Source organism: Pongo pygmaeus, chromosome 13 (genome assembly GCF_028885625.2).
Source record: "Pongo pygmaeus isolate AG05252 chromosome 13, NHGRI_mPonPyg2-v2.0_pri, whole genome shotgun sequence".
NCBI classification, from domain to species: domain Eukaryota; kingdom Metazoa; phylum Chordata; class Mammalia; order Primates; family Hominidae; genus Pongo; species Pongo pygmaeus.
The window spans coordinates 122,234,876-122,520,719 of record NC_072386.2 but is presented as its reverse complement, the minus strand read 5'-3'; the positions used below and the strand labels follow the sequence as shown (position 1 = coordinate 122,520,719).

The window sequence follows — 285,844 nt, the reverse complement described above, 5'->3', positions numbered from 1 at the left end:
TTCTCAGAACCCCGGGAGGTGGTTCACAAGCCCAGCAAAAACAGCAGAACCACCTAGAGTTTGCAAAGGACAGCATCTGGGCCTCCCCAGGAATTCAGATTCAGAGGTCCTGGTGGACCAGGAATCCACGCAGTTCTCCTGATGTGACCGAGGTGGCCGCTGCCTGGCCAGAAACAGGTACCTGGGAAGAGGCCCAGGCCCAATTCTATGATGTTTTCCAACTGGAGTGTGGCTGGAGGTGTTTCTGCAAAACAATTAGGTTGTCTTTTTTTTCCCAATGTTTCTGGTTGATGACATTGATTTTTTTCTCATAGTATTTATTGTTAATAGATTTTTTTCAAATTGCAAATTTAATACGTACATAAATGTTTTGTTATTCTCCGTGCTTTTCTGTATTTAAATTTTTTCAGGCCAGGCGCAGTGGCTCATGCCTGTAATCCCAGCACTTTGGGAGGCCGAGGTGGGTGGATCACTTGAGGTCAGGAGTTCAAGACCAGCCTGGCCAACATGGCGAAACCCCGTCTCTACTAAAAATACAAAAAATTAGCCGGTCATGGTGGCGTGTGTCTGTAATCCCAGCTACTCGGGAGGCTGAGGCAGGAGAATTGCTTCAACCCAGGAGGCCGAGGTTGCAGTGAGCCGAGATTGTGCCACCATAGTCCAGCCTGAGCAACAGAGCTAGACTCCATCTCAAAAAAAAAAATTTTTTTCAACATTAAAACATAATATATATTGCATGCCAAAAAAAAACATGGAAAATAGAAAAGCAGAAAGAAAACTATCTCCCAGGCGGGGCACGGTGGTTCACACCTGTAATCCCAGCACTTTGAGAGGTTGAGGCAGGAGGATCATTTGAGGCCGGAAGTTCAAGACCAGCCTGGCCAACACAGCAAGACCCCCATCTCTAAAACCAAATAAATAAACAAAAAGAAAACTCTCCCCCACAATCCCTCCATCCACAGATGACGACCATGAGCACCTTGGTCTGTGTCTTCCCAGGACCATAACGATATGAACAGAGAGACATCCTATTTTATCTTACTATGTTTTAATTGTGGTAAAATATATATAACATGAAAGTTACCATTTTAACCATTTTTAGATGTATATTATTTGCAGCCATCACCACCATTCATCTCCAGAACGCTTTCATCTTCCAAACTGAAACTCCGTCCTATCAAGCACTCACTCCTCATTCTCCCTCCCCATCCCCTAGTAACCTCCATTCTGCCTCTATAGATTTGACAACTGTAGGGACCACATAGAAGTGGAATTCTGCAGCATTTGTCCTTTTGTGACTGCCTTATTTCACTCAGCATCATGTCCTCAAGCTTCATCCAGGTTGTAGCATGCGTCAGAATTTCCTTCTTTCTAAGGCTGAGATATAGAGATCCTATCTACGAAATAAAATCATGTTATGGGTACAGAGTCTCTGTACCAACTGCTTTTTCACACAACATAGATTGAAAACCTTCTCCCATCTGAAACCAAGACGTGATTTCCTTCCTTCCACCACTTCTTCCACCAGGTACATTCTCCTGAAAGCAGCTCTGGCCTGGGAAGCCCAGGCCCTCTTTCCAGCTTGGGCACCTGGGAGGGGGCAAGTCCCACCTTAGGCCTCACTTACCGCTGTCCAGTGAGGGGCTTGAGCTCACTCTGAAGCCCCAAAGTGCCTGCTCATAGGCCATGTCTGGCCTATAGATACGATTCATGTGAGCTTCAGAAGTTTTCATTTTGAATCAACATAAAACATCTGGAGCCTTCACACTGTGTCAAGGGTCCATAACACCACCCCTGCCTCCTGTTCAGTGATTCACTAGGACTCACGGGACTTAGCACAATCTTTGTATCACAACTATGACTTATTACAGCAAAAGGACACAAAATAAAATCAGCAAAGGGAAAGGTGCATTGGACAAAGTCCCAGGCAAGAAGGTGCCAGTTTCCAAGGGTTCCTTCCCAGGGCAGTCTCATGGGAGCGATTCCTCCTGCAACGTATTGTAGTGGCACATTCGAAGTGTCATCTACCAGGAAAGCTCATTAGAGACTCAGTGCCCAGGGTTTTTGTGGAGATCTGGTCACATAGCATTCTCTATCTAGCATGTAACAAAATTCCAGACCTCCAGAGGGCAAGCAGGTGTTCTGCATAAACCCCATTTTGTGTGCAAACAGTTCAGGCACAGCAAAGCACTATTATTAGTTAGAGAATGGTGACAACTCTCTCAAGATCCAAGTTCCCAGATGCCAGTTAGAGGCTACTCTTGCAAGCAGGCCTTTTAAAGGAGAGCAGTCTCAAGCATGCTATCTTAGTTCTCTTCTGCACACACATCAAAATCCAGGATTTTAAAAGTCCAAGGCTTAAGACAAAAATACAAACCATTTTGCCACCTCTCTGTGGGAGAATATCGTATCTTTAAGGCAGGTGAGTAGGTCTAGGAGTCTTCATTGTTCCATTCTTGCAAATTAGCTGTAGGTTTGAGAGTAGAAAGAAGTCTAATGAAGACGTGCAACCTACACTAAAAACTACAAGATGCCATTGAGATAAATTAACAAAGACCTAAACAAATAGAGGTATATACCATGTTCATGGATTGGAAAGCTACAATACTGTAAACATATCGCTTTCCCCTAATTAATATCTAAATTCAATGCAATTTGAATCAAAATCCCAGGAGGTTTTTTTCTCATGGAAATTGATGAGCTGAGCCTAAAATTCATATAGAAAAGTATTGGGCCAAGAATAGCCAAGAAGATCTTGAGAACAAAGAAAAAGGCTGAAAGACTCACACTACAAGACGTCAGAAAAAAAAAAAAAGAGCCACAGTAATTAGGACAGTGTGGGATTGGCACAAGAATAGACAAACTGACCGATAGAACAGAGGGAATCCAGAAAGAGACCTGCCCTCCCCACAGTGTGCTCAACAGGGCAACCCAGCCATAAATGGAGAAAAGAGGGTCATCTCAAAAACATACCTCACAAGGCCAAGCATAGTGGCTCACACCTGTAATCCCAGCACTTTGGGAGGCTGAGGCAGGAGGATTGCTTGGAGCCAGGGGGTTGAGGCCAGCCTGGGTAACACAGTGAGATACCATCTCTAAAAAATTTAAAAATTATCCAGGCATGGTGGTGGGTGCTTGTAGTCTCAGCTACTCTGGAGGCTGAGGCAGGAGGATTGCTTGAGCGCAGGAGGTCAAGGCTGCAGTGAGCTGTGATCATGCCACTGCACTCTAGCCTGAGCAACAGAGCAAGATCCTGTCTTTATGACAAAACAAAACAAAAATATCTCACAAATAACAAAATTTCCATTCCAGGTGGATTGTAGATCTAAATGTGAAATGCAAACAATAAAGCATTTACAAGAAACACTTTTGTGATCTTGGACTTGGCAAAGATGTCTTAAATAGGACACAAAACTAACCATAAAAAAAATAAATTGGACTATAGTAAGAATGTTTATTCATCAGAAGAACCTACTAAGAGAGTGAAAAGGTCATCCATACAGTGTAATTAATGCAATATAAGGATTCATACTTATAACATGCCTACAAACCAGTAAGAAAAGGACAAACATCCCAGGAGATAAATGGGTCTGGATAGGCAGAGAGGCCAACAGGGTTCCCAAATGAACCGAAAAGTACCCCATATAACAAGAGGCTCAGCTTCATTAGCCAACAGGGAAATGCAAATACAAGCCACAGTGCAATGTCAATACACACCCACCAGAAAAGCTAAAACAAAAAAGATAGAAAATAATAATACTAGTTGGTGAGGATGTGGAGCAATACACCTCTCTTATACTGCTGGTGGGAGGAAAATGAGAACAACATTTTGGAAAAGAAAAGCCATGCGCCAGAATGTTCATAGCAGCACTATTTATAATTACCCAGAAGCCCAACAATAGAATGGGCAGAGTATAGTATTCTCACGCATTGGAATACTGTACGGCAAGGAAAATTAATCATCTACCTCAACACACAGCAACGTGGATGAGTCTCCCGAATGTATGCTGAGAAATAGAAGCCAGACACCAAAGGGTACACGCTGTGTCATCCCACTTATATGAAGCACAGACATAGACACGAGGGGCCTTCAGAGGTGCTGGTTCCACGGGACCAGTTTGTGAAAATCCATCCATTCATGGGCACTCACTCATTCATATACTCTGGACACTTACAGGCAATTTACTACGTGTGTTATTAAAGGGAAATAGTTGTCTTTCTAAATCCTCATGTTTCAGACATCACATGTGGTTTGATGTCTGGTGTGGTCGCCCCACACCAACCAGTTCTTTAGTTCTTGGCAGACATCGACCGGGTGTCCTACAATTTAACTGGATTCTGACACTAGCTGCCCAGAGTTAGCGCAGACCCCACAATCCTACAGACTGCATCACACATCAGAGGCCGAGTTGGGGCCTCCTGTGCTTTTGAACCACTGACTATAAATTGGGGGTTCCCACAACCCCCTTTTATGTTCAATAATTTGCTAGAATGGTTCATAAAACTCAGGGCAACATTCATTTACATTTACCAGTTTTTATAAAGGACACGGCTCAGGATCAGCCAGTTGGAAGAGCTGCATCTGGCAAGACATGGGCGAGGAGCACACAGCTTCCACGCCCGCTCTGGGCACGGCACCCTCCCAGCATTTCCGTGTGTTCACCGACCCAGGTCTCCAAACCCTGGCGTGGAGTGTTTTTATAAAGGTTCCATTCCATTGGTGTGAATGAGGATTGGAGATTAACTCAATCTCCAGCCCCTCTCCCTTCCTCAGAGATGAGGGGGCTGAATGTTCCAGCCCTCCAATATCACGGTTGGTTCCTGTGGCCACCAGCCCCCACCCTGAAGCTACCTAGGGGTCACCAGCCACCAGTCATCTCATTAGCATATAAAAAGACACTCATCACTCCAGAGATGCCAAGGGTCTTAGAAGCTCTTGGGTCAGGAACCAGGGACAAGACCAAATATTATTAAATATTATTAACAACAGATGCCTCCATCACCTCATCACTCATGAAATTACAAGCGTTTTAGAAGCTCTGTGCCAGGAGCCAAGAGCCAGGGCGGAGAACAAATACATATTTCCTATTATGTCAGTTATACTTAAATAAAAGTAAACACAAACATTTGGGGACAAAAAGATGGGGCGTGGCTCTGGCTTACCATATGCCACTCAGTTGACATTGTGACCTCTGACTTGGGTTATCTCCAAGACCCCTTCTCCTGGCCCCAAGAGGCCTCCAGTAGGACATCTTTGTTCCCAGGTGTGATTTGGAATCATGCCAACAAGCCAGTCGCCACTGTGCCACCAGCAGATCCAGGTGCCATTGTTGTTTGCCACATTATAAAGATTCTGGGCCGGGCGCAGTGGCTCACGCTTGTAATCCTAGCACTTTGGGAGGTGGAGGTGGGTGGATCACCAAGGTCAGGAGTTCAAGACCAGACTGGCCAAGATGGTGAAATCTAGTAAAAATACAAAAATTAGCCGGGCGTGGCGGTTCATGCCTGTAATCCCAGCTACTCGGGAGGCTGAGGCAGGAGAATCACTGGAACCCGGGTGGTAGAGGTTGCAGTGAGCCGAGATGGAGCCCCTGCACTCCACTCTAGCCTGGGTGACAGAGCGAGACTCCATCGCAAAAAATAAATAAATGAATAAGGGTTCTGATAATTCAGAAATCCAAAACCTCCTGGGGAAAGCTGGCTCTCACCCTGGCTCAGGGTCCAGTTCCAAGACCAGCAGACGGAAACCACTGAGAAGCCCTGCCCAGCCCACGCCCCTCCAGGGAGAGAGGGCCTCTCCAGGCTCTCTGCTGACACAGGCTGGCACTGCAGGCTCTGCACAGCAAAGTCGGGCAGCCCAACCCATTGCTGATGTGACTTTAGAAGCCAGCTGCACAAATCTCAGCTCTGCCTCTTACTGGCTGTGTGACCCTGGCAAGTTAGATAACCTCTCTGGACCTCCACTCCCTTATCTGCAGCATAGGCCTAAGCCCCCATTGACGGAGTTGTCGTGGACATTAACTGGAATATTCACAAAGCATCGCTTAGCACCGAGCCTCGCACAGCCCTCGGCACACGGCACCTAGCACTCTGACTGTCATTACCATCGCTCTCCTTTCTCACTCTTTAGTTCATTTCTGCATCTAGATTTCACCACTCTGAATGAGGTCTGTGAACTCACCATTCCTCAAACCTGTACGATAATATCCAATATCTAACAGAAGTAGCAAACTGACTTCTGAGATGAAGTCTTTATAACCCACATGGTCAACACAACTAACTAGTACCCAGGTGCAATGTTGTATTCACCATCTGTTCCCTTCTTTCTGCAACTCACATGCAGTATGCGCTTACTATTGCAACAACCTGGGCTGCAACCATGGTGAGCAGATGAGAAGCGCCTCTGCAGGTTTCACAGGGGAAAATTTATTACTGCAGCTTCAAGCTACAGAATGAGCCCGAGCTTGCAGTTTGGGAGCCAGCGGCAGCTGGAGCTTGTGTTTCACTTGGCTCTTAGGAAAATGATGCAGTAGATTCCAAATGTCCCCCAACCCCGCCTCTGGATTCAGACCCCAGGGGAATTCTTCCAGGTTAATACAGACCAGCTCCAAAAGACATTCTCCAGAAAGGTTTACTAAAAACCCCAGTTTCCTCCCTCCAGTGGCTCAGTCTAAGACCTAGAGTGCAGAGAGGCTTGAGCACTTTGGGGCATCACCACTAATGCCCAGTGGACAATGTCAACTCAGGTTTCCAGAGGCTGTCACAGTCACCAGGTCTCTCTTTGAATCCACCAGACTCACAGCTCTGGGGTAAATGGGTCTGTGAGGCCCCTGGAGGGAAGTAAATGGACTTCTTAACTGCTGGGGCAGGAAAGCGTCAATCAGCTCAGGGCCAGCAGGGCATCAGGCAGGATGGCAATGTGTAGCAGGCAGTCTGCCACTCCCCTGCCCACACCCTTGGCAGGCATTACCAATCCATCCCCGTGCTCATTCCCACCGATCCCCAGCATGTCTTCTGAATCCTTCTTAGCCCACGGCAGCAAGAGTGACTGATGGGAGTGGGTCAGGGAAATATTTAGGGTAGAAGGAGGACCAGATTTAGAATCAGGAACCCGGGCTGTAGCTCCAGATCAGCCCCTGGTTCCTCCTGATATCTCCAGTTGATTGTTGAACTCACGACCCTCATTTTCTGATCTGTAGAATGGGGATGAATGTAGGAGAGAGACTGGTTATTAAATTGGGCTCAAGTGCTCTCCCCTCTCAGGGGCACAGGTAGCCTTTGACAAGCACCAGTTCCTGCTACAGCCGCGAGACCCCGGGCCATTTCCGAGCCTCTCAGCCTCTCATTCCAAGACCAAACAGTGGGAACAGTAAGTGATCTCAAAGACGCGGTCAGAACGCAGGGAGGGCGTGCACAGAATGCACTCAGCCTTGTCCCTGGCCTGCAAGAAGTGCTCGAAAAATGCTGGGCAACGTTGCTGTTTTCTTTTCTTTTTTTTTTTTTTTTTTTTTTTTGAGATGGAGTCTTGCTCTGTTGCTCAGGCTGGAGTGCAGTGGTGCGATTTCGGCTCACTGCAACCTCTGCCTCCCGGGTTCAAGCGATGCTCCTGCCTCAGCCTTCTGAGTAACTGGGACTACATGCACGTGCCACCACGCCCAGCTAATTTTTGTATTTTCAGTAGAGATAGGGTTTCACCATGTTGGCCAGGCTGGTCTCAAACTCTTGACCTCAAGTGATTACCCGCCTCGGCCTCCCAAAGTTCTGGGATTACAGGCGTGAGCCACCATGGCTAACCCACATTGCTGTTTTCTAACTGTAGCCTACTGAAGAGCCATCTCATGTCATTGATGCTGCTGAATCAGCCAAAGAGAAAGATTCAAAGCCTCTTCCCACCCTCTGCCCGCCCTTCCCTGCCCTCAGTACAGCTGACTCATTCAGAGGAAGGGCTAGTCCTTTGGTGGATGTTGACTGGGAGCTTGGGAAGTTACCCGGATGCTGCTAGGAACTTAGAACTGAACGATTCTGAGTTCACGGTGCTGAGCGGGTCACCGTGAAGGGCTTGCTGTTCCATGGATGTGAACTGACCCCTTCCCCTGTGTCTCCACATGGTCCCATGGCAACCGCCTGAGGGGCGACTGGGCCCCAGAGGGATAAAGGGTGCTCAGTAGGGGTGAGGGTAATCCAGGAAGGCTTCCTGGAGGAAGAGGGGTGAGCTCCACCTGGGATGGGATCACCTAATTATTTTTGGGTACTTGGTCACCTAATTACTTTTCCCACCAGGATGGCAGCAAACCCCATGGGAAAATGGTCTCCAGGGAGGGGAGAGGAAGCCCAGAGCTTTCACGGGGAGAGCTTGTTCCCTGGCTACGATGGAGTGTGATGGGGACACAGCCACCCCCCTCCCTCACTCATGCCTTGGCCAGGGCAGGCGTCTCCTCTACCTTCTTGTCTGCCCCTTCCACATCACTGGGGTGTTCTTGCCTTTCTGCTTCCTGTGGACAGGAGAGCTGGGGACAGAGATGCTTTCTTGCCCAGTTCTGTCCTCAGAGTCCCACTCCAGCCTGGAGCTCTCAGCTGCCTTGGCCGAGCCCTGCTCCCCTTATTGGGGTCTGGTAGCACGGGGGTCCCTCCTCCCAGGTATCAACCCAGGTAGCCCCACTGCCCCCAGTTCAGGAACCTGGGGAACCACGTGACCCATTCAGTCTGTGTTTGGGGGGCCTGGACCGGCTTCCCAGCACCCTCCACCTAACAGCACTAAGAAGTTACCTCTGGAGAAGTGCCAGGAGTGCCCACACTGAGCGGCAGGGTGGCCAGGGTCACTTCCCCGGCAGGCAGGTCCAGGAAACTCCACCTTCCCATGGCCTTGAGGTGCTGCGTGTCCAAAGGCCTCCCACTCGCAGCCCTCTCCACTTCCAGCCCCGTCCCCGATGCTGTGGCCTGGGGTCCCCTGTTCTTACTGGCCAGGCCCTCGAGAGTGCTGGGCAGCCCTGAGAGACAGCAGCTTCACTTATGAACAAACAGAGGTTCTGGGTCACAGTGGCCTTGTTGGGGTCCCTCAGCCTCACAGGGCCTCCCTCCCCATGCTGGAAGCCCACCCAGCCACCAACACGGCTAGCCAGTCCAAGGCCAAACATGAGGCATGCTGTCAAAGAAATCAGGTTGTTAGCATTCTGGAAATGTCTGAGCCTGCCCAAGCCTCGAGCTGCGTTCCCTCAGCTATGCTGCTGGCGAGGAGGGTTTGGGGCTGATGAATTGGCCAAACACACTGCCAACTGTCAGTGATGAAAAGAAAAACAACAGCAGGGCTGGGTGTGGTGGCTCACACCTGTAATCACAGCACTTTGGGAGGCCAAGGCGGGCAGATCACCTGAGGTCAGGAGTTCAAGACCAGCCTGGCTAACATGGTGAAACCTCGTCTCTACTGAAAATACAAAAACTAGCTGAGTGTGATGACACACATCTGTAATCCCAACTATTTGGGAGGCTGAGGTAGGACAATGGCTCAAACCTGGGAGGCGGAGGTTGCAGTGAGCTGAGGTCGTGCCACTGCACTCCAGCCTGGGTGACAGAGTGAGACTCCGTCTCAAAAAAAAAAAACAGTGGCAGGACCTGTGACGCCCTGAACTCTTGCCACGGCTCAGCCCTGTGCTGCAGGAGGAGCCCACGTAATCCCCAGCACGCCCCTGGGAGGTGGGAATTACCACCTATTATTACTCACGTGTTACAGACGAGGAAGCTCAGAGAGGTCAGGAGACCCAGCCAAGGTCACACCGCTAGGCAGTGGAGAAGCTGGGACTGGACACCTCATCACATGGTCTGGCTACCTCCTCCTGCCACCTCATTCTTTGTCAGAGGCCAGTGACTCATGGGCAGAGCGGTCCCAGCCTCAAAATCTCAATGCCTGGAATATCACCATCATTGCCCGATTTCTTTGACCGAAGGCTACTCTTTTATGAATACCGCCTTCCACTGGGGAGAACCCACTGTGTGCCTCAACTCTTCTGTGGGAAGGAGTTTGAAATCCTTTCCCAAAACTAGGGAGAGACTTCTGCTTCTACAATGGAGGGGACAGAGCACTTCAGGGGAAAAGCAGCTGGTGAGGGGAACAGAAAAGGGAACTGGCATTATTAAGGACTTATTTTGTGCCAGGCAATTTTATAAACATCTTCTCATTGTGTCCAGCAGGAATTCTTATCTCCACTTTACAGATGAGGGTGGGGAAACTGAGTCTCCAGTGTTGTGAGCCACTGGACACAGTGCGGCTGGTTAACGTGCAGCTGGGTGTCTTATCAGGGTCTGACGAGGGGAAAAGGGCAGTTTTGGGGAAGCTCAGGGCAGGTGCCCGCAGCCCGGGCACAGGGAGGGCTTGACGTCCTGTGGGGACTCCAGTCCTCCTTGTTCTTCCTGAAGGCTGTACTGGCTGTGGACAGAGAGTGGCCAGAGGGGAGCAGAGGCAGCTCCTCACAGAGGTCACCAGGCTGGAGCGGAGCCGCTGCTGCCAACTGTGCCTGCAGCCCGTGGCCTGAACACCTTCCAGGTCTCCGCAGGGCCTCACCCACCCTGCCAGCTCCGGGCAGCTGCTGCTTTGGACGACTCTGGGGAAGCCAGGGAAAATTCCTCACCCGACCCCTAGCCAGAGATGAGAGGTGTCCAGGCCTCAGAACCGCTGCCCTGCCTCCCCCACCACCGGCCACTAAACACCCCCTGTGCCAGGGTCTGTGCCAAGGGCTCTGTGTGCTATGTCATCCCAGCGACTCCTCCCCCTGCCCTGTCCAAGGAACAGGTGACAACACCTGCTCGGAGAGCTAACTCAACTTTCTCAAGGTCACTGCTAAGCCAGTGGCGCCAGAGTGAAAATGTGAATTCAGGCTGGGTCTGGAAACCCTCTCTGAACTGCTGAATTCCATGTCAGGGACTCTGGCCTCGTGAGAAGCAGTGTCCCTTTCCATGCCATTGTCCTGAACTTTTCAGGGTCACTCTCAGGTAAGAACAGTTTCTTGGGAGCCTCTATGAGCCAAGCCTTGTGCTGGGCTCAGGGTAAAACAGTGACAAAAGGAGACAACATCCCTGCTCCAGTGGGTCCTACAGTCAGGTGGGGCAGACGAGGCATGGATCAAGCAGCCCCAGAGAGACTGGGTGGCATTCAAGGCTCAAAGCCCGCTCTGAGGGAAAGGGGTGAGCATTGGTGACAACCCAGGATGAAGCAGCGTGGACCGGCCCCGGGGTCAGGGAGGGCTGGGGTTGACATCAGATCCCCAGGGTGTCCATAGAAAGAGGCCAGAAGCTGAGGTAAGGGAGGAGAGACCACCGGGCAGAAAGGACTGTGTGTGCAAAGGCCCTCGGGGATGGGGGCAGGGCACGGAGGGCTCGGGGAACCAGGTCAGAGTGGCTGCAGACAGGGAGGCATGAGATGGGGCTATGATGGAACATGGTGAGGACGGCCAGCCTGATCCTAAAAACAGTGGAATTTATTGGCAATTGGCCAGGTGCCGTGACTCATGCCTGTAATCAAGGCACTTTGGAGGCCAAGGCGGGAGGATCACTTGAGGTCAGGAGTTCGAGACCATCCTGGTCAACATGGCGAAACCCTACCTCTACTAAAAAATACAAAAACATTAGCCGGGCATGGTGGCAGGAGACTGTAATCCTCTCTACTTGGGAGTCTGAGGCAGGAGAATCGCTTGAACCTGAGAGCCAGAGGTTGCAGTGAGCTGAGATTGTGCCACTGCACTCCAGCCTGGGCAACAGAGCAGGACTCCATCTCAAAAAAAAAAAAAAAGAAAAAAGAAAAACAGAATTTATGGGCTATTGCATGTGGAGAGGCGTTGACATAATAAGCACATTCATTAATAGCTACATGTTCTGCCTGGTGCTTCCCCCGCACTAAATGGCCCCCAAATGCACGGTCCCATACCCACCTCCTTTTTTGTTTTGTTCTGTTTTGTTTTGTTTTAGAGATGAATATTCACTATGTTGCCCGCCTCAGCCTCCCAAAGTGCTGGGATTACCAGTGTAAGCCACTACATCCAGTCCTCATTTATTTTGTTGACAGCTGTTGTCTCTTTGCTACCAAGGGTCCACCTCTAGCAGGAGCAGGTGCCTGCTCAAGAGCTCGTCTGCTCTGCTGCGGGCTGGCTGCAGACACCTTCGTTTCTCCTCATAGCTGTAATAGTCCTGTCTGAGCAAAGTGCATAGGTTTTGCAGCAACTCTTCCCACCCCACCCCCAAGGGATTTTGCTTACTCTTTGCTGAATCTGGCCTCTGGGTGGCACTTACCCTCCTGAGCCTCACGCTGTCACTCCTCTCCGAGGAGAAGCAGGTGATGGCCCAGGAAGCCTAATCCCAGCGACACACAGGCCACCCACCCTCCGTCCTACCCACACCTCCGGCAGCTCCAGCTCGTTCAGCCTCAGGGAATCCCGGGGCCTTGTCCCATCCAACCGGCCAGCTGTGGTGTGAACGAGGGATTGAAAGCCCGTATGTGACCAGCTCTGGTGATGAGATCCCCCTGCCCCCGCCTGGCACGTGTTCATTCATTCCAGGTACGGCCAGCACTGAGTCCTCGAGGGCCAGGAGTCCTCGAGGGCCAGGTCAAGCTGAGCTCCCCCAATGCCTGGCCAAGCACTGAGACCCAGAGTGTGGTGGGCTCCAGCGATGAACAGCCTGGGGAACAACGTCTTTCCTCTGTGTTGCTGGGCTCCATCTCCTTGCAGCTTCCCACCTCCTGGTCCTAATTCAAGCCATCCCGGCTCCTTGGCTGCAGGATTCCAGACTCCTTCTCAGGCACGACCCAGAAGGGCAGCCAAGAGGCCTCTGTTCCACCGAGGGAAAACAGAGCTCTCACCAAACCAGTCAAGCAGATTCCCACTAAGCTAGTTTGGGTTTTTTAATTGGCTAGAGGCCTAGAATCCAACTGGCAGGGATGGAGCAGACAGATGGGATCCTATATGAAGCTCCTGACTCATTCAACTTAGAAAGGGAAGAAAACCTTATTAGTCAGTTTCAAAGGGCTGCGACTTCGCAGGAAGCCTTCTCTGGCCCAGCCAGCTGGGACTGCCTCGCCCCCCGGCTCGCACCGCCTGGCTCTGCCTGGCCCTGCCAGAGGCTGCTATATCCTGGGCATTGCAGCAGGGTACCCTCCAACCCCATTCCTATACCCGAGAACTGCTGCTTCCTGGGTCCTGAGGTTTCCTGTGTGCCCACCAGCAGGGTGGACCAGATCAAAGGGTCTCCCACGGCCATCCTCACGGTGCCATCCTTGGCCTGAGCTCAAAGTGACCTTGCCCAGGAGGCTACTGGTGTCATTGAGCTCCACCTCCCCAGGATTTCAGCATGTGGCTGGGGACATGGACATCTGCTCAGCCCAGTGGGTACAGTTTGTCTCTTGTTGACCAAAGGATGCTCACCAGACCTCATATCCTTCCCAACCCCTCTGTGGGTCCCCCACTGCCATCCACGGACCCATGGCTCCCCTCACTGTAGCCAGGTGGAGAATCTCCATTCAGAGTTGCTGGAGGGTTTGCCTAGGCTTGACTTCATCCATCACTGTCATCCTCTAAAAGCCCTGGCCAAGGGATCTCAGCCCACAGGGCTGAGCCAGGCACCCTGTCAAGGGGCGCTGCGCAGGGCTCCAGAGCACCTTGAGTCCAAAATCCATCAACTCACCCAACATCTCTTGCACACCTGCCATGTCCCTGACACTGTGTAGGCACCAGCAGTGGTGCTAGGATGAATGAGGCATCTTCCCTGTGATGATAGAGCTTATAATATCCTTTATATTTGTTTTCAAATAACATGCTTTCGGGAGGCCAATAAGCAAACCATAATATGGCAGCGTGAAAACATCAAACGTTAGTCTTCTTTTTCCCTTTTCTTTGTGCCTACTATGTGCTGTGCACATAGATTATCTCAATTAAAGCTTTTAGCAATCCTTCTAGGATAGTTATTGTCATCCTATTTCAGAGAGGAGGAAAATCAGGCTCAAAGAGGTGGTGAGCTTGCAGAAGGTGACAAAGCTGCTGAGTGACTGAGCCGGATTCAAACGTGACCCTAAAGCTTGTGTTCAAGGTGTGCCCCCGCTCCAGGCCCCGGCCACAGGCTCTGCACAGGGTGGGGTTCTGAGGACAGAGAATGAATGAGCCCCACCCAGGAGATCCCACCTGCAGCGACCTCACCGTCCCAGCAGGTGTGGCTGGGAGATTCAGCTGGACGCGGCGCTCTGGGGTCATCCACCCGAACCCTCCCAGAGCAGTGGCATTGCTGGGTTTTGCTTTAGGAAGAAAATAGACCTTTTACAGCCACCAAGCAAATAGAACTGTGGCTCCCTTTCAGTGTTTAGAGCTAGTTTTATGTACTCTTGACAGTTTCAAAATAGTTTTCCCCTGGAAATGGGGAGGGAGGGGGAGATATGCACTCTAACCTCTGGTGTTTGTGCTGGGCCACAGATACAGATACAGCAGGTTCCCTGCCCTCAGTAACTCAAATGGGGAGACAATCATTCAACAAAAAAATCCCAAATCCTGCAGCAAGTGGCCTAGGGAGAAGCTATGAGAGCCCAAGGGAGGACCTGGACCTCCTGACACACCCAGCAGCTGGCTGCTTCTCCCTGTGGGAAACCAGAGTGAATGTGCTTTGAAAGCAAGAGTCTCCCAGAGAAGCTGGGTGCGGTGGCTCACGCCTGTAATCCCAGCACTTTGGGAGGCTGAGGCGGGAGGATCACTTGAGCCCAGGAGTTTGGGACCAGCCTGGGAAACTTGGCAAGAGCCAGTCTCTACAAAAAACTTAAAAATTAGATGGTGTGGCGGCACACGCCTGCAGTCCCAGCTATGCGGGAGGCTGAGGCAGGAGGATCACCTGAGCCCAGAAGACTGAGGCTGCAGAGAGCCGTGTTCACTCCACTTCACTCCAGCCTGGACAATAGAGCAAGACCCTGTCTCTTTAAAAAAAAAAAAAAAAAAAAAAAAAGTCTCCGAGAAGGAAAGGAAAGCTCGGCTTAAAGGGGCTTCCAGTCCAAGGTGTGTGGAGGAGCTGGGAGGGTCGGGAGAAGATGGTGCAGGGTTGGGGAGATAAGGCTGCACAACTCTCTTCTCACTTAGGAAGCGTTGCATTCAACCTCCCTGTTCAGAAGAAAGGAAAATAGTCCACTGATCCCCATGGAAAGTCCAGGGCCCAGCCAGGCTAGAGGGCCCTAGGGGTCCCCTATTGGCCCAGGGCTGACAGCCAGACCAGGCCAGGCCAGCCCCTCCTCTCTCCGAGTTCCCATTTCCTGTTGAGCTGTTGGAGCCATTCAGGTCCGTGCAGGCTGGAGGCCAAGCAGAGGGGTCACCGTTAACTATAAGCTAATGACAGCAAGGACCAATCAATCTTCCCTTAATCAGGCAATCAATGTGCACTGCAGGTGTGTCAGATCCTGGCCTGCAACTGAGGGAGGGGCAGTAGAGGGGGAGCCAGGGGCGAGGAGGGGAAGAAGGGAGGAGAGGAGCAGAGAAAGGGAAGAGAGGGCGCCCAGGTCCCCACCCCCGCCCCCACCCCCAGCTAGACGCGCTCCCAGCCCCACCCTCCCCTCCATCCCAGAGGGAGCCGGCTGCAAATTGAAATCACTGCTCCGGGAAAGAACCAAGGGGAAAAGAGAAGGAAAAAAAAAAAAACAGCATCTTTTTAATCAACGCTCAGAGCTACAGCCGCTAATGAATTCAAGGTACTCGGGAACCCCAGGGCAAGGCTGGGTGGAAGGAAGCCAGAAGCCTCCTCCTCCACCGGCGCTCTCCTCCAGGCTCCCTCTTAGAGCAGGGAGGTGGGGGAGGCGGGGAGGGGACCTATGGAAACCTTCAGACTGGAGGAACCTCCAGGTGTGCTAGCTCGACCCCTCCCTTTAGAGGTGAGCTCCAGGGCCCTGCAGGGGAAGGGTCACCCAAGGTCACAGCCAGGAGAGGGGCTTTTACTCTGGGCACCTCTCCCCCTCAGGCTCCTCTGCTCTCTCTCAGCTTAGGGGCTGCGCTTAAAAAGGTATAAGCTTGTGGAATGAATGGCTTGCATAAAGAAAAAAGACCAAAAAATTTTATTTAAAACAGGTATAAGCACATCCCATCATCCCAGTCTCCTCTCTGAACAGCCGTCTTCTCTGCACCAGCTGGAGTTATTTTTTGCGCACCTACTGTGTGCCAGGCTTCAGATACAATAGCACACCGAATTGTCCCAGCTGCCCTCACAGGACCCAGCTGCTGTCATCATCCTCATTTTGCAGATGAGAAAGCCGAGGCTCCAGCAGGGTAACAGAATATGCCAACAGTTTAGCCAAGTTGGGGCGGGGGTAGGGGCACACGGACTCTGGACCTCCAAATCCTCTTCCCAAGAGCCCCACGGTGGTCCTGGCCAGAGGCTAGTCTCCCCACAGTGCTGGGAGGTGCCCTGGCTCCTCAGCCCCTCCTCACCACCCCACTGCCTTTCCCCCTTCAGGCATTCGCTTTGGCTTCAGATCTTATTTAACCGAGGAGTTCCTTCGCTCTCCAAGTGAGAAGCTACCGGGTTATGGCAGTTGTGACTTAGTCCGTGTTTGTTCCCTGGAAGCAAGTTCCTGGTGTCTCTGGGCTCAGCAGGAGATGTGTGGCATGACACCCATGACACCAGCCCCTCGCTTCCTCGCAGGCCTGTCCTAGGCCTCACTTAACCCTCTCAACAGATGGGGCCACGGAGACCCAGAGGGGTTCATTGACCTGCCCAAGGTCACCTAGCAAACCAGTGGCACCACGAGCGCTTGAGCTCGCGTGACTCTGCTCCAGTCTGTGGTGGCATAGCCCCTGCGTGCCGCCGCGTCCTGCAAATCTGAGAATCCCTTCCTCTTCCACCTGTTCTTTTTGACACCTCTGGAGCTGCCAGATCGGGAGGCAAAATGAAAAGTGGGTCTGAGAAGGAACAGGATAAATAATGCTGCTTCGGGAATGCATGGCCTGGGAAACACATTCCCAGAACAGCTCATTTCAAACATTCTGCTGTTGAGAGCTTCGTGCAGTGGAAACTGCAGGCAAACGTTGAGGTTCAAGGCCACACCCACCAAAGGGAAAGCGTGTGTCTGGCTTGCATCTCCATCATGCCTGTCTGGCTCCCTCTGTCATGATCTGCCCATTCTCTCCCACCGCAGGTACACACATGTGCACATGCATGCATACGCACACACACAACACTGCAGCCTTGCCAAGCCCCAGGAACCCAGGCTGGGGTTGACCTTAGCCCTAAACCTCCAGGTTTCAGAAGCAACCCCACTGAGGGTGGCTCAAGTCAAAGGAGGTGGGCCTTGTAAAGGTGAAACAGCTCCTGGCATAAGGGCAGGAAAGACTCCAAGTGTATCTAGGGCCTTGAGGGGATGACTAGGAAGCACTCACTGTATGTTGAGATGACAGCCACTAGCCACTTTGAATTGGAACTAAGTCCAGCCAGGCGCAGTGGCTCACGCCTGTAATCCCAGCACTCTGGGAGGCTGAGGCGGGTGGATCACTTGAGGTCAGGAGTTCAAGGCCAGCCTGACCAACATGACAAAACTCTGTCTCTACTAAAAATACAAAAATTTGTCAGGCAGGTGCCTGTAATCCCAGCTAGTGGGGAGCCTGAGGCAGAAGAATCGATTGAACCTGGGAGGCAGAGGTTGCAGTGAGCTGAAATCATGCCACTGCACTCCAGCCTAGGCAACAAAGGGAGACTCCATCTCAAAAAACAAAACTAAGTCCAATTTAAATTTATTTCAAGTAAATAAAGTTTACTGTCCAGTTCCTCTGTGGTACTAGTCACATTTCAAGTACTCAGTAGCCACGTGTCATAAACCAAGACCAAGCCTAAGAGAGCTCACCCCCACCTGGCCACCAGTGCAAATGTAGAACGTTCCACTGGGCAGCGAAAGTTCCGCTGGGCAGCCAGTATCCTGGAGACCAGGATGTTCCTCTCCATGGGGCGAGGAACATCCCTCATCTAACAGCTGGATTTTTCTCTTTGCTCCTCTGGCATGTGGCCCAGCATGGCCCCCGGCTCCAGGGCTGCCTTGCACCCTCTGAGCTCACCCACCCCCTCAATTCTTCTTGGTCGAAATCTCAAGAGAGAAACCAGTGCAGGTGAGCACCAGGTGCAGGTGGCTGTGCCAGGTGTCAGGGCCATGCCTGGGAAGCCAGGGCTGCAGGCAGGGGGGTTTCCTGGGGAGGGACACGGCTCCAGGGCCCAGAACATGGAGAATAAGAGTAAGAGAGAAATGGCACTGTGCGTGTAAATGGCACTCTAGGGTGCGGGCGTCCCTCGCTGCTGAAGATCTTGCTATTACCAGCAACTCTAGGATATAGGCACTCTTGATCACATTTCACAGACAAGAAAACTGAAGCTTGGGGAGGGAGAGTTAAGTAACTTATCTAGGATTGCACAGCCATTAATCAACAAACTCTCAAGCTCAAGTTTCCTAAGATGGTTGGTCTGAGAGCAAGGCTGCCTCTCTAGGACCACCAGGCTGGCACCAGCCTGGGCTTCCCAGGAGCCTCCTGTTCCTGGCTCTGGTCTTCTTATTGCTTTATCCTCCTATGAGGAGAGAAGGACTCCTACCACTCTGTCAAAGCGACCTCACCCAGATGGCAGTCACCCTGGTGGCAGATGGGCCACCAGGTCCGAGCAACTATGGGATGTCCGACTGGTTCCCGCATGAGCCCTGACCTGGAGACAAGTTGGCTTCCTAGGTGTGCAGGGCACAGAGAGGATGAAGATGAATAGGAAGCCATGTTTCTGCTCATCCCAGAGTCAGAGCTCCTTGGGCAGTGTGTATCCAGGGTAGACTGACTGCTAAAACAATCAGCTCCCAAATCTCAGTGGCTCAGCACAGTAAAAGCTTCCTTCTTGCTGTGTCACTGTCCAGCGCAGGCTCTTGGGAAGGAGGAGCCGGTACTCCACACAGTCATCCAGGGCCCCAGGTTCCTTGCCATCCTGGGTGGTGGCTCCACCATCCCCCAGGGCAGGAGTCAACAAGCTTTCTCCCTAAAGGACCAGATGGGAAATATCTTAGGCTTCGCAGGCCACTCAGTGACAACTAATGATTTCTATCATTGTGGTGCAAAAGCAGCCATAAACAACCTAGAAATGAATGGGCATGGCTGTGTTCCAATAAAGCTTTATTTACAAATACAGGCAGAGAGTTGGATTTGGCCTGTGAGCCTCAGTTTTCTGACCCCTGTCCTAGAGCCTTGGAGTTCCTCTCTGGACCCTCTGCGTCTGATGAGAAGACCAGGAAAGAGAGAGCTATGGGAGATTGTGCAGGAGGTTTGGGGGGGCACAGGTCTGGAAGTGGCATACATCCCTTCCACCCACATCCCACTGGCCAGAACTCAGTGACGTGGCCTCATCTCCCTGCCAAGGAAGATGGGAAATGTAGTCTTCTCTGTGTGCACGAGGATCCGAGTGGTCACCTGCTCCCTCCTCCTACCTCTGGTCCATACAACAATCACTCCCAGATAGGAAGCCTCCCTCCTCATTCCAGATAGGAACCTCCCTCCTCACTGTTTTGACAGTGAGAATGCTCTCCCAGTACACTCCTGGAGCTATTCCTCTCACCCAAATATTGAGTTCTGGGAAGGCTGAGAAGCCCCATAGTGCACAAAGAATGGCTCCATCCAAGGCCTTCTAGGGGAAACCATTAGCCTCCAGCAGGTAGGATGGAACAATTGCTGGAATCAGCCGCCTTGATCTCAAAAACAACTCAGTTTGTGGTCAGCTCATTCATTCAGCAGTTATTATACTGGGGATATAACAGTGAAAAAGACCTACCTGGACCTTGCCCTCATTCACCCAAAGACCTCTGTTCTTTTTAAGTTAGCTCCCGATGTCGCCCTTGCTATGAACTAGGAGCTGAGCCAAGGACTTTATGCCATTCTCCTTTATCCCCCAACAGTCCCAGGAGGAAAGTCCATGGTAGACTGTAAAAATGGAACTAATGCTTCATCCCTCCTTGTATTCACATCTTTGCCATGTGAATCTGTCGTTTCCTTGCACTGTCACCCTGGAATCCTCCAAGAGACTTCCATTGTCCAGTGGGATGTTAGAAACTAACACAAGCAAAGGCTCAAAAATCATGTATGTAATGGGGCTGGCTCTCATTCTTGCACCTCTGTCATCACCAGAATACACCCAGGCTAACCTGATGGAAGATGAAAGAGATTTGGAGCAGACCCAAGTCACCTGAGTCATGCCAGCCAACAGCTGGCTGACTCTCAAACGTGGGAGTGAGCCCAGCCAATGCCTACAAAGCTGTGAGACTCATGATCCTTCTCCCCTAGCTGACTGCAGATGCATGAGAAGCAAATGCTTACTGTTGCAGGCCACTAGAATTTGGGGTTGTTTGTTATGCAGCATTATTGTAGCAATAGATAACTAATATGCTCTTGTTCTCTCCCTTTTGAAGATGGAAAAGCTGAGCCTGAGAGATGTTAATTAATTTGCTCAAGGTCTTACAGTTGGCAAATGGTAGAGCCTGAATGTGCCCCTGTATCTCTCTAGCCACTGTACTCTCCACTAGAGCACAAGTTTCATGAGGGCTACTGTCCCCCAGGGTTAGTGTGTTGGAAATTTAATCCCCAATGCAACAGTGTTGAGAGGTGGACCTTTAAGAGGTGATTAGGTCATAGGGGCTCTTCCACTCTCTGTCTTGCATGTGCCCTCCTGCCCTTCCACCTATGGGATGACATGACACAGCAAGAAGGCCTTCACCAGATACAGCCCCTTGACCTTGGGTTGCCCAATCTCCAGACTGTAAAAAATAAACCTCTGCTTTTTATGAACTACCCAGTCTCCAGTATGCTGGTATATCAGCAAAAAATGGGATAAGACAAGGGCCAAAGTTTTTGTCTAAAGACTTGACAACTGCTTAACTCCACTCAACTATGATGGTGTCTGGCATTCAGTAGGTGTCAATATTTGTTGAGTGGGTGAAAGGATCTTGCTTTTGAGTTGCAGTGACTGAGAGGCCCTTCTTACTCCCAGGAAGCACATGGGGACGTTGACTCTCCCCTCACAGCAGGGAGAAGAGGAAGCCACTACACCAGAGATCAAAATTCTCTCCAGCAACAGGAGCCTGGAATCAAGGCAGACACTGGGGATGCATTACCACTCAATCATGCCCTTTGTTCTCTAGCAGACCCAGAGGAAACTGGGGCAGAATCAAAGCACAAGGAGAGAAAGTTTCTTTTAAAATCACTGGGCTTTTTGACACGATGACAGCCCCTCAGGGAAAGACGTAGGGAAGAGAATGCAGGGTGGAGCTCAGGGGGGTGGCGGGGGGGTCTCAGAGAAGAGGGGCTGCTGCTTGGTACAGGCCAAGATGAGACCAGTTGAAACCAAGAAGCTGCCCAGAGGGACCTCTCTGGGGACTGGAGGGGGAAAGAACTTGACCAGGCCTTTCATAAAGCTTTCTTCCCACCCCTCTTCATCCCAATCTTGCAATTCCAAGAGCTCCCCAGAAAGCCCCTGCTCTGCCCAGCGTTAGCGTTGAGTGCTGTTCAGAGGAGTGAACATTGTCTCACTGGCTGGAGTTTTATACACACACACACACACACACACACACATGCACGCACACACACAGATCCAGGGGAAAATTGATTTTCACTTATTTTCCCCACCATGCACCCATGCTCCACCAACCTTGTGATTATATCGTGCTCCTACCCCTGCTCCTTGTCAGCATTGATATATTTCCAATTAAGAAGGAATGTAGAAATGTATAGGCGTGCATGTGCACCCCTCACCCCCCTACACACGTACACATGTACACATATACACATACACAGAAACCCATCCTGATGGGTCAGCTTGGCTTCCTGGGCAATCTGATGTTATCCAACCACCTGACAAAGCAAAGCAGCCAACAGGTAAGAGGTGTGTAAGATTCACTGTCTCCTGAAAATTCCAGAGCCCCAGCCCCACATGTTCCTCATGTCTCTCCAGGAGTCTGAGCGGTATTCAGGACACTCCAGGGTCTTTCTAAAAGCATAGAAGCTGGTGCCATCTATTGGCTGGGCCCCCAGGATGGGGCTGAGCCACAGAGCCCTTTTCTAATTCTCTCTAAAAGCTTCTATCACGGACTGACTGTGCCAGCGTGTGTTTTATTTATGACTGTCTAATCCAGTACTCATCATAACGCAGGGTGCACAGCAGGCAGTGGGTGTCAATAAGTGTTTGTAGAAATTAATGTAATTTGTAAGTAATGAGAATGTTCTTAGAGGCAGAAAAATAATGCAGTGCTCTCTGCTCTGTACTGATTTAAAAAAAAAAAAAAAAAAAACCTTCCTATCCCCAGTTCTTCTAGCACTGATTCTTTAGGGGCACAGCCTCAACATAAGTAAACAGCAGAGGGGGACTGGTTTCAGAATGTGTGTTGCCATTATGGGTCACTGCTATGAATCAGATGGACTGCTGGTTAAGAACTAGACCCTGAGGTCAGGCAGACCTTTGCTTGAACCCTAGCTCTCATGCATGTATGGCTTTGGGCAAGTTACCTCATCCCTCTGAGCCTCCTATTATAATGGTGGTAATCATAGGATCTGCTTTCACAGAGTTACCATGGGTTTTCACTGAGATAAAGCACAGGAAGTGCAGCACAGCCCCAACACAGCCTTAGTGCTCATTCATGGTGGCTGATGCCACTGCTGCTGTTGTTGATATTCCTGCAGAATTCAGACTTGGCTCTGCTGGAAGGAGGTAAGAGAAGCAAGAACTGGGTCCCCTGAGAGCTCACAACTGAGTGGGGAGAAAGAGAGCACTTATGGAGAATATCTTGAAAAGCAGAGCTTGCTAAACTTGGCTCCAAGTTCAGTAGAAGGTCAGAGGATCAAGAAGGCAGAGTGGGCTGAAGTGGTCAAGGGAGGCTTCCTGGAAGAGGAGAATCTGGAGACAGGCTCTAAAGGATGTGTCAGATGAGATGATGGAAAGTAGGAAGGGCAAAAGGCCTGGAGCTGGAAGGAGCAGTGGGCAGTGGCCTGCAGAGAGGTTCCAGACAAGAGGAAGGAGGGTGGGTGCACATCACAAATTTGGAGACACAAGATTGATTTGACTTTTGCCATAATGATGGCATTGGGGCCAGGTGCAGTGGCTCATACCTGTAATCTCAGCATCTTGAGAGTCCAAGGCAGGAGGACTGCTTGAGCCCAGGGGTTCAAGACTAGCCAGGAAAACATAAGGAGACCCCATCTCTACAAAAAAAAAATTAGCTTGGCATCGTGGCATATGCCTGTGCCCCAGCTACACAGGAGGCTGACGCAGAGGGATCACATGAGACTAGGAAGTTGAGGCTACAGTGAGCCGTGATTGTGCCACTGCAATCCAGCCTTAGTGAGAGCAAAAGTCTGTCAAAAAAAAAAAAAAGAATCAATTAACAAATTGTGGTAGTTACACATAGTTCATGTAATGGAATACTACACAGCAATGAAAAAAGGATGGCATTCAGAGCGTATTGGTGGGAGAGATGCCGATGTTTCCCTCAGGAGGGAATTAGTGTTTGGTGACTGCAATAATGTGAAAACAAAAGTGCTTTCTCCAGTCTGGCAGTGATTGTCTGACCAATAACCTTTTGTGCAGGCCTCACCTCTCACTCTCTGCCCCCCTTTCCACTGCTTCTTTCCTTTCTGGACTCAGAATTCCTGAAGGAGGTGGACAGGATCCGCTGAGCACAGGCACAGAAAGGACAGCTGCCCTCACCAGTGATTGTGCTTCAGCACCACGGACAGCACCCCAGACCCTCACCACACCCTTAGGCTCAAAGTGCCAGTGACTTCCAGGGCCCCATAAAAGTACCTGCTAACCCACCCCCAGGAGCTGGCTGCTGCTCTCCTACCATGCTCACTCTCCAACCTCCTGTGACTTTTTTTGTATCTTTTACTTCTCAAAGCTGAATTCTGTGTTCTAAGACATCAGCTGATACACTTGTCTCATTCATTCCAGTTTGTTGAGCATCCCGTCTGTGCCAGGCACCATGCTTATCCACTCAAGGAAGTGGGCTATAGAGGACCTCTCTTGTTGCCACTAAAATCCATTGTGTCCAAGGTCTCCTGGCCCCCCTGGGTGCCTTTGCCAGAGAAGTGACTCCGAAGAAGTGAAGGTAGGCACCTGGGGAGCCAGTCAGTGGGCAGCTGCACTCTCCCAGTGCCCCCGACTCACTCATTATTGCTAAAATAGCTGCTGTTGAGGGCACAGGGATGTTGCAGCAACCACGGAAGCAGGCTGTGATGTAATGATTGCACTGAAACTACACATCCCCCTGCAAGGCGGTGCTGTGACTATCAACACTTGACAAGTCGGCCCAGAGGGATGAGGCCACATTCCTCAAGCCACACAGCTGAGAAGACGCAGAGCAGGACTGCCTGTGTTTCTGACTCCAGACCCCTCACTCCTTTTTCCCCTCTCTCTGTCTAGGCTCAACCGCAGAGGGCCCTATTAAATTGAATTGCCATTTTCATGGGTCAGCAAATGGCTGAATATCAGAAGTGTCATGCACCTCCACCTAGTATTTTCTCCTCTGAGAGCATCTCTTCCCCTGCCAGGAATCTGCTTCTTCCCACGGCTTTCAGGCCACTGGGTCTGGGCAGGGGTAACCTTCTCCACCCTGGGCAGGCTGGGAAGAGCTTCTCCTCTAGGGGAACTGCCCGCCCAGAGGTGGCCCCACTGAAGCAGCCCAGACTGTGACCCTTGCAGCAGCTAATGAACATAGGTCACAAAGAGAAAAGCAGCTTTGTGAAATAATCCTTGCTCTGGGAGGCTGCCTGGCGAGAGCTGGCGGCTTCATCAGAATGTTTATGAAGGGGAATTAATCAGGAAACTCGGTGGAGTCGCCCGTGGTGGGGAGGACTGAGGAAGGTGGCGGAGCTTTGGAGGGAGGGTGTTCCATCTCAGTAATCAATGCTGGAAATTATTCTGTGAATATCAATGGTCTAAACATGGCCTCGAGGCTGGAGGGCACCAGGAAACAAGAAAGGGCAGACTGATTGAGTCCTGCATGGCCCAATAACTGCCCAGCCTCTGCAGCTGCAAAGAAGGAAGGCTGTTGCCCTTCATTCACTCACCCACTCATTGATTCTTCCTTTCAATCAGGAGCCAGGGAGGCCCTCCAATAGGCAGGAACCTTGCTGGTTGCTGGGACCAGTGCAGTAGTCACAAGACAGACATGACCCTGCCTTCCTGGACTAGATTGCAAAGACATTTAGAATCAAACTCAGCGATTTTGAGACTTTTTATAACTTTCCGAGTTCCTCTACCCTCTCTGACCTCTGTGCATAATCATTATTGTTTATTGAGCCTTACTGAGAGCAAGGCATGGTGGCATTCTCTCAGTAAATCCTGATAATCCATGTTTGGAGTAGACATCATTATTTTGAAGTTACAAATGTGGAATAAGGCTCAGAGAGGTCAAGGAACTTGCCCAAGTTCCCTGAGTTAGCCAGTGGCCATATGGATCTCAAACCCAGGTCAGTCTGAGTGCAGAGCCCACTCTCTTAGCCACTCTGACATACTGTTTCTCAAAGGGAGTGCAACTTGTATATGCTTTGACCCGACTCTCCAATTGCCCTGGCTTCCCCATCCTCCCCACTTCCAGCTCACAGCCCTAATACCTGTTCCTCTTGATTCTCCTTAATCCCTCACGCCTCTTATTCGCTTTGTGGCTGGAGGATAATTAGGCAAAATGAAACTACTTAAGGAAAACTGGAGTTCTTTGAAGACACTGAGAGGAAACCTCTGAAGGCTAAGCATGTGGGAGTGACTCCAGCTGACGGCACCTTGTCCTTGGCATCTCAGGGCTCCTACCCATGCCTTCCCTATCCTGTCCTGAGAACTGGCCCTAAGTTTCAGATCCATGCTGCAGGCAGGGAACACAGTGCAAAGGGACAGGAAGAGTGCTGATGATGTGATGTGGTCACACCGTGTCCTTCAGAGAGGCCCTTGATCTCCTCTGAGTCTTTTTCTTTTTTTGAGAGAGAGTCTCACCCTTTCACCCAGGCTGTAGTACAGTGGTGCGATCTTGGCTCACTGAAACCTCCACCTCCTGGATTCAAGCAATTCTCCTGCCTGAGCCTCCTGAGTAGCTGGGACTACAAATGCACACCACCACACCTGGTTAATTTTTGTATTTTTAGTAGAGACGGGGTTTCGTCATGTTGACCAGGCTGATCTCAAACTCCTGACCTCAGGTAATCCGCTCATCTCAACTTCCCAAAGTGCTGAGATTACAGGTGTGAACCATCCACCTTGCCTGGCCTCCTCTGAGTCTTGTTCTCCCCAGTTGTTAACACAGGCACTAAGCTGGCTGACCTGTAAGCCCCTTCCAGTTCTGGCTGTCTGGGGGGGCCTCCTGGCTGCTCTTCACTGTGGGACCAAAAGCTACGGCCTCAGGTGGGGTGGCCCTGGGTGTGTCCTTTCCCCATTGCTCCTACCAGGCTTCCCAAGGGCCCAACAGTCCCATCAGTCACTCGGCAGTAGTTGCAAGGAGCCTGCCCTGGCTGGACATCATGGATGCAGCAGGGCCGTGACCCAATCCAGTTGGGTCAGGCCTGTTGGCGGTGGGGTCTGGGAGAGGCGACTGGATCATGAGAGCAGTTTCTAATGGTTTAGCACTATCCCCTGGGTACTGTTCTCATGATATGGAGTTCTCAAGACATCTGGGGTTTTTTTATAAAAAAAAAAAAAGGTTTAATTGGCTTACAGTTCTATAGGCTATACAGGAAGCATAGCAGCATGTGCTTCTAGGGAGGCCTCAGGAAGCTTCCAATCGTAGAGGAAGGTGAAGGGGGAGCAGGCATCTCACATGGCAGAGTGGGAGCGAGAGAGAAAGGGAGGGTGCCACATTTTTAAGCAAGAGATCTGGTTGTTTAAAAGTGTGTTGTGCCAGCCACAGTGGCTCACATCTGTAATCCCAGCACTTTGGGAGGCCAAGGCGGGCAGATCACTTGAGGTCGGGAGTTCGAGACCAGCCTGGCCAACATGGTGAAACAAAAATTAGCCAGGCACGGTAGCATGTGCCTGTAATCCCAGCTACTGGGGAAGCTGAGGCAGAAAAATCACTTGAACCCAGGAGGCGGAGGTTGCAGTGAGCCAGGATCACACCACTGCACTCCAGCCTGGGCAACAGAGTGAGACTCCATCTAAAAAAAGAAAAAAGTATGTTGCACCTCCCCCTTCTCTCTCTTCCTCCTGCTCAGGCCATCTAAAATATGCCTACTTCCCCTTCACCTTCTGCCTTGATTGTAAGTTTCCTGAGGTCTCCCAAGCCATGCTTCCTGTACAGCCTGTGGAACTGTGAGCCAATTAAACCTCTTTTCTTTAGAAATTACAGTCTCAAATATTTCTTAATAGCGGTGCAAGAATAGCCTAGGACAGTGACTTTATTTGGAATAAGGGTCTTTGCAGATGTCATTAAGGTAAGGCTCTGAAGATGAGGTCATCCTGAATTGGAGTGGACCCTAAACCCAATGATAGTGTCCTTTTAAGAGACTAAAAAGAAAACACAGATGCATGGAGAAAAGGGTTGTGTGAAGACAGGTAGAGATTGGAGCCATGCAGCTAAAAGCCAAGCAAGACTAGGGATTGCCTGAAGCCAGGAGAGGCACGAAATAGATTCTCTCTGAGCCTCCAGAGGGACCCAACCCTGCTAACCCCTTGATTTTGAACTCCAGGCCTCCAGAACTGTGAGAGGATAAATTTCCATTGTTTTAAGCAACCACTTTGTGGTCATTTGTTACAGCAGCCGCGGGAAACTAACACAATGTCCAAGGCTCTGTCCTGGTCTGGGGCATCAGGGGACAGCTCCCTAGAGGAAGTGGCATTTGATCAGAGGCCTGAAAGCTAAAGGAGGTATATGAGTTAGCAGCAGAGAGCATTCCAGGCTGAGGAAATAGCAGGTGCAAGGGCCTCGAGGCAGGAAAAAGGATCTGAAGGAAGGAAAGACCCAGAGGACTGGCACATTGGGGAGGGAGGAGGTAACGCCAGATGCTTCTTGAGAGGTGGGCAGAGGAAGACCACCTGCCCCAGAGGAGTCTGTACTTTCTGCTGAAAGAATAGGATGCTGCTTCCAGCCTGGAATCTGAGAGAGGTCAGCCCCGAGGGATCTGAGTCTGGCTGGTCTCTGCCCTTCCAATGCCTGCAGCTCTGGATTAATACTAGCTAATGGACGGATGGGCTTCGTTGTGCTGTGTTCGAGGAGTGCAGTTCATCCTGAGTGTATCTGTGGTGTGCTCACTGCCTCCCAGGACCATGTCTCACCCCTCCCTGTCTCTGCGTCCATCCTGAGTCCTTTGTCCCATGTCAGACAACCCCTTGCAGAGTTCCTGTCCCCTCAACCCCCAATTCCTGTATCCCAAGTTCGTCGTGTTAACAGGAGACTTCCCTTCCTTTTGTCATCCTCAGACTGAATTAAAATAGCATTGCCACGGAGCTGTGTCCGAGGTACCCGAGGAATTCCAAGTCTCCGGTGACTTCATTAGCTCCAGCGCCTTGAGTCATTCGAGCCATGGTGCTTTCTTGTCCCGTCCCCTCCTCCCTGCAGAGGGGGTCTTATTAGCTGGGAAATATGAACCACTTAGTAGTTCCATTAACTCAGTGCTTCCAACACGTTTCATCTCTGCCTTTCTTCCTGCCCTGCCGTCTCCCATGTCTCTGCCTCTCTACTCATTAGCTGGAGGTGTCCCTGCTCTGGCTTTCTCCCTGGCACTCCACCGCTCTACCCCTTCCCTTCCTCGTCTCTCCCATCTGTTTCAGAATCAAAGGATGTGAACACCTTCAACCAGGACCTCCTCCTTTAGGGAATGCTTAATGCCCACAGGCTCGGCCTCCCCCACATGGCATCAGGACCCTGCCCACCTCACCTACACCAGGTGCCCAGAGGTGTCCAGGAGCTCCTGAAGTGGGCATCATGCGTGCCCCTACAGCGGTTTCAACCGCAGCCACCGCATGGCCCCTCACCCTGCTCCCCTTTGCTGTCCTGGCCTCTGCCCACAGTCCGGACCTGGGGTACTTCCCTCCGACCCTGGAAGAATGGCAGTGTCCCCACCAATGGGGCTGCTGCCAGGAGCTGCCAGACCCCCACCCCCCACATTCCCTGGGTATGCCTCCATGGTCATCTGGGCCCCACAGGAGCATGGCTGGAGTGTGGCCTACTCCAGAGGCCACCAGCTGACCTCTAGCCACTCCACCTCTCCCTGCCCTTCCTCTGGGGGTCACAGCCACCCATGGCCACCTCGCACACCCTCATGTGTTCTGGTGTCTCCTGCTCCTACCTCATAAAAACCTCTCTTTCTGCTGCGCCCAATGGCTCACACCTATAATCCCAGCATTTTGGGAGGCCGAGGCAGGCAGATCACTTGAGACTGGGAGTTCAAGACCAGCCTGGGCAACATGTGAGACCTCAAATAAAAAATATTTTAAAATAGGCCGACTGTGATGGCTCACGCCTGTAATCCCAGCACTTTATGAGTCCAAAGTGGGCAGATCACCAGAGGTCGGGAACTCGTGATCAGCCTGGCCAACATGTACTAAAATACAAAATTTAGCTGGGCATGGTGGTGCATGCCTGTAATCCCAGCTACTTGAGAGGCCAAGGCAGGAAAATCGATTGAACCCGGTAGGCAGAGGTTGCAGTGAGCCAAGATCACGCCACTGCACTCCAGCCTTGGTGACAGAGTGAGACTCCATCTCAAAAAAAAAAAATTTTAATAAAAAATAAAAGAAATTACCCAGGTGTGGTGGTGCATGCCTGTAATCCCAGCTACTTGGGAGGCTGAGGCAGGAGGATCACTTGAGCCTGGGAGGCAGAAGCTGCAGTGAGCCATGATCACACCACTGCACTCCAGCCTGCGTGATGGAACAAGACCCTTTCTCAAAAAACAAAAGCCAAAACAAAAAAACTCTCTCTCTCCTCCCAGTTCTCCTGAGAAGGCTGCAGTGGGCATGGCTAGGGTGTCACAGACCCTGCTGTGTGGGGAAGGGGCTACTGTCACAGCAACCAGCGTGGCCTGGAAGGATGTCAGTGCTCATGCAGAGAGAAGGAAAACAGACCAAGACCCAGGTGGGATCCCGGAGGGTGAACGGGGCGTCAGGCCGCTGTTGGTCTCAGGGGAGCCTTCCCTGTCACTCCCACTTCTGGGCTAGTGCCTCCAACTGGGTTGAATGGAACCAACTTTCACTGGGCATTCCTTGTGCCAGGCCCTGTGCTAGGCTCTGGGCATTTGGGGGCGAAACATCGAGAGACAGATCATAAGTAAACAGTACAAGGGAGGTAGGGGCCGGAGCCCTGTCCTGCAGCCGGACAGCCTCTGTTCTCCAAACACCAAGTGGGCCTCTGTGCTTGGAGCCTGGGGAGAGCACTGGAGCACCTTCTCCTTTCCCACAAGGGGCTCGAGGGTGGCACAGCAGGCACAGACTCCAGGCATCTGCCACGGTGGCGCTCAGCGTGCTGGAAGGTGGGGCTGGGTTGGAGGGTCCTGGGTCGGCTTCTTGCCTCTGCGGTTTACAAGCTGCATGACCTTGGGCAGACTGTTTCACTCTCAGGACCTCAGTTTTGGCATCTCTAAAATGGGATGATAGCATGCACCCCACCGTGTTGCAGTGAGGATAGAATGCAGCCACTCGCCCAGGGCCATGGCTCAGTGCCCAGCACGCAGTAAGCACGCAGCAAGCTCTTGGTGACAGTTACCATCACGGTGGCATTCGTGGGAAGTGGGGGTAGGGGCTCGTATGCAGGCAGGAAGGAGGGGAAACTGGCTCTGACTGGAGTACCGTGAAGGAGCTGGCATTTGGACTGGTCTCAGGAGGACCTGGAAGCTTGCATTAAGGAAAAAGCATTTGTGTCCCAGGCCTCTGGACCTGCTGGTCAGTGCTGTGAACCTGAGCACGGTGGCCTGTGCCCTCCACCACCATGCATACTCATTGAGTTCCTGGTGGGTGCTGGGAGCCAGGGCTGCCAAGATGCACAAGTCCAAGGGGTACCATTCACACAGAAGCTGAGGTGGAAGGAGCCCCCAGGGCTGTGTGACACAGCAGCCCTGCCTTGGCCTGCGCTGGCTGCGCACTGAGGACACGGCAACCAGCAGACCAGCCCCTGCACTCATGGAGAGCCAGGGGCCGTGTGTCGACAGGATGGGAGACCCGTGGCCAGCGAGCCCTACAGCCACAATGCAGAACCTCCCAGGCCTGGGTCCTTTCCAGGTGTCGAGTGCTCCGGGGCCCCGCAGTCTCCTGCCTCTCCCTGCAGAAATCGCTTCTAGTCCTGCATTGTGGTTGGAAGGTCCCAGCTGGTCAGGGAAGTAATGAGCAAGCTTGCCCTCCCCACCGCTTAGCCCACAGCTCTGCCAGGCCAATTAAGCTGCCTGCTAATCACCTGCGCAGGGGAGAGCCCATCCAGGGCTGGCTGAAGTAAAATGATCTCCATGCTCCATTGTGGAGAGGGGAGCTGTCACCCCAAATCCAGCTCACATACTTGTGCCTTCCGGGTCAGGTTTGCTTTGCAGAAACATGGTTCTGCAGCAGAACCTCATGAGGAGTTGCAAACTGCTGCAGAGTGCAAGTATCCATTCATTCATTCTTTCATTCATTCATTCATCCTTTCACTCATTCATTCATCCAGCAAATGCTGGTTGAGAGGCTCAGAGTGTCAGGTTCTGCACATGGACAAGGGGGACACAGGACTTGTGTGGGTCTCACTTCAGTTCGAGAGCTCTGTGAAGGAGCTGGTGTGGGGGCTGGGATTTGGAGAGGTCAGGGAGTAAATTGGAGAAGATGCTGGAAGGTGATTCTCCAGGGACAGAAGAATGCCAGTGGATGGATCCAGAGGGAAGCATGAGGCAGAGGGCACAGCGGCCCTCCTGGCTTCGTATATTCAGGTGCTAGGCCCACTGTAACACGTTATCTCAAACTGGGTGGCTTAACTCCACCTCCGTTTCTTCACTGTTCAGAAGGCCAAAAGTCCTAGGCCAAGGCAGGTGGATCACTTGAGGCCAGGAGTTCAAGACCAGCCTTGCCAACATGGTGAAAACCTGTCTCTACCAAAAATACAAAAATCAGACAGGCATGGTGGCACATGCCTGTAATCCCGGCTACTTGGGAGGCTAATGCGAGAGGATTGCTTGAGCCCCAGAGGTTGCAGTGAGCCAAGACCGTGTCAGTGCACTCCAGCCTGGGTGACAGAGTGAGATTCTATCTCAAAAAAAAAAAAAAAAAAAAAAAAAAGGCCGCAAGTCTAGAATCAAGGCGCTGGCAAGCAGGTTCCTCCTGGAGGCACTGAGGGAGGATCCGTTCCAGCCTCTGCTCTCCGGTGGCTGGGGTGTATCTCAACTCATGATTGCATCTCTGGCTCTGTCTCCCCACTGCTCTCTTCCCTCAGTGTCTCTGTTTCTTCTCCTTTTTTGTCATCAGGACACCAGCCGTTGGATTCAGGGACCACTCTAATCCAGTAGGGCTTCATTTTAATTTAACCAATGACACCTGCAAAAACTGTACTTCCAAATAAGGTCATATCCACAAGGGTGAGGACTTCACTTGGGGTTAGGACTTGAACTTTTCTTTGGGGGGCCACTGCTCAAGCCACAGCACTTTGGTTTTCTTGAGTGTGGTCTCATCCTGAGTCTGGCTGAGATTTCCTAACTCTCCTGCCTCCTTGGGGAGCCCAGGACAGTGCAGCGCTGTGGTGTCTCAGAGCAGGAAGGTGGCATCATGCAGCAGGAGACCCCAGAGAAACTGTTGGGCAGTTTCTTACACAGTTCAGCCACAGAGCTCCACATCAGTCCCTCCTGTCTAAATGGGGTCACCAGTCATGGGCCTCCCTGACTCTCCCAGTAGGAATCCAAGGGAAATACTGACTGCCAAAGGAGCCCAAACCCCAGGCCATGTTGGGGTCTGTCACAGAGCCTGGCCCCAGAGAAGGTATGTGGGGTGCTCCGGAGAAAACCCCCACAGGCCAGAGTCCCTGACCTGGCTGGGCACAACTGACCCCACCTCCAGACTGCCCAGCACTCCCACCTCCCCCAAAGGCTCTTTATTTTTTTCCCCCACCTGCCTGTGGTTTTCTCTCCCCCATGCCTGGAGTGCCCTCTCTATGGCCCCTCTCTGTTTCATGGATAACCCCAAGTCATGCTCCAGGACTCCATTCAGCACCAGTGGAATAGCTACGATCCCGAAGACCGACATCACAAAATGTTGGCAAGGATGTGGAGCAACTGGAACTTGCATGCATTCTGCAGGAGCATAAGATTACATGCCTTCAGTGGAGAACTGTTGGGCAGTTTCTTACACGGTTAAGCATCCACCTGCCCTACAGCCCAGCACCTCCACTCCTAGGTATTTAGTCAAGGGAAATGCACACACATGTTCACAAAAAGACTTGCTTAGGAATGATCATAGCAGTTTTGTTTATATTGACCAGAAACTAGGAATAACTCCAAATGTCCATCTACAGACGAATGGTTAAGCCAATTGTGGTGTATCCTTATTATGGGATATAGCTCAGCTATAGAAAGGGACAAGCTCCTGGTTCACACCACAACATGGATGACTCTTGAGATGCGCTCGGTGAGTATGTGTGGTTCATTCAAATGAAATTCCAGGCCGGGCACAGTGGCTCCCACCTGTAACCCCAGCACTTTCTGAGGCCAATTGAGGATCACTTGAGGCCAGGAGTTCAAGACCAGCCTGAGCAACATAGTGAGACCCCATCTCCACCCCAAAAAACTTTTTTAAAATAGCTGAGTGTGGTAGTGTGTGCCTGTACTCCCAGCTACTCAAGAGGCTGAAGTGAGAGGATAGCTTGAGCTTGGGAGTTCGAGGTTTCAGTGAGCCAAGCCTCCACCACTGCACTCCAGCCTGGGTGGCAGAGCAAGACCCTGTCAAAAAAAAAGAAGGAAGGAAAGGAAACGAAAGGAAAGGAAGGAAGGAAGGAAGGAAGGAAGGAAGGAAGGAAGGAAGGAAGGAAGAAAGAAGGAAAGAAAGAAAGAAAGAGAAAGAAAGAAAGAAAGAAAGAAGGAAGGAAAAAGAAAGAAAAAGAGGGGAGGGAAGGAAGGAAGGGGAGAGAGGAAAAGGAGGAAAGAAAAGAGAAAGAAAGAAAGAGAGAGACAAAGAAAGAGAAAGAAAGAAAGAGGGAAAGAAAGAAAGGGAAAGAAGGAAAGAAAGAAAGAAAGAAAGAAGGGAGGGAAGAAAGAAAGAAGGGAGGGAAGGAAGGAAGGGGAGAGAGAGAGAAAAAGGAGGAAAGAAAAGAGAAAGAAAGAAAGAGAGAAAGAAAGAAAGAGGGAAAGAAAGAAAAGGAAAGAAAGAAAGAAGAAAGAAAGAAAGAAAGAAAGAAAGAAAGAGAGAAAGAAAGAAAGAAAGAAAAAGAAATTCCTAGGACAGACAAAAGTGATCTATGGTATTAAAAATCAGAACAGCAGAGGAGGGTACTGACTAGACAGTGACGGAAATGGTCTATGTCTTGTTCTGGGAGGCAGTTACAGGGGTATATACAATTTGCTGAAAAAAACACCTGTGACCTGGGCATTTTACTGCGCCTTAATCATACCTCCATTGTACATTTGTGTTATCTGTATATATGCACGTGTGTGTATGGTATGTAAAGACCCCCCGAACCCTGGCCTCACTCCTCCCGAGAGTCCTTCCCACACCCACCCCCAGCTGAGTCGGGGGCTCCTCCTTCACGCTCCCCCAGTGAGCATCTCTTCCTGCACCTGCTGGCTCCAACTCACCTGTCCAGCTGCTCGGCATCCCCAGCAGGGCACCCTTTGTGGCTGCAGGTGGCTGCTGTGCCTTTTCATCTGCATGTCCCTGAGCCCAGCCTCCCTCCTAAGGCTGAGATGTTTACTGAATGGACAAATGAGGAAATGATTGCCATGTCTTTATATTTACAGCTGTAGCTGCAGCCCAGATACCTGTTTGTAGCTATAAACTGCATTTCGACCTCCTATTTATGCCTATCTCTATTAAATCTACAGAGATTCATAAACGCAATGTCTAACATGCTCATCACTCGCTGTCAGCTGTGCCGAGCTCCCAGAGGTGCTCATGGAAGGTGTAAGCACTGGTCAGCCCACAGGTCCTTGGGGCCCCCGTGAAGTGACAGGTCAGCAGCCACCACCAGGCTTCTCGCCAGGCTTGCCCCCTCCTCTTTCTCATGTTTCTTCTCCCCTCCCAGTGTGTGTCCCCCTCCGACTCAGGCGTTACGTAGAGTTCAGGCTCAGAAATGAGACAGTTGGGTTCGATTTCTGACTCTGCTTTGTGACCTTGAGCAAGTCACTTACCCTCTCCAGACCTCAGTGTCTTTATCTGTGAAATGGGTCATACTCATGCCTGCTTTGTTAAGGAGTCAGTGGGGCCAGGGGAGGTTTTCTGTGTAAAGCACTGAGCCTGGTGCTTCAGAGGAATGGACCCATCAGACAGACCCTGCGTGGCCCCAGAGGTTTCACAAGTTAAGTGGGTCCCCCAGCACAGAGTTAGTTCATCCATCCCCACCCCACCCCCTGCGCCCGGGCAGCCTCCAGGGTACTTCTCAGCTGCAAAGAGTATTTTCAGCTCAGACCATACAGCCCTAGGCTAATTTGAAAATGAGGCTCCTAGCGGGATCCCAAATACCAGGGATGAGCTGCAGGGAGGGGCAGACATTAGCTTCGGAAAGCAGATTAGAGAAGAAAGCCCCCCTGACAGCAGGAAAGAGCAGAAATCAGGGCTTTGAAAAGAAAATGGCCAAATGCAGAGTGTGAAACCATTCTGGGCCGAGGGGGAGAATGCACCCTGAATGTGGTGAGGGTCGCCTCTGTTTCCCAACGAGGACTACAACACCAAGGCCATTACTTTAGCAGGGCCCTCAGTCCACGGCCTGGCCCCAGGGACACAGATCGTGTCACCTGGCACTGAGGAGGGGCAGAGAGGTGGTATCGTCAGCCCACAAACCCAGGACCCACAGTTGTCTCCCAGGCTCCACCCTTTCCTGGCTGTGTGACCTCGAGTAAGGCACTAAACATCTCTGAAGTTCATTTCCTCTTCAGGAAGTGGTAAGTACAAGGCCTGCCTCATACCCAACACCGCGAGGATGCTGTCTCCGTGTCTGCCTGATCCCAGGTCCCTCCCCAAGGTCTGGCACAAGCAGGACGCTTGCTACAGACTTGGTAAAGAGTGAAAGACAGTCCCAGCCAGACCATCCTCTTCACTGACCAGGAGGGTGGGGAAACTGGGGCACAGAAGAGTTGCCTAGGGTGACTTTGGTCGTAAGAGGAGCACAGAGATGTAATGTCAGATTTTAGCCAGATGTTTGGGGCAAGGTCCCCATGGGGGCCTTGTTTTCACTCCCTTTTGACCCTCCAGAGCCCCCATATGTGCAGATCTCCTTACCTAAGAATGACACCGGAAATGCTGGCATCAGAAATGAGAAACTGTAGGAAAATACAAAGAAGGAAGAAAAATCACCTGAATCCCACCATTCCAAGGCACCTGCTGGTGATATTCCAGAGCACACCTTCCCGCTGTCCTTCCAGGCACCTGTTCATGAGTGGTTTGTGGGTACAGTTTTACCTACACGAGATCATGCTCCGCATTGGGTTTTGGCCCAGTGTTGTTCACATGACAATGTGACTATGTGTTTTGGATGTTTTGTTTTTTGTTTTTCATCAATAAAAATGCACCTGCAGCCGGCCACAGTGGCTCACACCTGTAATCCCAGCACTTTGGGAGGCCGAGGTGGGTGGACTTGAGCCCAGGAGTTTGAGACCAGCCTGAGCAACATGACGAAACCCCATCTCCACAAAAAATTAGCTAGGCATGGTGATGTGTGCCTGTAGTCCCAGCTATTCAGGAGGCTGAGGTGGGAGGAACACCTGGGCCAGGAGGTTGAGGCTGCAGTGAGCCAAGATTGTGCCATTGCACTCCAGCCTGGGTGACAGAGTGAGACCTTGTCTCTAAATAAATACATTTTTAAAAATGTACCTCCAACATCATTTTTACTGGCTATGTAAGAATCCATTGTATGGATGGATTCTGACAGAATCAGTCAATCTCCAGTTGGGGTAGAGAGCTAACGATTGGTATTTTTTTCACTGGAAACAAGTGACCAGACAGGCAGACATCCAACTTCTCTGAACCATCCCTGGTGACAGGGGCTTGCTATTCACAAGAGAGTCACATTCCAACTGCAGGCAGCTCCGGGGTTAGGAAATCCTTCCTGAGGTCGAGGCTGAATCTGCCTCCCAAGCCCTTCCTCACACTGATGTCAATTCAATTTTGCACTTGGGGGTGACACACACTGTCTGTCTGTCCCTCAGCCTCGGTCTCCTGGTCTCCACCCCAAAACCAAACCTCACACCCATCTTTTTTTTTTTTTTTTTTTTGAGACAGAGTCTCACTCTGTCACGCAGACTGGAGTGCAGTGACACAATCACAGCTCATTTCAGCCTCGGCTTCCTGGGCTCAGGCAATTCTCCCACCTTAGTCTCCCAAGTAGCTGGGACTACAGGTGCACATGCCACCACACCTGGCTAATTTTTTGTATTTTTGTTGTTGTTGTTGTAAAGAGACAGGGTTTCACCATGTTGCCCAGGCTGGTCTTGAACTCCTGGGCTCAAGTGATCCTCCCACTTTGGCCTCCCAAAGTGCTAGTATTCCAGGCATGAGCCACTGCACCCAGCCCGCACACCCATCTTTTTCATCTCTTGGTTGGAGAGAAAGGTGCCTTCCCCACTGGCATGGACAAGCCTCCCAGGGCCACAGCGGCGTATGAGATTTGCAGATTTAGAAAGAAAGAGCTTTGGCTTTAGAGCCAGACATTCCTAGGTTCAAAGTCCAGCTTCACCATTTCCTGGCTATGCGACCTGGGGAAGGCACTTGACCTCTCTGAGCCTCAGTTTCCTCATCTGTAGAATAGGTTTAATCACCAGCCTTATGTCACACAAATGTCAGGGGGGCTTCTTTGTAAACCACTTAGTTTAGGACAAGCTGATGATAAAGACTTGAATGGTAGAAAATGATACTCCAGACAGCAGGGAGATGCTCTCCATGAGGATCCAGGGGACAGGCCCAGTGGGGATCTGGGAGCCTCATGGAGACGAGACGTCCCAGCCCTGCCCCCTCTGCCCCTGTCAAAGGCCTGTGACAAGCTCATCCCTCATGGAGGGGAGGGCTCCAGGACCAGGAGGGGCGGCTCGACGAGGAGGAAGGGCCGAAGACTTAGAGAGCGATCAATACATTATTTAACAGCAAGAATGCAAATGAGGAAAAATTAATGAGGGCTCTGTCTCAGCCCCTGCCTCCCCATCCCCCACTGTTCTTGACTTCGGATTGCTGACAAATTCTCTAGAAAATATCAAAACAGCCTCCGGCTGGAACCTGCCACAGTGATGCACCATTATCTATTATTGATGTAAACCTTGACAAGTTCTCTTTTTAAGGAAGGCAAGCACGAGAGAGCGCTGTTAATCTGTTTAAAGGGATAGACTGTCATTTCCCCTCCCCAGGGCTGCCGGGCCACTGGAGTGCCCGCAAACTGCAGCCCCTCTGCCTGCCCTGTCATTGTCGGTAGCTGGAGGGACCCAGTCCTAACCAGAACAGGGAGGGAGACCTGGAAACAGCAATGGGAGGTCGGGGCCAGGGGAGGCGGGTGGTATTTTGTGCCTCTCACCAGCTTTCCCTTGGATGTGCCTCAGTTTCCCTCTTTGTGCTCTTTCCAAGGCCAGCTATTTTATGGCATAACCTGGGGGCAAGGTAGGAGTCACGTCCTGAAACCAGAGAGCTCTGACCTCTGCCTCAGTCATCTGAAGGGTTTTTAGGCCAGTGAAACTCTGTGTGATGCTACAGTGGTGGATCTTTGTCATTAGACATTTGTCCAGATGCACAGGGTGCCCAATATCAGGAGAGAACTCTGTGTAAACTACAGACACTGGGTGGCAATGATGTGTCAACAGAGGTTCCTCCATTGTAACTGATGTCCCACTCTGATGGGGGGATGTTGATAGAGGGGAGGCTGTGCAGGTGCAGAGGTATATGAGAAATCTCTGTACCTTTCACTCAATTTTGCTGTGAACCTAAAACTGCTCTAAAAATAAAGTCTGTTTTTCTAAAAATCCTTGAGGCCAGGCACAGCGGCTCATGCCTGTAATCCTAGCACTTTGGGAAACCAAGGCAGGAGCATAACTTGAGCCCAGGAGTCCAAGACCAGCCTGGGCAACACAGGGAGACCCTCCATCTCTACAAAAAAAATCCGAAAATTAGCCAGCCTTGGTGGCACACAGCTGTGCTTCCAGATACTCTGGAGGCTGAGGTAGGAGGAGCATTTGAACCCAGGAGATCAAAGCTTCAGTGAGCTATGATTGCATCACTGCACCCCAACCTGGGCAACAGAGTGAGATCCTGTCTCAAACAAAACAAAACAAAACAAAACAAAACAAAACAAAACAAAAAAAAACGGCCCAAAAGTTCCTTCAGCTGATACACAACTTCAGCACAGTTTCAGGATACAAAGTCAATGTACAAAAATCACTAGCATTCCTATATACCAGCGATAGCCAAGTCAATTGCCACAAAAAGAGTAAAATACTTAGGAATACAGCTAACCTGGGAGGTAAAAGATCTCTACAATGAGAATTACAAAACACTGCTCCAAGAAATCAGAGAAGACACAAACAAATGGGAAAACATCCTATGCTCCTGGATAGGAAATAAATATCATTAAAATGGCCATACTGCCCAAAGCAATTTACAGATTCAATGCTATTCCTATCAAACTACCAATGACAGTATTCACAGAACTAGAAAAAAAACTACTTTAAAATTCATATGGAAGCAAAAAAGAGCCTGAACAGCCAAGGAAATCCTAAGCAAAAAGAGCTTAGGAGACATCACATTACCCAACTTCAAAGTATACTACAGGGCTACACTAACCAAAACAGCATGATACCAGTACAAAATCAGGCACATAGACCAATGGAGCAGAATAGAGAGCCCAGAAATAAGGCTGTACACTTAGGACCATCTGATCTTTGACAAAGCTGACAAAAACAAGTAATGGGGAAAAGACTCCCTATTCAATAAATGGTGCTTGGATAACTGGGTAGCCATATGCAGAAGATTGAAACTGGGCCCCTTCCTTACACCATATACAAAAATCAAATAACAATGGAATAACCACTTAAATGTAAAACCCAAAACTATACAAACCCTGGAAGACAATCCAGGCAATACCATCCTGGATGTAGGAATGGGCAAATATTTCATGGCAAAGACACCAAAAGCAATCAATCACCACAAAAGCAAAAATTGGCAAGTAGGATCTAATTAAGCTTAAGAGCTTCTGCACAACAAAAGAAACTATCAACAGAGTAAACAGGCAACCCACAGAATGGGAAAAACTATTTGCAAACTATATATCTGACAAAGGTCTGATATCCAACATCTATAAGGAACTTAAACAAATTTATGAGAGAAAAGCAACCCCATTAAAAAGTGGGCAAAGTAACGTCTTTGGGGAACAGGGATGCTTATTTCCTCTGCCTTCCTTGGCTGCCTACATGGATACCTAAGTCTCTTCCCTTTGGGATACATCTCACGCACATGCTGAAGAGTTGTCTTTCTTGACATAGGCCAGAGGCATTGATGTGCAGCAGGTTTCTTTAGTCAACTATGACCTTCCCACCAACAGGGAAAACTATATCCACAGAATCTGTCGAGGTGGATGGTTTGGCCGTAAGGGTGTAGCTATTAACATGGTGACAGAAGAAGACAAGGGGACTTTTCAAAACATGGAGACCTTCTACAACACCTCCATTGAGGAAATTCCCCTCAATGTTCCCGACCTCATCTGAGGGGCTCTGCTGCTCCCTAGCCCCAGCGAGGGTTCAATCTTGGAGGGCTGAGGAGCAGCAGGAGAGGGAAAGGAAAGGAGCCAAGGGATGGAAGTCTTGTCATTTTTTTTCTTTGAATAAATATCATCTTTTGATGCAAAAGAAAAAAAAAGTAGGCAAAGGACATGAACAGACACTTTCCAAAAGAAGACATACATGCAGCCAACAAGCATATGAAAAAAGACTCAGTATCACTGATCATTAGAAAAATGCAAGTCAAAACCACTGTGAGATAGCATCTCACACCAATCAGAATGGCTGTGATTAAAAAGTCAAAAAATAACAGATGCTGGTGAGGTTGTGGAGAAAAGGGAATCTTCATACACTGTTGGTGTTAATTAGTTCAACCCTTGTGGAAAACAGTGTGGCAATTCCTCAAAGAGCTAAAAACAGAACTACCATTCAACCCAGCAATCCTACTACTGGATATATACCCAAAGGAATATAAGTCATTCTACCATAAAGGCACATGCATGCAAACGTTCATTTCAGCATTCTTCACAATAGCAAAGACATGGAACCAACTTGAATGCTTATCAATAACAAATTGAATCAAGAAAATGTGGTACGTGGTCGGGCATGGTGGCTCACACCTGTAATCCCAGCACTTTAGGAGGCTGAGGTGGGCGGATCACTTGAGGCCAGGAGTTAGAGACCAACCTGGCCAACATGGTGAAACCCCATCTCTACTAAAAAAAAAAAAAATACAAAAATGTAGCCAGGCATGGTTAGCGGACGCCTGTAATCCCAGCTCCTTGGGAGGCTGAGGCAGGAGAATTGTTTGAACCTGGGAGACGGAGGCTGCAGTGAGCCGAGATTGTGCCATTGGAACACTCCCTATTACCTCACTCTCTTGTTTCTCTACTTTACATGACCTGTCTACCCCCATAAAGGCATTCATGCTTGTGACCCCTGGGTTATATGCTCTCAAGAATTTCAGTTATGTGCACTGTGATCATCAGCTATAAACCAGCAATGAATCTGTGGTCTCTCATTTCTCAATGATGCCACTTCTCTGAAGCACTGTTCATAAAGGCTTTAAATTTAAGCAAGTTAGATTTGCTTAATGTCTAACTCCTTTGTCAAAAGAGAAGTCCCATGAGGGTGTGTGCCCCACACTAGATGGCCCAAGCTGGTTCTGCTGCTGCAGTTCTCACAGCCACTTCTTATACACCCTCTATCCTGCTTCTGGTCTCGCTGGCTCTGGTCAAGCTGTGCTGTTTACAAAGTCTCCTCTCCACAAAGTCCCTCTTCACTGCTTCCAGCCTTCCAGGGGAGAAAAAAAGAAAACCCATGCTTCTTAGAAATGAGTCTCAAATGAGACTCAGTGACTCATAGGGAGCTCTCCCGTGGATCAAGTTCATGAACTTTCATGCAAGAGTTTTGAAACCTTGAAAGGCCTCCTTCCAAGAGTTGGTTTTTTTTTTTTTTCTATTGATTTGCCTGATGTGTTTTAGTTAGTTGCATTTCTTCTTTTTTTTTTTAACTTTGATTTTAGGTTTGGGGGTACATGTGAAGGTTTGTTACTTAGGTAAACTCATGTCACAGGGGTTTGTTGTACAAATTACTAAATCAACCAGGTATGAAGCCCAGCACCCAACAGTTATCTTTTCTGCTCCTCTCCCTCTGCCCACCCTCTACCCTCAAGTAGACCTCAGTGTCTGTTGTTCCCTTCTTTGTGTTCATGAGTTCTCATCATTTAACTCACACTTATAAGTGAAAACATGTGGTATTTGGTTATCCTTTGCTAAGGATAATAGCCTCCAGCTCCATCCATGTTCCTGCAAAAGACATGTTCTTTTTTAATAGCTGAATCATATTCCGTGGTGTATATATGCCATATTTTCTTTTTATTTTCTTTTCTTTTTTGGGGGGGGCGGAGGTGCGGCAGAGTTTTGCTCTTGTCGCCCAGGCTGGAGTGGCACTATCACGGCTCAGTGCAGCCTTGACCTCCCAGGCACTAAAGTGATCCTCTCACCTCAGCCTCCCAAGTAGCTGGGACTACAGGTGTGCACCACCATGCTCAGCTAATTTTTGCATTTCTCATAGAGACAGGGCTTCACCATGTTGCCCAGGCTGCCCAGGTGCTGGGATCACAGCCATGAGCCACCACGCTCAGCTGGTATTTCCCAATTTTCAAACACTGTTAACTAATGCTTACTTTCTAAAACCATGGCACAGGCCAAACAATACCTGTCTGCAGGCTGACTGCAACCTGAGAACCACAGTATGCAACCTCTCATCTTTGCTGATGAGGAAACTGAGGCCTGGAGAAGTTTGCCGATGTCTGTGATCAGCTGCCCAGCTCTGCGGCCTTTAAATAGTTTAGTACTTTTTCCAGATCAAGCAACACGAGTTTGGGTCTGGGACACATCATAAGAACATCAACCTGGGCTGGGCGCAGTGGCACATACCTGTAATCTCAGCACTTTGGGAGGCCAAGAGGGGTCTGATCACTTGAGGTCAGGAGTTCGAGGCCAGCCTGGCCAACATGTCAAAACCCGTCTCCACCAAAAATACAAAAATTAGCCGGGCATGGTGGCAAACGCCTGTAATCCCAGCTACTCGGGAGGCTGAGGCAGGAGAATCACTTGAACCTGGGATGGGGAGGTTGCAGTGAGCCGAGATCATGCCATTGCACTCCAGCCTGGGCGACAGAGTGAGACTCCATCTCGGGAAAAAAAAAAAAAAAGAACACCAACCAGATATGGGTCCTCACAACACATCTGTTTTATTCTCAGCCCTCTGCACACTCTGTCTCATGAGACTTTCACAAGAGTGCAACGCGGTGAGGACTGCTCTTCCCCTTTTATCAGTGAGGAAATGGAGACTCAGAGGGGTCAAGCAGTTTCTCAGGGTCACACATCTGCAAAAGCAGCAGAGCCAGACTGAGGGCACCTGTGAAGCCACGGGGTCCCATACCAGGATCCTACAGTGTATCGCCTCACTATAAAATGGAAACAAAGGCCAGGCACAATGGCTCATGCCTGTAATACTAACACTGTGAGAGGCCAAGATGAGAGGATCACTTGAACCTAGGAGTTCGGGACTAGCCTGGACAATGTAGCAAGACCTCATCTCTACAGAAAATTTAAAAATTAGCTAGGCATGGTGGTGCATGCCTGTGGTCCCAGCTCCTCAGGAGGTTCAGGTGGGAGGATTGCTTGAGCCCAGGACAGTGTGGCTGCAGTAAGCCATGATCGTGCCACTGCACTCCTGCCTGGGCAACAGAGTGAGACCCTGTCTCAAAAAAAGAAAAAGAAAATAAAGAGTGAAAGGCAAATTCAAAGTTGCATAGTTGTTCTATTTGTTTCCCATTGCTGCCCTAACAAATTCCCACAAACTCAGTAGCTTAAAATAACACGAATGTGTTACAGTTCTGGAGGTCAAAAGTCCTAAAATCAAGGTGTTGGCAAGGCTGCATTCCTTCTGGAGCCTCTGGAGAAGAATCTGTTCCTTGCCTTCTACCACGTCTACAGGCCGCCTGCATTTCTTGGCTCCTGGCCCCTTCTTCCATCTCTGAAGCCATATGCTGCATAGCCTCTTCCTGTCTCTCTTTCTGACCTCTGCTTCCGTTGTCACACCTCCTTCTCTGGCTCTGACCTTTGTGATTCCATCGGGCTCACTCAGATAATCCAGGACCATCTCCCCACCTCAAGACCCTTGATTTAATCACATCTGCAAAGTCTCTTGCCATGTCAGGGAACACATTCGAAGATTCCAGGGATTAGGACAGGAACATCTTGGTGGGGAGCATTGTTTTGTCTCCCATAACTGTCTTCCCTGCAAAGACTACGCTTGTCACCAGTGAGTGGAGAGGGGTGGGGAAAAGACCAATGACAGAAGATTCCATAAGAAAGCTCAGACTTCACTGAGAGGCTATGAGAAGCCCACAAAGGAAGCAAATCCCCCTTTCACTCCCTAGAAGCAGCTCAGGGAAAGCTGGGGCAGAGGCACTGACACCCAATCAGGCTGACCTCATGCCAGTGTCAGGGTGAGGCCTTTTTTTTTTTTTTTTTTTTGTCTGAGACGGAGTCTAGCTTTGTCACCCAGGCTGGAGTGCAGTGGTGTAATCTGAGCTCACTGCAACCTCTGCCTCCCAGGTTCAAGTGATCCTCCTGCCTCAGCCTCCCAAGTAGCTGGGATTACAGGCATGCACTACCACGCCAAGCTAATTTTTGTATTTTTAGCAGAGATGGGGTTTCTCTATGTTAGCTAGGCTGGTCTTGACCTCCTGACCTCAAGTGAGCTACCTGCCTCAGCCTACCAAAGTGCTGGGATTATAGGCATGTACCACCTTGCCTGGCCCCTTTGTCAACTTTTATCCCCTACCAGCCTAATAAGGTCACTCCCTGGGAAGGAGTGCTAGGATCTAGAACCCAGCATTCCCTGTTCGAACAGACATCCCTGCATGAGGTCTAGGGAGCTGACACACCGCATCTATGTCTAGCTTCATGGCCCTGGAGAGCTGCAAGAACTCCAGGGGTAGTGGGCACCCAGCTGCCCCTCAAGCTGCTGAGCCTATCAGAAGGGCACTGCACTGTTTCCTCCATTCACTCCTTCACCCAAGACACGTTGATCAGGCAACTACACTGGGGCAGGCCCTGTGCCAGGCACTCAGATGCAGCTGGAATAGAGGCAGATGGGGCCCATGCCCTTGTAGGACTGGCGGTTTGGCAAGAGTTAGGTGTTAAGCACATAATCATTTAATTGCAGATATGAAAAGTGTTTGAAGGACATGGCATCTTTGAGAAAACAGAGGCCTCATATGGTGCATTTTCTTTCCTTTTCTTGAGACACGGTCTTGTTTTTTACCCAAGCTGGAGTGCAGTGGCACGAACACAACTCACAGCAGCCTCAACCTCCGGGGTGCAAGCAATCCTCTGGCTTCAGCCCCCACAAGTAGCTGGCACCATCACACTCCACTAATTTTTGTATTTTTTGTAGTGACAAGGTTTCACCATGTTGCCCAGGCTGGTCTCAAACTTCTGAGCTCAAGCAATTCTCCTGCCTTGGCCTCCCAAAATGCTGGGACTACAGGCGTGAGCCACTGTGCCCTGCCATATGGTGCATTTTCTAGATAACTGAAGGTACCTCCTTGAAGGAATGAAATATAAGTGGTTGGAAGAGGAAGAAGAGAGTGAAAAGTCAAGTCTCTCTGAAATGCACTGCTTATGTTCTCAGTTATCAGTTTCATGGTGCAGCTTTTGACCTGATGAATTCCTGTTTTGGGCTGTGAGGTGCTTCTACTGTTTTGGGCTCTCTCTGTGCTGTTGTTGTTTTCTTTTTTCTTCTTTTTTTTTTTTTTTTTTTTTTTTTGAGATGTAGTCTCTCTGTCTCCCAGGCTGGAGTGCAGTGGCACAATCTCAGCTCACTGCAACCACCGCCTCCCAGGTTCAAGCGATTTCCCTGCCTCAGCCTCCCAAGTAGCTGGGATTACAGGTGCACATCACCATGCCTGGCTAATTTTTGTATTTTTAGTAGAGACCGGGTTTCACCATGTTGGACAGGCCGGTCTCGAACTCCTGACCTCAGTTGACTCACCCGCCTCGGCCTCCCAAAGTACTGTGATTATAGGCATGAGCCACTGCACCTGACCTCTCTGTTTTTTGGTGTCACATCTCTTTCCTCACAGTCTGATCATTGGTACCACTTCTCCTGGGGGAAGGGACTTGGCTCTCGGAGTGTCACCTCTGCTGTTCTGCTACTGCACATCCTATGACTGGTCACCAGAAGGCCAGGCGGGAAACTTGTGTACAATCCCGCCCCGCTGGTGTGGATCAGGCCCAAGCTTCACCATGAACCCCGTGCCTGGAGTCCACGAGAGCCTGGGAGCTGTCCAGGGTCCTGCACTGATTGAGGCCTGAGGTTCACATCCCGGCCTGCCCAATGGTGGATTGTGTGGCCCTGGGCAAGTCCTACCCTATTTCCGAGCCCCAGGCTCCCCATCTGAGAGATGGGCAGGACAGATCAGATGGTCTCCAGGGCTCCTGCCGGCTGCCTTCCTCTAGATCCTTTATATCCCAAAAGGATTGTCATGGGTCTTGGGCTCTTTTCTGGACTGGACGGCCCACCCTTGAAGGACAGGGGGTCAGCACCAAGTACAGATCTGGGCAGAGCGGATGTCCCACAAAAATATTGGCATAAAGAGCCAGCAAGCCTACTGCAGGGAGTGAGGGCCTCGCTGACATTCTCAAATGATGCCCGTGGTAGGGCTGGCACAGACCCAGTGGCTGAGGCCCAAGGCTGCAGGCACCCCACAGGGATGTGCCATCCTGCCACTCCATGGGGAACTGCAGGCATTCTGTCCTTGTTCAGGGCGGGGAGGGAGCTAGGGCTGGCTGGGGGCGCCAGGAATGGCTCCTTTGCTGAATTCTTATGAGGCCCCCATAGCTGGGTGTTCTCATCTCTCAGGAGGTGGGCTGGGTGGGGCAGCCTTCAGGCTTGCACTTGGGAATCTACCATCCCTGGGTTCAAGTTCCACTCTCTCTCTTGCTAACCAGAGGTTATGTCTCGGGAAAATGGTATAGCCTTCTGTAGCCTCCACTTTTTCAACTGCACAAAAGGGCACCCACTTCATGGGCTCATTGTGGTGCTAACAGGTAATAGGACGCAGTGAAGTGCATACCATGCAGTAAGCATCTAACAAGTAAGTGGTGGGTGTTAAAATTATTCAACAGATCAGTTAGTCTACTGGTTTCAAGGCTGGTCTTGGGGAAATCCCTTCTGAGAAGCAGGGAAGGGGCAGTGGTCCTAATGGTCTCTCAAGTCCCTTTCAAGCTCACACTCTGTGACCTACATGAACTGTTGCCCTCCTGTCACTCCTCCTTCTAGCCCTGGGCTGTGGCCCTCCAGAAGGCCCGGGTCACTCTGCCTCTGGTTGCCCAGCAAACAGAAAGTCCTCTGTCAGAACGGACCATCCAAGTGGGCAGAGTTCCTCACCGGGGCAGGGCTGCATTGGGGGCAGGTGTGCAATCTGGGGCAGGTGGGAAGGTGGCAAGGACAGGTGATGCCACCCACACAGAAGGAGGAAGTGGCAGGGAGGCCCCCACAGCCCCCAAAGTATAGGTCATTCTTCCCCCCAGGTCAGAGGTCATCCCTCCCTCAAGGTCAGGGATAGGGCCCAACTTTCAGATGAGCCAGGAAAGCTCGCTGCATGGAACAGCTCATGGAGAGTTTAAATTAAAGAGCCTGGTGTTGCTTCTGAAAAAAAAAAAAAAAAAAAAAAAACCCGCTCTCTGCATTGATTCCCTTTGAAAGGTATCTGGTTCAACACAGAGGAGAAGGTTGGAGGAAACAGAAGCTGGGAAGGGGGATTCACAGACAGTCTGTGACATGACACGCATGGGCAAGAGGCCTGGCTCCCTAAGTCTGCAGTGCCAGTGACCTAGCCCTGCCTCAGGTGGGGTTTGCCTCCTAAAAGGTAGCCGCATTCAAACAGAGCTAAGACCTCCCAGCCCACCCAGGGTCTGGCCGGCCAGCCTGCCTTCTCCTGGCTGCCGTTCCGTCTGTCCTCTCTCCCCAGGAGAAGCCAGGGTGGTGGCAGTGACACAGCAGACAGCCTGGGCCCCAGGCAAAGAGCTTGGGGGCAGCCAGCTCTCTGCCAGTGGGAGTCTCCTGAGACTCACAAACTGCCCGAGCTTCCCTCAGGCTCGGCCGGAGTGCTGGCTCAGCAAGGCTGGTGAGCCCTGAGCTGTTGGACAGGGTGCAGCTGCCAGCTCCCAGCCACTGCCCAACTCCTTTTCCAATGCCCCTTCCACAACTGCCACCCCAGCTGCCCTGGGGCCCCCAAACGCTGGGGGAGGCAGCTTAACCTCTCTGTGTCTCAGGCCATCTGTAAAATGAGGGCTTTCATGAAGCTGCAGGGGAGGGAGTGGGGCCCTGAGGTGCCGCAGAGGAGGCTGTGCAGGCAAAGAGCCAGAGCCCTTGAGCAGGCGGGCTTTGTAAGTTACCAGAGTGTCATCCATTACCCAGGAGCAAGAGGCAGCCAGGCCTCTGGACAGAGCAGAATCTGAGGCCTACAGATCAAACCCCTAGGCTCCTGGCTTCTTCTTTTGCTGAACCCCCCTTGGAGGGGTTGCCGCATTCCCCTCTGTATTCTCCAAACCACGGGGAGAAGAATGGCCACTCACCAACCCCAGTTGGACCTACAGACCCTCCCTGGTCCCACCTGCAAGTACCTGGGAGAGTGAATGGATTGGTCCTTCTTGGTTATGTGCTCACTTCGTCCAATCAGCTATGGGCACAGTCTGAACTCTTAGCTGAGAACCCCCACCCTCCGAGTGAGGGGAGGGACATTCCCAACACCCTTAGTCCTGAGCAGGAAGTCACTCCCACAGGTGTCCCAATAAGGGCCTATGGCCATGGTCTGGGAGTCAGGAAGAACTGAGTGGGAGAGGGTGGGAGGACTAGCCCAGTTCAGCACCTTGGACAGGTCACTCCGGTTTCTGATACAGCAAAGGGACTCATAGCCCCTGCCCGGCTGCCCTGCCTCAGAGTGAGGCTGGCGAGGGGGCATCAAACAGCCAAGCGTGGGACTCAAATCCTCAGACACCTAGACTTCATCCAGGGCTCCCTCCACTACATCAACGCCCCAGGAGTAGGCTCTTCTCCCAGGCTATCCAAGGAGGGACTGATGCAGGCATTCATATATGAAGGCGTTCTAAAATGTAGGTTTTATTTTTATTCAGGTATGGTGAGGCTAACACATCAAGGGACTGCCATTAGAAAGAAGGTTTGTTAGCGGGTGCGGTGGCTCAAGCCTGTAATCCCAGCACTTTGGGGGGCCAAGGCAGGCCGATCATGAGGTCAGGAGATAGAGACCATCCTGGCTGACACGGTGAAACCTCGTCTCTACTAAAAATACAAAAAAAAAAAAAAAAAATAGCCAGGCTTGGTGGCGGGCACCTGTAGTCCCAGCTACTTGGGAGGCTGAGGCAGGAGAATGGTGTGAACCTGGGAGGCGGAGCTTGCAGTGAGCCGAGATCTCGCCACTGCACTCCAGCCTGGGCAACAAAGCAAGACTCCGTTTAAAAAAAGAAAAAAAAAAAAGAAGGTTTGTTATACCCACAGATCCCAAGAGGAGGGGGCTCACCACATCACAAAGGGCCACACAGGGAAACACCGAGGTCAGTCAGGAGGCAGAGGGAGCCGGGGGAAAGGGTGGCCAAGAGCCTTTATTGTGGTTCCCATGGGAATGAGCAGGGTTGGGGTTGGCTCACTTGAATAATTTCAGGTTCTCTGGGGCATAGGGGCTGTCCCTAGTTGTCTGGTACCTGGCCCTGGGGTGATTGGGGCAGGTAGGCAGTGGCCCAGAGTGTCAGAGTGAGGAAGAGGAGACTATTGGGGTGTGATCACCAGACTGCATGGTTTTCATATGAAAGGGTGCTCCTAAGTGAGCCCTTTACTACCCCTGGGACTTGGCCCTGGGTTGGGGCAGTCCCTCCAGAGTCAGCAAGGCCCCAAGATGTCAAAGCAATGGAAATGCAGAACATAAAAGGCAGGATTCATACAGAGGGTGGATGTCTCGGCCAAACTCCTGGGCAGCGACTGACCCCTCAGAGGCTTCCACTTGCCCAGCTGAGGAAGGGCAGTCCCCCAAGGAAGGGTGCTGGCATGGTGGTGAGTCAGCCCCAGGACCCACCCTGTCCCCCTGACCAGGCTCTCCTCCAACTCTCCACCTGCAGAGAGCCTCCAGCCATGCCTTGTCTTCCTCATCAGAGAGACCTGGTCCAGCCAGTGCTGGGCAGGGCTCTGAGCACAGCCTGAATGTCGGGGGTGGCTCCTGACATGGCTCCATCTAGCCTGACCGTGGACTGCTGGCGTGGGCCCAGGAGTCACACTTGAGTTTGAGAACAGTCTCTGCTTCACAGTTGGGGGACCTCAGGGGAAATACCTAATCTCTTCAGACCCCAGAAAGAGCATTTTATTCAACCTCTTCATTTTTCTCCTCTTTTGAAGCCCAGAGAGATGGAGACGTGCCCAAGGCTGTAGAGTTAATTTGTACTCAGGGTACAGAGAACGGGTTTCTGATTCCAGGGCCCCATGTCAGCTCCACCAGCCAACCATTTTACCATCCGCCTTTGCCACTCCTCTCCCTAGCGCCACTGGGCCCTGGCAACAGAGCAGGAGTGAGCAGAACCTTCCACAACCCCTCACTCTGGCTTCCCAGCCGCTGCTGGCTTCGAAGCTGGTTTTTGTGACTTTGGAATATTGATTGTATTCCCTGCTGGCATGGCTGTTTGTTGGTCAGGCTTTTGTTTGGAAGAGTCCTCTTGCAGGCAGCCTGGGGTCACCTTCACATCCCGTCGGCCCTACCAGAGGATCTCCTGGCCACGGAGAAAGGCAGGGAAGAAAGGCAGGACCCTGGGGAGACCCCAATCGATGGGGGTTATTCTTCCAGTGCAGCGGCAGCCCTGCTTCCAGGCAGAGGTCGGGGAGGGCCTCCAAGTGCCTTTGTGCAGCTGTGATTCTGCTGGCCAGAAAAGAAGAGCTGGACCCCACAGAGGGCCAGAAGCCATTGCAGAGTTGAGCTGCAGCTTGGGCGGAGCTCAGGGATACCACAGGAGCTTCAGCACAAGCCGAGTGGGAGGAACAGAACAGGCGTGGGCCAGGAGTCTGCAGGCTGGGCATGCCAGCCTCATGGCTGCACATCTGCTGTACAGTGCCTCAGGATGAAGCCAGGGCCTGCCACAGGGCCAAGTGGAGACTGCAAGCTCTGGAGCCAAGCGGACCTGGGTTAAATCCTCAGGCAGGCTACTCCACCTCATGGTCTCAGTTATCATATCCATAAAGTGGGGATAATAAAAGTGCTCCCTCATAGGCAGACAGGAAGAAGAAATGAGATGATGAGTGTACCTGACTCACTGGCAGGGCCCACTGATCTGTCATCAGTGAGTCCTTTTTCTTTTTTTTTGAGATAGGGTCTCACTCTGTCTTCCAAGCTGGAGTGCAGTTGGTGCAATCTCAGCTCACTACAACCTCCGTCTCCCAAGTTCAAGCGATTCTCCTATCTCAGCCTCCCGAGTAACTGGGACTACAGACATGCACCACCACATCCGGCTGATTTTTGTATTTTTTGGTAGAGACGGGGTTTCACCATGTTGTCCAGGCTGGTCTCAAACTCCTAACCTCAAGTGATCCACCCGCCTTGGCCTCCCAAAGTGCTGGGATTACAGGCGTGAGCCATGCCCGGCAAGCGATTACTCTTAAAGTAACACCTCCAGCCTTGTTTCCTGTTACCCTCTCACTTGTACTCTACATTCTAGCCTCCCTGAACTTCCCTCTGCTTCTGGAAGCTTCCATGCTCTCTCACTCCTCCAGGCTTGTGCAAATGCTGTGGAATACTCCCCCAGCTCCTCTTTCCCCAGCTAAGTCTTCCCCAGCTTCTAGGTCTCAGTCTCAGTGTTACCTCCTCCAGGAAGCACTTCCAGGTTAAGTGCTCTTGCTGCGTGCCCTGCAGCACCTGTGCTTTCTGCATCCCAGCAGCCCTCACAGGGGATTCTCCATTTAACTATCTGTCCCTCCCACTGGGATATAGGCTCTCTGGGGTTGGGGCCCACATCTGTCTTGTGCACCCCTATACGTCTGGCATCCAATGCCTGAACGAATGAAGTTGCACATCATAAAGGAGTTAGCTTGGCCAGCAAGGAGGCTCCATCTCAGGCGTTAGGGGTTATTATTATCAAGTAGGGGCTAGTAGGTGATGAAATAATGAGGCTAAAAGTCCTCAGTGCCTGAGAGGGGGCGATGATGACTTGCTTGCTTGGAGTTTTGGGGCAGGTGAGACATTCCCTGGGAAATATAGTCTTTCCCATGAGGCTCAAGAGGTTGTGTTGTGCATGGAAAAGATCACACTTTTGAGCCTGGCAAACCAGACTCAAATTCTCACTCACTCACTTCTTCCTCCAAGCCTGATGGGCTCCCCTTTGATAAAAAATACATAACACAGATGACTTTTAAGAGAATTAAATGTGATGCTCCAGTACCTAGCACAGGGTCTGGCACAGAGCAGGTGATCAATTTTTTAAAAGCAACAAATGTTAATTTTTAAAAAGATACTACAAATCAAAAACATGCCTTACATCTTCTCCCTGACTGTTTTGGTCAATCTCCCACATGCAGTTCATAATTCCTTCCCCGTGACATTATCCTCAAAATAATGTTTTCAATTTATAATTGATTGGATTTTTTTCCCCCTGAGACAGACATCTTCAAGTTTGGGTCTAAAGGATACAATCAACTAAATTAACACTTAAATATAGAACAATCCAAATCTGGTGACTGATCACAGGGATTTAAGGTAATAAGACTTTTAGACTTTCCAGGCTCTGAAGAGGGCACTGCATTTTATAGCATTCTTCTGGGCTAAAAGGGATGGGAAAACTGCCTTGCCACCAACCTCGAAGCCAGAGTCTCAACAAGGAAAAGGGTGCTGTTAGTGATCACACTGAGATGACAGCCATAAAGATAGTCCTGGCTAAAGGGGGCCCTCCTGGCAGCCAGGCTCAACTTGTCTTCCAGACCAGCTAGCCAAGAAGCTCACACAGTCAGTGACTTTGTCCGTTTTGTTCATAGCCTAGAATGGTGGCTGGGTCCACACTAGGTGTTTCATAAACACTTGTTGAAGAAGTGAATGAGCCAGAGTTCGAATGCAAGATGAAACGTTTTGCCAGTCCTGCTACAAGCAGTGGTGAGTTTTTCTTTAAAGTCATCATCACCTCTAATAAGCTCTATATTTCTTCTCTTTGAGTTTGTCTATGTGTGCCTTTAAATATATTTATGGAAATGGGTGTTTTAAAAAGTTCTTCTTATTCTTGTTCTTCTAGCCAAAATTGGAGTAAGAGTAAGAATCCTTAAGGCATTTGTGGTATCTGAACGAATTATCTAATTCCCCTGGCATTTTGGGAAACCTCCACCCCCTGCCCAGGATGCCCTCAGGCTGCTCCCTCTTCCCTATGAAGTGCTTCTCATCATTCAAAATATGAAACAGGCTGGGCTGCTTTAATCCCAGCAGTTTGGGAGGCTGAGGCAGGCAGATCACTTGGGGTTAGGAGTTCGAGACCAGTCTGGCCAACATGATGAAACCCTGTCCCTACTAAAAAAAAAAAATACAAAAATTAGCCAGATGTGGTTGCGTGCCCCTGTAGTCCCAGCAACTCGGGAGGCTGAAGCACGAGAATCACTTGAACCCGGGAGGCAGAGGTGGCAGTGAGCTGTGATCATGCCACTGCACTCCAACCCTCGTGACAGAGTGAGACTCTGTCTCAAAAAAAAAATAAATAAAAGAAACTATGGATAGAAAATGAATCTCCAATGTCTATCTCCAGTTCTGACCTCCCCAGAAGACCCCACTGCTCCTGTCCATGTGAGTTCTCTGGGTTTCCTTCCATTCTTGAATGAGCCCCGTGGCTCCCACCTTGAGGCTTTCCCTCCTGCCATTCCCTTTCAGGCAATGCTCTGCCTCTTCCCCATGTGAGAAAGATGGAGCCTCCCACCAGCCCTCTCCAATGCTGGAAGCCCTCTCCCTTCATAGGGAGCATTGCCTCATGGGTGATATGTTCATTGACTTGTATTCCTAACAGCTTTTTTTGAGGCGTAATTGACATCACATGTTTAAAGTGCACTATTTGATACTTTGGGACATATGTAGACACCCATCAAACCATTACTAGGGTCAAGATAGCGAATACGCCTGTTAGGCAGTGAAATGAGATCTTCTGAACATTTCTTTGTCAAGGCTCTGACCCCCAGTACCTCAGAATATGAGTGTATTTAGAGACAAGTTCTTTACAGAGGGAATTCATTTAAAATGAGGTAATTGGGTGGGCCTAGTCCCTAGTCCAGTGAGAACTGGTATCCTCATAAGAAGAGAAGATTTGGCTGGGTGCAGTGGCTCATGCCTGTAATTTCAGCACTCTGGGAGGCCGAGGCGGTTGGATCACCTGAGGTCAGGAGTTCGAGACCAGCCTGGCCAACATGGTGAAACCCCGCCTCTATTAAAAATGCAAAACAATTAGCCGGGCATGGTGGCAGGTGCCTGTAATCCCAGCTACTTGGGAGGATGAGGCAGGAGAACCATTTGAACCCAGGAGGCAGAGGTTGCAGTGAGCCGAGATCACGCGTGGTGGCAGGTGCCTGTAATCCCAGCTACTTGGGAGGATGAGGCAGGAGAATCACTTGAACCCAGGAGGCAGTGGTTGCAGTGAGCCGAGATCACACCATTGCACTCTAGCCCGGGCAACAAGAGAGAAAATCCATCTCTAAATAAATAAATAAATAAATAAATAAAATAAGAAGAGAAGATTTGGACGCAGACACACAGAGGGAAGACGAGGGGAGGACAGCTGTCTACCAGCCGGGAGAGGCCTGGACAGAGTCTTCCCTCACGACCCTCGAAGGGAACCCATCCTGCCGACGTCTCAGACTTCTGGCCTCCAGAACCATGAGAAGATGAATTTGCGTTGTTTGAGCCCCCTAGTCTGTGGTCCTTTGTTATGGCAGACCTAGCAAACTAATACAATACCCATTTTCCCCCCAAATTTCCTCACGCCCTGTGGTACCCTGGAGGTACTAACCTCTAGCTCCAAGTGTCCCCAGGCAACCACAGAGCCACTTTTCATCACTGTAGTTTAGTTCGCATTTACTAGAATTTTATGTAATGAAATTCTCCAGGCCAGGCGTGGTGGCTCACACCTGTAATCCCAGCACTTTGGGAGGCCGAGGTGGGTGGATCATGAGGTCAGGAGATCGAGACCATCCTGGCTAACATGGTGAAACCCCATCTCTACTAAAAATGCAAAAAAAAAAAAAATTAGCCAGACATGGTGGCATGCACCTGTAGTCCCAGCTACTCGGGAGGCTGAGGCAGGAGAATCACTTGAACCCGGGAGGCGGAAGTTGAAGCGGGCTGAGATCTCACCACTGCACTCTAGCCTGAGCAATAGAGTGAGACTCTATCTCGAAAAAAAAATTCTCCAATATGTACTAATTTTTTTTCTTTTCTCAGCTCACTGCATCCTCTGCCTTCCGGGTTCAAGCAATTCTCCTGCCTCTGCCTCCCAAGTAGCTGGGATTACAGGTGCCCGCCACCACACCCAGCTAATTTTTGTACTTTTAGTAGAGACAAGGTTTCACTGTGTTGGCCATGGTTGGCCAGGGTGGTCTCGACCTCCTAACCTCAGATGATCTGTCCTCATTCCAAAGTACTGGGATTACAGACATGAGCCACCACGCCCTGTCTACTCTTTTTTTTTTTTTTTTTTTTTTTGGTCTGTCTTCTTTCACCAAACATAACATCATTATTCTGAGATTCCTCCATGTTGTGTGGACCTGTAGTTCAGTCCTTTCTTTTTTTTTTTTTTTTTTTTTTTTTTTTTTTTTTTTTGCTAAGCGCTCTGCTAGGAAATGGATAAACCACAGGTTTTTTAATCGGGCACAGCCAAAAGCTGGGGAAAAAATCCCCAAATATTCATCAACAGAGATAAATAGATATTTACTTGCATGTAATCTTTCCTGCCTGGAATGAATACTCCATGAAAGCAGGGACTTTGCCTGCAGCTGCATCCACGCATCCGGAGCCTGTGCCTGGCACGTAGTAGGCACTCAATAACATCAACTGGATTAATTATTTGATGTCCCTGCTGTGGAGAGGACCTGCCCTAAGCCTGAAGCTGGACTGATCTCTTTCTCCCTGGCACACAGCTGCAGTTGGCACACCTGCGATGGCTCCATCTCCTTCTCAGGCCTTCACCACCCCCGCCATGGTTTGTCTTATTCTCCTGCCCACCATTGTTCCCTCTCCCCCACATCCCTGCGGGGCCAATTCCTGTGCTGGACACAGGGTTTATCCCTCGGGGTAATTGCCTGGCAGTTCCTGCCCGGGAGGATTGATCACTGCACCCATGCTCCACCCCTGTGGCTGCTCATCAAACCCTAGCGCACACTCTCATTTATTCAGCACTCACAGGACACCAGTGCGGACACATTGCTGGATGTTGAGGATACCATGACACAGACAGACACGGAACTCACAGTCCAGCCAGAGAGGCCAAAATTAAATGAACACGATGTAATCACAGCTGGTTGCAGTGGCTCTCACCTGTAATCCTAGCACTTTGGGAGGCCAAGGTGGGTGGATCACCTGAGGTCAGGAGTTCGAGACCAGCCTGGCCAACATGGTGAAACCTCGTCTCTACTAAAAATACAAAAATTAGCTGGGCATGGTGGCATGCATCTATAGTCCCAACTCAGGAGGCTGAGGCAGAATCACTTGAACCCGAGAGGTGGAGGTTGCAGTGAGCTGAGATCAAACCACTGCACTCCAGCCTGGGTGATAGAACAAGACTCTGTCTCAAAAAAAAAAAAAGATGTAATCACCCACTTGGATCAAGGGTGCTGAAAAAGGGAATTAATACTGGGACCTGGTTCCTTTGGGGAATCTCTGAGGGATCCCACCAAGCAGAGACAGGGGTTGAAGAGGAGCTGAAAGGTGGGGACTCCACGTGTGCAGGGCTGGGGGCAGGAGGTCGGCCCAGCAGGAGCTGAAGGAGGGCTATGTGGCCAGAGCACGGGGAGCATAGGTGGAGTCACCCAGAAGGAATGGAGGCTAGGCACAGCCTTGGGGGCCAGGGCAAGGATACAGATTTTATTCTAAACTCTCTTCTCTCATTGTTCATGCTGCATTTCACGGCAGCACCCAAAGCTGAAGCTGATGTTGCTCTCAAGACTCAATGTGTTTCTGTGCACTGGGAGCAGGAGTTACGGGGGGATGCTTAGTTTTCTTATCCCCTGCCCCTCCCCGATGTTTGTAACATTACGAGGTCCATGTTAGGCAGAGAAGGAACATTTCTGGACTGATTGATTGATTGATTGATTAGCTGATGCTGATTGATCATCTCGTTATTATGCAGCAGAAGGGGATACATCATCCTGAAGGACACTGAGTCCTCTGGAAGATGTGGACATCTCCACCCGTGTTGTGTAGAAAGTGTTAGGCTCTCCTTCAAAGCAGGGCTACAGATTAGGATGGAAGGTAGTTTATTTACAGGCAAAGTAGTGTTTTTTGCCATACTATTTGATTCCCCAGCAGAATAGATGCTATTAAAAATGCTTTCAGATATACTAGCATCAAAATTCACCCTATTTCCAATACACCTTGAAAACTGCATAAAATGTGGAGTTTATTAAAATAGAGAGGATTTATCTCTACATTCAAAAGAAAAGGCTGGAAGCAGAGACCAGAAGATGGTGATGAAAAAGCGTGCATTTATACTTGATACTCTTTTTCCTTTTTGTCACGGGAACAGCTCTTTTCTCTCTCACCTGGTTAATAACAAATTCATTCCTCCCAGACCCGGGTGACCCATTCCCAGAATGCCACATGGTCTGTCTCCTAGTTGCCGTCTTCCTTGAGAAATGCCGCAGATCTTGTCTAGGGAAGGACCAGATAGATAATGGTAAAGGGTAGTCGCATGGAAAACTCCAGAGGGAAAAGCTAGAAAGCTGATCCAGAAAGGAAACAGAGGGAACGACAGGCACGAGGGAGGCCACAGAAACAGAGCTAAGCAGGGTAGGACGGAGACTTATCAAAAAACCTGGGAATGCCAAAACTGGGATTGGAAAGCTGAGTGCCTAAAACTTGAGAAAGATAATCTTTCAGATAGAAGAAGAGAAGGAGGAGGAGGAGAGAGGAGGAAAAGGTACGAGGAGAAGGAGGAAGAGGAGGGAAAAAAGGAGGAGGAGGACAAGGAGGAGGAGGACGAGGAGGAGGAGGAAGTCTGGACCCAGTAGGGTAAAGGTAAATTGAACTTACCAGCCAAAAATACAAACAGGTTCAAGAAAGTTTTCATAAAATATTTAGAACTAGGAAGGGCCTCAGGAATTATCTAGTCTGGTGGTGTTAAACTTTATTTTTGGTTAATTTTTAGCATCAGAGCCAGGCATGGTGGCTCACGCCTGTGGTCCCAGCTACTTGGGAAGCTGAGGTGGGAGGAATGCTTGGGCCCGGGAGGTCGAGGCTATAGTGAGGTGTGATTGCACCACTGCACTCCATCCCGGGCAACAGAGTGAGACCCTGTCTCAAAAAAATAATTAATTAATTAAAAATAAAAATAAAATGTTACCATCAGGACTGTTTTCTTCAAAAGAAAATTGCAGACTGGGCACAGTGGCTCATGCCTGTGATCCCAACACTTTGGGAGGCCGAGGCAGGCAGATTACTTGAGGTCAGGAGTTCGAGACCAGCCTGGCCAACATGGTGAAACCCCATCTCAACTAAAAATGCAAAAGAAATTTTTTTTTTTGAGACGGAGTTTCACTTTTGTTGCCCAGGCTAGAGTACAATGGCGCAATCTCGGCTCACTGCAACCTCTGCCTACCAGGCTGAAGCGATTCTCCTGTCTCAGCCTCCTGAGTAGCTGGGATTACATATGTGTACCACCACACCTGGCTAATTTTTGTATTTTTAGTAGAGATGGGGTTTCATCATATTGGTCAGGCTGGTCTCAAACTCCTGACCTCAGGTGATCCGCCCAGCTCGGCCTCCCAAAGTGCTGGGATTACAGGAGTGAGCCACCGCGCCTGGCCGCAAAACACTGATTTCTACCCCTCACACTACAGAGGAAGCAGCAGAGGCTGAGGGGGTGGAATGGAGCCCCAGGCCGACCAACTCCATGCTCACTTCTCCCGGGGAGATGACAGCCACATATCTGCATGGTGCCTCGGGCTTTACCAATGGCCACTGACTGTTGTCCAGCGACTCTGACCAGGTGCTCTGGCCAGATGGTGTGGGGTGGAGTCGGGGAGCCCCACCCTGGCTCCTGCAGCTGGGGCAGGCTGGCTTGCCCCTCTGCCCTTTGTCTGCCCATCTGTCTGGTGGGGATAATAACAGTACCCCCTGGGGTGGGCTGTGATCTGAAGACAGGAGAGAAAGACACACCCAGGGAGGGCAGGACAGCTGGGGACATGCTCAGGGTGTAGATGGCACCGATGCTGAAGCTCTCCCATCCCACCTGCCTTCACATCTTCAGAGGGTGGCTGTGAGAATTAAATGAGTGAAGGCTTTGGAAGCACCAGCCCAGCGTCCGGCATGGAGTAAGCTCTCAATAGACCATAGTTAATATTATCATCATCATCATCGTCATCATTATTAATTTATTATTTCGAGACAGGGTCTCGCTCTGTCACCCAGGCTGGACTGCAGTGGCGCGATCACGGCTCTCTGCAGCCTCGACTTCCCAGGCTCAAGGGATCCTCCAACCTTTGTCTGTTGAGTAGCTGGGATTACAGGCCCGAGCCACCACATCTGGCTGATTTTTGTATTTTTTGAGGAGATGGGGTCTGGTCATGTTGCCCAGGCTGGTCTCAAACTCCTGGCTTCAAGTGATCCTCCCACCTCGGTCTCCCAAAGTTCTGGGATTACAGGCGTGGACCAGGATGCCTGGCCATCATTATTATTTTATTTTTTATTTTTATTTTCGTTTTTAGCTCTGCAATGCTCTCAGCAATGGCCGTCATCATTATTCTAACACTGTTGTCGGTACTGAGCCTCGAGATAGGACCCCGGGGGGGTGGGCCATTATCATTACGGTGTTGCCATTTTACAGGTGCAGAAACTGAGGCACAGAGATGCCGAATCATTTTCCCAACGTCCCAGAGCTCATGAGTGACAGAAGCCAAGTGGTCTTTGGATTTCCTTCCCCGGGCTCAGCCCACCACAGCAGGGTGTGAGGCGAGGGGAACGTGGGCTCCCCACGACCCAGTTCGCAGCGAGGTCCACCGCTGGCTCTCAGGTCCTCCCGGGTGGCTCCTGGGAGGCGCCGGGCGGGGCTGTCTTCTGTGGGACTGTGCCGCCCTCTGGTGGCCGCACGGCAGGACTCCGCAGGCAGCCAGGCCCGCCAGAAGGCCGCGCGCCCTTGGCCGCCACTGTTCCATCCTAGCTCCTCCTCACCCTAGAGCTGCGGACACCCCACGTCGTCCACCCGATGGCCCCGCCCCGCCTGGAACAGTGGCAGCCACTGCCGGGGCAGCCTACAGGCCTAGCTAGGAGCCGGGGCCAGGGCGAAACCAGTGCCGCCCTCCCAGTGGCTGGATCAAGGGGCAACATGGAATCCCCACGTAGACGCCTTGGCCCAAGTGTGCAAGCGTGTGTGCGTGTGTGTGCTCCTGTGTCAGGATCCTGTGAAGGCAGCATAAATAGGTGAGAAGGAAAACAGCAAGGCAGGATTCCAGTGCAAACTGTGTACACTGTCACCTACAAATTCAATGCCACACTGAGCGGGGATTTAGGGAAATGTTGGGACTCTTTCTTGGTGTATGTTTTGCAGCTACCAACATCATCATTGCAAGTTTTTAAAGCCAAGGAAACACACAGGAGTGTAAATTGGTACGACGACTCAGGAAATGTTTGGCTGCTGAAGTGAAATATACATGTGCTCTGAGACCCAGCAGCTCTATGCCTGGGTGTGCACACGGAAATCTGGACATACACACACACACACACAACACACACACTTTAAAAAGACAGGCACAGGGATGTTTATGGTTGCTGTATTAGTAAAGACCCAAACCTGGAAGCAACCCAAATGCTCATCAATAGTAGAATGGGCCAGGCATAGCGGCTCATGCATGTAATCCCAGCCCTTCAGAAGGCCTAGGTGGGAGGATCACTTGAGCCCAGGAGGTGGAGGCTGTACTGAACCTAGATCACACCACTGCACTCCAGCCTGGGTGACAGAGAAAGACCTTGTCTCAAAAAAAAAAAAAAAAAAAAAGAGTAGATTGGATGAACAAATTGTGGTAGTCATATATAGTTCATATAATGAAATATTACACTGCAGTGAAAAAGAACTACATGTTGGCCAGGCACAGTGGCTCATTCCTGTAATCCCAGCACTTTGGGAGACCAAGGTGGGAAAATCACTTGAAGCCAGGAGTTTGAGACCTGCCTGCAACCTAGTGACAGCCTGTCTCTACAAAAAAAAATAATAAAAAAGTTTTAATTAGCCAGGTGTGGTGGCATGCACATGCGGTCCCAGCTACTCAGGAGGCTGAGGTGGGAGGATTGCTGGAGCCCAGGAGATCAAGGCTGCAGTGAGCTATGATTGCACCACTGCACTCCAACCCTCCAACCTGGGCAACAGAATGAGACCCTGTCTCAAAAAAAAAAAAAAGAACTATGGCAATAGCATAAGCAGATGTCAGACATAATATGGAGCAAAAGATGCTAGACCCAAACTTCCCACTTACATGAAGTTCAAAACCAGGTCTAAGGGCCAGATGTGGTGGCTCACATCTGTAAGCCCAGCATTTTGGGAGGCCAAAGCAGGCAGATTACCTGAGGTTGGGAGTTCAAGACCATCCTGGCTAACATGGTGAAACCTCATCTCTACTAAAAATGCAAAAAATTAGCCGGGCTTGGTGGCAGGTGCCTGTAGTCCCAGCTACTCGGGAGCCTGAGGCAGGAGAATGGCGTGAACCCGCGAGGCAGAGCTTGCGGTGAGCCGAGATCGCGCCACTGCACTCCAGCCTGGGCGACAGAGCAAGACTCCATCTCAAAAAAAAAAAAAAAAAAAACCAAATTAGCTGGGCGTGGTGGTGGGCACCTGTAATCCTACCTACTCGGGAGACTGCAGCAGAATCACTTGAACCCGGGAGGCAGAGGTTGCAGTGAGTTGGGATCATACCACTGCACTCCAGCCTGGGCAACAGAGTGAGACTCCATCTCAAAAAAAAAAAAAAGGCCTAAGGTATTTATGGTGATACACATCAGAATAATGGTTACCTCCAGCAGGGTGAGGCCTTCTGACTGGAAGCAGTATAAGGGTGCCTTGGTGGGTGGGGGAGGGGGATACAGGGAAGGTTCTAGATTTTGTTCTGGATGGCGTTTATCTAGGGGTAAAATCTCACCAAGCTGTACATGTAAGACTATCCTGCTTTATTGCATGTCTGCAAACCTTAAAAATGGCCAGGCATGGTAGCTCGTGCCTGTAATGCCAGCACTTTGGGAGGCCAAGGTGGGAGGATCATTTGAGACCAGGAGTTTGAGACCAGTCTGGACAACATAGTGAGACTCCGTTTCTACAACATTAAAACAAACAAACAAAAAATTAGCCAGGCATGGTGGCATGCGCCTGTAGTCCCAGGTATTTGAGAGGTTGAAGCAGGAGGATCACTTGAGCCCAGGACCTTGAGGCTGCCGTGAGCTATGATTGTGCCACTTCACTCAAGCCTGGGTGAAAGAACAAGATCCCATCTCTCAAAAAAAAAAAAAAAAAAAAAAAAAAAAAAAAAAATCAGGCCAGGCACAGTGGCTCATGCCTGTAATCCCAGCACTTTGGAAGGCCGAGGCAGGTGGATCACGAGGTCAGGAGCTCAAGACCAGCCTGGCCAACGTGGTGAAATCCCGTCTCTACTAAAAATAGAAAAATTAGCCAGGCACAGGGGTGTGTGCCTGTAATCCCAGCTACTTGGGAGGCTGAGGCCGGAGAATCGCCTAAATCCAGGAGGCAGAGTTTGCAGTGAGCAGAGCTCACACCGTTGCACTCCAGCCTAGGCAACAGAGAAAGACTGTCTCGAAAAAGAATAAAAAATCAAAGAAAAACTTTAAAAACAACCTAGAAATAAAAACCCAGAGACAGTGAAGGAAGGGGAGGGGTGCCGGGCTCATTGCTGGAGGCAGCTCTGAGCAGAGGGGACTTAGGGCTGTGATCAGGTGGACTTAGGATTGCTGTAGGGTCTCACTGAGATAATGCTGGTGAAGTACAGGCACAGAGAAGTCCCAGGCATACTGGCTTCTGCTCATTGTTTTCAAAACCCCAGAGGATCCTCCTAGACATCTTCCTTTTATGAAACATACTTAATTTCCTAGTTCAAAGCTACAGAATAGGATTGTAGCTTCCCCCTCCTCCCTTCTTTTTCCTTGTCTGTATTTTTGCATTTTTCTACAATAAATGTGTTATAACTTCTGTGATATGAAAAAAAGCAATAAGAGCTATTTTAATTAAAGGAAAAAAGCTGTGTGTGCAGATTCTGATTTGTGGAGTTTGCAGAAAGGCAGACTCTAAGAGCATTAAGGTTATTTGAGTCAGGGAAAGGGTGGGGGGTTTGGAGTCTTTTGGCCAAAACTGCCTCTGCCTGCTTCTCCAGTCTAGGAGGTAGCAGCCTTTTTATTGATACAAATGCAAGAGCAGCTGCCTCCATGAATCATCAGATTGCGCCCTCTCTTAATTGCTTACTCAACTAAGTGCTTTGCAGAATTTCCCTTCTCAGCTTTGTAACAAGTTAGAAGGCAGGTACTACTATCAATTTCATTTAGAAGAGGAAGTAACTGAAGCATGGCGTGGTGCATGCCACACAGCTAGTAAATGGCTTATAGTGGTTTTGGTGACAGTGGCTTAAATGGCTGGCCCTGGGTGGCAGTCAGGAGCTCCACTGTCCAGTTCTGACCCTTCTCTTGCCTGGATGTTCTGCAGACCCCTACCTCTACCTGGCTTATTCTTCCTGGAAGCTGTAGTAGAAGCATATATTCCCCGTCTTACAAGGTCAATCACCATTATTATCCCCATTCTACACTCAAAAGCACAGGTTTAAGAGCATTTCAATAACTTGCCCAAAATCCCCTAACCCATAAGTGACAGTGCAGCAAGATACAACCAGAACTTTCTGGCCCAGAACACAGCTCCCCACCATGGTGCTCATGCTCCGTCTGGCATTGACTGTTCAATTTTTTTCGTTCTCAGCTGGGCATGTTAGACTGTGAAAATCAACCTTTTTCCTCCCTAGGAAATACGAGGTTACAGAGTTTATTTTTCAGAGCAGTGGAAGTGAAGATAGAAAGGATTTCAAGAAGGCTTCTTTAGGTGAAGATTAAAGGAAATGTTATAGCAAAACTGGGCATGGTTCATCTTTTAAAGTGTATGGCGTTGTCCTTTCACTGTTTAAAAAAAAAAAAAAAAGGTCTGTGCGATGAGGTGATGTATTTGCCTTTTAGAAATTCGGTAAATAAGGAAGCTGTGCCTTGGTTTCCCATTCCGACTCCCCAGTTTGTGTGTAATACCACAGAGAAAGGTTTCTCCAGGATTTTTATTGGTGGTACCCTTTCTTAATTTGAAATGTGGATTAGTGGGGAAGAAAAGTATTAATAGCTTGTTAGAGTCAGAAGATAAACCGCTCAGGCAAAGTGTAAATTGATACAATCTTTGTAGAGGACAATATGGCCACATGTATCAACATTTCAGCATTTCACACATACATATTTCTCCACCCAGAAATCTCACTTCTAGCAAAGATATATACAAGGATGCTCATAATAACACAGTTTGTAATGGTGAAAATTAGGAACAACCTAAACATCTAACAATATGGAATTGATCCAATAAAATATGGCACAGCCACCCAGAGAAATACAGCACAGCTTTTAGAAGCAAGGATGAAGAGACTGAGCACAGTGGTTGCTCCCAGGGAGGGGAAGAAATGTACTTTTCATCATCTAAATAGTTTTGTGATTTTTTTTAAAATAAGTTTTACTTTGAGATAATTGTAGATTCACATGCAGTTGTAAGAAATAATACAGAGAGATCTCTGGTGCCCTTTACCCATTGATAGCAGCTTGCAAGACAATAGAAAGCTATCTCAACCAGGCTATTGACACTGATACAGTCAAGATCCAAAACATTTGATCATCACAACTATCCGCCCTGGTTTCCTTTTCTAGCCACCCCACTTCTCTCCCCCTCCCGCCCCCTCTTTAGCTGCTGGCAACCACTAATCTGTTTCCCGTTTCTACAATTTTGTCATTTCAAGAATTATATATAAATGGAAAAATACAATATATTACCTTTACAGGATGACTCTTTTCACTCAGTATAATTCTCTGAAGATTCATCAGATTGTTTCATGTATCAATAGATCATAGTTCGTTCCTTTTTATTGCTTTTTTTTTTTTTTTTTTTTTTTTTTTTTGAGACAGGATCTCACTCTGTCACCCAGGCTGGAGTGCAGTGGAGAGATCTCGGCTCACTGCAACCTCCGCCTCCTGGGCTCAGGTGATCTTCCCACCTCAGCATCCCGAGAGCTGGGAATCCAGATGCATGCCATCACACCTGGCTAATTTTTTCTTTTTTCTTTTCTTTTCTTTTTTTTTTTTTAGTAGAGGCAGGATTTCGCCATGTTGTCCAGGCTGGTCTTGAACTCTCCTGGGCTCAAGTGATCCACCTGCCTCAGCCTCCAGAGTGCTGGGATTACATGCATGAGCCACTTTATTGCATTCTTTTTGCATCATTGTCAACAAACTAGCTGGGCATACTTGTAGAGCTCTCTTTCTGGTTCTCTATTCATGTGCATGTACTATCTATCAAAAATTAATTTAAAAACTATATTGATGATATATACAGCTATACTTATTAATATGAAAAAATGCCAACATATTGAGTAGAAAAAATATTACAAGAGGGATATTTGGTATATTCTAATTTTTGTAAAACTTTTTTTTTTTTAATGGAGTCTCGCTCTGTCATCTAGGCTGGAGTGCAGTGGCGCGATCTCCACTCACTAGAACTCCCACCTCCTAGGTTCAAGCAATTCTGCTTCAGCCTCTCAGGCAGCTGGGATTACAGGTGTGTGCCATCATGCCTGGCTAATTTTGTTTTTTTGTATTTTTAGTAGAGATGGGGTTTTGCCATGTTGGCCAGGCTGGTCTCGAACTCCTGACCTCAGATGATCCGCCCTCCTTGGGCTCCCAAAGTGCTGGGATTACAGGCATGAGCCCACCGCGCCTGGCCAAACCTTTTTTTTTTTTTTTTTTAAAAGAATGTGCTTTGTGCATATACATGGGGTCCACTCATAGCAAAGAACTTGAAATAGCATTTTACAAGCTGCAATCCCAGGGGATCCCCTGAAGATTCTGAGGGGCTCACTGATTTGGAAAAAGCTGAACTCTGTGCCTTTACTTTGCTGATGTGTGATGCTCAATGAGAAGAATGTGGCTCTTCCCAGGATCTTTTGACTAAGGGACTCCCCACATTTTCCCCCTAAGGAGCATTTCTCAGGGCTAGTGTTCCAGGGAGCGTACTCTGGGAAACTGGTCGGAAAGCCTCTCTGCCAAAATGTTAACAGTGGTTATCACAGAACTGTGGGATTCGGAGTGGTTTTTACTTTCTCCTTCTTTTTCTGTTAACCGAAAAAAATCAATAACAATATTATTCAATACAAACACTAAAAAGGACCAGGTGCGATGGCCCATGCCTGTAATCCCAGCACTTTGGGAGGCCAACCCGGGTGGATGGCTTGAATCCAGGCATTCGAGACCAGCCTGGGCAACATGGTGAAATCTTGTCTCTACAAAAAATACAAAAATTAGCCAGGCATGGTGACATGCACCTGTAGACAGGAGGATCACTTGAGCCCCAGAGTTCGAGTCCAGCCTGGGCAATATAGCAAGACCCCATCTCTAAAAAACAAACAAACAAAGAACTAACACAGTAACAAGTATTACTGTAACAAGCTGAGGGTGGTGAGGGAGGTGGGGGCGGCCACAAGGTGCCAGTGTATAGGAGCAGGAAAAAAAGCCCAGGAAAGAATCTCCAGGAGGAAGGGAGAAGCAGAAAACACACAGCACCTGCAGTTCATTCACAGGAGGGGGAGCGAGGAAGTGGGGAACCGGAAGTCACTCAGCGCTCCACAGTGCCACCAGGTGACAGCAAAGGCTGACATCACAGCACTCCGTGAGACCTCACTGTACTGCAGCAGGGCCCTGGGGAGGAAGAGCCGGTCCTAATGCCACCCACATCGGGGCTGGTGGGTGAGGAAGAGGGGATGTGAAGTCACCTGTAAGGCTGGTGGTGGTTACATCCTGGAGACTTTGAAGAGTCTATTTTTCATTAAGTCAGCGTGTAGAAGAGACCTTGCTAGTTATATCCACAGACAACTCTTTTTTTTTTGAGACAGGGTCTTGCTGTCTCCCAGGCTGGAGTACAGTGGCGCAATCATGGCTCATTGCAGCCTCGACTTCCTGGGCTCAGATGATCCTCCCACCACAGCTTCCCAAGTAGCTGGGACTACAGCCGCACGCCACCACACCTGGCTAGTTTTTTGTATTTTTAGTAGAGAAGGGGTTTCACCATGTTGCCCAGGCTGGTCTCGAACTCCTGGGCTAAAGCAATCCTCCCGCCTTGGCCTCCCAAAGTGCTGGGATTACAGGCGTGAGCCACTGTCCTCAGTCCACTCTTTTGTGAATTTCTCATTTATTTATTTATACCCTCCTTGTTCTGGGAGAAGAAAAACAATTAAGCATGTCTCACAAGTGCTCATAAAAATAAGACAAGAGAGTATAAAATTAAAAGCAGTTGGCAGAAGAGAGGAGAACAAGGCTGGGTGCCAACCGGAGCCAGCAACCAGGCGTCTTCTCGGCCCCTCCTCGCTATCCAGGTGAGCAAGGGACCTTGTTGTTCTGGAATTCCCAGTGGTAGGGGCAGGGGGAGGAACAAAGCAGGAGCTGGAGTCAGCAGGCAGCCCCCCCGGCCGGGTGCATTCAGAACAGGCTCTCACAAGCATGGAGTGAATGCGTATTTAACACTGAAAAGTCCAGACGGCCCCAGGCTTCCATTGATGGCTCTCAAGCTGAGGAATCGCTGTTGAGACAGAGCTGAGATTTCCCAGCATTGAGATTTGTGTGATTTAAGGGACCAGGGTTCTGGGGGGAGGAGACATTGCAGAGGTAAAAAGCCAGTCCTCGGCTGGGCGTGGTGGCTCATGCCTGTTATCCCAGCACTTTTGGAGGCTGAGGCGGGAGGATCATGAGGTCAGGAGTTTGAGACCAGCCTGGCCAACATGGTGAAACCCCATCTCTACTAAAAATACAAAAAATTAGTCAGGCGTGGTGGCCATTGCCTGTAATCCCAGCTACTTGGGAGGCTGAGGCAGGAGAATTACTTGAACCCAGGAGGCGGAGGTTGCAGTGAGCCAAGATCGCACCACTGCACTCCAGCCTGGGCGACAGAGCGAGACTCCATCTCAAACAACAAAACAAAATAAAAGCCAGTCCTCAGAAGTCAGCTTTCCCTCACATCCGTTAGTATGGCTATTATAAAACAGCAGAAAATAGTCTGGGCGCAGTGGCTCACGCCTGTAATCCCAGAACGTCGGGAGGCTGAGGTGGGTAGATCACTGGAGGTCAGGAGTTTGAGACCAGCCTGGCCAACATGGTGAAACCCTGTCTCTACTAAAAATACAAAAAATTAGTCGGGCGTGGTGGCCGTTGCCTGTAATCCCAGCTACTTGGGAGGCTGAGGCAGGAGAATCACTTGAACCCAGGAGGCGGAGGTTACAGTGAGCCAAGATTGCACTGCTGCACTCCAGCCTGGGTGACAGTGCGAGACTCCGTCTCAAAAAACAGAACAAAACGAAACAAAACAAAACAAAAGCCAGTCCTCAGAAGTCGGCTTTCCCTCACATCCCTTAGGACAGCTATTATAAAACAGCAGAAAATAGGCTGGGCGCGGTGGCTCACGCCTGTAATCCCAGCACTTCGGGAGGCTGAGGTGGGTAGATCACTGGAGGTCAGGAGTTTTAGACCAGTCTGGCCAACATGGTGAAACCCCGTCTCTACTAAAAATACAACAAATAGCTGGGCGTGGTGGCACATGCCTGTAGTCCCAGCTACTCAGGAGGCTGAAGCAGGAAAATCATTTGAACCCAGGAGGCGAAGGTTGTAGTGAGCCGAGATCACGCCACTGCAGCCTAGGCAACAGGGCAAGATTCTGTCTAAAAAAAAAAAAAAAAAAAAAAAAAAAAGGCAGAAAATAAAGTGTTGATGAGGATGTGGAGAAAATGAAATCCTGATGCACTGTTGATGGAAATGGAAATGATGCAGCCGCTGAGAAAACAGTACTGTGGTTTCTCAAATAATTAAAAATAGAATAATCTGCCAGACGTGGTGGCTCATGCCTGTAATCTCATCACCTTGGGAGGCAAAGGTGGAAGGATCACCTGAGCCCAGGAGGCTGAGACCCAGCCTGGGCAACATATTCTAGCCTGGGCAACATAGCGAAATTTTTAAATTTAAAACATTTTAAAGTTAGCTGTAGTGGCACGTGCCTATAGTCAGTCCTAGCTACTCAGGAGGCTGAGACAGGAGGATCGCTTGAGCCTAGGAGGTTGAAGTTACAGTGAGCCAGGATCATGCCACTGCATTCCAGCCTCAGCAACAGAGTGAGACCCTGCCTCAATACATTAATTAATTAAGGTCGGGCACGGTGGCTCACACCTGTAATCCCAGCACTGTGGGAGGCCAAGATGGGTGGACCACCTGAGGTCAGGAGTTCAAGACCAGCCTGACCAACATGGCGAAACCCCATCTCCACTAAATGCAAAAAATTAGCCAGGTGTGGTGGTGCCTGTAATCCCAGCTACTTGGGAGGCCGAGGCAGGAAAATCACTTGAACCCGGTAGGCAGAGGTTGCGGTGAGCTGAGATCGTGCCATTGCACTCCAGTCTGGGCAACAAGAGCGAAACTCCATCTCAAAAAACAAATTAATTAATTAAAATAGAATTATCATATGATTCAGTAATTCAGCTTCTGTGTATATACCCAAAAGAATTGAAAGTAAAGTTTCAAAGAGATATTTCTACACCCATATTCATAACGGCATTATTTACGGTAGCCAAAAGCTGAGTGTCCAAATAGATAAACAAAATGTGGTCCATTCATCCATACAAAGGAATGTTATTCAGCCTTGAAAAGGGAGTGACATTGTGACTCATGCTGCAGCACAGGAGAACCTTGAGGATGTGTGTTAAGTGAAATAAGCCAGTCACGAAAGGACAAATACTGGATGATTCCACTGATACGAGGTGCCAGAATAGTCAAATTGGTAGACACAGGATATAGAATGTAGGTTGCCAGGAGCTGGGGAAGGGGAAAATGGGGAGTCAGTGTTTCATGAGGACAGAGTTGCAGTTTAAGATGATGAAAACATTCTGGAGATGGATGGTGGTGATGGCTGCATAACAATGTGAGTGTGCTTAATGCCACTGGAGTGCACACTTAAAAATGGCTAAGACAGCCTAGCCCAGCAGCACATGCCTGTAATCCCAGCTATTCTGAAGGCTGAGCCAGGCGGATCACTTGAGCCCAAGAGTTTGAGGCTGCAGTGAACCATGATCACACCACTGGGTGACAGAGGGAGACCCTGCCTCTTCAAAAAAACAAAGGGTTAAGATAGTAAATTTTACGTTGTGTGTATTTTACCACAATGTAAATTTTTTATTATTAAAAAAAGTAGTTGATTTTCAAAAGGACGCCTCAGCCGGGCGTGGTGGCTCACGCCTATAATCCCAGCACTTTGGGAGGCCGAGGTAGGCGGATCATGAGGTCAGGAGATCAAGACCATCCTGGCTAACATGGTGAAACCCCGTCTCTACTAAAAATACAAAAAATTAGCCAGGCGTGGTGGCAGGCACCTGTAGTCCCAGCTACTCGGGAGGCTGAGGCAGGAGAATGGCGTGAACCCAGGAGGCAGAGCTTGCAGTGAGCCAAGATCATGCCACTGCACTCCAGCCTGGGCGACAGAGCAAGACTCCATCTCAAAAAAAAAAAAAAAAAAAAAGGACGCCTCATGCTGAGAACTGTGGGCCTAGCAGCTGCCACAGGGGGTGTGAGTGGGAGGGGAAGCCTGGGCTTCCAGGGATACTAGACCCCTGAAACAGGGATGTCCAAGAAGACACTGTTTTGTTTTGTTTTGTTTTGTATTGTTTTGTTTTGTTTCGTTTCGTTTTGTTTTGTTTCTGAGATAGGGTCTTGCTCTGTCACCCAGGCTGGAGTGCAGTGGCATGATCAGCGCTTACTGCAGCCTTGACCTTCTGTGCTCATGTGACCCTCCTGCCTCAGCTTCCCGAGTAGCTAGGACTACAGGTATGTGCCACTACACTTAGCTAATTTTTAAACTTTGTTGTGGGACGAGATCTCTCCATGTTGCCCAGGTTGGTCTCAAACTCCTGGATTGAAATGACCCTCTCTCTTCAGCCTCCCAAAGTGCTGGGATTACATGGTGAGCCACACCACCCAGCCAGAAGACACTTTTCTGCTAGCAAGCACCTTGTCTCTCAGCTTGCTAAAAAGACTCAAGATCTTCCTGATCCAAATAGCTCCTGCCCCCGATAAACAAAGAGTGGAGAATTTACAGATTCACTCAACATGGATTCACTGAGCACCTACTATGTACCAGGCCCTGCGCACAAATGTGCATAAGACGGACACTGTCCTTGTGTATCTTACGCTATGCTAGGGGAGATGCTCAACCCAAGAAATTCTAGGACAGGCTCAGTGGATCACGTCTGTAATCCCGGCACTTTGGGAAGCCGAGGCAGGTGGGTCACCTGAGGTCAGGAGTTCAAGACACAACTGGCCAACATGGTGAAACCCCGCCTCTACTAAAAATACAAAAATTAGCCGAGCATCGTGGCGCACACCTGTGGTTCCAGCTACCCAAAAGCCTGAGGCAGGAGAATTGCTTGAACTGAGGAGGTGGAGGTTGCAGTGAGCCAAGATTGCACCACTGCACTCAAGCCTGGGTGACAGAGTGAGACTCTGTCTCAAAAAAAAAAAAAAAAGAAATTCTAAAATTCACATATGACCAAAAAAGGGCACACCTGGATGATTCCATTATGTCATATTCTAAAAGATGCAAACTCATCTACAGTGACAGAAAACACCGCTGTGGTTGTCTGGGGCTGGTGGTGGAAGAAGGTTTAGGGACCCAGGGGCACAAGGAGACCCTTGGAGGAAAGAAAATGTTCTGCATCTTGACTGACAGCCGTGATTTCATGGGTGTAGACATCCGTCAAAATGGGTGTAGACATCCGTCAAAAGTATACAACAAGTATCACGTTGTATACTTTCAATGGATGCTGTTTATTGGGCATGAATTAGACTCTGCTTGATAAAATATTGTTTTGGTTGAGTGATGAGCTGAAGTGATAGGTTTCTCGTTCTTTCTTTTTTCCTCCAATGCTGCTCCTTCTGCATAATGTGATAGGTTTCTCAAAGGTTACCCTTAAAGTGAGCCCTACAGGAGGGACCATCTGGACAATGATGGAAGGGGGGAAGGCAGTGGGGGTGGGCCCAGCACAGAGTGCTCCACTGGTTAAGCATGACCAGGAGGAAGAGCGTGAGCCTCGTGAGGTTGGTGGGAGAGAGGAGACTGAAGACCACCATAGGATTGGGCTCTGTGCTGTGAAGATGGGGAGTATCTGAAAGCTTTTTTCCCCCCGAGATGGACTCTTTTTCGCCCAGGCTGGAGTGCAGTGGCGCCATCTCGGCTCACTACAGCCTCTGCCTCCCAGGTTCAAGCAATTCTCCTGCCTCAGCCTTCCGAGTAGCTGGGATTACTACTCGGAATCCCACGCCAGGCTAATTTTTTTTATTTTTAGTAGAGATGGGATTTCACCATATTGGTCAGGCTGGTCTTGAACTCCTGACCGTATGATCCACCCGCCTTGGCCTCCCAAAGTGCTGGGATTACAGGCGGGAGCCACCGCGCCCGGCCCTGAAGGCATTTTAACCTGGTGAGTGATACCACTGTCGGTTTAGCATGAAGACCCCTCTGGCCACAGTTTGGAGAAGAAATTGTGAGAAGAAGGGAGGTAGAGCCCCATTAGGAGCGACTCAGGCAGAAGATCACGAGGCCTGACACGCAAGGAGAGTGGAGGTGGGGCTGGAGGGCAGACCAATGGCTCGAGGTGTTGGTGACAGTGGATCCCAAGCCCAGCTGAATTGAGTAACCTATGGAAGGAGGTGACATTTCCTGAGAGAAAACCCTGGAGGAGAACCCCTCCCAGGTTTGAACGATTCTTCTGCCTCGGACTCCCAAGTAGCTGGGACTGCAGGCAAGAGACACCACACCTGGCTAATTTTTGTACTAAATATTTTTAGTAGAGATGGGGTTTCATCATGTTGGCTAAGCTGGTCTCGAACTCCTGACCTGAAGTGATCTGCCTGCCTCAGCCTCCCAAAGTGCTGAGACTACAGGAGTAAGCCACCACCCCCAGCCCCACAAAAACTTTTTAAAAAATTAACTGGGTGCGGTGGCACACACCTGTAGTCACAGCTACTCCGGAGGCTGAGATGGGAGGATCGCTTGGGCCCAGGAGTTTAATATAAGTATCTATCAAGAAGAGAACGAGAGGCTGGACCCAGTGGCTCATGCCTGTAATCCCAGCACTTTGGGAGGCCAAGCCAGGCAGATCACTTGAGGTCAGGGGTTCGAGACCAGCCTGGCCAACATGGTGAAACCCCGTCTCTACTAAAAATATAAAAATTAGCTGGGCATGGTGGTGCACACCTGTAATCCCAACTACTGGGGAGGCTGAGGCAGGAGAACCGCTTGAACCTGGGAGGCAGAGGTTGCAGTGAGCTGAGATCACACCACTGCACTCCAGCCTGGGTGCTAGAGTGAGACTTAGTCTCAAAAAAAAAAAAAAAAAAAGCAGAGAATCATTAAATACATTCTTATACATTCATACACTTGAATGACTTAAAATATCCACTAGGCTTATACGTACTAGCATGAAAGATGTTCAATGTATTAATATACTTAATGAAAAATGCAAGTCGTAGATTGCATTGGACAGGATAGGTGAACTGCTATAACAAATCCAGTAAAGCTACATTTCTTTCTGATGTCACAGCCCAAAGCAGATCCATTGGGAGGGGGCGGCTCTACTCCAGACAGTCATTCAGGGACTTAGGCTCCTTCTATCTCCACACATCATCAGAGCCTAAAGAGAAAGGAAAATGTCAACCATCAGGTGCTGGAGAAATTTATGGATGGGGCATGGAAGTGGCAATCATTATTTTACCCTCATCTATTGTTCAGAGCACCTGGCCACACCTAAATGGGAGACAAGTCCAGCTGTGTGCCCCAAAAATAGGTTTGGTGAGCATTTAGCCAGCCTCTGTCTCGCTAACTGATGTGTACCATTTAAACTCACTCATACAAAACACCATAAATGTGTACATGGGGCTGGGTGCAGCGGCTGACACCTGTAATCCCAGCACTTTGGAAGGCTGAGGAAAGAAGATCACCTTGAGCCCAGGAGTCTGAGACCAGCCTAGGCAACATAGTGAGACCCGCCTCTCTACAAAAAATTTAAAAATCAGCCGGGCATGGTGGTGCACACCTGTAGTCCCAGCTACTCAAGAGGCTGAGGTGGGAGGATCGCTTGAGCCTAGAAGGTCAAGGCTGCGGTGAGCCAAGATCACACCACTGCACTGCAGCCTGGGAGACAGAGCAAGACCCTGTCTCAAAGGAAAAAAAAAAAGCATACATGGATATATTTTTAGTAGAGAAAAATCTGGAAAGATGTACATTAAACTGTTAACTCTTATGAGTGAAAGTGGGACTTCCAGTTTTTATTTTACATATGTGTTTGATTTTATTTTTAATTTTTATTTTTATTTATTTATTTTTTTTTTGAGACAAAATCTTGCTCTGTCGCCCAGGCTGGAGTGCAGTGGCGCAATCTCAGCTCAGTGCAAGCTCCGCCTCCCAGGTTCACGCCATTCTCCTGCCTCAGACTCCTGAGTAGCTGGGACTACAGGCACCCGCCACCACGCCCGGCTAATTTTTTGTATTTTTATTAGAGACAAGGTTTCATCATGTCAGCCAGGATGGTCTCAATCTCCTGACCTCGTGATCCGCCCGCCTCGGTCTCCCAAAGTGAAGGGATTACAGACATGAGCCACTGCGCCCAGCCTGATTTTATTTTTTAAATAATGAGCACATATTTCCTGTGAGATTTAACAATTTAAAGAATTGTAAAATGATAGCACATTGCTCTTTAGATTTTAAGCAAATGGAGTTTAGAATTCTAGACGTTCACTAGGGGGCAGAAGAGGTGTGTGTGTGCGTGCGCTCGCTGTTTGCTTGTCACTGTTTACCAGGTTACTGGCACAATGTCCCCATTCATCAGGTCATCTGTAAGGTTTATAGATTTGTTTAAGGAAATGACAGCACCCAGGCCTCTCACACTAGTAGACATCAGCTGTGGGCCCAATAATCTCATATTTTCACCAATTTTTTATTATTGTGGTAAAATACACATTACATAAAATTTGCCATCTGAGTCTTTTTTTTTTTTTTTTTGGTAGAGATGGGATCCCACTATATTGCCCACGCTGGTCTCGAACTCCTGGGCTCAAAGGACCCTCCTGCCTCAGCCTCCTAAGTAGCTGGGACTACAGGTATGCCATGCCCAGGTTACCTTAGTCTTTTCTTTTCTTTTCTTTTTTTTTTTTTTTGAGACAGAGTCTCGCTCTGTCACCAGGCTGGAGTGCAGTGGCACGATCTCAGCTCACTGCAATCTCCACCTCCTGGGTTCAAGCAATTCTCCTGCCTCAGCCTCTGAGTAGCTGGGACTACAGGCGCACACCACCATCCATGCTCAGCTAATTTTTGTATTTTTAGTAGAGACAGGTTTTCACCATGTTGGCCAGGATGGTCTCGATCTGACCTCGTGATCTGCCCGCCTTGGCCTCCCAAAGTGCTGGGATTACAGGCGTGAGCCACCATGCCCGGCCCACCTTAGTCATTTTTAAGTGTATAGTTATGTAGTATTAAGTGCACTCATGTTGTGCAATCATTACCACCGTCCATCTCTAGAACTCTTCATATCCTGTAAGACTGAAAGTCTGTACCTATTATCCAGTCACTCACCATACTCCCATACTCCCAACCTTGGACAACTACCATATTACTTTCTGTCTCTATGAATTTGACTATTCCATTTTAACCTGATCCTCAAGGCTGTGTGGTTGCCTTATGGGTCGTTATCAAAAATGTGTCTGTTTCATACCAGCCTTTGAGTACACAGAGATCTAAGAGGTCTAATTGGCCTGAATCCCTACTTGTGAGAAAAAAGGCCAAAACTACTATGAAGCTGATCTGCTGCCTGTTCTGCTGGAGTCAGCCTGAAAGATCCCACATTTAGATAGTGGAGTGATGACCCAGACATCTGTCCTGGCCTTTCTAAGGATCTCTGTGGACATCTCTTCAATTTCATGGACATAGACACCAGAACAGGATTCAGCTGTTGGGAGGCCCAAGGCATGGGGGAATGTGGGAGCCTCATATTCTCCGTAATAAATAATGAGCAAAATCTCCATAAAAACATAACATCGTCTGGGCGCAGTGGCTCACACCTGTAATCCCAGCACCCTGGAAGGCCGAGGTGGGCGGATCACCTGAGGTCAGGAGTTCGAGACCAGCCTGGCCAACATGGTGAAACCCCATCTCTACTAAAAATACAAAAATTAGCCAGGCATAGTAGCACACCTGTAATCTCAGCTACTTGGAAGGCTGAGGCAGGAGAATCACTTGAACCTGGGAGGCGGAGGTTGCAGTGAGTCGAGATTGCACCACAGCACTCCAGCCTGGGTGACAGAGTTAGACTTCGTCTCAAACAAACAAACAACAAATAAACAAACAAAAAAATGATGTCACTGACCCTATTTAAAGTCACTGAAACATTTGCCTTCTCTATTTGGACTTGCCTGATACTCCAAATTGAAATGAATACCTGCACACTCAGAAAGCATGTTAGGCACCCCCGGCTGGAGCATTCCTCATAGCTGGTTTCTTGGAAGAGTTGGTTAAGACTTGAAAGCTCTGCCCCCAAACACCCCTGAAGCTCTTGGAGACCAGCATGTAGGTCTTATTTATCTTTGTTTTTCTCATAAGGCCCAGTACTCTAAAGATATACAATCTATGTGGATTGAATTGAATTGAACTCAAATTCAAGCATATATGTAAAACACTGTGGGGAGGAGGTATAAAGAGAAGTTTGAGTAGAGAATTTGTAGCACAGTGGTTAACACATGAGCTCCGAGCAGGCTGACCTGTGTGAGTTCCAGCCCCACCGCTTACTAGAAATGTGTCTTCCTGTCTCCCACTATGCCACGTGGAGTTAATACGAGCCGTAGAGGATGCAGGTGTATGCCCACGCCAAGCCATCCTTTGCTGAGAACTGGACCCACAAGTGTAGACTCTAGCAGTTGTGTTTGTACCATGTAACCCTGTTGTGAGCCTGATTCTGTCACTGTTCGGGGCGCCACTATGTAACCCGCACGGACCTAGGGGGACTGAACAAAGGGGGCGAACGCGGGAATAAAAGACAAGAGACAAAAGAGTATATTTGGAAGAAGGGATCGGGGGCATCTTGCCTCTAGTGGACAAGGGCTCTGAGCTTTACACAGCCCTCTGTATTTATTAGGCAAAAGAGGTAGTGAGAAGAGGGGTGGAAGAAGGGGTCAGCTGCTCGGTCCAGAGTAGGCTTGTAAGACTGCATTCCTCGAACAACAGGCTCTAGATGTCGCAGTAGATAACCTTGGCTCCAGGGAGTGATTGCCTCCAGCAAATCTTCTGTCGGCAGGAGCAGTCATGAGCTTGTTCACATCTTGCATTCACGATAAACAGTTTGCTGTTTGATCATATAGACTCCAGTGGAATGCTGAGTTGGTCACGTCCCTCAGGCCTTCAGCTCCCTGCATAACCCCACCCACCTGGCCAGACCCAGTTGGGCCAGGGGTGGACCACTGACCCCAGCCGGGCCAATCAGCTCCTCTCTCCTGGAACTTGGATTTGGATTGAGCAGCCTTAGCGAGTCTGGTCTCATGGCTGAGCTGGGGGAGGAAGAGGCCTCAGGGTGTGTGGAAAAGTGAGTGATTGTCATGTGCAGTTCAGTTTCTGGCAAGGTGTTGAATTTCCTGCCCTTTGGTTCTACCTATGAGACATTCATTTTTTTTCCAATAAATTCCCCTTTGCCAACATTAAGTAAGTATCTACAACACACGACCAAACAAACACTCTCTTATCTAGACCCCGCCCTCCCAGGATTCGTGTGAGGATTGAGGCAGTGACTGAGCAGGGAGGGCCCAGCCGCAGGCAGCCCTCAGGAAGCATCAGCCCTCATTCCCACGACCCCTGTTAGTAATGGTTTCACCTCCTCCTCTGATCTACAATGGTGATGTAATGAAGCAATACTCTCTGTCCACAGGGAACAGACAGTGGTATCTGGGAGTTCAGGCAGGTGCATGCTAACAGATCCCACCAATCCAAGCTGAGGTGGGCCCCTGGCCACCAGCCTCACTCTGGCTGTTTTCTACCCGAGTCTTGTGGAATTCCTGTTGTCTGAATAGCTGAGTGTTGTCTGCAAACGCAAGAAGAGGATGTGGCGCTTTTGCAAGGGGCCCCGTCTAAAATAGTCTCTGTGAGCAGGCTCAGAGCCACCTAACTATTTCTTCCATCTTCCACCATGGAGTCTGGAGAGCTGCTAGGGTAGAGCAGTCACCTGGCTCACCCCATCCTTCCCTGGAATGTTGGGAGAAGGCCTAACAGCACCCATCCAAGTGTTGACTGAGCCCCTTCCCTCTGCTGGAGTTGGTGCTGCCGCAGTACAAGAGCCCGGCATGACCCCTTGTATTAATAGGGCTTTATTTTCTGTTATCTTACAATTTATTTTGTTTTCAGACACAGGTCTTACTCTATTGCCCAGGCTGGAGTGCAGTAGCTATACATAGGTGTGATCACAGCACCCTACAGGCTTGAACTCCTAGGCTCAAGTGATTCTCTTGCTTCAGCTTCCTGAGATGCTAGGCTGTTCCACAGCCTCTGATCCCAAGCTTTCTCACAATTGGCACAATTCCTAGGCTGGCCAAGTCACATATTCTAACCCATTCTTGCAGTCATTGGCTTGGAGATAGACGTGTGACTCAAACTGAGCTAATTAGACTCTGCCATGGGGCTCTCTTTGAAACAATGAGGAAAGAGATCCTCTTTGTCCTTTGGGGTTATTAAGCAGGCAGGTGACAGGCCCAGGACTGCTGGTGCCCAGGTTCACCCTTTGCTACCTTGTAGAGAGAGATGGCCTGAGAAAGGAACCAACATAGAGGACCAATGGCCTTGTTCCAGAGCCTGGGTTAGCTGCGTTTGGACCTAATTGTATACCCAGTTTACTAATTATGATCTTCAAAAAATGCCCTTCTTGCTCTAACCAAAAGCAAAGCTAGGTTTCTGAAAGTGAAATCAAGTTTCCTAACCAGTACAGGAGGATGGCCGTGTTGGGGCGTGTCAGGGAAGCATTCTCCATAGACGTGACAGTGAAACTGAGAAGCAAAAGATGACTGGAACCAGCCACGTGGAGAGGAGGGGAGAGAACATTCTAGACAGCAGGAGCAGCTCATGAGAAGATTCCAAGTCAGCAAGAACTGGGCTTTGGGAATCCATTTGCTTCATTACCTTGTGTGTGTTCTACTACAGCTATAAACATCTTTGATGAATAGCCTTTATTAAATAAGTTCTGGGACCCTGATTTACCATAATGTCCATTTGCAAAGTACTTTGTTGTTTGCAAATCTCTTGTCATTGGATATGTCATAATTTATTAAATATATTTGTGTTCTCGCAAACCCCTGACTGCACCTAGTATTCATGCAGTCTAATTTTCTACTTTTCAACCAGGATTTTGGATTTAAAATATCGGCTCTTCTCAGCTCAGAAGCCTAGAAGGGTTGGGGGCAGCATTGAGAGTGTTTTGGAGTTGGGCCTGGGGCCAGGGGCCAGTTTCGCCTGGTGAGGCATCTGCCAAGAGGGCTGAACAGGGCCACCCTGGATCAGCGCATCCATTCATCAGCTGGAAGAGGAAAATGAATTTGTCAATCTTTGGATTTGCCTTTGACCCCTAGAGGGCTGCAACTGATGAAATGATGATGGGAAATTTGGCTGCCATCTATGACCAGCTCCTTTTTTTTTTTTTTAAAGACGGAGTCTCGCTCTGTCACCCAGGCTGGAGTGCAGTGGCGCGATCTCGGCTCCCTGCAACCTCCGCCTCTCAGGTTCAAGTGATTCTCGTGCCTCAGCCTCCTGAGTAGCTGGGACTACCAGCACGCACCACCAAGCCTGGCTATTTTTTGTATTTTTAGTAGAGATGGGGTTTCACCATGTTGGCCAGGCTGGTCTCAAACTCCTGAACTCAGGTGATCCGCCCACCTCGGCCTCCCAAAGTGCTGGGATTACAGGTGTGAGCCACCACACCCGGCCTGACCAGCTCTTAGTTGTGGAATCGGTGACCCTTTAGACTGTCCAGGGAGATGGGAATAAGACTCTCTCACAACATTAACAATTTTTTCCTCCTCCCTGCACCTCCCCCAAATCCTGTCCCCATCACTAGGTTATTTAATTTACTTATTTTTGGGGAAACAGGAGGGAAAACTAGCCCAGGTGGTGCGTGCTACTTCTTTGTATTCCATTTTGGACTAACAACAGCAAGCAGGCAGCAGATTGCCCCACATTGGAACATCACTTGTGTTACTAATTTGTTGTTATTTACTACTTGTATTATAGGATTTAACTTTGACTTCCCGGCTAAGTTGTGAACTCTTTGGAGGGAAGCACCAATTGTGCCCAGTTTTGTAGGGCTCACAGCACCCGAAATAGTGCTTAGCCTTAGCAGATCCTTTGATTCTTAAATGACTTTTCTTTTTTTTCCTTTTTATTTTTTTAGCCAGGGCCGCCTTCTGTCACTCAGGCTGGAGTGCAATGGTGCGATCATGACTCCCTGAAACCTCTGCCTCCAGGGCTCAAGTGATTCTCCCACATCAGCCTCTTGAGTAACTGGGACTACAGGCAGGTGCCACTGTGCCTGGCTAATTTTTGTATTTTTAGTAGAGACAGAGTTTCACACATTGCCCAGGCTGGTCTCGAACTCCTGGGCTCAAGTCATCCACCCACCTCAGCCTCCCAAAGTGCTGTGATTACAGCCGTGAGCCACTATGCCCAACCACGACTTTTTTTTTTTTTTTTTTGAGACGGTGTCTCGCTCTGACGCCACCAGGCTGGAGTGCAGTGGCATGATCTTGGCTCACTGCAAACTCTGCATCCTGGGTTCAAGCGATTTTCCTGCCTCAGCCTCCCAAGTAGCTGGGACTACAGGTGCGTGCCTGTAGTCCACCTAATGTCCACCTAATTTTTGTATTTTTAGTAGAGATGGGGTTTCACCATGTTGGCCAGGATGGTCTCGATCTCTTGACCTCGTGATCCACCTGCTTCAGCCTCCCAAAGTGCTGGGATTTCAGGCGTGAGCCATCGTGCCCAGCCACGACTTTTAATGAACTCATTTCCACACTAGAAAAGTTCCACAGCTGAGCCCCAAGGTGCCCTTCTGGGTGTCAAATAAGCAGGGCAGGCAGGGTGTGGTGTGTCCCTGAGGGAGTTGGGCCCAGGCCAGCATGGAGGCTCTAGGCCTCAGGGGACATTTAGGCCTGAGTAGGGACAACCCCTGCCCGGGACAGGTGGCTCTCGCTGGCAGGATGACTGAGTCCCACATGCGGGGCTGGGGTGGGGAATGAATCCTCCGCCTTGGCATGGACCTTGGGCCAGCAGAGGGCTTTCATGCCAGAGTGGAGTCATTCCCCTGCTGGAGCCTCTGGGCTGGCAGGAGGTGCTATGAGGCCACTCCCAGGCCCTGGTGTGGGGTCTCCAATTAAGAAGGGGGTGCGGGCAGGGTGCAGTGGCTCACACCTGTAATCCCAGCACTTTGGGAGGCCAAGGTGGGTGGATCATAAGGTCAGAAGATCGAGACCAGCCTGGCCAACATGGCGAAACCCCGTTTCTACTAAAAATACAAAAATTAGCCGGGCATGGTGGCATGTGCCTGTAATCCCAGCTATTCAGGAGGCTGAGGCCTGAATACCAGCTATTCAGAGGCTGGTGCCTCTGCACCCGGGAGGCAGAGGTTGCAGTGAGTCAAGATCGCGCCACTGCTCTCCAGCCTGGCGACAAAGCCAGACTCGGTCTCAAAAACAAAAAACAAAAAACAAAACAAAAAAAGGGGGTGCTGCATCTCTGGTTTGGGGGAGGTCAGGACAGACTCCCAGCCAGCAGAGCTTGTTGAGTCCTGGTGAGAGTGAGTTCTAGGCCCTGGTGTGGAGCCTCTGGCCCACAGGGGATGCTGGGTCCGGGATGATGCTAGGGTGGGGTGGGCGTCAGTTCCACGTCCTGGGTTGGAAAATCTGACCCAGGAGGGTTCTCTGTGTCTCCGGTGAGGGCTCTTGGGCAACCGAGGATCCTGGGTTGGAGCTGTCAGTCCCAGGTCTGGACCTGGTGACTCTGGTACCACAGCAGAGGAATGCGGAGTCCCGGGCGGGGACGGCCCCACGCCCCACGCCCCACGCCCCACGCCCCACGCCCCACGCCCCAGACCCCAGGCCCCAGGCCCCAGGCCCCGGCGTGGGGACTCCGGTCGGCAGGGGGCGCTGCGTCTCGCGCGTCGCGCAGGAGGCTCGGGCGGCTCCGGGCCCACAGGGGGCGCTGTGGCGGCGCGGCGGGCGCCCGGCAGGTGGCGCTGTGGCCGTGGCCGCGGCCGAGGCCCCGCGGGCGGGCGGGCGGGCGGCGGCGCTGCGCTGCGGCCGGCTCGCGGGCCGGGGGAGCGGCGGCGGGCGCGCGGGAGGCGGAGCGGCGGCGGCGGGCGCGGCGGGAGCGGCTGGGCCCGGGCGGGCTGGAGCGCGGTCGCCGAGCGCAGGGCCGCGGCCGCGCGGAGCCCGCCATGCCGGCGCGGGTCTGAGGCGTGGCGAGCCAGGGCCGAGGCGAGCGGCGGGCGCGCCGCCCCTGTCGCCCCGCGGCGGCCCGGCCCGGGCCCTATGAGCGGCGGCCTCGGCCTCCGGCGCAGCCCGGAAATGTCCGGCAAGATCGAGAAAGCAGGTGAGGCGCGGGCGTGGGGCGGCTCCCTCCGGCCGGGCCCGGCCCGGGGGCTCCGTCGCTCCCCGGGCCGAGCGCGGGTCGCCCGGGATGTGCGGCCCTGCGTGCGCCGGGGCGGGGTGAAGCCATCGAGGCCTCGCCGGGGTGCCTGGCAGCTTCTCCAGGCCCATTCCCTGCCGGGCGCGGGGGGAAGCGGCCGCTGCGGGGGCGCCAGGGGCCGGGCCGGGAGGGGCCCCTGCAACCCGGGGCCGGGCGCGCTGCCGCTCCGCGGTCCCCGGGAACTTCCGAAAATGGCTCGAGCCCCAGGCAGGGGAAAGAACAGCCTGGGCCGCGTGCTGCTGCGGCTGCAGCGCTCGGTGCCCGGCCTGGGCTCGGCGCTAGGAAGGTGAACCTAGCTGAGCTGTAAAATGTGTCATTTCTAAGGAGCTTCGAGTTTAAATTTAACCAGAAGCGTCCACTTCGGTTGCTTCAAAGGAAGCAGGCTGGATGAGTGGGGGCATTTTGAGGAGGTAGTCAAGTTTCCCCTCCCCACCCCGATCAAGCTCAGCTCTGCAAGGAGGGCAGGTGGGGGGCCGGTGGGTTGGAGTAGATGATAAATCTTGCTGCAGACCTCGTCCTTTGTGTGTTCTTAGAAATCTGGGGGAGTTACCTTCCGAGTCCCTGGGTTTGCCTGTCCTGGAAGTAGAGTCTCCAAAGCTTCAATGACTGTCGAGCCTGTGGGGCCCCGGGCTTCATTAGCCTGCAGCACCTTGCAGGGCAAATGTGAATCCTTGGGTCTAAGTTGAAGTGGGCGGGTGTTCCTGGGCTCCTGTACTGGGAGCATGCCCTGTGGTCGTAACCCAGGTACCAGGTTAGCTTGGCGGCTGAATGAGGGAAAGCAGATTTTTAGGGAGCTGCAAAGGAGGTCTGTGGCTTTGATTGTGGAAGTTGCTTATGTTTCCTGGGTTGAATCTGGGATACTTCTGTGGGGTGCACCCTTGCAGCGGACCCACAAGGCAATACTTGCAGGCTGTGGTTGGAGCACAGAAGGGTATTTTTGCAGGCTTTACTGAGGGTTTAATATATGTCTAACTCTTAGCACCTAAAATGCATTGCTTCTTAAATTTTTGAAGCTAGTCTGTGAGAAAGAATATGGTCCCAGTTTTACAGGCTCAGAGAGGTTCAGTGAGTTCCGGCTGTCCAGCCAGCAAGAGGGCGGCAGGCCCCTAGGATATTCATTCCCGGCCCTCTGACCAGAAGCCAGGGTGCTTTTCTCAGGGGCAGGGCGCTTGGGTTCAGGTGCCATTTCTTGAGTATTTTTCTCACTGAATTTGAGCCCCCACAGCCTTGCCGAGTGACCATGAGTCGCCATCCTGTACACCTGCTGCTCCAGAAATAACTTGGGTTCATCTGTGCAGCATTTCTCAGGAACTTCTTGTATAGTGTCTTGTGAGAATGGTACTGTTGGGAAACTTGGATAATTTATTTTAAAAAGAACATTCACTGAGTTCTTTTATAAGAACTTTATAATATATAATATAATATAAGATTGTATTATATCTTATATCTTTATATCTAATATGATTATATTAGATCTTATATCTTTATAATATAAGAATATTCTGTGTTCATTGTCAAAACTTGGAAATCACAGAAAAGTAAAACGAACAGGATTGAAAATCATCTGTCAGCCAGGTACAGTGGCTCACGCCTGTAATCCCTGCATTTTGGAAGGCCAAGGCAGGAGGATTTTGAAACAAGCCTTGGCAAAATGGCGAGACCTCATTGCTACTTTAAAAAAAATTTTTTTTTTTTTTTGAGACGGAGTCTCGCTCTGTCGCCCAGGCTGGAGTGCAGTGGTGCAATCTCAGCTCATTGCAAGCTCCGCCTCCTGGGTTCACGCCATTCTCCTGCCTAAGCCTCCTGAGTAGCTGGGACTGCAGGCGCCTGCCACCATGCCTGGCTAATTTTTTTGTATTTTTAGTAGAGACAAGGTTTCACCGTGTTAGCCAATATGGTCTCGATCTCCTGACCTCGTGATCCGCCCACCTCGGCCTCCCAAAGTGTTGGGATTACGTGTATGAGCCACCGCACTGGGCCTCTTTTTTTAAAAAAAGGAAAAAGTTACCTGTCATCCCATAAGCTGGTTTCCACAGCCCAAACCGCTGGGAATGAAATGACTCTTCACTTGAGTTCTCTGCTATTTGGGAGAAAGACCTGAGGCCAGTTCATTTCAGCATAGGTTGTCCTTGGGCCTTTTCTGGGCACCGCCTTCTGCTAGGGGGTTGTAGATGCAAGTGCCTGCTCCCAGAGAAGCTTGTCTGACCTAGCACAGTTCCTAAGCTACCCAGGCTGCCAGACCGAGCGACCGTGCTGCCATGGGTACAGGTGAGAGAGGGATGTCATGAGTGCGGGAATGAGGAAGACACTGGAGGGGACAGCGTTTGTGCTAGGCTCTGAAGAGAGGGCTGAGATATATACCTGCTGGAGACAGGGAGAAAGAGGAGAGAGGGGAAGGGGCTGACCAGGAGCTGCGGAAAGTGTGGGAGGAAGATGCATTTTGTGAGAAGCAGAAAAAGTAAGAGAGTTCTGAGATTGGCAAGACCAGGGTCAGGACCTCGCCTGCAGATTGGGGATCACAGACGTGGAGCTGGCTGGAGGTCCAGCCTCCTTGCAGAAGGTCTCTTGCTGCGGTTCATAGGAATCATAGTGAAAGATTACAACAACTGCCAAGGAAGACTGGGGTGCTCCTGGAGTGAGGATGACCTTTCCTGGTGGTCTCTGCTGGTTATTCTCAGTGAACTTCCCTTTGCATTTAGACGAGATTTTGTTAGATTTCTGTTGGAGTTTTTTTAATGGACTTCCCACTATTCAGTCTCCAGAGGAGTATTTGATTCAGAGGGGAGGCCCTTAGGTGAAGTGGCGGCAGAGCCTGACACCCGGCAAACAATTGTTGTGATTGGAGTTTTGCTGTTTTCTGTTATCTCAAAGCAACAGAAATGTTGCTTAAATATGTTCATAATCTCCTCTCCCTGAAAGTAGAGGAGCCAGCGTTTTTAATTCTCAGTGCTTAAGGCATCCAAGGTTTTTTGGGTAAACAGGAAACCCCTTCACATCCCGCATAATGTGCAGCTCTGGCCTGTTCCTCATCCCACCCCCTTGCCTTGCCTGATACCTCCTTGGTGTGCAGGACTCTCCTTAACCCCTGGGGGAGATCTTTTGAGTCATTGCTGCTCTTTGGGACATTTTCTTTCTCATGCAGCAGTGCCTGGCTGGGGCAGGGCCTTGAGGGGTTCATCCATACTTATGTATATCCTCAGAGAATACACAAGGTCATAGGCCTCACATTTGGGGGTCCCAAGTACCATGGGGAATCAAGACAGTCTGGGCCAGAGGGTGGCACAGGGACAACTTGCTGGGCTGGTGGGGGCCTGTCAAGTGAGGCCTGGTGGAGAAGGGTTGAATTTGGAAGGCCAGGAACAAGCTGGGATGCAGGGAGGCTTTCTAAACTCTACAGTGCTTCCAGAGATGACCAGGAGGTGGGGAGTAGAAGAGAGACAGACAGATTAGGGAGCTCCCAGGGTGAGCTTGTGGGCAGGCCTGCAGAGGAGAAGAGGCTCTTCCCTAGGAGCTCAGAGGGACTTGTTCTGGAAGACTGATGGGAGATGTATGCAACTGTTTAGAGGCTGCTTTGGAGAACAAATGAACATGGTTCTGGTTGTGCAAGCAGTTACTGTGGTTCTGTTTGCTCATGTGTCTTCCAATAAAGACATTGAGCGAGGAGAGTTAATACCCTCATGTTTCTGGAGCTTAAGTGCAGACTGGCAGCTGCGGGCTGGATTCAGTCCACAGATACGTTGGGTTGGATCCACACATGTTCTTAAGGAAAAAAACAAAAGAATCAATGGTCAATATTGAAAAATCAGGAAGTCACTCAAAAATCTTAAAAGCCTGGTTCCTGATGATTCCCTTGAAAATAGAGAATCTCTGGTAACTCTGAGCCCTTGTTCCTGCCTACAAGGCAGCTATGGGCAGGAGTCAGGTGGCGGCCACTCCCACGGAGCCCCTCACCGCTCCCACAGCCAGCCACACCTCCAATGGCCGACTTGGACTTTTGACATTTGCGTTTGCATCCCCTCCTTGGAGAAATGATTCACGTTTGTTTGTTTTTGTCTGGACTTTGAAACCTTTGCCCCATCCCTTCATTGACTCATTACTCCATCCCTCATTCATCAGGGATTGAGCACCGGCTCCATCAGGCTCCATACAAGGCTCTGGGGACTCAGTGGTGAACTCAGCAGATGTCGTGCTGCCTGCCCTGGATACAGGCATCCTCTGTGTGTCACAGGGTGAGCAGGAAGGTGGCAAGAGATCAGACTTGTAGTGGGGAGGGATGGTCAGGAAACTCCTGTGCTCCTGTGACAAAGTGGGACTTAAGGTGAGAGGTGGAGGATGGGTCCACTTAGCTGGGCACAGGCAGTGGGGTAGGGGACCAGTCTCCTGGGGTGGGAGCAGACCAAGGCCTCCTCAGCTGAAGGGAAGAAGGTCCTTGGACTGCACCCATCAGTTTCAGTCACTCGCTCCTTTCTTCCTTCAGTGGCTGCACTCATCGCCTGCCTCACGGAGCAATCTCCTGAGGGCCTGGAGTTGTTCTAGTTCTTGGGACACAGCAAAGATCCCGGCCTCCTGGGCCATACCTTCTAACTGGGCCGGCCATAAGTTAAGCAGTTTTGTATATATGTTTTTAAAGTCCCATTCCTTCCTCTCTGTGCTCCCAGCGAACCACAGGCTGGCTGGGAGTTTCATCATTTACCAGACCCTCCTGCCAGCGCTGTAGCTCCCGTCACCTTGGAGCAGTTCACTGGGCCTGCTAAAGTGGCCGCAGGCTTGCCCAGCACACTGCCTGAAGACGGAATAAATAGGTGTCTCACGCCCAGTGTGCTATGGTTTCAAATGTGTGAAGATGCTTTTATTGTAAATCGAAAAGAAATTTATAATGACTGCATTCATGGTCACATTTTTGTCATGATGTATTTTCTCAGAACAGATACTAAGAGTACAAGATGTGGGGCTGCACATTTTTGTAGCCTGAGAAAGAGGTCCTCTTAGATTGGCAGTCATTGTATTTCGATCAATTTTAAACTCCTCAAATTTGTACTTCCTTTTTCCCCCATAGTTAGGAATTTTTGTGGTCAAAGTGTACTCAGTCAAGCAATGAGACATTTTGATGGCACCTGCTCTGCCTCCTTTCGCTCACGCGTTTTAACACTTACTGAGTGCCTCCTCGTTGGCAAACACCAAGTGATGCCTCGTGGCAGGGAGCCAGCAGGAACCTGTCCCTGGAGGCTGGAGTCCAGGGGTAGAATCAGAACGATCTTGAACATTTCTGCAATTTCCTATGGTTTTCAGAATGCATTTATAGACTACCTCATTTCATTTCATCCTCACAACAGCCCGGGGGTGAGGGCAGGGCTGAGTATCCCTCTTTTGCCCCTAAGGGCAGCTAAGGCCCAGGGAAATTTGGTAGCTTGCCCAAGGTCATGCCCTAGAGAAGTGGAATGGGGAACCAGCCCCCTTTCTTGCCTTTACAGAGCACTGGTTAGAGCCTCCCTGGTTGCTGGGGACACAGTAGCTTTCTGTCTTAATTCTTCAGGCTTCTCAATCTCTTTTCTGATCTTTGAAAAAAAAGATCTACCAGTGAAATTAAGGGAGGCTCACTACAGTCTTTAGACTGCGTCTGATACTCATAATACTAATCACATTAACAGTGCTGTAGAGAGATAAGAAATAGCACTAACGCCAGCTAAATGTGTTTTTAGAAAAAATCAACCACAGCAACCCCAAATGTTTCCTGGTCTCCAGAGCAGCTGTTGGCAGAGGTGGTTTGAATGGGATTCCTTGTAGCCAAGAGACCTTATAGGAGGTCTGTAGAGATGAGTCATGTGTGAGCTTGCAGAAAAATATCTCCCAAAGTAGCCCGGATTGGAGATTGCCTTGAGTGCCAGGCTGGGTCTTACCTCAGGCCAGCTGAGCATGTTCCCCGTGGCCAGGATAAGATCACGCTCTGGAAAGAGGAGAGGCCTGACAACCCGCCGCCTGCCCCACCCCGCGGCCGCCTCGCCGCCGGGACAGGTGTTCCTCTGACTCATCACCCGTCTTGCCCCAAAGGCTGTTTTATGAGTAAATAAATAAAACCCACCGTTTGTGAATTATTAAGGGATCTGTCATCCAGCAGGCCAGTCATCTTAGTTTCTGGTCATCTGTTTGAGAATGTCTGAGTTGTGTCCTTGGGTGACTCGTACCCTTTCCTGGGGCTGATTTTCCCCATCAGTGGCAGGAAGGAGTAGGACTCAAAAGGAGTGCTCCTCTGTTTGTGTTTTTAAGCTACAGCCACTGCCCCCGCCCCCCCCCCCCGCCCCCACTTTTTAAAATTTTAAGTTCTGGAATACATGTGCTGAACGTTCAGGTTTGTTACATAGGTATACATGTGCCGTGGCGGTTTGCTGCACCCATCAACCCGTCATCTAGGTTTGAAGCCCCGCATGCGTGACTGCAGGCCCTTTTTTATACCTAAGAAGGCCATTAGGTAACCACTAATGGGGAAGCCTCTTTGAATGCAGTCCTTCCTGCTTAGCCGTGGCTAAGGCTCCTCCTTGGACCCTCCACCCCAAACACAATGTGAAAACCCACTTCCTGGATGCTCTCACAGCCTCCTCTACCAAAATCAACTTCCTCTGGGCTCTTTGTGCCTTCTCTTCCTCTAACGTATAGTAAATTCCGTGGAAATGCCCCAGATCAATGCTTGAGTAGAATGATGTTTAACTCATTCAAAATCAAAGCCCCAGTTTCCTTTCTGCAAGTTAAAAAATCAACAAGTGAAATGTTAAACAGATGATTAGCTCCATGAGGGAGTGTGCCTGTCTACCACTGTGGTGCCATTACGGTGCCTCGAACGCAATAGGTGCTCAGTAAATACTTACTAAAAGAATGAGTGAATTTAGTTAATATTATCATAGAATGAATTTCAGTTTCTGGTTCCAAGCCTCAAATTATCTTTAGACGTAGCTTATTGTGGTTTCGAATTGCCAGTTAGGATGTTTCTTGGTACATTAGTAGGACCAATATCTGATCAGTGGTGTGCAGTTAGTTGGGGGTTCTGTGTTTTCCTGTAGTCCTCTGAACACTAATGATGAGGTTAGGATCAAATTCCCAGAACACTGTTGGGAGAACGCCAGGACACCGTGAAGGCTGAGCCGCCACTCGGCTCTGATGCCGCATCCGTTGGTCAGTGCACGTTCTTTGAGCTTCCACTTGAGTGCATGTTCTTTGAGCTTCCACTTGAGTGCACGTTCTTTGAGCTTCCACTTGTAGTGACTGCCTGGTTCTTTGGGATGTGCAGGAGCAAAGCGCTCTTAGGCAATGCTCGTTCTGCCCTGTGTTTACAAACCAAGGCCTGTGCCAGCTCTACTCAGCCTGACACCCATAACGAGCACCATCCCAGGAATCCCTGTCCCTACTTGTTATTTTTTTTTTTTTCAGTTGGCCTTTGAATGTGATTTAGGACTAGCTTCCTGCAGCATTACTCTCTTTTCCCAGGATGACTGTGCGGTGTGTGCTGTCTAGGGCTGGGGTGCAGGCTGTTGGTGTGCCTCTGGCACCCCCTTCCTTCTTTGTCAAGGGGCATGGGCAGTCTTTTCTTGCTACTTCCCCCTCCTCCATGAGCTAAGGTACAGGGGAGAGGCTCATCTGAGTTTATTAGAAATCTGCTGTCTGCTGGTCACAATTCCTCTTTCTCCCACTTTCTTCTCCCAGGCTGTAGTTTGAAAGACAGGTGACAATTCTCTGAACCCACATCCCACCCTGCAGTCTGGACTGCTGCTTCCCGGAACACCACGACTCCCGTAACAGCTTAGACCTCTGTCCTCATCAGTTCCTTCGCAGCAGCTTTCTCTTTGCTTTCCACTGGCTTGCCCAAGCCACACAGTGACTTTACTGCATATTAAGTTTTGTGATCAGGCGATTCTGCAGTGCTTTTAAAGCGTAGAAATGGAGCACTGAGCACAGGATGCTGTGTGGTTTGCCCAGGGCTGGGTTCAGAGGAGCAGATTTCAGGCATTTGCTCTATAGCGTTTTAAAATTTGTGCCACTGATGTGGACCTGACAGATGTGATTCCCAGCCACACACTGTATTGTTAAAAACGGAGCAGGAGTGTGACACTGACAGTAACTGAGAGAAGGAAGGACACGGAATGAGAAGAGAGGACAGCTGACATCCAGTGGAATGTGACCGTGTTAAATAGCCACTTAGCTGACCCCAAACAAGCAAACAAACAAAACCCCTGGTTGGAAACAGTGGTTGTATTTATTTGCTGGTTATCACATGCACCCATCCTCCTTCAAGTGATGGTTCTGAGTAAATAGATAGATGATTGTTCATGAGTCGTGGAATTGGCTACTCTCAACCCCTCCTTTCAATAATAAATACAAATAATAGTAGTAGCTGATGTTCATTAGGCACTTACCACGTGCTGTACCAGGCTCGCTTCTGTGTATTTTACACTTGTGGTTGCATTTAATCCTTACAATAGGAGAAAGGTACTGTTAACTGTTCTCATTCTACAGAGGAGGAAACTAAGACACAGAGCTTTTCTTTGAGAGCTGAAAGAGTTAACATTTGCACATAGTCATATACTGAGTTGGGGCAAAGTTAGGACTAAAGCCCATCTGACTATTCCCCATGCATCTATATTTTCATTGATTCTGATGTTATTCTCTTGGCTATGTGACTTGGGTGAAAATGAGCTTTCGTGTTTCTAGGGACTCCTCTGCCACAGAGGCAGCTGCTGCACTAACAGGACGCCCCTTCATCCTGAGGGTTCCTTCGGAAGAGAGCTCTCCTCCTGACTATCCTGCTGGAGCTCACAGGGGGCTGCGGAAGCCTTGCTTCTGGCTGGGTGACCGTGGGCAAATTGCTTAATCTGCTGAGCCTCAGGTGCCTTTGTTGTAATTTGGTAGGGTGGATAAACCCACCCCAGAGCCGTTTCTATTGCTGGTTCTTCTTCTTCTTCTTCTTCTTCTTCTTCTTCTTTTTTTTTTTTTTTGAGATGGAGTCTCACTCTGCTGTTGCCCAGGCTGGAGTGCAATGGGGTGATCTTGGCTCACTGCAACCTCCCCCTCCCAGGTTCAAGCAAGTCTCCTGCCTCAGCCTCCCGAGTAGCTGGGATGACAGGCGCCCGCCACCACGCCCGGCTAATTTTTGTATTTTTAGTAGAGATGGGGTTTCACCATGTTGGCCAGGCTGGTCTCGAACTCCTGACCTTGTGATCCGCCTGCCTCAGCCTCCCAAAGTGCTGGGATTACAGGCGTGAGCCACCGCCTGGCCCTAAGGCTGGTTCTTTGTGAGTCTAGACTGCAGTATGTGGGGTAGACTTATTGAGGGTTGTTTTGTTGATGATTTTTAATGACAGTAAATGTTAGACAGCACTTAACTAGTCATCAAAATAGCTTTTGAAACATTTTTGTACACATTAGTTTCTTTGTTGTTTTGGGCTTTGTTAATTTGTTTCTTTTTTTTTTTTTTTTTGATAGGGAGTCTCGCTCTGTTGCCCAGGCTGGAGTGCAGTGGTGCAATCTCCGCTCACTGCAAGCTCCACCTCCCGGGTTCACGCCATTCTCCTGCCTCGGCCTCCCAAGTAGCTGGGACTACAGGCGCCCGCCACCTTGCCTGGCTAATTTTTTGTATTTTTAGTAGAGACGGGGTTTCACCGTGTTAGCCAGGATGGTCTCGATCTCCTGACCTCGTGATCTGCCCGCCTCAGCCTCCCAAAGTGCGGGGATTACAGGCGTGAGCCACCGCGCCCGGCCAATTTGTTTCTTATCATAAGGTATTGGAGTTGCCCAAGATTTTTCCCGGATGAGGATGATGGCAGCTCACATTTATTATTTCCTGTGTGCCAGGAACGATGCTAGGAGCTTTATCTTCAGATGTGTGTGTGTGTGATTTAATTAATTCTGTTCTTATAAAGAGTCAGCAATGGCAAGTATTGTGCCCATTTGACAGTTGAGGAAAGGGAGGCAGCAAGAGGGAAGTGACTCGCCAGGGGTGGGTTGTGTATTGCTGAGAACTGGAGTTTCACTTCTCTCCCCTTCCTGGGGTCTAGGGCTGACTTGGCGGCACCACCACTGCCTTGGGTTGGAATGTACTCTGGGGATCCCCCTGGGGCTTTCCAGCCTCTCTGTAGGACTGTTAAGGTGGCACCACATCTGCCTACAGATTTATGAAGAAGCCCCTGGTTTCTCTATTATTGAAGTGGCTTAAAAAGTACATTTGCTGAAAATATTGCATGAGAATCTGTTTTGGAGAAACCTTTCACAGATGGCACAACAGTAGGAAGTGGCCCTTACGAGTTAAAGTAGTTCCATCCACCCACCCACCCAACACTGGCTGTCACTGAGTGTCAAGCAGCCTGCCAGGGGAGGAGAGGGTACTGAGAGGGCTGAGGCGTCAGTGCCCTTGGGGAACTGACAATCAGCCACCACCTGTGTTGTGTACAGGAGACTTTTGATCTTGGCTCTCACACCCTCATCCATGTTAGAGGCAGCATGAGCCTGAGCTGGGAGGTGGGAGACCTGCCTCATGGCCCCTGGGCCTGCACCGATGCACTGGATCAGTGCCCCTCCCCAACCCTGTCTTTCCATTTGTGCAGTGAGCCAGTACAGAACAGTGTCTGAGAGCATGTGCTTCAGGTCCTCTAGCTGTGGCTTTAGATACCAGCCCTCCTGTGTCATTGTTGTGGGATCTTGGGCATGTCACTCCGTCTTGTCTAACTCTCAGTTTTCCTTATCTGTAAAATGGAGGAAATCCTAACAGTACCTACCTTATGGTATCGAGGGAGAATTAAACGAGATGATGTACATAAAGCATTTAATCAGAGTCTGGACACATAAGAAGTGCTTGATAAACCTTAGCTTTTGTTCTTACTTCAGGTCGCCTTCTACTCTAAAGTGACCATTTCTTTAAAAATGGTAATCTGGTAACTAAAATTCAAACCTCAGCACTCACAAAGAAGGGGAGGTCCCTGGCTATTGAGGTACTTCCTTTTAGGCTGGTTTGTTTTTTCTCTTTCTCTCTCTAAGAAAGCTGAAGTCCAGGGAGTAGGTTTTTACAATTAAGTAATAAACTTTTGAAGTGATCACTCATAGGAAGAGTAGAGGGCAATTCATTTCAGCTACACGTATCCGAGTGCATGCAGGCAGACCAGGAGGCCCTGATTTTAATTTGAGTCTCTCTGGAAGGAGTGGGCCTGTGCTTGCAGGCTGTGGTATATGTCAGAGCCACAGCGGGGCTGATACACCAACAGGTATATTTTTTGCCCTGTCTCAAGGGATACCTCCCCAGTTTCTCCTTGCGGGGTGACTTTTGGGGATTAAATAAATCATCTTTGTTCAGCTCTGGAGGTGAAATGATCACAGAGTGTTGTGTTTGTGACAGTTAAAAACCACAAGATGTTCAAGGTCCTCGTGTACAAAGTAACTTACAAATTGCATTGAGCACTGCAAGAAGGGGGATTTCATACCCTTTATTTTTCTTTCTTGATTAACTTTCACAGTAAAGATAAATTCAGAAATGCTGTTGGGGTGTTCTGAGTCTTCCTTAACCCCTGCTCCACTGGGAATTTCGGGTATGTGAAAGTAAATGTGTGTAGTCTCCTTGCAAATTTGTCAGTGCAGCTAGCATGAAGCACAGTGCTATTTGCAGAGAGACCAAAGCCCAGTCAACCCTTTTCACTTTCTGTAATCATTTGGTCCTGGAGCTACAGAACCTCTCAATTAGCATAACCACACTAATTTGTGCTTCTGCCTCAGCTTGTCAAGAGTGCCTTACAAATATTAATTCTCTGAGCTCATCAGAAAACCAAAGGCATAGATCAAAAGCATGCTTTTCTGCATGATCTGTCCTTGTTTTTTTCTGTTCATGAGGAGCTTTCTCTATTAATTACCCTAAATATGCAAGGTTGTAGAATGAAGCTTTTATATTTGACAAGTAAGAATTGGGCTAGGGACCTGGATTACAGGGACTTGGGTTAGGGACCGCCCATGCTGCAGGGTTGCCGAGTTCCCTGGCCTCAGCTTGGCAGGAGAAATGCACATACTGCTGAGGAAATTCTGTAGGCTAAAGTCATGGGGAGCGTGTGAGTCATGATCACCAGAAATGCTTGGACCTGTGGCATCTTTGGGCGTTGAAGAGGGAACCAGCTTAGCACTGCCACAGACACACCGTGTCCTCTGGGGCAAGCCAGGATTCCTTCCTGGGCCTCTGAACCCCACTCTACAATTTGAGGGCCTTGAACTGGAACAGAGGTTCCTGAGCTTTTTAAGATCATAGGTCTCCCAAGAGTCTGATGGAAACTCTGTGGACCTTGTCCCCAGGGAGAAAGATTCATTATGTGTGGACATGTTTCTGCCAAGCCGTAAATTCCCACTACTATATGATAAGTGAGAATTTGCAAATACCTGGGGTCTTGGAAAGATCAAATAGAATTTTTGTTGTCTGAAACCATCAGGACTTAGTTCAGTCAGATCTGAGCCCTAGTAACAGTAATTATGCATTCCCAGAATTTGGTAAGGATTCTGTGAAATGGGGCTTGTAAGCTGCTGGGTGGAATGCCTGCATGGATAAAAGGGGGAACCTTCCCCTTATGGGTGAGGTTTAAAAAAAATTTATGTATGGTAAAATTGATTTTTTGGGGATATACAGTTGTATTTTTTGTTTTTCATTTGTGATGGGGTCACACTGTCACCCAGGCTAGAGTGCAGTGGTACCGTCATGGCTCACAGCAGCCTCGACCTCCTGAGCTCAAGGAGTCTTTCCATTTCAGCCTCTTGAGTAGCTGGGACTACAGGTGTGTACCACCACACCCTTTTCATTTAAAAACATTTTTTTTGTAGAAACAGGTCTCCCTATGTTTGCCAGGCTAGTGGGGTATAAAGTTTTGTGTATTTTAACACGTGTAGATTTGCATAACCACTACCACATTCAGAATACAGGCCAATTCCATCATCCTGGGAGAAAAAGCCTTCTTGCCACCCCTTTGAGGTCATACCCTTCTCCCACCCTGGCAGCATGGATCTGCTTGCTTGCTTTTTTTTTTTTTCTTGAGACAGAGTCTCGCTGTGTCCCCCAGTCTGGAGTGCAGCAGTGCCGTCTCGCCTCACTGCAGTGCCGTCTCGGCTCACTGCAACCTCTGCCTCCTGGGCTCAGGTGATTCTCCTGTTTCAGCCTCCCGAGTAGCTGGGATTATAGGCATCCACCACCGCATCCGGCTAATTTTTGTATTTTTAGTAGAGACAGGTTTCACCATGTTGGCCAGGCTGGTCTCGAATGCGTGGCCTCAAGTGATCTGCCCGCCTCAGCCTCCCAAAGTGGTGGGATTACAGGTGTGAGCCGCCGTGCCTGGCCAGCATTCATCTGTTTTTTATCCATACCTATAGATTTGCATTTTCCAGAATACCATGTAAATACAACCATAAAGTGTGTGATTGGCCTTTTACTCTGTACTGACTTTGAGACTCATCAAGTTGTCCTTTTTATCACTGGTTCATTCCTTTTTATTGCTGAATAGTATTCTATTGCATTGACATAATAACTGCTTATCTGCATGAGAATTTGACCTTGGCTAACTATCTGTCCATTTGCTAGAAACAGACAAAGATGGCATGGGACCAACAAAAAACAGCCCAATTTTGGCTGGGTGCGGTGGCTAACGCGTGTAATCCCAGCCTTTGGGAGGCCGAAGTGGGTGGATCATGAGGTCAGGAGATCGAGACCATCCTGGCTAACATGGTGAAACCCCATCTCTACTCAAAAATACAAAAAATTAGCCGGGCGTGGTGGCACACACCTGTAGTCCCAGCTGCTCGGGAGGCTGAGGCAGGAGAATGGCGTGAACCCAGGAGGCAGAGCTTGCAGTGAGCCGAGATCACACCACTGCACTCCAGCCTGGGCGACAGAGCGAGACTCCGTCTCAAAAAAAAAAAAAAAAAAAAAAAAACCCAATTTTTAAATGGGCAAAGGACTTGAATGGGCATTTCTCCAAAGGAGATATGCAAATGGCTAATAAACACGTCAAAATGTGCTGCACATCACTGATCATTAGGGAAGTGCAAATCAGAACTACAGACAGAGCTGGGTGCGGTGGTGCGTGCCTGTAGTCCCAGCTACTCAGAAGGCTGAAGTGGGAGGATTGCTTTAGCCCGCAAGGTCAAGACTGCAGTGAGCTCTGATAGCGCTGCTGCACTCTGCCCTGGGTGACAGAGTGAGACCCCGAAAAAGAAAATTAGCCAGGCACGGTGGTGCAAGCCTGTAGTCCCAGCTACTTAGGAGGCTGAAGCAGGGGGATTGCTTGAGCCCAGGAGTGTTGGGCTGTAGTGCACCGTGCCTACCTGGTGTCTGTACTAAGTTCAGCATCAACATGGTAACCTCTGGGACTACCATGTCGCTTAACGAGGGGTGAATTGGCACAGAGTAGAAGTGGAGCAGGTCAAAACTCCTGTGCTGATCAGCACTGGGATCACACGTGTGAACAACCACTGCACTACAGCCTGGGCAAAATAGTGAGACCCCCATCTCATTCATTCATATATACATATATATACGTACATACATACATACCTAAGTACATACCTACCACAGGGAGATACCCGCTCACACCCATGAGGATGGCTGTTTCCAAAAACACAGAAAATAGAGCTTGCAGATAGCTGAACACGTAGCACAGCTGGGGAGGATGTGGAGGCACCGTGCCCCTTCTCACAGGCCCTGCCCAGTGTGGCTCTTCATCTGTGTCCTTTGTAATATCCTTTATGATAAATGGGTAAGCACAAGGCAGATGGAATTAACAGACTGTGGCTGCTGTTTTTAAACAGGGTTTGCCAATATCTGTGTGTCTCTTTGGAGGATGGGCCGTCTTTCTGCAACAAGGGAGAACAGAATCACAGGATCTTTAGGGGGGACCTTGACATTTCCTGTGGCAGATTTCAGTATTGCTGGTCAGAACTCATTTCATCCATCAGAGTTGCTATAGGCTTTCTTTCTAAGTTCCTTAATCATCTTTAGCCTGCCTTAGATTTACCAGGCCGTGGATGCTGAAAGTAACAATCGTGGTGTTATAGAACAGGAGTGGACTTTTTTTGTTTGTTTGTTTGTTTTTTGAGACAGAGTCTTGCTCAGTCGCCCAGGCTGGAGTGCAGTGGCGTGATCTCGGCTCACTGCAAGCTCCGCCTCCCGGGTTCATGCCATTCTTCTGCCTTAGCCTCCCGAGTAGCTGGGACTACAGGTGCCTACCACCACACCCGGCTAATTTTTTGTATTTTTAGTAGAGACAGGGTTTCACTGTGTTAGCGAGGATGGTCTCAATCTCCTGACCTCATGATCCACCTGCCTCGGCCTCCCAAAGTGCTGGGATTACAGGCGTGAGCCACCGTGCCCGGCCGAGTGGACTTTTTCCCCATGAACCCTAATGGGCAGTCTGCTACATCGTATGTGTATATGACCTTCCTGAAAACATGTCTGAAAATTGAATATCAAACCTGTATCTTAACAATACACTGTCAGCCGGACACTCACACAGTCCGATGAGTTACCTGAGTAAGGACGAAGATCTACAGCTTTGGCATGGCCACTCACCTCTGTCTTCTCTCGGCAGTGGTATTTTATGAAACCTGTGTTTTTCACTGGTATTAACTATTCCATTTTCTCATTTTCACTACTTTTTATAAAACATTAATGGCAAAATGTAGTAAAGCAGTCAAACTCTTTCCACAGCAACAATCACTGCCACCACAACAAAAACACCCCACAGAAAATAAGTGTTGTGGATGATGTGGGGGAATCTGAACACTTGTGTGCTCTTGGCAGGACTGTAAAATGGTGCAGCCACTGTGGAAAACAGTATGGCAGCTTGCCAAAAAACTAAAAATAGAATTACCACATGATCCAGCAAAGTATATACCTATGGGTGTGTACGCAAAACAAGGGAAAGCAGGGACTCGAGGAGACATTTTTGCACCATCTCTGTAGCAGCATCATTCACAACAGCCAAAAGATGGAAGTGACCCAGGTGTCCATTGATGGGTGAATGGATAAAGAAAACATGGGCTGTTCATACGTGGAATATTATTCAGCCTTAAAAAGGAAGGACATTCTGACATATGTTCCAATGTGGATGAACCTTGAGGACATTATGCTAAGTAAAATAAGCTAGTCACAAAAAGACAAGTACCATATGATTCCACTAGACCGTGAGGTGCTTACACTAGACAAAATTATAGCAACCAAAAGGCGCTGAGGTGGCTGCCAGGGGCTGGATGGAGGAAGGAATGGAGACTGTTTCAGTTTTGCAAGGTAGAAAAGTTCTGGAGATGGCTGCTGGTGGTGGTGGCACATTATGAATGTTACTTATTACCACTGAAGAGTACACTTTAAAATGATTAAGATGGCAAATGTTATATTATGTGTACTTTACCACAGTTTTTTCAATGTGTATATAATTACATAATTTAATCTTAAATATCTTTTTAAATTTTTTATTTATTTATTTATTTGAGACAGAGTCTCGCTCTGTCACCCAGGCTGAAGTGCAATGGTGTGATCTCGGCTCACTGCAGCCTCCGTCTGCTGGGTTCAAGTGATTCTCCTGCCTCAGCATCCTGAGTAGCTGGGGCTACAGGCATGTACCACCACACCTGGCTAATTGTTATATTTTTAGTAGAGATGGGGTTTCACTATGTTGGCCAGGCTGGTCTCAAACTCCTGACGTCAAGTGATCTGCCAGCCTCAGCCTCCCAAGGTGCTGGGATTACAGGCGTGAGCCACCATGCCTGCCCCCCGCCCCGTTGTTTTTTGTTTGTTTGTTTGTTTTGTTTTTTAAATAGAGATAGGGTTTTGCTCTATTATCCAGGCTGGAGTGCAGTGGTGTGATCATGGCTCACTGCAGCCTCAAACTCCTGGGCTCAAGGAATCCTCCCGCCTCAGCCTCCCAAAGTGTTGGGATTACAGGTGGGAGCCACCGCACCCAGCCCATGAAGCTTTTAATCCAGGGCAGATCCCACACCTCTGGATGGGGACCCAGTCATCTTGCACCTGGGCCTTTCAGCTGTACTGGGCCCCTGCTGTCCCCCGGCAAGCTCCCATTCCCATCAGGGGCCGATGGAAGTCCCTGGGAGCCTAAATGTCTAGTTGAGCTCTAGCCCCTGGTGGTGATGTAGCTTGGCGCGTAGTTAGTGCTTGGCTCATGTCGGCTGTTAGTAAAGACTCTCAAGCTCTGCAGTGGCTTTCCTCTGAGGGCTCTGCCTGGATCCATCAGCGGCACTTACTCTTTCTGAGTTGACAACACAGATGGCACTTACTCCAGAGCTGTTTGGCAGGATTCCAGGCTATTGCCACATTCTTGAGAAGGTATCACTGGCTTGGGGGAGGGGAAAAGAGAGGACGATCTAGGCAAAAGCAAGATCAAGGCCCTCTCCGAGAATTTTCCAGCTTGGCAGGTCCTGTTAGGTGGCATGGTGCCGCTGTGTGAGTGAGAGCGCCACCTGGAGATGGCCACGATAGGATCTCTGTTCCCACGAGTATCATTAACACGTCTCTCTATGAATCTGGGTGATAACCAATTACCTTGGGGTTTTTTTTGACACTAAGACACCAACACATGTAAGACATGTAAGGTGTTACCAATTTAATGTTTCTCAGGAAACAAAGGAGAAAATACATTAGCAAGTGGATTATAAAACGCACCTTGATTTCAAAAGTGAAGCTGGGAAAAACTACAGTGTCCAAGGGAGATTGATTTTGGGACCCCCAGCGGATACCAAAATCCACAGATGCTCAAGTCCCTGATACAAAATGGCATAGTACTTGCAGATAACCTATGCACATCCTCCCATATGCTTTAAATTATCTCTAGATTACTTACAATACCTAATACAGTGGAAATGCTATATAAATATGTGCTATACCATCTTACTTAGGGAATATTGACAAGAAAAAAATCTGTACGTGTTTCAGTTACAGACACAACCATCCATTTTTTTTTTCCTGAGTTTGCAATCCTCAGTTGGTTGAATCCACAGATGCAGAACCCATGGCTACAGAGGGCCAACTGTATATGACTTAGAATCAGGGAGATACAGTATAAGCCACTGACCCATCTTGGAGCTGATTTCCTCGGCGCCTATTCCGTATAGTTGGTGGCAATAGAAGCCTGGAACATCAATAAAGAAGTCAGGTCTCCTGCCCTTGTGGAGCTTGCCGTGACTGGGTCCAAGTGCACCCCTCCAAACGAGACTTCCCCTTAGACTGAAGGGTTGGACTCTGGATTTTTGCTTGTCAGTGCACCTCTCTTCTGGTCTCTCAGTTAGATATCCGGACACCAGGGGAAAATTACCCTGAGGATCACTGTGCTGACAGAGCGTGTGACAGATGGAGGGATGATCACACTTCCCGGCTTCTGCCTGCTGTCCTGGCATCGTTATTAACAGAGCCCTCCCTACCCCCTTCGAAGTGTCCTGATTTGGATGAGAAAACACTGAGGGAGTAATCATTGACATCTATCGCATTCCACAAATTTGCACTGGAGAGGGTCTGGGTTTGCAGTGAGAGAACTGCTTCAAGTCCACAGCCTGTTCTAATGCAGGTCAAGTCCATGGAGTCTGCGGGAGGGTCAGTGGGATTGTCTGGGGCTCCATTCTCCCATGGGCGTCCGCTACTTGGCATGTTCCGGTCACTCCTACAAGCATCAAAATCTGGGATGGTTTGGTTCAAGAAACATAAACATGTACATATAACAACCAGAGCACATTATCTTAAGGTAAAAGTCACATCAAATCTCAAATTGTTATTCTTTGAAATGGATAAAAAGGATATTAGTATTTTTGTCAATTTAAGTTTTATAGAAAAAGTTGGAAAAATAATTATATGGGGACACTAGTCTTGGTTAACTTGGACAGAGATTTTTTTTTCTGTTGCTATGGAAAAGGTACAGGCATAGGATTTTTCTAAGAAGTTTCGTTTTTTATGCAAGTGATATACTGTGGGAGGAGGTTAAAGGGAACAGCCAGAAAGACAGGTAAGAAGCTTGATGTTTGTGACAGATTGATAACTTGCAGCCTGTGATGTTGGCAGGTGTTGCTGACAGGGTCATCTGGGGCCAGGTGGTCGCTGTCCTGAGGACCTGCCGGGTGCCCAGAATGCCGCCTGCCTGTTCGGTGGCTCTCAAACATCAGCACCTGGAGGTTTCTGGGCTCCGGCGCCTGGTTTCTGATTCAGTAGGTCTGTGGTTGGGCTGAGAATGGGCATCTCTAGCAAGTTCCCTGGGTGACACTGCTGGTGGAGGTGGGGGGATATCTTTGGAACCACCACTCAAAGTCTGGAGAGGAATTGGAAGGGTCATAGGGACTTACCTATAAGATAAAAGGTTGCCCTTATAACAATAATAATGATGATGATGACATAACAAAGAATTTCTATGCAGTAATGCCAGGAGCTGTGCTACATGTATTTAATCATCCCAAAAGCACTGGAAGGAGGTGACAGTGGCCTCCTTTTACACATGAGAAAACTGAGGCCCAAGGCTGGGCACAGTGGCTCACGCCTGTAATCCCAGCACTTTGGGAGGCCAAGGTGGGCGGATCACCTGAGGTCAGGAGTTTGAGACCAGCCTGGCCAACATGATGAAACCCTGTCTCTACTAAAAATACAAAAATTAGCTGGATGTGGTGGCCCATGCCTGTAGTCCCAGCTAATCGGGTGGCTCAGGCAGGAGAATCGCTTGAACCCGGAAGGGAGAGGTTGCAGTGAGCTGAGATCGTGCCACTGTACTTCAGCCTGGGTGACAGAGTGAGACTCTTGTCTCAAAAAAAAAAAGAAAAAAAGAAAAGAAGAAAATATAGCTGTGTGGGCAATAGTCAGATGAACTATTCCCCTAACTTTGCCCCAACTCGGTGTATGACTATGTACAAATCTTAAATCTTTCAGATCTCAAAGAAAAGCTCTGTGTCTTAGTTTCCTCCTCTGTAGAATGAGAACAGTAACGGTATCTTTCCCTTATCGTGAGGATTTAATGCAACCACAAGAGTAAAATACACAGAAAGGAGCCTGGTACTGCATGAGCTAAGTGCCTAATGAACATCAGCTGCTACTATCTCTCTGGGTGACAGAGTGAGACTCTGTCTCAAAAAAAAAAAAAAAAAAAAAAAAAAAAAAAAAAGCCCTGAAGGGTTTATGTGACTTGTCCAGCTGGGTTGCTAGGTTGGGAGAGCTAGGTTGAAGCTGCTGCCCAGCATTGAAACAAACCCTTATAAAATGGAGAAGTAGCTTAATAATAGCCCCAAAAAGACATCACAGACTGAAGACTTTTCTAGTAGTATAAGTACACGTGAACAAGAAAATGGTGACACTTCTGCTTCCAGTTCATGCTTCTTGTCAGCAGTATTGTGAGGGAAAAACAACAGTGATCTAATGAGCCCTGACAAGAGATGGCCAGAAGCTGAGCAATTGGGAAGAAAACTCTTTGGTGAATCTCACTCTGAATGTATATTGTGCCTTGGGATATTAGCTGATTAATTTGGATGACATATTAGTCATGATAAGCAAGACATTTACAAACTAAGCATCCAGAATGTGAAAACTAAAATTTTGCCAAGCACCGTGGCATGTGCCTGTAGTTCCAGCTACTCTGGCGGCTTAGGTGGGAGGATCACCTGAACCCAGGAGTTCAAGTCCAGCCTAGGCAACATGGTGAGACCCTGTCTCACAAAAAAAAAAAAAAAAAAAAATTAAATTATATCTGAAGTCACGCAGTACTCACATGAGTAATTTTACAGCATCAAGTGTACGTGCTCTGTAAAGGGTTTCATCTCAGCCTTCTGTTTTGGGCTCTTCTCTCTCCTGAATTCTCCATTTGGGAACAGGCAGCCTAGTCCCGTGGCACTAAGCCAGCTAGCTAAACACTGGTCCTTCTCAAACGCATGTTTCCAGCCCCTCTTTAGGACATTATGCACCTGAACCAGAACTCTTGGTTCTCCCCTTCACTCTCTGCCTGGTGACTCACCTTGGGTTCCCCTATCACAGTAAATAATGCCATTTTTTACCTGATTGTTCAGGCTTAGAAATCTTGGTTTGGATGAGAAAACAATGAGGGTGTCCTTGCCTCCTCTCTCCCAGCGCACATCCAGTCCCTAGGTAAGCCCCTGCAATTTACTCCAATAAATCCTGACTGGTCCCTCTTAGTACCTCCTCTGCTGACCCCTTACTCCAGGCCACCGCCATTTCTCCCTGGACTGCCCCATGCCTTCCTAACCAGCTTCTTGCTTTCTTCTCCCAACTCACAGCCATTCATTCTGCATTCCACAGCCAGAGTGTGAACTGGATCACATGGATCCTCTTTATGATTGCCCAGGGCTTCCCCACACATGTGAAGAGATCCGAGGTCCTTGACGTGGCCTGTGTGCGCCCTGGACTCTGGCCCTTAACTCACTCCCTGACACCCCTCTCCCTGTCGCTGTGTCCCAGCCACACTGGCTTTTGTGCTCTTCTTCCAGGTGTTCCTTTCCCTCAGAGCCTTGGCACTTGCCGTTCTCTTACTGGAACTTTCATTCCCCAGATATTGAAGGGCACCTGCTGAGAAGCCATGGACAAGAGCCGCAGTTTAAAGGCTGCTGGTGCCACCATTTGCTGATCATGTGATCTTGGGAAAAGTTGCTCACCCATCTCCTTTTAAAAATCAGTTTCTCATTGATAAGGTGGATCCTGCGGTAGGGTTGTGGTGAGTTCATGCTGGGGAGTACTGGATTGGAAGAACTGGGCAAACATGGGTTCCTCTTCCTGTGTCCTTTGCTCCCTAGCTCCCTCACATCTTTGTTCAGATGCCACCCAGAGAGGTCAGCCCTAACCACTGGGCCCAGAATAGCAGATAGGGTGCCCATCACTTTCTGTCCCTCACCCCCCGCTCTTTTTCCCCCTTCAAATGTAGCCTTTTTTTTTTTTTTTTTTTTTTTTTTAAGACAGTCTCACTCTGTTGCCCAGGCTGGAGTGCAGTGGTGCAGTCTTGGCTCACTGCAACCTCCTGGGTTCAAGCGATTCTCCTGCCTCAGCCTCCCCAGTAGCTGGGATTACAGGCATGCACCACCATGCCTGGCTAATATCTTGTGTTTTTAATAGAGACAGGGACCTTGTTGCCAAGACTGATCTTGAACTCCTGAGCTCAAGCAGTCTGCCTGCCTTGGCCTCCCAGAGTGCTAGGATTACAGGTGTGAGCCACTGCGCCTGGCCTATTTGCTTCTTTTTTATGATTTTTTCCCTCATTGGAAGCTAAGCTCCCTGTTGGCTACTATTTCACCAGAGCCCAGCATGGTGCCTGGCACATAGCTGACGCTCACTAATTTTTGTTCAATGGATAGTGAGTACCCATTGTGTATGGACTCCAGACCTCTTAAGGGAGACGGGTGCATTTTTACAAGCTTGAGGAGCACAGCCAGAGTGCAGGCTGTTCACACTCGTGCAGCTCAGTGCAGAGGGCCATCAGCAGTGAGTGGCTCTGTCAAGTTTATCTGGAGGCGAGGAGTTGTAAAGGGCAGAGGCATCACAGCCTGGAGGCTGAGGTCAGCGGGCTGGCCAGGAGAGGGGCCGGAGTCTTCCCCAGCGCAGGCATTACCTCTTCCAATACTGCCATGGTCCAAGTGAAGCAGAGGCTGTGAGACCCTCAACACCGATCTTTGAGAGTCCACTGGATATTGGCTGTGAGGTTTCCTTTGACTCGCTGGAGAGGAGGGACAGGAGCTACAGTGCAGGCAGGCAGGTGCAGGCTATGCACAGTGTCCAGTCTCCGTGTGAGGAAGTGGGAGATGAAGGTGGGAAAGGTAATTTGGGACCAGACTCCAACAGGCCTTGAATGCCGATCCATGTACTTAGGACTTCTACCTTTAGTATTACAGGAAGCATCAAGGGGTTTTTATTTTTTATTTTATTTTTTTGAGACAGGGTCTGCCTCTGTCACCCAGGGTGGAGTGTAATGGCGTGATCTTGGCTCAGTGCAACCTCTGCCTCGCAGGCTCAAGCCATTCTCTCACCTCAGCCCCCTGAGTAGCTGTGACTACAGACACACATACAACCATGCTTAGCTAATTATGTTTTTCCTTTTTTTGTAGAGACAGGGTTTTGCCATGTTGCCCAGGCAGGTCTCAAACTCCTGGGCTCAAGTGATCAACCCACCTCTGCCTCCCAAAGTGCTGGGATTACAGGCATGAGCCATAGTGCCTGGCCACATCAGGGGTTTAAGAAGCATTCTCCTTACGTATTTAGACTTTCCACCAAGTCTTCCAAATTTCTGCCTTTCCCGTACTGAGGGCTACGTTTAGTTCCTGGCCAAGTCCTGACTTTGTAAAGAACAACAAGTAAACAGCTTCTTCAGAAGGCCGGATGCTGAGCCTTGATTGCCCTTCAGTGAACCAGCCTCATCCAAGAAGCTCCTTGAAAAGCTAGAAACTGTCTCATTGTGGGGGTCCTTGAAATCTGAAGCAAGGGACAGGTTCTGAGCCCTCGTGTTTTGCAGATTAGGTTGCACAAGAAAGATGGGCTGGTGACTTTGCAGTTCATTTCTGTAGAGTGTCGTTCTAGGCCTGCCTGGATAGAGAAACAAAGCAGCCTCGTGTGGGATCCAGCAGCAGTGGCCAGTGGGATGGGAGCCAGCATATGTAGTTGTTGACACATCCCCTGCAGAAGTGGGTCGGCGGGCTAGCTGTGGGGGAGCACTGCAATGGGAGTCAGTGACTTGGGGCCTCTAGCCTCCTGTGAAAGGTCTTTTTTCTCTGGACCTCAGTTTCTCCATTTTATTGTAATGAGTTGAGCTAGATCAGTAGTTCATAACCTCTTTTTTTTTTTTTTTTTTTTTTTTTTTTTTTTTTTTTTTTGAGAGGGAGTCTCGCTCTGTTACCAGGCTGGCGTGCAGTGGTGCAATCTCCACTCACTGCAACCTCCACCTCCCGGGTTCAAGTGATTCTTCTGCCTCAGCCTCCCAAGTAGCTTGGGAGTACAGGTGCTCACCACCATGCTCAGCTAATTTTTGTATTTTCAGTAGAGACAGGGTTTCACCATCTGGCCAGGATGGTCTCTATCTCCTGACCTTGTGATCCGCCCGCCTTGGCCTCCCAAAGTGCTGGGATCCTAAGTACAGACGTGAGCCACCGTGCCTGGCCATTCTTAACCTCTTGAAACTCCTTAAGACTTTGGTGAAAGCCATAGACCTCTCTTCCCAGAAAAATGAACACATGTGGTTTGCCAACACCTTAGGAAGCCCCAAAGCCCATGAGACAAAGCCCTGGATCTGTAAGGCCGTGTCCCATCTGACCCCCGGCCTTCCCCTGGGCACATACCTCCAGCTACACAGGGCTTTCATACACGCTGCCCCTTTGCCTGGTCCAGCTCTGCTCATTCTTCAAGTCTCACCCTTCCCTGACTTCCAGATTAGATTAGGTCGCCCTGTCAGACATGCATCCGCCACCCTGAATTTAGCACTGATCACAGGGATAACTAAGTGATTCTTCGTGCATGTTATCCGACCCTCCCCAAGCTCCGTGTTGGTATTTGTTGAGTAAATCTCTGAGGCCCCTCCAGCTATGACATTCTGAGGCTGATCTATAAGTTTGCAGATGTGTCATAAGAGAGTCCCTGAGTTTGTATTTCCTGTGACATTCGACACGTGGTGGCCTTTGCCTTCGATGATTTCCTCCAGGCCTGCACAGGAAAGTTACTTCAAAGCAGTCTAGGCCAGACTGGGTGGCTCATGCCTATAATCCCAGAACTTTGGGAGGCTTGAGGCTCGAGGATCACCTGAGGCCACGAGTTTGAGACCAGCCTGGCAACCAAGCAAGATGCTATCTCTACAAAAAATAATTTTAATAATTAGCCAGCCATGGTGGCAAGAGCGTATAGTCCCAGCTAGTCAGGAGGCTGAGACAGGAGGATTGCTTGAGCCCAGCAGTTGGAGGCTGCAGTGAGCTGTGATTGCACCACTGCACTCCAACCTGGATGACAGAGGGAGACTCTGTCTCAAAAAAAAAAAAAAAGGCAGAGTCTAGAGGACCCCAGAAGACAGAAGAATGGCTCCTAGACTTTCTGCCTCAGTGTTCTGCTGGGCCTGACCTCCAGGCTGGTCATCACCTTTGTTTATATTCTGGGCTGAGCTGGAACTCGCACTTGGAACATTCCCACAGTGTTTGGCGCTTCCTCGTATTGTTGTATTTTTCTCCAGGAGGGAAGTGACCAACATCAGACTTTCCTCCCAGCAGACAAATTCCATACACAAAGCTTTGTGTCAGCTACCGGCTACCCGCCTGAGAGCCCAGCCTCTATTTCTTTGGTTCTGGGTGGGTGAATGTGCACATTACGGGGATCCACGAGCCCTTCCCTTCTGAGCCATTTCTATCTTTAAAAAAAAAAAAAAAAACTCCTTCAAGAAGTGAGCACCGCCTTGCAGGATCCTGACTCAGAGTTCGTCTGGAGCCAACAGCATCTTGCGTGTAGGGACAGGCACTCCTTAAAATGTTTCCTACTTCAGTGGCTACAATATTACCCCTCTGGCTGATGTCATGTTCCACAATCAAAATATCATTCCTCCTGGAGTCCAGCTGCTCAGGAGGCTGAGGCAGGAGGATCACTTGAGCCTAGGAGTTCGAGGCCACCCGAGCAATATAGGGAGACCCTGTCTCTTAAAAAAAAAAATTATTCCTGAGGTACAGATGTTTGTAAGATAAATTTTATTTTAATTATACTATAGAGAATGAATTATTTACTAGAATATTGCAGTGGATCTTACTCTGATATGGGGGAGAAAATCCCTAGTAAGGGTAAATAATTTTTTTCAATGTATTGTATCTAAAGCTTGGAGATTTATAGGTAATAATAATAAAAACAGTGACAGTAGCTATTCTCATTGAGTGTCTGCTGTGTACCAACAAATTTTAAACATCTTTATTTTATTTTCGTTTTTTAGAGATGGGGTCTCGCTCTGTGGCCCAGACTGGAGTGCAGTGGTGTGGTCACAAATCACTGCAGTCTTGACCTTCTGGGCTCAAATGATTCTCCTGCTTCAACCTCCCACCTCAGCCTCCCAAGTCTGAATTCTTATTTAACCTTTAAACTACCCGTGAAGTAGACAGCATAATGGTACACATGAACGTATGTGAAAATACAAGGTGTGGAGAGGTTTAGTTTCTATCCCAAAGTTGCTCAGCTAGGAAGTGCCCACATAGATTCAAACCAGGCCATCTGGCCTTCAAAGCCAATTCCTTCACACTGCCCTCCTGCCTCCTCTGGTCATGAGGAAATGGGTAGCAGAGGTTTTCCTAGCCAAGGATAAAGATTTCGGGGCTGGATCCAGCCTTCCAACTAAATGCCTAGCGTTGATCCCTGCCCCTCTCTGAGGAATCTGTGAAATGGGGAAGGGAGTCACTGGAGCAGATGATCTTGTGGATCTCCTTGGGTTTTACAGAGATTTGGGGCTTGGAGTAGTCATACCTGAAGGAGTGACCTTGATAACACATGGCCAGGTCGGGTCTGATTGAAGGCAGTTCGTACAGCCACAGCGTTCTCGGCGTATTTGTGGAAGGCTTGGAAACATCACAGTGGCTGTGCACTCAGCCTTCTGCTTCTGGTAACAGTTCACTTTTGATTCTTCCCATTTGTGAAGAATCAAAAAAATTTTGTGTTGTCTCCCTGAAATGTGGACTGGAGATGGGTCGCTTGCCCATCTTGGATTGCAAGCATATTGGTCTTTGGGGATGGCTCTATGTTTTTTTGTTTGTTTGCTTAGTCTGGGACACTGCAGAGGGGACGACTGTAAAAGACGCTTTCTGAGCTGGGGATTAGAGAGGAATTCTTAAGATTAGGTTATTCTGTTGCTCTCCCCCTCCCCCTCCCCCTGAACAGTTCACATTGGAGTTATTTTGGGGGAGCCATCATTGAGAAGTGGTTGGACCACAGGGTCCTCATTTCAAAGCTGTTCTCTCAGGGAAAAATGTCCAGTTCATTCTAAAGGTTCATCAGTAAATTAGTTGTTTGGAACCTATGATGCGTTTTTTCATGGAAACACCGTTATGAATGTGTTGGCCCCCAGCTGAGAAACAAGAGAGAGCACACCTGGGCCCAGGTTCTGTAACTGTGACCCATTGTTGTCTGTGTGCACAGGCGCCAGGAGGAGCTGCCCCAGACACGGCTCCTGACTTCGGGGGCTTTGCACTCCTGATAGGGAAGAAATTCCAGGGCCGGGAGTGGCCTGAGCTAAGGAGTGGGGAAGTGGAGGAAACAGCACCCCAGCCGCCCACACCCTCTGACTCTTGCTAGAGAGGAGAGTTTGTTTATGGATTAGAAACTCTGGTTAACGCATTCCAGGGGGTGGGGACAATCAGCGTATGTATGTTGGGGATAATTCTCATTGGTTTATTCTGTCACCTATCCACCCATTTATTCAACAGAGAGTTATTAAGCACCTACTGTGTGCCAGGTATTCTGCTGTGCAACTGTTAGGTTTCACTGGACCCCTCTTGCGTGGTGGGGGTTCCCTGTGCTTTATTCCAGTTTGTGGCTGCAGTTTAACCTGGGGAGGAGCTTGCGGGCTCTGTGAGGGAAACGGGGAGCCTCTGCACTCATGCTCTTTCCTGCCACCTCATTGGAGAGGGTGCGACAGACACATGCCATTTGCTTTGCCAAGTTTGGACTCTCAGGCCGTGATTTTGCAAAAATGATCTCTGTATTGGTAGATCAATTATGAGGCCTTAAGATCTTGTAGAGATTTGGATTTTGGTTTTTGTCTGTTTTGTATAAATTAGATTATTTCCCCTTCCTTCAGAAAGGAAGGGCCTGGTGTAACACAGTGGCCCACTGCGCCCAGAAACTTAACAGTTTCTCTCTGGTTCTGTGGGTCTTTTTTGGAATGTTGTCTCAAATTTTACTCCAGTTCTATACTTGCTCCCATTTTGTACCATCCAACTCTGTAAAATAAATTTACTTTGGTGCTTTTGACTAAATTGACCAAAGCCAGACATCTGCCACCTAGGCTAATATATTTTCAGTCTACAATTATAAAAGTGATGAAGGGCTGGGCGAGGTGCTCACGCCTGTAATCCCAGCACTTTGGGAGGCTGAGGTGGGCAGATCACTTGAGGTGAGGAGTTTGAGACCAGCCTGGCCAACGTGGTGAACCCCCCATCTCGACTAAAAATACACAAATTAGCTGGGTGTGGTGGCGCACACCTGTAATCCAGCTATTCAGGAGGCTGAGGCAAGAGAATCACTTGAGCTTAGGAAGCAGAGGTTGCAGTGAGCTGAGATTGCACCACTGCACTCCTGCCTGGGTGACAGAGTGAGACTCTGTCTCAAAAAAAAAAAAAAGTGATAATAGGCAGAGTGCAGTGGCTCACACCTGTAATCCCAGGACTTTGGGAGGCTGAGGCAGGAGGTTCACTTGAGGCCAGGAGTTTGAGACCAGCCTGAGCAACATAGGGAGACCCTGTCTCTACAAAAAATTTTAAAAATTAGCCAGGCGAGGTGGCATGCACCTGTAGTCCTAGCTTCTTTGGAGGCTGGGGCAGGAGGATTGCTTGGGCCGGGGAGGTTGAGGTTGCAGTGAGCCATGATTGCGCCACTGCATGCCAGCCTGGGTGACACAGCAAGACCCTGACTCCAAAAAAAAAAAAAAGTTAAATATTCACCAAGGACCTCCTGAGTGTCAGGCAGCATGCTAGGTACTTCACAAATGTTCTCTTTTATTTGATCCTTATTACAGCTGAGGAGGTGAGACTGGAATTATGCCCAGTTAACAGATAAAGAAACTGAGGCTGCTGTGCTCAATTGGCAAAGCCAAGGGGAAGAGCCAGGATTTGCACCCAGGCTGGAGTGCAGTGGCATGATCTCGGCTTACTGCAGCCTCCACCTCCCAGGTTCAAGTGATTCTCCTGCCTCAGCCTCCCAAGTAGCTGGGATTACAGCTTTGTGCCACCACGCCCGGCTAATTTTTGTATTGTTAGTAGCAACAGGGTTTCACCATGTTGGCCAGTCTGGTTTTGAACTCCTGGCCTGAAGTGATCCACATACCTCAGCCTCCCAAAGTGTTGGGATTACAGGCGTGAGCCACCTCGCCTGGCTCAGAGCCTGCATTCTTACCCATATATGCTGTGGGGATTCTTTAGGGGCTTTTATAATCTCAAACTCTGGGACTGAAATAAATGAAATCTTTTCATCCACCTCAACATTGTCTTCCTTTTTACCAAGAATACGTGATTGATTTCATTCCCTTCTTTTCTTCTAGAAAACCCTTTGTTCAGAATTTAGGTAGCATAGCACTTTCTCCAGCAAAATTGTTCCCAAAGTGCGGTGGAAGTTTGGAGCTTGGGGTTATAAATTCTTAGCTGTGTTTGTCCCCAAGGTGTTTTCTTCTTTGGAGACTGAGGTGTAGCAGTGTTTTGATGTTTGCTTGGAAACACAGCATTAGTGAAATCAGCTTGTTTTCTCTGACAGTACTTGTTACGTGGTGCACACTGGTCTGAGCGTGGGACTCTGAAATAGAAGGCGTGGCATAAGGGTCTGTATGAAAATGTTTCTCCTGGCATGCCCCAGAATGGTTCATTTATGACTTTCAGCATTTTGATCACCTGATTCCCCATTTCTCCTGTGGAGAAAAGTGGTATTAAATAAGTATTTGGACATAAAATTCATCTTTCAAGCCGCTGCTGTGCTGATGAGTAATAAAGTGTCAAAAGGATGCTGAGGAAAGAGCTTCTTAATATAGACCATGCTTGAGAGGCACCGGTAGGGCGATAACAAGCCCTTTCTTCTCATTTCCTCCCTGGGGCCAAAGGGATTTTGAAAGGCAGAAGGCAAAGACTGTTGAGAATGAGATTTCTCAGGCTTCCCTTGTGAGGCTGCCTGGGCTCTGCCACTGGGTGGTTTGGGATGTCCAAGAGATGATCTCCTTTCAGCCAGTGACTTGGTCTTTAGTTGCTGTTCCGGAAAGACGCCGGGGCTGGGAAGGGCCGTGTGTCCTCTGGCTTTAAAATGGGCAATGCTATTGAAAAACAGAAGCCCTTGAAACGAAGTCATCTGTACCCCTGGAAACAAGGTAAGAAAGCCCTGGGCTTCCTTTCCAGGAAGAAGCACGGAGGCAGTTTTCTCCGAGAGACTGGCCCAGCAGCAGAGCTGAAGTGCCTGGGGGAATCACCTTCCAGAGCAGAAAGCACAGGTAGTCCAACATGGTTTCAAGAAAATTCACAGTTCTCCTGAGGAATAAGATGATTCCTCTCTCAATATGATGGCTTGGTTTGGCTGAGAGTTTAGTTCAGCTCGAGATGTTTCATTCAGTGCAGTATGTGTCTGTTGAAAATTTTTATTTTTTTTGAGATGGAGTCTCGCTCTGTCGCCCAGGCTGGAGTGCAGTGGCACCATCTCGGCTCGCTGCAACCTCCGCCTCCCAGGTTCAAGCAATTCTCTGCCTCAGCCTCCTGAGTTGCTGGGATTACAGGCACCCGCCACCACGCCCGGCTGATTTTTCTATTTTTAGTAGAGATGGAGTTTCACCATCTTGGCCAGGCTGGTCTTGAACTCCTGACCTCATGACCCACCTGTCTCAGCTTCCCAAAGTGCTGGGATTACAGGTGTGAGCCACCGCACCTGGCCGAACATTTTTACTTTTTTAGAAATGTTCCAAGTCAGCCAGGCTCAGGGGCTCACGGCTGTAATCCTGGCACTTTGGGAGGCCAAGGCGGGCAGTTCACTTGAGGTCAAGAGTTCGAGTCCAGCCTGGCCAACCTGGTGAAACCCCGTCTCTACTAATAATACAAAAATTAGCCAGGCGTGGTGGTGGGTGCCTGTATTTCCAGCTACAGGCATAAGGCTGAGACAGGAGAATCGCTTAAACCCAGAATGTGGAGGTTACAGTAGCTGAGATTGCATCACTGCACTCCAGCCTGGGTGACAGAGTGAAACTGTCTCAAAAAAAAAAAAAAAAAAAAAAAAAGAAAGAAAGAAAAAGAAATACTCCAAGTCAAAGCTTTGATATCTAGGAGTTTGAGGCTTTTGTGATATTTTTGATTTAGAGAATGTTATTAGCAACTTTTAAATAGATAGCACTTCCAAAAGTTCCAAAGTACTTTCAAGGTACTTTCTGTAAAATCTCACATTTATCCATCCTGGATACCCAGGAAGTGGGACAACAGCCTCTCCTAACACCACTCTGTCTCTCTAGGGCTTGGGGTCATGTCAGCTTGAGGAGGAGGAAGTTGGCAGGGCCACAGAGCAGTGCAGTGGTACATTTGGAGCTCAAGGACCTTTAATAGTGTCTCAGCGCAGGACAGTCTGTTGACGCACTCAGCGGCCTTTTATCATAGTTATTGACCCAGGAGGCCGGCCGGCTGGCAGGCATGCCAGAGATGACATATGCGAGACTTCACCAGGTCTTTGCCTCCTCTTGCCAGAAGAAGTTGCGGTAGCATTTGATCAGTAGCAAGACAATTTGTTCACAACTGTATATATGGATGTGTTTATGAAAAGAAAACAAATAACTGGAAGAAAATGCATGGAAATATTAAGAGCAGTTGCTGTTTGTCAAATGATAGATCATTTTCTCTTAAAAAGAAAGTAGGTGGGATGCTAATTTACTGTCAGGTTCCAGCCCTTCTGACTTTCCGTGAGTCATTCTTTTGTCTAACACGTTACTTTGGAAAGGGTACTCCTTAGCAATCTTTGATTGGATCCTGGTTTGAACAAAACAGCTATTAAAGACATTGGGGGACAGTTCGGGAAATTTGAATATGAACTCCATGGTGGATTATAATGAGGAACTGTTGCTCATGTGATTATGTGTGAAACGGTGCTGAGTCATGTAGGAGTATGTGCTTTTTTGAATAGTCATGCTGAAGTATTTAGGGGTGAAGAGTTATGCTGTCTATAATTTACTCTCTAAAATCACAATCACTCTGTGATTTTCCCTGTATACACGTTAATAAATTTGTATGCCTTTTCTCCAATTAAAAACAATACTGTAATCCCAGCACTTTGGGAGGCCGAGGCAGGCAGATCACATGAGGCCAGTAGTTCAAGACCAGCCTGGCCAACATGATAAAACCCCGTCTCTACTAAAAATACAAAAATTAGCCAGGCGTGGTGGTGCACGTCTGTAATCCCAGCTACTCGGGAGGCTGAGGCACAAGAACTGCTTGAGCCCAGGAGGCAGAAGTTGTAGTGAGCTGAGGTCATGCCACTGCACTCCAGCCTGGGCAACAGAGAGAGACTCTGTCTCAAAAAAGAAAAAATCTAAATAAAAAAATAAACAGATTCAGCAAAATATACTGTATAAATAAATGGGGACCTAAGATAAGCAAAATGGGATAAGTTTAACAAGTGTTAGAGTCCAGGTCATCGATATATGAGGTTTGTTACACCTTCTTTCATGTATTTTTACACATTAAAATAAAGAACCAGTTCTAACTGTGTCATAGTACAGCGTCTTCAGAATGGGCCTTGGCAGACACGGGTATTTACTGAAGCAGACCAAGATGCGGTACTCTTCTGAATTCAGCACCGTGTGGGCTGGTGTCTCCAGCCAGGAGAAAATCAGCATTGATCCAACTGCTTAAAAGCACCACTTTTAGAATAGAAATTTAATATGTTTACTTACGTTTGGGTTGTCTCTGGTTCTCCTTAGAAAACCATGAGTTAAAATGGCTGAAGATTTTCATTGGAAGCAGCTGCGTATACAGACAGAAAGGTTTGGTGTTTTATTTTGTGGTTTTGTTTAGTTGTGTTCAGTAATTTAAATGAGAAGAGTGGTAAGACCACTGTTGGTAGTAGGGATTTCAAGATCCACAGTGAATTGGAGATTAAAGAAAAGAACAGAGCAATTCATGGTTTTTAAGCCTTCACAGGTCCCATTGACCAGGAGCACATCTTTAAAGGCGCATAGGGTTTTGTTTGTTTGGGCTGATAGACCCAGGGGCTGCGGTCCAAAGTCCATCTCAGAAGGAAAAGCCATTTTTCATATTGCATCATGTCCTGCTGAGGAGCCGAAATAGCAGTGATAGGGAGTGGTCCTTCACAGTTTATTTGTCTTTGTCTTGAGAGGTTGCTTACGTTTTGGAAATGGGATTATAGAACAGTGTTTACGAACTGGAATTAAAGATTCTCAGGCACACTGGGTGCGGTGGCTCACACCTGTAATCCCAGCACTTTGGGAAGCCGAGGCAGGTGGATCACTTGAGTTCAGGAGTTCGAAACCAAGACCAGCCTGGGCAGCATGGCGAAACCCCATCTCTACCAAAAATATAAAAAATTAACCAGGCATGGTGGCGCGCGCAAGTAGTCCCAGCTACTCAGGGGGCTGAGGTGGGAGGATTGCTTGAACCTAGGAGGCGAAGGTTGCAGTGAGTCGAGATTGCACCATTGCACTCCAGCCTGGGTGACAGAGCAAAACCCCTGTTTCAAAAAAAAAAAAAAAAAGAATGTCAGGGCACCACCATGACCCTGATCTGCAGCCCACATTCAACGTGGTTGTGAAATCTTGGTGGGTGAATGATGGCCCCAGGTTCCAGGGCAAAGTAGCATGGTCTGTGTCTAGTTTAGGAACAAGTGAATGGGAATCCCGGGCATATCATTATGCGGATTTGCTACAGGCAGTTGGGACAGACCAGGCGGCCCCTGATTTCTGCCCGGATTCCCCTGTGTTAGGAGCTCCGGAGAATAAGACTTTAACCAGAGCCAAAGATGATCATGATTAGGAAGGGCAGGCCCAGAGTGCATTCCAAAGGCAAATTTAAAGGAAACTGTTATCTGCCACTTAGATCATTTACGTGTGTTTCCATGTCCTACACCTGGGGAGTTGAAAAGCCGCTGAGGCAGAACACCAGTGTGAAAAACATGAGTCTCACAGCCTCCACCTGCTGTCACCCTACAGAGCATTTGATGCCTGCTAGAGAAGCTTCTCTAGTGATTTGAGACAGTGTGGGACACATACCCGATGAGGGGACCATTATACTGTCTGACTTATGGTTCTGGTTTTTATTTTTTGATAGCTGTCAGGACCAACCCCAAACAAGAAAATGTTTTTTACAATAATGGATGCTTCTCGTGGTCGAGAAATCTGACTCATTTGTATTACTGCAGTGAGTTCCAGCAGGCCCCAAACAGAAGAAAATAAGATGGGAAGTGGGACGAGGCAGTGGCTCAGGTGTGATCCTGAGAGTTCCAGCCAGAGCTGTGGCCCAGCCTGCTCTCTGACCTTGAACAGATGCATTTTCTAATGCCAAATGCCCTCGCTTTCCTCGTCTACCGTGGCCTGTTCCAAATGACTGCATCTTATCGTGTTATTTAATTTACATCTATGGTTTTTTTTTTCATTGATCTGTTTACCACTTGATTGTAAACCACCTGAGGGCGGGCAGTCGCAGGGTTCATTGTTTTGTCCCCAGCACTTGCACGGTGCCTGGCACATGTGCCCTCTGTGAGTGCTCCCTGGCTGCAGTTTCCCTGCTGCTATAAAGAAGGGTAGGCTTATGTAGGGCATGGTGGTTCCTGGTGCACAGTGCACAGTGGGCGTGCAATAAATAGTAGTTACCAGTGCCAGCAGGTGTATTTGGGACTTGGAGAGTGGCAGGTGGTTATTTGGGACCTGGAAATGTTCATTCTTAGCTTTTAACTGCCCAAAGTAGTAACATTGGAGAATGAAAATAGGTACACCTTCCTCTATCCCACAGCAATTCTGAGTTTACAAACAGTAAATGTATTGATGATTGTTCAATTGCAAATATTACTTCACAAAAGCCCCTCTTAAAGAGTCAACATTTAGTTGTTGATTCATACAGCTGGAGGAAACTGAAATTTAGAGCTAAATTGAACTTCTCTGAAATAGGCTTATAATCCTGCCCTCCCAGAGGTAGGCAGACAGGCAGGCACCCTGCCTGACTGGCTCCTTTCCTTCTTTCCTTTCCTTTCATTCCTTCCTTTCCTCTCTTTTTTTCCCTCTCTTTCGAAATAATTTGAAGAGTTGCTTACAGTGTTCATTTTGGCTCTCGGGAGTACAGCGCTGACAGAATTTTCCTTGGGAATTAAAAATTGCAGCAGTAATTGCAAATTGAATTGTTATCTCCTTCAAAAATCCCAGCAGCTCCAGGCCATACCAGCCTGGTAAATGGAAATGTTAATGATTTGCATGTTTGTACACAGTGTGGGTGTGAGCGAATGAAATTAACACCCTTAGTAGAAGAGCTGAGTATAAAAAGCTTCAGCCCACAGGCCTTGGCAGATTGTGGGATTTGCTGTGCTGGAAGCAGATTGGCAGGCCCAGGTGGGGCTGGGGGTGGCAGGGGGTGAGTTAAGGATTTGCCTCAGTTTTGAATGCCAGTGGTTGCTCTGCCATAGGGACAAATTTAGAAATGTTTGGATTCCAGCCAGCAAAGGTGTTTAGACTTGCCTCTGCACACTAGATAGCAAAGTAGCATCTGGGGCAGCTGGATGCCCGTGTGCCAACTAATTAATATTGATCCGGAATGCACAAGGGCTGGGTGCTGCAATAACCATGGGCTCAGTGCCTTCTAGCTAATAAGTAAGGCAAGACAAATTACTCCACATTTCCAGGCCTGTTTCTTGATCTCTAAATGAGATTAATAATAATGCATACTTTGAAGGACTACCATGAGCACTAAATGAGATAATTCACATAAAGGGGTTATAGCCCTTAGCATACAGTGAGCATTTAATGAATAATAGTGATTCTTGTTATGCATTGCATAGTAAAGAGAACCCTGGATTTACCAGTTCCATGGACATGGATTATCTGCCTGGCTTCATCCCAATCCCAGTGGCTGTATGAGTTTGGGTAATTCTCCACCTGTTTCCGTCTCTCAGCTTAAGGTATCGCATGCCTGATGGTCTTGAAGGACCCCTTGCAGGCTGTGCATCAATGACCATCAGCAGTGGTCACTGCCCTTCATATGTGCTAGCTCCTGGAGCATTCAGTACCTGCTTAGACAGCATCGGTTTGGCTGAGCTGAGGGATCACAGGAGTGCTTTTTATGGTGTTGAATTTCTTTGAAAATTTCTTTAGAACTCTGGAGCCCAGGTGCCAGGGTGGAGTATTTGTTCTCCCACTTTCTAGTTGGCTGACCTTCAGCAAGTTACTTAATTTCTGGGCCTCAGTTTCCTCATCTGCAAATAGTGCCCACTTCATACGGTGTTGTGAGGATGAAGGAGTCTGTCCATGCAAAGTGCTTAGGACAGTGCCTGGCGTGCAGTCAGTATCCAGTCAGTTTATTATTGTTATTACTTTTAGGTCACACACAGAGAGGTTACATTTAATTTTGGTTGAAATGATGTTACATTATTAAAGAAAAACATTGGAACAAACGGACAAAATGCAAACAAGAAAATGCATGTTGAGTGGCTAAGCCTAAAAGACATAAAAGACCAGGCATGATGGCTCACACCTATAATCCCTGCACTTTGGAAGGCTGAGGTAGAAGGATCACATGAGTTCAGGAGTTCAAGACCAGCCTCGACAACACAGTGAGACCCTGTCTACAAAAAATTTTAAAAAATAAAATTAACTGGGCATGGTGGCACGCATGCAGTGGCATGGTCATGACTCACTACAGCCTCTGCCTCCTGGGCTCAAGTGATCCTCCCTGCGCTTCAGCCTGGGTGAACTGAGACCCTGTCTTAAAATGAATGAATGAATGACCTAAAACATAGTGAGGCAGCAAAAGTGTTAGTCGGTGCCATTATTCTTTTTCAGAGCGGCTGCACATGATGCATATTTTTCATAGAATTGTCATCATGTGCAAATAACTTTGCTTTTTTTTCCTTTTAATTTTATGCTTCTATGTGGTCTTAATAACTGCTATGACTGTGACATTCCATCATGTTACTGTTCCATAACTTATGAAATCATTCACCTGCTGTTGAATATCAAAATTATTTCCACTTTTTACAGGTCAGGCAGCAGTAAGTAGCTTCATTAATATAGTTTTGTGATTCTGTTGGATGATGTCCTTAGGATAAGTTCCCAGTGTAAAGTTCCCAAGCCAGGAACATAGAAATAGCTTTAAGGATCTTGCCTTGTTGTTTTCCAAAAGTGATGCATTTTCATGAGTGATGTATAAATTTACCAGTTACTCACAAGCACATCAGCACTGAATATTATTTTGAAATCATTCCTCGTGTAAAACTTAAACTACACTTACAAACACCATTTTGATGAGTTATCTGATGGCACGGGACTCAGAGAAGGGGTATGGGAAGTTCAAAAGCCATTATCAGTGTTAAGAATTCATTTTGTTATAAAATTTAATTTCCCACAGTCATTTGCTTTGGGCTTGACTCAATCTCATTCAAGTGCTGAGTTTCATAGAAAAGAGACATGAGGCTTTATTTAAGCGTACCCAATTACCATCACAACTTTTTGTCTTCTGCCTCCCAGAGAGCGATGATTATTAAATACTTGAGTTTCTTCACATGAAAAAGACAGAGTGAGCCCAGAAGTGTTATTAACATTGTTAATGTAATGCTTACTGTTAGGCAGCGTGACTAATGACCCAGCAATCCCTCTTCGCTGCTTCTGTAGAGAGCTAACCATTTCCCTAACTGCATATGGATGACAAGAGCATCAATTCAGTTGTTAGGAAAATAGATACATTAAACAGTTTGCTGGGAGGGCAGTTTGAATCAACTAGTGCAGAGCGTCAGGGTGTTGGAGTGAATAGAACGGACAAGGCCATTGGTTCATCAGTGAGGTTAGAGGCCATATTGGGATGTAGTCATAAATTGGTTCAGGGTAGGAGAGAAAGGTAAACAAAAGATTATTTAACATGACTTTGGAATCACAGACGTCTTGAGCTAGAAGAGAAGAGTAAAAATCTCAAATTATTCCCTAATTTTGCCAATGAAGAAATTGAGGCTTCTAGAAGTGAAGTAACTTGTCTGAAGCCCTGCAGCTAGAGTGTGGCTTTGTGTCTCCTAAGTTAGGATAGCAATATAACAGTGATATAATAACGCATGTAATAATATAAAACCATACAACATATTGTATATGTTATGATTTTATATTTACATGTTACAGAATATTCAATACATTGTATATGCAATCCATTATGTATTATATCATATATAACATATGATGCAATAATATATGTAACGATACAATAATAACATATTGGGATACAGTATTACAATAATGCCAGTGGCTTCCTATTTGCCAGGCATGGCACTGAAAGGTCTGTGTATATTAGGAGCTTCCATTTGGGAGCGGTTGACATGTAACTAAAGTGTCCTAGAAATCGGTTTTTTCTTAAGTGAAAGATCAGATGTTGGAAAGGGAAACCCTAAGTGTGACAGAATTTTTCTCATGAGAAGTGTGGGTGTAGTTTTGGGTGTGGGTAAGAAAAGGGAAGGAAACTTCATTCTGTCATCAGATACCTCCAAATTTAGAACAATATCTATCCGTAGCCATTGGTTTTCAGATATGCTTTACCCTGGGAACGTGCGTAAAATACATTTCCGTGTTTGGCTATTTCTTTCCCAGCTGCATAGAGGGTGTCACCATTATTTTAGATAATAGCCATCGCCAGTGGCCACTTTAATCACTTTTCCAATCACTTTTCCCTGATTGCTTCTAAGGCACTTGATTTCAGATGTCACTTTTTGCTGAAATACCTGGGTAACTGTTTCAGGGGGCCTTGTGGACTACAAGGAGTTTGCCCTCAGGGGTTGGTAAACTTCTAAAAGTGCCAAGTCGTGAATATTTTATGCTTTGCAGGCCCAAGAAGCAAAATTAGGACTATTATGTAGATACCCATAAAACCATTTAAAGTGAAATCATTTAAAAATATGAAAACCATCCTTCACTTGCAGGCTACGAAAAAGCAGCCTCCTGTTTGACTGGGGTTGCTCAGCGAGCCTTCTGGCTTCTCCGGCATACACACATTCGGGTCTCCATCTATGCAAATGGAGACCTCCTTCTTCTTCTCACCACTGTAATAAGGAGAAAACAGACAGTGGAAGGTTTGTAGAACCTCATGATTGACTATAGAGGCTTTCAGCATTTTTCCTTTACCATTAAATGGGACACTGTACTAAAAAAAATGCTATTGTTTCTATATTTGTTCATTTATTGATTGGATGTTCATTCATCCAACAAATGTTTATTGAACAGGTCCTATGTCTCCACTGTTCCAGGCACGAGGGATACCTAATGAGGAAAATAAGACATCTCTGCCCTCTGGAGTTTTTAGTTTACATATGAACAAGTATAATATGTAGGCTTTTGGATGACAGGTATCATGTAGAGGAGCCAGGGAAGGGGACAGGATGGCCAGGGGGAAGAGGGTTGTTAGTTTTACGTGTGATGGAAAAGGAGAATGATCAGAAATAAGGAGCAGAAGCCTGTGTGTTGCAGATGTCTGGGCAGGCACGCTCCGGAAAAGGAAGAGGTGGCGCAGAGGTCCTGACCTGGGAATGTGTGACTAGGGCGGAGGCTGGAGACCCATGGCAGATGAAGCCAGGCCTTGAGATGACTGTAAGGACTTGGAAGGGAGAGCCAGTGGGATTTACTGAGGGGTTGAGTATGGGGTGCAAGAGAGAAAGAGGAGTCTAGGACGACCCCAGTGGTTTTGGCCTGAGCATCAGAAGGTTGACTTTCGAAGCAGGAGAGCTTCACTGGCACAGATTGTGGGGGACGATTGGGGCTGTGTGGGTACAGAGTGAGTTTGAGGCGCCTATCAGAGATCTACAGGGAGGTGGCCGTTAGGCCATTAAAATCTGGAGTATAAAAATCTGGAGTTCAGAAAAGAAGTGTAGGCTTTTTTGAGAGTTTTTGACATAAAGATGGTGTTTAAAGCTGTGAGACTGGGTGAGATACCAGCAAGTAAGTCAGAGAAGAGCAGGGGCCAAACCCTGAGCCCCAGAGAACTCCAGCATTAGGAGGTGGAGGAGTTGAGGAAGCACCAGCAGAAACCTCGAAAGACCTTCCAGGAAGGTAGGGGGAAAGCAGGAGACTGGTGTTCAGAAGCCAACTGCAGAAAGTGTTCCTGAGGAGGAGGCAGAGAGGGGGCTGTGGTGACACATGATGCTGACTGGGTCAAGTCATGTGAGGACCAAGACTTGGCCTTGACATTCAGTAACTGGAGACCTTGACAAGAGGTGTCAGTGGGGCCAGGCACAGTGCCTCGTGCCTGTAATCCCAGCACTTTGGGAGGCCGAGGCGGGCCGATCACCTGAGGTCGGGAGTTTGAGACCAGCTTGACCAACATGGAGAAACCCCGTTTTTAGTAAAAATACAAAATTAGCCAGGCGTGGTGTCGCATGCCTGTAATCCCAGCTATTCGGGAGGCTGAGGCAGGAGAATCGCTTGAACCTGGGAGGCGGAGGTTGCAGTGAGCCAAGATCACGCCATTGCACTCCAGCCTGGGCAACAAGAGCGAAATTCCACCTCAAAAAAAAAAAAAAAAGTGTCAGTGGAGTGTTGGGTGTGAAAGTGTCGAAGAACGAGCAGAGGAGAATTGGCCACAGGGAGCATGGGCGTTCTTGGAGTTTTGCTGAAAGCAGGAGTGAAGACACAAGGTGGTAGTTGTTAAGGGTATTGGGGTCAAGGGAAAGTTTTTCATAAAGGGTGAAATAATGGCAAGGTTGAATGCTGATGGGAATGACCTGGTAGAGATGGAAACATCGCTCAAGACCAGGAGAATTGCCGGATAAGAGAGAAGTCCTGATTATCAGCTGTGGTGCATTGAGTATTATAGTCATTGCTGACAAATCACCCCGCTGTTTAGGGAGCTTAAATAACAACTGGGCACCTAGTTTACACTTCTGCAGCTGGCAGTTCAGGCTGGGCTGCTGGGCTCCTGGTCTTGCCTAGGGTTCCTCAAGTGTCTACAATCAGCTGCTGGGAGGGCTTCTCCCTGGGCCTCCAGCAGGCTAGCCCAGGGTCCCTCCCCTGGTGGGGTTGCTCACCTGGTCGGGGAGGGGGGGCTGCCCTGAGGCCCCAGGTCAGAAGCCGCACAGTTGCCTCCACTTTATTTCATTGGCTAAAGCAGGCCACAGGCCAGCCCAGATTCAAGGGGAAGGGAGAGGCAGACCTGCCCCCTCCCTCTACCCGCCCTTCTAACAGGAGAGTGCAAAGTCATCTTGCCAAGCTGTGCGTATGAGGAGCAGGGAATCATTTGGCCATTACTGCAGACAATTTGTCACAGCTGTCTGTGAGCTAAGCATGTTGCTTTCAATTGTCACAAGAGTTCTTTGGGGTAGGTAGTATGATTGTGATTTTATGGATGAGAAAACCAGGTCATTGAGCATCCAGTAACTTGCTCAAGATCATGCAGCTAGTAAGTGGCAGAATTGGGACCTAAACTGGTCTCTGACGTCAAAGCCCCTTTCTTCCCTATTCTCCCTTCCTCCAAGTGTCTGTTTACAAGGGCAGACTAGAGGGCCCCTCCTCCCTTTGCTTGTTAGGCATGGGAATAATATTTTCGTGGATGATGATTATCTCATAATCAGGGTGGACTGAGGGAGGTGATCATCTTGTTGTGGCTTGCATGTTTACTGTGCGGGGATTGGACAGCTGTATTTATGAGAATCCCATTGAGGTCACGGTGTGTTATGGACACAGATTCATGTCTCTGCTCTCAGCTGGTCCCTCAGTGCCCTTTGACAGTCTTTGCCCTTGTCCTTGGTCAGCTGACTCTCCTGTCCAGGTAGTCACACATGTTCCCCTTCACGCCCCACTTTGTTCCGGGCCTCTGACTTCCTCTGTCTGCCTTTACCCTGGCCCCTCTCTTTCTGGCCCTGACACAGGTACACTCAGCCTCTAGTCCAGGTTCCCTCTGCCCAGGTCCTTCCCGCCAGAACTTGTCATAATCAGCTGTCTTTTCAACCAACTGGACTTCAAGCTTTCCAAGAGCAGAATCCAAAAGGTGGGAAAATTTGAATTAGCATCAGGGAACTTTGTTTCTGCCACTGGTTGTATGGTCTTGAGCAAGTCCCGTACCCTCAGGTGCACGAGTCTGGGAAGAGTGGACACTTTGAGCCATCTCCAAGGCCATTCAGGGAGAGTGAGATCTCTTTATGTCCGGCTAGGAAACCCTTGGCCTAGAGCTCAGTTCTGTTGCAGTGGCTGCAGTGTGTCCTGGGTGTATACCTGACAGCCCTGCATTTTGCTGCGAGAGCTGCAGCCTTCTCTCTGCCCTCTCTTAATTCAAGCGTCAAAACCTTGTTGGCCCCAGAGCTAGAGCAGCTGCCAGCCACTTCGCTCATTTAGGAAAGCAGGAGGCAGGTCCTGTGCTGAGTCCACAATCTCAGCAAAGACCTCAGTGAAAATGTTTTCAAGCTCTCTTTGGATAGAGGGAGCAGAGCAGTGAGTAATTAGGTTCAATCACCCATTTCAAGTCTCTGTGACCTTGCTTACCTAGGGAGCCCAGAGCTGGGCCCTTCTTGGAGTCCCTGGGTTGGGATCCCAGCCAGCTGAGTGTGAGGAAGGGAGGGAGGGAGCGAGAAGGGATGGAGGAGAAGCCTGGGCCAGCAGAGGGCTGCTGTCTCTGCTGCGCTTTCAGCAAGCTGATCTCAGGCATGACATTCAGGATGCAGAGTTGCTCTTTATTTTTTTATGTAGTTTGCTAAGAGAAAATAGCCCCACTACTTATGTATCAATGTTATCTAGGGGAAATTACTTAATTTCCGTCAGCCTCAATTAGCTCATCTGTAAAATGAAGGCAACTAATTACACCTGCCTCAGCATATGAGGTGTGAATGTGAGAATACTTGACAATACTTAGCATAGAGTTAGCCCTCGATAAATTTCAGCTGTTATTGTTATTATAGAACCGTCACATTTTGTTGTGCTTGTATTGTAAATCATTGGTTAAAGATATTTTTATTGTCATGATAGCTCCATACTTTCAAGATGCGTCCTTGTAGTATTTCTTATCCATTTAGTCATTCATTCACTGAGTTTGTATTTATCAGACACCTATTTATGGACAAGGAACTGTAGATTATTATCTTTCTGTTCAGGTTATGATGAGCTGTTCATTTCTTAGCGCTTGCCACTATAATATTCAGAGCTGCAGTTCACTGAGCACCTGTTTCAATAGAGTTGCTCACTTGGGAGATAGATTCTAAAGTCAGAGCATAAAGAGAACATGCCACAGAGGAAGAATTAGCCTTGAAAGATCCCTTAAATCATCTGTAAAGTACAGTGTACATCAGAGGTCATCAGACTTTTCTATAAAGACCATATAGTAAATATTTTAAGCTTTGCAGGCCACCTGTGGTCTCTGTTATATATGCTTCTTTATTTTCCTTTTTATAGCCCTTTAAGAGACCTTTTGTTAGCTCTGGGCCCTTAAAAAATAGATCTTTGTCTACATGAACAGACTGCGGTATGTCTTCTCCAGGATGGCCCAGGGGTCCCCGCCTCCTGGTATTCACACTCAGGTGTCATCCCCTCCCTCTCTGGATCAGGGCTGGTCCTGTGACCAGTAGAATACAGCAGAAGTCATACAAGATGTTGTAGCTTCTGCCAGCCTATCTCTCTTGGATCCCCTGCTCTGGGAGGAGACCAGCTGTAGTGTGGTGAGGCGAGGCCACAGGTGAGGGTCTGTGGCTCTGGCCAGCAGCCCACAGGGAAGGGAAGCAGCTCTTCCAGCCCCAGTCAGGCCTCAGGTGACTGCAGCTTCATGAGACATCTTCCTAAGCCAGAACTATCCAGCTTGTGTCAGCCACTCTGCCTTTCAGGTCATTATAAAATCCGCAGCAGGGAACGGGGTGCGGTGAGGAGTTCTAAAGAATGCCTGCTTCCCTGCAGAGTTACATTGATTTTTTATTAAATGTCTGCTGGTTACACTTGTCAACAAATCTGTTTATGGAGAGGATGAGATGGGAACATGTCATTCATGGGTGTTCTCATTATCATGCATTTCTTGGAGTTTCCATCATTCCAACCAGAGAGAGAACATTTACCATTCAGCAGGTGGCTGCATATGGACAGTTAAGTTTCCTGAGGGAGTGATGCACCTCTTCTGGGTGAGCCAGACATTGAGGTACACCACTCAGTCCTGGCAGCAGCCCCCACTAAGGTCAGGATTGGCGGCTAAACGTCTAGCTTGATCCAACTCGCTCCTGATGCCCCTGCTTCCACTCATACCCAGTGTGGCCTCTGCTGTAACACAGTAGTGCGCTTGCAATCTGGGGAGAGCTTTTGCTTCCACACTGAATAGCTTCAGATGGCTTTGCTCTTTTTCGGTTATGCCAAGAGGCCCTTCTAGACTAAATGGCTCATCCATGGGTAGCTACCATTGACCTCTATCGTGTGGCCTGCTTCAGGAAGACAAGCTGGGTCAATTGGTTCTGCCTCAGGAATTTGAAACCGGACACGGAGAGGCATTCTAATCATTGGCGGGGATTTGAGCTAAAGAATCTACAGAATTGGAACCAGGCAGTCCCTGTGTGCTTCCAAATTATGAGAGAGTGGTAACTCAGAAGAAGCACGTTCATGCATTTATCTAATGAACATTGATTAGGCACGTGCTGCATGCCAGGCATTGTTTTAGCCACTTGGGTTACAGATCTCATGAAACCTATATTCCTAGTAGGTGAACACACAATAGACAATCAACATTATCTGTTAGTGAGTTGCATGTAAAGAAAGTGTGTGAACAATGAGAACACATGGACACAGGAAGGGGAACATCACACACGGGGGCCTGTTGTGGGGTCGGGGGAGGGGGGAGGGATAGCATTAGGAGATATAACTAATGTTAAATGACGAGTTAACGGGTGCAGCACATCAACATGGCACATGTATACAAATGTAACTAACCTGCACGTTGTGCACATGTACCCTAAAACTTAAAGTATAATAAAAAAAAAAAAGTGTGAAGGTGATGAGTGCTGTAGGAAGGAGGATAAGGGGGCATCAGGAATTCCAGGGATCGTGGGGTCAGGTTGCAGAGCTAAAGAGAGTGTCCGGGGTGGCCTCATTGAAAGGTGAGATCTGCGTCAAGTCTTGAGAAGGTGAGGGAGTTGGCCAAGCAGATACCTGGGGCACAGGCATGCCAGGCAGGGGGACCTGGTAGGTATTGAAGGAACAGCACGAGGCTAGTGTGACTGGAGCAGAATGAGCGAGAGTGTGCCAGCCTTGGGGGTTGTTGCAAGATTACATTTCTGTTTCATTTTAACAAACCTTTGAGCACCTACTCTGTATCAAGTAATATTTGGCACAAAGCTTTTCAAACCTGGGTTCCCCATCTGAACCACACAACACAGAACTCTGTGACTATTTGTTCAGCTCTTCAGCTCTTCCAGGAGTGTGACACAGCTGATGCTTTCTGGATGCTTGGGAGAGAAGTTCATTCAGTACATCCAATGCATGCCCTAGGGTATTAGGCCTCATTCTCTGCTGGAACCCTGACTGAAAAAGGCAGAATTCCTCTGCCCCTAGCCCCTGCCCTGTAATTACAGACTAGTAAATACTGTGAAAGATCAGAGCTAGGATCTGAAGGGTAAGTCAGAGTAAACTAGGTGAAATGTGAGGTGGGCCCTTGGGGAGGGAGAGGATACTGTCTAGGTGAGAAAACAGTGGGCAGAGACCTGAGGCAGAGGTGGGAGAGCGGGTGAGATGGATTTTGTAGGGCCTGTCAAAGCCTTGAGTTTAAGAGCACTTAAACTCAAGCTCAAGCTAAATAGCCATTAAGTGTTTGAAGAGAGACAGAGAGAGAATGTATGTATGTGTGTGTGTGTGTGTGTGTGTGTGAGAGAGAGAGAGAGAGAGAGAGAGAGAGAGAAACTGATTGAGAGGATACGAGATTTGTGCTTTGAAAAATTGATGAGATTGCCCTGGCTGCAATGGGAGAAAGCCTCGGAATGGCAAGAATGGAATTCTTAAGCTGCCTTATATTTGCAGGCAGATAAGGGTGGTGGCAGTGGGACAGATTCCCTGGATATAATGGAAACTCCAAGAGGACTTGGGAATGGATGGGATCTGGGGTTTGAAAAGGTATTGTCAAAAGACAACATTACAACAAATGTAAAGACCTGAATTGGCTTTTACTTGTGATTCCAGAATTGAGCAACATTTGAATAGAATTGAGTGTTCTCATGGGCCGAGCAGAGGAGGTTGGTTTTATAGAAAGACAAGGACTGAGGAAAGCAGAAACAGAAAATAAAAAGCGGATTGGTTGTTTCAGAGTTACTTTTCTTATAAAGGTTAAAGCAGAGGGGACTTTCTTATCATGCCAGCTACAACTGGCCTGTTTGGGAATTTGGCTATTCTCTGTCTCTCCTGATTTCTCGGAAGGTCAGATAAAAATCTTATTTCAGCTTAGTGGTATGGAACTTGAGTGTGAGTGATGCCATTTTGGTTTGGTCTATTGGGCTTATTGCAGGAGCTCAGTTCAAACCAATGACCTCCTATAAATTTAATTTAACAATGTCTCCCTTTTTGTCATGCTCTCACCTAGAAGACAGTGTGACCAAAACTTAGGGCATCAGCACTACTCTGTCATCATTATTTTGGGGTTTGAATCTTAACACTTCATTCATGGGTGTCCTCATTATCATGCATTTCTTGGAGTTTCCATTATTCCAGCCAGAGAGAGAACATTTACCATTCAGCAGATGGCTGCATATGCACATGTAAGACTTTTTTGAGAGGATACAATGCACCAGGGAGACTACTGTTGTGGCTAATGACTATGAGGATGATAATACCAAGAGTTTGGAGTATGCCCCTTAGCTAGGTTCCCCATGAACCAAACCAACTGAAATCATTTAGATCAAATAATGAGCCAGATGGGGAATCTACCTGTTTTAGCCAAGCAGCCTGTTTGTTCGGTTTATCCATGTGCAACAAGAAGCATTAGCAACTGTGCAGATTATTTCCTGTTCGGCTAGAAGGTAGCATTTCTGTTACCTACCATCCCATGACTAGGTTTGGCATGACAGATCCGTTTGTTCATCAAGTCTCTGTAGAAGCTACTGATTGTGCGGTTCCAGCGATATAGCATTATCCTGCCAAGTGAAAAAGGTAGGCATAAGCAAGGAAAAATCAAGAGGAGTCAGAGCCTCATCATGATAAAGAATTTTGTTCTGATGTCTTGGGAAAAGCTGTCCACAGCATGAAGTTGTCAGCTTGTCCTGGTTTGCAGTTTGACTGTCTGTGATTATAACATCCGGTGTTTGGGTGAACTCTCTGTGGCCCACATATCAGGTATGAGACCTGTCCCTCATAATATACATGGAGTTGTCAAGCTCCAGCTTGTAGGGCTTCTGGGACAGAGCAGTTCTTGTGCGTATTTGGAGAGTTGTAGCCGGATGTTTCCAAATAGGAAAGTAGAATAATTCTGGATCCAGTCCAGTCTACAAATAGTAAAAACTCAAAAACAATGAACAGGGCTACAGTCTAATAACAGGTGTACTATAGTTTTTCTTCTGAAACATAGTTTTTCTCTCTACAGTCACCTTCATTTCTACTAAAAATAATCAAAGTGAGGTGAATTTTTTTGCAAAATGAGCTTAGTCTCGTCAAACTTGGCCTGATTATTTACACAACTGCAGTAATGCTAGTGATTGATCACAAAGTTTGCTTTGCTGGAACTTTGGATAAGAAATCTCAGATTGGACTTTTAAAGGACTCTCAAAGCGAGGAAGCCAAACTGATATTTCCAACTATATTCTGTTATGAGAGCAGACTCATATTGAACTTAATGGAAATAACTATATTAGCACAAAGATAAGAAGAGTCACAAATAATTTCCGAATTCTGGAGAGATTAGGTAGGGAGAAAACATAAATATTTCATTTTTGTTCATAAGAGTATAACTTTACCAAATTGCTGAAAGCTAATATAAGGAAAAAGGTGTTTTTTTTTTAAATCTGAGAAATAAAACACCAGCAATATGTCAAATTAAAAACCATAAAACCCACAATTGTTATTTATCATTTTATTCTGTCTCATGTAATTAATTTTTGTTCTGCTTGATCTTGGTCAGTAGTTTCACAAGCCCATCAGTTTCTTTATAGAGTTCTGGAAATGTTTAGCCAGTCCAATGGTATGATCTTAAAGTTACCAGAGACCTCTTCTTGTCAAAGTCCTTTCCATCCTTTCCATGAATCTCCTTGAAAACACAACATTTTAGGATTATAGTTGCTTGCAAAAAGCATTGAGAAAAGCATCAGAATAAAGCAATTAACTGTGGATAACAAGACTTAAAGCGACTATGATTAGAGATCTGATGAGGGTTCATTATAATAATGATTCAGTTGACAAGGAAATTTGGCTGTTTCTGTGGCATACAACAAGTTAACATGATAACCAAAATTATGACTGATGGCATATCAGATGATCAGATAAGCCTAATTGGAGTAATGTCTCTCTTTTTCACGGTGAGAGATCATCCTTTGATGTTTTCTGGGGGCCCAACTGAGAAACTTCAAAGTGAATTTGAGGTCAGAGAGACTTAATCTAAAATTGATTTTGGGAAGTTAGTCAAAAATATCAACAGGTTTAAAACAATTAAAATAGTATCACATGTCATTGTGGAAATAATAGTTGTTCATTTAACCAGTGATAAGAAAAAGACTTCATTCAGAAGGCAAATACAGTAAGTTACGTAGTTGTCAGCAAAAACTTAGCTCTTTTAATATTGAGAAGACTCAACGTTTCTTAAGTAATCAAAGGCCTAATAAAAGAAAATGCAAAGCGCAAGAAATTGTCTTGATAAAACACAAAATCTTTATTTCCTAGGCCAATTATCTAGAAGGAAAGAAAAACCTTTCACTATTTCTTATTAAGAGTAAATCAATACTCCAAGAAAACATTGAGAAAAGCATCAGAATAAAGCAATTAACTGTAGATAACAAGACTTAAAATGACCGTGATAACCTCATATTAAGAGAGAACCAAATTCTATTTTGCATTAGCATCTTTTTATTTTATTTATTTATTTTTTTGAGACAGGGTCTCACTTTGTCACCTAGGCTGGAGTGCAGTGGCACAGTCTCGGCTCACTGTAGCCTCCACCTCCCAGGGTCCCACCTCTGCCTTCTGAGTAGGTGGGACAGCAGGTGTACGCCACCATGCCTGACTAATTTTGTATCCTTTTTTTGGTAGAGATGAGGTTTTGCCATGTTTCCCCGGCTGTTCTCCACATCCTAGGCTATAGCGATCTGCCCTCATTGGCCTCCCAAAGTGCTGGGGTTACAGACATTAGCCACCATGCCTGGCCCATCAGTGTACTTTTGATATTAATGCTCAATTTTTAGAAAAAAAAGGTTTTAGAAAAAAATTGAACATTATGAATAATTTCCTTTTAATTTTAGCTTGATCAAACATAAAATTCCTTTCACAAGATTCATCTTCCACAAACCTTTTACCATTTCCTGATCGATTCCATTTTGTCCTCTAATGTTCCTCTTTCTCATTTTGGAAGAACCATCACTCTACTGTAGAAAGAAAAAATTACTTTCTTTTTCCCTTAACAAAATCTCATACTTTATAACTTCCTATTTAAAACGTATCTTATTTCCCTCACATACAGTTATTTCCTTCTAGTTTTAATGGTCATCTATTAATTAGACTTTTTAACTCTTGGTAACCTTAATTTCTAGTGAAAACTAGGGAGTGAGCAAATTTAAACTGTCTTATATCAGCATTTTGTACATGAGCACCATTTCTTAATTTTTAGGAACGTGTGCCCTAATACAGTTTTTTTCGTGTTTATTAACAGACTCGCAAGGCCTACATATATTTAATTTATGCCATGTAAAAACAAGATGCCAAAATACATATACTTTACATTTATATTCAGATATTAATGTTTCGGTATTTTAACTTATTTAGAAACAACTCAGGCATTTCATAACTATTACTTAATTTAACATAACTTGACTTTAAGATTTCAAGTTACTGGCCAGGTGCGGTGGCTCACGCCTGTAATCCTAGCACTTTGGGAGGCCGAGGCAGTCGGATTGCCTGAGCTCAGGAGTTGGAGACCAGCCTGGACAACACAGTGAAACCCCGTCTCTACTAAAATACAAAAATTAGCTGGGCATGGCAGTGGGCACCTGTAGTCTCAGCTACTCAGAAGGCTGAGGCAGGAGAAGCGCTTGAACCCAGGAGGCAGAGGTTGCAGTGAGCCGAGGTCGCAGCACTGCACTCCAGCCCCGGCAACAGAGCAAGACTCTGTCTCTGGAAAAAAAAAAAAAAAAGATTTCAAGTTAATGAAAAGGATTTTTGAAACTATGATGTAATTCATCTATAAACCTTTATCCCCTTTACATTCACCTAATTTAGTCATTCTTAATATTTATGCTTGAAATGCTTCTTAAAACTAATCAGTGAAGGAGTTCAGGAAATGCCATTCCAGAATATGTCATATTAGTATATTGATCGCTTCCAGCTGCATGTACTTGAAATACAACAAATGCAGGGAGAGGCATTCTCTGAACTCGTACCTGCCCAAAGACAGATTCTCAGAAGAACTCAGCTGTCATCAGTCCCTCCTCTGCCCCATCATCTTACATTATTTTATTTTTGTTGACAAACAGACAGGTATAAAAAAATCACAGAATCAAAGAAACAGAAGTTAAACATGATTCTTTATATTTCAAACCATTAGTCTTTCCATTTTCTGTTCCATCACCCTAAGCAGTTGTTAGCCAGACAACCCTAAATCTGTCCTTCCAAAAAGATGACTCTTGGATGAAACGAGTTTAAAAATTGACATCTCAAAGGCATAAAATTAAACACCATTATTTGTCAAGACAAAGAAAGGGGTGAAGTGGGAAGCCCAGTTAAGACACAGTGGTCCAAGGTGAGGCTTATTGTTTGCTTGTTTTTTATTTGTATTTTGAGACGGAGTTTCGTTTTATGGCCCAGGCTGGAGTGCAGTGGCACGATCTTGGCTCACTGCAACCTCCACCTCCCGGGTTCGAGTGATTCTCCTGCCTCAGCCTCCTGAGTAGCTGGGATTACACCACACCAGGCTAATTTTTTGTATTTTTGGTAGAGACAGAATTTCACCATGTTGCCCAGGCTGGTCACGAACTCCTGGCCTCAGGTGATCTGGCCTCCCAAAGTGTTGGGATTACAGGGGTGAGCCACCACGCCCAGCCACAGGCTTGTTATTTAGATTTGAGTCTTGCCTTCTTCATTGTAATAGTTTCTAGTGATTCAGGGTGCAGAGAGGCAGAGCCCTGACAAAATGGAGATTTCCTTTATAGATATGAATTTCTTACAGAGTTTCAAAGTAGCCAGCTGAGTGCCAGAAATGTAGGCCCCTGTACATTTTATTTAGCAGTATAAAGTGAGTCAAGGATGCCACCAGGTTCCTGGCTTATGTTAATGGGTAGTTAACATCCACTGAGATAAGAAATACAGGACACTTGTTGCTGTTTATTTGGTTTATGTATAAACAGTGAATTGTTCTTTTAGGGCTTTTTCCATTTTTATTCAACACCAGCGTGTAAACCATTGACTGGAGGTGTTCACAGACTCGGAATAATTGACTTCAGTTCTTCCTGAAGTTCTTAACTTGTGGGATTTGGGGGCTTTTAAAGGGAGTGACTTGGGGGGACAATTCCCCACCTTGAGAGAGGTCTCCCTTTCATCTGGCACAGCATCTCCAACACATCTCCTCTAAGCACCTCTGTCCAGGCAGGTAACCATGCACGAACTAACCTTGGAAAGGTCAAGAGACCTGGCTGTGGCTCATTTTTCTTTCTTTTCTTCGGTACTTGGGCTCCTAATGAAAGTGCTTCTCATTCAGAGGTTCCGGGAAGCCTCCATCCGTGGGCGACTCACATGATTTACAGAAGAACTGCTATGCTGTGTATCTTCACGTGGGTAACACACTTGTTCCTCACAGCCCACAGGGTTTTGTTATTAAACTATTTAGACCCATGTGATGGTGGAGTATCAAGATTGACAGGTGAATTTCCCATTTTTATAGAACATTATATGAAAATTGATTTTTTTAAGGCATGGGGGTGGAGGATCCTGGGATTTGTGGCATGGAGAGACAGAAGATTAAGCATTTAGTGTTTGTCAGCTACATTTAAACTTGTCCTCCTTGGCACCAACCTAGGGGCTGCTCTGAGTTCTAAAGGAATCACAGGAGGCTGGTTGTACAAGTGGCTGCATTGCCTCCATGCGTTTCCTTTTCTTCTTCCCATTAAAAGCCAAGGACCACCTTACTCTTGAGGCATTTTTAAAAATGAAATCTAAGGAAAACATGCTCAGTTGAGAACAGACTTTTGGGGAGGAGTGAATGGGAATTCTATGCAAGGCCGGGTGCGGTGGCTCACGCCTGTAATCTCAGCACTTTGGGAGGCCGAGGCAGGTGGATCACTTGAGGCCAAGAGATTGAGACCAGCCTGGCCAAGATGGTGAAACCCCGTCTCTACTAAAAATACAAAAAAAAATTAGCCAGGGGTGGTGGCACACGCTTGTAGTCCCAGCTACTTGGGAGGCTGAGGCAGGAGATTTGCTTGAACCTGGAAAGTGGAGGTTGCAGTGAGTTGAGATCGTGCCACTGCATTCAAGCGTGGAGGACAGGGCAAGACTCTGTCTTAAAAAAAAAAAAAAAGAAAAAGAAACTGTATGCAAGTTACTTGATTGGCCACTCAGAAAGATTACTGATTGATTATGAATTGAGTCTGTTGTCCAGGCTTGCATTCTCAAATTTTCCAGTATTGTCAAGAAGCCAGAGGCTGGTGTTGATTTGATTTAACATAACATTTGACTTAACATGACGGATCCTATTGGTAATTTTATTTTAGTATCTTTGCGTTGTTTTGAGCTCAACACCTCAGCAGTCAACTTATTTTGGATCTTCCATTTCATCAGAACTCCATCATAGTTCAACTAAATAATTATAGTATGACGATGTAGTTACATTTAAGTACTGTGAATATAAAACATTTGGGGCTGAGAAAACATACACTGAAACCCAGTTTCCTACTTCATCAGCAGATGTTAATGAGGGCTGTCTAAGTCTCCGGCACTGTGCTGGGCACTGAGCAATATAGAGGCTTTGCCTGCCTTTTCCAGGAGGCATCCTCTCACTGCCGGGTGGAAAACAAAGGGAGTAGATGTAACCTACAACACAGAGAGGTGAATGCTATGCAGAAAGCTCTGGCCTCGTTACCCAGTCTAGGAGGTCAAGGAAGTCTGTGGGAGAAAAAAATTATTCAAACAGAGAGGGAACCCAGCATCTTGTGGACGGCCTGGATGGTGACTTTGTGTTGATTTCAGGCCAATTGGGCAGCTCCTTGTGTGGCTGCCCAGTTGTGTAGTGGAGCTGCATTCCATACAGGCGGGGGGTTGGGTCTGAAAAGTCCACGCAGCACCAATTGCCCATAGTCAAAATCACACAGAGAATCCTTGTCGGAGACCCACAAAGCCAGTTGTCTTCAGCGTTGGAACAGAATGCTGTTTCTTAAAAGCAGGGATGGCAAATGGGCCAAATCCAGTTGGCTGTCTGTTTTTGTAAATAAAGTTTCGTTGGAACACAGCCATACCCATTTAGTTACATATTGTTGGTGCTGCTTTCTTACCAAAATGGCAGAGTTGAATATTTGCGACAGATTGTATGGCCCACGAAGTCCAGTGTTTTGTATGTTGCCCTTCAAGGAAAGTTTGCTGCCCTCTGCTTTGGAGCAAATGAAGGAATTTCGTTTTATATTCAGGTACTATGTTGTAAAAAGAAAATTGTTACCTTTAAACACCAGAATGGTGTCAGTGATGTGAGATATTCACACCCCGGAACGCATGAAGGAACTGAAGAAGCAGTCACCTCGCCTCTCCATCTGACCCTCACCTGGCATCATATGCTGTCTGACTGAATTGGAGAGTGATTTGCCTAAAATGTGTCTCCTTCCTCCTTTCCCTGCCCTGTCTCTCTGTTTGTCCAAATGTACGTAGCTGAATTCGCCTGAGTTTTCTCCATACTCCGCTATATGCCCCTCTGCCAAGACCAGCTAGGTCAGGGAGACCCTAACCCAGCGGCGCTAGAGGAATTAAAGACACACACACACAGAAATATAGAGGTGTGAAGTGGGAAATCAGGGGTCTCACAGCCTTCAGAGCTGAGCGCCCCGAATAGAGATTTACCCACGTATTTATTAACAGCAAGCCAGTCATTAGCATTGTTTCTGTAGATATTAAATTAACTAAAAGTATCCCTTATGGGAAACGAAGGGATGGGCCAAATTAAAGGAATAGGTTGGGCTAGTTAACTGCAGCAGGAGCAGGTCCTTAAGGCACAGATCGCTCATGCTATTGTTTGTGGCTTAAGAATGCCTTTAAGCAGTTTTCCGCCCTGGGCGGGCCAGGTGTCCTTGCCCTCATTCCCTTAAACCCACAACCTTCCAGCGTGGGCATTATGGCCATCATGAAAATGTCACAGTGCTGCAGAGATTATGGCCAGTTTTGGGGCCAGTTTATGGCCAGATTTTGGGGGGCCTGCTCCCAACATGTCACCCTTCTTTGATTTGCAAATCGATAAAAGCAAGGGCAGCTTTGTCACCGTGAGCTACTTCTCACAGGAGTCAGGATCCACATCTGCAGACTATACAAAGACAACACAGATTAAAAGCACGATCATCATTGAAATCACAGAGCTTCCAAGTGTTTTTATCAATTTTAATGGGTTACTAGATAAATATGTCCAGTAAGTATAATTGTTCTCTGTGTCAGCCCTTGTTGAAGGAATACTCACGGCAGTGGTGATAACCTCTATCATAGCTACCATTAAATTACTTGTTGTGACTGGTTGTCCCGCTTTCCTCAGGTTTTCTTCCACCATCTGTGACAGCTTCTTGATCTGTCCCCAGGTGGGTGGCTGTGTTCGACGGGTGTTGCTCATGACAGTTGGGGTCCTCCTCAGCGTCAGTCTCAACATGGCTGCAACTGAGGGGTCCTTGGAATCCTCCCGGAATCTCTTCCTCAGCATCTGGCTCATGATAAGGTTTCAGGTGTCTTGATGGTATCCAAATCGGCTGTTGATTTTGGCCTGGAGAAATACAAGCATAACCTCTACCCCAAGTTATTATTTTACCTATTTCCCAACTTTTTGTTATTGGATCTCTCCACTAAATCAGTTGTTCTGCTTCTGTCTTTGTAGCTGTTCTGTAGATGCTGTTCAGCTGCTGATAACATCCGGCCTTTGGGCAGGCTCAAAAAATTTAAAGCTAATAATGCTAGATTCAGTTGTATCTGCGGTGTTCCATAATCTCTGTTTCCCCCTTTCTGCTTTTGCAACTGCTGTTTTAGGGAAAGATTCATTCTTTTCACTATGGCTTGTCCTTGAGAATTGTATGGGATACCAGTAATATGTTTAATATTCCACATAGAGAAGAATGTAGCTAGAGCTTGGCTAGGATAGCCTGGGGCATTATTTGTTTTAATAGAAGCTGGAATGCCCATCACCGCAAAACACTGCAAAAGATGACATTTAACACAGGCAGAAGACTCTCCTGTTTGGCATGTAGCCCAGACAAAGTGAGAAAAGGTATCCACACATACATGTACATAAGCTAGTCTCCCAAACGAGGGAACATGTGTGTCATCCATTTGCCAAAGAGAGTTAGGTTCCAGTCCTTGAGGGTTAACTCCTCCTGTAAAAGATGAGGAATGTACCGTTTGGCAAGTTGGGCATCACTGGATAATAGCTTTAGCTTCTTTCCAGGTAATGCTGTATCTGCGTTTGAGACCAGAGGCATTAACATCAGTTAAATTGTGAAAGTGTCTAGCATTAGATATTTCATTAGCAACTAGGTGATCGGCCATTTGATTCCCTTCAGTCAAAGGTCCTGGAAGAAGTGTATGAGCCCTAATGTGAGTGACGTAAAAAGGGTGCCTTCTACTTCTAACTGCTGTTTGCAATTGGGTAAATAAAGTCATCAGTTGTTCATCTGTATGAAATCATAACTGAGCATTTTCAATTAACTGTGTGGAATGAACCACATATGAAGAATCAGAAATCACATTAATGGGCATATCAAAAGCAGTCAATACCTCAGTTACAGCTACAAGCTCCGCTTTTTGAGCTGAAGTATAGGGCATCTGGAAATCTTTACTTTTTGATCCAGGATAAAGCTTTACCGTTACTAGACCCATCTGTAAAACAATGAAAACGCTTAGCAGGCTGCAGGTTGTTTACTGCAGGAAGTGTAAACGCAAACCGTTCACAGTCTTGCTCAGCTAAAGGGATAGTAAAGAAACAGTCTTTTAAATCTATAACTGTTAAAGGCCAATTTTTTGGAATTATAGCAGGAGAAGGCAATCCTGGCTGTAATGCTCCCATAGGTTGTATAACTGAATTGATGGCTCTTAAGTCAGTTAACATTCTCCATTTACCTGATTTTTTCTTAATTACGAGAACTAGAGAATTCCAAGGGGAAAATGTTGGAAGTATGTGCCCATTTTCTAGTTGTTCAATAACTAATTTCTCTAAAGCCTCCAGTTTCTCTTTACTTAGCGGCCATTGTTCTATCCAAATTGGCTTATCTGTTAACCATTTTAAAGGTATAGGTTCTGGAGGCTTAACAATGGCCGCCAAAAATTATTTCCTAATCTTTGGCGGGAACTTTGTTTTTCCACTTGAAGCGGTTGTTTCAAAGCTTGCAAATTTTTTTCTAGTCCCATACCAGGGACATGCCCCAATTCATGCATTGTATGTTGACTTTGAGGACTATATAATTGTTCTGGAATTAGAACTTGTGCTCCCCATTGTTGTAATAAATCTCTCCCCCATAAATTTATAGGTACAGAAGTTATAATTGGTTGAATAGCCCCAGGTCGCCCATCGGGCCCCTCACAATGCAAAATATAACTACTTTGATATACTTCAGGGGCTTTACCAACTCCAGCTATGTTAAATTGAGCAGGCTGAATTGGCCACACGGACGGCCAGTGCTGTAGAGAAATGATTGAAATGTCCACTCCTGTATCTACCAAACCTTTAAATTTCTTTCCCTGAATAGTTATTTCACAGGTAGGATGTTTATCAGTAATTTGATTTACCCAGTAAGCTGCTTTGCCTTGTTTATTTGTGCTTCCAAATCCTCCTATTCATTTAATTTCACTTTTCCCCATTCCCCCATACGGCACGATCAGGAGCTGTGCTATGCGCTGTCCTGGCTCTGCTCTCCAGGGAACAGAAGTAGATACAACAATTTGAATTTCCACCTTGTAATCTGAATCAATGACCCCTGTATGTATTTGCACCCCTTTTAAACTTAAAACTAGACCTTCCTAGAAGTAATCCTATCGTCCCCGCTGGCAAGGGTCCACAGACTCCTGTTGGAACCTTTTGCGGGGGCTCCCCAGGCAGAAGGCTCACAGCTTTTGTGCAGCATAAATCTACTGCGGCACTACCGGCTGTGGCGGGGGACAGACATTGTACAGGGGTAAGAGAATGGCCTGAGCTGGAAATGCCCTGGTTTAGAACGGGGCCCGGGACGAGCCCCTCATGGCGTTTCCCGAAATCGGGTTCCCTTCTTTATCAAACTTAGAGTGACACTGATTAGCCCAATGTTTTCCTTTTTTACATTTTGGACATATTTCAGGCTCAGCAGTTTTCTTTTTTCCCCTATCTGGCGGCCTGACTCGCTTATTTTTTCTACATTCTTTTTTAGTATGACCATGCTTCCCACAGTTAAAACAAGCTCCAGGAAACAGAGTATTTCCTTTATCCACTCTCAGTCCTGCCATTGCCTGCGCTAGCAGAGTAGCTTTATGCAGATTACCTCCGATACCATCACAGGCCTTGATATAATCAACTAAATGCGCTTTCCCTCTGATAGGTCACAGAGCAGCCTGGCAATCAGGATTAGCATTGTCGAAAGCTAATAACTGCAACACTATATCCTGAGCAGCCGAATCTGCAATCATCTTTTTAAGAGACTTCTGTAGCTGAGCTATAAAATCAACCGTATGGTTCTTTGGATCCCTGTTTTTATAGCACTAAAGGAAGGGTATTCTCCACTTGAAGTGATTTTTTCCCAAGCTCTAATGCACTCTTCTAAGCTGTTCTATGGCATCATCCTGCATGACCAGTTGTGCATCTAAACCAGCCCAGCCGCCAACCCCCAAAAGCTGGTCTGCAGTTATATTAATTCGAGGTTGGGCCTGGGCATTGCGAGCAGCCTGAATGGAAGCTTCATCTGCCCACCAAGTTTTAAATTGTAAGAACTGAGCAGGAGTTAGACAAGCTGGAGTAAGAGCGTCCCAGTCAGTAGGAATCATCCGAATGGAAACAGCAACATTCTTTAACAGTTCCATTACAAAAGGAGCACCTGATCCATACTGATTTATAGCTTGTTTAAATTCTTTGAGTAATTTAAAATGAAAAGGCTCAAATGTAGCTATAGTATTTCCCTGTTGATCTAGGGGTGTATTCTAACAGGGAACTGCCAAGCCTCTAAATCACTCTCGTCTAGCTTGCTGAATTCCTGCCTGAATAGAACTAAGAGTGGTCGCTCGAGGTGCTGCTCGAACAGTCACTGGGGCAACTACTTTTCACCCAGTGTCCTCTGGGAAAAAAAGATCTGTAGAATCATTTTCTTCAAAATAATAATGAGGGGTGCAGAAGGGTAGGGATGAACCTCTCCCTCCTTTGCCGCTTTAGCTTTAGCTGGTAAATAAACATGCTCTGTAACCTCTTCTGTTACTTAGCTATACTCTCCTTCCTCCTCCTCATCGGTGTGAAAAGGTTCCAAGGTGGGACGAACCACACCCCCACACTTGTCCCATTGTTACCCTGACGCTTCTGAGCTCCCCTTCTTACTCACCGTGGGGACTGCTTTAAGAGTACTCACGTGTCCTCCAGCTAGTTCCATGTTCTCCAGCTATCGCTCTGGCGATCCCTCCACCTGGCTTCGAGCCCCCACGATGGACGCCACTTGCCGAGACCAGCTCGGTCTGGGAGACCCTAACCCAGCGGCGCTACAGGAATTAAAGACACACACACAGAAATATAGAGGTGTGAAGTGGGAAATCAGGGGTCTCACAGTCTTCAGAGCTGAGAGCCCTGAACAGAGATTTACCCACGTGTTTATTAACAGCAAGCCAGTCATTAGCATTGTTTCTATAGATATTAAATTAGCTAAAGGTATCCCTTATGGGAAACAAAGGGATGGGCCGAATTAAAGGAATAGGTTGGGCTAGTTACCTGCAGCAGGAGCAGGTCCTTAAGGCACAGATCGCTCATGCTGTTGTTTGTGGCTTAAGAATGCCTTTAAGCGGTTTTCCGCCCTGGGCGGGCCAGGTGTTCCTTGCCCTCATTCCCATAAACCCACAACCTTCCAGCGTGGGCGTTATGGCCATCATGAACATGTCACAGTGCTGCAGAGATTCTGTTTATGGCCAGTTTTGGGGCCAGTTTATGGCCAGATTTTGGGGTGCCTGCTCTCAACACTCCTCTATTCCTTCAATTGCGGTGGACAGGCTGATGAAAAAAGAGCAGAGGCAGGCTTAATAATGTGGATGAGGCACTTCTGCCAACGGAAAGCTGAAATGATGTCTAGTGATTCAGTAGAAAAAAGTGGTAAGAGAATGAGTTGTCATTGTGACACACAGTTAAGCATATTGAACCCCAATATAACTGTAACTCTCTACACTGGATTCACATTGGAACTGACTGTGCAGTCTCAAGAAGACATTGTCCTTATTGTCCATCAGTGAGCACTGTTAATCACAGTTTGGGGATGTGAGTTAGTTTTAGTTGCGTTTAGTTATAAATGTGCTTTGATTTTATAGTTGTAAAGGAGCTAGATGCGTATGGCAGACAGACTTTAAGGTGACCCCTAAGATTCTTGCCTCCTGGAGTTTACGCCTTTGTCTCATTGTCTCACCTGGAGTTGGATGTGGCCTGTGACTGGCTTCCCGCTTCTAACTCCTCTTGCCAGCTGACTCCCTCTGGGGAGTTGAGGAAGTTTTGAGGAAGTTTTGAGGAAGAGGCCCCTGTGGCAGGGAGCTGAAGGTGGCCTCCTGCCTACATCCAGCAAGAAGCTGGGGACCTTAGTCGTACAGCTGCAAGGAAATCAGTTCTGCCCACACCCCGAGTGGGCAGCTTGAATGAAGACCCTTCCCTGGCGGAGTCCCCGCTGTGTAGTACCCTCATTGCAGCCTTTCAGGGACCCAGCTAAACTGTGCGTGGACCCGGACCCCTGACCCACAGAAGCTGGGAGAGGATAAATGTGTGTTGGAAGCTACTAAGTTTGTGTACTTCATTATGCGGCAATACGAAACATTTGAGGACTTACACAAGTTGTTACTGGTACTTATTTAATGTTATAAAAATCCAAGCCAAGTCAGATCACTTTAGGATGGGAACATCTGAATCACAGCCTTGGTGAGCTTCTAATCCACCGTTCCCTTTTTCTTCCCATCAGGCAAAGCCAAAAGTGGCTCCTGAGGTCCTTTTTGTAGCACTGACAGGTTTCCTTGGTCATAGTGGAAGAGAGGCACACCCCACATCATTTGGCCCAGTGTTCTTTTATGGAAGGACACATGGAGGACAGGGGCTGGCCCCTTAGGCTTGTCTTCCCTGAGGTCAGCTGTAGCTTCCAAGGAGGTAGCATCTTGAGACATTTATAATCCTTTATACAGCTGCTTGTGGCCCCCCCCTTGTCAATAATGAGTTCGCAGTTGGGATTTCCTCATGTGCGTTTCCAGCACCCTGGGGCCATATTTGTTCTAGGATTCTCCTCATTATTTCCCCCCACCCCCAGTCACTGCTGCCTCTTAGCCTTTGCTTCTCCGGGCTGAGCAATTCCTGCATTTTTTATCTGTCCTGCTCCTGCTGGCCTATTTTGTCTAGCTACTGCCCTTCAAAACCATATCTAGTTTCACTCATAAAAAGCCGGGGGAAATGGTCAAACCAAACCCTCCAGCCTTCCCTGTGCAGTCCTGGCTCCTGTTTGATTGTTGGTTCTCTGAAGAAAGGTGCTCTGAGGAGGAAGAGGGCTGCCTGTGCCCCCGGCACCCCCCATCATGGAGGCTGGCCTCCTGGTGTGTTGTTTGATTGGGTGTTGGGTGTTCTTTTGCACCCCTGAGGTCCTGCTAGTACCTGCAGTGCTGACAGTCCCCGTGGGCACGGGTGTGTGTCATGCCTTAGTCATCAGCACTTAACCGCTCTGAGCTGCAAACATTGGGCCTCAGAGCTCAGTGTGGATGTGACCACCATCTCACTTCTGCCAAAAATAGATGGGGAGGAACATATTTCTGTTAAGCCCTTGAGGGTTACAGCTGGATTAAGTTAGAGCTCCTGAAAACAGCACACTGGCTTATACTAGTGGTTTAGATTCTCTAAGAAATGTGTATTGATATGAAGTTATCAGACTATTGATTTTTTATAGAGTGAAAATATTAAATTGTTATTTGAAGAACATCATAGATCTTGTAAAAGCAAAGTTGAAGACCAGATTCAAAGTTACTTTACATTCTTCTTGAAATTCCTTCTAGAATGTTGTGCTAGGAAAAGCCCCTCTTCTGTTGAGTTTATTTACTTTCTTTTAATGGACAAAACCTATCTTATTTACCTTTTTACCTTTGCCACTGGGAAACTTAGAACCAAATGAATACAACTCAATTGCAGTAAATCTTGAGTTCTAAGCTTCTGACTGTTTGCTTTTAAAGTGTCTCATTTGCTGTGTGCTTAGTGTTGCCTAAATAAATACCTACCATTAGGGGAGGAATTGCTTTGTAACTTTGCACATTAGCTCTGTGGTTTGCGTTGACCTCAATTCTAAGCAGAAACAGCTGTGAGTATGTTATATTAATTATTAGGTGAGTTGTTTTAACTCGTGCAGACAAGAGCTTGTTGACCTGTGCTCTGGGTGAGAACTCTAATTTCTGCTTCTACTCAAAAGGGTCAAATCCCATGATGTAGTTTTGACTTAGGAGAATTTAGTTCTGGCCTGGAGTGAATCTTTGTGGGGTTGATGCAGACCAAGACTCGTGTTAACGCCGAGCTCTGCAGCAGCTGGCCGCTTGTTTGTCTTCTGAGCCTGTTTCATTTGCCTTCCCTGGTCTGCTTGAGCAGAGGAGAGAGGAAGAAAAGCTGTTGGCAGATGTTTTTAGCAAGACCCTTAAGCGTAAGGGAGGAAGCTAATTTTAGTCCTGTTTTTAATATTATGGTAGTTTGGTTGCGTCTTTCCTCTTAGGGTAGAGCATTTTAGCTTTTGTTTTTGCTTTTGCATTTCCTGTGTATATGTCCTGAAGCAAAATGGACTGCTAAAAATGTCACTTGGTGTTTGTTATTTTGTGCCTAGAATAACATTCAAGACCTGTGAGCACTGTGAGTCACTAAAATAGTTTTAGGAGAAAGGAATGTTGTCTGTGTTACTCTTTTCTATATTTCCTTCTAGAAATTTTCCAGTTGATTTCCTGTGCTTATGTTAATTGGACATCCATAATCTCTTTCTTTTATCAACAGCAGTACAGTAACATTGTATTTGTTAGCACATTGCATCTCTACTTGCATGCAGAGCTCTTTAATTTTAAAAGTACGGTAAGTTTTGGAAGAAGATCATGGCTAAAGAGGCAAGTTGCTGGAAAATACAGTTGTGCTGCTTACTTAGTAAACAACCAGCCAACAGGCTGTGTGCACGTTCATTGTGATGAGAACTTAAACACAAAGCAGACATGTGTGTTCCCTTGGTGTCCCCAGTTCCTAGCACATAGTAGAAACTTTGTAAGTATTTGTTGGGTAAATGAAGTCAGTAGCACTACAGGTAGGAGGCCGTAAGGAAGGATGGTTTCTAAAACAATAAAAAGGGACATCAGCTAGGCCAGTGGTCTTCCAACTTAGTGTGTATCAGAATCACCTGGAGAGCTTGTTAAAACAGATTGCTGGGCCTACCCCCAGAGTGTCTGCTTCTGTAGGTGTGGCGTGGGCCCAAGAATTTGCATTTCTAAGAAGTCTCTTGGTGAGGCTGCCGTCATTGTTGGTTCAGGACCACACTGTGAGAACCGCTGACTAGGCTAATGCCTGTGGATGAGAAAAGAGGCTTAGAGAAATTGTGTTTTGCCTAATTGACAAAACCAATTAGTGGCAGAACCAACACAGAAGGCCAGGTTTGTCCTCTCACTTCCTAACTTGAGGACAGAGAAATATATTCTGATGTCCCTAACTGGCAGTTGCTATGGTAGTGACCACATGCCCATTTCTTTCTTGGGATTTCGTCCCAGCCTGACAACCTTGGAACAGAACAAGAGGACAGGAGGTGTCGTTCCAGGTATGTGTTAGCTGCACCAGCCACTCTTTGTGGCATCTGCTGCCCATCAAAGGATGTGGTTGGGCTGGGAGCCAAGTTAAGTTTTCTCATTGTTTGGCAGTTGTGTCCCCAGATTTTCTTGCCCATCTTGGAGATCTTAGCACAGCCAGGGTGCTTGGGGCTCAGCTGCCTTGAAGGGGAGTCAGTCCCCCACACAGGTGATTCCCATGTCCCATGGTGGGCACTGAGATTGGGGTGAGGGGAGCACACTTGAGGGACCCTTCACTTCCTCACAGCCCTTGCCCCTTTCCTCAGGGTGCGCTGGGAAGAACCCCCAGCGGCTGCCCATACCCACCTCGGAAGCTGTTCAGTTTGGGCAGAAGGAGGTTATTGTGGCCGCCTCCTGTCCACAGTTTTCTTTTACATCCCTTCTGTTGCACTGGTGGTGCCCACCTCCCCGTTCTAAAAGACATGGCCACTGGCTCCACTTAAGGAAGGCACTTTATTGTCACGATTAAGACTGTGAGGCCAGCCTATAATCCCAGCACTTTGAGAGGCCAAGGTGGAAGGATCCCTTGAGCCCAGGAGTTCAAGCTACGACCATGCCACTACACTCCAGCCTGGGCCACAGAGCGAGATTAAAAAAAAGAGACAGTTTGTCGTCAAACTGAGCAGTTCAAGTTCAGGCTGTTTCCCAATCATGCTGTGACCTTGCACCTAGTTCTTTTCTCTGAGCTTTAGTTTCTTCATCTGCAAAATGGCAATTAATGTCTGCCTGTCAGGGCTGGCATACAGTAAGCGCTCAGTAAATTACAGGCTATCTTTTGAGGAGCAAGAGGTAGACTAGCTCCTGACTAACCCTTGCCTTAAATTCCTCTTCTCTACCTTCATTCCCCGGGGGCTTTCCTGGTACAGGGGCAGGATAATGATGTGTGCTTACTTTGGATTTTGCCTTGTGGCAATTTGCTGTAAGACATGGTTGGGGAATTCATTTTTATCTAAACATCAGGACCACCAGTACATTGGTAATTCGTCTCTTAGTGGAAGGTGGCTTGTGGGTGTTTGGCTTGTCAGCGTGTTGGGGACCATTTTTAGATTTCTGAATTAATCCTTTCTCATGGCTGGTGAAGAAAAAACACATTGTGAACCCTGTGGACGGCACGTCCCGGCACCCGCAGGAAGCTGCCGGGCTCCCTGCTCCCGCAGAGCCCTCCTCCGCAGCCTCACCCAGCCCCTGGCTCTTGCCCTCCCTGAGTCAGGTCCCCTGTTCAGCTGACCCTGCTGGGCTGGGGCCTTCCAGATGTGCTCATCCCTCTGCTGGGAGCATTTTCCCCTCAGTCCATGCCTCATCCCCACGAGAAATACAGCGCAAATCCAGCCAAGTGCAGCAAATCTAGCCAAGTGCAGCAAATCTCACCAGCTTCTTTTTGAGCCAGTTTCCTCTTGGTGGCAAGCACAGTTGCTACCACCCCCCACCACCCTCTGTGGAAAGGGCTATGACGCTCGCCTTCTCTCCGCTCCCTCCCTCCCAGCTGCTCCCTCCCTTCCAGCTGCTCCTCCACAACCCCCCAGTGTCCCTGCACATCCCAGGAGTCTGCTTCTGGGGAACCAGACCAAGGTTTAAGCATTCACCTTGGGGAGGCCACCCCCACCCCTCTCTCCAGACTTGGCTAGGGGTCTTTGGCCTCACTTGTGTAGCACTTGTCCCCTGACCCCGGTAGCGATGCTTCAGGTCTGCCCTCCCGGCGCCTCCACAGGGTTTCTTGTTCTCTGAGGAGTAGGGGACAGGACAGAGGCTTTTCCTCAGCAGGCAGCCAGCTCAGATTGGACTTTCCTTCTAGGGATCCCTCTTCAGGTTGGGATGGTGGGAAGGCCGTCTGAACTGGAGCAGGTGGGCTGTGTCAGGGAGGCGGTCACCAGACTGGACTCTACCCAGCGGTTCCCACCTCCACGCGCCCACCGCCCAAGCAGCCAGAGCTCCAGCCCTAGCTGCCCAAAACAATGCAGGGGAACGGTTTTCTCCTGAGCCAAGTGTGGAGACCTAGATTTCCTTGCACCTGAGGGAGAGGGACCACAGTGGTGGCTTCTCACGCCTTGGGGAACCGGACCAGGGCCCGTTCATAACACAGAGGTCTGAGCTCCTTTTCAAGTCAGGCTGACTGCTTTGGGTAAGAGGGCAGAATTTTAAAGGAAAACCGTGCTCTGCAAGCTGCCTATTTCAGCATTTTCAGACTGGTCTTTACGTAGTTGGTTCATTGCCCTCAGAAATGAATGTTGAAAGCGGCAAGCCCCGTTTGAAGCACCCTGGATTTTAACAAGCTTCAGGACACATAGTTCTGTGCTAATATTTTTGTTTTGATGAAAAATTTTAAAACACGGCTCTCAACCCCCACCACAAAGAACACGAAAATATTATTATAAAGAAACTAGATATATCCCAATCCCTGCTCTGCAGTGGTGCTTCAATTTGTAAAGCAAAAGTTAGAACCAAAAATGCTTTCAAAGGTGGCTTCGAACAATGTTCATAACTCTCTGCTCCCATTATTCTGCTTTTTACAGAGTTTAGAGACCCATTTATAGATTCAGTCCACGGATTGTCATGCATTTGCAAACACGTCTACTAGCTCTCCGAGTTCCATATTTTTATTATCAAGGGACCCTTAGATCTGAGGACATGGGGACTGGCAGACACCAGCTGCAGAATGGAACTGTCTTTTAGGAAACAGAGGCCACAATGAGTACATGACAGGCCCCGTCTACCTGGTGGAAAATGAAGCGGCATGTTTTTCTTCGTGGTCACTTGGTGACTCTTGGCAATTTCTGACTCAACACCATTGGACTTTCTGCTGGCCCCTCCTTTCCTCTCTGTTGGGTGGGGCAGCAGGGGGGGTGCATTTGTAGCCCTGCACAGATGGAGTTGATAGGAATGTCCTGCTTTCTAACCATCTGCAGAGGACCTGTGCTTTGAGTCACAGGGTCCTCAGCAAATTCCTTTCCCTTCCAATTGATTTACAATTGGTTCCAATTGGTTTACCTATTTAGAAAATTCTAAGTCCATCTTAAATGTAAAAGGTGGTTATCATCTTAGAATGTGCTCAAAGAACTTTAAAGATACTGCTTTCCACTGAGGACACAGTTCATCTACAGGGCAGGGTCAGCAGTGGAGTTGGGACCCCAACCTCTAGCTTTTGGGCCTGCTGCTAGCAGGCCAAGTGGCATGGTGGCTTTTCATCCAGCCCTGATTTGGGACACACTGATGTTTCAGCCCCTCCCTCTTAGGAATTCTGATTGGAAAATCACTGTATCTACTCTGCATTCCTATGAGAGAGACTAAAAGATTTTGTTCAGATTTGCTTTCTTCTGATTGCAAATAGGAACATGTATGGTTTTTTTGGGTGTACTTTTTCAGACCAGACGCCAGGTCATTCTGACCCACCTCACTCCTCTCCTGAGAATCACTGACTTAGTGCAGTTATTTGAGGGCAAAAAGCACATTTTTTCCCAGCACAAAGTAGGTGCTAAACAAAGTCTACAGCCAAATATAAACAAGCAAGCCCTGAAGCAGAAGGAAGAGCAGGGCTCAGTCGTGGCTTTGGCCCCCTGGTTCTTATGTCTGTCACTCCACACACGCAGTAGGGCTTCAGGAGATGCTGGCTGACTGGTGCTCTGAGCCTTTTACCAGAAGAGCCTGATTCAGCTAAATTTCCTTGGTAGGGGTGACTGCTTAGTTGGAATTTGGTGACTGGAACTGGTGGTCACCCCCTCTTACCCTACACGGGTCTTTTCCAGGTTCAGCATTTACAGATTTGTTTCCCAACCAGGAGGGGCTTATCCTGAGGATTGTTCTGATCTGAGATGAGATTAGAATTTCCCCTGCTGTCGAAGTCAAAGGGTCCCATCTGCCTGTCACTTCCCATGTGCCCTGGGCTCTGCTGGGCTTGCCATCAGCCCCTCCCCGTCTTTGGCCCAAGATGTGGAAAATCTTAATAACTCAACCAGTTACCTCAGACCTTTGTCTTCTGAAACAGTGCTTCTCACACTCCAGCACTGCAGGGCCACCTGTTGAAGCCCAGTGTCCTGGGTCCCTTCCCCAGAGACCCCAGTTCATCAGATTCATTAGGTTTGCACCAGGGCTAAAGAGCTGGCATCCGGACCCCCTCCCATGTGACACTGATGCCGTCATCTGATGCCCAGCTCCTTTTCAGCTGAACGAAGGATGAAGACACAATGTTGTCCTAAAATTGATTCAGTGAAATAGCAAGTAGTGAAAAAGTAAAATAGAATTTAAATCTTTAGATTTTTGACATATTTTGTGTAGTTGGTTGTAATATAAAATACGTTTCTTACCAGGGTCAAAAAGCTTATTAGCCTCTGCCTTAGCTACTTCTCCCTCTCTGAAATGCCCACCTGTGCCTTTGTACCTGTGCATGGTCCTTAGTTCCAGGCTCAGGAGGGGAAGCTAACCAGTGTCTTGGCAACTTTTGGCTACGGGCTAGTTTGTGGTCTTGACCACTGTACGTGATCCCTAACCTATAGCAGCACCTATTGGCCCAGTGAGGGGGTTTCTTCACCCCACACTCCAGGGAGAAGGGTCTTCAAATGTTTCAAGTTGGTTGTGATTAAGTTTCATGAAACCATATTAGCCTTAATACATACATGGCCTCTGAGATTTTCTGTGTCATGTTTTCATCTATGACATTGATGTTGGGAAGTGCTAAATGGTTTGTGCATCGTAAACGTCAGCATTGGGAGTAATCCACAAATCCACCCCTCAAGTGGCCAGGACCAGTTCCCACAACTCTCCAGGGCACCTGTTCTCTCCCAGCTCAACTGCCCTGCACTTTCCACAGCCAGATCCTGCGCCATCTGCCAGTCTCGGTTCCAGGGCCTCTGTTCATGAACTTTTCCTGCATCTCTCACAAAGTGACCCCCACATGTCCCCAGCATTTGACTCACCCCACAGTGTGCCATAGCCCTGGGTTGGTGGCTTGACTTCCTTGTCAGCTTATAGACCACCGGAGTGCAGAGCCTGCATTCCTGTGCCCCCGGAACCTCCCTGCGTTGTCGGGCTGGCTGGAGGCGCTCAGCCACATTGCAACCCCAGTTTTGCGGGCGGGCCCAGAACTGGAACTTGGTTTTTAACTTTGTTTCAAGGGGAAGGTGTGTTCTGATTCCAACAACTGACTTGGAAAAGACAGATCTCTGCTTTGCCTCTCCACCGTGTGGCCCATGCCTCCGCCCTGGCGGGCTGAGATGTAGGCCTTCAGACAGACAGCAGGAGGCTGCCTCCTGTGGAGGATTTGGGCCTTTAAAATAGAACTTCAATTCCAGGAGACTTAAAGGATACAGCTGCTGAGGGAGAGCAATGAAAAATGAGATTCCCTCTTGAAAAACAATCAGTTTCCTGCTCTGAGGATTCTAGAGTAAAGCAACTGAGTTTTTGAAGTTGGGTTGTCTCTGGTTTTTCCTAGGGGCACTCCCCGGACAGTGTGGGGTTTACAGAGTGTTAAATGAGAGAGGTAATTTGGAGGAAGTTAGAGGAATGCTATTTGGCTGAGTCCAAGATCCAGGGAAGGGGGATGGCTGTCTTTTAAAAACACTTGGTTGAGGAGCCTCTTTAATCAGTATGGCAAGTTTTGTAACTGATCACAAACTGCTGAGGCATAAAGGCAGTGAGAAAGGGAGGACTTTCCGACTTAGTAAGATCCCCTTCTCTGCTTTCTTGCCAAATGTTGGCAATTCCAGGCATCACTGAAATATATGTTCTTCCCCAACCCATTATTTTTGGGGTTGTTTAAAAATAGTGTCTTGGTTGCACCCATAATCCCACCTCCCAAGTCGAGAGAGCCAGTGTATAACTTTGGCCTCTTCCTTGAGGCCGGGAGACTGTCCCGAGGTTTTGCACTGAGAGTATTTTTAGCCCAGGTGCTAGCACAGCCGGGAGATCTTTGATGTGCGTCTGCTGTGAACCAGCCATCTTGGTCCTGGGCTTTTCCAGAAGGGTGTAATTTACAAGCAGTCCTGGCCAGAAAGTCTTTTCTTCTCCTCTTACAGTGACTTACTCCCCTGGTGATCGAGGTTGTGAACACACTTAATAAACAGCTTATTTGCTAGTCTTTGGCTTCAAAAGGGGGAAGAGGAGCCTACACCAAAATTGTGGCATCTGCGTCAGAAGCCAGGGTGGGGACACGATGGTGGTGATCCTAGCCAAGCCCAGTGTCCCACGCTGAGTGGGTGCTGACTTAAGTGGAACACTGACCCAGAGGAAATAAGAAAAGTCCTCCAGGGCCAAGAGCAGACGTGAGCCCTCCTTCCTCTGAACTTGAATTCTGCTTTGGTTGAACCATCCTTAGGGTACTTACTCACTCCTCTCTCTACTAAATTAGGAGACCGTGTGGCTGGTGTGTGAAGCAGAACTGATTCAAATCCAGGGTCTGTCACTTACTCCTCAGCCTCCCTCTCCCTGTCTGTGGCATGAAGACAGTGGTAGCTGTATTGGAGGGTCACTTCGAGGCTTCAGTGAGATGAGGCCTGTTGAGTGCCTGCGGTGGTGCTGGGTGCTCGCTGCACAAGAAGTGGTCCTCGTCATTGCTGTGTGGCCATTGTCATTGCTGCCAGCTCCATGTGGGCAGGGCCTTGTGTTACTCAGCACCTGATACAATTCCCTGTACATAGTGGGGGCCAATACATTTGACTGGAAATGAAGTGGATTGAATTTTAGGCTCTAAACCAATGAAATTCTGGCTGTGCTTAAACCAGCAGGACTTCTGATTTTCCCAGAACCTCAAGGGCCCTCAGGAGCCTCCCGTGGGGGTTAGGCCAGTAACTCCGAAGTAAGAGTCAGCTGGTATCGGTAGCACCAGGGTGGGCTCTTCTATCCCAGCCCTCTGCACGCTTGGGTGTCATGTCAGAACATGAGGAGGAGAAAGGGCTGAGGGAGGCCAATTGACACTTTCTCCTCCAGTTTGGAGGAAGGAGCCTGAAGTGCCCTCGTTCGGGGGCAGGGGGGCCTGGGTGGTAAACTGGGCCTCCTCCTGACCCCGGCACCTTGCAAGTGCTTGGCGTGTAAATGTTTATGGAGTGAAGGGGTGGATGAGTGAGGATGCCACACAGTGTCTGACCTGCTTCCCTAAGGTGACAGGGAGGGACTTTTGAGGTGACTCCTGTCCCTTCACTGTCTTCTTTCTCTGCCCATGAGCTCCTTCTGCAGTGTCCCATGCTGCTAGGGATTGTGGCTGCCAGCTCCTTCCCCTTTTGTCTGGGAGATAAATACATGAATGTATGCTCACTGACGAATGAAAATGCTGTTTTTCCTCTGGAGGCCCAGAGGGGGTGGCCTGACAAACTGTGAGTTCTCAGAGTCTCTGAGCAGGGCTAGCGCAGCAGAGGTGGGGGCCGTCTGCTGCCGCCTCCTGCCTGCAGGCCCATGGGACTCCATCACCACGACCCAGCCCCAGCTAGACAGGCCTTCCTGCCCCCAGACTGGCTGCTTTGCTGGTGGCACCATGCTGGAGAGCAGGAGGCTGCGGCCCCAGCAGAGCACTGTTGGAGTGCTGAGATGGCATGCTGCCTCCACCTGCCCCTCCTAGGCTGGCACGTCCTAACAGACAGGTTCCTCTGAGCCACGGAAGCTGCCCCAAACAACTCCACCTAAAAGACAAAGGCCGGGGGAGGGCTCTGCCTCCAGATGATGAGATGTGCCCTGGCCTCTGCTCTGTGGTTTACTCAGAATAAACTGTTATTTTACCATCACTCTTTTTTTCATTTTGCCTCTGAAAATAAAGCTGAGAAATAACTAATTCACATCTCAGGAAGCCTATGAAGTCTGTGGTTTTAATCTCTAGGTCAATGCCTAACAGTAATGGAAAAGAAACGCTTCCTTGGGAGTAGGCCATCATGGGGACAGGCCGCCTTGAGTGGTTCAGGACACCTGCTAGGGCTGCAGTCACCTTGTCTGTGAAAATGGGAGGGGAGGGGAGGTTTAAACTTAACCCTGTGACTTTGGCCAAGGTCCATGACTCCCGTGTGACTCGGTCTCCTCATCTGTTTAGTGGTAATAAGAATACCTCCCCTCTGACGTTAGCATGAGGACCAGGCATATGCCAAGAGCTCCCCACATATTAGAAGCCCCACTCCTGGCGTCTAAGGGGATTTCTTAAATTGTAAGTTTTTAAAAAATCTAAATTTTAACATCTAATTAAAAAATTTCTGAGGGGAAGTTTTAAAAACAGCCACTGCTGATTTAACCACTTGATCGGAGGGAGGCCGCTCTGAGTCTCAGAGGCTTCCCTTCCATCCCCTCGAGCGGCGTCTGTGGTTTATAAGAGGAGCGAGTCTGGGAATTCTCTTCACATCTCTGGCAGGTAGGGGAGGGGCTCCCGGGACATCATCTCCATGCTTTGTTCACATGGAAAAGTTTACCTGACGGGGTTCTGTTTAATTCCTAGAAGATGCTTAAGTTATTGGAATTTTTCTCTATTTTTAAAGCCAGTTGTGTTAAGAAATAACAGCTGTCCACTAAAGATGGTGGCATTTATCCCAAAAAGGAGTATATTTTTGAACTGTCTGGTGGCCACAGATGACATTTATGAATGTTAACTAAGTGCCAGGACTGGGCTGAGTGACTGACTGTATGTGCAGTACTGTATGACATCCTCCCAGCGGCCCCGTGAGGTAAAGATCACTACTCCCATCTTACAGCAGAGAAAAGCAAGCCCCAGGGAAGCCAGCTGACTCAGCATCACACAAGATGACGGCCTTTCCCTTCCATCTGAGACGTGGGTGGGATGGGAATATGTGGATAGGCTGCCCTAGGCCATGTGTAGAGATGAGTGCCACTTCTGTTTGCACCATGTCATAGCCATAGGACATGGTGGCAGTTCCCCTTTGAATGACCGTGGTCCCTGCCTTCAGAGAAAATCAGTCTGGAATGTTGGGAAGCTATGATGATAGAGATTTCTTCTCTTGAAACAATAGAAGACTGTCTCTTTTTCCATGCGTTCCATCACCAGACCTTGCACGGTGACATTTCTTGAGGCCATCACCCAGCCACCTCTGTCCCTGTACCAGGTTCTGTGGAGGAGGAAATGGGGCAGTACCTCCGTGTAGGAAGAGGGTGTGGGAGGGCTCCATAGCCTGGGACTCCAGTGCTGCCCTGAGCCCTGCCCAAGGTGAGCAGGAAGCTGCCTGTGACTTGATCTCCTCATCTGTTGAGTGGTAATAAGAATGCCTTGGCCGGGCGCAGTGGCTCACACCTGTAATCCCAGCACTTTGGGGAGGCCGAGGAGGGCAGATCACTGGAGGTCAGGAGTTTGATACCAGCCTCACCAACATGGTGAAACCCCGTCTCTACTAAAAATACAAAACTTAGCCAGGCGTGGTGGCAGGCACCTGTAATCCCAGCTACTAGGGAGGCCAAGGCAAGAGAATCACTTGAACCCCTGAGGTGGAGATCGCAGTGAGCCGAGTTCGTGCCACTGCACTCCGCCTGGGTGACAGAGCGAGACTCTGTCTCCAAAAAAAAGAATGCCTTGAAGGCGAGCAGGAAGTGCCACCTTCAAGACCTCAGCACTCCACCCTGAAGCAGGCAGATCCAACCAGGCCAAGGCTCTTTGCTTCATGTCCCAGCCGTCCCATCACAGGAGGTGAGGGCCCAGGCTGTGCGTCTAGTCCAGCAGCACTGGAAATGTGGCCAGTGCCATCTGAGATGTGCTGAAGTATAAAATCCACAGCAGATTAATATGAAAGAAAAAGAAGGTAAATAGCTCATTAATCATTTTTATATTACATGTTGTAATAATACTTTAGATAAATTGGGTTAATTAAAAAATATTTTTAAGGCTGGGCACAGTGGCTCATGCCTGTAATCTCAGCACTTAGGGAGGCTGAGGCTGGCAGATAACTTGAGGTCAGGAGTTCGAGACCAGCCTGGCCAACATGGTGAAACCCTGTCTCTACTAAAAATTCAAAAATTAGCCAGGCGTGGTGGCAGGCACCTGTAGTCCCTGCTACTCGGGAGGCTGAGGCAGAAGAATCACTTGAACCCAGGAAGTGGAGGTTGCAGTGAGCTGAGATCTTGCCACTGCACTCCAGCCTGGGGGACAGAGTGAGACTCTGTCTCAAAAAAAAAAAAAATTTTTTTTAATTACATATGTGGTTCACACTATGTTTCTATTGGATAGTACTGGTCCAGAGAGTCCATTAGAACCTAGAGGAGGAGGGTGAACAGTATAATCTTTCTTGTCTGTTCCCTAGAGGTAGCTTGAACAACAGATGTTCTAGTAACCCAGGCTGAAGTATCCCACCAAAGAAAGTTCCTGAGTGAGTTGTCTCTGACTCGTGTGCTAGAACTACTTAGAGAATTATATTAAAAATCCATATAAACCATCTTATCTACATCTCTAATCTAATATTACCATCTGGTGTAGACTGAATGTCATAGCTGTTGGTTGTTACAGGGTTCATTCATTGATTCTTTTATCTGTGTGTTTGCTAACAAGCACTTATTTATTTTATGATGTGCCAGTTATTGGGCTAAGTGCCAGATTCCAAAATGAATGAGATTTGATTCTCTCATTGGGGTCTCAAAAGACTAGTAAGTAGAACCCTTCTCTGTCCCCTGAATTCTGAAAGTTGGAAAAGAAGACAGTAAAGTAGATAGATGGGGACCCAAATATCACCTTGATTTCTAAAGCCTTGCTTGAAGGATGCAGCTTGTTCTAAGAGCCCAGTGAGCTTCCCAGTATTGAGTCCCAGGATTAGACCAACATTACCCAACCACTCATAGTGGCTTTGCACTTGTCAGGCCTCCCCATCTGGGGGACATCGGAGAACAGGCTTACCATGGAGGGCTTACTCTCAGAGGTGGGGAGGGGGTTGGTTGGGGCGGCACATGGTTGGGTGCAAATCACACAGGGCCTCTCTGAGGGAGAAGAGACGCCATCAGAGGTTTTCAAACAGAAGGGTGACATAGCCAGACTTAGCTCTTATAAGGACTACTCTGATTGCAGAGTTGAGAATGGGGAGGGCAAGGAGCAGGGGACAGTTAGAAAGCCATCGCAGTCGTCCATTTGAGGAATAAAGATGGCACTGGCCAGGCTGACCGTGGTGCAGGTGGTGAGAAGTGGTGGATTCTGAATGTACCATTAAGGTAGAACTCTTAGGATCTGCCGAAGGATTGCCAGATGGACTCAAGCAAAAGAGAAGAATCAAGGATTTTAACCTGAGCTTCTGGAAGGGTGAAATGTCCTGTTTACCAAGATGTGGTCAAAGCAGGTTTGGGAGGAAGCTTCAGAGATACAGTTTTAGACTTGTGTTTGAGCCACCTGTCAAATGTCCAAGGGAATCACCAAGAGCTTGTGTTGTGTAATGAGACCACCCAACAATGAAGTCATTTGGCCCTCTTCTCTATCTACACATGTCCCTGAGGGCCTCCACTGGTCTTCTAGCTTCCTGTACTGTGTATATGCCGACAGCTCCCGAATATATACCCCTAGCCTTCACCTAGCTCCTTCACTTCTCTTGAACTGCCTAATTCAGGCTCCTGTGGATGTCTAATACAGTATTTGTAAGAAGAGGAAATAAGGATGGATATACTACTCATTTCTGTGTAAATGAGGGATAAACCAGAAGTTATATGGTTTTTTAACTTTTGAACTGTATAAATGTTTTACAAATTCAGAAAAAATCCTGAAACTGAATATCAGTAAAAACAAACCTAACTGTATATTAAATGATAATATAACCCACACAGAAAAAAGAATTAGAATGTCTTTTTGAACACAGTACTCGCTGTATGCCCATCACAGGATATATTCTAAGGACTAAAAGAATTGCTAAGAAATCTTGAACTTTTACCTTTAGTAGTTGTTAATGATATTCGTGTAGCAATTCTGAAGAAATTTTGTGTTTATTGTAGGATAAGGCAAATGAGTAGATTGATGATGTTAGAAACCAGGGTTCTCACTGTTGTGGAAGGGAGCTGCAAATATGGAATCAAGGAAGGAGGAAGAACCCAGTGGTGTTGGCTTGCAGTAAGAAATAACAGTATTAACTTATGATTTAAATATATATATATACACACATATTTAATTATATATATTTACATTAATATATGTACATATTTCTCTCCTAGCTGTGTCCACTGAAAGGACGTAGAACAGTGACATCTCAGTGGCAGTGAGCACATCTAATGCCCAGATCTTGGTTTCTAAATACCACTCCCCACCAAAAGGAGCTAGGGTACATTAAAGAAATGGCAGATTCCAAGCTGATTTCCTTGAGAAATGGGGTAGGGAGGGTACAGGGTGATTCTGGAGCTTCTTTTGCATCAAAAACCAAAGAAGTGTTCAAAGATTGATGGAGACTCCTCAGTAACACTGGAGATGGGCTAAAAAGCCTCCCTCTGGCCAAGTTTGGAAGTTTGGACATCAAAGGGCATGATTATAATGGATTATAACACACTGAATAATAAATGAACACCCAGGTCCATAGTGATACCAAAAAAAGTAAGGGGTGGGGGCCTATTACTTATAAAGGAATGCCAGCCAATAAATATCGAGGAATAATTAATAATCACCAATGTGTAACCACCAATAAAATAAAGATTCACATAAGGATCATCAGTGGATGCCAAACTATTCAGTGAAAATTTGTTAGGGAACAAGATGCTTAAAATCTCAAATTGCAGTACAGATTATTTATTAGTTACAAAGGATAAACTGTATCATTGCAGTGGAGAAATTTGGCAGATACCACCTTAACCAAGTGATCGAACTTAGCATTATCAATAACTGATTAATAATACAGTAGAAAGCACATACCACCCAGGAACTGTGTTTGCCAAACATGTATTACCCGAATCTCATGACAGGGAACAGACAGATCCAACTTACGGGGGACCTCCTCCAAGACAACTGGCAGGCACTTTTCAAAATATGTCGACGTCCAAAAGCCAGTCCCGTCCCTCCTGCCTCCAGACTAGATAAGGGAAATTGGAGCGACATGACAACCAGATGAGATGTATGCTCCTTAATTGGATCTTGATTTAAAAAAAAAAAAAAAAGCTATAGAGAATCTGATTAGAGAAATTTGCTTATGGAGCAAATATTATGTCAGTGTTAAATATCTTGGGTATGATAATGTTATTATGTTATTTATGCAGGAGAATGTCCTTGTTCCTAGGAGAGAGACAGCTGGTAGTATTTAGAGATGTGTTATAACGTGTGCAACTTTCAGTTGCTTTGATGAAAAATAAATTTGCATGTGTGTTTCTGTGATAGAGAAAGCAAAGGGATGGAAAGTGAGCATGGCAGAATGTTAACGGTTGGTGAATCTAGGTGAAGGGTACGTGGACGTTTGCTTCATAATATTCTTTCAGCACATCAATAGATTTGATTTTTTTTTCCCCCAAAATACAACGTTGGAACCAGGCGTGGAGGCTCACACCTGTAATCTCAGCACTTTGGGAGACTGAGGCAAGAGGATCACTTGAGCCCAAGAGCTCGAGACCGGCCTAGGCAACATAGTGAGACCCCATCTCTACAAAACGAACAAAACTTAGCCAGGGCTGGGTGTGGTGGCTAGCACTTTGGGAGGCCGAGACAGGCAGATCACTTGAGGTCAGGAGTTTGAGACCAGGTTCGCCAAAATGGTGAAACCTTGTCTCTACTAAAAATACAAAAAAAATTAGCCAGGCATGGTGATGTGTGCTTGTAATCCCAGCTACTCAGGAGGCTGAGGCAGGAGAATCACTTGAACCAGGAAGGCAGGGAGCCGAGATCGTGCCACTGCACTCCAGCCTTGGTGATAGAGTGAGACTCCATCTCAAAAAAAAAAAAAAAAAAAATTAGCCAGGCATAGTGGCGCATGCCTGTAGTCCCAGCTCCTCAGGAGGATCACATGAGCCCCAGAGGTCATAGCTACAGTGAGCTGGGATCACACCACTATACTCCAGCCTGGTCAACAGAGCAAGACCCTGTCTCAAAAAATAAAATGTTGGGGGAAAATGAAGAATAAGAGGAAAGGAACTGTAGACAACATATAGGCAAGTCTTTCAAGTGGTTTTGCTATTTAGAGAAAAACGTGGGAGTAGCTGGAGGAGAAGGTGGGCTTAAGGACTTGGGCTTTTAAGATGGGGGAGATCTACCATGTGTATGTGCAGACGTGAGGTGACACACAGCAGAAGGAAACATGGTGGTGGGGAGAAGAGGGAATGGCTGGTGCAGTGTGTGAGCAGGCCGGGTGGGTGGGGCCCCAGCGCTGATGTAAGGCACAGATGAGATGCCTAAAAAGTCATTGAATGAGTTTTGGTTTTAATTCTTAGGCGAACCTCATGAGATAGATACTATTATTAAAAGTATATTGATTCAATCTTGGTTAAACATAAAAAATTATAAGATTCAATTGTATTTATATTCCTAGAATTTTTCTTACAATAGGGCAGAAGACATTGGAAAATGTTTATTTACTGGTGATTTAAGATCCTAAGAATGTATATATTTATGTAGGTGTTATCTTTTATTATTTTTATAAAGACGAAACAAAAGTTTCCTGAGATATTCACAGGCTCTTCCTGAGATAGTCAATTCAGAGTTCTTAGGGAAGATACTCATTCTGGAATATTCATGGGTAAATACATTTGTTTGTTTTAGGGAATGGAATTTCCTTAAGTTGTAAATGAACTTTGCAGTTGTTAATCTGACCCATATAAAAATCATGTGGACTCTTTTTCAGAAGAATCTTAGACCTTTGTATCTAGTTTATTTCACCTTTTTGTTGGAATATACTGTACATCAGGAAGTATATACACATACCTTATGTAGATAGCTTGCAGGATTTTCACAAGTTGAACACACTGGTACAACCAACCCCCAGATCAAGAAACAGGCCATAACCGTCACCTCAGAAGCCCACTGCTTCATGTTGCCTGCCAGTTAACCACCCCCCACTCCCCGAGCATAACCACTATCTTGAATCCCCAAATAATAGATTAAGTTTGTCTGTTTTTGCATTTATATAAATGGAATCGTATAAAACGTACTCTTTTGAATCTGGCTTCTCTCTACACTCGTGAGAACCATCCATGTCATGGGTGTCGATTGCATGGTATTCCACTGCGACGGTGCCACGGTTCACCCATCCTGCTGTCAACAGGCATTCGCCAAGCGCTGCTGTGATATTCTGGTACATGTCCGATGGTGACCTCACACAGGCATTCTTTGGAGTGGAGTTATTGGGCTGGAGAGGAAGGATGTGTTCAGCCATAGTGGGTGGCTGTCAGTCAGCAGGGTAGAGAGTCCCCCTTCTCTTCATCCTCACCAATAGTGTTCCCTGCTTTTTCTTTTTATCTATTCAGGCATGTTTGTGGTGGTAGCTCTGTGGTTTTAATGTACTGCTTCCTGATGACAAATTGAGCACCTTGTTATATGTTTATTGGCCATTTGAATGTTGCCTTTTGTGATTCTGAATCTCTTTGTAATGCTTACCAGTTATGCAAGTAAAATGAAAAGGGTGGTTCTGTCAGATCTTAACCCAAATCCAAGGTGAAGCCTGGTTTCCTGCATAGGCGAGAAGGCCCCAGGGCCCAGAATCCCTCCTCACCCCTTCTGCTGCCATCCAGGGCCCCACTCTGGGGCAGGCAGTGCTGGCTGCATTCAGCTCAGTGCGGGGCAGTTTGACTACGCTGCATCCAGCTTCCCGTGCCCGTCCTCTGTGACCGAACAACTCCATCCCTAGGAGTCTGTCTCGCCATACAAGGGCGCAGACAGGCCAGCTTGAGGGTGTTCATCAACGCAGCATTGTTTGAAGAGCAGAAGTTAGAATCTATTCATTCAGGGGCCTGACTGCATAAATGCACTGTGGTTGCCGTCCAGCAGAGCATCATGCAGCCGTTAACTGCACTCACATGGGAAAATGCCCACAATGGCTTGTTGTTTAAAAAAAAAAAAAAAAGTGAAAAAAATAGTTCTGCTGTATGTGGAGTTATGAGAAATGTTTACCTTCTACATTATATATTTTTACAGTGCTTGGATTTTTATAATGAGATTGTTTGAAAATTTTTTAAAAGATAGGCTTAATATTCCCATTAGCAGTGTCATAGTTATCTAGTAGACTTCCTGAACAATTGGGTAGTAGGAATGGATTTTCATGACAAAAGAGCCTTTGGAATTGCAAAACTTCAAATATTGTTTTCCCTCTGTTTTAACAGGAATAGTTGTGTATTAAGTAAGACAGAGGATCTTTCGATGTTAAAGTTGTTAGAGAAATATAACTCCAGGCCGGGCGCAGTGCCTCATGCCTGTAATCCTAGCACTTTGCAAGGCCGAGGCGGGCAGATCACGAGGTCAGGTGATCGAGACCATCCTGGCTAACACAGTGAAACCCCATCTCTACTGAAAATACAAAAAATTAGCTGGGCGTGGTGGCGGGCGCCTGTAGTCCCAGCTACTCAGGAGGCTGTGGCAAGAGAATGGCGTGAACCTGGGAGGCGGAGCTTGCAGTGAGCTGAGATCGCACCACTGCACTCCAGCCTGGGTGACAGAGCAAGACTCCGTATCCAAAAAAAAAGAAAAATATAACTCCAGGTTGCTTTTGGCTCGACTAGACAGGGGTTATTTTTAGCTTTTGCCTTTTTAAATGTTGGCAGAGACCTGACGAGGTTATCACATGACAATAATAGCTGCCATGTATTAAGTATTTGCTATATATCAGGTCCTTGGCTACATGCTTTACACACAGGTCACATTTAATCCCCACAATTACCTGAGGAGGAGCTAGGTCTGTGGCTATGGCTTTCCTCTAGGTGAGGAACCGTAGGGTCGAGTAAAAAGTTTGCCCAGGTTAGTGGCCGAGCTCAAGTTAAAACAAAGACACACAGGCCTGGCATGATGGCTCACGCCTGTAGTCCCAGCACTTTGGGAGGCTGAGATGGGAGGATCCCTTGAGCCCAGGAGTTCGAGACCAGCCTAGGCAACATGGCGAAACCCTGTCTCTACCAAAAATACAAAAATGAGCCAGTCTCGTAACCTGGTCTCAAGATAAAATAAATAAATAGATTTAAAAAAAAAAAAGCCACAGACTTCAACTGTGCTGGCTCCTGTGCCCACAGCCCTCTGTCTCCATCTTTACCTTGCAGTCCACAAAATCCAAGACAAGTGAAAAGACTTTTACAAAATCTGAAATCCTCATCTTTAAAAAAGCCCTTCCTGATGTCCTCAATCACGCATCCTCTCCATTTGTCCTTTTTATGCATTTGGAAAATGGGGAATGTGGATTAAGTAAGTGATCTCTAAATCCTTCCCAGTGCTCGACTTCTGAACCCAGTAGAAGACAGGGAATGAGGAATTAGCAGCCATAGCGTTTCTCTAGATTGGCTGCCTCCGAGTTGTCCACCTTGCCCTTGACTTTGTGATCCCGTGTGGTTGATGTTTAGAGACTCCCCGCCATCCCTGGTGAGAGATTAAGCTGAGACAGAAACCACTGCTAAGTTGGGATCCCAGCTGCTGCTACAAGTGACACAGAAAGAAGGCCAGTTGATAGCCACATTTGTCAGCAACAGGCAGAGACCATTGTTAAGCCTGGCCGAGGGGCAAGTTAAAAATTTAAGAATGAAATATTGGCATCTGGCAGACCACTTGAAGAAATTGGGTTGGCTTTTATGTCTTTTTGCTGTGCTTGGTTTTCTGTTGAGACGTGATTCTGTGAGCAGGCTACATCCTCTCCTCCGGCCCATCCTCTTTCTCTCTCGGTAGAGAAGGACATTCATCCGACAGCCAGATCTGTAGCCTGCGATGGTTGCCCAAGAAAGTGGCTGCTGTTGGTAACATCACAGTCATTTATACACAAATTGTTTGTGAGCTCATATAAGCCACCCTTCCTCTGGAAGGAATGACTAGCAGATTAGTCATTGGGAGTCTCTGACCTTGGGGTAAATGTCACATGGAGCAAGAGTCTGAGGCTTTCTGTTCTTAAGTTCAGGTGAACTTGAAGTTGCTCTCACAGATTGGATAGATGACAATAAAATACACCAGCATGTGACATTTCCAGGTGAAGGAGGACTTTCGTGTCCTTTCTTAGACATGGCCATGTGGGAAAGTGTGCATGTCTGGCAACCCCAGGTGCCGGGAGGAATATGGAGCAACTAGGACTCTCCTAACCTTGCTAGTGGGACTGTAAAGTGGCATAGCCACTTGGGAGAATCGTTTTGCAATATCTATAAGAATCAGTGTGGTATATACCCTACAATCCAGCTGTTCTGCTCTTAGAGGGCTGTTGGCATGTGTTCCAGGAGACATGTATGAGCAGCATTGTTTATTAAAGCAAAAATGCTGGAAGCGACCCAGTGTCCACTGACAGGAGAGCAGATAAATAAAGCTGGGATTATGGAATCTATGGAATTTCTCAGCATTGAAAACGAAATCACTGATACACCCCAGCATGCCTGAGTGTCAGGCCTGCTATTGAGTAAAAAAGCAAGAGTGTGAGAATCTTTACAATATGCCATCACTTAGGTAACGTTCACAAACTTATAAGTTCAACTGTATATGTCGATATAAACTATCCTGAAAAGTAAGGGATGATAAATCTGAAAGTCAGAGTCGGGCTGCCTGTAGGGAAGAGGTGTGGCTGCAGAGGAGCACGTGGCGGCACCAGTGGAATCCATCCGCTTCTCGAGCTACACCATCCAGTGTGCCAGTCACCAGCCCCGGGGGCTGTTTACACAGTTAACTCACAGTTCAGTGCCTCAGCCACAGCAGCCACAATCATCAGCCTCAGTAGCCACTAGTGCCTGTCGTGTTAGACAGTTCAGGTACCGGCCGCCTCCATCGCTGCAGAAGGTTCTGTTTGCTAGGCCAGATGGTGGGTGCCTGGATTTGATTCATTCTCTCTAACTTGTATATATATATATTTGTATGAAATCTTTAAATTTTTTGTTTTAACTTCAGTTCTAGAAAATTACTAAAAAGACGCATATACAAAATCTACAGTGTAACTTCCTAAGTGTGAAAAGCAGGGGAATAGCAAGAGAGCGGTCGGTGGCACTGACTGCAACGCAGCAGTCATGTGGGAACACTCCCTTCATGTCGCCCTCCACCCCAGATGATTCACGTGCATGAGAGAGGGGCAGGGAGAGTGCGTCTGTCTGTCTCTCTGTCTGTCTGCCTGCCTGTCTGGAGCCGTTGGCAAGATTGCCCTAACAGCAGTGTTCATGCGAGGGCACCTGTCATTTCCTCCCCACCCTGCTATCGCAAGGCATTATAGTACCTCCTCAGCACTCAAAGGCGTAGTGTGAATGACCTTGAGAATCACCTGAAGCCTGTGCTGCTAACCCAAGGTTTCAAGAAGAATGTGACAAACATACTGTCCTAGTTAGTGCTGTCCTCGATTTCCAGCGTTGAGAAGGTTGGTTGTCATTTGAAAGAATCTCTTCTCTCTGCCTGATTTATGGCTTCTTGTGCTAGAGCTGGCTGTTCTGAGGCGGATACCCTGAGGAGGGAGATTTATTGGTAGGCATTGCACTGTCTTTAGGTGCTGACATGGTTTCCCAGCTGTGCCCAAGGCAGACGAGAATTGTGAGTGTAATAATAAACCTCTTGAGTTCCGTCAACAGCTCATAGGCAGAGGTGCCCTTAGTTGGTCCCTGCCCTTGCGTGAACCTGAGAGGGTTTTTGGTGATCGACCTCTACACCTCACTTGTCTACCCCAGTTCCGCCCTGGTCATGATGGCACAGTTGTGAATCTTGCCAGCTCCTCAGCCCCATGCCTGCCTGAACAGCAACTCAGGGCAGTAGACGGTGGAGAAAGCGGAAGTTGGCTCACCCAGCCTGAAGATCTTTGACCACCAGAGAACCCACGCATCCTGCCCAGACTTCCCCATTTGTGTCTGCTTTCCCTGCTTCAGTCCTGCTTAACAGGGTAGAAGCCGCATGGATTAGGAAACTGCTCTGACAGCCCATCTGACTTGGGAACCTGCCTGGTGAGGGAAGAGGCTGTGTCTTTTAGGGACACTGTGGGGCCGCCATCGGAAGACATGGGGTAGGGACAGCAATAGGATCCGTATGCAGGGAGGCAGGTTAAACTAAAGAGGGAAATAGACTAATAGACTAAAGGCCAGATTGAGACTTCTGGTTCAGTGCCAAAGGAAGAGTGGGCATTTATAAGGTCCTCATTTACTTAGGATAGTGAGTTAAATGTTCAGTGTTGCAGAATAACTGGATGAAGATCTGGAAGCAGCTGGGAAATAAGAATTTGGAATCGATCAACCTTGCTGTGCATCCAAGCTCCTTGTGTTGAGCAGGTGCCATGTGCCAGGCATTTTGTGAAATACCTTATTGCATTATCCACAGTAAATATCTCATTTAAACTACATCACACCAGCCATCTCAAGAAATATAATGTTATCTCACTCATTTTCCAGACAAAATAAGGGAAAGATTTAGAGAGATGATGTCTAAGTATTTGAATGCCAGCATTCTGACTCCAGTGCACACTCCCCTTTTAAAAAATTTTTTGGCCGGGGGCGGTGGCTCACACCTGTAATCCCAGCACTTTGGGAGGCCAAGGCAGGTGGATCACAAGGTCAGGAGATCGAGACCATCCTGGCTAACACGGTGAAACCCCGTCTCTACTAAAAATACAAAAAAATTAGGTGGGCGTGGTGGCAGGCGCCCAGGCTGGAGTGCAATGGCACAATCTTGCACTGCAAGCTCCGCCTCCCAGGTTCACACCATTCACCTGCCTCAGCCTCCCGAGTAGCTGGGTCTATAGGCACGTACCACCAGGCGTGGGTAACAGTGCACACCCTCTTAAGCATTACATGAAGGACTAGACTGTTCACATCCATGTTGAAGTATAAAGAAGAAAGTATAAACTGTAAATGGGATCCACTCTGCTTGGGTGGGGAGAGAGAAGAGGCAGGACAGAGGGGAGCAGGAGAAGTCACACCATCACAGTTCACTTGAACGCGAGGGATTACTGCTGACATATGAAGGCTGGTGTTGAGAGCCTCCTGACCCTGTTGAGCTGTTCCAGGTGAGCTAGCCAGGTGCAGCAGCTTCCTGTTGACTTGTGTCCCCATCTGGGGACTAAGAAGGGCTTTCTGCAGCTCTGGCCATCACACAGCTGTGAAGCTGTTTGGTTTGACCACATGTGAATGCAGGTCAGGCCCTGGCTTTTCTCTTTGGTCCAGAGTGCAGTGGGTGCCTAGGTAATTTGCAAAGGGTAGATAGTTTATCTGATCCTGCCTGGCCACCTGGGAGGTCTTTAGCAAGGGAATTGGACTTTGACCTTGTTAAGTCACATGCAGCAGTAGTAGACAGTGAGAGCCGTGTAGTGCAAGGTGCCGTGCTATTTATTTGGAGGGTTGTTTTGTTTGGTTTTCTGTTTTGTTGTACTAAATTGCTGGAAAAACTTGACAGAGGGAGTGCTTTTTATTTTTAAAACTACAGGTATTTATTTTTCCATTGCGTAGGACAGTGTTTGGTTGCTTAATTTTCAGCCAATTTCAAGTATTTTCTGCTGTTATTAAAAGAAGCAGTCTTCTTCCTGGGATATTTTTGTTGTTGGTTGGTTTCTTCATTTGTTGAATGTATGTTTACTGATTATCTTCTATGGGCCAACAGGCATGAACAAGACAGGTACAGTCCTCAGGGAACTTGTTCCCCAAGTCTTTATTTTTTTGAGACAGTGTCTCGCTCTGTTGCCCAGGCTGGAGTGCAGTGCTCACTGTAGCCTCTAACTCCTGGGCTCAAGCAGTCCTCCCACCTCAGCCTCCTGAGTAGCTGGGACTACAGGTGTGCACCACTATGCCCAGCTAATATTTTGTAGGTAGAGACAAAGTCTCACTCTTGCCTAGGCTCCAACTCCTGGGCTCAAGTGATCCTCCCACCCCAGCCTCCCAAAGTGCTGGAATTACAGACGGGAACCACTGCGCCCAGCCAAACTTGCATTCTTGTGAGGAGACAGGTTTAAATAAATCGATTAATAAGATGTTTTCAGACACTGGAACCGGTTGTAATAATGCTGAGATGAAGGAAGACTGCCATTGGGCTTTTTTAAAAAAATAGCTTTATTGATATGTAATTCACATATCACACAATTCATTCAAAAAGGGTACAGCTCTTTTTTTTCTAGTAATTCACTGGGCTATACAACCATCACCATATTCTAATTTTAGAATACTTTTGTACACCAGGAGAAAAAAACTCCATACTGATTATAGCAGCCCCTATCCATCTCTCTGCCCTGTCCAGTCTTAGGCAACCACCAGTCTACTTTCTGTCTCTATGGATTTGCCTATTCTGGACATTTCAAATGAATGGGATCATACAATGTATGGTCTTCTGTGGCTGGCTGCTTTAGCTTAGATAATGTTTCCAAGGTTCAACTGTGTTGTAGCTGATCCGTACCTAATTTATTCTTATTGCCAAATAATATTCCATTGTATGGATATAATACATTTTACTTAGTCATTCACAAATGTGGACATTTGAGTTTTTCCCACCTTTGGCTATTATGAATAATGTTGCTGTGAACTTTCCTTTGACTTACCTGTACAAGTCACATGGATTTAGGCTTTCATTTCTCTCGCAAATCTGCCCAGGAGTGGAATTTCTGGGTCACATGTCAACTCTGTGATCTTGTGAGAAACTGCCCGACATTTTCCAAAGCAGAGAAACCGTGTTACATTCCTACCAGCAACGTGTAGGGCGTTCAGTTTCTCCAGTCCTCACCAACACTTGGTACTGTATTTTTTATTAGTCCTAGTGTGCATGAAGCGTTACATTTCCTTAATGGCTAATTATGTTGACCGTCTTTCCATGTGCTTATTGCCAATTTGTGTATCTTCTTTGGAGAATGTCTGCTCAAATTCTTTGCCCATTTTACATTGGGTTATATGCCTTTTATTCTAGAGCTGTAAGATTTTTTAATGTTTTCTGTATACAAGTCCCTTATCAGGTATAGCTGGCCCTCCATATCCATGGGTTCTGCAGCCTCTGATTCAGTCATGGTCAAAAATATACAGGGAAAAACAATAAAAATAACAGTGTAATAATGCAAATTTTAAAATAAAGTATAACTATTTACATAACATTTACATTGTATTTGGTATCGTAAGTAACCTATAGATGATTTGAAGCATGTGGAGGATGTGTGTGGGTCATACACAAATATTCCACTGTTTTATATATGGGACTTGAGCATCGTGGATTCTGATCCCCGAAGGGGATCCTGGAACCAAGCCCCTGAGGATGCTAAGGGATGGCTGCATATGATTTTCAAATAGAGTCATGCTCTGCATAACGACATTTCAGTTAGTGACAGACCACATTATAACATATATAAGGCAAACCACGTTATAATCTTATGGTCCCATAAGATAATCATAGAGCTGAAAAATTCCTGTCGCCTCGCCTGATGTAGGCATCATTACATCCAGCGCAATGCATTACTCACCTGTTTGTGGTGATGCTGGTGTAAATATATAGCACATATGGTTATGTACAGTACATAGTACTTGATAATGATAATAAATGACTATGTTACTGGTTTATGGATTTACTCTACTTTTTGTTATTATTTGAGAGTATGCTTCTGCTTACTAAAAACAAAAAAGTTAACGTAAAACAGCCTCAAGCAGATCCTTCAGGAGGTGTTATAAAAGAAGGCATTGTTATCATAGGAGATGACAGCTTCATGCATTTTATTACTCTGAAGACCTTCCAGTGGGACAAGATGGGGAGGTGGAAGATGGTGATACTGATGATCCTGCCCCTGTAAACCTAGGCTGATTAATGTGTGTCTGTCTTTGTCTTTAATGAAAAGTTTTAAAAGTAAAAAAAATAATAATAATTTTTTAAATAGAAAAAAAGCTTAAAGAACAAGGATATAAAGAAAGAAAATATTTTTGCCAACCTGGGCAACATAGTGAGACCTCATCGCTACGAAAAGTTTAAAAATGAGCCAGACATTGTAGCACTTGCCTATAGTCCTAGCCAGTTGAGAGGCTGAGGCAGGATGATGTCTGAGCCCAGGAATTCCAGGCTGCGGTGAGCTGTGATCACACCACCGCACTCTAGTCTTAGCAAAAGAGTGAGACCCTGTCTCAAAAAAACAAAAGAATAAAAATGTTTTTATAAATTAAAAGTTTATAAAGTAAAAAAGTTACAGTAAGCTAAGGTTAACTTACTGAAGAAAGAACATTTTAAAAATAAATTTAGTGAAGGTTAAATGTGCCATGGTTATAAAGTTTACCCTGGTGTACAGGAGTGTCCTAGACCTTCACATTTACTCCCTGATTTACTCAGAGCAACTTCTAGGCCTGCAGCCTCCATTCGTGATAGTGCCTTTTGCAGGTGGAATTTTTAATCTTTTATACCATTTACTGTACTTTTCTACATTTAGATATGGTTGGATACACAAATACCATTGTATTACAGTTGCCTGCAGTACTCAGTACAGTACCGTGCTGCACAGGTGTGTAGCCTCGGAGCAATGGGCTATTCCATATAGCCTAGGTGTGTAGTAGGCTATCCCACCTAGGTTCATTTGAGTATACTCTATGACATTTGCACAACTAAGTTGCCTAATGATGCATGTCTCAGAACTTATTCGTGTCCTTGAGCAACACATGACTGTTTTTCTTTCATCCTGTGGGTTTGTTCACTTTCTTAGTAGTAGTATTTGTAGTGCAAAAGTTGTTAGTTTTGATGAAGTCCAATTTTCTATTTTTTTATTTTGTTACTTGTGCTTTTGGTTTTGTATCTAAGAAAACATGGTCAAATTCAAGGTCACAAAAACTCCTGTTTTTTTCTGAGAGGTTTACAGTTGTAACTCTTACATTTAGGTCTGATCCAGTTCAATGTCAAATAGGAGTGGCGAGAACAGATATCCTAGTCTTAATTTCTGATCTTTGGGGCAAGTCATTCAGTCTTTCACCAGGGCCCAGAGGATTTTGAACACCTTACTGCTGGTTCAGTCACCGCTGCCAACTCCAGAGCTTTGCACATGTCACTTGTTGCAGTTTCCTAAAGAATGAAGAGGTTGATTTGAAAGGGACTTCCTTTCCAGTTCTCACATCCTACACATCTGTGATTTGACTGGGTGTTCTTTCTTCTCAGCCAGTTCCCTTGGATGTTAGTTAGATCATCACACAAACTCTGTAAGGACACTTGGGAATATTTGCAAGTTCTCTTTCCATATTTATTTGGACTGCCTTTGATTTCCACAATTCCTTGATGAAAATTGCAAAAATTGAAGCACGTAAGCAGAAATGTTTTGTAATGGATCCATACATCCTTTCCTTTGAAACTCTCAATAGCCAAGAAAAAAGATGGGTTTGGGGACATTGCTCATTTCCACAAAAGGTCAGTGAACCGTCGCTTCTTCCCACTCCCATCTAACAGTCAGTACCGTCTTTGTTTTCAGACTCTCAGCGTTCTCATCTCTCTTCCTTCACCATGAAGCTGATGGACAAATTCCACTCACCCAAAATCAAGAGAACGCCATCAAAGAAGGGAAAACCAGCTGAGGTGTCCGTAAAGATTCCAGAGAAGCCTGTGAACAAAGTAAGCTGACTCTAGGTGTTTCCTTCTGGCCTCACCTGCTTCCAGCAGTATGAGTTTGTGCGATTTGTATGTTCCCTCCCTGGGGATTGAGCTTTCAGTGCATCATACGTACTTCGTAGCATTCCATGGGTGGGACCTTTGGTGTCCTTGTAAAATAAGAACCATTAGGGTGGTGAGTGTTTGCCATGTTAGCCAAGCTCAGTTGGCTAAGACAGTTCTCCTTTTCCAGCTGTGTCATCCTCTGGGCATTTAAAACAGCTCAGCACATCATGTCCACACCCCAGGCTGCTGCCTCCCTGCCCTGCAGTTCCCTACGTTGCCTTGGCTCACACTCAAACACAGAGAACTTTGTAATGTCCAGAACATCCATCATTCGGCTTTAGGGCCTGTGCTCTGAAACATGCAAACCCCTGGAGACCTAGCCAAAGATGTCCTCAAGAGTTAGTGGCCTCAGCAGGGCCAGTCAAGCCAGATATGTTGAAACAGCTATTGACTTTCATCAACCCCTCCCTTCAGCCTCAAACAGCCATTTCAAACTCTGTAGGAATCCAGGTTTCCTCTCTTCCAGGAGGCAACAGACAGATTTCTACCAGAGGGCTACCCTCTCCCCTTGGATCTGGAGCAGCAGGCAGTAGAATTTATGTCCACCAGTGCTGTGGCTTCCAGGTCTCAAAGGCAGAAGGTCAGTGTAACATTAAGAACAATTGGGTTTGCCTTGCCTTCTACTGCAGAATCCTGGTCCATGGTTTTGGGGATGGAAAAAAACTCTATTGCACTATTATTATGTTCAACTGGGTGGTGACCGTGGGCTGAATTGTTCAGGAAAGAGTCCAAGGGACCTTGGATAAAAGTGAGAGTTTATGCAAGGTCCCATGATCTTTGGAGAGAGCTTTGTGGCAAAAGCTCAGGGATTCTTTCTGGGGTTGGTTTGGGTGTGCTGCTTGGGTCCAACGGGTTCCGGGGGATGTGGGCGAGTCTCATCTCTCAAGACCAGCTGTTCCTTGAATTGCTAAGATGATCTGAATAGTTTAGAAGGGAAAAGGCTTCTGAAGCCTTCGAGTGCTTTCTTACCCATCTCACAAGGCTGGTGGAGTGCACTGAGATCGCCGCATAACCAAGTGCTCTCAGAGCCACAGACATCTGTGTCCCTAACATTAATGGAGCCTTTTCTTGGCCCAGTGCTGAGTGCTTTACACATGTCCTCTTACTTATCTTCATAGCAACCCTGATGTGTGAAAACTTATTTTGCCGAAAAGGAAACTGGATCTATAGAGATATTAAGCACTTAGCCAAAGTCACACAGCAAAAAGGTGGCAAAGTCAAGATTTGAATGCAGGCTGTCTGACGTCAGAGTCTGAATTCTCGAGATGCTACATTTCCTCTTTATGAAAGACAGAATTTTTAATATCTCGCAAATTTAAATATTAATCCTGACTCATTACATAAAAACAAAACTAGGCTGGGCACAGTGGTTCACGCCTATAATCCCAGCACTTTGGGAGGCTGAGGCAGGCGGATCACCTGAGGTCACGAGTTCAAGACCAGCCTGGCCAACATGACAAAACTCCATCTCTACTAAAAATACAAAAAAAAAATTAGCCAGGCATAGTGGCAGGTGCGTGTAATCCCAGCTACTTGGGAGGCTGAGGCAGAAGAATCACTTGAACCCGGGTGGCAGAGGTTGCAGTGAGCCAAGATAGTGCCACTGCACTCCAGCCTAGGTAACAGAGTGAGACTCTGTCTCCAAAAATAAATAAATAAAATAAAACTAAACTTAGCAATGTAAAATAAAATAAACCTTGTAGACAGATATTCTTAATCCTTTAGTGATTATCCAAAGTATAATTTCTATGTAACAGAACTACTGTCACAGCCATCCGTTTAATGCAGCTGGTAAACGCTAGCCTGTTATTTAAATACATAATTCTTGAATTTTGCAATTCATCTATTTTTGGGTTTTATGTTGACCAGCAGAATATCTTAAAATTTTAGTTAAAAGTGGAGGAAAATAAAGGTTTTAAATGTAAAAGTCTTTTGTTGAAAAGTAATTTTTCCTGCCCTCTTTTAACAGAAGGTGACTGACAAGCAAGAGGGAAACAGTCAGTGTTTGCCAGATTGGTCTAAATTCCAGGTTGAAGAAGAGTAATACAGTAGATTTGGTCTGTGCCACAGTTATTTTTTATTACAATCTGTTTAGTAACCTCTTGTAGCCAAATGTAGTATTAACTACAAGTAGAGTGTAATTGTCATCCAACACTAGTCCAGGCAGTCAGAGTAAAATGATTCACTTACTAACAACGTTATCCTGCTAGTGAACTCTGATATGAAACTGTTCAGCCACTCAATTCCTGGGATTTCCCACCTTTTTGTTGTTGTTGTTGTTTGTTTGTTTGTTTGTTTTGAGATAAGAGTCTCACTCTGTCGCCCAGGCTGGAGTGCAGTGGAGCAATCTCAGCTCACTGCAATCTCCGCCTCCCAGGCTCAAGCAATTCTCTCGCCTCAGCCACACAAGTAGCCGGGACTACAGGCGTCCTCTACCACGCCTGGCTAATTTTTGTTTTTTTAGTAGAGACGGGGTTTTGCCATGTTGGCCAGTCTGGTCTCAAACTCCTGACCTCAAGTGATCTGCCCACCTCATCCTCTCAAAGTGCTGGGATTACAGGCATGAGCCACCGCACCCAGCCGGGATTTTCCCCTTTATTCATTTTTCCAAGAGAGGTCTTGGAGAAAAATTCAGTGCTAAAGTACCCTTCATTTAGTGGGGTGCGTGTAAACCCCAGGGGCCATTTGGCAATGTCTGGAGACATTTTTGGTTGTTGCCATAGGAAGGCAAAGCAGATGTTATTGGGTTCTAGTGGGTAGGGGTTGGGAAGCTGCTAAACATCCTACAATACACAGGACAGCCCCCCACACAACAAAGAATTCTCTGCCCCAAAATGTCAGTAGTGCCAAGGCTGGGAAACCTGTTCTGTAGCAAGGAGCTGTAGGTGTGATCTTCACCCAAGAAGGAATGTTACCCCTTTTTCATCATTGCCCATTAGGAAGGGTTGGATGACTGTGTTCTGTCCCAAGCCACCTGCGTGGGACAAGTAAATGCGAACCTGTTGCTTCGTGGAGGCCCATGGACAGAACCAGAAGCATTGAGAAACCTGCCAGAGTATGTGGACTTAGAGGATTATGTCCAAGAAACCTTGCAGCGGGTCTGTCATCTGCTGCCCTCGTTGATTATTCATTAGCTCTCTTGCCGCTTAGGGAGTGATTACACACATTCCTATTTTACCTCAGTCATACGCATGGCTTTCCCTGCTCAGACGCAAGGGAAATGGAAGTGCAGGGAGATGAAAGTACAGATTCAGATTTGCTACCACTTCCCAAGGGCTCCTCCTCACCCCAGCCCTGTCCTGGGTGGTTTCAGACATGCTGTCTTATTCACTCCTCACCATAATTGTGTGGGGAAGCTTTTATTATTCCCACTGTGCAGACAATGTTGGCCCTGGTGCACATTTTCTTGATCAAAATCTGTTTTTCTCACTATGTTCTGTTGTCTTCCCAGACTGATTCCACATTAGCAGTCTCTTGCATCTTCTTAGTGAATTTAAAAATTCAGAGTACATTGTGATGAACTTCTAAACTTTTTTGCAACCTTTTAACAAGTCTAGCAGTGAGCTGTAGAGTGTTAAAGTGGTAGAGGAATTTAGCCATATACTGGGTGTCCAAAGGTATAATTACAATGAGCAGTGAGCAGGGGGTCCTGGGAGGTGTGAGTGCCCCATCTCTGAGGGCATTTGGACAGAGGTTGGATCCCAGGGCTCTTGTGTGGATTCCTGAAAGCCTTTCCCCTTCAGCTCTTCCAGGGAGATGCTGCTGCCGGACGGCCTGGTGGCGGGTGGTGATTTGGTGCTCTCATTGTGACCGGTGTCTGTGTTAGACATGTCTTCTTACTAGGCCTCACTGTTCTGGGCTAATAGAGAGGAATAATGTTGCATTGCCATTTTTTTTTTAATCCTGCAATTCTAGTTTTTTATTATACTGATTGTGACTTGCCCTCCCCGTCACTCCCTGGCTTTACCCACATTTTCAGGGTACACTGTCCTATAATGTGGAAATGAGGCTTGCGTTGCTGTGGAGAGGGGAGGCACCCAGGCTGCAGATGGGACAAGGAGTGACAGAGCAAGTCGGGTGTCCTGGCTGCGGCACAGCTGTGGGGAGAGAAGTGTCTGGAGAGGAGGGCCAGTTTTCCTCACCCTCTTCCCCGCCATCTCCTGTGGCAGCACATGGCTGTGGAGCCACAGCCTGGGTGTCAGGAATGAATATGGCCCACAGGGCAGGAAAGGCAATGGGGGTTTTATGTCCATCTCTGCCATCTGGGTCTTAGTTTACTCGTTTGTTAAATGAGATCTTTAGACCAGGGGATCTCAAGTAAGCTTTTTAACTTCAGCACATTTCTGATCTGGTCTTTATTCTCCTCTCTATCTCTCCAGGCTCTGAACTCAGACAGACCAAGTTCAAATTCCATATCTGTCACTACAGCTGTGTGGCCGTGGGCAAGTTGCTTAACCTCCCCCACATCCCACTAAGCCTCAGTTTCCCCACCTGTGAAATAATAGTATACACTTCACAGGGTGGTTGTAACGTTTAAATAAAATAGCCTATATAAAATCCATAGCACAGTGGGTGCCTCCATGTCCCTGATGAGTAGCAGCTACGATCTGGCCTCTTTCTTCCCTTTCAGATGTTCCCATCCTATCTTTCTCTGCTTTATTACTGGCAGGTATATGGTCTCTGGTGTTGGTATAGTGCCTGTTAAATGTTATGAACCACTTCATATGCATTCTCATTCAGTCCCCCACAGTCACCTCTTTAGTTACACGGGGCAAATGTTATTCTCCCCATTTTGTGGGTGACAAGCCCGAAGCCCAGCAGTTGGCTTTGTCTCTAAGCCATCCCCAGACACGGACAGCCTCATTTAGTTTCCAGGCTTATGTGGACCAATGATGGCAACCCATCTCCCACAGCAGGAGGGGTGCGCAGGTGAACGCACCTGCCCTTGGGTTATGCAACGAGGCAGCTTCAGCAAAGCCAAGGCATGGAGTCCCCAGTCCGAGCCAGTGCTGGATGTGGGTGTGTGGCTGTGAACTCTCACTGCCAGCTGCATTCACAAGGATCCCCAGCTTGACAGCTGAAAGGCTGGAGAATGCACAACACCCAGAGGCCATTAATTCTGGGAGTAGAATCTGAGTTCACGGAGGCAGCCTGGCTGTGCTACATTGTTGGCTCCTTTAGGAGGAGCCCAGGGCAGCCTGACTCTTAAACAGCTGATTTGATCTCTCTGCAATGACAGATAAACTCTCTGCTCTGAAGTGCCTTGCCACTTTCGAGTGCCTCCCATCTTCAGATTAGCCACTTTCTCCCTATTTGACCTGATGACACGTTTTCTTAAAATGTTTCCTGTTCCTCAGCAAGTTTCATCATTGCTGGTCTCTAACACTTTCTGATGTGCTAAGGTGGCAGTGTTACTGTCATAGTCCTCTTCTTGCCTGGTTGACCGTGGCTTGAGGCACATCTGAGGTCTGTCGGCACTGTGACTCCTTCACACTCAGGTTCCTCCCTGCCCCGGGCAGACGACATGAAGCAGAGAGCTCTTGTCCACGGGGTGGAAAAGCAAGCGCCCAGCCTCTTGGAAACAGACCGTAAACAAATCTGTCGGGTAGTGAAAAGAGAAAAATAAAGCCAGGGTGCAGGACCCAGGGATGGGGATGAGGAAGGGGCACTTCCCCCATCACCGGAGAATTGTGTCTTCTAGTCTGCAGGACATCTTCTGGGAAAGACTCAATGAAAGAAATGACTGGGTCTTTTGTGCGTTGTCTGACTAAAGTAGCCATTTATATATTTTTCTTTTGACATTCCCATGAAATAAAAGCCTCTACTATTGAACATTTTTATATTTAAAATGACATTCTGCACCTTTTTTTAAACTTTATTTTATTTTTTTAATTGAGACGGTGTCTCACTGTCTTGCCCAGGCTGGTCCTGACTCCTGGGCTGAAGTGATCCGCCCACCTTGGCCTCCCAAAGTGCTGGGATTATAGGTGTGAGCCACATCACCTGGCCAATCTGCACTATTTGAGAAGAAAAGAGCTAGTGTTCAGAATCATAAGCACTTTTTATTAATTTCTACCATTTGTTTGTATATTTATATTGTTTAAATCACCTTTTTCTAGAAATTATCTTCTTGCCCTCAGTTGTTTTTATTCACATCCTCTAGGCCTCTGAGATCCTGCAGGTGGCTGTTTGCTTCATACACACCTCTCTTAATTTGCACTAGGCATGTAATCGACTACTTGAATACACCGTCCATTTTGGGATTTATCCATTCTGTAGACTACTCTTTTTTTTTTTTTTAAAGGACAGCCTCCCTTTTCGGAGACTCCATTTCTGTAGGTTACTCTTAGCCTCCTTCCCCTGCCAGCCAGCTGAGACCTGGATCACTAATATCAGGGCAAGTAGAGGGGAAGCTGGAGAGAAGAACAAAAGGGGTGTGTAGACCCACCGACTGGATCCAAGGCTTCCCACGGTCAGGGAGAAAAGCTTGGGGTTGTGGCTTAAACACTGGAAAGTGCAGGGCTCTGTATTTTCCCTTTCTCTCAGGTGGGCTTCTCTCAGGAGCAGAGGGACCATGAATGCTGCTAGCGCCCACTGCATGAGTCGTGATTGAATCTTGAGAATCACGGTCATCTGCTCTGGCTTCTCTGCCTTTTCTCCCTAGATTTCCTGCCCCTTCTAGCCCTGGGAGCTTCCAGGCCCTTTAGGAATAGCATATCATTTCCTTGAGTGGGGGCTTCAGTGGGGTGAACAATCTGGGAACCTAGTGAGGAGTCCTGAGGGAATGGGTTTCAGCCCCTCATGCCCCCGACCGGTCTTACACAGTCCCTCAGATCTTTGAAACAAAAGCCTGGAATTTCTTGATGTGATTTACAGGATACAGATGTACCATGGGCCTTGACTGTTGCTTCTCCAAGTCATCAGCAAATTAGTCATCACTCTAGTTAACGGGGTTAGTGGTGGTCTGTCAGTGTGGCTGATGAGGACAGACAGGAGGATAAGTGGTTTTCAAGACCTCAGGGTCTGGAAAGGGAATTCAGAAATTTCTGAATGAGCTTTCTTGGTCCAAGTTCCCTTCTTCCTTCAGCTCTACCCTCTGTCTCCTGATTAGAATCCTTAGAAAAATGATCTGGCTTGGTTTCTGTAGCAAGAGCCTTTCCATTCCTATTTATCTCAAGCTGGTTTAAAGAAAATATTCCTTTATTTTTTCAAAATAGCTCCCTTTAATCTCTCTCCTCCTCCTTATGCCTAACGTCTCCTTTCAGAACCTGAGCTGGCTGGAGGAGAAAGAGAAGGAAGTTGTCAGTGCCCTGCGCTACTTTAAGACCATTGTGGACAAAATGGCAATTGATAAGAAGGTACTGGAGATGCTTCCAGGGTCAGCCAGCAAGGTGCTGGAGGCCATCTTACCCCTGGTGCAGAACGATCCTCGAATTCAGCACAGGTGAGTGGCTCTGAAGTCCTTGGCTGTGTCAGAACAATGGAAGCCTTAGAGGCATCTTGGTTTGGTGGCACTGGAAACTCAAGGTTCCTAGGAACAGTCAGGAAAAGGACTCCATCACCCCTCATCCTCCCCCTGACCACTCCCCCCACAACTGTCCCGTGATGCCACCTCAGAGTTGAGGTCACTATTACTCCTGAAGCCCAGGACACATCTCTGCCATCCCTAGGGATGTGGCCACAGTGTAAGTTTGTGGTCATTGCAGCACTTAACTGCATCAAGCCAGGACACCTCCCAGACATGGAGCCTGGATTCGCTGGGGGTGGGAGGAGCCTGTTTTGAATGAAACTTTTTGAGTTTCATTATCTGTCAGCTAGAAGCTACTGTTTCCAGTCATCACCAAAGGCCCAGACTGAAGAGCACCAGCAGGGCCTCCATCTGCATGAGTCTCTTCACAGGCTTCACTGTCAGGGGCTAGATTGCAGGCTCACAAGCTAAGAGTTTTTTAGTACCTTAGACCTTGGGGGTTACACAGCAGCCTGGAGGCCGCATAGGGAGGTGGAGGAGCACAAGCTGGGACAGAGAGAAGGGACCCCATGGACCAGCACCGCTGTTGGGGTTATTGGGTCCAGGGCGGGCCTTAGCCAAACAGGCCTCCTGCAGGGAGCTTTAATTGGTGGGTTTAAAGCAAGCAGGCACGTGTTCAGGAGGCGCAGCCTGTGACTAAGAGGTGGTTACTTTAAGTTCTCAGGCAAAGGTCTGTTTAAAGGATCAGTAGGTAAGCCAGGAGCTAGCCTGCTGGCGGGCAAAGATGCCTGTAAGTTTCTGTCTCTGGCCACCAGCTAGAGTCAGTCGGGTAGGATGTAGTATTAGGAACCTTGTCAAGGGTTCGTGAGCCTTACTTCTGGTGTGAGAAAGCTAAACGTATTTTAAAACAGATGCTGAGGCAACATAAAATTACAAGCACTCCCTGCAGGGGACATGGAGCCAGCCTTTGCCCCAAGAAGCTTTTGTTGGGTAATACTTTTATTGCTGGAGTGCATTTTCCTCTTAAAGGTTAGCTAGCAGCTTGTCCTGTATTTATTGTTAAATGTAAAAAGAAAAGCAGTACCAAATGTAATCTGAAATGAAAGCCTAGCAGGAGCTTTTTCTTAAGAGGCTGGTGCATGTTTTGTTTTTCTTCCATGGTACCTGTTCAGGATAAATGCTTCTCTGTCGCAATTCCACAAGATGACTTAGTGTTCATTTAGCCCCATGAGGCTAAGCTTTTATGAACTGCTTTCAGAACTTGGTAATGAAGTTCATAGTTTTCTTCTTCTGGGGGATAAAGCAAATAGTGTCTTTATTTACAAGAAACTCTCTGCCCTGGGGCTTCCTCCCTGGAGTTTTAGCTGACCCGTGGAGATTGTGGTCTTCTGGCCAGAAGCTCGCTGGCACTGGTTGGTGACAGGGAGGAAGCAGGGCATGCTTGTCTTCACTCTGTCTTTCCCAGTCAGTCCAGCTCCGGCTCTTAGAAGGGTTCGGTGCTGGGCTCCTGGGAGCGAATGTACTGACATCATGCCACAGTCAGATGTATGGATGCCCTTTTAGAACATGTTCTTCTGGACCTAGTCTCATGTGGTAGTCTCTGCCTTGGAAGAGTTAAAGCCTAGTTGAAACAAATCAGCTCCCTCTGTTCTATGATAAAGCACTTATTCTGTGGTACAGAGAGGAAGCTCTGTTGGAGTTTGAAGAAGGGAGAGTTACAGGGGTGTTGGAGTTGATCTGATGAAACCTCTTGACTGAGTAGTTCCTGGAGCCCGACCTGAGGGAAAGCAGCAGTTGGATTGGCAGTGGGGGCAGGAGAACAAGAGCAAGGGCACTGAGGCCACTGGGCCTGGTGTGCCCCGGGGAGGGGAGGGCAGAGACTCGGGCAGTCATGGGCAGAGGGTATACATGCTAGAGCGTGGATGAGAGGGGAACAGTGGGAAGAGGGGACTGATCACTTCACCCTGCACCCTCAGGCGCTAAGCCTCTTTGGGAGAGTCCAGGATAGCGTCCCCTGGACCCTCACACCCAGAGTGTATTGCTGCTAGGAGTGTTGCTTCCCGGAGCCAGGGCTCTGCTTGGAGGTCACTTGCAAACCTTGGGTAAGAACTGATCAAGTCACATGGTAATGGCTGGGGATATTTTTTGTCTATTGAGGGGTGGCTCTTAATTAACATTGAATGTCTATAACCATTTCCTAGAGGAGAAAATGGGAAGTTCCTGGGTGTGGCTGTAAGGACCCATGAAATATGGTTTGTTTTCTGGTAGTCCTTTGACTACCGTTGAAGGGGTTTTCCTTCTGAAATTCTTCCAGGCTAGTGGAGGTGGTTTTTTGGTCTCCCGCAGTGATTGGAAATAACCTCCTCAGATGTTCCTTTTAGATGCTTTGCATTATCTCTTTCCTCACTAAGTGCAGTTTGCGAGCTGGAAGGTCCTTTCTCGTTTCTTCTGCGGGGCGGGGCGGGGCGGCGGGGGGCGGTCCTTGCAAACAGGCCCTTTGCCACCCTCACCTTGGTTCCTGAGACAGTGATAGGCTGGCCTCCAACAAGCAGCTGGCTCCTAGCATGAGCTGTGAATGGAGGATTCCCGAGTGAGGTACGCGGAGGCCCATGTGAGAGCAAGAGTCACACTTGTTACATGCGGAGGGCTTTGCTCCATTGTGGAACTGAGCCAGCAGCTGGGCCTCAGATGGCGTTTTTATAGTCCTCAACTTTCCTTCCTTTCTTATGTCTTAGCCCCTTGACACAGGAATATTCTGCTTCCAAGCTAATGACGGGAAGGCTGGACATAATTCCAGCACCTTCTGGGAAACGTTAGCATCCAATGCAGGTAGAAAGGAAGTAGTGAATAAAAGTGTTTCCCCTTTTTCACCTCACTGTTACCAGCAGTGTGACCGTGAGATGCTTTCTCCGGTGGAATCCTTCTACAGCACATCAGGGGAAGGCAGCAGGCTTCTTTCAAGAGGCCTCACCTGGCCTTGCCAGGAAGCAGAGCGAGGTCCAGCCCAGCCGTTAGAAGTACATTCCCCTGCAGGATCAGATCAGCTCTGGTCCAACCCCAGGAGAGACTGCAGGGTCTTTGTTTTCCCCCTCTCCATCCTCTTTCCTAAGAGAATAGTTCCAACAACAAATACTTTTCATCCATATCATCTTCTAAAATAGCCCAATCCTGGCTTTCTTAGGGCTCCTTTGGGAATTTTGTTTGTTTGTTTCTAATGGACTTGAAAAGTTTGCTTTCATTCCTGCCGACCCTTTTCTCCTGTTGGAACATGCAGAGTGGAATGCCTGGCTAAATGGAAACTTTAGATTCTTGCAAAAATTGTTTCCTCGTTACCTGATTTTGAAGAGCTTCTCATTAAAGCACTTTTTGGTTCACATTTTTGTTTTAAATAGCTTTGTTTTTAGAACCTGTTTTAATCATATCTTACAATATTATATATTTTCCTCAAAGTTATATCTTTGGCTCCTAAATGTCTGCATCATTTGGGGTGTTTTTTTGTTTTTTTGTTTTTTGGAGTACGGGAGGTTGCAGCACATGAGGTTGCAGCACATACATTTTCTATATTGTTGCTCTTCCTCTGTGATAATTGTTTGAAATGGAAAAATAATCCTTTCCACAATTCCTAGGGAAAATTATCTTTAGTTATTTAAAAATATGTGAAAGATGTAAAAATTCTCCATTCGGCTGCTACTCTACAATCATTGAGGCACTCAGGGCTTCTGTTTGTGGGTGCTGGCATCACAGTGTGGCTGGTAGCGTGGCCTCACACACACACACACACACACACACACACACACACTCACCTGCGTTCCCACCCTCACATCCCCACCACCATCACAGGGCCCGTCACCCCTGATTTGCTATTCTCAAAATAGTCTTCATTTGTGCACTCCTGACGTCTGTCTCATGGTTATAGTGCAGAAGATGATGAAGCTGGCCCCGTGATGGAGGAATTCTAATAAACTGCAGACCTGTTTTGAGCTCATGACTTAAAATTCCACAAACCTGTCAGCTCCTTGTGGCACATCTAAAATAGATTTGATTCTAATTGCTAACAATCAGTATACACTGCTTGGACCTGGTCTAGTGATTAGCAGCTAGAAGGAGGAGAAGATGGGGCACTCCCTGAGAGATGTGATCAGAATCTTGTAGAAGGATGTGAAGTTTGAAAAAGCATCTTAACTATTGTGGTGGAATTTTTGTAATGTTACATTTGGGAAATGAAAAAAATTTTGAAACACAGATTAGAATATAAAGCTCCACAAAATCTTTGTTGGATGTAAGGAAAAAGGCTCATGGGAGAAGTTTGCTTATTAAAAGGCAGTATGGATTTTGCACAAAGAAAGACGGAGAAACACACCCTCGTCACCGAGAAGCTGGCTCTGTGCTAAGTGATGGTCATGCTTTAGATTTTCTTTTTTTTCATTTTTCTCTTCCCTGTAGCTCAGCCCTCTCTTCCTGCTATAGCCGAGTGTACCAAAGTCTGGCCAACCTCATTCGCTGGTCTGACCAAGTGATGCTGGAAGGTGTGAACTCAGAAGACAAGGAGATGGTGACGACTGTGAAAGGGGTCATCAAGGCTGTGCTGGATGGAGTGAAGGTACCGGTGCAGGTTCCAGACAGTCCCAGTGAGGGACTTAGAGCAGCCTGCCTGCTGGTGCTTGTCACATAAGAGCTTGCTCCTAACCTTCAAACATTAGAATGTCTTTCCGCGTCTCTGGTGTTGGTGCACTCTATCCCATAACTACTTACTTCTCTCAGGACTGGTGCAAATGGCTCTTATGGAAAAACTGTCCAGAGCAGTCAGCCCTTACTGAGCATTGCATTAAATCTTAGTGAGTCTTCGTAGCATCGTGCTGGCTGAGCATGCTTGCCAGCTAGACAAAATGCTTTCACAATGACTTTAAGCAAAGCTCCCAGTGTGTCATATCAGCGCTACCTTTTCATGTTCTGGGAACTTCTAGGATTCTTGGTAGAAAAGCAGGAGTGAAATGAGTAAGAAATGGAACTTTCTATATTTACTTGATATCCATGATGCAGTCTGTGTATTTGCTATCCAGAGAAGTCAGAAACAGCATAAGAAATTGTGAATCCTAGTTAAGATGGGAAGCAAAGGCCATAAAAGGTCTGGAATTGGGGTTAGGGGGACAAATCCTAATAGAGAAAATAAGTCCTAGCTGATGGGAAGCAAGACAGAATGTTGGACATGAACCAAGTAAGGGCCTTTGGGTCAGGGCCAGGGCTGCAGGCAGCAGGACAGTGGAAACCCCGCTGTTGTGTGAGGCCATATAATGTAGTAGAAAGGGGCCAGCCTTGGCATCTGGCTAGATTTGACTCCCAAGTTCACCACTTGCTAGTCTATGAACTTGAACAATTTACTCAACTGCTCTGCACCTTAAGTAACTCTTTTATGAAATAGGTATAATAATAGCATCGTGCATCGCAGGGTTACAGGAAAGATTACACCAGCCAATACACATAATGCTTCTAGAACAGCACCTGGCACATACGAAGCAGTCAGGCCTTAGCTGCTATTTATTATTAATTATGTGGTACTAGATGCATGCTTTGTAAACAGATCTCTTGGCTTGAAAAACCTGTGTCCCTCTCCTTTCTGGATCCCTCAATCCAAAATTATAGCTGAGGTATTTACCCCAGGTCAAAAAAAATTCCTTCCCGCTCAACCAGGCTAACAAATTCCTGAAAGCTGCCTCCTTGGCTTAACATTCCCCAGCAGTTCTGGAGAGTAGAATAAGGACCCCCCAAGGGCTTAAATTATAGAGAGAAGCTGAGAAATCATTGCTCAGCATTGCAAATTGCTCCAGAATGAAATGTGTGTTTGCCAGGACATCTGGGTGGCCCTCCACCCCCAGCAGCATTTAAGGGGAGGCTGACGTGTCTACTGGGGCCATGGAGTTCATGTAAAAGGGGCTTGCCTAGATGACATCTGAATTCTCCCATGTTCTCCTTTTTTTTTTCTTTGAGATGGAATGTCACTCTGTCACCCAGGCTGGAGTGCAGTGGTGTGATCTTGGCTCACTGCAACCTCTGCCTCATGGGTTCAAGTGATTTTCCTGCCTCAGCCTCCCGAGATGCTGGGATTACAGGTGTAAGCCACCACACCCAGCTGATTTCATATTTTTAGTAGAGATGGGGTTTCACCATGTTGGCCAGGCTGGTTTCGAACTCCTGACCTCAGGTGATCTGCCCGCCTCGACCTCCCAAAATGTTGGGATTACAGGTGTGAGCCACTGCGTCCAGCCTCCCCATGTTCCCTTCATTCCAAAAAGTTACTAGTATCTGCTTAGGGCAGCGAGACTCAAGGATGTAGCCCAGGGTGGCTGTTGTGATTAGAGCTGATGGGCCTTTCCAGGATTTGGAGGACAGGCACGTACATTATCATATCTGGTTCTCACAGTAGCACACTGGGTTCAGCAGAGCAGAGTGGAACGTGGCCTGGGGCTTTATCAGCAGCCCCGAGTCACTCTGGCTCACCCACCCCTGCTGTTCCTGTCTAGGCTTCTGAAAATGCTATTATTGAAAATTGTTATTTTTCGTGTAACATTGTTAAGGTTTCCTTCTATCGAATTGATTCTGATGAGATGTTCACAAGTTAGGGCAGCCAAAACAGAGGAGAATGAGTTTCCACTCATAAAGCTTTGTGGCAGTCCCAAGTACATTTCCTCTATGGAGTCATTACAGCACCACTTCATTAGTAGAAAGGCATGTCTGAAAGAAAAATTCCCTTGATTTTTCAAAGTGACTGGGACAAAAAAAAGGAGAGAGAAACTTATAGATTATGAACTTATCAATGTCAGAGCAAATAACTTTTCCACAATTGCTTTAAAAATATTTTAGCCAGAACAAAGATTCTCTAGGTGAAAAGCTTTACAAATTCAGTTTTGTTTCATTTATTCAAGAAGCATTTAGTGAGAACCTTCTGTGTGCTAGGCAGTGAGAGATAATTGGAAATATGAGCAAAGCTGGCACAGACCCTGCCCTGTGGCGCTTACAGTCTAAGGGGGGCAGGATCGTAAACACAAAGGCACACCTATGTGGTATAGCGCTGCCAAGGGAGATGGCACAGGGTGCGATGAAAGGGTATGATGACCTTCCTTTCTCAGGGTGGTCAGAGATGCTTCCCCAAGGAAGAGACAGGCCAGCATCTGGAGGATGAACAGGAGCTGCCTGTGGCTGGGAGCTTTTCGTGCTGGAGTCATTACAGGCAGTGAGAGTGATTGAGACACTATGACACTGGCATTTGTTGTTATTGTCTAATAGTAATAACAGCTAACATTTATGGGGTGCTTTTTGTACATTGTCCTCACTTAATACTCATGACAACCCTCCATAATAGGCATAAATGGCTGCCCCTTGCCCCTTTCACAGGTGTGGAGACTCAGGCTCAGGTGGAGCAGTAGTCAGTGGCAAGGCGTGATTCCCACCCTCGACCTGCTGCCCCCTCCCCAGCTCTTGTGTACCATGTCACCCTGAGCTGCCTCCCATGGGAGGACAGGATTCTCTGCATTCCCACCTCCAAGCTAGCTGGCTTCCAGCCTCTCTCACCGTCCCCTTCAGGCCTGGGACACCTTAAAAGCCCATGCCCTGGTGGTGTGAGAGAGCCTCCCCCAGCTGGGAGGGACTGGAGCTGTGCAGAAGGGAAATGCACTCATGAAGATGTTGTCAGCCCACTTGGAGGAGGGGCGTTGGACGTTCTATACACTGACTCACCATTGTTTACGTAACTCATTCAGTTGTTCAAGGGAGTCTTTCCTCTTTTTTTTTTTTTTTTTTTTTTTCAAATGATTGAACATGGGTTGTAAAACAGGATTACTTTGGTTTTGTCCCTGAATGAGTAGTAGCATTTATCATTTAAACCTCCGCATAAATGCCACTTGTTCAAGCTGTATAACCTTGGGCAAGTTACTTCTCTGAGTTTCAAGTAGGTTTTAAAATATTTACCCTGAAGATTTGAGGAAATTCAGTAAGATAAAGTATATAAAGTACCTGGTAAGAACTAGGTGACCAGGAGGCAGTAGGGAAACAGTGTTACCTGGAGAAGTGTTCATTTCTAACGGCTCACAGTGACCATTTTTGACAGTGATTATGGCTCTTTTCCAGGTAGTCTTATCATCTCAGGTAAAAGATAGACCCCTGTCCCCTGAACTGTCTCTGGGGCTGCTTTTCCACCAGGAGCCTGTAGCTCAGAGCTGATTATGACTCTTGAAGGAAGGAAATCTGAGGAATTTAAAGACCCTCAATGTTTTTCTCTGAGAACCACACCCAGCCTAGCACCTGGATGCTGGGGGGCTGAGCCACTCGAGGGCAAAGAGATATCCCAGCATGACCTTTTGAAATCAGTACCCCACCTCTTCCCAACTTCACCAGTTAATTTCCTCTGTTACTTGAGCACCAGCGCTGTATTTTGACTTGTCAACGGTTATTTAAGCCCTTCCTTCTCTGTGATCATTTTCTTTCTTTTTTTTTTTTTTTGAGACAGAGTCTCACTCTTGTTGCCCAGGCTGGAGTGCAATGGTGTGATCTGGGCTCACTGCAACCTCCGCCTCCCGGGTTCAAGGGATTCTCCTGCCTCAGCCTCCCAAGTAGCTGGGATTACAGGCACGTACCACCACGCCCGGCTAATTTTTGTATCTTTAATAGAGACAAGGTTTCACCGTGTTGGCCAGGCTGGTCTGGAACTCCTGACCTCCAGTGATCCGCCCACCTAGGCCTCCTAAAGTGCTGGGATGACAGGCGTGAACCACCGCACCCGGCCTATGATCATTTTCAATATGAGTAAAATGAACGTGGAAATAAAGTATTACATATTTGGAGAGCTACTTTTCCAAATACCGTTTTTGACTTTTGAAAACTGATTTTCAGTGACCAGTCGGCAGTTTCCAGTCACTGCTGTAGACATAGACTCTAGAGTAGTCTCTTCCAATCTTTTTTGTTGTCGTTGTTCTGAGACAGTCACTCTATCGCCCAGGCTGGAGTGCAACAACGGCACAATCTTGCTCATTGCAACCTCCGCCTTCTGGATTCAAGCAATCCTCCAGCCTCAGCCTCCTGAGCAGCTGGGACCACAGGTGCATGCCACCACATCCAACTAATTTTTGTAGAGGCAGATTTTTACCATGTTGCCCAGGCTGCTTTTGAACTCCTGAGCTCGAGTGATTCACTCGCCTCGGCCTCCCAAAGTGCTAGGATTACAGGCATGAGCAACCACGTCTGGGCTTTTTCAGTCTTTTCTAACTTGTGCCTCAGGACAATTAAAAAGTCTGACATCCCTCTCAAAAAATTCTAACTTCAGTAGGAGGTGTTGGGCTCATGCCAAATTATAAATGGTCAACTTTCAATGAGATTAGGGTGTTAGCACAGTAGCCAGATATGTGCACATTTTAAGGTTTCTCCTCTGTGATACTTAAGGCAAGTCAAGACTAAAGACCTTCTGTCTAGGCAGGGAGATAGGTGGTAAATTTAAAAAGCAGCCCGCCCCTTTTATACTCTTTTTAAGCCTAGGCCATGCGAGCTAGTGTCGGGAGTGTCATTGGGATCATGACGTCATCTTTGAATTTGGGCGCATGCCTGCACATGTGTGCCTGTCATTCCAGGATTGCTTTGCCATTGTTCATCAGTTGAGTTCACAGCTGCCTCTCCAGAAAGATGACGATCTAATTATAATTGCTCATGAATCAATGAAGAACCGGGAATGTTTTCCTGTATCAACAGATGCAAACAACACAGACTTCTCTCTGTTCCTTTTGCCCTGCTTGTAAAGAAGAGTGAATCTGAAAGTGGGGCATCCAGGGCACTGTGTTCTGGCACTCTTTAACTCCCTCTAAGGCCGTGATGCTCTTCTTTGGGGCCTGGCATTGTGCTTTTAGGAAGAGCTGCCTCTCCCACCGTCCTCCCTCCTCCAGGCGACAGGGTGCAAGGGAGCTGCCTCTGTTCTAACTGCTCTCTTTGCTGATTGTGTAGTCTCTCCTCCTCCATCTTGTCCTGTTGGTGTAATCACCAGCTAAATAGCTGTCCCTTAAATATTAACTTCTAAATTGTGCTAACATGAAAGTATTAAGGTTCTCCTTTCTTGCTAGTACTTGGCTCTTAGAGATTTTGCTTCTCCACATTTCTTCAAGAATAGACATCTGAATGGGGTAACAACTGTCACAGAGTAGGGTAACACTGAGCCTGCATCTGTGGATATGCCTGGCTGGGCGTGGTGGCTCACACCTGTAATCCCAGCACTTTGGGAGGCCAAAGTAGGAGGATCCCTTGAGCCCAAGAGTTTGATATATTTATTTAATTTGGGGGGCGGTTGCTTGTTTAATTATTATTTCAGAAGTAATATATGTTCACTTCAGAAAATTTAGAAAATAGAAAAAGAGCAAGATAAAAGGGTGTTTCATAGCCATATTTTTTGTATTACATATATTCTTGATTTGGCTTTGTTTACAAAATGTGCAATATAAACCAGCATATCACCTAGAACTATTTTTCCACTCAGTGTATTACAGCATCTTTCCATGATACAGTGCATATTCTTGTTGTGACTTTGTTTTTAATAACAATGTAATGGTCAGCCCATTGTCTGGTTCTATCATGACTTATGTAATCAGTACATATTATCAAATATTTAATTGTGGGATGTTGAACTATTCAAAATTACCACATTAATGATACATAATCTTATGTATATTCTGTGATGACCATCTTTTGTGGTTTAATTTTTGCACACATTCATGACATTTTTATTGGACAGGATGCTTTTTTTAAGAGACGGAGTCTCGGCCGGGCGCGGTGGCTCACGCCTGTAATCCCAGCACTTTGGGAGGCCGAGGCGGGCGGATCACGAGGTCAGGAGATCGAGACCATGGTGAAACCCCGTCTCTACTAAAAATACAAAAAAAAAAAAAAATTAGCCGGGTGCAGTGGCAGGCGCCTGTAGTCCCAGCTACTCGGGAGGCTGAGGCAGAAGAATGGCGTGAACCCGGGAGGTGGAGCTTGCAGTGAGCTGAGATCGCGCCACTGCACTCCAGCCTGGGCGACAGAGCAAGATTCTGTCTCAAAAAAAAAAAAAAAAGAGACAGAGTCTCAATCTCTCACCTCGCTCACCTCGGCTGGAGTGTGATTACAGTTCACTGCTCCTCGAACCCCTGGGCTCAAGCCGTCCTTCTGCCTCAGCCTTCCAGAGTGCTGGGATTATAGGCATGAGCCACTGCATCTGGTGGAAAATTCTCATAATGCAAATATTTAAGGCTTTTGATATATACTGATAAGTCATCCCTCTGGAGGGGCTGTCTGAAGTGGTGCTCCCACCTACCATGTCTGGAAGTTTCTATTTTATTACCATCCAAGGTGGTGAATGTCTTATGATTATTGACCATTGGTATCTGTAAATTTCTCGTTTGATATTTTTTTCGGCGTGTTCACCTTCTAGTTTTTGTGTTTTCCAAAGAACCCTTGCGCTGGGAAGGATGGTAACTGACTCTTTGCCTTATTTGCAGCATACGCTGCCGTTTTTGTGTGTGGTGCTTTTTGAGTCTGGAGAGGCTTGGAAGCCACTGGTTCAGGGTCTCTGGTTACTGTGTTGCCCACTGGCATCCGCTGCCACCTCCTGTATAACTTGGAAACAGCTTCCTGCTGAAAGCCTGGAAGCCCCTCATCACACACACGCAGGCCCTGGCCAGGCCAGATGTCCATCGACAGGAAGGTGGAGGGAGAAGCTGTGGTGCATCCACGAGTGGGAACACTGCCGGCAGCGAGCAGCAGGCGCCTCGCACACACGAAGCACAGCCGTTGACGCTGAGCTCGGGGGACAGAGCAGGCAAAGATGTGCGGACAGGAAGTGGATTGGTGGCTGCCAGGGGCTGGGGGTCGAGGGGAATGCGGAGTTTCCTTTTGGGGTGATGAGAAGTCCTAAAATTGATTGTGTTGATGGTCACACAACTCTGTGAACAGACTAAAAGCCACTGAATTGTACGCTTTAAATGGGTGAATTTAATGGCATATGAGTTATAGATCCATAATGCTGTTTTTAAAAAGAAGGTTGACACAAAAGTGTATGTATGATATGGTTCCATTTATATCAAGTTCTAGGACAGGCAAAAGTAATCTATGATAATGGAAGTTAAACGGTTGGGGCGGGGCAGATTGGCTGGAGACGGTGATGGAAATGTTCTCTGTGTTTTTAGTGGCGCTTACTTGGGTATATGCAGTTGTCAAAACTCATCAAACTGGGAGAAAATGCATTCTAATTTAAAAAAAAAAAACACGTGAGCATTTATGTCTTCCCTTTTTTTTCTTTTGCTACGATTTGAAAAAGGCTATTTTTCTTTTCTGTTTTTCTCAGTTAATGGTTCTTTTTCTGTTTTTCTCAGTTAATGGTTCTAAAGTGATTTCTTTGCTGGGTTATGTCCCTTTAACTCCCTCTCCATTGACAAGCATCCCAGCCAGCCCCCACCCACCCCCACCAGCTAGCAGCTCCACCACACCTGTGGCCAGCTCGCCTTGGGAAACCACCCAGTGCCATCATCGTGCATATGATCTAATGGCTTTAGAGAACTAGGAACGGAGTTATTCCCCAACAAACTGACTGGGAACCTGTTCTGCTGAATATTTTAATTTCTGTGATAAACAATCATTTTGAGAGTCTGGGGTTTGCCATTTCCCCTTCCAAGAGGAAGTGCCTTTACGCATTTGAAACTTCTTGACATGCCATGAAGGTATTTTTGGAGGGCAAGGGACATTTGGGAAGTCATGCAGATTACCTAAGGCAAGTGATACTTGCATTTATGGTGCGTGGGGAATCTGTAGGCACAGAAATGAGACTCAGCAGCAGAGGACAGACAGCACCTGCCTGCCTTCTGGTGGAAACTCAGTGGTGACGGGAGCTTTGCTCATTGCCTTTTTCTTGTGGGGGTAGGAGCTGGTCAGGCTCACCATCGAGAAGCAGGGACGTCCGTCTCCGACGAGCCCCGTGAAGCCCAGTTCCCCTGCCGGCAAGCCTGATGGGTAGGTGCTGACTAACCCTCCTGTCGCGGGGGTCACCCTCAGTGGCAAAGTCTGCACTTGACAAGGATAGGGCCCGGGGGGTGGGCAGCATGAGGGTGGGCTGCTGGAGGCCCATATTCCTTTTTCAGTGGTTAGCAGTGTGTGTATATTTCACACAGGCTTGAAGTATTGCCCCGTCTCAAGTTTACCCTTCAGCATGACTGTTTCCAAGGATCTTCTGTGAGCGCATCCAGTGACACATACCAGTGCTTTTCCTGGGCAGCTTCATTTCATAATGACAAAGAACTTTTAAAGGCTTGGATTTGGGGGCTTTGACTTGAGAGCACTCTTGCTTGATCAAGAGTAAACTGAGGATGACATGAATGGTTGTAAGGGTTTATATTCATCTCTACTCCAAGCTCCTGGTAAAAATATAAAACATAAATTTGGAGCTTTTTTTTGTTTTTGAGACAGAGTCTCTGTTGCTTAGGCTGGAGTGCAGTGGTACGATCTGGGCTCATTGCAACCTCCTCCTCTCAGATTAGAGCAATCCTCCTGCCTCAGCCTTTGAAGTAGTTGGAACTACAGGTGCACGCTACCACGCTCAGCTAATTTTTGTATTTTTAGTAGAGACAGGGTTTCACCATGTTGGCCAAGCCGGTTTCAAACTCCTAACCTCAAGTGATCTGCCCGCCTTGGCCTCCCAGTGTGCTGGGATTATAGGTATGAGCCACTGCACCCAGCCTGGAGCATTTTAGAGAGCCCTTAGATATCTTCAGATGAGGAAATTGAGGTGCAAAGTTGGGGGCACAGCCAAGCTCCAGTAGCTCATTAGCAACCAAACCAGAACCCCAGGGTTTTGTATCCAGGGAGCCTGCTCCTCAGCCCCACCTCACCCACCGTGTTCTTCCTGGTCACATCCTCACCCTCTCAGGGCCTGTGTGTGCTCTGTCCCATCTTTGACCTTCTGTAACCCCAAGTTCTTCCTAATTCTCCAGCCCAGCAGAGCTTCCCCTGACGGACCGCGAGGTAGAGATCCTAAACAAGACGACTGGGATGTCACAGTCAACTGAGCTCCTCCCAGATGCCACGGATGAAGAGGTCGCGCCCCCCAAGCCTCCCCTGCCTGGCATTCGGGTGGTTGATAATAGGTAATTACCTTCCTATTTGTCCAGTGCCTCCCATGGCAGAATGAGCAAGAAAGGGAGGAAGACAGGGCTCGGGCCCTTTCCCCTCAGCACTGAGGGCTTGGCCCCACTTGGGAGGCTGACTCTGGAGCTGTTCCCCCACCCCGCCGGCCCTCCCTGGCCACCCTGAGCTCTCCTGAAGGCCTCCTTGTGCCCTCAGCCCAGGGAGATGTGGTATGATTTATTATGAAAGAAAAAGAAAGGGTTGTTCTTTTTTGTTCATTTGGTATTTACAGGTTTTATTTTGGCGGAGGGGAGTAGGCAGGAGTTGAAGTGTGAACATTGGGTGTGGGGAGTCTAGTAATGAAAGAACCCCACATCCTGTACCCCAGTATCACGCTGAAGAGCTTTGGTGAGTGTGGTTTGGTCTGCCTGGACGTTTTGGTCTGTTTCAGTCCTCCACCAGCATTGCCACCCAAGAAAAGACAGTCGGCGCCGTCCCCTACCCGAGTGGCTGTGGTGGCCCCCATGAGCCGAGCCACCAGTGGCTCCAGTTTGCCTGTTGGAATCAATAGGCAGGTAATGCAGCCCCTGTTCCCTGCATGGGAAGGCAGGGAGGGGGTGGGGGGCTCAGGGATGTGGCTCCTGAAGCTGAAAGAAACCCATGGTCTTCAGGCGCTGGTGTTTGTCACATCGAGGGGTGCGAGACCTTGTACCCATCCCTCTCTCTCCAGGACACGGTCCAAGTTCCCATATGGGGATAAGGGTCAGGGCAGGGAGGCCAGAGCCAAAGGGCGTCTCCTGGGGATAGGTGAGCCCAGCCCCAGGGCCCTCCCTGGCCACACCCCCCACAAACTCCAGATGGCTCCTTCTCAACTGTATGTGTCCTTCGACTGCTGACATCAGAGGTGGTTTCTGAGTTCGCCTGGCAGTATTTCCTTCTCTAAGTAAATGCACCGGCTGCCTCGCCCCTGGTCTCTGGCACCGTTTCTCAGAAGTGACTTGGCTTTTTCTTTTTCCACTTGAGGATTTTGATGTTGACTGTTATGCACAGAGGCGACTGTCAGGAGGCAGCCACTCGTATGGTGGAGAGTCGCCCCGCCTCTCCCCCTGCAGCAGCATAGGCAAGCTCAGCAAGTCAGACGAGCAGCTGTCCTCTCTGGACAGGGACAGTGGGCAGTGCTCCCGGAACACAAGCTGTGAAACACTAGGTGAGCCGCCAGCATCCTCCTGTTCCGTCCTGTCTCGGTGGCTTCTCTGGGGCCACACAGTCCTGGGTGGGAGTTCCAGGTCATGCGATCATTGACTACGTGGCTTTGGCCAACTTGTTTAAAATCTGAGCCTCAGCTTCCTCATCTGCAAAATAAGGATAACAGTATCTGCCTCCCAAGGAAGTTGAGCGTGTAAATGAAATCACAACGTAAAACCACAGCCTAGATATCCAAGCAGTGACTGTTAGTTCATCTGTCAGTGAGTAATTTGACTCTCTTTACCAAAATTAAGAGCCATTCGTGTTGAGAGCTTTAAACGAAGGGGTGGGGGTCCTGACAACACTTGACAGAGGCTGAAGGGGAGGGAGCCGAGCAAGCTGGCCTTCTCGTTAGTCAGCACTGAATGTGTACTGTGCGGGCCCCTCCGAGTCTGCTGGGCAGGAGGCTTAGAGAGCAGGAAGCTGTTCGTATCCTGTGAACTAGATATTTTCACTTCTGAGAATGTATCCTAGGAGCATAATCAGTGATTAATAGCAAGATTTCATTGGTAGGAAATCAGATGAATTATGGTACATTCATTTGCTGGAATAATCTGTAGCTATTAAAAATCACTCATATTGATAACTAGAAAAAGTACAGAACCATTTACATAGTATTCTCAACTGTTTCTTTTTTTTTTTGAGACAGAGCCTCACTCTGTCACCCAGGCTGGAGTGCAGTGACACGATCTGGGCTCACTGCAACCTCCACCTCCCGGGTTCAAGTGATTCTCCTGCCTCAGCCTCCCAAGTAGCTGGGATTACAGGTGTGCGCCACCACGCCCGGCTAATTTTTTTGTATTTTTAGTAGAGACGGGGTTTCACCATGTTGGCCAGGCTGGTCTTGAACTCCTGACCTCAGGTGATCTGCCCACCTCAGCCTCCCAAAGTGGGCCACTGCGCCCGGCCAATTTTTGTATTTTTAGTAGAGACGGGGTTTTGTCACATTGGCCAGGCTGGTCTTGAACTCCTGGCCTCAACTGATCGACCCGCCTCGGCCTCACAAAGTGGTGGGATTACAGGCGTGAGCCACTGTGCAGCCCTCAGTTGGGCTTTTTCAAAAAGGAATCCTATAGGCAAAAAAGGCATTTAAGGAAATACTTCAAAATGTAAATAGAAAGTACAGTTAGATTATGGGATTGTGGGTGATTTTTATTTTCGTGATGTAATTTGCCACGGTTTCCGTAACGGTTGTGTATTTTTATTTTTTTTAAGTAAGAAATGTAAAAAATAAAAGTATAGCAAACAGCCATATTCCCATCTGGTTTGCTTTTATAATCGGGGAGAAGAATGAAGAATATAACATGTAAATATAAAATAAGCCCTGGAGACAGGTCTTTGTCACACACCCATGAGCGAGCTGGCGAGAGGCGGGCAGGGGGAGCTGGCTGCTCCTGCAGGGCCTGTGGCTAATGGGTCTCTTTTTTCCCTGTTGTAACTGCAGACCACTATGATCCCGACTATGAATTCCTCCAGCAAGACCTCTCTAACGCAGACCAGATACCTCAGCAGACGGCCTGGAACCTTAGCCCGTTGCCAGAGTCTTTGGGGGAGTCTGGGTCTCCATTTCTTGGCCCTCCTTTCCAGCTGCCTCTTGGTGGCCATCCCCAGCCAGATGGACCTCTGGCCCCAGGGCAGCAGACAGATACGCCACCTGCTCTCCCCGAGAAGAAGCGCAGGAGCGCAGCCTCCCAGACGGCGGACAACTCTGGCTGCAGGGTGTCCTACGAGCGGCATCCCTCGCAGTATGACAACATCTCTGGGGAGGACCTGCAGAGCACAGCCCCGGTCCCATCTGTCTCCTACGCGCCCTTTGCTGCTATTCTGCCCTTTCAGCATGGAGGTTCCTCAGCCCCTGTCGAATTTGTGGGTGATTTTACTGCTCCTGAATCAACGGGTGACCCAGAAAAACCACCTCCTCTACCAGAGAAGAAAAACAAACACAGTAAGCTTTTGTTGCACTGTTGTCAGGAAGTGCATTTTATAACCTGAAATGGCAGTATGTTTTATTTCAGCATTAGACCAGAATCAAATCAGTGGCCTCATTATTTCATAAAAGATAGGCCAGCCAGGTATGTGGACACTTCTGGGAGCCAGGTTTTGTCATTACACGTGATCATTTTTAAAGCCTGGTCAGCTGACCTCTCCTTTACAGTTTCTAGACAATCTCAGGTCGGGTCTCCATGTAGCCTGAGGGATTCTCCTCTTTAGATGGCAGCAGTTGACTTTCTGGCCTGATCACAGTGACAGAGGGGAACGAGTGTCCTGGCATGCAGAACAGCATCGCAGCAACATCTGCGCAGAGCGAGGTGGATACGTGAATTTCAGCAGAACTTGCCTAGTTTCCACAGAGTGATTGTCTAAGGATCCCTGTCTAGAGCACACTGTCTCTGTTCATGCTCCCAGAATGACTTGGGAGCTGAGGTTGCCTGGCAGGAGTAATTGAGGACACTTCTTGGACCAGACATTTTAATATATGATGTTACTGGAGCCCAGGGGTGGAGCTGAAGTTTTGAATTTTTTCCAACTGTAAATCTGCCGTAAAAGTAATAAGGAGAGTTCTCCTGGAAATTCGGTTTTCTCCTAGCTCCCCTAACTGCTCCACACTTCTGGGAGTTGCCTGGCCCCTTCTGTCCCCGCCCTCTCCCTGCTTCACTAGCATAGTTCTGCTTCGATTTTCTTGGCAGCACAGCTGTCACCATTTCAATGTGTGTGGTCACATTAGCCACACAGCCCCAGGCTTCCCTGGCCTCAGTTGACACATCCAGCAGAGAACTTCTATGACTTAGAAATGGAATCTCTACTCCAAATTCCCACATGAGAGCTTCTGAGCCCAACTTAGAGCTGGGCCCCATTCTCAAAGAAGGGAAGACCTGACTTGGTTCAATCCAGCAAGGATCACCCTGAGGGCTGGCTGCGTGGTCCACAGAAGGCGGCGGCTGCGATGATGTCATGTATCCCCAGTTCCTCAGTGGGTGTTGCCCAGCTTGTGTGATGGCCTCAGCAGCGTGGTCCCCCAGCTAGAGGGAGAGCTGGCTCTGTGGGACTAATGATGTCATCCCCATCTGTCATGTATATTCGCTCATCAGAAACCAGGGCTCCCGCAGAGGGGTGTGCAACGGCAATGCCAGAAGCATTTCCTTCTCTTCCCCTCCCTCTGCATGGACAAGTGTTTAAAGAGCTGTTGGCCTCCCCCTCCACCCCTGTTATCTTGGGCTGCGTGCCATTCAGGTTCACCCCCTTTCGTTCCCTAGGGGAGGGGTCCTCTGAGCTCAGACACTGGGCAGGATGGCATCCTTGCAAACTGCAGCAGATGCCAGAGAGCCTTACCCTTCCAGCTCCTAGAACAAGTGTGGGCGGCGGTCCTCATGCGGGGTCTGCAGAGGGGAGAAGGAAAGGGAGGGGTGGCCATTGTTTCCTTTCAAACAGTCTCAAGTGGCTGAAAAGCCCTATTAATTTAGGCCACCATTTTGAGGCTTTAACCCATTCATCAGTGTCTCCAGCACTGGAGCCTGCAAACCTCTAAAAAACTCCTGAGCTGCAGCCATGGTGTGCCCTGAGCTAAAGCTTCACATGCCCTATCGAAGGTAGTCCTGACCACCTGCAAGGCAGGCTCTATTAGCTCCAATTTTAGGTAGAGAAACTGGAGCTCAGAAGAACTGAGTATTGCCCAAGATCAACAAGCAAGTAGGGCACAGATCTGGGACTGAGAGCTCGGCCTGAGTTGTACAAGCCTGTTACACTTCCTCCCAAGCCGAGGAGGAAGAGATTCAGCCCTCCTTCCTTGAGATCCCATCCAGTTTACAGTATTGACCCCTGTGCAGGGGGTGGTCTTCTCCGTACCCTGTGAAAGAGCCCCAAACTTAGGCATCCTGAGCCTCAGTCCTTGTCCCCAGTGTGCTGTTCACTCCCCGAGGGGACCCTCAGGTGACCTTGTGGAAAATGGCTCAAAATTGCTTTGAGGGAAAGAAGGAAAGAATCATCACCCTGGCCGCGTGGCTAACGCTGGCCTGAGTTCATGCACGCTCAGTCCCAGTGTCACGACGTGTCCTCATCATTTGGGATGCACTGACATCATGAGGGTCCCCAGCCCCTCTTGCCAGGGGCAGCCCCATGAGTCCCTTGTGCCAGACGAGCCTTGTGATCACTGTCCGGCACCTGAAATCCCCACAGTCCCAGGCCCTGAGCACTGGCTGCTGAACCTTCCCAGCAATGCTGGCTGTGTTAGGAGCAAGGCCCCTAAAATCAGCCTCTGGGCTGCTTTTGAAATGGACTGGGTCCTCCTCATTTCTAGAAGGCTGGGAGCATCACTGCGGTTCTCTGCTTGGCTAGCAGGTCTCTACAAGGACTTCAAAATCAAGAGTTCAGAAAGACCTCCTGAAGAGATCACAGTTTTACAGAAAAGTCAGGCAGAGGTGGTTGTGTTTAGTCTTTTTCTTTTTTCCATAGCTCACTGCAACCTTGAACTCCTAGGTTCAAGGGATCCCCCCACCTCAGCCTCTTGAACAGCTGGGACCATAGGCACATACCACCATTGCTAATTTTTTTCTTTTCTTTTTTCTTTCTAGAGACGGGGGTCTCACTATGTTGCCCAGGCTGGTGTTGAACTAGCCTCAAGTGACCCTCCTCCCTCAGCCTCCCAAAGCACTGGGATTATAGGCATGAGCCACTGTGCCTGGCCATATTTAGTCTTTTTAGGGAGCAGTTTGTGGGTACTTAGGATCACCTTCCTAGGCTTGCCTCTTCCTCTGGAGCCTGGTGACATTGGTTGTGCAGCATTAATGAGGAAGTGTGGGGCTGGACACGGTGGCTCACACCTGTAATCCCAGCACTTTGGGAGGACGAGCCAGGTGGATTACCTGAGGTCAGGAGTTCGAGACCAGCCAGACCAACGTGGCAAAACCCCATCTCTACTAAAAATACAAAAATTAGCTGGACACAATGGTGCATGCCTATAATCAATCCCAGCTACTCAGTAGACTGAGGCAGGAGGATCGCTTGAACCCATGAGGTGGAGGTTGCAGTGTGCCAAGATCGCACCACTGCACTCCAGCCTGGGCAACAAGAGCGAAACTCTGTTTCGAAAAAAAAAGGAAGTGTGAGACAAGCTCAAGGGGCTGTGAGCTGCCCTTTCAGTAGCAGCAGCTGACCTCAGGGGGGAACCATCTCTTCCTGTGCATCTTTTACAACCAAGTTCTGCTCGGTGCTTGTTGGAGCTAGTAAGAAATTCTTACATATTCTTTTAAATAAAGAAGGTGACTTGGAACACTTTCCTTCAGTGACACTCCTGGAGAGAGAGCATTTCCTCTATACCTGGACCCCCAGTGTGGCTGAGGGAAGAAATAAACTCCCTACCTCTGTGACTGTCTTCCTCAGCTCAGTGTCTGGCTTTCCTTGATTTGTTGACTAGTTGAGGTTTGCAGAGAAGCCTCTGGCTTTGTGCTTATTTGAAGATACAAAATTTAGCACTGCAGAGCCACCACTCTTTCTTGGCATCTGAATCTCAGCTCCACCTGGCAGGTGCTCGTGGCACTTGCGACATGCCTCGAGGGGAAAGTGCCTGCTCAGGAGGTGGCTGAGACTTGCCATCCCTGCACCCACCACGTGCCCTCGCTTGAGTCCCCAGTTCACATTAGGGTTCCCCGTTGGTGTTGCGCGTCTGCCGGTCTGGATGTGTCTCCTCCGTTAGCGCATCAGACAAGAGTGTGATTTCACTGCCCGAAAAGTCCTCTGTGCTCCACCTGTTCGTCCCTCCCTGAGGTGCTTTCAGTGGAAAGCCCCCTAGCTGCTGTGGGAAGAATGGGGGGAGGGGTTCCCTGATGTGACCTCGCCCGGCCATGCTGCAGCTCTCTCCCTCCGTTTCACAGTGCTGGCCTACATGCAGTTGCTGGAGGACTACTCGGAGCCACAGCCCTCTATGTTCTACCAGACGCCGCAGAACGAGCACATCTACCAGCAGAAGAACAAGCTCCTCATGGAGGTATACGGCTTCAGCGACTCCTTCAGTGGGGCGGACTCCGTGCAGGAGCTGGCCCCGCCGCCCGCCCTACCCCCCAAGCAGCGGCAGCTGGTGAGTGACACCCTCCCTTGTGACTAGAATTTCTGATCCTAGCAGGTCTTTAGGAACCAGAACGACCCTCCTCGGGGGCACAGTTAACCCTCCTCCCTGCCGTAGCAGGGCCCTGGTTTTGGGTGTGGAAGGCACCATCTCCCACACAGATGCTTTTACTTCCTCCTTAGATGCTCACCAGCAGCCCAGTGCCCACTCCACCACCTCCCCACCCTGGGGTGCAGGGATCTTTCATTTCCACAGCAGCCCTACGCAGCAGGGACAGGCTTGTACTCAGGGTGTTTGCTCTCTCTGCTGACAGTCTCTTGTATTTTTTTCTTTCTTCTTTGGCTTCAACATAGACCTCCCAGAAAGGAGGGACTCAATCAAAGCACAGGACGTGGTCTGTGCACAGCCATCTGTGGACTTGATTGGCATAATGGGCCTAACTGTGTAGAGTGACTTACAACCCAGCCTTAGCCGGGGAGAGCCCAAGGAAAACAAGTGCCATTGAAGCGGAGGATGGCTTTAAACAGAGCCACTCTGTTTCAGACATGGCACCTTCCTCTTCTAGAAAACACTCCTGTGCTAAGGATTCCTGTGCATGTGACGAAGCACAGGTCAGCACAGAAGGCAAGCTGTTCCACCGTGGGCACCCCATGAGGCTCTGGAACTGCCCAGGCACTGGGCGGGTGGGCAGATCAGGGGTGCCTGCGGCATCCCTCCAAACTTTCTCCCTTTGCTGCCAGTTAATGAACATGGAGGGCCCTAGTCAGGTTTGAGGATCTGAGCCTCTTGTCCAGCCATGCTCCCCAGGAAGAGGAAGCTCCCCAGCAGGGAGCTCCAGGCTTGTTCGGAGCTGCCTGGGCTGCTGTGCTCGTGTGCTGGCCAGTCTGGTGGCTTCTACCAGGAGGCGACTGGTGTGCACTGGGCCATCTTTTATCCATTGCAAGAGGACATGAGGGGCCATCTGATTCTTCTGGGAGGCAGCTGCAGACTAGAGGACAAATGACCCTGGATTACTCCATATAATCAATCACCTGGGGCTCAGCCCAGTCCCAGGAGTTCCTGAGCCTTCCTATACTCAGTGGGCTCTGGCTAACCAAGCAAGCTGTTTTGTTTCCACTCAAAAACCACACTCAGCCCCTTCAGAGGTGGCCATGTCCAGTAGAGGAAAGGCCAAGCTTGGAGTTGGGAGTCCTGAATTCCAATCCTGCCACTTGTTAGCCGTGTCGCACGTGCCATTTTCAGGGTCTCAGATCCTCACCTGCCCTGCCCACCCCACAGACACAATTGAGAATATGAATCTCAATTGCTCTGAAGATGTTTCAAAAAGGGTCCCACCATGGAAACATAAATGCCTCATTTAGAGAACCCTTGCCTAAAATGTTTGGTTAGAACCGTTGCCGAGAGCCAGGAGTGGTGGTGGCACATGCCTGTATTCCCAGCTACTTGGGAGGCTGAGGTGGAGGATCACTTGATCCCAGGAGTTCAAGACCAGCCTGGACAACATAGTGAGACCCTGTCTTAAAAAAAAAAAAAAAAAAAGCCATTGCTGAGCCAGATTTATTGAAAATATTTTTGGCCCATTTGCCATCCTTGGGCATCTTCTCCATACTATGGAGTCCACAGGCTTCTGAATATTTGGGGAGACACCCCTAGTGAGCACGTGGAATCAGAACCTGTTCTACCACGCTTGCAGGGCAGTGGTGAGCTCAGCCCCCGGAGGCCTGTTAGGAACATCTGTGTTGAACACCTCCCCAGGTAAGCACCAGGGCTCTCATCTGGCTCTACATGGTCCCTGCCACAGCTCCTGGCATCCCCATTATAAGTAAATTGAGGCTGACAGAGCCAGCGAACTTTAATCCAAGCCCACAGCTAGAAACAGAAGACCTGGGAGCCACACCCAATCCTAATGACAGCCCAGGCATACAACCTGGCAGGTCCTGCCAGCTGCTGGTCACACCCTCTCTCAAATGCAGATGCAGGAAGCGTTATCCACACTTCACAGGCAAAAATGGTGCTCATTACACACACCTGTTGTCCCACGTACAGTGTGGTAAGCAAGATTCCAGGTGCTTCACACGTATCATCCCATTTCATCCTCCCAACAGCCCTGTACAGGAGGCGCCAGGGTTATCCCCATTTTACAGATGGAAAACCTGAGGCACGGAGACCTTTAAGTAGTGCCCAAGGCCAAACAGGTGAGAAATGGCAGGGTCCAGACTCAAACCCAGGCAGCCGGAGCCCCATCTGAGTTCTGAAGACGTGTGAATGACACATGGATCCACTCCCGACAGAGGAGCAGCTCCAAGCCCAGAGTCAGCCCAGTTCTGTGTGGCTCCAGCCCCCTCGTCCTCCTTCTACCCAACCTGCTTCCAGTGGACACAATTTTTAGGATCTAGTGTAAGGAAGTGAAGGAGGGTGCCCTTTCATGCAGATAGCCTTCGGCAGCTGTTTTTAGTCCCTGAACTGGGCCCAGAAGCCATCCCTCTCCAGAACATCTGTTAGAGGATGTGGAGAGCAACCTCCATGGCCTTTCCCTGCACGGACCTGACTGTTCTCTGCTTTTCTCCCTCCTTCCCTGCCTTCTCTCTCCTCCCCTCTGTCCAGCAGGCCTCCTGTGCTGCTTCTTCCTTCTCCTCTGTCTCCTACTGTGTCCAGCAAACTAAAGTGGCCTTCACCCCCGAGGACGGCAGTGCCGCTCAGGGCCTCAGTGTGTCCGTCTCTAACTCCTTTCTCAGCCGGCACGGCAGCTTGCCTGTGCCCTCGGTGAGTTGCTCCCTGCTGTTCTTTACTTGGAAACGCGTGAACAGGGCCGTTCCTTGGTAGCGTGTGCCTCAGCCATGTGTTCTGCTGCCCATCGCGGCCCCTGCCCTTCTCTGGGTCCCTACACATAGATGGGAAGGCTATGAATGGTTGGTTCTCTGGGGCCTTAAAGACCATGAGGCATCCAGGTGAGGCAGGGGCAGGCATGGGAAATGTGAGTGGCCACCTTAGGAGCATCACCAGTCTGGCGTAAACTGGCAGAGACATTTTAGCCTTTTTATCCCAATCTCCCTTTGGACCTTGGATCAGCCCTCTGTGTTCCAGGATTAAAAAGGAATATAGCCAGGTGTGGTGTCACTCACCTGTAGTCCTCACTCCTCAGGAGGCTGAGACAGGAGGATCGCCTGAACTCCAGAGTTCAAGTCCAGCCTGGGCAACATAGTGAAACCCTGTCTCAAAATAAATAGATAAGATAGATGAGATGGATGAGTAGATGGGTGTTACTATTCCTCACGTAGAAAGCCAGGTCGAGGAGAGCAGGCTTCACTAGCACATGACGGTTTGACTCTAAGGGTTGTATTAGTTTGCTTTTGCTGCATAACAAACCACCCAAAACTTGGTGGCTTAAAATAATAGTGACCATTTGTCACTGCTTAGGACACAGGGTAGCAGGATGGGTGTGCTGCTCTGGCCCAGGCTTGGCCAATTTTGGCTGAACTCACTGACATCCCTGGGACCTGAGCAGGGACATTGGGGCTGATTTGGCTGTGACCCATGTAGTCTGTCACCTCCATCAGGCTGGCCTGGGCTTGTTCACATGACAGCTGGCAGGCTTCCAAAAAAAAAACAAATGGAAGTGTGCAAGGCCCCTTAGGGCCTAAGCTCAGAAGTAGTGTGATGCCTGTTCCATTGCATTTGCTCAGTTAAATTACAAGGCCAGACTAGATTCAGGGAGCAGGGAAGTTGCTTCTGCCTCTTGATGGTAGTTGCTGCTAAGTCATGTTGCACGGGGCGTGGATCCAGGACGGGAATGGGCTGCAGCCATTTGTGTAAACAGTTTACTGCTGAAGCCTAGGGGCTGACACTGAAGAGGGGAGTCTTTCACTGGCATCTGCGCATGTCCAGGAACCAAAATGGCCACCATTCTCCCTTTCGTCTGTTAAAATGAAACTTAGCACAGGGGAAAGAACTCTGGAACAATTTCGAGTCCCACTTGAAAGAAGTTTGGCCTTGAGCAGTGCAGTTCTTCCCCCATGGCCCCCTGCCAAAGATGCTTCAGCGTCTTTCCTTTGGGCCTGGATTTTACTTGCCTCGTATTTTGTAATTGTGAGAATTAAGTAAAATTATATGAAATGGCTAGGTATGTAGTAAGCTTAGAAAGCTTATTACTGTTCTTGCTCTCATTGTCTTAGTAATAAGAGTTCTGGATTCTAGTCTTGTTCTGTTTCTAACTTTACACATGAGAGTTAACCTGTTTGGCCTTTTTTCCCCCTCTGTAAATGATGAGTTTGGACTGAGTGACTTCTAAAGACTTATCCAAACTCAGGTTCCCAGTTTGGTCTTGTCTGGTTTCCATCTGTGCCCAGGGTGGGCAGTCCAATGCCCATTGCCTTACAGTGCCCAGGACCAAGACGGTCCTGCCTGTCTGAGGACCTTGGAGTGCATTCTCTCAATGGGTACTGAGGCCTCACGCCTTAGAGCCCCCAGCAGCCCTACTCATGCTGGGAAGATGCGCTCCCCTCACCCTGCTCTGGCCACACAGAAGCCCCTGGTTTCCTCAGAGGCAGCTCTGGCAAGCTCCTTTCACAAATCTTGCAAAACTTGGCCATTAGACAATCCGAGCTCTTGACTGAGCTAGGTTTTTGTTTTTGTTTTCTTTCCCCTTAGAGTTTCCACAATATCCCTCTTGAGCAGTTAGGGTTGGAGGACTATGAATGAACTGGACTGTTTGCTACAAAATTAAATTCGAGGGCATTGTAATTAAGTTTGGTTATGAGTACGTCATAGTTTTTATCCCTGGGACATACAAGAGCCTTAAGACATCTTGTGTCTAAAACACTGCATTCTTAGCAACAAGCCCACCAAGGAGCCTGAGGGAAGGACCTTATAAGGTGCCTTTTGTCATTAAAAGGAGAATACCTCAGGAACCATTAGTAATGGCCAGCTTTGGGACATTCAGTACCCAGTATGCCGGAACCTCAGAGAAGGGATTCAGTACAGTGCCAACATGTTCTTCATATATCCTTTGGTTAAATTCTAAGATGAGCCCCAGACATAGGGCTTTGGATTACTATCAGAGCGGCCCTTTATTCCTGAATGTCTTCATTCGTTGCTCCTGGGCCTGTGTGGTTTGTCCAGCATGGAACTCTGAAGGAGTGCCCCTTGGAAACACAGCAGTTGTCAAATCTGAAAACACCTCACATGGTTCTTGGCACAGTGGACGATTATTTCCACTAAAAGATTCTAACCATTGAAAACCTCTTGCCAAGGGAATTTGTAGGGCACTAAACCTGTGTGGAACAATTTAAGTGGAAGTGGATACTGAGAAGTATTCTCATTCACTCCTCCCCTGATACCAGGGATGGGTTTAATTCAGCAAGCTCAGGACATCAACTTTTCCGGGCCGGGTTGCAAAAGACATGCAGTTGAGGAGGATGGCCCCGAGCAACGCAGGGCTGCGGGTTAGCAGGCGGAGGAAGACGGGCACGAAGCCTGTGCAGAGCCAAAGAACATCTGCACACATATTAATTAATTTTGGGTCTGAGTACGTCATGGTTTTTGTTTTTTTGTTTTTGTTTTTGAGATGGAGTCTTGCTCTGTTGCCCAGACTGGAGTTCAGTGGCACGATCTCGGCTCACTGCAACCTCCGCCTCCCAGGTTCAAGCGATTCTCCTGCCTCAGCCTCCAGAGTAGCTGGGATTACAGCCGCCCGCCACAACCCCAGCTAATTTTTTGTATTTTTAGTACAGATGGGGTTTCACCACGTTGGCCAGGCTGGTCTCAAACTCCTGACCTCAGGTGATCTGCCCACCTCAGCCTCCCAAAGTGCTGGGATTACAGGCATGAGCCACTGCACCTGGCCACGTTTTGGTTTTTATCCCTGGAATATATGGGAGTCTTAAGATACCTTGTATGTAAAATACAAGTTCACACCACATTAAGGCACGTGTGAGGAATGACATGAGAGTTGTAGGCATAGAAACCTTGTGGGTGGTGGAGCAAGGACAGGGTCATGGGGGCTGGGGGTGGAGCTTGAACTGTGACTTGAAGGACAGTCGGGATTTTTAGGAGCTAAAGGACAGGGAAGGCAAGTCAAGATGTTCCAAACAGAAGGACCTGCCAGAGGCATGGAGGCCAGGAAGCCCAGCGTCCATTCGGGAAGGTCATCTCAAATGTAAGCACTTAGAATAAGGTCATGAGGGGAATGATGACAGCCAGCCCTCCCCTGTCTCCCCAGAACCTCCACTCCAGGAAAAGCCAGTCCTCCCCACCCGCAGGCTCTGCTGCGCCTGGACTCGACTGTTTGCTGGGCTTCTCTCTCACCAGCACCGCCCACAAGTTGGTCCCAGGGGGTCCCTCCTACCGTCCCCTGCACAGGTTTCAGACTGAGAGATGCAGAATCTCTCAGTAACCATTAGGGCTGCCTGTGCCCTGCCGGTGCTGCAGGGTTGGCATTGGAAAAAACACCTTCCTCCGGCTGGGTGCGGTGGCTCACGCCTGTAATCCCAGCACTTTGGGAGGCCAAGGCGGGCGGATCACGAGGTCAGGAAATCAAGACCATCCCGGCTAAGATGGTGAAACCCGGCTCCACTGAAAATACAAAAAAATTAGCCAGGCGTGGTGGCAGGCACCTGTAGTCCCAGCTACTCAGGAGGCTGAGGCAGGAGAATGGCATGAACCCAGGAGGCGGAGCTTGCAGTGAGCGGAGATTGTGCCACTGCGCTCCAGCCTGGGCAACAGAGCAAGACTCCGTCTCAAAAAAGAAAAAACACCTTCCTCCATACCCCACACTACTTTCTTGTACGTTCTTTCTTTGCTAACTGAAAGTTAAGGGTATTTACTCTCACTAAGAGATCTATTTGGGTGCTAGAAATCTGTTGAAATATTTCTTTAACATCTTGGCTTCCAGAATGAATCTGGATAATTAAAACTGCTAGCAGACCCAAGTTGTGAGTAGAAGTTATATTGAAATACCTGTAATAACTGTCATCTGTTTAAAAAAAAAAAAAAAACAACTGCAGGCTAAGAGTTAAGTGTGTATCATCTTGAGGACTTTAATTTTTTAAAAAGGGTCTGCAGAGCAGCTGGCATCCCATTCTGGGCAAAACAGTCGTTTTCTGAGATGGGCCCAGGTTTCTGTGCATCAGCACATCTGCTCTCAACAGAAGGCTTGAGCTTCATGCAGGTGCTCGGTCCCCATGCCATGGTGTCCCCTCACTGGGAAATGCCAGGCCCAGCTCCTCAGGACCCGTTGCAGGTTCCTTCACTCTGTCCATGCATCTGCCTCTCACTCGCTCACTCTTTCTCTCCCTCCCTACCCCCAACCTCCTGGCCACAAACCATCCCCAAGGATGAGCCGTCACGGAAACCATGGGCACACTGACGGGCCTAAAGGGCAAACAGGAAAGGGGAGAGCTAGAGAGAGAAGGAGAGAAGAAGGGAGGAGAGGAGGAGAAAAACGGAATGGCCCACAGGAGGGAAGTGGAAGACAGTCCCTGGGGCTCTTGGCACCTGTTGGAAAAAATAAGTTCCTGCCATCCTGACCTTTGTCCCTTGTTCCTCCCTGATGCCATCTTGTCTCATTGGCTTTTTGTCCTGGTCAGAGCTAGATCACATTGAGAGAGAAAGAGCAGGGAGCATCTGTGGGCAGAACCCGGTAGCCGGGGGTGGGAAAGGGGTTTCTCAAGTCAGCCCCTCCCTGGGGGGTGTTGGTGCACAGGCTGGTCTGACCCTCCCTTTGCACTGTCCGCATGGAGTGCTCCTCTTTGGGGAAAAGGACTGTGCCGCTGTCCCAGTGCAGTGAAGCCCCCTGGAGGCCTCTCCCTCCCACTGGTGCATGTTCCTCCTTGGCCTGGCATAGCTCACGTAGTATGTAGGTGCTTCAGGTTATTTCACACCATTGACTCCTGGACTCTCCTCCGTTCTTGGGGGTTTAGCAGTACAATATAGTCTACAAGTCTATACCCTTAAGGGTGTGGTCTACCAGTCTGTGCCCTTAGGGGTGTAGTCTGCCAGTCTGTGCCCTCAGGGTTAGCGTCTACCAGTCCATACCCTTAGGGGTCACATCTACCAGTCTGTGCCCTTAGGGGTAGAGTCTACAAGTTCATACCCTTTGAGGCAGAATCTACAAGTCCAAGGTTGAGTCTCCACGGATCTCCAGCTGTTTTGAGTGCTGGCTTCTCTCCTCACCAGACCCTGGGCTCCCTGAGGTCAGAAATGAGTCCCCATGCCTGGCACATAGCAGACAGGCAGGCAGTGCCCATTCACTCCTGTCCTGCCCCTCTTCTCCCCATCCCACCATGTCTTGCTGATACTGCACAGGGCATTAGCCTTGAGCGGGTCCGCTTCTCTCCAGCCCATGGCCACTCGCTTCCTCCCCACCCCCATGTCTCACCTGGATGCACTGCAGCTCCTGACTGGCCTTCCTGCCTCTGCAGAACCAGGGCCAGCTTCCCTGGCTCTTCGGAGGCCCTCACACTGCTTCTCCCCACCTTATCACGAACCTGTCCCCTGCACACCTCCACTGCCTTCCCTTCATCCCTTCCCAACATACGAGTTTCTCCTTCCTGCACAACCCTGTCTTCTCCCCCACCGTGTTTTCTCCTTACTTGCTGTGTGAACCTGAGCACGCCGCCCCGCCCCAATGCCCTGGGCCCCGCTTTCCTCTGTGCAGTGGGAGCACAAGGTTGTTACAAGGATGAAAAGCACACGTGTAGTACGTGACGCACAACCAGCATTTCATGGAAAGGGAGCTATTGGCATCAGATCTGTCGCCATGTGGGGGAGGCTGCTGCTTTCCTATGTCATGCTCCGGTTCGTCTTCTCAGGATTGCATGTCCCCTGAGGAGAGGGGATGGGCTGTGAACTGGCAGCTTTGGTGCAGCCTAGCCTCTAGCTCCCATGTAACAGATGCATTGGTCCCAGGCTCTGGCCCAGAATCCATTTTCTTCCTCATTTTCCTTCCCTACTGACCTGAGGCTCTGGCTGCTGTGTCTGGCTGGAGAGTTTCCCGGGTAGTTCCTGTCTGCAGAGCCCTTGAAACACAGTTTGGCTCCTGCAGTGTGTTCCCCCTGTGCTTTTCCACTCTTCCTAAAAGACCCAGTGCTGCTCTGAAGTGTGAAGGCTGGATTAGATCCCACTCAGCTTGACCTGGTCTTGTGGAAGGAGGTACATGCAGACCAGAGCCCCTTCCAGGTCGCTGCAACCCTCAGGGGATAATGTAGAGCCACCTATAGAGAAAGGCCCAGCTCTGGAGGAGACGGCGTTACCTCCTGAGCCCAGGAGCGAGCCTGCCTTGCCTTACTGTGGGCAGTAGGGAGTGTGCCCATCTCGACAGCAGGACTGGTCACAGCCTTGACAGCAGGAACAGAGCTGAGAGTGCCTCGCGTTGGGGGCTTTCAAAAGCAGCCACTCTGATGCAGCTGTTTCCACCCCCTGGTTCTAGACTTTGAGAATCTTTATTTACAGCCTGGCATTTTGGCTGATCGGTGCCCCTTGACCAGCTTCAGGCACAGTAGTGTCACCGTAGCACCTGGCCATGGTTGTACTTCTGACTCCATCTATGACAGGCAAACTGTCATGTGGGAGTTCAGTCAGGGTGGTGGGGAAAATTACAGAGGAGAAGTTTTAAGATAAAGTTATAGGAAATAGACAAAAACCTTCTTGGAAGGCCGGTACCCAAAGGATCCCCATTCCTTGTAAAGGCTGTGCACTGACACGCACCCTGAGGGCCAGTTCCACGTCCAGTGCCTCTCGCCTTTACTTCCACGTCAGGCTACCGTTTCCCTATCGAGGGCCTTCCTTCCTACGCTGTGATCAAGTGGTTCACTGCAGTTCTAGAGATGGAGAAGCCAGGAGAGAGAAGCTGAGCCATTTGTTCCAAGTTAAGCTAGAGCCAGGGTTGGAATCCAGATCCCCATCATGAAAAATACAGCGTTAGATTAACATTTTTGAACTGCTTAATTGCCAAATACATTTTGAGATCTCGTAAGACTGGGTCAAAAGAAAAGTGCGTAGGCTGGACGTCGAGAGGCGTGTATTTCTCCTTCATGTTCTGACATGTTACAAAGTGTAGCTACAGGCTGTAAATAGAGTTCTAAGAATAAGTATAAATTAGAGCCCCTGTCAGGCTGTTGAAATGCAAACTGAGTAAAAATAGTCGTCAGACTTCTAGAACTGAATTTGAATCATTTTTCAGTCTGTACTAAATCTTTCTATAAAGGGTTGATGCTATTCAGATCAACACTTAGTGAATTACAGAGCATCCTAGAATGTATTGGAGGTTTTGCAAGAGTGTAATTTGCCATGAAGCCATTGGCCAAAACGTAGTATTTTCAAGGGAGATATTGTGATTCCAGTCGCAAAAATATGTCACATGAGAAGGAACTTAATAAGGAACTTTTGCATTCACCCATCTTCTCCCAAGCAACACATTTTTGTTCTTTTACATCCTTTTTTCTTAGGATATTCAAGTGGTTTTTAAAAATGAGCTCCACTAAGGAGTTTATTTGAAAAGGGAGAAGATATTTTTCGGACCCAACATAATGCTAATGTTGCCTTTCTTTGGTGAGAAGAATGCCATCTTGTCATTCACACAGTGTGACCCACAGGACTGCCTTCTTACCAGGATCAAAGACAAAACGGTCTATGGCAGATCTCAGTTCAGGTGCATGTGGCATTGGCCTCAGAACCTACCACTTGGCTTTGGAACTCATCTTTTGACATTATGTGAGGTATAGTTATTGTTATAAATTAACGCAAGGGCATCAGAGAAGAGGAGTTGCCCCTGGGCCTAAGGTAGACCCTACTGTGTAAACCAGTAGTTAATTGAGACTGTAAGGAAAGAGAAGACAAAGCCAGAGGTATCCCTAATAGTTTGCCAAATGGAGTAACAAGGAGTGTTACCAAGCACCTTTCCTGGGGCGGGAGGGTGTCCTGGGAGTGGTCATACTCCATACTCCATCAGATAAGCTTTTCTCCCCAGGCAATCATGTGGGTGTCATCAGCAGTTAAAAGCTCAATTTCCTTCCAGAATAGATAAATTAGGGCCCACACTTTGAAGCTCACAGTCCCCTAGTTGAAGGACATATGTGCTCTGAGCCCAGCGCCAGTGCTGAGCTGTGGCTCCCATTGATTCTCCGCTGAGGAAGGAAGCCCAGACCACACTAGAAAAGCAGCTTCCCCGAATGTGTTTTCTCACAAATGAGGGATAAAAATTTAAGCCCGAAAACCAGCTGTCCAATAGCTTATCTGTTTTGCTAAGTAGCATCCAAAAACTCTGAAGTCATAAGCCTTGCTTGAGCCAAGATTATGCAGTAATGACCAATTTCTGGCAACTTCCCTTCCCAAACACTTCACCATGCCAGTGAATCCATTCATTTACATGACCACATTTCCTTGTAACTGGTGGAGCTGACAATTCTCCAGGGCTTGGAGCTCAAGTCACTGTGGAGCAACCATTCTGATCAAGGTCCCTCAGCCTGTGTCCCCTAACCGTCAGCCGCTGATGAGCAGATAGCCTCCTCTGGCACGCGATCTTCCTGATCAGCAGAGGAATTAAGTGGAGTGGCTGTTATATTGAGGACTCAGAATTGTTCCTTTAAAGATCTGCTTTCCTGCTGGGCACGATGGCTCACGCCTATAATCACAGCACTTTGGGAGGCTGAGGTAGGAGGATCACTTGAGCCCAGGAGTTCAAGACCAGCCTGAGCAACACAGCAAGACCCTATCTCTACAAAATCCAAAAAATTAGTTGTACCTGGTGACACATGCCTGTATTCCCCCCTATTTGAGAGGCTGAGGCAGGAGAATCAATTGAGCCCAGGAGGTTGAGGCTACAGTGAGCCGTGACCGCGTCACTGCACTCCGAGAGCGAGACCCTGTCTCAAAAAAAGAAAGGAAGATCTTTCCTGCTTTCTTGCTAAGGCAACACAGAGCCCATCCCTAGTCCTTTTTCCATGCTAGGACTATAATAGAGAGAAGGTGTCACCGAAAACTGGTGCCTTTTCTAAGTATTTCACTTGTGAGAAAAAAAGAAAACTGGTGCGTGGCCAGCTTCAGGCAGCTTTGCCTTTTAATGAATTGGCCACACGCTCGCATATGAGGTCATCAGCCTCTAACATCGTTTCGACTCCAGGGCCCAGTGGCTTTCAGGGGTGTGTTTCCAAAGGAGCTGGTTGCTGATTCCACCTTTTCCCTGCCTGTCCTGCTGCACTCTGGCCAGTGCACCCCTCTCTGCATCCTGGCTTATGGATCAAGTCTCAGCTCACTGGGCTTTGCATGCCTGGTGTCACAAAGCACTCAGCTGAGGAACTCTCAACAGAGTTGGTGAGGCTGTACCCTGCAGAGCTGTGGGATTGCATGGTTAGGGCCTGTCTCGTCCAGGATATACCTCAGTATTTCAGAAAACACGAACTGATTGTGATATCAGCCATCCCCACGCCACCTCTTGCCGGCTGTGTTATTAGGCACATGGTCTCCCCTCCCAGCCTCAGTATTTTCATCAGTAATGAGAACAGTAAGGCACTGTGTGTAGGTTAATTGAGATGATCCATGCAACGCTTCATCTGCCTAGCAGGAAGCATGAGGTAGGAGTAGTTGTTCTCGTCCTCATGAGGCAGTCCCTGCTGTGTTTCAACTGGCTATGTGACCAGGGCTGACATTGGGGGCCAGGCACCCCTCTCCTAACTGGCACCCCTAGATCTTCTACAGAAGTTTGCAAGTCTCAGACAGGCAGCCCTTCCCATTCTAAAATCCTCAGCCCAAACAGTCTTATTCTGGCTATAAATAAAAGTTCCTGCTGCACAGAGAGCAGCAGCTCGTCAGAAGCAAAGCCGGGCACGAGCCAGATCCTAAAATAAACTCCAGGCTGTGATGAGGCGGCGTTTCTGTGGAATGGCCCGCCCTGCCTTTCTCCCTGCCCCTGTGGATAAATGTGATCATAAGGGGCTGGAAGTATTGCTCTGGGAAATCGGTAGAGATGGGGGCCTGTTGTAAATGGTGTGACCATGAGCCCTGATGCAGCTCCTGGCATCTGCAGAGCCCAAGGGGCACAGCAAGGGCTTCATGGTGATCAGAAGGTTTTCCCTGTGTCTCCCTGCCCCTTGAAGGTACCTTTCCAGTTTGGCTCTTGTCCCAGCACGACTGCATAGCTTGAATACCAGAACGTGAGCTCACAGCTGCAGAGGCAGGGGCAGAGCAGGCCAGGCCCCTTTGTCCAAGAGAGGCCGACCCTCCTTGCTTTCTCCTTGGTAGCTGCCCCCTCCTTGGCAGCCCACACCCCTGGTCGTTTCCTCGAGCCCCCCTCCCCAGTGTCTGGACCTGAACCCATGCAGTGGGTGAAGTTTGTCTCTTACCCATCCACACTCAAAACTCAGACACTGCTGTGAGTCAGGCAATATTCTAGACACCTTAATTAATACAGTGCCTAGACTATGTATTAGGTGCCTACTAAAATACATATCAGCAAATATGTATTAAGCCCCTACTGAATGCCCCAGTGCTGTTATTTAGGGCAGTTCCTGGATTGTTTGGAGGGCAGGAGAGGACAGCTGCTGCTGGCCGAGAGGTCGTCCACACCAGCACCATGTGGAGGACTTGCATGTAGTGCTCTGTGTCTCGTGGAACGTCCGCAGAAACCTTATGGGAGAAGGGCTATTATTTTCATCCCCGTTTTAAAGATGAACAGCTTGAGCTGAGGCTCACGAACTTCAGTCACTTGTACTAGGGCACACAAGCAGAGATGCCACGAGGGGCAACTGGAGACCTTGCAGTCAGCAGCTGCCCTGTGCCATCTCCCAGAAGAGGCACCACGCTGTGGGAGTCTGCCCCTCACCTTGTTGAATTAAAACCGGCTAAACACACCATGTGATTGGTTAGGAAGACACTTCTCCAACTTGGTACATTTCGTGATGACACAAAAGCCATTTGTGTATGTGTAAATCAGGTGCTCAGTTATTGCAGGGCACATGGAAGCACAAAGTGACTTTACACAGGGGCGCCAATGAGGCTATTTCAAGACTCCAGAAGGAGTTGGCGCGGAACATGACTCCTTAAACTAGGCGGCAGCAAGGCAAGGTGAGGGGGATCTGTTTAGCAAATCTCGTGGCAGCGTCTGGGCATTGGGGATGAACATCTGGCAGATCTGAGAATTGGGGCTGCAAAAGATTGAGCCACTCCCTGAAACAGTCATGCAAGGGTTCCCTGAAGGCAGCCCCCCAGCAGCACACTGTCCCACCCTCAGCCAGTGCATCCCGCTCGCTGTCTTCTCTGTGGACCTTTCCAGCCAGTGAGGGAGGCTTGCTGTGTGCAGGCATCCTCCAGAGATTGATGGAAAACCCAGAAAGCCAAGCCCTTCACCCCACTGCCATCCCAGGAAGGCCTAGAGTGAGCTCCCAGGCCTGCAGCACCGTCCTGGGTAATTGCTGTGAAACGGTGAAGTGTTGCGTGGAGCCTGCTGTGAGGGCATAGGTGAGGGCGGCAAGCCAGGGTGTACCAAGCAGGGTGTCTGCCCCCCGAGCTCCTGAAAGAAGAATATGAAGGGAACTTCACTTGTACAGGTACCTGAGTGTTCAGTGCTGGTCACATGTATGACTCTTCCACTGATTTATTTGAGCATGGCGTAGGGTTGGCCTTGAGTTTGTAGGTTAGATGGGAAAGCAGATGTGTAAGTGGTAGTGAGTGCTTAGGGCAGATGTCATGGATCTGGTGTGAGATCACAGGAGTGAGATGAGGGAGGAGCTTGAAACTCTGGTCAGTGCAGCCAGGAAGGGGCTGCAGCTATACACACAGGTGGAAATGAGAGGGTTGCGTTGTCCCTCGAGTTATAGTAGCTCTTTGTACAGGTTAAAGGGTAGCTTTGCCAAACTGCTTAAGGGCCAGGCATGGTGGCTGATCCCTGTAACCCTAGCACTTTGGGAGACTGTGGCGGGCAGATCATTTGAGCTCAGGAGTTCAAGACCAGCCTGGGCAACATAGAAAGACCCTGTTTCTACAAAAAAATCAAAAAGTGAGCCGGGTGTGGTGACATGCACCTGTGGTCCCAGCTACTCAGGAGCCCGAGGTGAGAGGATTGCTTAAGCCCAGGAGGTCGAGGCTGCAGTGAGCCTGGGTGACAGAGTGAGACCCTGTCTCAAAAGAGAAAACAAAAAACTACTTAAGGACGAGTGGCTTTGACCTCTTGTTAGTTTAAAACTTCATCTTTCTTCCTCTTCTTCCTCTTTTCCATGGATTCTGAAAATCCCCAGCCACAGCAAACACAGAGAATGTTGGAGCGAGTGGCACGCACATTTGCACTGGGCTTGACTTTCCTCACGTCCTGGCCTCTGTAGTGGGCCAGTGAGCCCGGCAAGGTCTTTGTTTTGTTTAATTTTGTGACTCATTCATTCACCCATATCTTCAAGGACTTTGGACGTGGCCACCCCCACAGCGCTCTCTCAGCTCCCCATGATGGTAGCAGCATGGTGGCAGGCCTTTGTAGGACACGATGACATCACATCATTAGGTTCTCTCCACGTGGTGGCAGCTGACCAGTGGTCCTGGAACCCCTCTTTCCCTCCTTCAGCAGCAGAGCCCCAGCCTGGGGTGCTCACTGGACCCCAGAAGCCATGGGATTTGCTGTCACTTCTCAGCATAGTGTCTTTCCTCTCTGATGAGCATCTGGGGGAGTATAGCCTTGTGGCTACAAGGTGGCATCAAAGCTGTTGTAAGATCACATTTGTTTTTATTTGAGACAGGGCCTTGCTTTGTCACCCAGCCTGTAGTGCAGTGACTCGATCTTGCCACACTGCAACCTCTGCCTCCTGGGCTCAAGTGATCCTCCCATCTCAGCCTCCAGAGCAGCTAGAACTACAGGCACTCACCACCACCCCCAGCTCATTTTTGTATTTTTTATAGAGATAGAGTTTTGCCATGTTGCCCAGGCTGGCCTCAAACTCCTGGGCTCAAGCAGTCCACCTGCCTCAGCCTCCCAAAGTGCTGAGACTGCAGGTGTGAGTCACCATGCCCAGCCTACTTCATTTGTTAAAAAAAAAAAAAAAAAACAAATGGGGTAGGAAGAGAAATGGACTCAGACATCGTTAGCATTTCCATAGTGCAGCTTGCCAGCCACGCTTAAGGTTTGTGCCGCTCCTTTCCAAAAGCATTCAAGGTGGATTTCAATGTTTAAAAGTTGCAGTGTTTGACTCTTCAGGAATAAAACCTGAGAGATTCATCCAGAAATTCAAAATGAGTAATTACAATGACATTGAATTTGGCCATGAGGTTCCTGAGCAGGCAAGACAGCGATGGGCCACGCCGGTTTTATTTTCTGTCCCAGCGGAGCATGTGGCCACTCGAGCCACTGTGTCATGCTGTTTAGACAGCCCTGAGGACAGCGCTGTTCACTCTCCAGTCTCAGGGCCCTTCTCAAGGGAGGAGGTGCTGGGTGTGGGTATCACAGTGGCCTGAGGACTGGGGGTTGCTTGGCGTGATTGGTGGCCCCTGTTAGACTAAGTTACCGTGAACAGCCTGTCACTGCTCAGCTACTGCCAATCTAATTACTTTTTCTCTTTTCTGTTTCCTTCCCATATTCTCGTTTTTGTTTGTTCTCCACCTGGATTCTGTAGTATAAGTCTGTGTTTAGGTCCTACTCCCAGGATTTCGTGCCTCACCACCAAGCTTCCGTTCCGCCTTTCCTTCCGCCTACCTCCTCTTCCTCTCCACATTTCCCACCTGCCCACCAGTCTCAGAGCTCTGACTTAGCCGTGCCAACCATGGCCGGTCCACCTCCCAGCACCGTGGACGGGCCTCTCTCGGCTTCTCAGGAGAGCAGCTTTCATGGGAATACTGTCTGCCTTCCTTCCGAAACCTCTTTCACTGACTCGGTGAGAACTCAGCGCGCACACACACACACACACACACACACACACCCCTGCACATGGGGCTGCACGTTTTTTAAAAAGCAGTTTCACTGTTCCTGAAAGACACTGCCCCCCCTTTACTAGCAGTTGGGGGCTACCAGCGCGCACCTGCTGGCAGCATGGCTGAGCTGACAGCTACTGAGGGTCACAAGGTGCAATGGGAGCCCGTGTGTTTCCAGAACAGAACTGACTCTTCTCTACAAAGTTCTATCAAACTAGGAATCTGATTTTCCATAAATGGATTAGTGGCCATTTAGAGAGGAAGTTATCAGACGCATAAGATACAAAATGCTACTAGCTTTCCATTTACTTGTCTGTTTTTAGGGAAAGGTACAAACCCCTTTGCAAGTGTGGAGGTGACAGATTCAGGACAAGTATCTGTCCGGTTGCATGTGGTGCCGATGACAGAAGCCTGGTTTCTAGCCTGTTAAAGTACCTGTAGCGCTTCGTCCAACTCAGAGAAATGCTGCCTTGCAGATTGGAGCAGACAAGTATATGGGGCAGAGGAAGCGCAGGCAGCGGACCCCACTCCCCAGTATGTGGGATTGTCTTGATGTGTTGCTTCTCTCCCTCCATAATCGTTTCCCGCCACACTGGGTACCCCTGCCGTCTCCACTACAGTGGGGCCATCTCTCCAGGATGATTTAGCCCCGGACACCATTGAAGAAGCAGCAGCAGGAGACTTGGGTCCCCTCTAGCGCAGAGGCAAGAGGTGGCAAAAGCAGCTTTGCTCTCTGCACCTGGGGAGACCAGAGTGCAGGCCGTGGCGTCCTCTGGCCAGCTGTGAGGGCTGGCTGGAGGGCCTGGCCCATGTGTCTTTCCTCTCGTCCTGTCTCCCCCAGAGTGAAAACGCCAGTGAGGAAGCTGGTGAGGGTGAATATGTCAATCTGTATTCCTCTGGCCAGAGCAGCGAGGAGCTGGCTCCCTCTCGAGGAGTAAGTAACCTCGGGCGGCCTCCTGCATGTGGCCTGGCCTGGCGGGGCTTGGGCCCTGCCCTCCCGAGGCTGCTTCCCCCGCACCTGCTTCTGTTGGGCTGAGCCCCCTCCTAGTCACCAGCAGACTGGGCTCCTGCAGGCTGCTGGGAGCCAGCTCGGCCCTTCGGAGAGGACGTGGCTTCCAGGTGGAGGTCTGCCCTTTGCTCCTGCTTCAGTGCGTGTGGCACTCCTCAGAGCCTGGCCAGATGGGTCTTCTAGAAATCTCTGGGACCAGCATGGCACGGGCCCCGGCTGTGTATCCGGTGTTCTCTGTGGGGTTCTTTCCTCCCTTATCTTCTGTTGTTGGCTTCATCTTCTGTCCCTCATGCAGAGGGAGGGACTCTTCTCCCCATAGGGCCTTTCAGACCTTCATCTCCCTCTCCAGCATGTCCCATTGCTGCAACACTAACTGCTTCTGAGGAAGTGGGTGAGTCTGGCCCGTAGCCCCTGCCATGACTATGCACACCCCCTCCTGAGGGAGCCACAAGGTACCCGACATCAGCACCCTCGTGACGCTGCTGCCCCAGCTCCCGACCGTCGCGGTACAGCAGTTCTATTGAGCAATCCACTTTCCACATTTTGCTTCAGCCAAACATGAGCAAGTTCAAAAGCTTCAGAAATTGCTCCCCCCATGAGCCCAGGTGGGACAAGTTCCTTGAAGGGGAGGCCCATGAGGGCTGGAAGACTCCCAGTGATCCACCCCAGGGTGGGGCCCCACCCATGAAGAGCTTGGTCACACCCATTCAGGTGGTTCTCTCAGCAGGATCCCCACAGGGCTTCAGAGGCCCACCCAGAGCCAGCCCTGTTTCAGACATTAGCAGGTGTAGAACATTGAAGAGTGTTCACTCCAGTGGGATTTGACCCTGTCCGTGGGGGCTGTCTCCTCTGCTGACCTGTGCATCTGGCACCCGCCGGCTCAACCTCCCCATGGTGAAGTCCATGCGCAGGCAGAGGCCAGCTTTGCGTAGGTCTCTCCCTCCACTGTGACGCTTCCAGGGCTCACGGGCTCCTTGCCTTGAAGCACTCTTTCTGTATTTGTCCTGCCCCAGTTCTCCATCAGGCTTGGCAGCAGACCAGGGATGTTGGAGGGCCATGTTGTCACTGAGTAGGGCCAGCCCAGGGACCCAGGAGGAAGCGAGTCTGCCGGAGGAAGAGGGGACTGGCACCCCAGGGCCTGAGAGCTGGCCCTTTGGGGACTGAACCCGGTTGAGCACTGCAGCCCTGAGGACTTCTTTAAATCAGCAGAGTTTGGTTCATGACAGCAGGGCCCAGTGGTTAAGGGCACAGGCTTTGCAGGTAGATAGCCCTGGGTTCAAATCCAAGCTCTGCTGTTTATGAGCTGTGTGGTCTTGAGCAGGGTCCTTGACTTCTGGCCTCTGTTTCTATGCATGGAGTGGGGATGATGGTGTTAGCTCACTGACGAAGTCAAATGAGAAGCGGGCACAGCCTAGAGCCCAGTGCCTGGCTGTGCTTGGGGGGAGTGGCTATGACAGTCTTCTTTGAGGAGGTGGTTCAGGTGGCTTTGCCTAGGTTGGCAGCTTACAGATGTTACAAATAGTGGCACCTTTCACTTTCTCCAAAGACCAAATGCTAGTCTCGAGGGCTTGTGTTTCCTGTGATTAATGGCATTCATCGTTAATTTGTTCACATCTGAGATTGCTCCATAGGAACTTGCACTCCACAGCCACTTGCAGGCAGGAATGCTGGGAAGACAGAGCAGCCCCGCAGAGGGCCCCTGTCCAGAACTCAGCACCCACTTCTCTTTCCAGGAGCCACTGGCTGGGAAAGACGGACATCCCAGAGATCCCTCAGCGGTCAGCGGCGTCCCTGGGAAGGACGGCAGAGACGGCAATGAGAGGTAGGAAGCGGACCCAGAGGAGCTGGGTCCCCCGAGAGCAGTGTGCCCACTCATGAGGCCTACCTGAGCGGCCCCTCTCGGCTGGCCCCTAGGCCTGAGGGTATTTCAAGTTGAAACTCTTCCTTCTTTCCTTATTTCCTTTTCTTGTTTTTTAGAGACAGGGTATTGATCTGTTACCCAGACTGGAGTGCAGTGGCACAATTGCCACTCACTGTAACCTTGAACTCCCAGGCTCAAGCGATCCTCCCACCTCAGCCTCCCAGATAGCTGGGACTACAGGCACGCAGTACCACGCCCAGCTGATTGTTTTAGTTTTTTGTAGAGACGAGGTCTCGCTGTGTTGCCTAGGATGGTCACCAACTCCTGGCGTCAAGCGATCCTCCCACATCAGCCTCCCGAAGTGCTGGGCTTACAGGCATGAGCCACTGTACCTGGCCCTCTTCCTTTTTTTCTGATTCTCACATAATACAAGCTCAGGATAGAAACTGTTGAAAAGCATAGAAAACTGCAAGAAAGCAAGAAAAATCACTAATAACCCCACCCTGCAAAGGCCTTCACATGTAGTTTGCCATTACTTCTTGATTGTTTGCACCTATATTATCTACCTTACAAATTACCCACGATAGCCTTCTGTTTTCTTTTTCAAATCCCAGGCCAACCTTCCTTGGTCTTGGCCTCTTTCAAGTTGATAGGGAGTGTAAAAGACACCCCCTCCACCTACAAACTTGTTATCAGGGACATTTCTAGACATATGTGTGCATGTGGTGTTGCTAACAAAAATGTCTTGTATATCTTAATTTTTTGCAGCCAAGATCAGGAGCTGTTCATTGCATTTAGTCGTTACAGCTCTTTAATGTCTTATAACTTTTTTTTTTTTTTTTTTTTTTTTTTTTTTTTTTTTTGAGACGGAGTCTCGATCTGTCACCCAGGCTAGAGTGCAGTGGCATGATCTCGGCTCACTGCAACTTCCGCCTCCTGGGCTCAAGCGATTCTCCTGCCTCAGCCTCCCGAGTAGCTGGGACTACAGACGTGCCACCATGCCCAGCTAATTTTTTATTTATTTATTTTGTATTTTTAGTAGAGACGGGGTTTCACCATGTTAGCCAGGATGGTCTCAATCTCCTGACCTCATGATCCACCTGCCCCAGCCTCCCAAAGTGCTGGGATTACAGGCGTGAGCCACCATGCCTGGCCACATTTTTCAATATTAGCACAAACCAAACCTGACCAAGTGTAGAAATATGTAGTAAATTTCCCCAGTATGCACCTGTGAAATATGATGTGTAGGATCTGCAAATGGGCACTCCCACCTGCAACTTCACATTGACTTCCCCTTCTCTATGAAATGTTCCACGTGTTCAAGCTTTTCCTCCCTCCTTAGGTCAAGTTTTAGCCACCTCTGGGGTCTTTGGTGACCTTAGAGCAAGGGAGTGCCCACTTGTCATTATCAGGGCTCAGCATGAATGGTTGAAGAGGCAGTTAATAAAAATAGCAAAAGAAAGAAAAAGAAATGAGAAAGCATTGCATAGGGACCTGTTGAAGAGGGCCACCTGCCCAGCCTGCCTCCTGGCCACTCTTGTGCTCTCTGACTTGTCTGCCCAGCCTGAGGTTTCCCCAGGTGTGAAGCCAGGAATGGTGTGGTTTCTAAGTTAATACCTGGGGCAGAGTGTGTGGGCCAAGCAAATGCAGCTCGTGGGTGTGCCATCAGCTTCACTGGACCCCAAAGTATCGTCTTCAGAGTTCCAGATGGTTCTTGTGAAAGAGAAGGATGAACACTTTGACTGCTCAGAAATAATTATGGGATGTTGTCCCTCCATCAAGGCCAAACCACAGGCTGAACATTGACGAGATATGGAGCAGGGATCTTCTCGAGACTGGGCAGGGCCCACTCTGACCCATCCATATTCTTTTACTGAAGGCACTTTTTTTTTTTCCCTGAGACAGAGTCTCACTCTGTCACCTAGGCTGGAGTGCAGTGGTGTGATCTCAGCTCACTGCAACCTCCACCTCCTGGGTTCAAGTGATTCTCCTGCCTCAGTCTCCAAGTAGCTGGGTTACAGGTGAGCACCACCACGCCCAGCTAGTTTTTGTATTTTTAGTAGAGACAGGGTTTCACCATGTTGGCCAGGCTGGTCTTGAACTCCTGACTTCAAGTGATCTACCCGCCTCGGCCTCCCAAAGTGCTAGAATTACAGGCGTGAGCCACCACTTCTGGCCTAAAGTCACATATTTTTACATCTCAGATACCTGGTGTTGAAATGTGACCTATGACCACAAGACGGGCCAGAATAAAACAGAGAAACATGAAAGAAAATGCCAGGGGAAAGCCAGGCATATCTGTAGGCTCAGCTTCCAGTCTCACCAGAACACCCTAAGCTGAGAGACTCATCTTGGACACCCCCGGCCGTCCCACCTTCCCCTTTGTGGGAAATGTTCTCTCCCATCCTTCAGCTGGCAACTTAGGCTCAGTGCTGCAAGCCTCGGCTCACCCATCCCATTCCAGAAGCCTCCCAACCTTTAGATGAGGCCAGACCCCCTGGTTGTGCTCATGGTACCCTTCTGGGCTTCCCTTTTCTCTGTGCTACCGTGACCACTTGTTTTAAAATTCTGTCTCAAAAAAAAAAAAAAAAAAAAAAAGACTGGGCGCGGTGGCTCATGCCTATAATCTTAACACTTTGAGAGGCCAAAGCAGGAGAATCACATGAGTCAGGAGATCAAGACCAGCCTGAGCAACATAGTGAGACCTCATCCCTACAATGAACAAAATTATCCAGGCATGGTGGCTTGTGCCTGTAGTCCTCGCTACTTGGGAGACTAAGGTGGGAGGATGGCTTGAGCCCAGGAGGTTAAGGGCTGCAGTGAGCCAAGATCGCACCACTGCACTCCAGCCTGGGCTACAGAGGGAGACCCTGTCTCAAAAAAAAAAACAAATAAATGGCCGGGCACGGTGGGTCACACCTATAATCCCAGCACTTTGGGAGGCCAAAGTGGGCAGATCACGAGGTCAGGAGTTCGAGACCAGCCTGACCAACATGGTGAAACCCTGTCTCTACTAAAAATACAAAAATTAGCAGGACGTAGTGGCATGTGCCTGTAATCCCAGCTACTCAGGAGGCTGAGGCAGGAGAATCACTTGAACCCAGGAGGTAGAGGTTGTGATGAGCCAAGATTGCGCCACTGCACTCCAGCCTGGGCGACAGAGCGAGACTCCGTCTCAAAAAAAAAAAAAAAAGAAACAAGTAAATAAATTCTGTCTCCTGCTCGACTGAACCCTCAGGGACAAGAGGCTATGTCTGCTTGATTCACAGCTCTTTCTTAATGCCAAGCAAAGGGTCCCGTGGCAAGTCAGTCCTTGGAGAAGACTTGGGGAGTAGCCTCAAGAGCAATGCGGCTTTCTCTCCCATTCTGCTTGCCCCTTTGCTCCTCCTCTCCCTAAATGCTGACTGTGCGGTGGGCCTTGGCAGGGAGTGGCTGAGACCATCACTCAAACAGCTTAATGGAACCTTTTCATTTTCCCAGCGGAATCACTTCCGTGTACAGATGGGACATCCAGAGGCAGCAGCGACTGTCCTATGGCCACACAGCCAGTCAGTAGCAGAGCTGAGGATCTAGTCCATAGTGACGTAGCTGCCATCAGGGCAGGCATGTTCAGGGAGCGGTTTCGAGCCGTGCACACCGGCATTGCCTTGGCCTCCAGGCATTGGGAGCTGAGCCGGTTTGACACTTGCAACACAAACCACTTCTCCCCACAGGGCCCCAAAGTCACCAGATGCTCTGGAGTCGGCTCAGTCAGAGGAGGAAGTGGACGAGCTGTCCCTCATCGACCACAACGAAATTATGTCCAGGCTGACGCTCAAGCAGGAGGTGAGGACTTCCGGGGCTGGGACTTTACAGCCTGGCCCCACAGAGGAGAGCAGGTGGGGTGGAGGAGAATGTGATCTTGTCATAAGCAGAACAACCCTAGGAGGATTAGAGACCAAGTCTTTCAATGTACCTGGTGAGCCTCTGGGCTGTGGGCTCTGGAGGGGTAGACTCCAGGGGAAGTGTGCTGTCTCCTTCTGATGCTTATAGAAAGTGATCTTACACAGGTCAAGTTCTGCAGCCTCTCTAGCTAAAGATGCCAGAACTCCTGAGGGTGTGGAGATGGAACCCCTGTAAATGCTCTGCACACAGCCTGCGTGTGGTCAGCCCTCACTAATGGGAAACTTTTTCTGTTGTTGAAAAAATAGCCCCACTGTAGCTTCAGTCTGGGAGACAGAGGCAGGGGGATGGCTTGAGTCCAGGAGTTCGAGACCAGCCTGGGCAACATAGCAAGACCCATCTCTAAAAGAAAAGAAAATTCAGGCCTGGACACTGTGGATTCCCTGGTCCTGTGCCTTGCCTGCAGAACCTCGTTGGCGAAAACAGGGCCCAAACCTGTGACAGTGGAGAGGAAATAGGACAGAGAGTGCCCTGCCTCTCCCTCCTGCCGTGCAGTGCTAGAAGTACAAAGGAACAGCTTCATAAAGCAGCCTTGGCCCGCACCAGGAGGAAACTGTTTTGGGGCTTCAATTTGATGACACATGGACAAAAGGGCAGATACTGCCCTTTGCGCACTCCCAGGCAAGGATGCGCTGGCTCTGGCCATGGCAGGGAGCAGCCCAGGAATGTGTCTGCGCCTTGGGCTGTCACACGCAGGCAGGGCTGGTGGGGTACTCACACAGCTGGGCTCCTCTGCAGAGATCCTTGCCATAAATTTGTTCCCTAAAATCAGGTCAAAGGCATAGTTCCTACTCCTAGAGGTAAACCCAAGACAATCTCAGGCCTCTGGAGTCAGGAGGTAAAATACCAAAGCCTAAAAATAAAAAGGTGGGCGAGTCCCGGAGTGTGTACCGCAGCTGAGAGGGCTGGTTCCGTCCCTCCAGCGTTACAAAGCATGGAGTACTGAGGGCCAGGGCCAGAAACAGGCCTGGGGGTTTGTCCTGGACCTCCGTTCCTGGCCCTAGTCACAGCTCTTTTTGGCTCTACGCTGGGTGGCCTCTGTTTGCCCACATGGAAGCAAGACTTGCTTCTTAACAGGCAGGTGGGTTGGTGGCAGGTGTACAGCGTCAGAAGTCATTGAATATCTCTGTCTGTAATGCTTTGCTCTCCTCTAAGGAAGGGCCCCATGGAAGAACCTGTGCCAATGCAAGTAACTTCTACTTCCACGTGGGGAGATGGATTTAGATGTAGGGCAGCTTGCTGCAGTTTTGGGGAACATGAACATGCTTAGAAATAGTCCTGCTGCCCCCACAGGCATCCTGGGCAAGGCTGGGGACTGTCTTGCCCCCAGGGGGTCCTACCTCGCCTCTGACTTGTGGTTTGGTGAGCAGGGAAGGATGGAAGATGCTGTGTCCCCTGGCCCAAGTTGTGTGCTCAAAACAGTGACATGCCCTGGTGCCTTGGTGCCAGGGCAGCTCCCAGGCCATCCAGCTCCCAGACACAGTCCAGTTTGTGCCTGTCACCAAGCACAAGGTGAGTCTGGAGGGCGCCCCTGGCATTGCAGCGCAGCCACACTGCTCCTGGGCCGAGGAGCACAGAAGGAGAGGGGACTTGGGGTCCCTGCAGTGCATTTTCTTTGTCATCTCATTCCTGCCTGTTTCTTCCTAAACTGATTCTCTGAAGGGCATACTCTGCCTCATACCTTCCTTGGCTGTGTTCATTACAGGGTGATGACGGGCCGGACGTCCGCGGAGGATCTGGGGACATCTTATTGGTCCATGCTACTGAGACTGACAGGAAAGGTAGGGTGCCCTCACCGCAGCGGCCTTTGTGTCTGAGCTCACTAGATTGGGGCTGGTCCTGCCCTGGGTGCGACTCAGCCTCCCCCACTGTCCTGTCCCCTCCTGGCAGCCAGCCCTGAGCAGGTCTGATCAGCAGTCCTGGTGCGCCTGAGTCAGAGCAGGGAGAGCCCACCTTGGAAGACAAGTAGATCATGCTCAACTCCCGGCGTGCGTGGCATCTGTCCTCCACTGGTACAAGGTAGTGACCCCAGGGCCTCCAGGGTCCTTGAGGGGCTCAGCGCATAGTAAGCGCGCCACAGACAGCGCCTTGAGTGATGGCATGTCACCCAGTAGTACTAAACTTAAGATAACATGCAGGTACCTTTTGATTCCTTTCCTGACTGCTGAGTCACTCTATTGTTCCAAACCATTAGACTGGACTTCACTCACATACTGCATGAGGAAATTCTTGAAAGTTTGTTCTGTCCAGGAACCTTCAATTCTGTAGCAGTGGCCTCAGTTTCACAGCACACAGCTGCCGCACCCCACCACGCATTCAGTGTGCTGATTGAGAGGGCTGGAAAAGCAGGGACCATCCCCTAATCCCTAAGACGTCCTGTTGGGTGGACTCTGCTAGCAAAAGAGCTGTCATTCCCGGTCATGTTCTGGAAAGGAGGTGCCAGTGACCTGATGGGGCACGGCCGCAGCACCCTTCACTGCCTGCCCTCAAGGGGCCAGCACCACCCGGCCGGCCAGTCTCTCCACACACTGCTTCTCTTTTTACATTTAAAAAAATGATTTAAAAGATGATGTCAGAGCAATGGTGAAGTAAATTGTGGAGGGAATGAAAACACCCCCACCTTGAAATCCTAGCCCAACCTGTTTCATTTCTGTAAAGGACTCTGTCCCTGTGTTTCCTCAGCACGTTTTCCAAAACATGTGACCCAGAGTGACTCGGGGAATTTCTGAATTATGGAAGTAGTACTAAAACATATTTACATTGCAGAAAATTAGAGAAAAAAGAAGAGATGGCTCCCACAAACTCACCACAGCCACTGTTCCACCCTCACCTTCACTGTTCCCTCACCCTTTGTTTGTTCTGAACAGGGCAGGGCCCAGACCTGGCGATGCTGCATCCTAGCCCCAGCTGTGCCATGACAGGCTCAGAGGGCCCCTGGGCAGTCCCCAGCCTTCTCAGCCTGAGCCCACTCCACTTGTTGAAGGGGTGAACGGTGCCTGTTGTTGTGTGGATTACGTGAGGGAGTGTGAAACCTGCCCCGCATGTCAGCGGTGCTGGGGGCGTGATCAACAGCATCCCGAGCGCCGAGCACAGCCCTTGCTTGGCTTCTCTGCAGTGAATCCTCCTCCCTGCCTGACACAGGGGGCTCCATCCTCAGCCGGGCATAGGAGCTATTTTCATTTCCTTTTTGTCCACAGCGAGGGGCTGAAATGGGAGCTGGCTTCAGACCTCGGCTCCAAAGGGTGAACTCCACTGTCCTGTCGGGTACAGCCAGCTGTGGCCAAGGCTGGAGGGGTCCCCGAGACAGGACAGCCAAGAGGCTTCTGACTTTTGCTGGCTGGACCTGCTGAGAGGACGCTCCGTGCCGGTGGGAGCTTTGCCTGATTTTACTAGCAGAAAGGTTGGAGGCTCCCCAGAACCAGTTTTACGTAAGAAGTATTACTGAGGCAGAAGCCATGGCTCCACTGGGAGGGTGAAGCACCTTGTGGCAGGTAACAAAGCAAGCTCTTTGGGCAGGTGCATCCTGCAAGCCAGAAACTGCACCAGCAGCATGAGCAGCCGGGAGCCCCGTGGCTCAGGCCCATGGAGCCCAGCCTGCCGAGCAGGGCTTGGCAGGGAGAGGCCGTGTGGGGGTGCTTTGTGGTTGCGCGGCTCTGCTCTCAGATGTCAGGACCTGCATGGGAGAAGGTCAGGTCAGCCTTGGCCTCAGGCCTCAGCTTAGATCCTGTCTATCCCTCGGCAACTGTGTGCCAGGCCTGTCACTTAGCCCCGGAGCTTCCGATTCCTTAGGAGGAAAATGAGGGACAATTTTGGGGCCTTTTAGGGCTGTCACAAAGACCAGGTGAGCCAGGGCGCACAGAGTGCTCAGGGCTGCACCGAGAGTCCTGTGATCACTAGAGGGGTGGCACAGCACTGCCCATCCCAGAAGCCAGGCGCTGTCCCATCTGCCATAATCCAGGGCACAGCAGATGGGGGAGGGCTCTGGAATTGGGCAGACATGGGCGCCAACCCGGCCACATTGCTTGCGGGTGGTGTGGCCTCATGCCTGGGCTCCTCCTCTCTCGGTGGAGTAACAGGACTCTCTGTCCTTGTGGGATTGCTCTGGGCATTGAAGGATGTGGCATATGTTCAGGGCATGGCCCAGTGCTCACCAGCGAGTCCCACGAAGTTGTCAGGGCTACCGTCAATGATGCACCTGCAAAGGCCAGTTGACTTGGGCCCATCCTTCCAGAAGTAGGTATGGGTCTATGCTGGTGCCATCTCTGCTTCCTTCCCCAAACTCTTCAAACAAAAATCCAAGCTTGACAGTGAACTGGGTGGGTGTGGGGGCCGAGGAATGAGCCTGAGCACGGTGCAGATGGGCCCTGCTGTGATTCCCAGCCCGGAGCCTCCCTCACCTGCCGTCCCCACCCCACGCAGCCCCCAGTGCAAGAGCAGGTGTGGGTTTTCCTCTCTTCTTTGATGCAGGAGGGGATGGAGCAAGGGTGGAGGCAGGAACCAAACCAGCATGACTCAGCTGGAGATGTGGGTTCCTCGAGGTTCCTCTACCCAGCAGCTCGGGAATGAGTGAGAAGGTGGGAGCGGGTGGTCTATGTCCAGAGCACAAGATTTAAGCAGTGCGTGTTTGCACCCAGCCTCACAGTGAGGAGCACAGCTGCGGAGCCTCCTTGGGCCTCACACCTCAGCAGGCATGGGGGGTGGCTACAGGGAGTGAGTCTGGCCGCCTGTTGGCTCAGGCAGTGTCCTACATTTTAAAATTCCACTTTTTTCTGTAATATCAGAGACAGCACAGTTGAGAAGGTGTCACACAGCAAATAAATAGGGCTGTTGTAATTCTGGAAAGTCTGGGGGTCCCTGACTGTTACCAGCCCCCTCTAAGAGGAGGCAGGCATGGAGAGGTGAGGGGTAGGCTGGAGCTGCCAGCCCACACCTGCCCAGTGGCTGGCACCATGCCCCTCCTTGGTACCCGGCCCAGGCCATGCCTCTTCAGCCTATCCCTTAGGACCCAAAACGTGGAATTTCCCCGGATTTTTGTGATTGGACCCTACCATCTAAAAGTACTGACCAGGCGCGGTGGCTCACGCCTGTAATCCCAGCACTTTAGGAGGCCAAGCTGGGTGAATCACTTGAGGCCAAGAGTTTGAGACTAGCCTGGCCAACGTGGTGAAACCTTGTCTCTACTAAAATCAGCCAGGCGTGGTGGTGCATGCCTGTGGTCCCAGCTACTCGGGAGGCTTGAGGCAGGAGAATCACTTGAACCCAGGAGGCAGAGGTTGCAGTGAACCAAGATCGCACCACTGCACTCCAGCCTGAGCGATAGAGTGAGACCTGTCTCAAAAATAATAATAATAATAAAAATTTAAAAATAAAAGCTTCGGATTTCGTTTCAGGATCCTGCTGGCAAGTTTGAACAGATGATTTTCTTTGTGCCCGTGATGGCTGAGACCCTCTGAAGCATCAAGCCTTAGACAGGCAGAGCCCCTCAGAGTCTAATCCAGGGCTGGCTCCTACCTGGAACAGGCATGTCGCTGGCTTTTGATGCCTAGGGCAGGCATCACTCATCAGCCTAAGTGCCCTTTTCCGCTGGGACCAGAGTTGGCCTCAGCTCCCACAGCACGGTTCTCCAGGCAGCACCCTCATCGGTAGAAAGTGCCCATGAGATAAAACCCTTTCCTGTTTCCCCTCTCTGATCTGCCATTTCCTTTGAGAGATGGACAGAGAGGACGTGTGAATTCTCTGGGACATGCAGGTGGAGGCACCAGAGTGGGTTCTCAGGCCCTCGGCTCCCTCGCCCATCCCACTCCCCGTGCCGTCTCCCCTGCCTCTCTCAGAGCAAGGACTCAAATCCACCCTGGCTCCCACCCCCAGCACTCTGCGCCCAGACAAGCAGCTTGCATTGCTTTTCCCTCTAGATTTGGTGTTGTACTGCGAGGCGTTCCTGACCACCTACAGGACCTTCATCTCCCCAGAGGAGCTCATCAAGAAGCTGCAGTACAGATATCCTTTCCTCCCTGACCCACGGCCCCTGCACCGTGGGCATTTTGGAGAGAGAGGGGCCCTCTTGCCCCTCAGCCCTCATGGGGGAAGCTGAGCAGCATGTTGGGTGGCAGTGTGATTGAAGTGGGGACACAGGAGCCCCACGGACCAAGGTTCCCACCTCTACCCTCCTGCATTCCAGCTTTGAGCTCAGGCAAGTTCCTCATCTCTAAAAGGGCCGAGTGAAATGATGTGAAGAGGCTGGAACATAGTCTGGGAATGTGTGTCTGGTGGCAGTTGTGGTCATTGGATGATTCTAAAAAAGAATCAGACATGCCCCAGACTGGGAGGGGGTAAGTGTGCCGGTCCTGCAGACGCCCCTGAGATACCCCCATGGTCGGCTCCGGCAGCTTCTCAGAGCTGAGCCCCAGGGCGTTGGGCACGAAGGATACCAAGACCCAAATAGACAGCTCAGGGGTCAGCACAGTCACCTTCCCCGGAGCAGACCCTGTGACTGCCACATCCACAACTGGAATGGGCTCCTGTCCCCAGATCTACCCCACGGGCCCACCCTCAGTAAATGTCACCCTCTGCAGTAGTGGCTGAGGAGGACCCCGGGGGCTTGGAAGGACCCGCTTGTGTGACCCGTTGCCTCTTCAAGTCCGAACCTGCCCACCCTAAGAGGCTGACCTGCAGCTGCTGCTCCAGGAGGGCAGCCTGGGTCAGCTGCTCCTCAGCCACCTCTTTGCACATAGTCCACGGCTGCCATCTGCTGGGCAGCCACCACCACCTGGGGTAGGAAGTCCTGAGTCCTCCCGCACCCCCGCTCCTTCCTGTGTGCCCTGAGCCTTCACTGCTCCACTCAGGACCTCCTGCAGACCTCCTGGCCTCCCGTTCTCCCCTCGTGTTGACCTTTAGAATCCCTGATCTATCAAGACAGACGTGGACATCTTTCACTGGCGGAGCCTCGGGTCCCCGGCAAGTTCTGTCACTCAGAGCGCCTGCCCACAGGCCTGACTCAGCGAATGGCTGTCACTCACACGTGTCGAGGACTTGCTGGTCAGGCGAGATGTGCTTTACACGTGTGCTTTCACCTAGCTCTGTGACCATTTTTTAATACGTGTGTGTGGGTGTGAATAAAATTACCATATTATACATGGGACCACTGGTCTATAACTTCCTATTATGTAATTGAGGAAACCGAGGCCCAGAGACGTGCAGGACCTGACCCATGTGGCTGCTTGGTGGGAGAGCAGCCACACGCCACTTGCCCCACTGCTGCCTGCGCCCAGGCTCTCAGCCTCTGCCTGGCTCAGCCATCATGGAAATATTGCAGCATCAAGGTCTGGGCCTGGTTGGCTGGCGACCCCTGTGCTGTGGGCCAAGCCACTGTCCCTGGTACGTTGCTCTATCCTGAGCCCCATGACTTGGAAGGTCGTGGATGACTAGAGAGCGGGCAGGAGGGTGTCAGAGTGGTCTGGGGAGTCGATGGCGAGCACAACAGCCGGGCAGGAAACCCTGACCGCAAAGCAGAGCCCGACCTCAGGGCATGAGCCAGAGCTGGTCGGGTGCTTGAAGTGCTGTCCTGGAGACAGGGAGCCAATGTGGAGCATGCTGCCGCTCTGGGAAAAGAGACCCGGCCCGGTGTCATGGAGGCGAGAGCTCCCCTGTAGAGCCCAGGGAGGCAGCCTCAGGATGGAAACTCACAGAAAGACTGGAGGGAGATACTTCTGGCCTACACACCTGCCCAGGGACCTGGGGTTTTGAGGGTGTTTGGTTTGGGCCCACCGTTCTCTGCCTAAGGTTCAGCAAGGCACTCTCTACATGTCTGTAATCTCACGGGCACCTCGGGGTGAACCCGATAGAAAGGCGGGTCTGGACAGTGCAGCGGAGATGGCGTGGCAGGGAGGAGAGGGCAGCAGCTGGGGGCATCCCTGGGGTCAGACGCCTGTGCTCAAATCCTGGCTTTGCAATTGTTCCACTGCGCTAGTCCCCATGCCCTCGTTTCTGGATGCCAGTGCTTTACAGGCAGGGAGATGGGCACACTGTGAGCACTCAGCGAGTGGTCACCAGGAGGCAGTCTTCCACTCCACCGCCCCCAGCCAGCCACATGGCTATTTCTTTAACCCGTTCTCCACATACGAGAAATTCTCTCCCTTTGCCGACACATTCAAGAAGCGCGTCAGCAAGAACACGTTCTTCGTGCTGGTACGGGTGGTGGATGAGCTGTGGTGAGTGCTTCACCCTTGGGGTCCTGGGGGCCAGTGGGGAGGCAAAGGCTCCATTCCACCTGCTTCTCCTGCCCACCGACTCTGGGCAGAGCTGGCTCTTGCCTGCTTTATCTTGGTCCTTTGAGAGAATGGCCTGTCCCCGATAGACCAGGGTGAGGTGGGTGAGGTATCTCTCCACCCTGCGCCCAGGCCCTGGATTTCCTCATGAGGTCCCTCCTGGACCCTCAGGAGAGAACCCACCCCACGCACCTGCTCCCATGGGTATGTTAGGTCCAGTCTTCAGCAGGCTGTGCTCTCAGCCGCCAGCCATGGTGGAGGCTGTGTGGAGGCTGGAATGGGAGAGGCCGCCTCTCCCTCGCTCCTCAGCATTTCCATGGCTGGCCATCTGACGGCATGGCACTTGCCATATCTGTTCCGCTAACAAATCTCCATCAGGTGGACTGCCTTCCTTCTGCTGGGGGAGACAACCATTGTAAGTGGCTGTGCAGCTGGGAAATGGCCACGCATGGACAGTGCTCAGCAGGGCAAGTTGGGGATCATCTAGTCTGAGAGGCCGGGAAGTCTTGGTGTCTCATTGCCCAATGGGAGCAGTAGCTCTCCAGGGCAGGATTCATGTGGGACTTGTCCCTGCAGCCCAGGCCCTAGCACAGTCGCTGGCGCTTGTCCACCGCCAGCAGATGGCTGCTGAGTGTGTGGCAGGTGCTTGTGAACATCCCGACACTTCCAAGAACGCAGGCAGCCATCCCAGGCTCACGTCTCCTGCTCTCTTTCCATGAGAAGTTTCCCAGCCAGCTCTGTGCCGGTCACATCCCCGTGCCCTTTGTGTGTCTCAAGGCAAAGACAGACTCTGCCTGGGCCTTGCGTTCCTGCTCCTCACCTTGTGCTCTTTGGTCCTTCAGCCTGGTGGAGTTGACAGAAGAGATCCTGAAGCTGCTGATGGAACTGGTCTTCCGCCTGGTGTGCAACGGGGAGCTGAGCCTGGCTCGTGTGCTCCGGAAGAACATCCTGGACAAAGTGGACCAGAAGAAGCTACTCAGGTGTGCCACCTCCAGCCAGCCCCTGGCGGCCCGGGGGGTAGCAGCCAGGTGAGAAGCCCACCTCTCCAGCCCTGCCTCTTCCCCAGGAGCCGTGCCTTTCTCAGTTTACCCCCCCTCCCTGCCAGCCCCACAGCCCCATCCTGGTTCTGCACAGGCCCTTTGATGAGGTGCCTCAGGAACAACCCCGTGGATCCCTGGGAGCTGGGCCTCTTCTCCAGGAGGCACATATTGGGTGGTGATCCCTTTGTGACCAGGAAGTGGGCAGAAGGGCATGGGGCTTCATAGGACAGGGCAGGAGTGCACACACCCTGGGCTGTGGTCAGTTCTGGGTTGTCCCAGCACGAACATGGCAGTGGTTGATGCTAGTCTGTGGCCCGTCCCCTCGACACCGACGGTGAGTGTCATTTGCAGCTATACATGTCTGTTGAGTAGTGGGCTCCTTCCAGTGAGCGCATAGCCTTCGTTTCTTTGGCACCGTCTCTGTTCTTGCTGGCCACCTGGAAGTGGGCTCCAGCCATGAGCAATCCTTCTTGGCATCTCAACTGTCCATGAGCTCACAAGGGAGACTCAGGCTCCTGATTCCAGAAGCTGCTGGACACACCCAGCAGAAGCAGGAGAGAAAGGCAGACAGTGTCATCCCAGAGAGAGGCAGGAGGCCAATAGGGCCCTAGGGAGCCTTTTGTGGCTTCCGCGCCCCGTAGCCTCCGCACTCCTGCTAGGCAGAGAGGCTCTCCTGCTCTGATGCCTGCAGCCCGGGCCTGCTCAGCCCTCCCCACCGCCCTCCCCACCCCTGACGGCTCTTCTCACACCTCTGTCTTCCAGGCCGGGGACCTTGCACGACTTTCACAGCCATGAGATAGCGGAGCAGCTAACGCTGCTGGATGCTGAGCTCTTCTATAAAATAGAGGTACAGGCTGCTCCTGCCAGGGGGAGCCATGCTGGTTATCCCTGAATGAGAGAAACCCCCATCACGGGAAAGCTGGGGCTCCACCTCCATCTTCCTTCTTTCCTTTTGTAGATTCCTGAGGTTTTGCTTTGGGCAAAAGAGCAGAATGAGGAGAAGAGCCCCAACTTGACCCAGTTCACGGAGCACTTCAACAACATGTCCTACTGGTAAGAGGGGCCCAGCACCAAGCCCTATTGCTCTGGGTGGTGGCACGTCTGGGTGGGCTCTATGTTTTCCTTTGCAGGGAGCCTGAATGGTAGGAGAAAGAGCTGCCTCTTTCATTCCGCTAAGCTCCTGGGGGGCCCCGTGAGCACTGACCATGAATGGCAGGCAGAGGACAGGGGCAGGGACAGGACAGGGCTTGCTGGAAGTGGCCACCTGGTCGAGGAGGCTCAGCAGGGAAGAGTGCCAGGGTCGAGGAGCAGTGTCTGCTATAGGTGATGTTGGGAAGGGCATCAAGTTTGCCCTCTTGGCCTGATCACTGCCAGGCGATCTCAAGCTGACGCTCACACTGACTCTGCCTGACAGAACAGTTAGCAAAGGAGTGGGCTCTATAACATTAATGTTTGCATTTAGTCTTTAATTCTTTTGTGTGTGTGTAGTGTGTGTGTGTGTGTGTGTGTGTGTGTTTGAGACGGAGTCTCGCTCTGCAGGTACGTGTGTGTGTGTGTATGTTGGAGACGGAGTCTTGCTCTGTGTGTGTGTGTGTGTGTGTGTGTGTGTGTGTTTGAGACGGAGTCTCACTCTGTCACCCAGGCTAGAGTGCAGTGGCGCAATCTCGGCTCACTGCAAGCTCCGGCTCCCCTCAAGCTCTGGCTCCCGGGTTCATGCCATTCTCCTGCCTCAGCCTCCAGAGTAGCTGAGATTACAGGTGCCTGCCACCACGCCCGGCTAATTTTTTGTATTTTTAGTAGAGACAGGGTTTCACCGTGTTAGCCAGGATGGTCTCAATCTCCTGACCTCGTGATCCACCCACCTCAGCCTCCCAAAGTGCTGGGATTACAGGCATGAGCCACCGCTCCTGGCCTAGTCTTTAATTCTTAAAGCAAAATGAATCCCAGTAGTGTGTTTATAAACCAGAGCTCTTGTCTCTTCAAGAAGCGACAAAGCCCCCATAGCAGCTCAGCATCAGGCAGGACCCCCTAGAGCTCAGCAGCTGTGCCACCCCCACCCACCCCCTGTTGCCTCCAGGAGAATGTCTGATGTGTTTTAAAGGCCCAGAGATCGTCTCCCCTTTGCCTACCTTCCTCCCCACAGAAGCACTCCGTCCTGGGGAAAGCATGTTTAGCTGTGGCAGTCCAGCGTAGGGTTTTGCCCAACAGGATGTGGTTTCTAAGGCAGATGGAAGCTGCACACAAGGCCCCAAGCCTGGCTTCTGACACCAGCCTCTGGCTGGGTACAGGAAGCTCAGGGGTACACTCCACAGGGCCTGGCTGCACAGAGGTGCAAGTGCAGTGGCTAACATCTATAATCCCAGGACTTTGGGAGGCCGAGGCAGGAGGATCACTTGATCGCAGGAGTTCGAGACCAGCCTGGACAACATAGAGAGACCCCCCCTTCTCTACAAAAAATTAAAATTAGCCACGTCCAGTGGTGGACACCTATAGTCCCAGCTACTCGGGAAGCTGGGGCAGAAGGATCAGTTGAGGCCAGGAGTTCAAGACTACAGTGAGATATACTCACAGCACTGGGTGACAGATCAAGACCCTGTCTCTTAAATAAAAAAAAAAAAAAAGGAAGAACCAGCAGCGCAAAGTGCGGCACCTCCTCCAAGTGACCCTGGTAGTGGCCCCTGTGAACCACAGGAAATTGAGGCCAGGGTGACATCCCTGCTGCATTTATCGCACAGATGAGACTGGCCTTTGGCTTTGGTCTCGGCTTTGGTTGCTACTAAGGTTCTGAGAGTTTCCTTCCCTCGTGGCTGCCAAAGGTGACCTCTTACCTCACATGCTAGCGGGTGTCCCCGAGCCAGTCCTGCACCACACAAGGAACTTGCCCAGCCCCCTGGTACTTGGGGTTCATGCTTGTCAGGAAAGCCTCTGCTTTCATCCTCCCATGCTCCACCTGCAGATTCGAAGCCCCCTTTGGGCCTTCACCAGATTTCCTTATGGTCACCAGATTTATTGCGACCAGATTCCCTTGTGCCTCTGTCCCAGGATGTTATGAGTTCCTGGAGAGCAGAAACTAGGTCTATGCCTGGGGCAGGCTGCAGGTACTCAGTAGGGGTGGGCTCGTGGCCACTGGCATGGGGGTCGTACAGGTCCTGTCTCCACCAGGACCCCTGGGGCCTGCAGGGACCTGTCAACTCAGCTGTTTCTTTTTCCCTTGGTCCATGCAGGGTCCGGTCCATAATCATGTTACAGGAAAAGGCCCAGGACAGGGAACGGCTGCTCTTGAAGTTCATCAAGATCATGAAGGTAATGGTGGCCAAGTCCTCCCCAGGCCCCCATCATCAGTCCTTGCTCTGGGAGCCCGGGACCCACCTGCCCTCCTGCCTCACGGCACCTCCCCTCTCTTGGCAGCACTTGCGGAAGCTGAATAACTTCAACTCCTACTTGGCCATCCTCTCTGCCCTGGACTCGGCGCCCATCCGCAGGCTGGAGTGGCAGAAGCAGACTTCAGAGGTGAGTGGCTTTGGGGCGTGGGTGGGAGGGTGGCTGGTAAGGGGGGCCGCCCAGCCCTCAGGCGACCAGCTGTGGCAGAAAGTGCTCCCACTGGAGCAAACGCTGGGCCTAGGACCCTGCTCTGCCACTGACATGCTGTGTGGCCAGAACAGCTGCCCTCCCATCTTCCTGTCTCTGGCCCCTGGGAGCTTCGAGGTTGGTTCTGGGGTGCTCACATCCTGGTGTTCTGCTGCCATCCAGCAGGCCCATCCCTGGGTTCCCGCCTCCCCCGCCCCCGCCCGCCCTCAGCCCGTTCTTCTGAAGGGTCTGCTTCGGGCTGGGCGCTGTGGTAGGTGCTGGGGACGCACTGTGAACAGCCCACCATGATGTTGGATGAGTTTCTGCTAGATAAGCACTAAAAGAAGAAGGGTGGGCAGGTGGGCCAGCCCCGAGGAAGTGTCACTCATGCCACCATCTGTAGAGGAGGAGGAGTTTCCTGGGAAGGGAGGAGAATCAAAGGGGACAAAGGAGTGCACAGCCAGGAGCAGGTGGGGGTCGGCACCTCCAGGGACAGGAGGAGGCCAGGGGACCACATCCTGGGAGAAGGGGACCAGTTCTAGGTCATGAGAGCCTCAGGAGCCTGGTGAGGAGTTGGACCTTTATCCTGTGTCGGGAAATAATATTGCAAATGGGGGCAAAACCCATGGCTTTGAGTGTCAGCCAGGCCACCCAGGGGTCATGTCAGGGACCCAAGTTCAGCCAGGCCACCCAGGGATTGTGTCAGGGACCTGAGTGTGACCAGACCACCCAGAGGTCAGGTCAGGGACCCAAGGGTCAGCCAGGCCACCTGGGGGTCGTGTCAGAAACCCGAGTGTGACCCAGGCCACCCAGGGGTCATGTCAGAGACCCGGGTGTCAGCCAGGCCACCCAGGGTCTTCTTGTTCAAGCCCATGTTCAGGGATGGTTGTAAGCTAGTGTATGGGGAGAGGTGGGAAATTCACACGGCCTCTCTGCATGGGGGGTTCTAAGGAGGCAGCACTTGAGGGAGAGGCACCTAACAGGAGAAGAGGCAGGAGAGGGGCCTTCTGAGCAGGGCAGGGCTGGCTGAGTCTCCTAGGCGGGAGCCCCCCGCCCCTGCAGGAGAGAAGCTGCCCAGCCCTGGGGAGGGCGAGGTCACATGCTATCTCTAGTTGGTCCTCCCTGAGTACAGGGCAGAGCAAAGGCAGCTCCAAGTCAGGAGTGACGCTACTCAGTGTGTGCCTGGAAAGCTCCTCTGGCTGCACCGCCAAGCAGGGCCAGGCAGGAGCCCATCTTCCGGGACGTTGTACACACGCAAGCGCTGGCTGCCCAGACACAATGAGTACTGTGGGGTGTTTCTCCACAAAACGGCCTGAAGTCCCCCTGTGACCAGGGGTTGGGCTGACACTCGTTGAAAAGGACAGAATCCCTGCTGGCCAGGGCCAGGACCCACACCTGGCTGGGTGTTTGTGCGTAGTGGGACCTGTGGAGTTGGGCAGAGGGTGGTTGACCCTCCAGTTAGTGAGGAGGACCAGGGCTCTGCCCCAGCATTGCCCCAGCACTCGCTCACCCCTGTCCTGTCCTGTCCTGTCCTGCCAGGGCCTGGCCGAGTACTGCACACTGATCGACAGCTCGTCCTCCTTCCGAGCCTACCGGGCCGCCCTCTCGGAGGTGGAACCGCCGTGCATCCCGTACCTGTGAGTAGCAGCTCCTCCAGGCCCCCAGCCCTGCCTGGGTTTGCCTCCATTGCTCTGGGGAAGATCTGTCAGGCTCCAGCAGAGAAATCCTAATTTAGGGGTTTCTAACGGAGACATTTGTACTTCGGTTTTACTTAAGGTTCTTGTAATACAGTTATAATACATAATATACAATACATATATATAATATAATATATAATGCTTCTTATAATACAGTTTAAACAGAAAAGAAGGGCTCAGGTGAAGAATACAGGTTCTCCTTTCCCAGCCCCCAGCCCCACTCTCATTTCCTTCTGTAGCCTGCCCGCGAGCATGTGCAGCCATGCTTGTGACGGATGTATGGCTCCTCTCCCCACACACGGCATCACACAGTATTCCAGTGTCCTCACAAGTGGCTGCACGTTAGAACAACCTGAGGATGCACAGCCACCCAGGGACCTTGAGATCCTCGGTGTAAAGAAGTTCAGAAAGTGCTTCCTGAGCGTGGACCGTGGGCGAGAGGAAATACGTGTTTCATAGAAAAGGGATAGCTGAATAACCAAAGCCAAACAAGTGTCTATTGCAGGACTTACGAGAGCCTTTAGTATATACTAGTAGACACTGAGAATCTCCAAGAGACCAAAAACGCAGCAGCATCCCAAGGCTGAGTGTTCAGTGGCACATCCTGTAGGGTTACTGCAGGGCTGCCCTCGAGGCCTCGACCCTCAGAGATACAAATCCCCAGGCTTTCTGCTTTGAGCACTAACAGTCTTTCGCACCATGGCTCCATGTCTGCTCCCTCAAGCTGAGTTCTCCCTGAGTGGAGGAACTGCCCCTGTCTTTCTCATCTGGCCTTAAGTCCTCTGCAGTCAGAAGCACCTATTAAGTTACTACACCTTGTTTGTTTCTTTGTTTCTTTGTTTGTTTGTGATGGAGTCTCACTCTGTCACCCAGGCCGGTATGCAGTGGCATGATCTTGGCTCACTGCAACCTCTGCCTCCTGAGTTCAAGCAATTCTCCCACCTCAGCCTCCTGAGTAGTCGCTGGGACTACAGGCATGCAAACCACGCCTGGCTAATTTTTTTTTTTTTTTTTTTTTTTTTTTTTGTTATTTTTTTTAGTAGAGATGGAGTTTCACCATGTTGGCCAGGCTAGTCTCGAACTCTTGACCTCAGGTGATCCACCTGCCTTGACCTCCCAAAGTGCTGGGATTACAGGCATGAGTCACCACGCCCGGCCTGTTTCTTTGTTTGTTTAATAAAGACGGAGTCTCTGTCACCCAGGCTGGAGTGCAGTGGTGCAATCATAGCTCACTGCAGCCTTGAACTCCTGGGCTCAAGGAATCCTCCCACGTCGGTCTCCTTAGTAGTTGGGATTACAGGCGCACACCACCATGCCCAGCTAACTTTTGTATTTTTTGTAGGGACGAGGTCTTGCTATGTTGCCCAGGCTGGTTTCAAACTTTTTTTTTTTTTTTTTTTTTGTGACAGAGTTACGTTCTTGTTACCCAGGCTGGAGTTCTTATTACGTTCTTGTTACCCAGACAGTGGCGCAATCATCTTGGCTCACTGCAACCTCCGCCTCCCAGGTTCAAGTGATTCTCCTGCCTCAGCCTCCCGAGTTGGGATTACAGGCGTGCACCACCATGCCTGGCTACTTTTTGTATTTTTAGTAGAGACAGGGTTTCACCATGTTGGCCAGGTTGATCTCAAACTCCTGACCTCAGGTGATCCTCCCACCTTGGCCTCCCAAAGTGCTGGGATTACAGGTGTGAGCCACCACACCCAGCCTAGCTGTTCTCAAACTCTTGAGCTCAATCCTCCTGCCTCAGCCTCCTATAGTACTGGGATTACAGGTGTGAGCCATTGCACCCAGCCCACCACACCTGTTAATAAAATGAGATCTCTGCCCCTGCCCCTGCCCCCTGGTTTGGATTTTGTTATTTTTTTTTTTTTTACTGCTCATTTGTTAATGTTACTTTAGTAGCCCACAGCTTTGCCCATATGGGTTGAGCCATGGCAGCCGCATCATCCTCAGGCTCCTCATCAGCATACTGGCTTCCGAGGTCCCCAGCAGGCGCTTGTGGAGCCAGAGGCCAGAGGCTGAGGCGGGAGTTTGTTCTGGGAAAGAGACACACCATACTGGCTCTTTGGTTTGCTCTGGGGTTTGGAAGCTGCTCACTGCGAGTCCTAGCGCCTGACACGTGGCTCTAGCCCTTGCTGCTTCCAAACCCCGTAGCAGTAACAGGCTGCCTAACTCATCCTCCCAGGGGGCTGATCCTGCAGGACCTGACCTTCGTTCACCTGGGAAACCCAGACTACATCGACGGGAAAGTGAACTTCTCCAAGCGGTGGCAGCAGTTCAACATCCTCGACAGCATGCGGTGCTTCCAGCAGGCGTGAGTGCCACCGCCCCGGGGGTGCCAGGCAGAGCTGAGCCCCAGGCCACACACAAGGAGAGATAGCCCGGGACACCGAGGGGAGGGGGAGCCACAGAGGACCCAGGGACCTGCCACTGCTGAGATATAGTCCGGGCCCTTCAGTTTCTGCCAGGATGACTTGAGAGCATGCCCACCAGGCTCCATGCCAGGCCTAGCCTGGCCCTGGGCCTGGACCCCGTGACAGCATAGCTCGTCCTCCCATTTTACACACCAGAAGCTGGTGCCCACCTTGCTGTGAGAAGGGCCTGACAAACCCTGGCCTGCCTGACTCTGAGGCACCAGAGCTCCCCTAGGGTGGGTCCTGGCATGCATTGTTGGGGGCAGTGGGGTCACCTGGGGCCCCTTGCTTGTGAGCAGCCCAGCCTCAGGGCCCTGTTTGTGCTCCATGTGCTGGTGGCACCATCTCTGAGCGCTGGTGTCCCCTCTGTCACATTGGTTAATGGTAGCCCCTGCAGCATCTGTTTGCTGCGAGGCTGTGGGGATGGTCCCCGCGGTACCTTCCAGGAGGGTGGCGCCATCGGGCCATCCAGCCCACACAGGTGCTCACTGACTGCTCCCCATCCCCTGCACCAGGCACTATGACATCCGGAGGAACGACGACATTATAAACTTCTTCAATGACTTCAGTGACCACCTGGCTGAGGAGGCCCTATGGGAACTTTCTCTGAAAATTAAACCCAGGAACATAACAAGGAGAAAAACAGACCGGGAAGAGAAAACCTAGGAGCAGACGCCGGGATCGAGGAGAATGCTCGAGGGGCGCGGAGGGCAGCTCCCAGACTGGAGAGGACCTTGGACCTGTTAGGCGCATGGCAGGAGTCCCGGCCTCGGAGCCACGAGGCTGGCCAGGCCTCAGCGGGGCTGGGCAGGAGCTGGAGCCTGCCAGCCGCTTCCTGCCTCCTTCCTCTGTGGGAGCAGACCCGTGGGCCTCAGGGCAGCCAGCAGGCAGGTCTTGTTGCCAATTTGCAAACCGGTGGTTTTCTGGTTTGGTTTTGTTTTCTGCTTTTACTTCCATCTCTCCCCTCTTGACCTTACACCCACTCCCCTCCAGGGAGAGAGCAGCAGAGACCTCATCAGCAGACCAAGGAAATGGTGGGTGCTCCCCCTCCCTAAGCTCCAGGGTCCCCGAATCTTCTGAAATCTCAAATGAGTGGAGGCCTTCTGGGGTGGGCTGTCCTCCAGGGGCCCTGGAATGGGGGCAAGCAGCTGGATGGGCAGAATGCAGAGTAGACTCGGGGGAGGGTCCTTTCACTTTCCACTTCCGCTTCTGATGCATGGAGGATGGTGTGAGCTTTTTCAGCAGGCCAGGAAAGGTACGCAGGTGACGCCTTAGCAGCCCCGCAGCTGGTGCTCTGCCCCACGGTACTGGCGCCATCAGGGCCTCCCTTGCTCGCCTGAGAGCAGCAACAGTCTCTGTTATCCCATCGCCGCTCACCGCCTACCCCAGGCCACCAGGCCCCTCCCACACCACCTGGGGAGCAGAGAAGAGAAGGCTGGAGTAAGGGAGGACTTGATCATCCAAGAAATACGTTTTATTGCTGGGAGTCTTCTGAACCTCACCAAACTGAGGCCAGAGCTGAGCTCCTGGGGGAGTTAATTCAGAGGGGAGAGGCCAGCACCTCCCTCCTCCATCGCTCGCTGTGTGCCTTAAACTCCATCTCCTGTCCCTCCCCATCCCCTGGCTTTCCCTCCCTCCTTGCCCCATCCTGGGCCGGCCAGCGGGGCTCCTCCTCTGGCTCTTCCGACTTTTCAGCCAGTGCTGTCAGTGCCCCTGGGAGGGAAGGGCATCCCTGAGGCACCCGAGTGGGCCCTCGGGGTGCAGGGAGGCAGAAGTCTGGCCACAGTGGAGCCTCCGAAGGCAGCAGCTGCAGCAGGCGCACCCTCTCCCCACTCTCCCCACGCCAGAGTGGCTTCCAGAGCAGATGCTGTTTCCATCCTCCTCATCAAAACCGTTCTCGCTGCTGAGCTTGACAATCTGGGCCAGGCTTGTGGGGCGCTTGGCAAACAGAATCTGCCCTGTGCCGCCTGGCTCCGTGGCCTCCAGCCTGAGCCTGCAGGCAGGGCGCTGCGGGAACCCAGTCGTGCTGCCCCAGCCCATGCCTCCGGGTCTGCTGTGCATGAATGAGTGCTCACTTGTCCCGGGTTTAGGACGTGGTCAAGTGAACAGCAGGGTCTAACTGTGCTTACTTAGCCCAGTTCAAACAGAACAAAGGAAAAATAGAGAAAGCAACATCTGTTGATCATTTAGGATTTTTTTTAAACAACCATGTCACTTTGAGTCCTTCATGGGTTTTTGAACAGGATTTATCAAGAAGAAAATGTGGGCTTTTTCCCCTCTCCCGTGTTTTGTTTGTCCTGTAGATAGAGGGAGGAAAGCCGTGCAGTGGCAGGCGGGACCCCCTCTGGCGGCGGGACCCCCTCTGGCGGTGGGACCCCCCTCTTGCAGTGGTCCTGCGGGGCCAGCCGGGACCTCTCATTTTATTATTTAAGGAGTGTGTGTGTAGAGTCGCTGGCTTATTAACAGTATTGTGTGTGGGTTGGGTTTTTAGTTTGTTCCTTCTTTTTGAAGTCCCTTCATTTCAATCCTTGCCTCTCTCACCCCTTCCCTTGCCCAGCTCTGTTGAATGCTGCTGTGCGCGTGTGAGGGCCGCTCTGCACACAGGGCCCTTGGGTTGTGTGAACTGAAATTCTCCCTATATTTGTGAGACTCGTAGGAGTCCCCCTCTGTAGCACAGGCAATGCCAGTGCCATGCTGCAGCCTCAGAAACCAGGCCTCTCACCCCAGCAGCAGGCGGAACCATGTCTGGTTGGGTGCTATCCACAGCTCTGTCTGCCTTGTTCTTGGGTTTGAGCCGGGTAGAGGTGGGGTCTCTTCACCTTCCCCAAATTCAGAACAGACCCTGTGCCTGGCCCCAGTGTGCCCAAGCAACTCCCCAGGCCCTCGTTGGGAGCCCTTGGTGTTCTGAGCAGCAGGGCCCAGGCAGCACATGAGCAGTGCCCGGGGACTCCCTGCGTGAGGACGGCAAGGTGCGATGTATGTCTAACTTATTGATGGCAGGCGTCCCCCTGCGCCCCCTGCGCCTGGCCCTGGTTATTGCTGAGCTCTGTGCTCAGTGCTGCGGCCTGGCCATGGCTCATCTGTTCCTTTGGGGGGCCCAAGCGGGTTGTGGGAATCAGTCTTCACAGACAGACATGAGCCAGGCAGAGGACTCGTTCCTTGCAGAGGTCAGTCCTCACCTGCAGGTGTCGGGAGGGGCAAGGAGGGGCAGGCACACACCATGTCTGACTTGAACCCGATTCTGGGGAGCATCTTCCCGCTCCGGCCCCACGACCTCCACAGGGTTACATTGTAATATATATGCCCCAGCTAACCTGTCTGATGGTGGCATCTTCCTGCAGACATTTCAAACATGTAACTTTTATATGAAAAAAATAAACACAGATGAAAGCTGCCCAGTGCCATGTCCACGCCCAGCTGCATGTGTGCAACTACAGTGACAGCCCAGCCTGCTCCAGGCTGGCCTTGCTACCTCTTTTCTGAGACCCCTCTCGCAGGCGGGGCTCCTGGGAGGCTGAGGGTCATTCAACTCCATTCCCAGGCCCACTTGCTGCCATTGGGGTAGTCGTGGCTGAGTGAAATTGACGTCACCAGAACTTTCCCTCCTAGGCCTTGTGCCCTAGAAGCATTCAACTGGACAAAGAATTGCTCGTGCCCCAGAGGTCGGTTCATGCACAAGAGCCCCTCACCCCAGTGTCCTGGTGAAAAGGGCATTCCTCGGGTGGGATTCGGGGGTGCAGGCTCTAGAATTGCTCCTCGGGGCCCAGAAGCACTGTCTTTATGGTGTGCCTCTTGCGGTGTGTCCTCTGCCGCCCAGGAGGCAGCACACAGAGGCTCGGGCCCAGCCCCAGTGAGGAACAGCAGAGCCTCTGCACTTACAAGGGATGGAGTGAGGAGGCCCCAGGGATTCTAGTCCCTTCTCTGCCCTGAGGTGTGCTGTGTCCCCTCCATGCGGAGTAAGGCACGGGCCCAATGGCTCCGGGAGGCCATTCACCATCTCCCTGTCTTCCTTGTCCTCCCAGAGCCACCCCCACGCCACGGCCCACATGTGCCCCAGGGTTTCTACCCTAGCACCTGAGACCAAGCACCCCAGCATAGCCACCCAGGGATGGCGGGGATCAGGGCCAGCCCTCATATTCACCTTGGTTCCCAGTCCCCAACTTTCAGCCCCACAGCGGCCCCTAGGGAAGCCCAGGATCTCTGCATCTCTCTGTACCTGGTCATGCAGAGGTCGGGCCTGGTGAGGAGGAGGCATCTCCCCTCATGCCCCCCAAAGGCAGCAGCTTAAGTCTGTCCCTTTAAAGGGAGGGGGCCAAGTATTCCTGGGCTGATCACAAGATCTGATAGAAGGGACCCCGCATCAGGCAGGCATCCACCATCCCCTCAGCTGTCGGCTGCCTGTGTGTCAGGCGCCACCCCGAAGCCTCCATGAACCTTGTAGGTGATGGAAGCCCAGGTTCTGTCTTTTGTTCGTTGCGTCCTCGGGCAGATTGCTCAGCCATTCATGCCTCAGGCTCTTCATTATCTGCTTTTGTCCAATTCGACCAGTGAGCACACAGAGGCCCGAGAGAGACCAGTCCACTCCTGAGTCCTCCACTCCCATCTCCCTCCCCTGCCAGCAATGCCAGGAACCCGGTCTGGCCCCAGCAACCCCAGTGAGCAGGAGGTGACGTGCCAGGTATGGACCTCAGGCCTCAACCTTCCCACCAGGGCTGAGGGGCAGCAGCTGCTGTGACCCACCCTAGTCTTTGGAGACCGGCAGACCGCGAGATTCACCAAGGGAGCCGCTATAGTTACGGAGGAAACACCTTGGCTTCCAGCCCACCCCCACAGTGTCACCGCCCAGGGCCTGCGAGTGTGCATGCTTAGCCAGTAACCCAGGAGGCTCAGATGCCTGCTCCAACCAAGAACTGCGGTCCCACCGAAGGTGTCTGAGCCAAGGGCCCCAAGCCTCCCACCTGCTCTGACCTTGCAGTGGGTCAGCAATCTGGGTCCCGCCCCCAGTGGTACAAGGCTGGAGAACAGGGTATGATGGCTGACTGCTCATTGTTCCCCCTGTGGGATGAGAGGCAGGCCCCAGCATTCATTCAAACCTTTTTTTTCATTCATTCACTAGGGGTGCATTATTTAGGAAGCAGTCAAGATGTGGTTCGGGCCATCTGAGTCCCTCATTGGCTGCCAGCAGTCTGGGGGAATATGTCCTTGGCTGCAAAGGGCTGTGTCCTGATTCTGCAGCTGATAAGCAAAATGACCCTGGGTAAGTGGTTTTCTTCTCTGCTTCCCAGTTTCCCCAGCTGGAAGTGGGGGTAATAGCCTCTGCTTCCTAAGGTCTCACAGAGTTTCAATGAGTTAATACTTGGAACAGTGTCCGGTGAGCATTTTGGGGTACCAGGCACTTTGCAGACTGCTTTACCTCATTTACTTCTCTTAATCGAAAAATCACACAGGCTGGGTATAGTGGCTCATGCCTGTAATCCCAGCACTTTGGGAGGCTGAGGCAAGCGGATCACCTGAGGTCAGGAGTTCAAGGCCAGCCTGGCCAACATGATGAAACCCTGTCTCTACTAAAAATACAAAAATTAGCCGGGCATGGTGGTAGACGCCTGTAGTCCCAGCTACTCAGGAGGCTGAGGCAGGAGAATGGCGTGAACCCAGGAGGTGGAGCTTGCAGTGAGCCAAGATCGCGCCACTGCACTCCAGCCTGGGCGAGAGCAAGACTCCTTCTAAAAAAAAAAAAAGACCCAGGTATGGTGGTGGGTGGTGGGTGCCTATAATCCCAGCTACCCAGGAGGCTGAGGCAGGAGAATCGCTTGAACATGGGAGGCAGAGGTTGCAATGAGCTGAGATTGCACCACTGCACTTCAGCCTGGGTAACAGAGTGAGACTCTGTCTCAAAAAAAAAAAAAAAAGAAAAGAAAAAGGGGAAACACTAAACTTGTTTTATGAATGGAATATAACCTTGACATCGAATCAAAACAAGGACAGTACAAGATAATTACAAGTCCGTCCGATGTATGAATACTGATACAAAACTTATAAAATCATCTTAGCAACCCCAAACCAGCATCACATAAAAATCAGTCCTTCCTGACCAGGTTGGGCTTATCTCAAAAATACAAGGATGGAATAATTTCAATCAGTTAATGGACATCACTGACCCCATGCTAGACGCTGCTGCTCCACACGTCTGGTTTGCATCTCCTTCCTGGGCACACAGGGGACTACACTTCCCAGCCCCCTGCCTGAGATCTGAGAGGCAGACACATGTCACTGTGGGCTGGGCATTTAAGGACTATTGTGCGGCTCCCTACTTACTCTTTCCCACCCGCGGTACTGCTGGAGTCTGGGTGTTGAGATGGCAGAGCCCCAAGTTGGGGGAGCCTGGACAGGGACCACCCCACTTACCACGCAGGGCTTGCTTGATGTGAATGAAAAATGAAGCCATGGAGACTTCAGGGTTTATTTTCACAGCATGGCCTTGCTTCTCCCGAATGTACCACATTAACAAATTAAAGGGAGAAAGCCACAGAGTCACTGCAAGTCACAGAACAGCCTTTGTTAAAAATGCAACATCCATTTTTTTTTTTTTTTTTTTGAGATGGAGTCTCGCTCTGTCACCCAGGCTGGAGTGCAGTGGCGTGATCTCGGCTCACTGCAAGCTCCACCTCCCGGGTTCACACCATTCTCCTGCCTCAGCCTCCCGAGTAGCTGGGACTACAGGCACCTGCGACCACGCCTGGCTGATTTTTTGTATTTTCAATAGAGACAGGGTTTCACCATGTTAGCCAGGATGGTCTCGATCTCCTGACCTCGTGATCCGCCCGCCTCAGCCTCCCAAAGTGCTGGGATTACAGGCGTGAGCCACCGCGCCTGGCCGTTATTTTCATTGTGAATAACAAGAATTCAGGGTTTCGCTTTTGTCCCCCAGGCTGGAGTGCGTGGCATCTGCTCACTGCAACCTCGACCTCCCAGGCTCAAGCGATCCACCTCACCCTCCCAAGTAGCTGGGACTATAGGCACGCACCACCACACCCAGCTAATTTTTTATTTTTTGTAGAGACCAGGTTTTACCATGTTGGCCAGGCTAGTCTTGAACTCCTGAGCTCAAGTGATCCACTCACCTCGGCTTCCCAAAGTGTAGGGACTACAGACATGAGCCACCACGGCCGGCCAAAAAAAAAACCTTTTTGTTAACTAGAAGTAGAAAGCCTCTTTAATCTGATAAAGGTTACCTTCCAAGATCGTATAGAGACATACTTAATTGTGAAATATTCAAAGTGCTTCTTTTAAAATCAGAAACAAGAGAATGATCCCACTAACTCCTTGTCCGTTCATTGTACTGGAGATCCTTGCCAATGATGTAAGAAAAGTAAATGACTGAGAGATGAACAAGAAAATCTATCAAGGTGGCTAGCTATACAACCAGATAAAAAGTTCAGCATATTCCTGTATACAGTCAGTCAGCAATCAGAAAATGTAATCCTTTTTTTGTTTGTTTTTTGAGGATTTGGGGTTGTTTTCTGTTTTGTTTTTGTTTTTGTTTTTTTTAATGGTGTTAAAATGTTTAATGCTCTGTTGCCCAGGCTGGAGTGCAGTGATGTGACCATAGCTCACTGCAGTCTCAAACTTCTGGTCTCAAGCAATCCTCCCACCTCAGCCTCCCAAGGAACTCAGATTACAGGCACATGCCACCACACCCAGCTTCAAAAAATGTAATTCTTAAAGGACCCCATTTATACTAGCATCACAAGTCTTAAGGTCCTAGACCAGCAAAAGATGTGTGAAACCTTTATAGGAAAAATGATAAGATTTTATTAAAAACCATAAAAAATACCGTAATAAATTGAGAGGTGTGAGTGTTTGTGGATACGAAAATTAACTTTCTGGGAGTTTTTTGAGACAGGGTTTCAACTCCCATCACCCAGGCTGCAGTACAGTGGTGTGATCTTGGCTTACTGCAGCCTCATATTCCTGTGCTCAGGTGATCCTCCCACCTCAGCCTCCTCAGTAGCTGGGACTACAGGTGCATGCCACCACCTCCAGCTAATTTTTTTTATTATTATTTTTAGTAGAGACGGGCTTTTGCCATGTTGCCCAAGCTGGTCTCGAACTCCTGGGCAATCCACCTGCCTTGGCCTCCCAAAGTGCTGGGATTACAGGCATGAGCCACCATGCCCAGCCAATTTTTGTAAAGATGTCACTTCTCCCCCAGATAATGTATAAATTCAAAACTATTCTAAAGGAAATCAAAGAAGGACTTTATGTGGTCCTTGATAAAGTTAATTCTAACATGTGTTAAAGAATTACCACTCTGGTGATTCCACCCAGCCATCCTGCTAGGAAAGCTTGATCAGATTTTAAAACCCTACCTGCGGGCAGGTCAGGTGGCTCTCACCTGTAATCCCAGCACTAAGCGGGTGGATCACTTAAGGTCGGGAATTCAAGACTAGCCTGACCAACATGGTGAAACACCGTCTCTACTAAAAAAAAAAAAAATACAAAATTAGCCAGGCGTGGTGGTGCATTCCTGTAATCCCAGCTACTTGGGAGGCTGAGGCAGGAGAATCACTTAAACACGGGAGGCAGAGGTTGGAGTGAGCTGAGATTGTGCCACTGCACTCCAACCTGGGCGACAAGGGCGAAACTTCGTCTCAAAAAATAAAATAAAATAATAATGTAATATATATAATAAAACCCTGCCTAAAGTCATCAGAGAGCTACGAGAGAAGGAGGAATTACTAGGCCAGGATTCAGGAAGAGACAGGAGGGAAGCCTGACACCTGGGGCCATGTAATGTTAAGGGCGTCTGGCAATTCCAGATGACGTGGCCGAGGAACTGAGCAGAACTTCAGACAAAAGGGTAGTTAAGGAAAAAAGGGGAGAGTCCAGAACTCACCAGGCTTTGAATTGAAACCTCAGGGAGCTGCCCTGCAGGTGGAAGGGTGACCCATGAAAAGTATACCAACCCTCACAGGGACAGAGCCAGCTCCAAATCCTCTCAGTCCCTGAAACTGGATTAAGATGATTCTGGACACGTAGCAACCCAGGCACTTGCCAGAAACAAAGGCAAGGAACTGGAGAGGTTTGGTCGGGCACGGTGGCTCATGCCTGTAATCCCAGCACTTTGGGAGGCCAAGGTGGGTGGATCACGAGGTCAGGAGATGAGACCATCCTGGCTAACATGGTGAAACCCCGTCTCTACTAAAAATACAAAAAAATTAGCCGGCAGTGGTGGCGGGCACCTGTAGTCCCAGCTACTCGGGAGGCTGAGGCAAGAGAATGGCAGGACAGGGAGATGGAGCTTGTAGTGAGCCAAGATCGCGCCACTGCACTCCAGCCTGGGCAACAGAGCGAGACTCCGTCTCAAAAAAAAAAAAAAAGAAACTGGAGAGATTAACATCATCCTAGGTCTCTAGTTACTTCTTAATTTTTCACATATGGCAAAACATAACTAGGGCACAAGCATTTCCTCCCAAAAAAAAAAAAAAACAAAACCAGAAGCATTTGACAGAATCAGTCCCCCGAAGGCTGAAATTTGGAGTTCTTAAATGTGGGTGTGAATGCGCAATGCTTAACTATGTTCTAGGAGTAACACAAGCCTGAGAAATTTGGCAAATAATTGGAAAATATAAACAGGACAAATGGAAATTCTAAACCAAAAAATACCTCATATGAAGAACTCAGTGACTGTTTAAGAGCAAAATTAGTGACTGGAGATAGGTTAGAAGCTGTGGGTGGGCCAGGCACGGTGGCTCACGCCTGTAATCCCACATTTTGGGAGGCCAAGGCAGGTGGATTACTTGAGGTCAGGAGTTCGAGACCAGCCTGGCCAACATGGTGAAACCCCATATCTACTAAAAATACAAAAATTAGCTCGATGTGATGGCGGGAGCCTGTAATTCCAGCTACTTGGGGGGCTGAGGTAGGAGAATCACTTAGAGTCCAAGAGGTGAAGGTTGCAGTGAGCCAAGATCATGCCACTGCACAAAGCGAGACTCCGACTCAAAAAAAAAAAGAAACATGGAGGCCGGGTACGGTGGCTCATGCCTGTAATCCCAGCATTTTGGGAGGCTGAGGCAAGTGGATCACAAGGTCAAGAGATCAAGACCATCCTGACCAACATGGTGAAACCCCATCTCTACTAAAAATACAAAAAATTAGCCAGGCATGGTGGCGGGTGCCTGTAGTCCCAGCTACTTGGGAGTCTGAGGCAGGAGAATCACTCGAACCTGGGAGGTGGAGGTTGTAGTTAGCCAAGATTGCACCACTGCACTCCAGCTGGCGACAGAGCAAGACTCCGTCTCAAAAAAAAAGAAAAGAAAAGAAATACGGACATGAAAGAAGCCAGATGCAAAGGGTGTGTTATCACATGATTCCGTTTATATGAAGTATCCAGAAAAAGCAAATTTATAGATACAGAGAGCAGATTCATGGTTGTCTGGAAGTGGAAGCAGAGACGGACTACAAAAAGGGCTCACACCTGTAACCTCAGCACTTTGGGAGCCCAAGGCAGGCGGATCACCTGAAGTCAGGTGTTTGAGACTAGCCTAGCCAATATGGTGAAACCCCGTCTCTACTAAAAATATAAAAATTACGTGGTGGCTCACGCCTGTAATCCCAACACGTTGGGAGGCTGAGGTGAGTGGATCACTTGAGGTCAGGAGTACGAGATTAGCCTGGCAAACAAAGGAAAACCCTGTCTCTACTAAAATACAAAAATCAGCTGGGCGTGGTGGCGGGCGCTACTCAGGAGGCTGAGGAGGGAGAATTGCTTGATCCCAGGAGGTGGAGGTTGCAGTATACAGAGATCACACCACTGCAATCCAGCTTGGGCAACAGAGCGAGACTCCCTCTCAGGAAAAAAAATACATATATACAAAAATTAGCCCGGTGTGGCACACACCTGTAATCCCAGCTACTCGGGAGGCCGACGTATAAGAATCGCTTAAACCTGGGAGGCGGAGGTTGCAGTGAGCCAAGATCGCGCCACTGTACTCCTGCCTGGGTGACAGAGCGAGACTCTGTCTCAAAAGGGGTACATGAACGATCTTTGGGGATGATGGAAACTTTTAAATATTGGATCACAGTGCTGGTTGCACAATTCTGCAAATTTAAAAAGAACTGAATCATATACTTAAATGAGTAAATTTTATGATATGTAGATTATACTTCAATAAAGCTGTTGTTTTAAAAAGTTTTCCTAAACCAACTGGCCAGTTATCATGTCACCGCTTCTCATGTCCAAGTCCACCCTTCGTTACCTGCTCTGCAATGAAGATGTCTCCTTTGCAGTGAGCACATTAAGTTCTGTCAATAGAGACGCTGGAGAGACACTGCTGGAGGAAGGCCCTGGCCTTTTGTCCTTGCTCTGGCTCAATGGCTGCTAGAAGCATGTGTGGAGACCTGCCCCTACCGCACACCTGTCACTTCAGCCCCAGTGGTGTTATGGTGGCCACCTTGCTGTGGCCGTCCAGAGATGGGTAATGCACACCTCACCCTTGTGCCACCCTGCTGGCCAGCAGGTTCCCAACACCCCAACTCCCAACGCATGCCCACCCACCAGCCTCAGCCCACCTGCACCTCAAAGGGACTTGTCCACCCAGTGAGCCAGCTCTGGCCCCGGGGCCCAGTGAGTGCTACCTCCCAGTGGATGCACTCACACCTTCTCCAGTGACTTCTCAATCCCAGCCATGGGGATTGGGCCCTTCTAAGTTTTTTCTTCTTTGGTACTCACCTTCAGCCCTAGAGTATTCTTTAGCACTCACAGTTTCTCTTCTCTTTGGGTTATTGTTTATATTAATCTTTTCCTGTCCAAATTACTCTCTATGTCTCCTTACCAGTCCTTGACTGGAAGCATCAAGCCTTGGATTCCAGAAGCCTCATGAACCCCCAGGCAGGATAATAAAGAAGAAGAATACACCAAAGCACAGCATGATGAAGCTTTTGAAAACCAAAGAGAAAAAGAAGTCTTTTTTTTTTTTTTTTTTTTTTTTGAGACGGAGTCTTGCTCTGTCACCCAGGCTGGAGTGCAGTGGCACGATCTTGGCTCACTGCAAGCTCCGCCTCCCAGGTTGACGCCATTCTCCCACCTCAGCCTCCCGAGTAACTGGGACTACAGGCGCCCACCACCACGCCCGGCTAATTTTTTGTATTTTTAGTAGAGACAGGGTTTCACTGTGTTAGCCAGGCTGGTCTCGATCTCCTGACCTCGTGATCCACCCGCCTCAGCCTCCCAAAGTGCTGGGATTACAGGCGTGAGCCACCACTCCCCGCCTGAGAAAAAGGAATCTTTAAGCAACCATAGGGGGAAAAAGGGCCCATTACCTTCAAAGGAGCCACAATTAGACTCCTCAACAGACACGACTGAGGCCGGAAGATAAGGGAATGGTATCTTCTTCAAAGCCGAAAGAACAGGACCACGATCCAAAATTCTACGCTCACTGAAAATACCTTTCAAGAATGCAGGCGGCCGGGTGCGGTGGCTCACGCCTGTAATCCCAGCACTTTGGGAGGCCGTGGCAGGTGGATCATGAGGTCAGGAGATCGAGACCATCCTGGCCAACACGGTGAAATGCCGTCTCTACTAAAAATACAAAAAATTAGCTGGGCGCGGTGGCGGACGCCTGTAGTCCCAGCTACTTGGGAGGCTGAAGCAGGAGAATGGCATGAACCCAAGAGGCCAATCTTGCAGTGAGCCGAGATCGTGCCACTGCACTCCAGCCTAGGCCAAAGAGCGAGACTCCGACTCAAAAAAAAAAAAAAAAAATGCAGGCAAAATCAAGATACTGTGAGAAGAACAAAAACAGAAAACTCACCACTGGCAGACCCACACTAAGCAAAGACTCAACTGTCTCAGGCAGAAAGGAAATGATCCCAAATGGAAGATCACACTTGCAGGAAAGAATGAAAGAGCAATAAAAAGAGTAAACAGGTGGATGAATGAACACTCGCTATGTAAAACAGCCATGAAAATGTCTTGTCTGGGCATGGTGGCTTATGCCTGTAACCCAACACTAGGAGGCTGAGGCAGGTGGATCACTTGAGCCCAGGAGTTCAAGACCAGCCTGGGCAAGCAACATGGCAAAACCCCATCTCTACAAAAACTACAAAAATTAGCCAGGTGTAGTGGTGAGTGCCAGTAGTCCCAGCTACCCAGGAGGCTGAGGTAGGTAGGAGGATTGCCCAAACCTGGGAAGTCCAGGCTGCAGTGAGCCGTGATCGCCACCACTGCACTCCAGCCTGGGCAAGAGTGAGACCCTGTCTCTAAATAAATAAATAAAAATTAAGTTACAAGTACAGAAAAGTTGAAAGTAAAATTTTGGAAAAAGATATACTCTGCAAATACGGTCCACCAAAAAAAAAAACCCGAAGTATAGCTATATTAATAAAAAACAGACTTTAAGGCAAAAGGCATTGCTACAGTTACAAAGGAAACACTTTGTAAAGATACAAATTACACTCAACAGATTTAACAGTTTCTAAATTTGTATACACCTAATTACATAGCCTCAAAATATGTAAAGCAAAAGCTGACAGTACTACAAGGAGAAACGGATAAATCTATGCTTCTAGTGGGAAGTGCTAACACACCTCTCCCAAACATTTGAGGAATAGAGAACATCAAATCTTGGCCGGGCGGAGTGGCTCATGCCTGTAATCCCAGCACTTGGGGAGCCCAAGGCAGGTGAATCACAAGGTCAGGAGTTCGAGACCAGCCTGGCCGGCATGGTGAAACCCCGTCTCTACTAAAAATACAAAAAATTAGCTGGGTGTGGTGGCAGGCGCCTGTAATCCCAGCTACTCGGGAGGCTGAGGCAGGAGAATCGCTTGAACCCAGGAGGCGGAGGTTGCAGTGAGCCAAGATGGCTCCACCACACTCTAGCCCAGGCAACAGAGTGAGACTCCATCTCAAAAAAAAAAAAAAAAGAAGAAAAGAAAATGTCAGATCTTATACAACACTTCCAAAAACGAAAATGAGAAACATTGTCAACTCTTGTGATGAGACCAACATAATTACGATACCGAAACCATAACAAGAATGAAAATTACAGTCCAATTTCACTCATGAACACAATGCAAAAATCCTAAACAAAATTTTAGCAAAGTGAAATTCAGAAAGTATAATAGTACATCCTCATCAAGATGAAGTTATTCCAGGAATGAAAAGCTATTTTAACATTTGAAAATTAATATGGTAACATAAGTTACCATATTAATGGATTAAATCTGATCATTTTCTCAGTATACATGAAAATAAAATTCAGTCTCCATGCATAGTTTTTTAAAACTCTTTGTAAACTAGGAATAGAAGGGTACTTAACCTGAAAAAAAAATCTGTTTTTTTAACAAGATGAAATGTTGAAAGCCTTCATTTTGAGACTGGGAAAATGACAAGGTTGCCTGCTGTCAGCACTCCTATTCAGCATTATAATAGGGGTCCTGGCTAGTGCAATAAGGCAAGAAAAATACCCAAGGTGGTAAGAATTGAAAAGGAAGACAACTCATTATATATAGATAACATTATGTATATAGAAAACCTAACAGAATCTACAGATAAATTATCAGAATTAAGAATTGAATTTGGGGCCGGGCACTGTGGCTCACACCTGTAATCCCAGCACTATGGGAGGCTGAGGTGGGAGGATCACGTGAGGTCAGGAGTTTGAGACCAGCCTGGCCAACATGGCGAAACCGTGTCTCTACTAAAAATACAAAAATTAGCCGGGTGTGGTGGAGCACACCTGTAATCCCAGCTACTCAGGAGGCTGAGGCAACTCCAGCCTGGGCAACAGAGTGAGACTCCCTTCTCAAAAAAAAAAAAGAGAAGTGATTTTGGGGCATGGTGGTTCATGCCTGTAATCCCAACTGCTTGGGAGGCTGAGACAGGAGAATCCCTTGAGCCCAGGAGTTTGGGGCTGCAGTGAGGTACAATCACACCACAGTACTCCAACCTGGTTGACAACCTATCTTAAAAAAACAAAAAAAACAAGCCTGGGCAACATAGGGAGACCCCATCTCTACAGAAAAATAAAAAAAATAGCCAGGTATGGTGGCGCACACCTGTGGTCCTAGCTACTCAGGAGGCTGAGGTGGGAGGATCGCTTGAGCCAAGGAGGCTAAGGATGCAGTGAGCTGTGATCACACCACTGCACTCCAGCCTTAGTAACAGAGAAAGACAATGTGTCAAATATATATATATACACACATATGTGTATATATACATATATGTATATATATGTGTGTGTATATATATATGTGTATATATATGTTTGTGTGTGTGTGTGTGTGTGTGTGTGTGTATATATATATCCCCATAATGAAGTGTGATAGTGGCAAAGAAATAGACAAACAGGGCTGGGTGCGATGGCTCATGCCTGTAATCCCAGCACTTTGGGGAGGCTGAGGCAGGGGGATCGCGAGGTCAGGAGTTCAAGACCAGTCTGGCCAACGTAGTGAAACCCTGTCTCTACTAAAAATACAAAAAAATTAGCCGGGCATGGTGGCGCATGCCTGTGGTCCCAGCTTACTCTGGAGGCTGAGGCAGGAGAATCGCTTGAACCCGGGAGGTGGAAGTTGCAGTGAGCTGAGATCACGCCATTGCACCCCAGCCTGGGTGACAGAGTGAGACTTCGTCTCAAAAAAAAAAAAAAAAACAAGTAGACAAACAGAGCTCTGGAACCTATTCCAGGCTGGTGGCAGATCTAAATGTGAAAATAAGCAATGAGGCCAGGCACAGGCAGGCAGCGGTTGCTCACGCCTGTAATTCTAGCACTTTAGGAGACCGAGGTAGGTGGATCACTTGAGGTCAGGAGTTCAAGACCAGCCTGGCCAATATGGTGAAACCCCATCTCTACTAAAAATACAAAAATTAACCAGGCGTGGTGGCAGGCGCCTATCATCCCACCTACTTGGGAGGCTGAGGCAGGAGAATCGCTTGAACCCAGGAGGTAGAGGTTGCAGTGAGCCGAGATGGCACCACTGCATTCCAGCCTGGGTGATGGAGCAAGACTCCAACTCAAAAATTTAAAAAAAAAAAAAAGCAATAAAGCTTCTAGATCTAAAAGACATTATAAGAGCATCTTCATGTCCTATAAGTACAGAAATTTTATTAAGCCACATAAGCCACTGAAATACCCCTACACACATACTATTTACAAAGGAAAAGATAAGTTTGGCTACATTAAAACTGAGAACTTTTCAGCTGGTCACAGTGGCTCACGCCTGTAATTCCAACCCTTTGGGAGGTCAAGGCAGGCAGATCACGAGGTCAGGAGATCAAGACCATCCTAGCCAACATGGTGAAACCCTGTCCTTACTAAAAATACAAAAATTAGCCTGGCATGGTGCAGGCGCCTGTAATCCCAGCTACTCAGGAAGCAAAGGCAGGAGAATCGCTTAAGCCTGGAAGGTGGAGGTTGCAGTGAGCAGAGATTGCACCATTGCACTCCAGCCTGGGTGACAGAGTGAGACTCCATCTCAAAAAAAAACAAAAAGAAAAAAACTGAGAACTTTTCATCAGATGACACCATTAAGAATGAAAAGGGAGGGAGGCTGAGGCTGGAGAATCACTTGAACCCAGGAGGCGGAGGTTGCAGTGAGCAGAGATCGTGCCATTGCACTCCAACCTGGGCGACAAGAGCGAGACTCTGTCTCAAAAAAAAAAAAAAAAGAGTGAAAAGGGAAGCTACCAAGTGAGAAAAGATGTTTCCAATACTGTATCTAACATAGGACTCATCTCAAATACATACAGAACTGCTCTAAAACAAAGACAGTCAAACATAAAAATGGGCACAAAACTTGAACAGGCACCTCGTAAAAAGAGATACCCAAATAGCTGATAAACATGCTAAAAGGCTAGGCCAGGTGCCGTGGCTCACACCTGTAATCCTAGCGCTTTGGGAGACCAAGACAGGAGGATTGTTTGAGGCCAAGAGTTCAAGACCAGCCTGGGCAACATAGACTCTGTCTCTATAAAAAAATTTTAAAATCAGCCAGATGTAGCAGTGCACACCTGTGGTCACAGCTACTTGGGAGGCCAAAGCAGGAGAAGTGCTTAAGCCCAGGAATTCCAGGTTACAGTAAGCTGTGAACATGCCACTGCACTCCAGCCTGGGGTAATGGAGTGAGACCCTTGTCTGTATTTAAAAAAAAAAAAAACATGATAAAAGCCTAAATATTATTAGTCATCAGAGAGATGTAAATTAAAACCAAACTGAAATACTACTACACACATACCAGAAGAGGTAAAACGTAAAAGACTGACAAATCAGAGGGGCTGATGAGGACGGGAGCCGCTGGAACTCTCATTCATTGCTGGTGGGAGTTCAAAATGATGCAACCACTTTGGAATGTAGTTTGGCAGCATCTCGTTGACTTTTAATGTTAATATACTCACAACCTATGCTCAGAAAAACCCTTTTTCACCACTCTCTCAACCACCTCTGAATGATTCTAAGAAATATTTTCATATCTCTTAAATCAGGGTGCACTCTAATTTAATGACAGTTTTTTCTCAGTTGCACTCAACATTTCAGATTTGCAGGAGCTACCTCTCCTTCGTGGTGCTTTAGAATAGTTTGCAGCTACATTATCTGCTAAATGTCTGTCTCCCATGTTGGACTGCTAGCTCCAGGAAAACAGACGCTTCCTTCTTCATGACTGTGAATCCTAAAACTAGAATTTCTGGGTCAAAAGCCATGCATATTTTTTGTTATTTTTTAAATTCACAATACATCCTATTTTAAAATTCAGCAATGCATTGCACAAACCCTCCTGATCACATTCTGTCCCCAAAGGCAGCCACTATCAGCAATTTGGAATAAATCCTTCAGACTCTATTCTTTGCATGCGTATGTCCATAGTTATATGTCCATGCATACATGACAGGAACATTATATGTGTATAAATAATAAATATGCAAATCATAGTGATAAGCAGTTAAAAGTGCAAAAATTTTAAATTCCTCTCACATACTCTTTTTTTTTTTTTTTTGAGACATGCTCTTGCTCTGTCACCCAGGCTGGAATGCAGTGGTGTGATCACAGCTCACTGCAGCCTCAACATCAGGCTCAAGCAGTCCTCCCACTCTAGTCTCCCAAGTAGCTGGGACTACAGGCCCATGCCACAATACCTGGCTTTTTTTTTTTTTCTGTAGAGATGATCTCGCCATGTTACCCAGGCTGGTCTCAAACTCCTGGACTCAAGCACTTCTCCCACCTTGGCCTCCCAAAGTGCTAGGATTATAGTTGTGAGCCACCATGCCTGGCCCATACATACATTAGTAACAGATACCATCAGTCTCCTTTCCACAAAGATTATGGCAATACATATCCACTAGTAATAAATGTGAGAGTCAGCAGTCCCTCTGCAACTCTAGATGTGTTCAACTTTTCTAATTCTTTCACAATCCAGTGGGTAAAAATCATATCTCATGATTTAAATCTGCATGTCCCTAATCTATAGGACTCAAATAAATCAATCTTTCCCTCTATGGTTTTCCAGATTTTAAGAGGCCTCCCGTTTCCATACTGCTCCAGCACCCTGAAGTTACACACATATTTTCCTAAGCTTTATTATGATTAGAGCTTCATTTTATACTTAGCTCTTTAATCCATCTTGAATTTATTTTTGCATACAATATTAGAATAATTATTTTTTCCAACCAGATAGCAACTCTGCTTATTAGGAACCTTCTTTTACTCACTCAATTAAAATGCCATTTTTAGCAAGTGCTAACTTTCCACATATACTTGTAATGTTTTCTAGATTTTCAATAATTTTTCATTGATTTAACTCTGTGGCAATGCCATGCCATTTTGATTATTATAGCTTTATGGTAAGTTTTAATATCTGGTGAAGAAAGTCCCCTCTCATTCAACTTAAAAATAAAGATTAGCAATCTTTGCATATTTTTCCTTCCAAATTAATTTTAAAATAATTTTTGTCATTTATTTAAAGCTTAGTTTTCTTGCCAGAATTGTATTAAATCTATCTAAAATATCTATAAAAAATAGATATTTGTATATTACATCTTCTACCAGGATATTTTGTTGTTTATTTTTGGTCTTTTGGTATTTTTTATTTTATTTTATTTTTTATGTATTTTGAGATGGAGTCTCACAGTCAGCCAGGCTGGAGTGCAGTGGCACGATCTCAGCTTACTGCAACCTCTGCCTCCAAAGTTCAAGTGATTCTCCTGCCTCAGCCTCCCGAGTAGCTAGGATTACAGGTGTGCATTACCATGCTTGTCTAATTTTCATATTCTCAGTAGAGATGTTTCGTCATGTTGGTCAGGCTGGTCTCGAACTCCTGACCTCAGGTGATCTGCCCGCCTCAGCCTCCCAAAGTGCTGGGATTACAGGTATGAGCCACTGCACCTGGCCTTTTGGTAGTTTTTTAAAATAATTTTCTTAATTTGGTTTCCAGATCTTTTGTTAAGTTATTCCTAAATGTTACTGTTGTTATCACTATTATAAGTTGAATTTTAAACTTTTCCAAGTGTACCTGGTGATTACTATTGCTTTTGTGTATTTATTTTGTATCCAGCCACTTTACTGAGTTATCTTACTAGTTCCATGTTTTTAATTGACTCTTGGATAGTCTAGCTAGGTAATAATTTTTTGTCTCTTCTAGTTTTCATACTACAAATTTCACTTTTTTATTTTTTGCATTAGCTGGAACTTCACAACAATGTCAAATAATAGAGACACCAGGGGGCATCCGTGTCATGATCCTGGTTTTAATGCCTTTTAGTAGTTTTAATAATTTCCCACTTGGCTATTGGTTTGAGTACCAGCTTCAGCATCACTGGGAAGCTTATTAGAAATGCAGAACCTCGCGCCCTGCTTACTGAACGAAAATCCACACAGTCTCCAGGCTGCTCATGACTTATTTCCTCATGCCTGCCTCTCCAGCTTTCTGGAGGAGAGACTGGGCTGGGCAGGGCCATTCTCCTGTTTCAGCCCCTGGTGCCAGGGTTGTAAGCAGCACACTGTGGCTGCTCTGAAACCAACTGATTTAGCTTGAGCTATCAGTCTGTGTGGCTCAGCTGGGGGTCCCCTTCCTCCTCTGTCTGCAATGGTTTTTTGTTTGTTTTTGAGGCGGAGTCTCACTCTGTCACCCAGGTTGGGGTGCAGTGGCACAATCTCAGCTCACTGCAACCTCTGCCTCCCGGGTTCAAGCAATTCTCCTGCCTCAGCCTCCCGAGTAGCTAAGATTACAGGCGCCTGCCGCCATGCTCGGCTAATTTTTGTATTTTTAGTAGAGACAGGGCTTTGCCATGTTGGCCAGGTTGGTCCTGAACTCCTGACCTCAGATGATCCACCCACCTCAGCCTCCCAAAGTGCTGGGATTACAGGTGTGAGCCACCTCGCCTGGCCTCTGCAATGGTTTTGAATCTTGTTAAAATGCAAGGTCATTCTTTGGACCACAGCTAATGGGACTGGGGTGCCAGGCATCTGATGCCAGGGTCATAGGTACAGTTCTATAGGCTGGCTGAGGGATCTTGGTGCAAGTGCTCCCCAATCAGGGTGGTCCTCATCAAATGAGGACCCAGCTGATCCTCTATCATTGGGTAGTTCTTGCCAGCACTGCCTCTATGTCAACAGCATCTCAGGGGTGGGTAGGGTGCCCTGGAGCCCAGCTGCGGACAGATGTTGCCACTGGCCCTGGAAGAGAGCCAGGAAGTATCCCCAAAGTGGCAGTGTGAAGCTCTGCACAGGGTGTCGCTTCTGTTGATTGACCAGACAGTGTGGCCCTGGTTTCTGGATGTAGGGTCAGCATGAGGGACCCTGTCTCCTGGGATGGGGAAGGGATAGGGGAACAACCAGCCAGAAGCCACCATGCTCCACTGTCCCACAGGGAAAGGTAATACTGGCAGCCTGATCGCCTAAGCTGGGCTAGAGGTTGGGCGGGGGGTGGAGGTTGCAGTGTCCTTCCAGATGGCTCTGAAGACAGTGAAGGCTTTGGTCCCTACGATGGCCTTCCAGGAGCACAGATGAAGGCAAGAGGAGTCCCAGGAAGGCCTTGAGAGGAGGCACCTAGGAAATGGGGCTCTGGTGGGCTCCTGTCCCACGGCTGGGGCCGAGCTCTGGAGACACCTTGGATTAGGACACTGAATGAGGCTCCACTGGGCCACCTGTGGAGGCTGAGGAGGCTGAGGCCCAGCCACAAGTCAGTTGAGGGTTGCCAAGCCTGCCCTCTTCTGGCCCCCAGATTCCCTCTGCAGGCAAGAGCTGGCCACCGGCAGGGATCTGAGTCCAGAGAAAGGGTCTGGCCTGGCCAGTTATCCCTGGACATTCCGGCATCCGGCATCTCCGCAGGAGCCACAGCCTCAGGGAAGGTAGAGTGCCACCACCACGTAGATGACCCAGCTGGTAGACACGAAGACCCCGAAGAGCAGGCTGAAGAGCACCAGCGAGCGGGCCTTCCGCGAGGCCTCTTCGGCCTGGGCCAGGTCACCCCTGCCCAGGGCTGCGCGGGTCTGCAACGAGACAGGGCAGGAGGGGGCGGTGGGAGCGAACAGGGAGCCCCCACTCCCTCCCAGTGTGATTGAGGGTTAGGCCCAGTTCCACAAACTGAGAAACTGACACGCTGAAAAGGTCAGGGACCTGCTAGGCCCACAGCTCAAAAGGGGGCAGGAGTGATGGCAGCGGTGGCCGCCAGCCATCAGGCACTTGTCACGCTCAGCGCTGACAGATGCCCTCAGCTTCAGCCTCTACCATCCTCGCAGCAGCCCTGAGGCTGACCCCACTTTGCAGATGTGGAAACAAAGGCTCAGAGAAGTTAAGTGACCTACCCAGGGGCACAACACTAATGGTGGAGCCAGAATTCACCAGCAGGCAGCAGCCTTTCAAGTCCACCTCTGAGGTCCTGAGAGCTGCCTTCTGCTTATGGCTGGGGGCTTCAACAGCAGAGTCAAGCCAGGGCTGAGTCCAGGTCAGCCTTGAGCATAGGCTCCCAGAGGCTTGCCTGCTTTTGTTTGTTTGTATTTTTCTTGAGATGGAGTCTTGCTCCGTCTCACAGGCTGGAGTGCAGTGGTGTGATCTCAGCTCACTGCAACCTCCGCCTCCTGGGTTCAAGTGATTCTCCTGTCTCAGCCTCCTGAGTATCTGGGACTAAGGTGCCTGCCCCCACGCCCGGCTAATTTTTGTATTTTTAGTAGAGACGGGGTTTCAGCCTGACGAGGTCAGGCTGATCTCGAACTCCTGACCTCAGGTGATCCACACACCTCGACCTCCCAAAATGCTGGGGTTACAGTTGTGAGCCACCATGCCCAGCCCTGCTTCTGTCTCTATTAGAGTGTCATCACATGGCATCTTTGAATCCCAAAGGCCTAATAAATAGATGAATGGGTAGAGGGATGGGTGGATGGGAGGGTGGATGGATGGACGGATGGATGGCAAGTAGAGAGATGATGGGTGGTAGGTGGGTGTATGGATGAGTAGATGGATGGATGAATAGAGGGATGGATGGATAGGTAGGGATTGGTGGGTGGGTGAGTAGGCAGATGGATGAATAGTGGGGTGAGTGGATGGAAGATGGTAGATGGATAGTAGATGGATGATGGATGGATGATGGATGGATGGAGGCTAGAGAGAGAGTGGATGGGCCGGGCGCGGTGGCTCACGTCTGTAATCCCAGCACTTTGGGAGGCCGAGGCAGGTGGATCACCTGAGGTCAGGAGTTCAAGACCAGCCTGGCCAACATGATGAAACCTCATCTCTACTAAAAATAGAAAAAATTAGCTGGGCATGGTGGTGGGCGCCTGTAATCCCAGCTATTTGGGAGGCTGAGGCAGGAGAATCGCTTGAACCCAGAGGGTGGAGGTTGCAGTGAGCCGAGATCACGCCATTGCACTCCAGCCTGGCAACAGAGCAAGACTCGGTATCAAAAAAAAAAAAAAAAAAGAGAGATGGTGGATGGGTGGGTGGATGGATAAATGGGTGGGTGAATAGATGGGTAGCTACAGAGATGGAGAGATGGAGTGGATGGATAGATGAGATGAGCATAGGAATGAATGAGCAGATTGTACCCCCTTTAAAACACAAGCCTCCACTGGAATGGGCAGCACATTGGGTCTTATCAGTCATTCACACCTTTACCGTGAATTGTTTTGGCTAAACATTTCACAGCACATTTTGAGTAGTTGGGGGCAGAGACAGGAGGGGCAAGGACCCCATAAACAATTGGGCTCTGACTTCCCAATTCCCAACCCCCTCCAGAGGGAGAGACACCAGAGACCGTGTTGCTGGAAGAGGGGCTCTGTGGACCCACTGGGGCACCAGTGGCTGCGTGCTAGGAGAGGCTGTGCCCAGGGCCGCCCCCGCACCTACCTCGTGGGAGTAGACGATGGCGATGAGGCCGGTGAGCAGACAGCAGAAGAGGGTCACCAGCACTGACTCCGTCATGTAGTCCTTTGGCAGGGGCCTGTGCTCAACCGTGGTAGGGCCTGGCACGCCAGCCATCGGGCCATTGTACTGTGGGGGCAGAGCCACAGTGGTGAGGGAGCTGGCCCAGCCTCTGGACAACAGAGTGAGTGAGAAGGCCAGCCAGGCCATGCAAGCTCTCTCACTCAGTCCCCCAAGTCCCCTCCCATTGAGGCTGCAATTCACGGAGGGGTTGGGTCAGGGTGCCCCTCTGCCCTCTCCCTCTTGCACCCCTGGCCACTCAGCCCCGCTGAGCCCTCAGTCCTGCCCTCTACCATTGGCTCAGTCCGGGGTCCAGCCTCTGTGATATCTCCATCGTCCTTACTGGGCTCGCCACCCCTCCCTGGGGGACCTCCAATCTTTCCCCCACAGGCAGCCCAGGGTTTTTGTTTGGTTTTTTATATTTTTATTTTTATTTTGGAGGCAGAGGCTTGCTCTGTCACTCAGCCTGGAGTGCAATGGTGTGATCTCGGCTCACTGCAGCCTCAACCTCCCTGGCTCAAGCGATCCTCCTGCCTCAGCCTCATGAATAGCTGGGGCTACAGGCGCGCACTACCATACCTGGCTTATTTTTTTACATTTAGTAGAGATGAGGGCTCACTATGTTGCCTAGGCTGGTCTGGAACTCCTAAGCCCAAGCCATCTGCCCGTCTTGGCCTCCCAAAGTGCTGCGATTACAGGTAGGAGACACCGTGCCCGGACTGTTTTGTTTTTAAAGAAAATCTAATCAAGTCACCTGCCCAAAGTTTCTGGGGTCCCTCACCACGGGTCCCACCTTCCTCCCCTCCCTACCAAGCCAAACAAGCCTCCACCATCCCCAGAACGCCCAGTCTTGGCCCCTCCACGCCTGTGCGGTGCCCTCCGTCCAGGGTGCCCGTCGTTGTCTTTGCCTTAGCCCTCCTATTCATTCTCCAAAACCCCGCTCAAATGTCCCCCCCTCCAGGGAGCCTCCCGGACTCGCCCGCCCCCAGGCCAAGGTGGCGCTTCCTCCTCTGCAAGGACAGAAGTGATCTCTCGGCCTCCGCACGGGCTCCCCCAACCACGCGCAGACAGCACGGAGGGGAGCGCGCCCAGGGAGGCGGCCACTCACCACGGGGAAGGGGAAGGCGGCCCCGCCCGGCGGCGAGAAGACCGTGGGCGGCGTGGGCGCGGCCGGGTAGAGCTGGGCGGGCGGCGGGAAGAGCGCAGACGGCGCGGGCTGCAGGACCACGGGCACCTGCGGGAAGGGCGGGTACAGCAGCGGCGGGGCCTTTGGGTCCGGCGGCGCGTAGGGCGGGGGCTCCCCAACGAAGCCGATGTGTGGGGCGCCGCCGGCCACCGCCTTGGAAACCGGCCCGGCCTCGCCCGCCGCCTGGGCCGGGGCGTCCTCTGGGGCGGGCTTGCTGCCCCCCGCGGCCCCGTCCTCGCTGGGCGCCCCGTCGTCGTCCAGGGTCCGCGGGCGGCGCGGGAGCTGCGGGAGCGCGGGCTGCACGGGCATCTGGGGATCCTCGGGGGCGGCGGGCTTCGCGGGGCTCCGGGGGTCCTCAGGGGTGAGGGGGCTGCCGCCCCCTTGCGTGTCGGACCCTAGAAAGAAATGGCAGCGGTCGTGAGCAAGAGGCCGCCGGGCTAGGTGGGACGTCGCTGGTCCCGAAGTTCCCACGAACCAAGCTCCCAGCCCTCTCTGCAGCTGGGCCTCATAGGATCTTGACGCAAAGGGACTAGAAAACAGGCCCAGAGGGGGCCACCTGCCTTGCTGGAGTCACACAGACTGAGTGACCCATCTGGGTGGGAACCCAGGCTGCTGACCCCGCCCCTCTCCGCGCTGCCCCACCTCTTTTCCTTGGCAGATGGCTTCACTTGGGAGGTAGTTTCGCCCCTAGCTAAGGCCTTTATGTCAAAGCTAATTGGACCAGAAAAGGAGAATCAGCCCAGGGAAGCCCCTGATTGGCTGTCCTGAGATACACCTCTAATGAAGGGGACGCCTACCTGAGGAGATGAGCTGAACCAATTAGATTCTTGGCTTGGAGTTGTGGGGGAGGGGTGAGGTGCCCAGGAGCTGCCAAACTGTAGCTAGAGTAACATGGTGGAGCCAGGAGGTAACTAAGGGCCGTATGCACACTGAGAATGGAAACCAGAACATACAGGGCCCAGCAGCTTGAAGCCAGGGCTCAGAGCCTCAAAGCTGCCCAGCTGCCTTGCTCCCGACCCAGGCCCTGGCCTTCAGCACCCAAAGATAGGTCCTGGTGGTGCCTGGTCAGGTCCCAATAAATTCTTAAGGTCCCCTGCACCTCCTGAGAGCATCCCGACCAGCTGAGCACCAGAGGGCCTCAGGCAAGGGTACAAGGAAGGCCCTGGAAGAGAATCGCAGAGTGGGCTCCCCTGACCTTGGTGGGCATTCAGGGCTCACAGCAGAAGTGGGCAGCCCAGAGCCAGGGGTCTGGCTTTGGAGGTCCATTTCCTAAGTGTCCTTAAGGGTTATAGAAGGCAGGGGGATGAGTGAAACAGACATCACACAGACATCTCAGTGGGAGTGGGAGGACCCTTCCTGAAGTCCCCCACGGGTGGAGGCAGGGATCCTTGCCAGAGTGATCCCAATGGCAGGGAATGCTGAGCCCCTGGGCGTGTCCTGCCTCAACCCCCTCCCAGCAGCCAGGGGCTCACTCATGGCCCCCGCACCCCATGCACCTGCCATGCTGTTTATACCTCCACCCCTTGGATCTCCAGCCCTTGGATCTCCACCCCTTGTTTCTCCACCCCTTGGATCTGGGCTTGACCATGTGACTTGCTTTGCACAATGGGACATTGACAAACATTTTGTAAGCAGAAGCTTTAAAAACCTTTCTCTCCAGGTTAACAGGGGCTGAGGCTGGGGAGTTAGTGTTTCATGAGTGTAGAGTTTCTGTTTGGGAAGATGGAAAAGCATTCCAGAGATGGATGGTGGTGATGCCTGCAAAACAGTGTGAGTGTTCTTCATGCCACTGAATCGCACACTTAGAAGTGGTTCAAATGGTAAATCGTATGTTATACGTATTTAGCACCATTTTTTAAAAGCCCGTCTCTCCAGCTGATGACAATTGAAAAGTCTGGACAAAATACAAAAAGAACCATCTGAGGTCACTGAAAGACAAACAAAAGCAGGCAGGTTGTGGAGTGGAGTCAAAACTTAGAGAATGGCCAGGCACGATGGGTCACGCCTATAATCCCAGCACTTTGGGAGGCCGAGGCAGGTGGATCATCTGAGCTCAGGAGTTCGAGGCCACCCAGGGCAACATGATGAAACCCCGTCTCTGCTAAAAATACAAAAAAAAAAAAAAAAATTAACCAGGTGTGGTAGCGCATGTGTCTAGTCCCAGCTACTTGAGAGGCTGAGGCAGGAGAATTGCTCAAGCCCCAGAGGTGAAAGTTGCAGTGAGCCGAGATCGCGCCGCTGCACTACAGCTTGGGCTACAGAGTAAGACTCCATCTCAAAAAAAAAAAAAAAAAAAAACACCTTAGAGAAATGAGCCATGGCTCATGCCTGGGAGGCCAAGGCGAGCAGATCAATTGAGGTCAGGAGTTTGAGACCAGCCTGGCCAATATGGTGAAACCCTGTCTCTATTAAAAATACAAAAAAGTTAGCTGGGCGTGGTGGCAGGCCGCTGTAATCCCAGCTACTCAGGAGGCTGAGGCAAGAGAATTGCTTGAACCTAGGAGGCAGAGGTTGCAGTAAGCCGAGATCGCGCCACTGCACTCCAGCCTGGGCATCAGTGAGACTCCATCTCAAAAAACAAAACAAAACAAAACACAAAACTGAGAGAAATGGACTTTGAGGGGGCGAGTTTCCTGCTTTTCCCCTCTCATTGCCCTCGCAGCTCAGAGCACCAGCACCGGACCCACACTGGAGCAGCAGAACAGGAGATTAAAAGTCCAGTGGAAACCCTGGCATTCTGACCAGACCAACCAGAAAGGAAAGGCCTCCCCACTCTCTGCAGAGTGGGAAGATGGGGCAGACCTAGAAGAGACAGAGCTGGAGAAAGGGGGTCCCTGATTATGTGGGTGACCTGGGTGACCACCATATCACTGTCTGCCCAGGACTTTCTCGGATTTACTGCTGAGAGTCTCACATCCTGGGAAACTCCTTAGTCCCAAACTGGAATGGTTGGACTCCCTAGAACGAATTCACACAAGTCTTGGGCTCCCCCCGAACTGCATGTGCAGGAGACAAACCCAGACGAGCCTAACAAAAACTCTGAAAACTGACCCAAGTTTGGAAATGCCACTCATAGAAGGTGAAACAGAACTTCTGGCCTGAAACTAAGCAGGCTGACTGCCTCCTGAAACCAAACAAACCCGCCTTCTCTGGGGAATTGTAACAGGATCAAGAATCTACACAACATACTATTCACAATGTCCAAGACACAATCCAAGATCGCTCGCCATACAGTGACCAGTACTCAAAGGAAAAGACACTCAGCAGATGCCAACCCTGAGATGACCCGATATTGGAATTTTCAGAAAAAGCAGCCATTATAACTATGCTCCATGAGGTCAAGGGAAACACACTTGGCCAGACGTTGTGGCCTCCTCACAGGAGGGTGCAGTGAGCTGTGATCGAACCACTGCACTCCAGCCTGGGCTACAGAGTGAGACCTTGTCCTCTCTAAAAGGGAGAAGTGGCATGTGACAAACTTTCTGTACCTCCATTTCCTCATCCGTAAAGTGAAGATAAATCACAGTAATATCATTTTTAGAGAGGCGAACATGGCTGGGTGCAGTGGCTCACGCCTGTAATCCCAGCACTTTGGGAGGCTGAGGCGGGTGGGTCACTTGAGGTCAGGAGTTCCAGACCAGCCTGGCCAACACAGTGACACCTCGTCTCTACTAAAAATACAAAAATTAGCCAGGTGTGGTGGCGGGTTTCACTCGCGTCCGTGTGAAGAGACCACCAAACAGGCTTTGTGTGAGCAAGAAAGCTTTTTAATCACCTGGGTGCAGGCAGGCTAAGTCCAAAAAGAGAGTCACTGAAGGGAGATGGGGTGGGGCCGTTTTATAGGATTTGCATAGGTAAAGGAAAATGACAGTCAAAGGGGGTTGTTTTCTGGCGGGCAGGGGTGGGGGTCACAAGGTGCTCGGTGAGGGAGCTTTTCAGCCAGGATGAGCCAGGAGAAGGAATTTCACAAGGTAATGTCATCAGTTAAGGCAGGAACAGGCCATTTTCACTTCTTTTGTGGTGGAATGGCATCAGTTAAGGCAGGAACCAGCCATCTGGATGTGTACATGCAGTTCACAGGGGATGTGATGGCTTAGCTTTGGCTCAGAGGCCTGACATTCCTGTCTTCTTAATTAGAAAAACAAAAAACAAAATAATGTTGAAGTGTTGGGGCAGCGATAATTTTTTGGGGACGGTATGGAGAGATAATGGGCGATGTTTCTCAGGGCTGCTTCAAGCGAGATTAGGGGCGGCGTGGGAACCTAGAGTAGGAGAGATTAAGCTGAAGAAGATTTTGTGGTAAGAGGCGATATTGTGGGGTTGTTAGAAGGAGCATTTGTCATATAGAATGGTGATGGCCTGGATGCAGTTTTGTATGAATTGAAAAACTAAACGCAGGCCGGGCGCGGTGGCTCATGCCTGTAATCCCAGCACTTTGGGAGGCTGAAGTGGGCGGATCACGAGGTCAGGAGATTGAGACCATCCTGGGTAACACGGTGTAACCCCGTCTCTACTAAAAATACAAAAAATTAGTGGAGCGTGGTGGCGGGCGCCTGTAGTCCCAGCTACTCGGGAGGCTGAGGCAGGAGAATGGCATGAACCCGGGAGGTGGAGCTTGCAGTGAGCCGAGATCGCGCCACTGCACTCCACCCTGGGAAACAGAGCAAGACTCCGTCTCAAAAACAAAAAGAAAAACTAAGCGGAAGACACAAGGTCCGAATAAGAGAAGGAGAAAAACAGGTATTATTAAGGACTAAGAATTGGGAGGACCCAGGACATCCAATTAGAGAGTGCCCAAGGAGGTTCAGCATAGCCCTGCCAGAAAAGATTAGAGAGTGAGTTGAGCATAGTTTGTGATTTTAAGGGCCTCTAAAAGTATTAAAGCAGCAGCAGCCACTGCACGCAGACATGAGGGATAGGCTAAAACAGTAAGGTCAAGTTGTTTGGACAGAAAGGCTACAGGACGCAGTCCCGACTCTTGTATAAGAATTCTGACCATACTAACCATGCCTAGGAAGGAAAGGAATTGTTGTTTTGTAGAAGGGATTCGGGTTTGGGAGATTAGCCGGACACGATCAGCAGGAAGAGCACGTGTGTTTTCATGAGAATTATGCCGAGATAGGTAACAGATGAGGAAGACATTTGGGCTTGACTGAAGTAATGGGAGCTGTCTGTGAAGCTTTGCAGTAGTACAGCCCGGGTAATTTGCTGAGCCTGATGGGTGTCAGGGTCAGTCCAAGTGAAAGCGAAGAGAGGCTGGGATGAAGGGTGCAAAGGAATAGTAAAGAAAGCATGTTTGAGATCCAGAACAGAATCATGGGTTGTGGAGGGAGGTATTGAGAATAGGAGAGTATATGGGTTTGGTACCACGGGGTGGATAGGCAAAACAATTTGGTTGATAAGGCACAGATCCTGAACTAGCCTGTGAGGCTTGCCTGGTTTTTGGACAGGTAAAATGGGGGAATTGTAAGGGGAGTTTATAGGCTTTAGAAGCCCATGCTGTAACAGGCGAGTGATAACAGGCTTTAATCCTTTTAAAGCATGCTGTGGGATGGGATATTGGCATTGAGCAGGGTAAGGGTGATTAAGTTTCAATAGGATGGTAAGGGGTGCATGATATACTTGTGGATTAAGGTGGGGAGATACAAGAGGGAAACGCAAAGGAGGCTTTGGGTTGGGAAGAAGGGCGGCAATGAGATGTGGCTGTAGTCCAGGAATAGTCAGGGAAGCAGATAATTTAGTTGAAATGCAGATAATTTGGTTAAAATGTCTCAGCCTAATAAGGGAACTGGGCATGTGGGGATAACTAAAAAAGAGTGCATAAAAGAATGTTGTCTAAGTTGGCAGAGTTGGGGAGTTTTAAGAGGTTTAGAAGCCTGGCCGTCAATACCTACAACAGTTATGGAGGCAAAGGAAACAGGCCCTGGAAAAGAAGGTAATGTGGAGTGGGTAGCCTTCGTATTGATTAAGAAGGGGACGGACTTACCCTCCGCTGTGAGAGTTACTCAAAGCTCAGTGTCTGTGATGGTCTAGGGGGCTTCTGAGGCGATCGGGCAGCGTCAGTCTTCAGCCACTAAGCCAAAAAGATCTGGGAAGGAGTCAGTGAGACAGCCTTGGGCCAGAGTTCCAGGGGCTCTGGGAGTGGCTGCCAGGTGAGTTGAACAGTCCAATTTTCAGTGGGGTCCCGCACAGATGGGACATGACTTAGGAGGAATCCCGGGCTGGGGGCATTCCTTGGCCCAGTGGCCAGATTTTCAACACTTGTAGCAAGCTCCTGGGGGGAGGAGGTTCTGGAGGAATGCCTGGCAGGTGCGGTTCAGGCGTTTGAAGTTCTTGTGTGCTGGAGATGTGGCTGGGGTTTATCTCACAGTGGAGGCAAGGAATTGCAACTCAGAAATACATTGCTACTTGGCTGCCTCTACTCTATTATTGTACACCTTGAAGGCGAGGTTAATTAAGTCCTGTTGTGGGGCTTGAGGGCTGGAATTTAATTTTTGGGGGTTTATTTAATGTCGGGAGCGGATTGGGTAATAAAATGTATGTTGAGAATAAGACGGCCTTTTGACCTTTTAGGGTCTAGGGCTGTAAAGCGTCTCACGGCTGCTGCCAAACAGCCATGAACTGGGCTGGGTTTTTCATATTTGATGAAAAAGAGCCTAAACGCTAACTGATTTGGGAGAGGTCAGATAAAGAAAAAGGAGCATTAACCTTGACTGTGCCATTAGCTCCAGCCACCTTTTTAAGAGGAAATTGCTGGGCAGGTGGGAGAGGGCTAGTCGCGGAATCGCGGAATGAAACTGTAAGCCGGACCAGGTGTGAGGATGGGAGGTGATAAAAGGATTATAGGATGGGGGAATGGAGGCTGAGGAAGAATTCGGACCTAGCTCAGCCTGGCGCAGAGCAGCCTGGGGAGGAGGGGAGATGTCAGATGGGTCTGTAGAAAAGGAAGATTCAAAAGACTCAGTGATGCTTGGGGTTGGGACTGAGGGGACAGGCGGAGGGAAAGAAGGAAGATTTGGGACAAGTTGAATTGGGAACAGAGACTAGGGAGGGACCAATGTGTAAAAGAATGCCTGGATGTCAGGCACCTCAGACTGGTTGCCCATTTTACGACAAGAATTATCTAGATCTTGTAGGACGGAAAAATGAAAAATGCTATTTTCTGGCTATTTGGAACCACTGTCGAGTTTGTATTGGGGTCAAGCAGTGTTGCAGAAGAAAATAAGACACTTAGATTTTAGGTCAGGCGAGAGTTAAAGAGGTTTTAAGTTCTTGAGAACACAGGCTAAGGGAGAAGAGGGAGGAATAGAGGGTGGAAGATTGCCCATAGTGAAGGAGGCAAGTTTAAAGAGAAGGGTAGAGACATGGAGAGAAGGGGTGGGGGATGCTTGCTCCCCAGGAAAGTGGAGAAGGGGTGGGGGGTGCTTGCCCCACAGGAAAGTGGAGAGAAGAGAGGGTAGAGACACGGAGAGAATGGGTTGGGTGAGCAGCCCTGGCTGCAATGTGGGTGAGCAGCCAAAGCAGGCGTCCCCGCAATTGACTTGCCACCAACGGAATGTGGGTGAATGATCAAGGCAGGCGTCCCCGGGGAGATCAGATACCAATGGATTGTGGATGAATAATCAGGCAGGCGTCCCCGCAATGATTAAACACCAAGAGAAGACTGTCTTCCTGAGTCCGTGACCGGTGCCGGAGTTTTGGGTCCACGGATAAAACGCGTCTCCTTTGTCTCTACCAGTAAAGGAAAGGAACTGAAATTAAGAGAAGGGAGAGATTGAAGTGTGGTGCCAAGACTGAAAGGAGAACGAGGTTGAGGGATAGTGAGAGAAGTTGGAGAAGAGAGTAAAGAGAGGCCGCTTACCAGATTTAAAATTGGTGAGATGTTCCTTGGACTGGTTGGTCTGAGGAGCCGAGGTCGTAGGTGGATCTTTCTCACGGAGCAAAGAGCAGGAGGACAGGGGATTGATCTCCCAAGGGAGGTCCCCCGCTCCTAGTCACGGCACCAAATTTCACTCGCGTCCGTGTGAAGAGACCACCAAACAGGCTTTGTGTGAGCAATAAAGCTTTTTAATCACCTGGGTGCAGGTAGGCTAAGTCCGAAAAGAGTCAGCGGAGGGAGATAGGGGTGGGGCCGTTTTATAGGATTTGCGTAGGTAAAGGAAAATGACAGTCAAAGGGGGTTGTTTTCTGGCGGGCAGGGTTGGGAGTCACAAGGTGCTCAGTGAGGGAGCTTTTCAGCCAGGATGAGCCAGGAGAAGGAATTTCACAAGGTAATGTCATCAGTTAAGGCAGGAACAGGCCATTTTCACTTCTTTTGTGGTGGAATGTCATCAGTTAAGGCAGGAACCGGCCATCTGGATGTGTACATGCAGTTCACAGGGGATGTGATGGCTTAGCTTTGGCTCAGAGGCCTGACATTGGGCGCCTGTAATCCTAGCTACTTGGGAGGGAGAATCCCTTGAACCTGGGAGAAGGAGGTTGCAGTGAGCTGAGATTGTGCCACTGCACTCCAGCCTGGGCAATAGAGCAAGACTCAGTCGCAAAAAAAAAAAAAAAAAAAAAAAAAAAAGGCGAACATGAGGCCAGGCTCTGCTCTGAGAGCTTTTGCTTGGTAACCCGGGTCATCTCGGGCGCGCTTTTGTTTTTATGCTCCCCATTTTACTAACGAGGGAACCCAGGCTCCCAGCAGGAAACGTGGGTCTCAGCGAGTCAGCTCTCCACTCTAAACAGGTCTCTCCGGGATGGTGTCCCTGCCCCAGGTATCATAACAAAAACCGCAGTTTCCCTGGATCCCGCCAGGGCAAATACCTGGCCCAATGGCGCGGAGATAGGGCCCCAGAGTAAATAAATCTGCTGGCGGCGCTGCCTGGCGGGAGCCTCGGGTGGGTTCTCAGGTTCTCAGGCTCTTGACACCGGAGCCTCCGCCAGGCATTCCAGCTGCGAAAGGTGGTCCGGGCTCCCCGCGGGGCAAGTGCTTGAGGGTCTGGGGGGGAGTCCTGGAGGGCGGGGCGAGGGGGGAGGGGCCAGCGCTCCAGCATCTCCCGGAGCTGCTTGCAGATGGGACTGGGTGCGCCCCATCCCCGAGCTCTCAAGATCAGCCGCGCTGGGGGATGCGGGAGCGGGGAGTGTGCGAGACTCTGCAGGGGTCCCACTGCCACCGCCTCACTGCTTCCAGCCAGCCAGAGACTCCCCAGGGCAAGGACGAGGTCTCGGTTCCCTGCCCCCCGCCCCTTCCAGCGCCTGGCGCCTGGGGGTGGGCGACGTCGAGTTGGTCGCAGCCTTGGCCGGATCCCACCCGCGTCCGCGCCTCTCTCCAGCTCTGCCCCCACCCCACCTCTGTCGGTCCCTGTCTCCAGCTCTCCGTCCCCGAATTAGCCCGTGGGGTCTCTTCCCAGGTCGTGCTCCCCACTGCAGGCTCTGTCTCCACCCCGCCCTGGCCAGGGCCGCCCACTCCCCTGCTGCAAGGACCTCAGCCTGGCCCGGGCGGTGAGCGGAGCTGCCAGAGGCGGGACATGGGGCGGGAGGGGGCAAAATGCGCAGAGAATGAACCGCCGCGGCCCCCTCCCTGGCTTGCCCGCAGGGGCGCCCCCAGAGCTCCCGAACTTTCCACAGCAACTTCCTGGCCCTCCCCACCCTGGGTCCGGATGGGGTGTCCTGGGCCGGGCATTCTCCCGCATCTTGCTGCCGCCGGCCTCCGGGGCACCACAGCTCCGGTCCTGGGCCGGCCCTGCTGATCCCTGACCCTCCAGAACATGGCCCGCAGGTATCTACCCGCTAAACCCCCTCCAGCACCGGCCCCACCAGCACCTGCCCCTCCAGCAGCGGCCCCTCTGGTATCTACCCCTTACACCCCCTCCAGCACCCGCTCCGCCAGCACCTGCACCGCCAGTACCTGCCCCGCCAGTACCTGTCCCGCCAGCACCTGCCCCTCCGGCACCTGCCCCTCCAGCTCCTGCCTCCATGGTCCGAGCCCGCGGCGGCTGCAAGGGCTGCGCGGCTCCCTGGCCTGGCGCCTGCCGTCGGGCCGGCTCGGCTTGCGCCGCGGGCTCGGGTTTCCTGGTGCCTGCCGCGCGGCCGGTTAATAATTGACCGCCTTGTTTGCCCACGGCTGGGTCAACAGTCGCTCCCTGGCGCCCTGCGCTCGGCCGGACCTGCCTCCCTGCCTGCCTGGGTAGAACGGGCTTGGTGGAGACTCCGCGGCGCTGTGCAGGGCTGGAGGGGTTGGGGTAGGAGGGGGAGCCAGCCAGGCCGGACTAGAGAAGGCAGGGTGGCACAAGAGAGTGCCCGCAAGGCCAGCGGGTCAGCATGAGACAAAGAGGAGTGGTGGGGACCTGGGCAACTGGACACCACAGCGGGACGGATGTGACCTGCACAGACGAGAGTCATGGTGTCTGTAGCTTTCTTTTAATTTTCCAGCAAGAGAAGCCAGAAACGTAGGTTTTTATGTGAAATCTCTCTTTTCTGTTTTTGTTTTGTTTTAAGGCAGAGTCTCCCTCTTTTGCCCAGGCTGGAGTTCAGTGGCGCCATCTCAGCTCACTGAAACCTCCGCCTCCCGAGTTCAAGCGATTCTCCTGCCTCAGCTTCCCGAGTAACTGGGATTACAGGCCCCGCCACCACGCCTGGCTAATTTTTTTATTTTTTTTATTTTTTTTATATTTTTAGTAGAGACGGGGTTTTACCATGTTAGCCAGGATGGTCTCGATCTCCTGACCTCGTGATCCACCCACCTCAGCCTCCCAAAGTGCAGGGATTACAGGCGTAAGCCACTGCTCCCGGCCGAAATATCTTGACTTTTAAAAATCATTTGTGTGTGACTTCTGTTCTCTGAAATGTGCCAGACTGGAGAATCTGAGGCAGGTGCCAATCCAACCACGTGGAAATGCTAGAGACAGGACACCAGCATGCCAGGCAGCCTTTTATGTTCATAGCTGAGCTCCCAGGTAGCCAAGAGAATCCTCAGGGACCAGCAATGAAGAGGGAGGGACAGATAAGCCCAGGAAGTGTGCAGCAGCCCTGGGGGGTTTGGTCTCAGAGTCTAGGGCTTGATTTTTCCATCCAGATGTGGACAGGAGGTGAAGCCTCGGGTCTGGGAAGCAGGGAGTTGGGATGAAGAGAAATGAACAGAAAACAAAATCTGCCTGTGGCCCAAGGGGGTGACAAGGAAGCTGGTGTGACCCAGCCTGGATTCCGGAAATAAAATCTCCCTGGAAGTTGTAGCCCTGGGCCTGTTCCTCACATGAATATGGGGTTCAAATTCAGCCTATCTGCTAGTCTAGATGCCCTTACACTAAAATTGTCATTAAAACAAAATTGGCTCTAGGAAAGAGCTCTGGTCCAAAGCAAACGTAAAACTACTCTGGTGGGACATGACCCCCATCCAAGCTGACAAGAGGCCCAGCATGGTGGTTCACGCCTGTAATCTCAGTACTTTAGGAGGCCAAGGTGGGTGTATTGCTTGAGCCCAAGAGTTCAAGATCAGCCTAGCCAACATGACGAAACCCTGTCTCTACAAAAAATACAAATATTAACCAGGTGTGGTGACACACACTTGTAATCCCAGCTACTTGGTTGGCTGAGGCACGAGAACTGCTTGAACCCAGGAGGCAGAGGTTGCAGTGAGCTGAGACCGTGCCACTGCATTCCAGCTTGGGTGACACAGCAAGACTGTCTCAAAAAAAAAAAAAAAAAAAAGAATTCAAGAAAATTTCCCAGAACTAAACGACACAAGTGTTCAGATGGAAAGAGGTCACTGAGGGCCCAACATACTGGGGAGAATACCCTCCAAAGGGACGTGATTGTGAAATTGCAAGATTCTAGCATCAAAGAAAGATTCTGTAAATGTCCATAGGAAACAAAGTCAGTTTTATCAGATCAAGAATCAGAATGAAATGGAATTATCAATGGAAATATTGAGGCCGAGTGTGATGGCACAACCATCAACATGGAGATCTCGGCACTTTGGGAGGCTGAGGCAAGATAATTGCTTGAGTCCAAGAGTTCAAGACCAGCCTGGACCACATAGTGAGACCACATCTCTACAAAAAGTATAAAAAAAAAAAAAAAAGCCAGATGTGGTGGTGTGCCTGTGGGTCCCAGCTAGGCAGGAGGCTGAGGTGGGAAGATTACTTGAACTGGGGAAGTCAAGGCTGCAGTGAACTGTTATCACACCACTACACTCCGGCCTGGGTGACAGAGCGAGACTGTGTCTCAAAAACAAAAGAAAGAAAAAGGAAAAAGAGAAGAATTACAGCAGACATCTTGTTTGAAATTATGCTAGCCAGAACACAATGAGTGATGTCTTTGAAGTGATGAAAAAAACAAAAACAAAAACAAAAACCTGTCAACTCAGAATTCTATACCCAGTAAAAATCTCATTAAAAAACAAGATTTAAAAAAACCTCTTTAGGCCGGGCACGGTGGCTCACGCCTGTAATCCCAGCACTTTGGGAGGCCCAGGCGGGCGGATCACAAGGTCAGGAGATTGAAACCATCCTGGCTAACACGGTGAAACCCCGTCTCTACTAAAAATACAAAAAATTAGCCAGGCGAGGTGGCGGGCATCTGTAGTCCCAGTTATGCAGGAGGCTGAGGCAGGACAATGGCGTGAACCCCGGGGGGCGGAGCCTGCAGTGAGCCGAGATCACGCCACTGCACTCCAGCCTGGGCGACAGTGAGACTCCATCTCAAAAAAACAAAAAGCCTCTTTAAAAATAAAAGAAAAACATTTTAAATTTGCAGTATCAAGCCATGAAAAGACCTTAAATGCATATTGCTAAGTGAAAGAAGCCAATCTGAAAAGGCTACATATTGTATGATTTCAACTAGATGATGTTCTGAAAAAAGCAAAACTATGGAAGATCAATGGTGAACAGTGGTTAGGGAGAGGAAGAGAAGAATAGCAGAGAGGATTTTTAGGGCAGTGAAACTACTCTGTATAATACCATAGGCTGGGCACAGTGGCTCATGCCTGTAATCCCAGCACTTTGGGAGGCCGAGGTGGGCGGATCATTTGAGGTCAGGAGTTTGATACCAGCCTGGTCAACATGGCAAAACCCCGTCTCTACTAAAAATACAAACATTAGCCAGACGTGGTGGCAGGTGCCTGTAATTCCAGCTACTTAGGAGGCTGAGGCAGGACAATTGCTTGAATCCTGGAGGTGGAGGTTGCAGTGAGATGAGATCATGCCACCACACTCCAGCCTGGGCAACAGAGTGAGACTCCATCTCAAAAGCAATAATAATAATAATAATATCATGGTGAATACATGTTATTATAAATTTTTCCAAACACATAGAATGTACACCAAGAGTGAGCTCTAATGTAGCGATGGACACTGGTGATAATGGTGTGTCCATATAGGTTCACTGATTGCAACAAATGTACCACTCTGGTGTGGGGTGTTAAAAATGGGGGAGACTGTGCATGTCAGGGTGGTAGGGAGTATCTGGGAAAATCTTTGCACCTTCAGTTCAATTTTTCCATGAACCTAAAACTGCTCTAAAAAGATAAAGTCTATTACAATTCTTTTTTAAAAAGAAAAATAACTTCTCATCCAAAACAAACAAAAACAACAGAGGGAGTTCATTCAGGCAGAAGAAATAAAAAAACTAAAGCAAAGGCCAGGTGCGGTGGCTCACACCTGTAACTGCAGCACTTTGGGAGCTCAAGGTAGGCAGATCACTTGAGGTCAGGAGTTCAAAACCAGCCTGGCCAACACGGTGAAACCCCATCTCTTCTAAAAATAAAAAAAATAAAAAAATTAGCCAGGCATGGTGGTGGGTGCCTGTAATCCCAGCTACTTGGGAAGCTGAGGCAGGAGAATTGCTTGAACCCGGGAGGCAGAGGTTGCAGTGAGCTGAGATCATGCCACTGCACTCCAGCCTGGGCGACAGAGCAAAACTCCATCTCAAAACAAAAACAAAAACAAAAACACTAAAGCAAAAATAGTAGGAATTTATTTGTGTTTATAGCATACTAAAAAATAAATTAAGCTAGGCACAGTGGCTTATGCCTGTAATCCCAACACTTTGGGAGGCCGAGGCGGGTGGATTGCTTGAACTCAGGAGTTCAAGACCAGTCTAGGCAACATGGCAAAACCCTGTCTCTACAAAAAATACAAAAATTAGCTGGGCATGGTAGTGTGTGCCTATAGTCCCAGTTACTCAAGAGGCTAAGGTGGGAGGATCCCCTGAGGGTGGGAGGCAGAGGCTGCAGTGAGCTGAGATCATATTGAGCCACTGCATTCCAGCCTGGGAGACAGAGTGAGACCCTGTTCAAAAAATTAATTAATTCATTAATTATGTGACACAATAGAACAAGTGATGGGAGGGGTTGGCGCTGCACTGCTGTAAAGCTCCTACACTATGCACTGGCAATATAACATTATTTGAAGATAAACAGATTAATTAAATACATATGTTGTAAACCCTAGGGCAATCACCAGATTTTTATTGAAAAGATCTCAATAATAATGTAATAGAGGAGATAAATGGAACCATAAACAATTTTCAATTAACCCATGAGGAAGCATTAAAAGAGGAAACATCAATTCAAGCTCAGATAAAACAAATAGAAAAGAGCATGACTAGGGCTATGGTGAGGCCAGTGAGGTCCTGAGATGCAAAATGTCAGGGGTACTCACTTTCAGGACCACAAACGTGCAGAATTCAGCACTCATGTAAATCCGAGAGTTTACAGCCAAGAATCCTGGCAGACAGCACTAGGGCCAGGTGGCCAAGGTGAGCACCACCAGGAATAACTGTACAGATGCGCTTGGTGCCTATGTTACCCAGGCTGGTCTTGACTCCTGGGCTCCAGTGATCCACCCACCTTGGCTACTCAAAGTGCTGGGATTACAGGCATGAGCTATTGCGTCCAGCCTCTACAAAAGATTTTTATTTTTTTATTGAGACAGAGTCTAGCTGTGTCACCCAGGCTGGAATACAGTGGCACGATCTAAGCTCACTGCAACCTCTGCCTCCTGGGTTCAAGCAATTCTCCTGCATCAGCCTCCCGAGTAGCTGGGATTACAGGTGTCCGCCACCACACCTGACTAATTATTGTATTTTTTGTAGAGATGGAGTTTTGCCATGTTGGCCAGGCTGGTCTTGAACTCCTGACCTCAGATGATCCGCCTGCCGCAGACTCCCAAAGTGCTGGGATTATAAGCATGAATGCCTGGCTGGCCAGCCTACTCTTTAACTCCTGGCCTCAAGTGATCCACCTGCCTAGCCTCCTAAAGTCCCGGGATTACAGGCATGAGCCACTGCAACAGGCCCACAAAAACATTTTGATGTCTTTATTTTTTATGATTAGAATTTTCATTTGGTTCTTTAAAAAAATCTACAATTTTTGCCAGACACAGTGGCTGACACTTTTAATCCCAGCAACTTGGGAGGCTGAGGCAGGAGGATTGCTTGAGGCCAGGAGTTCAAGACCAGCCTGGGCAACATAGAAAGACCCTGTCTCTAAAGTAAATTTAAAAATGAGTCAGGTGTGGTGGCACCCACCTGCGGTCTCAGATACTCAGGAAGCTGAGGCAGGAGGATCACTTGAGCCCAGGAAATTGAGGTTAGCAATGAGCTATGATCGTGCCACTGTATTCCAGCCTGGGTGACAGGGCAAGATCCTGTCTCTAAAAACATAAAATAAATAAAGAAATAAAATTTAAATCTACAACTGTAATATGTCTTTTTTGCTTTGCTTTCTCTTCAAATGGCTTCTATTAATTATTTCAAACTCTTAGAAAAAGTTGCAAGAATAGTAGAAAGAACAGCCGTGTAACCTGGTGTGTTATGGGCTATATTGTGTCCCCTGCCAGGTTCGTATGTTGAAGTCCTAACCCCCAGTGCCTCAGTGTGTGACTGTATTTGGAGACAGAGCCTCTGCAGAAGTGACGAAAGCTAAGTGAGCTCATAAGGATGGATCCTAATTGAATAGGACGGGTGTACTTATAAGAAGAGGAAGAGGCCAGGCGCGGTGGCTCACGCCTGTAATCCCGACACTTTGGGAGGCTGAGGCAGGCAGATTACCTGAGGTCAGGAGTTTGAGACCAACCTGGGCAACATAGCGAAACCCTGTCTCTACTAAAAATACAAAAATTAGCCAGGCGTGGTGCTGCACACCTGTAATCCCAGCTACTCGGGAGGCTGAGGCAGGAGAATCACTTGAACCCAGGAGGCAGGGGTTGCAGTGAGCCGAGATTGTGCCACTGCACTCCAGCCTGGGTGACAGAGCAAGACACCATCTAAAAAAAAAAAAAAGGAGAAAGGAGCTGGGCAGAGTGGCTGGCTCATGCCTGTAATCCCAGCACTTTGGGAGGCCGAGGCAGGCGGATCACCTGAGGTCAGGAGTTCAAGACCAGCCTGGCCAACATGGTGAAACCCTGTCTCTACAAAAATACAAAAAAAATCAGCTGGGCGTGATGGCGGGTGCCTGTAATCCCAGCTACTCGGGAGGCTGAGGCAGAAGAATCGCTTGAACCTAGGAGCGGAGGTTGCAGTGAGCCGAGATCACGCCATTGCATTCTAGCCTTGGCAACAGAGCGAGACTCCGTCTCAAAAAAAAAAGCAGAAGAGGGAAGAGACCCCAGGGGTGTGCGGACACAGTGACAACAGCATGAAGAGTCAGCGAGGGAGGAGCAGCCGTCTTCCGTGGAAACCAACCCTGCATCTTGACGTTGGACTTCTGGCCTGCAGAACAGGGAGGAAATACATTTTTTTTTTTTTTTTTTTTTTTGAGACGGAGTCACTCTGTCGCCCAGGCTGGAGTGCAGTGGCGCGATCTCAGCTCACTGCAAGCTCCGCCTCCCGGGTTCAAGCGATTCTCCTGCCTCAGCCTCCCGAGTAGCTGGGACTACGGGTGCCCGCGACCATGCCCGGCTAATTTTTTTTGTATTTTTAGTAGAGATGGGGTTTCACCCTGTCAGCTAGGATGGTCTCGATCTCCTGACCTCATGATCCGCCCGCCTCGGTCTCCCAAAGTGCTGGGATTACAGGCGTGAGCCACCGCACCTGGCCCCTGAGGGAATAGATTTCTGTTGTCAAAGCCACTCGGCCCGTGGCACTTCGTGACGGCAGCAGGAGCAGACTCATCATCGCCCCGTAGCCCTTGCACAGACCCCTCCGCGGCTCACATTTTGCACCCTTTGCTTGGTATTTGTGTGCTCTCTGTTCATACACAGACACAGACGCACATATGCGTGCACGTATACTTAATATTTTTGTGAATATTTGAGAATAAATAGCATATATCATGGTGATTTACCCCTAAATAACTGTGTGCATTTCCTAAAAATAAGGATATTTTCTTACATAACCTCAGCACAGTTATCGAATTCAGTGAAGTGAACACTGGTGCAATAAGATACACTCTAAACCAAGGGTCGCCAACCCCTTGGATGCCACGGACCCGTACCCTGGTCTGCATAGCAAGAGGTGAGTGGCAGGCAAGAGAGCGAAGCTTTGCCTGTATTTACAGCCACTCCCCATCACTCACATTACTGCCCGAGCTCTGTCTCCTATAAATACATGCGCAGTTCAGCAGCAGCATTAGATTCTCACAGGACTGTGAACCCTGTTGTGAACTGCGCATGTGAGGGATCTAGCTTGCGCGCTCCTTATGAGAATCTAATGCCTGATGATCTGTCGCTGCCTCCCATCACCCCCAGATGGGACCATCCAGTTGCAGGAAAACAAGCTTAGGGCTCTCACTGATTCTACATCAAGGTGAGTTGTATAATTATTTCATTATATATGGCAATGTAATCATAACAGAAATAAAGTGCACAATAAATGTAACACACTTGAATCACCCCAGAACCACCCCCCACCGCCACCCCCACCCCCTACCCCCCCCACCCCCACCCCCTACCCCCTCCACCCCCACCCCCTAGCCCCCCCACCACCCAGTCTGTGGAAAAATTGTCTTCCATGTCCCTGGTGCCGAAAAGGTTGGGGGCCGCTGCTCTAATCTACTGTCTGTATTACCGTTTTGTCAAATGACTCAAGAATGACTTTTCTTTCCTAGCATATTTGTTGCTATCCTAGGATTACGTGTTGCATTTAGCTGTGAGGTCTTCAGACACTTTAATAGACTATATATATGTGTATATATATATTTTGTTGTTGTTGTTTTGTTTTGTTTTTTGTTGTTGTTGTTTTGAGACGGAGTTTCACTCTTGTTGCCCAGGCTGGAGTGCAGTGGTGTGATCTTGGCTCACTGCAATCTCCACTTCCTGGGTTCAAGCGATTCTCTGGCCTAACCCCCCAAGTAGCTGGGATTACAGGCATGCGCCATGACACTCAGCTAATTTTTGGTGTTTTAGAAGAGACGAGGTTTCACCATGTTGGCCAGGCTGGTCTCAAACTGCTGACCTCAAGTGATCCACCAGCCACAGCCTCCCAAAGTGCTGGGATTACAGGCATGAGCCACCATGCCTGACCGACAGACTTATTTTCAAGTCCTTTTCAAATGGAATCATCTGTATCTTCTCACATGTGATTTCATCACTAGTCGACACCTGTTGACTGTTCTGCAAGGGGCAGATTTCCTCATCTTTGTAATTTTTGTCTGTGAGTTCATCTTCAGCAGGCGTTGTCTTCTAAAAGCATCCTGCACGTGCCATGTTGGTGCCCTGGAATATCAGAGTTTCGCATTTGTCTCTATGAGGAGTTCCTATGCGTGCACCAGTTGTGGCTGGCCTTTTTTTTTTTTTTTTTTTTCCTTAAGACAGAGTCTCTGTCACCCAGGTTGGAGTGCAGTGATGCCATCATAGCTCACTGAAGCCTTGAACTCCTGGGCTTGAGCAACCCTCCCACCTCAGCCTCCCTCCCACCTCAGCCTCCCTCCCACCTCAGCCTCCCTCCCACCTCAGCCTCCCTAGTAAATGGGACTATAATTATGTGCCGCCACCACCACACTTAGCTGCTTTTTTGTTTGTTTTTTGTTTTGTTTTGTTTTGTTTTTGTAAAGGCAGGGTCTCACTGGCCAAGCACAGTGGCTCACACCTGTAATCCCACCACTTTGGGAGGACGAGGTGGGCAGATCACCTGAGGTCAGGAGTTTGAGACCAGCCTGGCCAACATGTCAAACCCTCGTCTCTACTAAAAATACAAAAATTAGCCAGGCATGGTAAAGCA

At 49.0% G+C, this 285,844-nt stretch overlaps 2 protein-coding genes across 6 annotated transcripts; one reads left to right on the top strand and one right to left on the bottom strand.

Moving 5' to 3' along the window:
• The first annotated feature begins 83,295 nt into the window (after positions 1-83,295).
• Positions 83,296-245,503, top strand: RAPGEF1 (Rap guanine nucleotide exchange factor 1). 4 transcript variants are annotated; one of them, XM_054500110.2, is made up of 27 exons: positions 83,296-83,599; positions 172,299-172,438; positions 173,007-173,120; positions 179,806-179,984; positions 184,452-184,608; positions 192,934-193,022; positions 194,000-194,152; positions 194,584-194,707; positions 195,156-195,339; positions 196,822-197,322; positions 201,245-201,447; positions 204,043-204,198; positions 218,019-218,276; positions 219,155-219,247; positions 221,056-221,144; positions 224,897-225,008; positions 226,831-226,906; positions 231,038-231,122; positions 233,240-233,332; positions 234,232-234,417; positions 235,192-235,276; positions 235,388-235,482; positions 237,654-237,732; positions 237,838-237,939; positions 239,536-239,633; positions 241,882-242,010; positions 242,626-245,503. In XM_054500110.2, exons 1-27 carry the CDS (start codon positions 83,539-83,541, stop codon positions 242,774-242,776), a joined length of 3,792 nt encoding a protein of 1,263 aa, XP_054356085.1. In that variant the 5' UTR covers positions 83,296-83,538; the 3' UTR covers positions 242,777-245,503. The 4 variants fall into 4 exon arrangements, with proteins under 4 accessions (XP_054356085.1, XP_054356086.1, XP_054356089.1 ...); XM_054500111.2 differs by lacking the exon at positions 173,007-173,120 and having other exon boundaries at positions 83,297-83,599; positions 204,040-204,198; XM_054500114.2 differs by lacking the exons at positions 204,043-204,198; positions 218,019-218,276; positions 219,155-219,247 and having other exon boundaries at positions 83,300-83,599.
• Positions 245,504-261,828: 16,325 nt separating this feature from the next.
• Positions 261,829-276,759, bottom strand: PRRT1B (proline rich transmembrane protein 1B). Of its 2 annotated transcripts, none has more exons than XM_054501740.2 (4): positions 276,627-276,759; positions 266,627-267,099; positions 265,444-265,587; positions 261,829-263,591 (listed from the first exon to the last, which is right to left on the bottom strand). In XM_054501740.2, exons 1-4 carry the CDS (start codon positions 276,664-276,666, stop codon positions 263,442-263,444), a joined length of 807 nt encoding a protein of 268 aa, XP_054357715.1. In that variant the 5' UTR covers positions 276,667-276,759; the 3' UTR covers positions 261,829-263,441. The 2 variants fall into 2 exon arrangements, with proteins under 2 accessions (XP_054357715.1, XP_054357717.1); XM_054501742.2 differs by having other exon boundaries at positions 263,220-263,591; positions 276,642-276,666.
• Between the last annotated feature and the right edge of the window lie 9,085 nt (positions 276,760-285,844).

Bases quoted from the DNA above. Each gene is read 5' to 3' on its own strand.
- RAPGEF1 (XM_054500110.2), top strand. From the start codon at position 83,539: ATGAGCGGCGGCCTCGGCCTCCGGCGCAGCCCGGAAATGTCCGGCAAG. The intron at 179,985-184,451 runs GTGAGTGGCTCT...TCTTCCCTGTAG, and splicing joins GATCCTCGAATTCAGCACAG to CTCAGCCCTCTCTTCCTGCT. The intron at 219,248-221,055 runs GTAAGTAACCTC...TTCTCTTTCCAG, and splicing joins AGCTGGCTCCCTCTCGAGGA to GAGCCACTGGCTGGGAAAGA.
- PRRT1B (XM_054501740.2), bottom strand. From the start codon at position 276,666: ATGGAGGCAGGAGCTGGAGGGGCAGGTGCCGGAGGGGCAG. The intron at 267,100-276,626 runs GTGCTGGCGGGA...ATTTCTTTCTAG, and splicing joins GGCAGGTGCCGGAGGGGCAG to GGTCCGACACGCAAGGGGGC. The intron at 263,592-265,443 runs GTAGGTGCGGGG...GTCTCGTTGCAG, and splicing joins CCATCGTCTACTCCCACGAG to ACCCGCGCAGCCCTGGGCAG.